Source organism: Prionailurus bengalensis, chromosome E2 (genome assembly GCF_016509475.1).
Source record: "Prionailurus bengalensis isolate Pbe53 chromosome E2, Fcat_Pben_1.1_paternal_pri, whole genome shotgun sequence".
Classification (NCBI taxonomy): Eukaryota; Metazoa; Chordata; class Mammalia; order Carnivora; family Felidae; genus Prionailurus; species Prionailurus bengalensis.
The window spans coordinates 8267919-8525614 of record NC_057352.1 but is presented as its reverse complement, the minus strand read 5'-3'; the positions used below and the strand labels follow the sequence as shown (position 1 = coordinate 8525614).

Here is a 257696-nt window from a genome sequence, read left to right as displayed (position 1 = left end):
GACATACATCCGTTTCTTTCTTCTGTGTGTTTAAAGTAAACCGATAAAGTAGAATTTCATTTAGTTATGAATTTAATCAACTAGAACTTTTTTGCTTTGTGAGAACAGTGGCCTGCATGCGCCCAAATGTATTTGCAAAATATATAGTAATGTTAAAAAACATTTGTTTCCTGAAAACCTGTTTTGCCTGCATTCTGGATTTGATGTTTAGTAGCTGATACGAAATATATTAAGAGGTTTATTCTCACACTAAATTACATCAAACTTCTAGAGGAATAAACATACATAAAATAATAAATGAAGTAAAATATCAGTTTCTCCCTGCTGTTCTATGAATTTTCTTCAGTCCATATTTATTTTTAAAAATTTTTAATATTTATTTTTGAGAGAGAGAGAGAGAGACAGAGCTTGAGTGGGGGAGGGGCAGAGAGAGAGGGAGACACAGAATCCAAAGCAAGCTCTGAGCTGTCAGCACGGAGCTCGACGTGGGGGCTCAAACTCATGGACCCTCAAGATCAGGACCGGAGCCGAAGTCAGACGCATCTGTTGGGTGCTTAACCGACTGAGCCACCCAGGTGCCCCCAGGCAATGTTTCTTTGTAATTACATAAGTGTTGATAACTCATCTGCCCTCCTGTTTCCTTCTTGCCCCTCACAAACTATCCTTTCAATATTATTTAAAATTTGCCTCCTACCTGAAGTACAGCCTACTGGAAAATGGTTTCCTCACAACACTTCTGACACCACATGTGTGGGTTTTCCACACCAAGCAATTCTCCAGTGCCCTGTGGATACCAACTGGTTGTCTTACAAGTCAATTGAGTTCTGACTCTAACCACCTGGAGTCAGTGCAGACCCCAAAGGTCAAGGGCTCAGTCCCATGAGTCTGCCCCCACTTTGGACATCAATCGTGGAGCGCCCGAGTGGCTCAGTCAGTCAAGCGTCCCATTCTAGATTTCAGCTCAGGTCATGATCTCATGGTCATGATCTGAGATCAGCCTGGAGTTGTGCTCTGGTCATGGAAACTGCTTAAGGTTCTCTCTCTCTCTCTCTCTCTCTCTCAACAAACAAACACACAAACAGAACTACCAATCGCAAGTAGTGGGTCCACAGGTTATCCATACTTCTGTCTGAATTGGATACAAATTGGGGGTTCCACCTCCTCAGGTTTGATCATTTGCTACAATGACTCGCAGAGCCCAGGGCAACACTTTACTTAGTATTACTGATTTATTGTAAACTATGTTATAAAGGATAGCAATGAACAGCCAGATGAAGAAGTACCTAGATGAAACCCAGAGGGTCCTGAGTACAGGAGATTCTGTCTCTATGGCGATTGGGGTGCATTATTCCCCCAACACAGGGATGCAACTCAGAGGTTCTCTGAACCCATGCCTTATTGGGGGTTTTAAATGCAGATTTCAGGGGCACCTGGGTGGCTCAGACAGTTGAGCGCCGGACTTTAGTTCAGGTCATGATCTCACGGTTTGTGGGTTCGAGCCCCGCATTGGGCTCTGTGCTAACAGCTCAGAGCCTGGAGCCTTCTTGGGATTCTATGTCTCCCTCTCTCTCTGACCCTCCCCTGCTTGGGCTTTGTCTCTCTCTCTCTCTCTCTCTCTCTCAAAAATAAATAAACATTAAAAAAAATTTTAATGCAGATTTCATTAGGTAGGCATTGGCGATTAACTCAATCCCCAGCACTCTTCCCCTCCCCAGAGATCCCAGGGGTCTTAGAAGCTCTTGTGTGACGAACCAGTAGGAAACTGAGGCTACATGGGACAATAAAAGATGTCCCTACCTCCCCTTAGCACAGGAAATTACAAGGATTTTAGGAACTCTGGGCCAAGAAGCGGGACCAGGAGCAAACATATATTTCTTATTATACCATAATATCACATCTTTTAGAAAGTCTCTTGGAGTTGGATGCTGTTTTTATTGCCTGGAATGGTTTCCTCCCACCTTCATTATCATACAGTTCTGGAGTGATCGTTAATTTTTTTTGAGTCTGAACATCTACCACCTTCTTCTAGTTTCTATTTCTGCAGTTTAGAAGGTGGCTGTCATTCTATGTATAATTTCTTTGTGGAAATTTCTTTCACTCTGCGGGCTATTTAGGCTTCTCTTTCACTACAATGAGTCAAAGCGAGCAGGTTTTTTTTTAAAACATAATTTTATAGGGGCGCCTGGTTGGCTCAGTTGGTTAAGCGTCTGACTTTGGCTCAGGTCATGATCTCACGGCTCGGTTTGTGAGTTTGAGCCTGCTTCAGATACTGTGTCTCCCTCTCCCTCTGCCCCTCCCCCACTCACACACGCACACTCTCTCTCTCTCTGACATAAACATTACAAAAAATTTAATGTAACTTTATATTCTGTGCTGCCAGGATTCAAGAATTCATGTTTTGTTTTGTTTACACTAATTTTTTAAAGTAATCTCTCTGCCCAACACGGGGCTCAAACTCACAACCCTGAGATCAAGAGTCACATGCTCTACAGACTGAGCCCGCCAGGCACCCCGATTTTTTTTTTTTATTTCTCATCAGCTCTAGACAATGCGCAGCAATAAATTCTTAAAAATGTTGTTTCTCTTTTATTCCATTTTTTCCCCATTTCTGATTCCAATTAGAGAAATGTCAGACTTTCACTTTCTAGCACCATATCCATTTTCAAATTTAAAACATATTTTTCGTTTCCTAGTTGGGTAATCTCTTCCCTTTTCCTTGTTTTCCTTTTCTTTGTTAACTTTTTAAAAGTGTATTTATTTATTTTGAGAGAGAGAGAGAGAGAGAGAGAGAGAGATGAGCAGGGGAGGGGCAGAGAAAGAGGACAGAGGATCCGAAGCAGACTCTGTGCTGACAGCAGAGAGCCCCGTGCGGGGCTTGAATTCATGACCCGTGAAATCATGACCTGAGCCAAAGTCGAGTTGAACGCTCAACGGACTGAGCCACCCAGGGACCCCCTGGGTTGGTTTGTTGGTTTGTTTTTTTAAGTTTATTCACTGAGCGAGCGAGACAGAGGACAAGCAGGCTCCACACCGCCAGCACGGAGCCCGACGCGGGGCTCGAACCCACGAACCGTGAGATCACGACCTGAGCCGAAGTCGGGCGCTTCACCCACTGAGCCCCCCAGGGGCCTCCCAAGTTAAGTTCTAAAGACTGTGACTTCCATCTGGCTTGCGTTCTCCCTCTCGCTGGTACTCTCTCCTGTTTGCTCTGATGCAGCCAGTGCTATGTTGTGACGCACCCAAAGCGGACCATGGACCCGAGCACAGTGTCGGGCTGACAGCCTGGGAGCAACTGAACCCCGCTCACGATTACAAGAGGGAGCCTGGAAGCAAGCTTCTCTAGTTCTGCCTTCGGATGATTTCCGTGCTGGCTGACGCTTTGATTACAGCCAGTGAGACTCTGATGCCGGGATCCAGCAAAGCCACACCTGGATTCCTGATCTGCAGAAACCACGAAACAATCTGCGTGGTTTTAAGCCGCCGAGTTTTAGGGTAATTCGTCACCCAGCGTGAGAGAACTTAGACAACGTCCTTTGTTTCTCTCACCATTTTGGGCATCATGGTACATTAGGAACCCAACCATTCCGGGACTCGGAGTCCCGGGATCTCACATCTGTTAACCGTTGTTCCCATGGACTTTAACTTACAGTCCTTGCCTCTGTGCTGGTGGCCTCTGACTCCGAACTCCTCACTTGATATTGAGCAGAGTCCCGTGCGGAGGATTTCCTTCTGCTTCTGCAGATTTGCAGGAGTGTTACCAGCCTGGAATTAGCTCAGCGGCCCTGGGAGGCCCTTGCTTAGATGGAGAAAAAGACTCCTTTTCCAATTCCCATCGAGCTTCAGGCTCTTGGTAATGCCTATGCAGCAGTAATATACTCTTCTTTTTTGTTAATTTTTGGCTCTCTGTCTTTTTGGGGAATGGGAGGGAGGGATTCTTTTCTTTTCTTTTTTTTTTTTTAAGTTTATTTAGTTATTTTGAGAGAGAGAAAAAAAAAGCGCGAGTTGGGGAAGGGCAGAGAGAGAATCCCAAGCAGGCTCCTCACTGTCAGTGCAGAGCCCAATGCAGGGCTCGAACTCATGAACCCTCAGATCAAGAGCTGAGCTGAAGTCAGAGGCTTAACTGACTGAGCCACCCAGGTGACCTAGAAGGCCGGGGGCCGGGGGGGGGGGGGTTCGGTTAGGATTCTTGAAGAATCTCTCATGAGGTGTACCTCTTAAGAAACCACCAATGTTGCAAAAACAGTATTATAGCACCTAATCCATCATAATCCCAGAAGCTGAAGTCCAGGCTAAACTATCTAATTGTTTATTTATTTTTATCATTTGTAATATATGAATGGAAACGTTTAAAAAATAAGTTCGTACAGCTGATCATACATTCAGCTTATCTAAAGAAAGATTTCTGGGGCGCCTGGGTGGCACAGTCGGTTAAGCGTCCGACTTCAGCCAGGTCACGATCTCGCGGTCCGTGAGTTCGAGCCCCGCGTCGGGCTCTGGGCTGATGGCTCAGAGCCTGGAGCCTGTTTCCGATTCTGTGTCTCCCTCTCTCTCTGCCCCTCCCCTGTTCATGCTCTGTCTCTCTCTGTCCCAAAAATAAATAAATGTTGAAAAAAAAATTTTTAAAGAAAGATTTCCTTTTAGGGGCGCCTGGGTGGCTCAGTCGGTTGGGCGTCTGACTGTTGATTTCGGCTCAGGTCATGATCTCGCAGTTTGGAGGTTCAAACTCTGAGAGGGCTGACAGCGTGGATCCTGCATGGGATTCTGTCTCTCCCTCTCTCTCTGCCCCTCCTCCCTCTCTGTCTCCCTCTCAAAATAAATAAACTTAAAAAAAAAAAAAAAAGAAAGAAAGGTTTCCTTTTAGCTGCTAGGGCAGATTTTTAATTTTAGGAAGTATTTTAATCTTCTTACCTGTTGATCATTTTTCCTTTCTCCAGTTTAATCTTCCTTACAATTCTATTAAAATCGAATTACACTGGCATACAAAAGATCGGAGCTGCTTTAGATGAAAAGAAATCTGAGAGATATAATGTCTAAATATGTGCTTGGTCTTTGGATTCTGACGCAAACAAAGCAAATGGAAAAGGACGTTTTGAGAGAATTGGGGAAATTTGTGGATTTACTAGTAAAAAAAATTTTTTTTAATGTTTATTTATTTTTGAGAGAGAGAGGCAGAGAGTGAGCAGGAGAGGGGCAGAGGGAAAGGGAGACACAGAATCCGAAGCAGGCTTTAGGCTCTGAGCCATCAGCACAGAGCCCGATGCGGGGCTCAAGCCCACAAACCATGAGATCATGACCTGAGCCAAAGTCGGACACCTAACCATCTGAGCCACCCAGGCACCCCTTGATCGTGGATTTAGATGATACTAAGAAATGATTTTGTTTGGGGTGATAATGGCATAGTGGCTGTGTAAGAAAATGTCCGTGACTTCTTAGAGAGTTCTGCCAAGCCTGTAGAGGTAAAATGATAGGATGTTGGGGTTTTGCTTTAAAAGGCTTCAGCAAGGGGCGCGTGGCTGGCTCAGTCAGAAGAACATGAATGCAACTCTTGATCTCGGGGTGGTGAGTTTTAATCCCATTTCAGGTGTAGAGATTACTTAAATGAAATTTTTAAAAAAAGAGTCTTCAGCAAAGAAAATAAAAGCAAAAAGTGGTGGATAAGGTAAATGTGACCAAGTGGTGATACAACTGTATGTAAGAGGAACGCGCCCTTTTATTCTGAAATACGTTGCCAAATTGCACTGGAGCAAATTGTGCTGATTTACACCCCCACAAGATTTTGAGCCCAAACTCTCCCACCCTCATGGACGTTATTCTTTCCAACATTAATTAGCATGACAAAGGTAGAATGCTTTTGAATTGGTGAAGATAAGCAGTTTTCAGATGTTTATTCGCCAATTTTAATTGTTTTGTGTGGGGGAAGAGCCTTCTTACCATTAAAAAAAAGTATTTGTATTTTCCTAAGTTTTTATTGATTAGTAAGATGTATTTGTGTAGTTTTTCAGTCAACATGTATGTTACAAATGACTTGCTCAGTTTATCATATTTTTTTTCAACTTGGTTCATGGAGACTTTTGGACAAACTGATCAATATTTTATGTTTTCTTACTTTGCTGTGATGATAAACTCTTTTTCCAGCCTCCAGGATTATACAGCGTGTTTCTTTATAACTTCAGCTATTTTTAAGGTTTCATTTGTTGCATTTACTTTTTTTTTTTTTTTCGCATTTACATTTTTAATCCGCCTGGAATGTATTTATGTTTCAGGCCAGTTTCTGGCTGCTCTCCCAGAAAACAACAATCAGGGGTTGCCTAGCAACCGCCACTTGGGTCGGAATTCGGCTTGAGTGGGAAGAACAGCTTCATTTCCCTCCGAGTGGACGGCAGCCTTAAGCGTTGCCTAGTAACCCTATTTCTGAGGCTGTGATTGGAGCCTTCACGCGACCCTCCCCCTCCATCTCCTCCCGCCAGAAAAAAAACTGAACTAGAAACCTAATCTCTCCGTTAGAAAACTAGGGCAGCGTACGCGTTGCATAGCAACCAGGTCTTCTGACCCTCCCGTTGAGACCAGAGTCGGAACTGGCGCCTCGCTCAAACATGGCGGCTGACGGTGCCTCTTTCAATACGTGCCACTCTCCACAGTCCTGACAATGATTCAATCTCCCCCGTCAGGCTCCTGAAGGGGTTCGCTTGCGCTTCATCTCGCTCGCGGTGGGTGCGAACGAGGATGGAGGTAGAACCAACGAGCCCTGCGTGCCCCGCACAAACATGGCCGCGGGCGCGTCCAGCAGCGCAGCTGAGACGTCCGGCGCCGGTGCACGCGCAGCGCAGGCGCACTTCCGCTCCTCCCGCAGAAGCTGCGGCGGCAGCGGCGGTGGCGGCGGTGGCGGCTGCTGCGCGGGGCATGGTCCCCGGGTCGGAGGGCCCGGCCCGCGCCGGGGGCCTCGTGGCTGACGTGGTGTTTGTGATCGAGGGCACAGCCAACCTGGGGCCTTACTTCGAAGGGCTGCGCAAGCACTACCTGCTTCCGGCCATCGAGTGAGTGCCGTTTCCGCGACTCCAACCCCGCCCTCCGACTTTAGTTCTCCACAGCCTCTTGGCTTGACCCCGACCTTTTACCTCCGACCCTCACAGGTACTTTAATGGTGGTCCTCCTGCTGAGACGGACTTCGGGGGAGACGTGAGTCTTGGGACTCCTGAGTCTGAGGGAGGAGGGCGCCGGGGACCGGACGCCTGAGTCTGAGGGAGGAGGGCGCCGGGGCCCCGACTCCTGTGTCTGCGGGAGGTGGGAGGTGGGGTCCCAGATGAAAAGTTTCTCTGTCCTCCTCTCCCAGTATGGGGGGACCCAGTACAGCCTCGTGGTGTTCAACACGGTGGACTGCGCTCCTGAGTCCTACGTACAGTGTCACGCTCCCACCAGCAGCGCCTATGAGTTTGTCACCTGGCTCGATGGCATTAAGTGAGCTTTTTCTTGTGCTTGGGGTGGGGAGGGGGGGGGGACCCTGTGAGGGCCCATGAACCGATGGTGGCTTGCCTTGAGCTTCGGGAACCATCCCTTCACACAGGGTGGCCGAACGGTCGGGGAGGGAGTTTTGTCCCTAAGTCACTTCCGTGGTGGGTTCTGTGGGCTCAGCAGTTTTGCCATCCGGTTTGGAAGTAGAGCAACCTTCCCAGTTTAGGAGGCCTGCGGAGGGCCAGTGCCCACCTGTACCCTGTGATTCTCCGCGTGGTTTCTGCTGTGTCTCATCTGTACTCCCGTCTTCCTTTTTTTTTTTTTTTAATTTTTTTAAACATTTATTTATTTTTGAGACAGAGAGAGACAGAGCATGAACAGGGAAGGGGCAGAGACAGAGGGAGACACAGAATCCGAAACAGGCTCCAGGCTCTGAGCGGTCAGCACAGAGCCCGACGCGGGGCCCGAACTCACAGACCGTGAGATCATGACCTGAGCTGAAGTCAGACGCTTAACCGACTGAGCCACCCAGGCGCCCCCGGTCTTCCTTTTTCAGAGGGCTACCTTGAAGCCTGAGTGCAAGGCCGGTGGGACTAGGCCAGGATATAGACCCCTCTGTGCTTTGGATGGGATTTTGAATGTTCGCATTACAGGCTTTTTCGGGTGCAGACAGCCTGGGGTCACATCACGGATAAACCACAACAGAACTCCGAGATCCAGGAGTCCCTGCTCCCTTTGTGCCTAACGTAGCTTATCTCCTATTTCTTTTTTCTTAATGTTTGTTTATTTATCTTGAGAGAGAGAGAACGAGGAGGGGAGGGGCAGAGAGAGAGGGAGAGAGAATCTCAAGCAGGCTCCCCACTACCAGCACAGAGCCCGATGTCGGGCTCGAACTCACAAACCGTGAGATCATGACCTGAGCCGAAATCGAGTCAGAAGCCTAACCAGCTGAGCCACCCAGAGGGCCCTCTCCTATTTCTCTAAAGGGAAGACGTTAATGGTACTTGTCTTACTTGCTTATCGTATTCCTTATTCTCTGTTGCGCGACAGAGTATTCCAAAACAGCGGCTTGAAACAATAAATGTTGACTATTTGATGCCATTTCTATAAGTAAGGAATCCAGGAGTGGCTTAGCAGGATAGTTCTGGCTCAGGGTCTGATGAGGTTGCAGTCATATGCAGGACTGGAGGAGCCATTTCAAGGTGGCTCACTGTGTGGCTGCGGCATGCGCTCCCAAAGTGGCAGCTGGCTTATCTCAGACTGAGCAAACACGACAGAACAAAGAGGAAGCTATGAGGGTTTTTAGGATCAAGTTTTGGAAGTCACACAGCATTGCTTTTTGTCACGTTCTGCCCAGTTTAGAAGTCAGTCCCGTTCAGTGAGGGGGAGTGTGAAGGGAGGCGAATGCCAAGGGTATGAATACCAGGGGTGGGGGCCACTGAGGGACCTGGCTACCATGCCTTTGTAGGCATTCTCTGGGAATCACATTGACTTGATGACTACTTAAGACAGCACGTGGCACTTAAGTGCTTTGTTAGTTAGTGGTTGCTATTGTTTCCTGTGTCAGTTTCTTGGTTTGTGAATGGATAACGGTGATCCGTATCTTGGTGCTCCTGGGAGGATCCCAGGAGCTAATCTTTTTATTTTCTTATTTATTTTTTATTTTTGAGAGCGAGAGGGAGAGCGGGGTAGGGGCAGAGAGAGAGGGAGACACAGAATCTGAAGCGGGTTCCAGGCTCTGAGCTGTCAGCACGGAGCCCAACGCAGGGCTCGAACTCAGGAATGGTGAGATCGTGACCTGAGCTGAAGTTGGACGCTTAACCGACCGACGAGTCCCCCAGGGCGCTCCCTGGAGCTAATCTTCATACCGTGCCTTTGTGCTGCCTGGCCCCAGCTCTGATCTGTAGTTAGAGTTCATTAAAGCGCACTGGCTCGTGGCTGCTGTTCTCTTCACATGTCCGTGCAGCAACTGTTTGCAGGGTGCCTGCTTTGTTCCAGGCTGTGTGTGCTGGACTGGGTGCTGCACGTTCACTGGGAAGTTGACACCCAAGTTTGACCCCTCATGGTCATTGGAGTTAGTGGTCCGGACAGAGCAGCATTTCTTAAGCTCAGTACTGTTGACGCGTTAGGTCAAATCATTCATTGTCCTGTGCCCTGCAGGCTGTTCAGTAGCCTCCCCGGCTTCTAGCCACCAGATGCCAGTAGCCACTTCCCAAGCGGTGACCAAAAAATGTCTCCAGGCATTATCAAATGTCCCCTTGGGTCAGGGTCGGGGGGCAAAATCCACTCCAGCCAGCACTGCTGAGATAGAATGTGGTGAGGCTTGAATAATGTGACATGGGGGTCCTTGAGGCCCAAGTTCATGTCTTGATGTCGCTCAAGTCCCTAGCACCAAGCGCGGGGTCTGGCGCAAAGGAGGTCTAAGGAAAACCGTGCGGAAAGAGTGAATGCGTGAGTGAACGTGCAGAACACGCGTAATGGTCCTTAATGATTCTTCCCGGTGAGCCGTGAGCTGCGGGACTCAACTCAGATGTCCCTTCCCTGATTCTGGCAAGCTGCCAGTTGCTCCCTCCCCTGTCCCGGCCCCACGCCTTTGGAATATGCGTGTCTAGGTCCCTGGTGTTCCCCTGCTTTTTGTTTCCAGCTGGGGCCTGGCACCCAAAAGGCCCCAGGAGACCATGACTGAGTAAATGAATGAGTGAAAGCCATGGGGAAGGTCATCCCCAAGAAACCAAGCCTTCTGGTGGGTGTTTAAGTGTCAGGAAAAGCAGTTAAACCCCCTTATTTAAAACTTTCCGGGGGGCGCCTGGGTGGCGCAGTCGGTTAAGCGTCCGACTTCAGCCAGGTCACGATCTCGCGGTCCGTGAGTTCGAGCCCCGCGTCGGGCTCTGGGCTGATGGCTCAGAGCCTGGAGCCTGTTTCCGAGTCTGTGTCTCCCTCTCTCTCTGCCCCTCCCCCGTTCATGCTCTGTCTCTCTCTGTCCCAAAAATAAATAAACATTGGAAAAAAAAAAATTAAAAAAAAAAAAAAAAAAAACTTTCCGGGGCGCCTGGGTGGCTCAGTCGGTTGAGCGTCCGACTTCGGCTCAGGTCACGATCTCACGGTTCGTGAGTTTGAGCCCCGCGTGGGCTTTGGGCTGATGGCTTGGAGCCTGGAGCCTGCTTCCGATTCTGTGTCTCCCTCTCTCTCTGCCCCTCCCCCGTTCATGCTCTGTCTCTCTCTGTCCCAAAAATAAATAAACGTTAAAAACAAACAAACAAACAAACAAACAAAAAACTTTCCATGGTTGGGCGGGGAGGGGCACCTGGCTCAGTCGGAAGAGCATGCGACTCTTGATCTTGGGGTCGTGAGTTCAGGCCCCACGATGTGTGTGGAGACTAGTTAAACAAGTAAAGACTGAAACGTTGAAAAAACCAAATAAATAAATAGATAAATCTTTCCAAAGCATCTGGAAGAGAAGAGGGAAGTAGTTTCTGAGCACATTCAGCACATATCCATGCCTCCCCCTTAATCATCTTAGAATACACTGTACTTTTAACCAAGTGAAAAAGCTTTGTATGCCGTGCGCTCACTGTGGAGTCCTCCCAGTCAGCTGATAAACATTTTAAGCCATTATCTACCGTTTTACCAAGTCCTATGTAACCATCTCGCTCTGGTTTCTGTGACGTTTCCGGGAGGTCTGGCACAGAGATCACAGAGAGTCAGCGGGTTTTGTTCCCACTCGGAGAGGAAATCTTACCTTCTCCCAGAATGTCCGCAACTTAAGTTACAAAGCGGGCGATGTGACTTTTGAAACGTCCTTGCTTTGAGAGGATTTATTTCTGCCGTCCCATTTCCTTTCTTTCAAGAGAGGTGGGTTTCCCCCCTCCTCCTCTGCAGCAAGTGACCCAGAATCCAAAGCCATGGAGGTAGAAAGAAAAGAGCCCTGAGCGCTTTCTCCCTAGCATCGTGACAGTCTGTTCGTGCATGCCCGTGTTCGTTCATTCATGCAATGGATGTTTGTGGAGCAAACTGTCCTAGGCCGTGAGGAGTTGGGGACATGAGACAGGCCAGGTCCTGGCCCTCCAGGAGGGGGTGTTCACGTGGGGTGAGCAGCTGGGTGGGGCAAGCCTGGCTGCTGTTCGCATTCATTCATTTCGGCCAGTACCTCCAAGGACTTGCTACCCCGTGAAAGCGGGCGGTGCAGACTCAGGGTGTCACATCAGCAAGGGGCCTGGGAAGCAGTACAAGTCAGTCCACCCGTGACACCAGGGCACTTGTATTTCATCTGATTTCACGGTTCGCATCGTTGAGGGGCTTGTTTGGGATGAAGGCTCGTCGTAAACCTTATGGTATTCAAAACCTGCCTTGCAAGTGGCCAGATTTTATTTCTGCCCCCTCCTCCCCCTCCGTTTTCCAGCATTTCTTGATTCCTGGGCAAAACATTCGTTACATTGTCTCTCTGAGCTGGTGACAGCTTACACTCAGGAAGGCAAAAAGCAGGTTTTAGAATCTTGAAGTGATTGGCCAATCACGCTTTCCCTCATAAATTACTTTTTAAGTCAAGGCAAAGTTCACATAACAGAGGTGATTATTCAAAGAAACTTTTTAAATGGATTATTTATTTTTGAGAGTACGCAAGCGGGGTAGGGGCAGCGAGAAGGGGACAGAGGCTCCTAAGCAGGCTCCATGCTGACAGCGGGGAGCCCGATGTGGGGCTCGAACCCACAAACTGTGAGATCGTGACCGGAGCCGAAGGCAGATGCTTAACCGACCGAGCCACCCAGGCGCCCCTGGGTGGCTATCTTAAAGTGAACAATTCAGTGGCATTTCGTAAGTTCACACAGTGCAGCCACCACCTCTGTCTGGTCCCCAAGCATTTCTGTGCCCCTAAAAGGAGCCCTGCACGCGGGGCAGCAGTTGCTCGTATCTCCACCCCCACTGCCTTCTGGCCAGGCCCAGCCCAGGGAACTTTTGGCTCAAAAAGACCCGTGAAAATAGTGGTTTGATTTATTCAGGAACAGACAGCGGTGGCAGGTTGGATGTAAGGCTGGTTCATTCATTGGGATCTGCTCCAACTCTGTGGTCTCGAAAGTTCCTTTGCAGAACACAGTGTCAGTGGTAAGGAAGAGGAGGGCTGGGAGCTGGGCGGGGGGGGGGGGGGGGGGGGGGAGGTGGGGGGGGGGTAAGGGGCAGTGCAGTGAAGGAAGGCTTCAGGCTCCGAGCACACACGGCGTGGAGGGACCAGAGGGGAGAAGCCTGAAACTGGAAAGAGAGTCATGCAAGACCCCGACTAAGGAGCAGGGGGCTCGAGCTGCCGTGGCTGTCGGCCTGGCTGCTGGTGCACCACTCACTGGTCCAGGAGGCGTTTTCTGAGGCCCTGTGTGTCTTCAGACACCTTGGGCACGTGCTGAGATGGTTCAGGCCACCCGGTCCACGTCACTGGAGGCCGTCCTGGCTCTGGGTGTGCCACGGAGGGAAGCTTTGTCGGTCGCAGTATCCGGTGACGTGGGATATGATTGCGGGGTGGGGCGGCGCTAAAGTCAGGTGGCAGGTGAGTCAGTCTTCCTGGAGGGAGGGGATTCTGGGCTGGAGGCGGAGGGGTCACAGGATAGATAAGCAGGGATTTTCCTCCCGGGCCAGAAGAGGGCTGGCATGTGGTCATGGGGTGGTGGGTAGCACAGGCAGAGGACTGGTTATGTGGCAGATTGCGGAGACCAGGGACACGTGAGACATTCTGGAAGATATACCCACAGAAGGATGGGGCAGGTAGTTGGGCAGAGTCCGGGGCACAGAGGGCCCCGGATGCCCAGATAAGAGCTTGGCTTTATTCTGGCCTTAATGGACATGGTTGGATCGGTAGCTGTTTGTTTTCAATTTTTTTTTTTTTTTAATTTTAAGTAAACTATGCCACACATGGAGCTCGAACTCCAGCCCCAAGATCAAGCATTGCATCCTCTACTCATCGAGCCAGCCAGGCCCCCATGGCCATTCAGGGCCCCCCCACCCCATTTTAAAGAGAGAGGGAGAGAGAGAGCACCTGCGTGCACAGAGGAGGGGCAGAGGGAGAGAGAGAGAATCTTAAGCAGGTTCCACACTCAGTGCAGAGCCCGACACAGGACTCCATCCCAAGACCCTGGGATCATGACCTGAACCGAAACCGAGTTGGACTCTCAGGGTCGCCTGGGTGGCTCAGTCGATTTAAGTGTCTGCCTCTTGGTTTTGGCTCAGGTCTTGATCTCACAGTTTGTGAGTTCGAGCCCCGAGTTGGGCTCTGTGCTGACAGTGCAGAGCCTGGTTGGGATTCTCTCTGTCTGCCCTCTCTTCTCTCTCTCTCAAAAATAAACATTAAAAAAAAAAAAAAAAAAAAAGAGTCTGACACTCAACTGAGCCATCCAGGTGTCCCCCCGACAATTCGTTTTTAACTCATGTTTTCCAATGTCTCCCTCATGTCAGACCCGGGGGGCGGGGGGTAAGAGAGGACTCAGATGTGTGCACGTGTGGCCCAGTGCGGGGGCCACACAATTCAAGGGGACAGAGCCCTCAAATCTCCCAGAGAGGGGCCCTACCTGCACAAACGTTCCCTGTGGCAGAGTCAGCCTCGCAGCCATGTGACCTGAAGAATCGTGACAACAGCCTCACACAGATAGAGGCCTTCCCTATGCCGTGCCCCACAGGGGATGGGCTCTGGTGACCTGTCTCCATGTCAGATGCAAGAGAAACCCGGGCCTGTGTATTCGTTTCCTGGGGCTGCCATAACGAAGCAGTAGAAATGGGTTGGCTTAGAGCCACAGAAAGGTAGTGACCCACAGTTCAGGAGCCAGAAGTCTGCGATCAGGGTTTGGAGCAGGGCCGTGCTCCCTCTGGAGCCTGTAGGGGAAGATCCTTCCTTGCCTCTTCCAGGGTCTGGTGTTCCCGGGCGGTCCTTGGCTTGTGATTGTGTGACTCCAGTCTCCACGTGGCATTCTCCCCATATGTCTGCGTTGTCTTTCCTCTGAGCATGTCTGTCTCCGTGTCTACATTTCCCTGTTTTGACCATAAGGACGTGGGTCATACCGGATTAGGGCCCACCCTTGGACCTCAGTGTAGTCTATAACTTCTGTAGACACCCTGTTTCCAAATAAGGGCGCATTCTGAGCTACTGGGTTTAGGATTTCCATATCTATTGTGGAGGGGGACGGACACAGGTCAGCCTTCGATGCTGGGAGGACAGCGGAGGCCCCCGTATTGGGCTGGTGGGGGGCATGGGCTGGGGCCAGGGCTGGCTTTAAAGAGGGAACAGATGGCCCAGAGGGGAGGTGTGCGGGGATGGGGACACAGTACGGGATCATAGGCCTGGTGTCCGGGGCCTTTCCCCGTTCTGTCCTCTGACAGGGCCTCTTGAGAGAGGGCCTCCCTCACAGGAGATGACGGGCGGCCCCTGTCCTCACTCTCTGGGCCCGGCACTGTGTCAGCACCGGGGATAGAGCAGGGAGTGCAAGTGTCCCTGCGTGGTGGAGCGTGGAGAGGAGGGTGACACGCAGGTGCAGGCTCTCCAGGTGTGGCCTGGGGGCTGGGAGGTGGCAGCCCTGGGGGCCGCCGGGCACCCCCACGCCCTGGGGCTGACAGCCTGGCCTCCTGCAGGTTCATGGGCGGGGGAGGTGAGACCTGCAGCCTCATCGCCGAAGGCCTCAGCACCGCCCTGCAGCTATTCGATGACTTCAAGAAGATGCGGGAGCAGATGTGAGTGTGCCCGGCATGTGGGGTCCACGTGGGGCCCAGGTGTTCCTTTCTACCTGGCTGGGAACTCTGGCTCGTGACTCCGCCCACTGCCTCACCCTGGGGGGAGCTGGTGGGCCCTGAGTGCTGAGCGCTGGGGGTGGCAGGCGGGAGGTGGGAGGCGTCCCCTGGCCTATGGCCGGTCTCAGTGTCCTCACTGGGAAGAGCAGCCTGCCGTCTCCTGCTTCCCCTGCCAGCCGGGCAACCTAGAGAGAGTCAGAAACCTCTCTGGGCCTCCGTGTTTTCAGCCGTAAAGTGGGGCTTTTACTCCCGACTTGCGGCTCTGCCGGTGCCGGGTCTGTCCCTTCTCAGGGCCCCCGTTCTTCCCGGCTCCACATCTTTCCTTATCCCTGGCAGTGGCCAGACACACCGCGTCTGCCTCCTCATCTGTAACTCGCCCCCTTACCTGCTGCCCGCCGTCGAGAGCACCACGTACTCTGGGTACACGACGGAGAGTCTCGTGCAGAAGATCGGGGAGGTGAGGACTCTTGAGTCTGATGGAGGGGCACAGGCTGGAGTCCCAGAGCTGAGGGAGGAGAGCGCCGGGGTCCGGACTCCTGCGTCAGAGTGGCCAGCTCTGCTGACCCCTTTTGGAAGAGCTATAACCCAGAATGCCCTGGGGCAGCACCTCCAGGTCTCGTGGTCACTGGTCTCAGAGCCCGATGGGAATTTGGGTTTAGGGCCCAGCAGGTGCAGTTACCTGGGGGTTGGCCCCCGGGCCCTCACCCTGACCACTCATCCCTTCTCCTGCAGCAAGGGATCCACTTCTCCATCGTGTCTCCCCGGAAGCTGCCTGCCCTGAGGCTTCTGTTCGAGAAGGCGGCTCCCCCGGCCATGCTGGAGCCGCTGCAGCCACCGACAGATGTGAGCCAGGACCCCCGGCACATGGTGCTGGTGCGGGGGCTGGTGCTGCCGGGTGAGGCCCGGGTGCCGGTGGGACGGTGGGGGGCAGCCCCCCACCACGCTCCCTCTGACTTAGATTTCTCTCCCTTCTCTCGAACCCCTTCTCACGGGGCTTGGTCGTCCATCCTTCACTCTCAGTTGGGGGTGGCTCAGCCCCAGGCCCCCTCCAGCCAAAGCAGCCTGTGCCCCTGCCTCCAGCTCCACCCTCAGGCGCCTCGCTGTCAGCAGCCCCCCAGCAGCCTCTGCCCCCGGTCCCCCAGCAGTACCAGGTATGGATGTTGCCAGGAAGGGGACATGCTCCTGGGGCCTAGCGGGAGCCCTGGCCTCTCAGGAGAGACCTAGTAGGATGTTGGGGCTTGTGGGGTGATGGGAGTCTCCACGGGGACACCAGGGTGGGTGGGACTCTCAGGCCGGAGAGTCATGTCCCCGTGGTGTGATGGCAGCCGTGAGCTCCTGCTGCGTTGTAGCCGGCGTAGCTGTGCCTTGTGAGGGCACGGTGACATGACCCCATGGGGCACCAAGACTGGGGTGCGTGGCCCTCATCACCTTCTCCCCACCCAGGTCCCTGGGAACCTGAGCGCAGCTCAGGTGGCTGCCCAGAATGCGGTGGAAGCCGCCAAGAACCAGAAGGCTGGGCTGGGCCCACGCTGTGAGTCCTGGGGCCGGGCTGCGGGGTGGGCTGGGGTCAGCCAGGCCTCTCTGCACAACGGTCCCCACCTCTTCTCTTGGTCTCTCCCACAGTCTCACCCATTAACCCTCTCCAGCAAGCTGCTCCAGGAGTGGGTCCCCCCTTCAGCCAGGCACCGGCCCCACCACTACCCCCAGGCCCCCCTGGCGCCCCCAAGCCACCCCCTGCTTCCCAGGCCAGTCTGGTCTCCACCGTGGCTCCCGGCCCGGGCCTGGCCCCGCCCGCACAACCTGGGGCACCGTCCATGGTAGGTGCTCGCACGCCTGCCCCACCGCCCTGTTCCTTCCAGCCGCTAACAGAGCAGAGGCCGAGCAGCTCGCCTTCCTGAGGAGGGTGTGAGGGCACACGGGTCTTGTTCTGAGTCTTCGGGTTCACGGGGCTTGTGCCACCGATGACCGAGACTGGAAGGTGTGGGGACGGAATCGTGGGTGGGGCTTTGGCTCCTGGAGGGGGAGAGCGGCTGAGGACTCTAAGGGATACCGGAGTCAGGGCATCATGGGCATTCAGTCCTCAAATCCTACAGAGGTTTATGGTCCTAGGGACTATCGAGTCCTTGAGAAAGGAACCTGCGTTCCGTTCTTCCCGCCGGTCTGTCTGTGCCTCCGGTTGTGCCTCCCGAGAGACCCTCTGACCCTACTCTGTTGTCCTCCCTCCCCCCTCTGGCAGGCGGGCACAGTGGCCCCAGGCGGGGTGAGCGGCCCTTCCCCAGCCCAGCTGGGGGCCCCGGCCCTCGGTGGGCAGCAGTCAGTCTCCAACAAACTCCTGGCCTGGAGCGGGGTCCTTGAGTGGCAGGAGGTGAGTAGCACGAGGAGCCAAGTGGCTTTCGTGGCCCGTTAGGACATGGGACTGGGCCGGGGTCCCTGTGGGGCCGTAGGACTTGTCCTGAGGAGAGAAGCCTGGGACTTTTCACTCAGGGTTTGGGACTAGGGAGGTAGTGAGAACTGTGTCGCAGGTGAAGAACCAAGAAGTCTTAGGTTCAGGGTCGGGACGGATTCAGGAGATCATGGCGTCCAGAGCTTGTGGGATTGGTGGTCTGGAGGAGGGGCCCAGGGCTCGTGGGACTTACACCAGGGGAGCCCATGTGCTCTGGGGCTCCCAGCCTAGGGCAGGAGACATTGAGGGGACTAGGGTTCGGGGCCCCTTTCGCCGTAACACGTGCCACTTTTCCGCTCAGAAGCCCAAACCCGCCTCGGTAGACGCCAACACCAAGCTGACGCGGTCGCTGCCGTGCCAGGTCTACGTGAATCACGGCGAGAACTTGTAGGTGCCTGTGGGGGTGGGGGCTGGGTGGCCCGGGGCGTGCGCCACCCTCCTGACACCTCTCTTGTGTGGCCCCAGGAAGACCGAGCAGTGGCCCCAGAAGCTCATCATGCAGCTCATCCCGCAGCAGCTGCTGGTGAGTGGCTCACGAGAACGCCGCCAGCCCCTGCCCTCGTCCCTTCCCCGTCCCCCGCCGTTCCCTTCCCCACTCAGCGTGCTGGCTGGCCCGTGTCTCCCCCAGACCACCCTGGGCCCTTTGTTCCGGAACTCAAGGATGGTGCAGTTCCATTTCACCAACAAGGACCTGGAATCCCTGAAAGGCCTCTACCGGATCATGGGCAACGGCTTTGTGAGTCTGCGTCTGGGCGGGACCCGGGCACCTGTAGGGCTTCTAGAACCTTGCGGGGCGAGGGGCCACTTCCTCCTGCTCCTCCTCGTGGAGAGGTGACTGCTTCATCGTCCTCCACCAGGCCGGCTGCGTGCACTTCCCCCACACGGCGCCCTGCGAGGTGCGCGTGCTCATGCTCCTGTACTCGTCCAAGAAGAAGATCTTCATGGGCCTCATCCCCTACGACCAGAGCGGCTTTGTCAACGGCATCCGGCAGGTCATTACCAACCACAAGCAGGTCCAGCAGCAGAAGCTGGAACAGCAGCGCGGGGTGAGTGACCCTGGCCCCCGGCACCCCCCCCCCTCCACGGCTGCCTGCCCCCCTTGAGTGTCCGGCCAGACCCCCGGCATCCCTCCTGGGCTCCACTGCCAGTGCCCACTGTTCTCCAAGACACGGCCGCCTGAGTTCAGTTCCATCCCCACGGTTTCATGTGATCTTTGTACCATTTTCCGTGTCTGCGTCAAATCTCTGAGGCCACCCCCTCTCGGGGACTGGGGAGAGTAAGGTTTAGTTCCCAGACCACCCACTCCCAAAGAACGTTCCTAGCTCCTCACAAGTTCCCCTTCAGGGCTCACAATGCTCCTCCCCACCCCAGATGTGGAACCCCCCACTCCCACCCCCAGTCACTGACCTGCTCCCTGTCCCACACAGATGGGGGCACAGCAGGCACCCCCCGGGCTGGGCCCCATTCTGGAGGACCAGGCGAGACCCTCACAGAATCTGGTGAGGAGAGGGCTGATGGGGTCAGGGCCAGGGAGGGGAGACCCCAAAGGACACTGTCATCTTGACCTGACCTCGGAGGCCAAGGAGTGTGGGGACTCTGCCTCGTCCCTCACCCCCATCTCTTCCCACCAGCTCCAGCTCCGCCCACCACAGCCCCAGCCTCAGGGCACCGTGGGGGCCTCTGCGGCCTCGGGACAGCCCCAGCCCCAGGGTGCTGCCCAGGCCCCCCCGGGTGCCCCCCAAGGCCCTCCTGGAGCAGCCCCCGGCCCCCCCCCTCCTGGACCCATCCTTCGGCCTCAGAACCCTGGGGCCAACCCCCAACTGCGGAGTCTTCTCCTCAACCCACCGCCGGTGAGATTTAGGGGTGGGGGGCAGATGGGAGCCACAGGGCCTAGGCCCTGGGCCCTGATGTTTCTGGTCCTTTTGTTTGGGAGGAAGGAGGTTGGCTATGATCAGAGGGTATGAACAGGCCCCAGGCAGGCCGGCTCTTCTGTGTGTCTTACATGGGCTTCTTTTAAGATTCCTTTGAAGAAAGACCACCCCTGACCCCCAACCACTGGATGAGATGTTCTCTGGGCAACTTCTGTGCTAGAGGCTGCTTGGTGGGGCGGGGGGCTCTCTGCTGGGGTCTTCTGAGCCACTTTCTTTGATCTCCCAGCCCCAGACTGGCGTGCCCCCACCCCAAGCCTCCCTCCACCATCTCCAGCCACCAGGGGCTCCTGCACTGCTGCCCCCACCACACCAGGGCCTGGGGCAACCCCAGCTGGGGCCCCCCCTCCTGCACCCACCACCCGCCCAGTCCTGGCCCGCACAGCTTCCCCCAAGAGCTCCATTGCCAGGTAAGGAGGTCCCTGGGGAGGGCAGGGGTCTGGACCAGGTATCCCAGCAGCCCCTGGCTAGAGCCTCAAGACCAAGGGCTCCTGGGAAGTGAAGTCCTGGATTCAAGAATGGAAGCTGGTTCCCCTTGGTTCTTGGGAGGCTCTGAGGGCTTCTGGAGAATACAGCCCAGGGGATCAAGACCTAGTGGGACAAGAGCTCTTTCCGTGATTCCTTTCCTGCGTGTCCTGGGGCTGAAGGGAAGCGTAGTCTTAGGGCCAGAGAAGTATTTGGGGGGATGGCCTTGTAAAGGCTCATGGGAATCAGTACATTTGTGCCCTGACGGGGCCAGAAGGTGCCTCTGATGGGTCCCCCTGGGGCTTCCTAGAAAAGTCATTACCTTGGGCTCCTAGAGGAAGAGGGAGGAAGCAGGCCCAGGGCCCTTCAGGGCCCCAGGGACTACTGGGAGATGCAGTCCCTTCCCCACTGCCCCCCAGGTCAGATGCTGCTGAGCGGGGGTCCCCGGGGCCCGGTTCCTCAGCCGGGCCTGCAGCCCAGCGTCATGGAGGACGACATCCTCATGGATCTCATCTGAACCCCCGACACCCAATAAAGTTCCTTTTAACACACGCCCCGGCTCCCGTCACTGACGTCCCCCAGGACTGGGCAGGAGGACACCTGGGGGGAGACCTCTCTGTCCTTGTTCTCGCTTCAGCAGATGTCCCTGAGGTTCCGGGCTGGTGACGCCAGGGCCTCAGCAGTGAGTCAGGCAGTCTGGTGCAGCCTGGCTTGGGGGGGACACGGAGGCAGGCAGGCACAGCTCACAGGACTGTGTGCCCTCGTGGAGGTAGGGCGGGGACTGTGTGGGCCCGGAAGAGGCCTCTGAGCTGGCCGGGCTCAGCAGTCTTGGGAGAGAAGCAGGAGTCAATGAGGCTGGGGAGGAAGGAGGCCAATGGTGATCGAGGTGCGGGGACAGTGGGAAAGCAGGAGAAAGCCTGGGATGTTCAGAGACACGAGTCCGGCCTGAGGAAGGAAGGGCCTAGAGAGGTGGGCAGGTGCCGGGTTGGGAGGAGGCCCAGGCTCCACATGGGGTGACTCGAGGTTTGTCCTGGGGACTCAGAAGAGCCACGGGAGGCCACATGCAGGGAGCAGGCCGGGGTCAGCCCACTGTGAGAAAGGGCCTCTGGGTTGTGGAGTGTGACAGGGCAATCAATACCAGGCCAGGCACGCAGGGAGGAGGCTAGGGTAGTGGCCTCAGGGGGAGAGAGGCCAGTGGAGGGGCTGGGACCGAGTCAGAGGGCCAGCAGGGTGAGTCGGGACTGGCACACCATGTGAAGGAAGTAGGGGTGAAGGGGTGGTGGAGTGGGCTTCTGTCCCGGGGGTGCCGTTAGATGGGGGAGCCTCCCTGAGTGAGGGAAGCGGGAGGAACCAGTAGTGAGCGCTGACGGGTCCAGGGAATGTCCAAGGCACAGGTGACGTGTTGGGAGTTCAGGATGTGTTCTTAGGGGACGGTGTATGTTTGATTGTTGAAGCCACAGGAGCGGACAGGGTCACATATGAGGAGAGGGCCAGCCCCGGGTCCCAGTTAGAGCCTGACCTCCCAGGGCTTTAGACGGGGTGGACGGTGCCTGTCCCGGAGAGGGAAAGCGTGGCAGGGTACAGGTTTGGAATGTGGCGAGGCAAGAGCCCTAAAGAGCGTCCTCAGGCGCCCAGGGGCAGCTGGGTACAGACACGATCTGGAGTACGAGGGTGGCCCGGCATGGAGGCAGAGAGTTCACGGCCTGTTGTCAGACTCTAGACTAGCATTGCTCAGAACGTGGTCCGTGCCTGGACCACCAGCATCCGTGTGGTTTGGGACGCTGGTGAACATCAGATTCCTGGGCCCTGTCCTAGGAGAGAGGTTGCGATCTGGTGGCCCATGGGCCACTCTGCAGATGAGTTTTGTTTGGCCTTCCCTGTGTTAGCATACGTAGCATTTTTTTCCTAACGAGTTAGTTGTAAAAATCGGGATAATTCACACACACACACACACACACACACACTCAAACACACACACTCACACACACAATCTACAGCCTTGGCTCCTCTCGACAAGTCAGAAGTTCTGGCACCTCGGGCCCGCCCTCCTGCCTAGCAACAACGGGCTGGAGCTGCCCCCGTCAATGGGGCGTGTGCTCTCTGGTTCGCCACAGTCCCCACCACTCCTGTTTGGCTCCCACTGCGAGGCAGAGGGTCATTCGTTGCCTTTGGGCTTGCGCTGTGGTTGTTCCCGGGGTAGTGATCAGAGGAGAGTGAAACCTTTCTTGTACCCATGTCTCTATCAAAAGTGGCAAAACGAAAGAGAGACCGAGAGGGCCACGTGTTTCGAGAAAAATGGGAGCGAGCCTATTTCTTTGTGGAAGTGAAGAGTATGCCTATGTGCTTAATATGCAAAAAAATCGTATCTGTGTTGAAAGAATACAACCTGAGACGTCATTACGAATCCAAGCACAGTAAGAGCTTCGACCAGTACACGGAACAGACGCGAGACGCGATACTCAATGAACTGAAAAAGGGCCTCAAACGTCAGTAGGGTTTGCTTCAGAAAGAAAGCAGGTCATAGACGTGGCGTGGCCGCGAGACGCAGTTCCCGAGTAGCGAGAAAAGAACTTCCCCGGGCATTATAAACTCCACAGACGGCGAGTTTATAAAGGAGCGGGATGACGCATCCCGGACAGAAACACACGCCAGTCGAGACTGTCGCTTCAGCCAAACGGACATTTGTGTCGCACCGTGAGTCGAAGATAAACCAGAGGATTTCCAAGTCCGGTCGCTTGAAAGAGTCCGATCATTTGTGGCCTTTTCTGTCGTCGCTCACGAACTATTACTGCCAGCCGGTTAGCTTTATTTATTTGTGGTGTTGAGGATTTTGACGTGACCGAAGGAGCCTGTGACACGGTGCCGAGGCAGGCCCGGCACTGGGAGCTGAGCTATTTTTTATGCACCGAGAGAAATGACGAGCCTCGCGTAGACTGGCGAGAGTTCCTAAGCGTGGCGGCAGACAGGTGCGGTAACCCGATGACCTGTGTCCCGGGGAGGGGGTGGGCATTGTCAGGACTCCTCAGTCCCAGGGGCAACATCTGGCCAGGACGCAAGCCGGCTCGTTGCCTCAATTGCCAGGAATCGAGTCGCGTTCAGAAAGTACCCGGAACACACGGTGGACGTCCTCGACACGACACCTGACCTTTAACCGTGGGCAGGTTGAATGTGAACTTGATTGATGTGTTTTCCAGAAGCACTGTGACTTGGTCGTCACGTGATGGTGTGGGAGGAACCTGAACAGTTGAAATCTGTCCCCTCGGTTCCTTTCCAATGAAGCGAAGGCCACACCCCCTGAGAAGGTCGGTCAAAGACTTCCGGTGGAGGTCACAACCCCTCTGAACACTGTTTCTCTGCAAAGATGTTCACAAACAGCTACTTGAATGTATGATCGTGTTTGCCCCGTCCCGGCAAAGACGGGGAAGCCGTCGGCAAGGAGTATTTTTCCTTTGCCACGGTTGGGTTTCCAGAAGCGAAAGACACGGCCTGGACCGCATTCACCCAGACTGTGGGCTTCAAGACCAAATTCCCCTAAAGGCTCTCTGCGTCCAGACTTTGTGAAAAGGAACACTGCGCGGTTGGCCTTTGCGGGTTGCTGTCGATCGTGTGAGTGCAGACCGGAGCAGTTACTGAACCACAGTGCAATAGGGTGCTGGTTTCCTAGATGTGATTCTGGTGAAGATCACAGCCGTACAACTCTCCCCAGTAGTTGTTTTGAGTCTCTGTGTCTGGAAGTACCCACGCCTGCGAACGGCTGTTTTCCGTTACAAAACTGAATCAAACGAAATACCGTTCCCAGTTCAGGATTCAGGGTAGAATTCTAAACTGCCCGTCCCGTCCCACCGTGACATCCAAAGGCCCGACGTTGACCTCTCGGTGCGGAAGGGATGATGTCGGCCTTTGGCTTCAAATCAAAGGAGCAACAGAAGTAACGAAAGAGAAAATTTTAATAATTAAATATTTCTATTTTTCAATCTGTATTTTTTCAATTTTGAATTTGAAATATGAACGCCAGTATCACACATGTTTGTATTGTGTTCCGTGCATTCGCCATCGTTCAGTAAAGATACAATTTGACGATATCTCTGGCCGTCGACTTTTGTCATGCCTGGCTAGTTCACTCATTTATGTGGCCCGCCTGGCCCCCGTAGGCATTTGAGTTGACCGTCCTGCCCTGGCTCTGCTGAGTGAAACCTGGGGGAGGGAGGGAGGCTGGGAATCAGCCACCTTTGAACGAGCTCCCTGGGTGACGGTCCTGCAGACGAAAGGTGGAGTGGGAGACGCCGGTGGTAGTTGAAGGGCAAGCGGGTGACGTTTCCCAGGCAGCGTGTGTAGCAGGGGCTTTTGAAAACTCAGATGGCTTCAGGGACCAGGCAGGTGATGGAAATGCGTGAAGCGGACGGGTGGCAGACAATAGGGAGTGACGGGGACCGTGGCGAACTTGTCGAGTGCTTGCCCCACCTAACGGCACTCAAATTGCAACCAAAAACACTGTGAGGACCAAACAAAATCCGCTTGTGGGTCTGACGAGGCCACCGGGCCGCCATTTTGCGACCTCTGGAAGAAGGAGAAGACACGGGGACAAGGACAGCCCTGGGACAGAGCCACATGTCAGGTTGGGCAGGGAGCCAGGAGGCAGGAGGACGAGGCGAGTGTCGTGGAAGCAGAGTGTTTCCAGGAGGGCGCGATCACCACGTTGGCCGCAGAGAGACCAGGAGGGAGCAGCCGGCGCTGTTTCCACCTGGCCGAATAGCCCTGCAGGTTGGGGTCCGGGAGAAACTCATCGAAGAGAAACGTCTCCGGTCGCTCGTTTGTCTGTGTCTGGCCAGCGAGGGCCTCTCGACCTCAACACCCGGGGACGCGAGCCAAAGGGACCGTCCTGACGTATTCACGGGTGCGTGTTCCCCAGGTGAGGCAGAGGAAAGCCCAGGGTTGCTAGAATGTCCCGGGAGAGAACGTTTAGACACCTCACCTGCTCACCTCACGGTCCGTACAGGGAAAGGCGGTCGGCTAAGTGCTTAAGCGCCCTAGAGCCAGCCATCACCAGTAACGAGTCTTTGGGGAAAGGTTTTCTCTGAGCGCAGGGTAGTATCGAGGCTACTTTGTAGAAGGAGATGGTGGAAAACCTTAGAGTAACAGGGTCTAAACGCCAGCTTCTGCATCGATGAGCTCTGTGGCTTTGGGTAGGTCCCCACGCCTCTCTGAGCCTCAGTTCTCCCTTTGTCAAATAGCGGCTTCCCCACAGGATCGAGCATGAGACAGACTCAGCACAGTCCTCCCCACAGGAAAGCTGCTCTTAGCTTCTGTTGTCCTCACTGGCCAAATGCGCTTTGTTTTGCTTCTTAGGTTTATTTATTTCTGAGAGAAAGTGTGTGCACACGCGTGTGTGCGAGCGGGGGAGGGGCAGAGAGAGAGGAGACAGAGAATCCCAAGCGGACTCCATGCGGTCAGCTCAGGGCCCGATACGGGGCTTGATCTCACGAACCATGAGATCGTGACCCGATCCGAAATCGAGAGTGGGATGCCTAACCGACAGAGCCACCCAGGCGCCCGCAAGTGCACTCTTAAGGCAAGTGTAGCAGGCCAACCTGTTTCTAACGGTGCGTGCCAACTTGTCAGAATCACCGGAGCATCCGTGACCGTCAGAACTGGATGAGTGACTAGTTGGAAGCATTTCATTTTTGATCAGTTTGCTTTTGGACCGTTGCATCTAGAGCTGGAAGTAGGAAATTCCCGAGAATTCGCCCGAGGGTAGAACATAACTTTAGAAAAAAAAGGAGGGCAAAAACCGCTTAAACACCAACACATGAATAGTTGTGAACCTGTCTTGGGTGAGAGAAAACGCCCAGCTGACAGGAAGGAAGACCATGAGAAAAAGGAGACCTTCTAGAAAGGATCTATTTGTCTCAAGGTACACCAAACTCACTAATACATATTTTTCCACCATCTTGGGTTTTTTTTTTAATTAACCTTAAAAATATATTGATGCCACACACGATTACAGTTTCATAAAGCTACAAAGGCACTGAAGCGTGTCGCATAAAAAGTTCCCTTTCATACCTCTTCACCCCTCTCACCCCGAACACACACACTGAGCAAACCACTTTCTTCCCTAGAGGCAGACGTACCAGTTCGGTGTTGGGTTTCCATGCATTGGGTCGTAGAGACGTTTATAGTTTCTTAAATGTTTTACATTCGTGGGCTCAGTTTGTCTTGGGTTTGTTTGTTTGTTTGTTTTGTTTTGTTTTCCCAATCAAGTAGTGGCCTTCTGTCCGCATCATTCATGACACTTGGCTCTGTTAAATGGCCAAGTCCGCACGCCATCTGGTCTGTGCACACTGTCGATGTGTGACAACCCCCACCACCCAGTGACTTAAATAGCAAGGATTTGCCTCACAGTTGCCCTGGGTCAGGAATCCAGACAGCAGAGCTCCTGCCTCCGGTTCAAGGTCTGTCCAGGTTGCGGTCAAGCTGTGGGCCAGGGCTGCGGTCTCATCCGTAGGCTCCACTGGGGAAGGGCCCACTTCCCGGCTCGTTCTGTGCTTGTGGGCGGGTTTCAGTGCCTCACAGGTGAAGGCCTCTTCATAGCGCAGCTCACGGCATGGCTGGCGGCCTCTCTGGAAGTGAGCGAGCACCCAAGATGGAAGGGAAGCCAGCGTCTTTTTGTAACCCAATCGTGGGAGCGATATCCCCATCACTCTTGCCGTGTTTTGTGCGTCACGACCACTCAGTAGGCCCAGCCCACACTGAAGCATAATAATGAGAATGTGATACCGCGAGGTGTGGGGGGTATGGGGGCCAGGTTTGAAGCTGTTTGCCACACTGTGGGTGGCAGTTGGCTAGCTGTGCAGTTTCACTTAAAAACGCTGCGGAGAATGAGTGTGCACATACTTTCGTGTCTACTTTTGCTCCCTTGTGCCGGCATTCCTGTGGGAAACACTCCTAACAGCAAAAGTTCAAAATCGAGTAGTGTGCTGGTTTTCGTTTCTACTTCTTTGACTTTGCAAAAATTGAATTTATTTTTTGTGTTTATAAAACCTCCATATGGTTCACACTTTAAGAGGTTCCAGAGTTAACCCAATGCATGGTCTCTCCCAGCTCCCCCTGGAGATCAATGAGCAAGATTGATTCATTTTATTTATTTATTTATTTATTTATTTATTTATTTATATTCATTGATTGAGTGTAGGCTCCATCCCCAGCATAGGACTTGAACTCATGACCTTGAGATTAGGAGTCACACCAGGTGCCCCTCAATTGCCATGTTTCTTATGTATCCTTTAAAGATCTATACAGGCAGGTGGAAGCAAACAGAAACATTCATTTTCTGGCTCTGCTGTCCAGTGGCAAGCCCGTTTATATTTCTAAAACAGCTTTACTGGGGTGTAATTGATAAACAAAACCTGGCACATATTTAATGTGTACACTTTGATGAGTTTGGACATATGCGTACACCCATAAAGTCATTCCTGCGATCAAGATAGACCTCTGTCACCTCCAAAAGTTTCCTTGTGTCCCTTTGTGTGTGTGTGTGTGTGTGTGTGTGTGTGTGTGTATGTGTGTGTGTGTGTCTATGTGGTAAGGACACTTAACATGAGTCTGCCCTTTTCCTAAACTTCAGCGCCCAGTAGAGGATTGCTAACTGTCAGCAATGTGTCCTACAGCAGATGTCTAGAACTTAGATTTAGCCTATTTTATTCTGTAGATTCCTTTATTCATCTGACAAGGCATCTTGTGGTTTATACCAGGGCAAAAAGCCCTCTGTTCTTTTTCATGGCTCCAGAGTATTCCCTTGTGTGAACGTCACCGTTTTTTATTATTTATTTACTTGTTTATTTATTTTTAAGTCTTTATTTATTTTGAGAGCGTGCAAGCGGGGGAAGGGCAGGGAGAGGGGAGGAATCTGAGGCAGGATCCGCGCTGTCATGGCAGAGCCCAGTGAGGGGCTCGAACTCACGGACTGTGAGGTCATCATGACCTGATCCCAAGTCCAGAGTCAGGCGCTTAACCTACTGAGCCACCCAGGCGCCCCTGAATGCCACCGTGTTTTACACCCCCCACTGTTAGTCATAGAGGATGCTTCTGGACTTTTGGGGTGCCCGCTTTAAACTGAGACAGAACTGCCAAATCGCCCCCTCCAAAAATATCTGCTTTCTCAGTAATTTGCCGGTATAGGTCTCACCGCATCAGAAGAGGCTGGGTGGGACACAGTCCTCTCCGTGTGAGGAAGAGCTCTTGGAGCGTTTGCAACTGGTGGTGGCTGGAGGCAGGTGTGAGAAGTGCTGTGGTAACAGGGATGGGAAGGCCCCATCTTGAGTTGATAGCCATGGTGTGCCTTGAGCAGGAGGGACAGGAAAGTGAGGCGTTCACGCCTGATGCCCCTCATTTTTTCCATCAAGTGAGTCAAGGGCTTCTGCTGAGGTTAATCAAGAACCCCTCCTCAAGACCACCCCCCTTGGCCTGTCCTCAGCCATGATCTCAGGCTCTTGCCTCCTAATCCTTGGTTTCCCTACCTATAGAGTGAGGACAAGATTGCCAACCTCATGGTGTGAGTTTAAAAAGGAAGTACTAAGTGTAGTGTCCAGGAAATATTATCTATCATTATTGCTTTCCCAAGAATGGTATTCTTTTTAAGTTTATTATTTTGAGACAGAGACAGCAGGAGTGGGGGAGGGACAGAGAGGGGGAGAGAGGGAGCGAGCAAGAATCCTAAGCAAGCTCCACACTGTCAGCACAGAGCTTGATGCGGGGCTTGAACTCATGAACTGTGAGATCATGACCTGAGCCGAAACCAAGAGTCAGATGCTTAGCCAACTGAGCCACCAAGGCGCCCCTAGAATGGTTGTGTGTGTGTGTGTGTGTGTGTGTGTAATGGTATGTATATGTATATATATACTATATATATATATATATATAGTGTGTGTGTGTGTATATATATATATATATTTATTATTATTATTTTTTTTTAATTAAGTGATCCAGGCTGGCATCAGCTCTTGACATCCAATCTGACCAATCTGCTGTACAGGCTACTGCTGAGCCCCTAGAGGAACCTTCTAGACGTTCTGGTTGACACTGGAGGTCATAAATTTGCAGTTCATGTGTTTGAAAAATATTGATTGGTTGCCTGCTAGAGGCCAGGGCTGTGGCCGTGAAAAGATGGCTGTGGTTCTGCCCTTCCATGGTTGGCAGGAAGTGACCAGGTTGCTTGCTTTGAAGGTTCTCTCGTATCTGTCAGGGGAAGCTCTGATAAGCTGACCTTGAAGGACCCTTGTGAGAAATAACCCCCCGCCACCACCCGGAGTCTAATGTGGATCAAGCTGTTCCCCCTGGTGGCTGTCCTCCAAGAGTGACTCAGGGGTCCCGTTGCTTTCATTCAATAGCCAACCCCTCCATTTTGAGGTCCTTGGTCTCCAACAGCGGGGGTAGAGCATGGGCATGGAGAGGACTGGGCGCACAGGCTTTTACCTGCCTGTGACCAGAGGTGGTGCTCGCGACATCGTGGTGCTCACGTTTATGTTTCCACTGGTGAGGATGAAATCACCCCCATCTACTACGGGGGAAGCTGGGACACGGGGTTTTCTGGTGTGCCCTGAAAGGGAGAATGGGGTGTCAAACACATCACCCCACTTCTGTAGAGGTGTAGAGGCGGAGGGCATTCTGGGGGTGCATGAGCATTTGGACGTAGAGAACTCTGTCGGGCTTTTGGGACATCGCTGTGAGTAAGTGACACGTGATGGGATGCTTGTCCTTACAAACCTCCCAAGCTGAGATGTGGGCCCACAGATAATTAGAAATCATGATGAGAAAGCTTAAGGAAGCTTATATAGAGCCTGAGACGCATGTATCCGGCAGACCGTGTTTTGTTTTTTTTTTTAATGTAATTTTGTAATAACAAAACAAACTTCAAGACAGAGATCACTTTGCTCACCTTTTGTTGTATAAGGCATTGTTGTTTGTCCATGTTGCCTTTGTGTCCTTGTCTCTGTCACCTACACATCCAACCCGAAGGTACTCCCAATCTGCCGTTTTAGTAAACTCAATCATGTTGGTTAAACGGGATCATTTATTTTTTTTTTTTTAATTTTTTTTTTCAACATTTATTTATTTTTGGGACAGAGAGAGACAGAGCATGAACGGGGGAGGGGCAGAGAGAGAGAGGGAGACACAGAATCGGAAACAGGCTCCAGGCTCCGAGCCATCAGCCCAGAGCCGGATGTGGGGCTCGAACTCCCGGACCGCGAGATCGTGACCTGGCTGAAGTCGGACGCTTAACCGACTGCGCCACCCAGGCGCCCCTAAACGGGATCATTTAAAAAGGACATTCATATGTCAGGATAGACTGGGTTTGGCTGCATGAACAACTTCCAAATTGCAGCGACTTGAAATAACAGAGGTGGGTTTTCTCACTCCTGCTACATAGAGGGTCAGCTTGGTGATGCTGATACATCTGGAACATTGCCAGCAGCACAGGAAAGGCTTAGAGAGCTTTCGTAGTGCGCTGGTAATGAAATGCTCGACTGAAGGCACGTGTCATTTTCCTCGTATCTCATTGGCCAGAACTAGTCACATGACCCCACTCGACCATAATGGGGTCAGCAGGTGCAATCATCTTTTTAGGTTTGCTTGAGAGAGAGAGAGAGAGAGAGAGAGAGCCAGTGTGGGAAGGGCAGGGAGAGAGGGGGACAGAGGATCTGAAGCAGGCTCTGTGCTGACAGCAGGGAACCCGATGGGGGGCTCGAACTCGCAAAACCGAGAGATCATGACCTGAGCCAGAGATCCACACTTACCCGACTGAACCACCCAGGAGCCCCAACAAGTGCGATCCTTTTCATTGGGGGGGCAAATGGAGTTAGAAATAGATGGCAAATGGCACTTATGCCCATCTAAGCACTTTGAATGTTTTAATTAAGAACATTTAAACAGACGTTCAGGGGCGCCTGCGTGGTTTAGTGGTTGAGCTAAGGCTGACTCTTGGTTTTGGCTAAGGTCGTGATCTCACGGTTTATGAGTTCGAGACCCAAGTGGGGCTTGAGCTGCGGGGGGTGTGGGGGGCGGGGGGTATGGAGCCTGCTTAGGATCTCCCTCTCTTTCTGCCCCTCCCCCACCCACTCACACTGTCTCCCAAAAATAATAAATAATCATCTTTTCTGTTTTCTGTTAGGACCAAGATCTTTTCTTTAAGTATTCGTTTCCCACCTGTCAAAAACATCATATTCTTTTATAAGCTACTTCTGCAAAGCACAAGTTATTTGTCATTTCCAGCGCTTTATTTTTGGGGTATTTTTTTCTTTTTTTTAAGCAACTCATTTTTATTTCTTCTAATGCAGGCTACCTGGTTTCCATATAAACAACTCTCTTGCGTTAACATTTCATTGGTTTGATAGGATTAAGTTATTAACTTAAGAGCAACCAGCATAAACAGGTTCGGTAACAGTTTTCAGGAAGTGTTGACAGATGGGAGCAGAATTGCTTAGTCATATTAGCCCGCTAGCCTGGGCAGCAGATTTCACAGATGAAGTGGGCAGTTGCCTTTTAAACTGGCACACCGGGTAAGCAAGGTGGTTTCGGAGAGCTGTACTGTCGTCTAAATCATAATTTCTGCCTACGTTTTCTTGTCACGTTCGGGGATGTTTCCATTTTGCTCCCGCCGGAGTGTATCCTGGCGCAATTTTCTCTCCGCTTATACAATCCTGGGAATTCACACCCACGCATGCGCCCTGGTGGGCGCTGAAGGATGCTGGAGAGCAGGAGGGATGTCAGAGGAATCAGTGTGGATAGAGCAGCCAGCAGCCAGCATGCAGGGCACTGGAGGAAGTTTGCGTTTAATTCTAAGGGAAGCCGCTGGGGTGTTTGGGTTAGCGAAGCGAGAGACACCGAGGAGGGGGTTTCCAGACCAGGGTTTGTGAAGGCTTGGACCAACAAGAACGGTGAGAAATTAGGATTTAGGGGGATTAAGGAGGCTTCTGTCCCTGTGGTTCTGTCTCCCTGCTGCCAGTAGTGGGTTGTCCAGACATGGATGCTTGTTGGGGCTCTGGAGGTAACTGTTGCTGTCTAACTTGTGGTCTGGGTCCGGAGAGCACCGGTTCTCCATCTGGTCACAATCCAAGGCCGATTCGGAACTCAGGGCCAGGTTGGAGCCGGCCCTGGGAACCCCTTGGGCGGGCAGCTGAGTGGGCGGGGCAAACAGGGTGGGAAATACAGCCAGCCTTTCTCCTCTTTCACTGGCCACTCCTGTCCCATCTGCTGCTTGCCTCTCAGGACTCTGACCTCTAAAGGTCTGGAGCGTCCCGGTCTCTGTCTATACACGTGCCCTTCGTGATCTCAGTGTCTCATTGACTCAGACACTGAAGATTCTCAAAGTTGTATCCCCAGACTCCCCTATCTACATCACTTAGTCAACATCTCAAAGTTAACATGCATCACAAACCACCTGGCCCATAGTCTGCTCCCTTTCGCTAAGTGGCATCTCGGTACAGGCCAAAAACCATGGCATCGTCCTTCACGCCTCTTTCACTCACTCTCTGCCCAAGCCCTTTGGGCTCTGGCTTGAAATAAGTTGTGGAAGCGACCACCTCCAGAGTGGCCACCCTGCCTGCCACCCATCCCATCTATGCCTCTTGTCTGGATCATCGGCACAGCCTTCTCTGCCCTTCTGCTTCCACTCATCTCCTACCAGTTTATTTTCTTCCTCTCTTTTTAATGTTTATTTTTGAGAGCCAGCAGGGGAGGGGCAGAGAGAAAGGGAGACAGAGGATCTGAAGCAGGCTCTGCACTGACAGAACTCAAACGCATGAACCGTGAGATCATGACCTGAGCTGAAATCGAATGCTTAACGCACTGAGCCATCCAGGCACCCCTACCGATTTATTTTCAACACAGCAGCCAGAGGAATCCTTCCAAAAAGATGTAAGTATTTCAAAAATTATTTCTCAGTAGGCCACATCTGCATAATGTAAGGATTCCAGATAGTCTAAGAGAGGCAGCTGAATCTCCTTTTCGTCGCTGTGGCCCCATTCCCTCTGCGTGCTGCCTTCTCTCCTCAGAGGCCACTGTGGGTCCCATTCCGGTAGACTTGGAGACATGTCATTTCCGAGTATTGTAGGAGGGATTTGTCTAAAAATAAGGGAGTCTGTGTCACTCCCTTGTTGAAAACCTTCTGGTGGATCCCCAGCAGAGTGAGATTAAAATTCAAGTTCCATAGCAAGGCTGCAGGTCCCTGCTTGTGGATCCCAGCACCTCCCCATTTCCACAGCCCTCCACCCTCAGTCCGCTCCAACTGTGCCGGCTTCCCTTACTTTCCTTCTGCCCTCAGGACTTGTGCCTTGCTGTTCCCTCGTTTTAGGGCTCTTCCAGCCCATAGAGAATTGCAGGCTACCTAAAGGTCGGTACCCTGACTTCTCGTGGTCACCATGCTGTCGTCCTGTGCATTTGCTCTATTTATCACACTTATCACAAACTGCGATTATTTTGTTTGCTCCAGTGGACTTTGGGCTCTGTGGGGGACCCTGTCTGTTTTGGTCATCACAGTATACGCACTGGTCGCGCAGACTGGAAATAGAAGTACTAATAACGAGTTTCCTTTTTTTTTTTTTAATTTTAATGTATTTATTTTTGAGACAGAGACAGAGCATGATCAGGGGAGGGGCAGAGAGAGGGGGGGAGACACAGAATCCAAAGTAGGCTCCAGGCTCCGAGCTGTCAGCACAGAGCCCGACCCGGGGCTCGAACTCATGGACTGTGGGATCACGACCTGCGCTGAAGTCGGGCGCTTAACCGACTGAGCCACCCAGGCGTCCCAATAACGATTTTTCTTTAAGTTTTTATTTTATTCACTGGTGTTCATCACAATTTTTTTTTTAAAAAAGATTTAACATTTAAGTGGTTACTAGGCTGAGTAGTGATCTTATATTAACTCACTTAATCCTCATAGCCTCTTCACGGTTACCTATTACCAACATTTAAGAAACAGACAAATTTAAGCAGAAAATGTTACACAACTCCTAGTAAGTGAATACGCAGTCCTGTAATAGCTGAGTGTAGAGTGAATCAATGAACGGCCCGAGTGGCAAGAAGCCCGAGAAGGTACCTGGGGCGGTAGGCAGAGCCTTAGGGCACCGGGACCAATGGGCACGCAGCAGGGACTGGCGGCGTCTCTGGGGTCGCTGGCCCCGCCCAGGCAGGCCGCGCGGGGGACGCTGGGGTTTGTGGTCTCCGGCCCACCTAGCCACGTCACTGCCTTCAAACATTAAGTTCTCTCCTGGTGCAAGGTACGATCCGTATCCCCAAACTTCTAGGTAGGCTCCTTCGCCACAAGGCCCACTATTCCCTTATTCCTGTTCTTCCTAAGGTCTCTTGGTGTAAGTCTCCCGGCTCCGCGACTAAGGGTAGGGTCTCTTGGTATCCTGTCCCCCAGCCCGAAGCCAACTTAGTATCGTCGTCTTCGCTTATCACCCCCCGTCCACCCTTCGGTATGGCCTCTCCCGCCACACCCCCCTGAAGTTGTCGCTCGCACGTCTTCCCAGTTCCTCCCCCTCTAGCGCGAGAGGCCCAGAGCATCTTCCAATGGCCGTGTTCCCCGCCCCACACACCCTCTCCGCTTCCAGAGGCTCCCCCAGCCCTATTTTGGTACAGCCCGGCCACGCCCCCTCGCGGACGCGGTTGGTACGCGCCGCGCTCCCCCGCTCGCCGCAGTGGTTTGGCCGCGGCGACCCCTCTCCGGCGGCGCGTCCCCCGCGCTTGGTTCAGCCCAGCCCGTCTCCCCCGAAGCCGCGCGCCCGCGCCCCTCAGTCGGTGGAGCCCGCAGCCCCCCGTGCGGCCCGTGGCAGCCCCCAGCCCGCTCGGCCCGCGCCCGCCATGGTCCGTCCGCGCCGCGCTCCGCACCGCTCCGGCGCCGGGGGCCCCCTCGGGGGTCGCGGCCGCCCCCCACGGCCCCTCACGGTGCGCGCCGCCCGCTCGCGCTCCTGGCCGGCCAGCCCCCGGGGCCCGCAGCCACCGCGGATCCGGGCCCGCTCGGCCCCTCCCATGGTGAGCCCCCCGCCTTTTTTCCAGAGCCTTCCACGGCCCCGCCCCCGCCAGCCCCTCCCCCGGGCTCGGGTCTTTGTCCGCGGCCCCCTCTTCTGTGGGGTCTCAGGATGACCCGAAGGGTGGTCCCGGCTGGGGCCGGGTTCCCCCGTGGAACCCCCCCGGGTGGTACGCGCCGTGCTCTCCCCTTTGTTGCGCGTTTAGGCTGGGGTGGCGGGGGTGGGGTACGGGGGCGGGGAGGGCTCAAATTACTGCTGACTCCGCGTCCCGATTTAAACGCGGGGTGGGGGGCGGGCGGGCCGACGGCAGGCGTGCATGCTTGTTTTTCCAATTGGAAAGTTGGTCTCCGCGCAGGAAATCTGGAAATGGGGGAGGGGGCCGCGGGGCCGCGGCGAGGGGGGCCCGCGTGTTGCACTCGCGCGCCCAGGTGTTGCACCTGGGGGTGTTCCTTCCCGGGCCCGCGCGCGTCTGCACGGCGCCCGTGGCGTGTGCGCCCGGGATTTGCACGCTCGCCCAGATGTGGGATGCCCTTACGGAGTGCAACAAGCCCAAACGTAAACATCTGGCTTTGTCGGGACGTTAACTGCACACGCTTCCCCAGACCTAAACTAAGCGCATACTTTTCAAAAATCTTCAGGCGCACCTGGAATGTTAGTAAACCTGCACGTCTCGGCGTTTCACGCTTGCCCAGATGTGCGTTTTAACCTAGGCTGGCTCTCGAGTTCGCTTCTTTCATACCGTGCGCCGACGTTGTGCGTGGCATGGAGCTGTGGCAGCTCCACGCAGGCCTTAAAACAGGTTTTTTCGTATCTTAAACGTAGACAGGAAGACTCTGAACGTCTCTCAAAAGTTAAACATACCCCTCGGCTCCACTGTGTTACGGGGATGTGTTCAGCATCTGCATCTAGTTCAAAAGCGCTTCCCGGTCCTGAAACTGTGCACCCTAAGGCTTTCATTCTCCTACCAAGTACAAAATAGGCTTCCCTGTGCAGGAAACAGTTGACACGTCAAACGCACACATCTGCCCCGATATGAGATTTCCTTTAGGACCGCACTTAACTCTCGTCCTTAATTGTGGTCGTGCACTTGGACGTAGCTACCCTGTTGTTGCAGGTAGACCTGAGTTTTTAGCTAGGAATTCTCGGTCTTTACGTTCTAGACCAGAACGTGTTTTAAGCCTAACGTGGTCAGCTGGCCCTCACAGACAAAGCAGACTTCGAACACGTGCTCTCCCAGTTTACGCTGACCGGATCCTAAAGTGCATTCATCTGGCCCTCCGAAGGCTCTTCAGCTGTGGGCTTTAAGCACATATTCTCCGATGTTCTCTGCCCCACCTGTGGCATCTCCAAACCCGGGACTTCAACCCCCGTCCTGCATCTCAGACCCAGCCCGGCCCTGAACGCGCACCAACATGTTCTTATGCCAAGATTCTCTTTGGTTTTCTTCCTGATCCGCTACCATTGCCCATATTCCAGAATCACCTGTCCAGGTGGAGGACGTGCTTGCTCAGGTTTTTTTGTTTGCTTTTTTAAGCTCCTGGAAAATCCGAGTTTTACTGTCTTTCTGGGACAGAAAACATCTGTGTGCTTTATAGGAAATGCAGAAAGGTGCCCTCTAATATAAGATGAAAAAGAACAACGCCCGTTAGTAATTTTTTCTGCTGCCCGGAGGCGTTTACTGGTGAGATTTGTAGGGAGTACTTGCTGCCAGCCTGTTCCAAAGCCTTTCCCTTGTTTGCTTTGAGATGTCTTTGGTTTAGGGGGAAAAAAAAGGATATCTGGGAGAGTGCCCTGTGAAGAGTAGAACGTGTAGCTTTCCTTGGCTTTGTTGCTGGAACGTTCTCTGGGTGTTCTGCAACCACTCTCAAGATGTCGTGTCTGAAACCCCTCTTGATGTTGTTACGCTCCCTCTTCCAAAAGTTTCTCTGCCTCCCTGGATGGTTCTGTTCTCTGTGCTTTGGTTTCCCTTCTCCACCCCCCCCGCGCCCCCCCCCCCACCCGGGGTCTGCAAGGGAGGGAAGGAGGGCCGGCGACCACCTCGGAAAGGTTGGCAGGATCTGGAGGAGAGAGTCCAGACTTTCTCTTGAGGGCCATGGGGGGCTTTGGAAGAGTTTTCAGCGTGGGTGGGTTGGGGCAAACCCATGTGCCAGGCAGCCAGCTGCAGTGTAGACTGGTGTGTGCATTGTGGGGGCTTCATGGAGGCCTGGACCCTCGGACCGCTGGCTTCTGAGTTGGGTCAGGACAGAGGGACCAAGAATTGATCGGGCCAGGAGGGTGAGTGAGTGGCATCTCCTGAAGGGGGAGGGATGGTATTCTGGGCCAAGGGCACAGCTGGAGCAGGGAGCAGACCAGTGTTGAGGTGACAAGTGGCCGGGGAGGAGGGGCTCGTAGTGGCAGGGAAAGGATATGTAGGTCAGCCACTTGGGGTCTTTGACTCCTGGGACGAGTGGTTTGGACGTGGCCCCGGGAGTTTCTGAGCAGGGGGTTTGGGTCTGAACGCTGGGTTGCGTGTGGTGGACAGGCTGCCCCTGCGGGTCCTTCAGCCTCGGCTTCCCCCCTCCCCTCTGCCGCAGCAAGGTGCTCGGGTCTTTGGGGCCCTGGGTCCCATCGGGCCCTCCTCGCCTGGGCTCGCCCTCGGGGGCCTGGCTGTGGGCGAGCACCGGCTCAGCAACAAGCTGCTGGCCTGGAGCGGCGTCCTCGAGTGGCAGGAGGTGAGCCGCGGGGTCCCCTCGCGAGCCCGGGGGTGGGGGTGGGGGGCTGGCCCTGTGTGTGGGGCGGGCCCGCGCACCCAGGTTGTGCCCGGTGACCCCCCCACCCCGCCCCCAGAAGCGCAGACCCTACTCGGACTCCACGGCGAAGCTGAAGCGGGCCCTGCCCTGCCAGGCCTACGTGAACCAGGGCGAGAACCTGTGAGTGGCGGACAGGGGGCGGGGGTAGGTGGGTGGCCGGGGCTCCCCTGACTCGCCACCCCCCCCCTTCCCCCACCGCAGGGAGACCGACCAGTGGCCGCAGAAGCTCATCATGCAGCTCATCCCGCAGCAGCTGCTGGTAAGACCCACCTCCGGCCTCCCCAGGCCCGTTTTCCTGGGGACCCCGCCCCTGGCGGTGACCCAGCTGTCCCCTGGCCGCCCACAGACCACCCTGGGCCCCCTGTTCCGCAACTCCCAGCTGGCGCAGTTCCACTTCACCAACAGAGACTGCGACTCCCTCAAGGGGCTGTGCCGCGTCATGGGCAACGGCTTCGTGAGTAGAGCGGGACCCTTGGGCGGGGGGCCGGGGGCCCAAGGCCTCCCTCCGAAGGAGTCTTGGTCCGTGTCTGAACACGCGGGTGTCAGGGAAGGCAGAACACGGAGGACGCGGGCGGTGGCGCCAGGGATGCGAGTGAGTGGAGGGCCCCAGCTGGCCCTCCTGGGACCTAGGAGCCTGTTGGGGACACGGCACGTGGCAGGGACCCAACTGAAGATGGCCGCGGGGGTGCGGGGAGGGTGAGCCCGGCCAGGGGGATACTCCGTGCTGGGGCCATTCCCTCATCCGGCAAGCGGGGCTGGCGGTGGGACGCCTCGGGGCGGTTAGCGGGAGTGAACTTGTGTGGTGTTGGAGGAGGCGGCCTGCACGTGTGGTCGACACCTGGTCAGCGTGGGCTGGTGAGTGACTGTGACACGGGGCCGTCAGGGAGTGAGTCTGGCGTGGTCTCTGCAGCCCCTCCGGTCTGGGCCCCAGCGTCTCATGCGGGCCCTGATCTCAGCGGTGAACACCCCCACCCCGCAGGGGTCTGGTTGCCGAAGGGGACAGGTGCTCGTGGGGGGTGGGTGGCAAGAGAGGAGAGCGGACCCTCCGCTCGGGGCACCACAGGACTCGGCTCTGGGGTCCCCTTTGGGACCAAGCGCCTCCTTCCGCCTACTGTGTGGGCGGGCCATGACCCCCAATGTCCAGGTAGATTCCCATTCCCTCGGGGCCCGGACAAACCGGGGGTCGTGATTGGCGCAGTCTCTTGCCCGATGGGCCGGCCCTGACCTCAGCGCCACTTGCTGAGGGCCTGCCGTCTGCCTGGCCGACGGGCCCGAGGGCCACAGGGGAGAAGCGCGCCAGCACGCTCCCTGTGCTACCTGGCCGGTCACACTCCTGGTCCTACTGGTAGCTCTGGGAGGACGGACCGCGCCTTGGTCCGGGAAGGCAGGGGACAGGTTCCCTGAGCAGGTGGCCCCTGGGTGACAGGACAAGTCAGGGGTATTCCCCGAGGTAGCCGCCTCTTTGTCCCGACAGCCCAGGTAGAGAGGCCTGTGACACTCCTTTCTGACGTCATGCCAAGGAGGCATTGGCGTCTCGCGTAAAGACGTTTATGTAGCGGCGACCACGGGACTGTCGTTAAGCCATCTTACAGATGGGAAAACTGAGGTCCAGAACATGAAGTGATTTGCACTGGGGCACGCACGTAGGAGGCAGTAGAGCTGGGGCTGCCCCCAGTGCCTCCCTGGAGGCGGCTCGGCCGAGGCAGGCCCTACTCTGGGGACAAAGCGGCATCGAGAGGGGGCGACGCGGTGGAGGTCGGGGGAGGTGCCACCCTCTCAGGATCCTCCTGTCTCAGCGGTGGGTCCCAGGCCCTCACCACAGATTGACCAGCTGAGGGAGACCCCCAAGTGTACATTCACATGCTCTTGCCTTGTGCTGTGGCCTCTCACTTGTCACAGAAGGCCACAGGGCGACTTTGAGGACTTCTGTCCAGTGACGACCTGTCCCCAAGACAGGACAGTCTCTGGTTAGCTTGGAGGGGTCTCTGACTGCCTGCCCCCCCCCCCCCAGGCGGGGTGCATGCTGTTTCCTCACATCTCCCCCTGCGAGGTGCGCGTGCTCATGCTCCTGTACTCGTCCAAGAAGAAGATCTTCATGGGCCTCATCCCCTACGACCAGAGCGGCTTTGTCAACGCAATCCGGCAGGTCATTACCACGCGCAAACAGGTGTGCTGGTGGAGCCCAGGCCAGCCCTGCCCCAGACTTGTCAGCGCGGCTTGGGGGGGGGGGGGGAGGGCGGTTCTTCACAGGAGGGCCTCCTACACACAGCAGGGCTTGGAGGTGGGCAGCAGGCTTATGGGGAGGGCTGCTATGCGGCTGGAAGGCTCTGGAGGGTAACTGTCCTGGTTCACCCCTTGCCAGTTATTTATGAGTAGTGTTCCTGTTTGTGCAACAAATTGTAGGGTTGTCTGGGTCTTAGGGGCAGACCCTGTGAGCTTTGTACCCCAGGTTGAGCATCTGAGACTTGTTCTGGGGCACTGGGGAGCCATGGAAAGTCTGTGAGCAGCTGAGGGGCAGGGCCAGCTCTGGGGCTGTGGCCAGACTGCCTGGAGACGGGGGCCAGGGTCTTCAGGACAGCTCTGAGGTTCCCCAGAAGCATCCCTGGGGCACTCCCAGGCATCGACCCCACTCGTCTGTTCCCGCAGGCGGTGGGTCCCGGCGGGGTCGCGGGCCCAGTTCAGATCGTCAACAACAAGTTCCTGGCGTGGAGCGGGGTCATGGAGTGGCAAGAGGTGAGTCCTGGGGGGACCTGGGCGACCTGAAGACCAGCGTGTCTTCGCTGACTGGGGTGCCTCCCCCCTCCTGATGTCTCCCCTCTTCCTCTCCCCAAAAGCCCAGGCCTGAGCCCAACAGTCGGTCCAAGAGGTGGCTGCCGTCGCATGTCTACGTGAACCAAGGGGAGATCCTGTGAGTGCCGGGCTGGGGGCGGAGGCAGTGTCTTGCCAAGACCCAGCTTCCTGACCCCCGTCCCCTTGCCCCGCAGGAGGACCGAGCAGTGGCCAAGGAAGCTGTACATGCAGCTCATCCCGCAGCAGCTGCTGGTGAGTGTGATGGGAGGCACTCGGCCTTTGTGACAGACAGCAGACCATGGGGTGGCTGGGGCGCTTCCCCGAGAAGGGGGCACCAGAGTTGCCGGCTGGAGAACATCCTAGACGGAGGGACAGCACGCGCCAGGGCCCTGTGGCCAGCTTGTCCGGCAAGTGAAGATAGGCGGGTGTGGACCAGGTGGAGGTCGTCAGAAGCGGGGGCGAGGCCTGCAGAGCGGCACGGGGGATGGGGGCGAGGCCGGGCGGCATAGTTGTGGACCGTTCTGGGCGCCCTGTCTCACGGCACCGTCCGGCCTGCCCGCAGACCACACTGGTGCCGCTGTTCCGGAACTCGCGCCTGGTACAGTTTCACTTCACCAAGGACCTGGAGACGCTCAAGAGCCTGTGCCGGATCATGGACAACGGCTTCGTGAGTGCGGCGTGTGCGGGCCGGGCGAGTGGGTGGGGGCGCGGCCGGCCGGAAAGCCCCCCCCTGGGCAGACGGGGCCGGGTCCGCTCTGTGTTTGAAAACTAGAAGGCGAATGACGGCCGGTGGCTGTTTCCCCAAAGCCAGCTGGGGAGAGAGTGGCGGCAGCCCCCACGGTGACGGCCGGTCGGCCTCGTGTCCAGACACCTGTCGGCTCCCGGTCCACGGGACTCCCCGGGTCTGTGCCGTCCCGGACACGTTTTATAGATGGGGAAACTGAGGCTCAGAGTAGGACTCGCACCCGGTGTGGTACCGGCCTCCAGGGTCGACTCAGAGTCTCGAGGGGCTGGAACCACTGAGTGCTGACCCGGTGCTCCCAGGTCCCTCCTCCACGGGGACCAGGTTTTCTCATGGACAATCCGAGGCTCCGGAAGAGCCCTGCCAGGCAGCGAGGTCTGTCTGCTCCCAGCCCGAGCTCTCAAGGTGCCGGCTTATCCTCCAGCGGGTCTTGACCTCAGTTTGTCTGCGAGGGGAGGTGCGTTGTCTCGGTGCTTGTGAAAGCACAGCCGTCGCCACGTTTTGTGGACGTTTGCAGTCACAGGCCGGCATGCGTCCCCAACTATCTGATTCCGTCACAGCAGCGCAAGTGCGTTTGGAGGGAGGGCTGTGTATTTCTTGTGTCACAAAAGTTTGAGAGCACAGCGCTCCCGCGGGGGAAGCTGGAAAAGCCGCGCATGTACCTGGCCGGCCCTGCCCAGCGTTCCGCGCTCCCTCAGTGGGGCCGGGGCTCAGGTAGGAGCTCCGGAGGGGCTCCCCCCTGGACACCTGCCGCCGCCGTCTCCCCGGGGTGGCGCACAGGAAGGCACAGCCCCTTGTGGTTTGAGGGGCCTTGGGAGTCCTTGAACTCAGCCTCAGTTTGCCCACCTATAAGCCGGGGGTGGTGACTGGAGAGCAGGGTCCAGGGAGGCAGAGCGGGAGCGCTTCTCCCGAGGTGGCTGTCCGTTCAGCCGCGTCCCTGGTTTGAGGGAACAGTGTCGTTGACAGTTCACTGGGGATTCGTGGTTGGCACTTGAGCTGCTCCAGGGCCTACGTGTGGGGGACTTAGTGCTGGGCTTCCTGGGGCCCGAGGGGGCTTCTGCGAGCCATGGCCACCTGGCGCCTCGGGGGCAGTCCGCGTACTCGCCAGCCCACCATCGCCCTGCTTGTCGTGGGCGCCGTGGTCTCCTTGGAGCACATCGCAGCCAAGTCCCGGCGCCTCTGTGCAGAGCCCGTCGGTCCCCAGGCCGTTGCGGGCTTGTGTGTCCTTGTCCCCAAGCGGTAGCGACACCAGGGCCGGGGGGACGGCGGTCAGGACGCAGCGTGCCGCGGCTCCAAGGGGCGCCGGTGGCTGTGGGGAGGCGCATCCGCACCGCGGCCAGACGGTGACCCCGCCGCCGCCCGCCAGGCCGGCTGCGTGCACTTCTCCTACAAGGCGTCGTGCGAGGTGCGCGTGCTCATGCTCCTCTACTCCTCGGAGAAGAAGATCTTCATCGGCCTCATCCCCCACGACCAGAGCAACTTCGTCAACGGCATCCGGCGCGTCATCGCCAACCAGCAGCAGGTCCTGCAGCGGAACCTGGAGCAGGAGCAGCAGCAGCGGGGGGTGAGGCCGGGACCCCCACCCCCCACCCCTCCCCCCACTTCCCAAGTCCCCGCCACTGACGCAGCCCCCCTGCTTTCCTCCCCCGCAGATGGGGGGGTAGTGGCCACCCCCAGGCTGGGCCCCTCCAGGAGTCACAGACGAGGCCCCCGCCAAAACCGGTGAGTGGCACCCAGCCCGAGTGCACGAGGGGCCCTCTGAGGTGTCTGGGGCTTGGGGAGCAGTCGTGTGACTCTGGTCTGGAGACCGGAGCCGAGATGCATGTCGGGGAAGCTTCCGGTAGCCCCAGGCCTCCTGGGAAACTGCAGCCCTCTCCCCCAGGAGGTGGTGGAGCCCCGGGTGGGGAGAGGGCTCGCCCCTTTGAGCCAGGGCCCCTCCCTGAGGAGCTGGGAGGCCCCGTCCAGCCCCTCCCCTTCTGCTCCTGCCCCCAGGTCAGATGCTTCTGAGCAGGGGCCCCTGGGATGGCAGCCGCCCAGCAAGATGGGCTGGAGGACCGCGTCGTGAGCTGTCTCCAAGGACGGTCTCCACCCCTGTACGTTTCCCCAATAAAGTCTTTTAAAAGCCACCGCGCTCCATGTCCAGAAGCCTTGGCCGGGGGTCCTCAGACTGGGTGGCATTGGCTCCCAGAGAGCTGATGGCCCAGCCCGCCCCCTGCTGTGGGGGGTGGGAACGTGCATCCTTGTGATGGGGGGGGGAGGGGGCGCTCTGAGAACACCATCACCTGAGCGAAGATGGACGGGCTGCACGTGGAGCCACCTATGCCTTCAGTGGCAGGTCGGTCCCCAGACTGCAGGCCCCGCCGTGCCTGGTGGTCCTGTCTTCGAGGCCAGTCGCATGCCTGGGTTCTGCTCCCCACTGCCGCTGGGGTTCTCTCTCCATCCCTTTGGGTTCGACAGGTCGTGCTTGGCCAGCAGCAAACACAAGCTGGGGCCGGGGACCTGCCCCCTGTGACTGTGTGGCCAGCAGCAAACACAAGCTGGGGCCGGGGACCTGCCCCCTGTGACTGTGTTCCCAGCACCGCCTTTACTGCTGCAGGCCCTGCCCCAAGGTCAACTTCAGCTCGCAGTTTCTCACTCACCAAATCCAGCTCTTATCCTCAGGTCACAACACACATGCTCCTGCACTGGTTCTGCAGCCCGGCAGCCACGCGCAAGGAAGACCCTACCCCACCCCCCCGGGGGGCCGTGTCCCTTGCGGGGACTCCCCAGCCTTGGTCTGGAGCACCCACGGCCATGGGCTGAGAGGCCTCAGTTACTCCGGCGGGAGAGGCATCTGGCCAGACACGCTCAGGACAAATCCCACCCCTGTATCCACCCCGGGAGTCCCCCCCCCCCCCCCCGCCCCCACTTGGGGACTAGCCAGGTGCCAGTCCTTGGCCGGGCAGACCACCCTTCTTCCCAGCACAATGGTGCCCGAGCTTAAAGGAAAACCATTTATTGGGGGTTGGGGGGCAGGGGCAGCTCAGCCCTCTGAGAACTGGCGGTACAGCCGCTCGAGGGGAGGCTCCACATTCAGCCGGAACGGGATTTCCAGGATGGCCGAGAAGCCTTCCGCCAGCGTCGGGGCCTCGAACTGCTTTCTGGTGGCAGGGGTGAGGAGGGGAGGTGAGACACAGCCGGGCCCCTGGCGCCCACCCGCTTGGAGCCTCCCTGCAGCAGGCTCACCTGTAGCCAAACATGACGACGTCGGACACGGGGGCATGAGAGGAGCCAGTCATCTCTCGGAACTGTGGGGGGTGGGGGTCAGGGGTCAGGCTGGGAGGGGGGGCTGGGATGGAGGGGGGCGGGGGGCACGGGCCAGCTCACCCGGTTGTTGTGGCGCGCCTGCTCCAGCGTGGCGCCGAAGAGGAAGCAGCGGCAAGGGACCCCTGCGTCCCGGGCGCACTTAATGTACCTGTTGGGCCAGGAAGGGGCCGGGCTGGTGAGGGGCCCCAGGCCCGCCCTACAGAGGTCACCCGGGGGACCCTGGTACCTGGCCCGGGTGGGAGGGTCCGGGTTTGTGTTGTCGATCACAACCCGTTTCCTTTGCTTTAGAGCGGTCTCGCACGTGGTCACGCAGCGCTGCCATGAGCCCAGGGTGTCCTGGGGGACACGGCAGGTCAGGAGACCCGGTTGGGGGGGGGGGGGGGCACGCAGGGACCCAGAAGAGGCACAGAGACCCAGACGGAAGTGGGGAGTGAGCACCAGGACAGGGGCGGGGAGGCCTTGTGAGGCGGCACCGAGACCTGGAGGGGAATCGGCAACCCAGTAAGGAGGGGAAAGCAAGCGAGGGGCCGGGCAGCACAGCCCTCGGCCTGGAGCGTGGGGTGTCTCACCCGGTTCACGTGGACGTAGCCAGCCGACACAAGATGCTCCTGCAGGAAGGTGGTCTTGCCAGCTGTGAAGCGAGGGACGGGATCAGGGGGCGCCCGAGGACCCAGAGAGGGGCTGGGGCTTCCGGATGTCAGGGGGTCAGGTGTCTCACCCCCAGGAAATCCCACGGCGACCACCACTTCAGGGCTGTGACTCAAGAGGGAGCTGGCCTCAGGGAGGTAGAGCGGCCCCGAGGGGGAGACGGTTCTCTGGGAGGGGTGGCCGTGATGAGTGTGACTCCCGCCTCCCCCCTCCCCCCCAACCCCCCACCTCCCGCCCCGAGGGCCTCACCGGGTCAAAGGTGGGGAGCACAAAGCTGGCGACGGGCCACTTCAGGAAGAACTCTTCCGGCGTGGCGAAGGGCAAGCCAAGGTTGAGGGCAAACTGGGAGAGGAGGCGGGGGACGCAGAGATCAGACAAGGTGGGGACGCAGCTCCGGGCGGGGGGGGGGGGGGGTGAGCCTCACCAGACGGTCCGCACAAGAGAAGTCTTTCTTCTTCCGCCCCGGGGCCCAGTTGGCTGGGCGTCCGGCTGCGTCTGGAACACAGGGGACACACCCCCGCGTCCACCAGCAGCCTTGGGGACACACGTTCCCCAGCCCCAGTGGATCCATCCGCACACCCTCCCCATCCCCAGGCCCTTACCTCCCACAAAGACACTGTCCCCTACGGAGATGGGCACGCCCTCGTTGGCCTGGGGAGGGACAGGTGATGGCAGTAAGGAGCCTGCTTCCACATCTCCCTGGAGATGCTTGGCTCAGTCGGTGCCCTGCTGGAGGCACCACCCTCAGGCCACTTCTCACTCCCTTCACCGCCACCGCCCAGATCCTGGGCTGTTCCATCCTGGTTTGTGGGCTTCTGCCCTCACGGTCTGTTCCCCACATGGCCACCAGAGGGTGCCAGTTCCTGCTCATGTTGACTCCCCCACCCCTCCCAACCCTACCGGGCACCACCCCCTTGCTCCCCTGCTGGGTAAAGGGGAAGCCCTTACCTGGGCCCTCAAGGCATCACAGTCCCACACCTACCTGCCCTGACCTCATACCCCTCTCTCTCCCCCTCATCTACTCAGGTCCAGCCACCCAGGCCTCTTCACTGTCCCTAAACACCCTAGTCACAGACCTGCCTCAGGACCTTTACACTTGCTGCTTCTCCCACCTAGACCACTCCTCCTAGATACCCTCATGGCTCCCCCCCACAACCAGCTTCAGGTCTAAAAAGCACCTCGGAGAGACCTTACCTGACCACCACAGGTACACCCTGCCTCATCTTGCCTCGCTTCCTCCCACTATTTTACACACCAGCGTGTGCACGTACAGTCTGCACCCTCACTGGTATGTGGGTGCCCCAGCAGGCCTGTCTGGTACACAGATACCTTCAGCTCAGGAAGCTGATGAACTTCAGAACAATTGCACACACAAAACAACCAACAAGCGACTGATTTCCTCCTTGACTGCTCTGACTTTCTGAGTTCGAGAGCATTGCCCTCACCTACCAACAGAATGTGACACAGAAGGCGAGGACCTGGGGAGGGGAGGAGAGGAAGAGGAAGGAGGCAGGACGGCAAACCCCGGAGACCTGTGGAGGGGAGGCCGGGCAGAGGGAAGAGGGGAATGACCCGGACGCCGAGGCTCACCTGCTCCCGCAGATGGTCCCACATGCCGATCACCGGCTTCCGGTACAAGCCGGCGTGCGTGGCCACCAGCACCTGTGGGTGGGAGTCACTGAAGGCAGACACCCTCCTGGGCTCCTTCCCAGGATCCTCCAAGGATGCTACGCCAACCCTCACCAATCCAGAGAGAGCTCCCGGTGCCCCAGGACCGGCCACTTCTGATGAGTTTCTCAGCATAACCCCGCCCAGACCCCGCCCTCCACCTCCCCACTGGCACTTACGGCTTCTCCCCAGGCCCCTGTCCGCTCCTCTCTGTGCCCCCAGCTCAGCATCTCTGTTCCCCTCTCTCTGGGTCCCCACCCCCCACCTCCACAACCCTCCGACTCCCTGGCAGCCATACCTGAAAGGGAAGGCCCAGCTTCTCCACCACAGCCTCCACCTTGGCCTTGAACTCCTCTGCCGGCAGCTTCCCGCGCCCGATGCCCATCTGGTTGGTGAAGATCACCAGCTGGGGAGCACACGGATGTCACCTGCTGCCCTCCTCGCCCGGGCCCCGGCCTGCCGCGTGGCCCAGCCATCCCGCACAAAGCACACGCACCTTGTAGCCTTCCGCATCCAGTTCCCGGAGCTTACGGGGAATCTCTAGGTACAAGATCCTAGGGCAGATGGGAAAGGGGAAAGGGGAAAGGGGTAAGGTGACGGGGGACCCCCTGTGGGTGCCTCACTCACCCCCTTGTTCTGCCTCCTATCACCTCCAGTCACTGGGGCCAGTGGGAAAGACCTTCCCAGAGCGGGTGGTGATGAGGGTCCCATCCAGATCAAAGGCAGCCACCTGATGGTCAGCGAGAAAAGAGGAACAGCGACACTGTTATGCCTCCCATCCCCCCCCTCGCAAGGCGGAGACTTACCACTCGCCCTTCACCCCTAGGGAAACTGAGTCACAGAGCCTCCACATTTTACGAGAGGGCAAAGCCACAGCAAGGATGTGTCCCTGACACCAGAGCGTAGAGCCTAAATCTTTACCCTACTGCCTCCCACTTCTTCTAAGCGCCTCAGTATTCCAGTCTTTAAAATGGGTTTCACGGGGCACCTGGGTGGTTCGGTCGGTTAAGCGCCTGACTTCAACTCGGGTCATGATCTCAGGGTTTGTGGATTCAAGTCCCACATCGGGCTCTCAGCGTAGAGCCCGCTTCAGAGCCTCTGTCTGCCTCTCTCTGCCCCTCCCCTGCTCACTCTCACTCTCTGTCGCTCAAAAATAAGCATTAAAAATTTTGTTTTTAAGGTCCTCCCCTGGCCTTCACGCCAGAAGTCTAATAACCCTGTAAATAAAAACAGGAGTGGGGTTGTTTGGGTACTAACCGCGTGTCAGGGGCTGTGCCTCGTGCTTTGCATGGATTCAGCATTTTACTGGGGAGTCTAGTGGCGCTAAGGACACGTGAAGTAAGGACACGTGAGCTCGGGTCTCTGCTACAATGTGCTACACCTGCTACCATGATTGTGGCTCGTTGCTGAGGTTACTGCGGGTCAGGCCGGAGCTGACATACATCCACGCCCCCAGCGCCTGACTGTCATCAGGTCCACTTCTCAGACAAAAAAAAAAAAAAAAAAGTGGAGGCCTAGAGAGGTTGAATGACCTGCCCAGGGGCACACAGCAAACTTAGGGCCAAGCCCCCGCCTGCCTGCGTGGCTCCTTCAGCTTGGCCCTCACCTTGCCCCGGGGCTTCACCCCAGGTGCTGTAAACACTAGCAGCTTCTCAAAATTCTCCCAGCCGGAGGATGACTTCCGCATCCGCTTCTTCTTCGGTGGTTCAACGTCCCCTGAAGCGTCTGGGGCCACCGGAGGGGTGCCGGGTGGAGTGTCTTGCTGGCATTCAGACATGCGGGCCTCTTCCCAGCGCAGGGTTAGCGGGTGGAGGCCGTTGACCAAATACAGTGTGTCCCCCACCCTCAGAGAGCCTTCTGCCCCTGGACTCAGCTCCTGGGTCCCAGCAGTTGAAGGGTTAATTCCCAGCTGCAAAGGGAGAGAGCGGAGCTGGCATTAACTGCATCCCCCACGAGGAACCTCCTCTAATTAAACCGGACTTCTTTTCCCCACCTGCCAGTCAGATCCATAAGCCCCGCCTCTTCGCTGTGTACCACCAATCAAGAATCTGGAAATGTTACAGGCCGCCAGCCTTATCCAATTTAAATGTGGATGGATCCCCAACTGAAGAAGGTAATACGCTGAGGCTTCTCTATTGGCCACACCCCCTTCCCTCCAAACCAGATTTTTTCCAATGGGCCTGTTCCCGGCCGGGTTGCTATTCTTGCCCAACGCCACCCCCAGGCCTCACGGAGGAACTGGTACCTGTTTCACGGCCACGGTCTTAGTCCCAGGGTCTGCGACCAGCTCCACTGAGGGTTGAGAGGGTGGAGTCAGAATGTGCATCCTTGTGTGATCGTTTTCCTCATTACTGGAGAGCACGGCCAGCTTTAAGCCACAGGATGGGGGCCACAGCACCCATTCCGGAGGGAAAAGCAGTTTATTTCTAAATGGGATCGGCTCTCTCCTTTATATGCAGGAATCAGATAAAGGCCTTAGGACTGCCTGTGACGCGGGTTCTCGCCTAGGGACAGGGCGCGCATTGTTTCCGTAAAGAATTGGCTTCTCTCTGATGAGCCGTGTGCTTAGGTGCAGGTCCTGGGCTTCCCCTGTTACCACCTAGGCCTGCGTAGTACTTCTCACCATAGGATCTGCTCTCTCCTTGTCAAGGGTCGTGACCTGACTCAAGCCTTCCCGGTGACCTGTAAGCATCCTCCTCTGACACCTCTATAGGGATTGGTTCTATCCTCTCCCCACTAAGGCTCCTGGCTAGTTCCAGGTCAGACACAGCCTCTTTCTCTTCCTATACTCTCCAGAGGACACCTATCAACTTCAGGACTAGCTACACCACGCAATTCCGCCTGGTGGCCAAACATCTCCCTTACTGGACCGGCAGTCCAGCTTTCCTGCACTGTGTTCCCGCTCCAGCAGCGGGCCACACCCCCTGCAGCCCCGGCCCCGCCCACCTTGGTTTCTGGAGCACTTCCGGTCGGTAACCCGGGTCAAGGGTCCCCGGCCGAGGACCAGGGCTTGCCCGTCCGAGGGCAGGAAGATGGGGGGCGCACTCCCAGGGGGGCTCTCCAGCCACAGGCGGCCCTGGGGCTCCACCTCGGCCATCCCTAGCGCCGGCCTAAGGGGAAGTAGGTAAACAGGTTTGATTGACAGAACGCCCTCAAATTGCCACAGGAAGTCCCTCCTCCTCCCTCCCCGTCCACCAGGAATTTCCCTTCTTCCGCTGAAGGGCCCGGAAATCCCACCCTCTTGCCGGCCTCAGGCTCGCGCCGTTTCCCAGGCGACGACGCCCCGCTCAGTCTTGCAGCGAGCCCGGACCCCTACGTCCGAAGGCAAAAGCCAAGAACCTCGCGCGCGCCCTCAGCCCGGCCCACGCTCACCATGCCGGACCGGGGCTCACCTGCCACTTGCGACCAGGGAAGTCCGGCCCGAGGCGCTCTGCCCGCAACTCCACCGGCTTCTTTCTCTGTTTCTCGGCGGACGGAAATGACTCGTCCTACGGGAGGGGGCAGGGCCTTGGCTCCTCCCACTACAGGAGCCCCGCCCCTCTCCAGACCTGCCCCTTTGGTCCTCCGGTGCTCTGACCTTCATCTCTCCCGCAGCAATGGACGGCTCGGGCCAGTAGGGGGTGTGGGTCGTCTTTTCGCAGATTTTCTTTCCACGTTGAACTCTGTAACATTCATTCCCTTAGTTATAGCGGGAGAAACTTTTTTTCCATATGATGATCATTGCCAGTCCAAGAAATCTCCTCCCCCGACAGCAGCCCTGACCCTCAATACTTCGATTTTCTCATCTGTAAAGTGGGGATAATCGTTTCCATTCATGGGGTTACTAGGAAGATTAAAAGAGTTAATACATGTTAATAACTTTATAAAATTGTTTGGCTGGTAGTTCGTCCTGTTTATGTCTCATCTGTTGCGCATTCCTCCGGTGGTGGTCTGATGGGAGATGAAATTACAGGTTTACTGGACCCCGCCTAGACTTGGGATCAGGTGCCAATTTCAGCTCTGTCAGGCAGAAAACCCCCGGCCTCAAGTGGAGGTTCCTGATTTTGCTGGGGTCTATGTGGACTCAGAACACTGATTTCTTAAAGACTATTCACATTCCAACATTCATCTCCCTGAAGAGTGGGGATCTATGGTCACACAGGGCTGGAATCCCCACTCCCACCCTGTGAATCTCTCTTTTATCTGTAAAAACTCCCAGCTTTGCACTGAAAATCCATGAAATGCGGCTCATTCGGCTTCAGGAAATGTTTGTTGAATGAACACAACACACTTTGTACTCATTTGCCAGAGGTAAAATTCTTTAATCTCAGACCACCCCTCCCAACTCCCAATCCCCACCCCCGACTCTCTCCCCCACACAAGGGCCGGAGAGCGAGGGCCCCTGCCCCCCACCTTGGGCGGACGAAGGCCCTTTAAGGCACCTGTGGGGGTGGGGGGAGAGGGGCGGGAGCTGGTGCCGTCCGGGCTGCAAGGACGGACTTGGATTGGCAGGCTGTTGTGGGATGGAACCAATGAGAGGGTATCAGACGCAGGGACAGAATTGGGCCATCCCTGGGAGGGGGCAGAGGGACACTTGGTCGGGACTAGGTCAAAAACAACCCCAGTCCCAGTAGTGTAAAGAACGTAAATTTAAGGCCGCAGGCCAATCCTGGGCACAGGAGGGTTTGGCCACGCCCTCAGGACGCTGGAGCCAATCAGGCAGGACAGCCCAGGAAGGGTGGGATGGCGACTCCGGGAGATTGATCAAGCCCTTTGGGTTCGAGCCAATCAAATGTAGGAGCTTCCCATCTCTAGGCCGAAATGGCTTGCCACTTCCCAATCCTGTGGCTTGGCTTTTCGCTTTCGACCAATGCCGCGCGAGCAAAGCCCTTGTCGCTAGGCAAAAGACAACAGTTGACCCATTTTTGGGCTTAAAACTGGCCGCCCCGATCAGGGAGCGAGCTAATCCCTCGAAAGAATCTGTCGCAGGGCAGAGAAAGCGGCGACAGACCCAATCGAGAAACTAGATAGGTCCCGCTCCTCGGCGCGTGAGGGGATCGCGGGCTGGAAGGATGGCGGGGATTGGCAGGGAGGGGGCAATCCCGGGGCCCGGGCGACCTGGAAGGTCGGTCCCAGGTCTGACTCGGATTGGCCGGCCCAGGGGGCGGGGCAGGGGTGTAGTGTGGAGCGGAGCGGACGCTGGGCCGGGAAGCTCTTTGCTTGGGCCTCAGTATTTCCGCTTCAGCTTCTGGAAGTCGCTGGTGTTGAGCCGCGGCCGCGGCAGGTCCCCGAAGACCTGGGTGTCCTCGGCCTCCCGCAGCACCAGCGCGCGCATGCTCGCCGCGATGCGGTCCAGGTCCGGCGAGGAGGGCTGCGGGACGGGGGTGGGGTCAGCGCCCGCAGCGGCCCCGCCTCCTCGGCGCCACGCCCCAGCCCAACGCTTCCCGCCTGTTAGGAAGGCCCGCCCCCCTCCCCCCCAGTCTTGCTCCATGTGGGATCCTTCCACCCAACTCAAACACCACCTCCTCCAAGAAGCCTTCCTGCCTCTCTCCTCCTCCCCTTCTTGGCCTGACTCCACGCGCAAGAACTACTTGTCCCATCGCCGTTCTAGTTCCTTATACAATGGAAGTGCTGCTTGTCTGCTGACCATCAAGGCTGTGTGCACCCAGAGAGTGTCATGTCTAAGGATTTGGGGTGGGCTTGGCATCGAGTCACGTAACAATCAGGCCTCCGCCACCGACAAGCTGTCAACGGGCATTTCATCTCCCTAGGCTTCTCTCTCCCCTTTAAAACATAGGGATGATGACAGAGCCTGAGACCATCAGCCCAGTGACTGCTCAAGAGCCCTGAGCCATCACGTTGCTGGCGCTGTAAGGAAAGGACCCCTTTTCGTGTTGGCCTCCACCTGGGAGGGGCCCTGTCATCCTGTCCCCCAGCAACTAGTGCAATCTCCCGTATGGCCCGATCCCTCGAGCTGGGCCTGGCTTCCAGCAGAACAGGAGAGGCCACAGGCAGAAGCTGCACGAGAGCCCCTCCGGAGTCCAGCCCGGCACCCCCACCCTCAGGCCTCAAATGTCAGTTCACTGGGTTTCCACCAGTGGCAACAAGGACAGCAACAGCGGATGGATGCTGCCAGTGAGTCAACGAGGACTCTGAGAGGCACACGGGGAGGGGGCCCAAGGGACCCAGGGCCTCCTGCCTTGTGGCCTGTAACTCCTTTCCAAAAGGAAGCTGGGTTCCAATCCCAGCTCTGTCCCTCACAAGTTGAGGTCCCAAGGAAGTCACATACACTCCCCGTGTGTCAGGGAAGTTCCGGGATGGATGGTGAGGGTCCACCCAGGCCAGCCCAGGGATACCACGTGTACAACCGTGTGGGAGAAACAGAGGAAGTGGGGGAGAGGGAAATGCCAGGAGGAGCCAGAAATATGCAGGGTGGGGACAATAGGTGATCTGACCCCTCTGAGCCTCAGTTTCTCCTTCTGGAGGGGATACCAAAGTACTGGTACCTTGCCTGGAGCAGGTATTCTGTAAATAAAGCTATTCCTAGAAACCGGAAAAGACTTTCCCTACAAGGCACTGGGGTACATTATAAGGCTGCAATAGTTAAAAAATTTTAGGGCTCTGGCCCCAAAACTTGCCTCATGAGGTGGAGGGGAGGATCAATCCTATGAAATGTGCCATCCATGCCTGAGGGCTTCCTGGAGGAAGTGACTCTGAGTCTTTCCCTCCACCCTCCTTCCCTTTTCCCCTCTGCCCCTCACCGGCCCATTCTCCTCATCCGACGATCGTGCTTCTGTCCTCTTCTCCTTGAAGGCCCAGACGGGCACGGACACGGGCAAGGACTTGGCATACTGCTGTGTGGGCAGGGCTGAGGCCGGGGGCACTGAGTAGGCTGGGGGGCCAGCAGGGGTCTCCTCGCTCAGGCTGCCATCTGGGGGAGAGGGTGGACTTCAGCCTCTGTCCCTGCCTTCATCCCAGCAGCCCTGGGCATGGGGACAGCCTGGGACACTTACCATCTGTGCTCTCAGGGTCCGACTCACAGAACGGGGGCAGGTCCTGGAGTGTGGCATCCTCGTCCATCACAAAGAGCCCTGTGGATGGTGTTAGTGGTCCAGGCTCGAATCCAGCCACTGAGATCACCCCCCCCCCCCCCCCGACCGTAGGGGCCAGGCCCTTGCGAGCCTCAGGGCTTCTGGAATTATTCCCTCTGCCTCAAACACCCTTGCCCCGGTTATCTTCCAGGTCATCAGCAGAAACAAATCCAGTTTCTATCTGTTACACCCTCGGGTGAAAACAACTGGCTGGATAAACATGAAATGTCTTAAGATCTGTTCGGGCTGAACTGGCTCAAAAAAGAGACTGAGAAAAATAGGAGACGATTATGAGCCCGTTTGACAAATGGGGACCAGGAGGCACAGAGAAGTTATATCATTGCCCAAAGTTCCGTAGCTAATAATCGTGTCACCAGGATTTGAACCCAGGCCACCGGGCTTTAGAGTCTGTGCCCTTAGCCCTATGCAGGCTGTCTCCAGCAACAATGAAGAAGCAAGCCTTAGTAGTAGCCTACTTGCTGAGCAGTAGTAAGTCCTACTTGCTGAGCCCCCCCACAAACTCCTAATCACTCTTCAAAGCCCTAATGTTACAGGCCAGTCTCTTTGAAGTCCAACCTCCAAATTACCCCCAAAACACACAGCTGCATTTTCCCTTGGCCTCTCTAAGCTATTGCCTGCATCCCTGACTCCTATCTTTGTTCTCACGAGCATGTGGTGCCCCAGATTTGGAAAGAACTCCTGTGCTGCTCAAGCTCCCAGCTCAGGTCCCAACCCTATGGCCTCCACAGGGCACTGCCTCACATGGGGGCCACCAACTTCTTGGCCAGGCCAGGAGTCCCTCAAGAAAAGGGCCTGGACTGGCTCTGCGTCTGTCTAGCACCTCCCACCACGGGGCTGGCGCCAGGTAACATGTAAGGAAACTGAGGCCCAGAGATGGGGACTGACCCGCTCAAGGTCTCTCGGCAAGTCAGCCAGGGCTCAGAGACAAGCAAGTCCCACCTCCCCAGGAAAACCTACCTTGGAGGCGACTTGCCGAGCCAAGAGCCACCCCAGCCCCTGCCCCTCTCACCTCCGTTATCGCTGACGCCCAGCCGCTCCCCCGAGGTCTCGGTCTCTGTCGGCTCGTCCTCATCTTCCTCGTCCTCCTCCCTGGCCAGGGTGGGCCGAGGTGGGCTCCGTGCGGGGCTGGGTGGCTGTGGTGCTGGTGGGGGCGCGGGGGGCCTGGCGGCAGCGGCGGCCCTGTGGGCCAGGGCGATGTCGTGGAGGCAGCGGCGGGCGGCCTCTGCCAGGGCCCCCCGGCCGTGGGCTGCATAGGCACAGGGACCCGGGCGGGGCGGTGGGGGCGGCGCGGCGGTCAGCAGCACCAGCTCCGTGCCTGTCCGGGCCCGGAAACGCTCAGCGGCCCCCACCACCGCCTCCCACAGCTCCTCGGGGCGCCCCGACGCCATCCACGCCCTGCAGGGCAGAGCAGGACAGAGAGCTGAGGCTCCGCTGATGGCTGATGGCGCGGCCTACACCCAGGCCTGTGTGTCCACCTGTCCCTAGAGGCCACGCCCATCCCTCCCAGCCACCGTGTCCCTGCTGAGCTCAGCTTCTTCCCCAAAGCCCGGCTACTCCCCCAGATTTCCTCCCCACCCTGTCCCCACAGCCTTGGGCCCTCCTTTTGACCCTGCCTTGTCCGACCTGGGAACCAACTGCCACACGTGACTAAGGAGTACTTGACATGTGGCGGCTCCAGAACGAGAGGGGCCATGGGTATGAGATCCACACTGATTTTTGAAGGCTTAGCACAAAAAAGTAGGGTGTCTAACATCTCACTGTCAGGTCTGCTGTTGACGACACGTTGAGATGATGACGTGTTAGCCATAGTGGCTAAACAAGACATATGCCGAAAGCGGACCTTGTCTTCTTTTTACGGTTTTAATGCGGCTTATAGAAGATTTGAAACTATATGCTTGGCCTGCGTTCTTTTCCCACTGGACCACCACTGCAGCCTCTTCCTGAACCTCTTAGCTTCCAGTTAGGCCAGCACACGGCCCCCTGGGGGTCCTTCCCCACTGGAAGAGCCCCTGCCCCTCCCCAGCAGCCCCAGGACAAGGTCACGGCCCCGCAACCTGGCCCTGCGCTCAGCATCACAGCCTTCCAAGACTTCTGAGGCCTTCAGTCAAGGTGGTCCCCCTACACCTGGATGGCCTGCCTTCCAGTTACTCGTCAATATTTCTTTCACTCTAGTGTGGAAAGAGCTTTCCCTCGCCCCTAGATCGGGTCAGTCCCCCCACTTTGGGCTCCTACAATGGCGGAGAGTCCCCCATTGTAGCACATAGCCCTCTGGGGAGCCACCAGCCTTGCCCTGCACGTGGCAGGCCTCGGAGAGCGGGGGCTGAGCAGAAAATGGTGTGCGAGACGCTCTCTGTGCCTAGATTTCCATCTGCAAAGTTTTGTACTTCCTAAGACTGTTCTGGCAATTCCTCTGGAAGTCTTCCCTGGCCCCCAGGATGGATCAGATGGCTTCTCTAGACCCACAGTGCCCTGGGCTACCTCCATTATAGCTCACTGTCACTTGAGCTTGTGACCCTTGTACCTCTGCTGCCTCCTCCATCAGACTGTGAGCTCCCCAAGCTCGAGGACGCAGGACAGGCCTCCCCTCAGCAGACAAGCTGCTGGCTGCATCCCCTTATGAGATGGAAAGAGCAAGTAGTTGGGGCACCTGGCTGGCTGAACTGGAAGAGCATGTGACTCTTGATCCCGGGGGTCATAAGTTTGAGCACCACACTGGGTGTAGAGAGTACTTAAATAAACTTAAAAAAAAAAAAAAAAGCAAGGGGACTGGTTGTCTGCCATCGCAAACCTGCTGTGTGACCCTGGACCACTCACTGGCCCTCTCTCTGCCTCATTTTCTTCTTCCTATAAACCACAGTGGGGGAGCCAGGGCTGCTGGGAAGCTGAGGGGCCTCTTCAGGGAGGTAGGAGGCACCCCATCACTGGAGGAATTCAAGCACAGTTCTAGTCCAGCCTGCCAAGGTCTTCTGTAGCTGGATTTCAATTCGCAGGCCCTTTTCAACGCATAATCACTTAAGCTGTTGTTTGAAAAGCAGCGACTCAGTGTATGGAGTCTGCACCTGTCAATTCACCTCCTACCTGATCCACTAAGGTGGGAGCGGTTCCCTCACAAATAAGACAGCCCGGGCTCGTGGTGGGCCACAAAGCCCTTGTCGGAAGGTACGTGCAGCGAGAACAGTCAGCACCATTCCGGACACGCCCCACGGCAAATTCACCCTGCACTTCCCATCCGCCAGGCAGGGGTTCAGGGGTGCAAGCGTGTCATCCCAGCCTCTCCCCCACCCCACGAGGGAGGGGGCTGTTATCAACCCGCTTCACAGTGGCAAACTGAGGGTCAGGGAGATTCAGGGCTTTGATTATAGAGTCAGAGGGCTGGATCCTGAGCCCATGCTTCATCTCGGATGCCAGCCTGCCTTCCTTGCCAGGGAAAGTTTAGGATCTCCTAGTCCAGGTGGGGAAAGTGAGGCCCAGGGAGCCTAACGGTCTCACAGCGACTCCTGGGGTCACCCTTAGCTGGTGGAGGACACCAAGGCTCAGAGCAGGGAAATGACTGGTCCAAGGTCGCACAGCCTGGCAGTGCTAAGCCTGGGGCTCTCGTGTCCCCAGGACATCAGGATTAAACTCTTCGTCCTAGATCTTAGAGCAGTTCCAGGATTGGAAAGAGTGAAATGGGGGTGAGTGGGCGTGAGGGTCCCCCTTCACACTGTGAAGAGGAGGCCTGGGCAAAAATGAGAAGAGTAACTCACACCTCTCTGCCAAGGCCTGCGGGTTCTCTGAGGCTGGTTACCCAAAAGCAGGGTGGCCAAGACCAGAGGAGACTCCACCCTTTCAGCTGCTGGAGAGTCCTCTATCCTCTAAGGCGCGGAGAGATGGACAGAGGGTCCCCAACCCCCAAGACTGAAGAGTTTAAGATGGGGGAGAGGAGATGAGACTTGTCCCCCACAGGAGGGGGAGGGGAGGGCTAAGGTAACTGGCCTCCTAGGATGAGATGAGATGAACTGAGGAAAAGAACTCTAGGTACAGGTGAGGAAAGAGGCAGAGTCCCCCAAGGAATGAGGGATGCTAGTGAAGCCCCCTTCCAACCACCTGTCAAACTACGAGTGCCCCCCTGCCCGAAAGTGGGAGAAACTCGAGGATGCCCCCTCACCCCCCTGCCCCGCGTAGCCGGGGACAAGGTGAACGTCTGGGCTCTTTCTCGACCTCTCCGAGACCTTCCCACCTCGCCCGAGGGTCCAGGGAAGAGCCACTTCTCTAGGAAGAAAACAGGAAATCCCGCCCAGGTGGGGGCCAGGACCGGAAGTCCCGCCTTTGGACGGGTGAGGGGCGCCCCAAGTCCCCCCGGGCAACCCCCAGACCCTGTGGACATGGTCCACGACCAAGGCAAGGACCCCTGTGGGTCTGGAGACCGTATGAGAAGGCTGTCTAGGTTTTGCCTTGGGTCAGACACGACGGTTCCCGCGAGCGACCCCTTTCCAGCGCTCAGCGTAGGGTCGCTGGGCGACCTCTGCCCTCTGATCTACGCAGGCCATACCCCTCCCACGAGTGGCTCGCCCTCCCAGCGCCCCTCTCCTCCGGACGGCCAAATCCTCCCCACACCGCGGTTCACAACGCCGCCTCCACTCACGTGCCCGAAGCCAGCATGGCCGGCCCGGCGCCGTCGCCGCCCTCAAAAGACATGGCGGCGCCTCACGTCACTTCCGCGTGGTTGGCCCTCCTCCACCATGCACACTCCGCCTCCCGTATCCGGGCCGCCCGAAACCAAAATGGCCACGGGGACATCACCGGGTCACAGCGGGGCAATGGCGACAGCACGGTGCCCATAAGAAAGATGGCGAAAGAAAGGCTTCAGCTTGCTCGGAAACAAGCCAAACCATTTCGATTTGCCCCCAAGAAATACGGCCGTCGGCACATGCACACTCAAGGCGTCAGTAAACTAAGGCCAACGACTTGATGCCCCTCACCCATTGTCAACCTCTTCCACAGAAGTAGAGAAAAGGTATGCCCGTTAATGACATGGCAGGCCAGCCTGGCATCATTTGCCCAAAATGTACATGGACTCTCCCTCCAACCTATCCCCCTTCAGCACCAAGGCTGGTAAAGATCCAATATGGTAGCCCTTTTTGCTTCGGTTTGCCAGGATTCAATATGGCTGCCTAGACTGCTTTCTCTCGACGGTGACTCAGGAATTCGACTAGGACCGCTTCGTTCCCGCGAATAAGGACGGCTTCATCCCGTTAACCCAAGTCCCTCAGCACCTCTTCTGACGCACACCTTCTCTCACCTTCTTTTCTTTTATCCGTTTCTTTTCCAGGACCTCACTGTCGCGCCCCTCAGAGAGAGGAAAGTGCCCCGCATTAACATGGCCGCAGCTGACCGGCTTTGCCTGTGCCCTCGAGCAAAATGGCATCTCTTTAGCTTCAATGCCAGTATACAATATGGAGAAAGAAGTAGGTGTTTCGGAGACGGCTTGAGAGAAGGGGTGGAGCTCTTGGATCCTCCCCCTTGTTTACTTCGCGGTCAGGAGAGCAGCACTGCGTCTGCGCACTCTCGCTGGGCTGCTCTACCTTCAGCGTTTGCGCCATGTGACTTAAGCCCTCGTGGTTCAAGTTCAGTCACCCGATTCTGAAAGATGGTTACATCCACTCCTGTTCTAGAACAGGAAAGGGCGCTACCACTGTCCAGGCTTCAGGGGAGTCTCCTATCCGGATGTGACAGCACGATGACCCGGAAAGGGAGAGGACCTGGGTAGTGGGACCTCGGCCGCGGCTATGGAGGGAGCCGGCTACAAGGTAGGCACCGAGGACGCATTCTTTCCCTTCTGTGGTTGCGAGACGCCGCCCTCCGGTGGTCGGCTTCGCCCCAAGACTCTGCCGGGGCTCTGGGAGCCCGGCTGAGCCTTAGCAAACACATCATTCCTTTATAAATGCGCTGTCACCCTCCCCTCCGCTGCCCTAGGCGAGACCCTTACCTTATGGCCCCGCCCCCTGAGCGGCTGGACCCCTCCTAGGCCCCGCCCCCTGGGCGTCTACCTGCGCTTGGGCCCCGCCCCTCACTGGTTCCTGTCCCCAGGTGGTGTTTGAGAAGGGTGGCGTGTACCTGCACACCAGTGCCAAGAAGCACCAAGACCCGGACTCCCTCATCGCTGGCGTCATCCGCGTTGTGGAGAAGGTGGGCCGGGAGGCAGCGGGGCTCGGGCAGGCCCAGAGCGGGATGGAGGCCGCATCTGTAGGCGTATGGTCTGGAGGTCACGATGGGGCTTTAGGAAGGCAGGGGGTGCGGACTGGAGGGAGAGAAGGGGCTTGGTAAGTGTGGGGGTCCAGACTGGGGAAGAAGTTTGGAAAAACGGTTTGGGGAGATTGGAGGGCAGCACTTCTAAACTCCTCTCTCCTTTCCTCAGGACAGTGATGTCCTCCTGCAGTGGGTTCCTGTAGAGGAGGCTGGAGATTCCACCCAGATTCTCTTCGCCAAGAAGGTAGGCTTTTCTCTCTTCTCCACTTGCTTTTTCCAGGTTCCCACGGTAGAAGACATCTGAAGGACCTGGGTTCAGTCCCAGACTAACTCTTAGATCCTGTGTGACCCTGCTTGGGATCTAGGTTCTCTTTGCCCCTTGGTTTCCTCCCCTCTGTGAAATGGGGCTGAAGATGCCCATTCAAAAGAAGGCAGACACTGAGATTTGTGGCCATGGGGACAGCTGCCCCCTCATCCCCTTTGCTCTTTGGGAGAGCCCTGCCAGAGTGCAAGAGGACAACACAGCCTGTGGATTCGGGTTCCGTGGGCTCTCAGCCTACAAGAACTTGAAAGGGTGTGGCGTTTCCCCTCGGGCAGGTCTGCCGTCCGTGTCCAGAGAGGAAACCGAACGTGACCAAGGCAGCTCGCCCACTTACCAGTACTCCTTCTTACCCCGGGTACCAGACTTTGCCCTTCTCGTTATTATAGACTCCTGAGGCTTTCTGTCACCAGGTTCTGTGCTGGGACCGGAGATGAGTCTCAATCAGACCCTGCCTTAGTCCCCGCCCCCGTTGTATTTAGGGGAATTGAGGCACAATGATTGGGAGCCCTGTTTGCAAAGTCAGAAAGCTAGGAAGTGTTGGAACTTGAGTTTGAACCCAGACTCTGATTCCAGAGCCCTGCCCATTTCCAGAGGAAGCAGACATTGGCACCGGAACCCTAAGAAGGAGGAGGGGGCAAGAAAGTATTTCAGGGATGGTAGGAGAAAGTATTTCAGGATACGGGAGGGAATGAGATGCCCGTGTAGAGGGTTTTGCCGGGAAGGTAGTTCCACGTGAAATGCCCGACTGAGAAGATTGGGCTGTGTTCTAGGGGCCCTAGGGGAAACATCGGGGGAGAAGGGTGTGGGTGTGGAAAGTTTCCATGGGAAACCATGTGGGGGGGTGGGCAGAAGGCCTCAATGGAGGGAGACTGGAGGCTGGGAGGCCAGGGAGAGGTTATTGTGTTGGCCAGGGAGAGAGAATGAAGCCTGGCCTGGGGCAGTGGAGCTTTGAATAACCTAGTGTGGGGGCATTACAACTGGAATCAGGAATCCGTTGTGGGATCTGGCTTCCGGGGGTTGAGGAAGAACCAGCCAGGATTCTGCATTTTTCATCAGCCTCACGGGCGGTCTGAGTGCCTTTCGTGAAAATGTTGCTGTTCTCCTTGGCAGTCTTACTTTTGACCCACAGAAACTCACTGAGACGGGTTTCGGCAGAAAAGGCACAGGTGCATACAGCGTATTAATCCAAGGAACACAACATCTGGCCGACAACAAATTAAGCCGACGAGTTTATCTCTCTTGTTTCACAAGACTGCCAAAGACGTATGGGGCTACGGGCCATGGCTGGTGACCCTGGGGCCTGGATCGGTGAGACCAGACCACGCTTGCCCTGGTCACCTTTAAATGGCTGTTTGAGCTGAGCCCCTGCATCTGCTTTTTAAGGCAGAGAAGAGGGGGGCAGGCAGGGTGCCATTCACATCTGTCTTTCTCGATTTCCCACAAACTCTCGGCATCAGTTAGCAGTTATATTTGGCTACGTGGGATAGAAATGGAAATAACAGTGGCTTCAGCTAGATAGAAGCTCATACCTCTCCAGCTGAAAAGTCCAGAAGACGGCGGGTCCCTTCCATCTTTGCTCTGCCATCCCCAGCACACGGGAATGCATCCTCACGGCTGCCTTGTGGTCCAAAGAGGCTGCTGGAGCGCCAGCCTTTTTGGCTGTTTTTGCTCACTTTATATGTGTGCTGCAGGTTGGCCAAGGAGCTCTGTTCGTCACGATTACTCGGGGAGGCGTGCTGCTAGAGTGGCTGTCTTAGAAGCCACCGTTCCCTGTGGCAGAGGGAAAGAGTTCTTCCCCGGCATTTCAACAGTCCATCCTGGAGACATCCCAGCCCCTTGGTCAGGACTAGCTGCATGGCTCCATCCAGCCAGTAGAGTTCAGCGAACAGTGATCCTGCCGTGTGCCCAAGGGGTAGAGAGCTGCAAACATTCGCAGACGGCAGCACTGACTCTCGTTGTCATGTAAACGTCGAAACATTAAATTCATCTCACAAGACACGCAGGGCAGGATGGCTTTGCCAGGGCTGGTTCAGCAGCCTTGTGGATGGGTGTCTCTGACTCCCTTCTGGCCCTGGTTGCCTGCCACGGCTACAGACACCACGTTCTCCATCAACGGCACCCAAAGGCTGTTCTAAACAGGGTGTTCATCCCTGTACGTGCCTTTTTAAAATCAGGGATTTCCCTTTACATTCCCCACAGGTGTCATTTCAGCTCCCACTGGCCAGAGTTGGGTCCCTACGGCCACTCAGAGCCACAGGGAAGGCTGGGAAAGGAAACATGGGGAGGTTTTAATTTCTGTCGTGGGAGGGGCTCCGTCAGCCTGGAAGGAGCAGCGGAAATGGCTTTTGGGTGGATCCACTGTCTGTGTCCTTCCAACAAGGTCCCATCACGCAGGGTTTCATCGTAGGCAGGGAGAGGCCTGTAGAGTTTTTTCAAGGGCTGATAGAATGGGACTGACCCTGCAGAACTGACCTGCCAGGGGAGCTGCCGCCACTGCCAAAATGAGGGAGCGGGGAGAGATATCCTGGGAGCGGTCCCTACCACCAGCTGCCACCCAAGGGCAGGAAGCTGCTTGGGCCCTACAAGGCTAGTGCCTGGCACCGGGAGACTGAGCTAGCCACCACCTCTACCCTAGTCGCCTCTCTGTGTGTGGGGAAAACAGGAGTCTTCTTCGTCAGCCAAACACAGCCAGCGTAGCCAGAAGTTGCCTTTGCCTCGCTTCTGCTTTCCGGTAGCCTCTGTCTTGCATCCTGACCTCTAGCTGCAGAGGAGCCAGGGAAATGCAGTTTTCGCCTTCCAACCTCTGCCTGACAGGAAGGCATACCGTCCTGTGAAGGGACTCCCATCCCCTCCCTGTCCTTCCCCATGGCCCACGGCCAGCACCATCGGCCGGGACTGCACTGTGACCCTCAGCACGGCCCTCACCTGCACTGCTTACCCAAATCCGCCAGCAGGCCCCACGCAGGGCACTTTACTTGTTTTCGTAACAACCTGTGAGTTGCCTCTTTTATTGAGGTAGAATTCACTTACAGTAAAGCACACGGTCACGGAAGAACTTAAGTTCTTAAAGTACAGAGGCGAGCGTTTCTCTGTTCGCAAAGTCTTGGCAGTTGTCACTACTCTCTAAGTCCAGGACATTTCGTCACCCCCCCGGAGAAACCCTGCACCCGTTGGCCCCTGCTCCCCATCCTCTCCTCCCCCAGCCTGTGGCAACCAGTAATCCGTCTCTCTGGCTTGGCCTTTCCTGGACGTGGTGTATAAACGGAGCCCCACGCATCTTGCTTACGCGTCGGTTGGGTTGTCTCCCCTTTGGGGCTGTTATGAATAATCCTGCTCTGAGCGTTTGTGCGTTCAAGTGTGGACGCTTGGTTTCATTTCTCTTGGGTATACGCCTGGGAGTAGAATCGCTGGGGCGTATGTTACTTGTACATTTAACCTTTTGAGGAACTTCCATGTTTTTCCGCAGCAGCTCCTTCCATTTACGTTCCCGGGGCAGTATATGCGGTTCCGGTTTTTCTACCAGTGCTTCTCTTAACCGGTCTTTTTAATCCTCACCGTCCCGGTGAGTGTGAAGTGGTACCTGATGGTGGCTTTGATTTGAGTTGCCCCAGTGACTACCGGCTACTTATAAGCACTGTGCCCTCCGGCAGTCGGCGGGCGGAGCGCACAGTCCCGAGCGTTCTCTGTGCTCCCCCGTGTGGTGGTGCTTGGGTTAGAGCCACCAGGAGATTGGCTTTGAGTCCTGGCCCTATCCCAGTCCCTGGCCGCACCGGGTGACTCTGGGCAAGTATTGTGCCCCCTCTCTGCCTCAGTTGCCCTATTTGTTCAATGGGGCCGCCTTCGAGGGCAGCCTCACAGCTCGGATCTGGAAGTCCTGAATCTACAGCCCCTCCCTCTCTTTATCTTCCTACCCCAAGGATGTGAGTGGGGGTGACGCCTGCACCTCTGAGGAGGAACCGACCTTTGACCCCGGCTACGAACCCGACTGGGCTGTCATCAGCACTGTGCGGCCACAGCCCCGCCACTCAGAGCCCACTAGAGGTAGGCTGAGCCGGTGCCCCTGAGGGGCAGGTGGACACACAGCTTACCCTCCACGGTCATGGCTCCACAGGCTTTGCTGGTCACAGTCAAGATGGCCTTCCAGTCTCAGGAGAATGGATCGGGTGCAGGACTGTCCCCAGTCCAGGTCCAGCCTGGCAGGGTCCCCAGGGCTTCCAACCTTGCTCATCTCACCGGGCTCCCTCCCTGATCGGCTGTGGGGGTGGACAGTTGTAGAGTCACAGGGTGATTTGGGCTATCCTGGAGTTCAACAGGGTGCTGGGGGCCCCAGAGGAGGCATCTGGCCCCTCTGGGAGTAGAAAAGCCTTCTGGGAAGAGGTGATGCCAGCCTCTGGCTCTGGGGGCGGGGTGGGGGGGGCGACACCTGGGAGTTTTCTCCCTAGCAGAGAGAGCAGCCGTGCAAGGCCAGAGGTACAGGGCACCGGGTGTATTTAGGAAACTCGAGCTGTGGCCCGAGCGTGGGGTCTGGAGAACGAACTGGAGACAAGACGGACAGGAGGTAGACCCGAGGGGCCTGCCACCAGCTCGAGGAACACAGCTGTCACTCTGAGAGCCGAGGGAGATTTCAGAGCAAGCCCGCGGTGGGCGTTTCTGAGGAGACAGGAGGTGACCCAGGGCTCCCAGAGGGCTCCTGGGAGATGTGTGTGCTGCCCCTGGATCCCTGCACCTGTTCCCAACACGGCTCTCTTCTCCAGGTGCAGAGCCCAGCTCTCCCCGGGGCTCCTGGGCCTTCTCGGTGAGTCTGGGGGAGCTCAAGTCCATCCGCCGGTCTAAGCCAGGTCTCAGCTGGGCCTACCTGGTCCTGGTGACCCAGGCCGGAGGCTCCCTGCCCGCACTGCACTTCCACCGCGGGGGTACACGCGCCCTCCTCCGTGTCCTCAGCCGCTACCTGCTGTTGGCCAGGTGAGCCTTCCTCCAGCACCGGCCTTTGTGCCCGGGGCCCGGCCCCTCGGGGCTGTGAAAGAAACAGACTGCTTTAAAGGCAGGAAAGGGGGAATCCACTGGTGCGTGTAACCGCAAAGCCAAAGGGTAGTTTGGTTTCAGGCAGGACCCGGGCCCCGGAACGTTAGGAAGAATTGCTCTCTTTGCGTCAGAGCTGGTATCACTCTCTGGGGGCCCCTGCAGGCCTGGCCTAGCGGCCCCGGTGACAGAAGCAGTTCCTTCTCCAGCGGCATCCTGGAGCCGCCTCTCACCGGCCAGCCCTGGGTTGTGTGCCCACCCCTGGGGTCCAGCTGAGGCGAGGGCCTCCCCAAGGGCAGCTGGGCCGCTGCAGCTGGAAGCGGGAGGGAACCCACCCAGTGTGTCACCGCACCTGCCCCTCCCCAGCTCCCCGCAGGACTCCCGCCTCTACCTTGTCTTCCCCCACGACTCCTCGGCCCTCTCCAGCTCCTTCCACCACCTCCAGCTCTTTGACCAGGACAGCTCCAACGTGGTGTCCGTGAGTGTTGCGGTGCCGGGCCGGGCCGCTGTGGGCAGGGAGGGGTGGACGCCTCGGTGGGCGAGGCAGGGTGGGGTGGAGCCGTGACCGCCCTCTGGCCCTGTCCACAGCGCTTCCTCCAGGACCCCTACTCCACCACCTTCGGCGGCTTCTCCCGTGTGACCAACTTCTTCCGGGGAGCCCTGCAGCCACACCCAGAGGGGGCCTCCCCCGACCTTCCTCCACCGCCCGATGACGAGCCCGAGCCTGGGTTCGAGGTCATCTCCTGTGTGAGTATCAGGTGGACCCTGCTGTGTTTTGGCCGTCACCTTGGCGGGCGACCACATTTCCTTGGGTCCCCTTTTCCACAATGACGGGGACGACAGAGCACCACTCTCACCAGATCATGTGAGTGACCTCGAGGAAAACGCTTATAGCCTGTGACTCTCGGGGAGGACCTTCCTGACATGGAGGATGACTTTGGCGCTGACCCGGGGAAGGAGATGCTCCCCACCCTGAACGTTAACTGTCCGTGGAGCTAAGGAGGGCTCTGAGCTGCCGTGCAGGTGGCCTGGGGAGGATAGGTGAGGCCCTGAGCTCACTTGCCTTGTGTCACGCAGGTGGAGCTGGGCCCGCGGCCAGCCGTGGAGCGGGCGCCTCCGGTCACAGAGGAGGAGTGGGCCCACCATGTGGGCCCCGAGGGCCGCCTTCAGCAAGTCCCCATGCTGAAGGCCCGGATCTTCTCGGGGGTAAGGCGCCGGGTGGGCGGGCAGAGGACTGGGGAGGGCCAGCCGGCAGCCAGGGGGAGGCTCTTCTGAGCGGCGGGCCCCACTCTCTCCCCCAGGGTCTGAGCCCTGGCCTGAGGCGTGAAGCTTGGAAGTTCCTCCTGGGGTACCTCAGCTGGGAGGGCTCAGCCGAAGAGCACAAGGCCCACGTGCGCAAGAAAACGTGAGTGAGGGGCGCCTGGGGGGGCGCCGTCAGTTAGGTATCTGACTCTTGGTTTTGGCTCGGGTTGTGATCTCAAGATTCGCAGGTTCGAGCCCCACATCAGGCTCTGTGCCGGCAGCATGGAGCCTGCCTGGGATTCTCTCTCACCTCTCACCTCCTCTTTCTCTGCTTCTCCCTCGCTCACAATCTCAAAATAAATAAACTTAAAAAAAAAAAAGAAAGAAAGAAAGAAAGCACGAGTGAGAAACTGTGGGCCCCCCGCCCCGCCCAGCTCCCACCCCCCAAGTTGAACATATCCCCCTATCACGGCACGGCACCTGATACATCACAGATGCACAGGTAGGCTGGCTCCCGAAGGGTCAGTCAAGAGCCTGGCATGTGCGGGCACCGGCCCTGGCACAGGGAGACGGTGGTGAGCAGGCCGGTCCATCTCCCATGTCCATCGCTGTTCCATTCCAAGACCATAACGTTGCCGCTATCAGCACTCTGTGGCGGTCCTCCTAACCCCATGGGCCCAGTTCTCCTCCTTCCTGGTACATACCATGACCCCACTGTGTATGTCCTGGTCCCTGCCCCAGTGCTCTCTGTCCAGCGGGGATGACAGACTTGGAACAAAAGCCCGCAACAGGGCAGGGGGTGGGGGGGTGCCTGGTTGGTCCAGACTGTAGAACGTGCGACTCTTGATCTTGAGGTCGTGAGTTTGAGCCCCACGTCGGGTGTAGAGTTCACAAGGCTGTTGTGTGTTGTGAGAGATGTCAGAAAGGGGAAGCACGGGGACAGGGGCGAGGGCGACTGGGTGGCTTGCGTCGTGGCCTTGTGTGACCCCTCTCCGGGCCCCTCAGGGATGAGTATTTCCGAATGAAGCTGCAGTGGAAATCTGTGAGCCCCGAGCAGGAGCGGAGGAACTCACTGCTGCACGGTTACCGCAGCCTCATCGGTGGGTCGCGGGGCCAGGGCTGGGGTGGGGAGTTGGGAAACGGCAGGGAGAGGACAGGGGAGCCCCCTACCTTCCCAAGAAAAGGGATGAGGTTATCTGCAGTGAGGAGATGGGGAGTAGGGGAAGGGAGCCAGACTCCTTGGGCTCAGCCTGCCGTCTGCATACCGTCAGGCCTTGGCGAGTGGTTTTGCCTCCTTGGGCCTCAGTTTCCCACCTGTGGATGGCTCAGTGACTGTTGGTGGCTGGGAGGATGCAGCGACCTGGCCAAGCATGAAGCAGGGCGCCTCACGTGAGAGCGCCCGAGACGGTTTCTGGACCGACTCACACCTGCCCGGGGTCTGCGGAAGGGAGGAGCGGGGGCTGGTGCCCACAGCCAGCAGGGATGGGCCCCCACAGCCTCGTCACTTTGGCATCCCGTGCCCTGTCTCCGCAGAGAGAGACGTGAGCCGTACCGACAGGACCAACAAGTTCTATGAGGGTCCTGAGAACCCAGGGCTGGGCCTGCTGAACGACATCCTCCTCACCTACTGCATGTACCACTTCGACCTCGGTGCGACGCCGGCCCGGGGAGGGGTTGGGGGTCGGGCCTTCCCTTGGGGAGGGGGGCGGGGTGCTGAGGGCCTAGGCCGGGCCCTGACCTCGTGTTCCCCCAGGCTACGTCCAGGGCATGAGTGACCTCCTCTCCCCGATCCTCTACGTCATCCAGAACGAGGTGGATGCCTTCTGGTGTTTCTGTGGCTTCATGGAGCTCGTGGTGAGGCCCCAGGCGGGCATGGGAGACAGGCCCCTCCAGGGACCGGGGTCTGGCTCCTCATCTCGCCGTCCCTCCTGCAGCACGGGAACTTCGAGGAGAGTCAGGAGACGATGAAGCGGCAGCTCGGGCAGCTCCTGCTGCTCCTGAGGGTGCTGGACCCGTCGCTCTGTGATTTCCTGGGTAGGCGTCCCAGCGGGCGGTCAGTGGGTGGCGGGGCCACAGACGGTGTCTGGGACATTTGGTCCTGATCCAAACGGGAGAAATGTCTCCCCGCATAACCCAGAACCCAAAATTTACGCAGGATTGCCCTTGGGAGCAAACCTCCCCACAGGCGCAGACGTGTCCACGCTCCTGTGCGCCCCCCCCTCCTCCACGCTCCCCAAGCCCCTTACTTCGCAGATGGAAGGGGTGGGGGCTGGGCGCGGCTGCTAGCACTTCGTCCCTCCACCCACCTTGAACCAGGATTGCAAACTGGTTGTCGGGGCTCCCGGGGCTGGGCCCGCTGCATTCCGGCCTCAAAATTATTCTCCGTTGCTTGTTGGATGTAAAAAACGCAGGGAATCCCGATAAGGAAAGTCAAAGCTGCTGTCGATAATATGGTTCTTTCTGAACGCAGGTGACGATGAGTTAAGTTCTTTAGGGGCGTTTCCTCACGGACGTTAGGGTGGCCCTGGGGGAGGGAGCTATTGCCGAGATCGCCTCACCAAAGAGGAGGCAATCCAGGAAAGCACAGGCCACTTCCGGGGCGCCTGGACACTAGCTGCCGGACCAGGTGTTGTGTCTGCCTTAAGTGCCTACAAGACTAGATCTCCCCTGACCTGCCGGACGTGTCAGTTATTGGCAGTTTCTCATCACAATGACCGTAGTCAGGATGATTATTTTAGGCTAAATCCCAAGAAGTGAAATTGTATTCAGGGCAGGAGATAGTTTCACGGCTTTTGAAATGTTTGTTCCCGTCACTGCTTTCCTGGAAGTTTTTACCAACTTTTTTTTTGCTAGCCGAGTACACATGTGTCACACGAGTGTCACACGAGTGTCCCGGTTCCTCACGCCTCCACCAGCATTGGGTATTGGTACCTTTTATTTTTTTCCTCGAGTGCACACTGCACCCCTTTTATGTGAAGGTGGGAAACGGGACTGGCTCACCTCATCTGGAGTCTGGAAGGTTCCTGTGGACACAGAGCATTCCTGGCTCACTGCTGAAGCCTTCCCATGCTGGGCATAAGCTCCTTGCCTAGACTGGTGGAGATTCTTACGACTGAGATAACTTCTTAGAGTTGCAGTCTGACCACCGTGCACACTGTAAATGAAAATGGGGTTGGAATGGCTTTGGGGCTTGCTCTTTGCTCAGCACCTCCCCTCCCCACCATTGTCTTCCTCCAGACTCCCAGGACTCTGGCTCTCTCTGCTTCTGCTTCCGGTGGCTGCTTATCTGGTTCAAGAGAGAATTCCCCTTCCCGGACGTCCTTCGGCTGTGGGAGGTGGGCCCCCCAGTTTGGGTCGGTGGGTGAACAGGAAAGAGAAATAGGTCAGCAACCCCGGGCTGGGAGGTTGTGGGGGGGAAGTGGGCAGGGGTGAGGCAGACCTGGGTGGGACCTCAGGCAGAGACTGTGCGGTGACTCCTCCCTCTGGCCCTCCCAGGTGCTGTGGACGGGGCTCCCTGGCCCCAATCTGCACCTGTTGGTGGCCTGTGCCATTCTGGACATGGAACGGGACACCCTCATGCTTTCTGGCTTTGGCTCCAATGAGATCCTCAAGGTGAGGCCTTGGCTCCTTCCCAGTCCTCCCCTTCTCCCTGCCAGTCCTGACCTGCGTAAGCGTTTCAAGGCAGCTCAGGTGTGAATTCCACAGAGGCTGGTGCTGTGCCCATGCCACACTTTACCTTGGGGTAGCAACTACTCAAAACAGGATTGTGGGAAGTGCAGTTGGCTAAGCTGTGAGCACCATGGCCGTGACATCGGGCTGTTTTCCCTACCCCATCCTATCGCTGGCTGCCAGCAGCACCCTTATGGGGTGCGGCCAGCACGTGAGGGGGGACCTACCCCTTCCCTATCACGTTAATGCACGACAGGGCCATAGGGGTGGAGCTCAGTGCCCTTTCCCTTCACTGTACTTGCATCTGGCAAGCAGCCTGAGGGCATGACCTCGTCCTCTCCCCAGCCTCCAGCCTTCCCCAGTCTCTCTTTCTTCCATTATATCCCCAGCCAGAGGCACAGAATGGGCGCTGGGGCGGTGGTGGTTGAGGGCCCGTAGGCCGGCAGGCCTGATCCACCCCTTCCCACAGCACATCAATGAGCTGACCATGAAGCTGAGCGTGGAGGACGTGCTGACGCGGGCCGAGGCCCTCTACCGGCAGCTGACCGCCTGCCCGGTGAGCCCCCGACTTCTGCCAACACCCTTCCCTGCCCCACCACCCCCGGTAAAACCACTGACTTTTCGCTCCCACCTGCCGACTTTGCAGGAGCTGCCCCACAACGTGCAGGAGGTCTTGGGTCTGGTGCCACCCACAGAGCCCCACAGCCCCTCGCCCCCTGCCTCCCCACTGCCTCTGTCGCCCACCCGGGCCCCACCGGCCCCACCGCCCCCCGAGGACACAGCCCCGCAGCCGGACAGCAGCCTGGAGATCCTGCCGGAGGAGGAGGAAGAGGAGGGGGAGGAAGAGGAAAGCGTGAAGTCTTAACCCTCCCGGCCGGCCTGCCCGGCACAAGCACTTTATCCAGATCGCAGAGGCTGGGGAGGAAGTGTGTGAAGAGGGCGGGCCTCCCCACCGTACCTCCCGCGGCTCCTAATGAGCCCATCTCATTAAACTGACACGTCCCGTGTCCAGCTGGCCTCGTGTAGGTGAAGGAGGCGGCTATCTTGGCGTGGACCTGGATGGGGAGGGGGTGGTGGCCTTGCCGCTCTGCTGACGCCTGATCACGTGGTCCCGACCCAGCCAATGAGACGTCAGAGGAGGCCTTTGGGGGGCTCGTGGAGGTAGGGCTATTGTTATCCGCCTGGATTTGGGGCTTTGGGAGGAATGAGGAGGAAGTGCTGGGGTATGGCCGCCACCGGTAGCTTTGCGGGGACACGTCCGGGACATAACCGAGATGGAAGGGCCCGCAGAGCTGTTGAGACACTCCAGGGACTCTGCCCACCAGCTTCTTGTTACATGAAAACAATAAACTCGTGTTTAACCCACTGCCTGCTGGGCTATTACTGACATCAGGGCTCCTCTGTTTGGTGACAGCCGGAGTGGGCACCGTGATTACCATCTACCAGTGGCACAAAGCAGTGTCCATCTGGTCCCTCCTCTCCCCCTCCCCCGGTGGGGCCCCACCGCCCAGGAAGAAGTAGGACAGCTGCTGCGGCCCCAGAACGAGGCGCAGCGCCTTCCACCACGAAGGCTAACGGCTTTGCTTCGTGCACATTGGGGAAGCTACTGAACCACACGGCTTTTTCTGAAAATACATTTTTAATGCTCGGGTCTCTTGGTGTGCTGAGCAGTCATCCCATGTGGGGCCGGAGCGTGGGTGGCACCAGCCTTTTGGAACTCGCACCGGGGACGGCTGGGCACCTGGCGCACGAGCCCCTCCTCGTTGACCAGCGTGTGCCCCTCGCGGCTGTGCCCTTCGCGGCTGTTGATTAACACGGCCGCGCGCAGCGCCGACTTGACAGCAGTCTCCACCCAGCCGTGCGGGTAGGCCGTGTGCTCACCGGCGAAGTAGATGCGGCCGTAGGGGACTGACCAGTCGTAGTCCTGCCCGTCGTCCCCGCCGTCTTGCCAGAGCGTCGGCGGCTGCACCACGAAGCCGCCCTGGCTGTGTGGGTCCTCGGCCCAGCGTTTGACTGTGCCGCTGCCGTCCCAGAGCCGGTACACGATCGTCCCGTGCAGCGCCGCCACGTCGTCGAGCGCCACGCGCATCGCCTCCTCCTGGCTCAGGCCGGCGAAGGCGGTGGCCGCGTCCGACCACGTGTACGAAGCCAGAAGCAGCGCGCCCTCTCCCGGCGGCGGGTAGAATATCACGCGCGACGGGCGGGCGGTGCTCGAGTGGCCGCCCTCGATGTGCTCGTCGTGCCAAAAGGGCCGGCGGAAGCTCAGGAACACCTTGGTGGCCGGCACGTAGTGCAGCGCGCGCAGCGCCTCCTGCCCCCTGCGCGTCAGCGGCGGCGAGAAGGCAATGCGCTGTAGCGCCGGCCCGCTTGCGGTGAGCAGCACCACATCGGCGGTCATGGCCTTCAGACTCCGGGCCCCGCGCGAGCTCGCGACGTGCACGCGCACATTGTGCGTCCCCTGCGTTATCGCCACGACAGGCGCGTGCAGCAACACTGGCCCCGACAGCGAGCTCAGCAGCGCGCGCGGCAGCAGGTCCCAGCCGCCCACGATGCGGCTGTACCTGCGGGCAGGGCGAGAGCGTGATCCGGGAGCTCGGGCACTGCCCTGCCTCGTGGGCTCCTCCCCGCGGGCCCCGCCCTGGGCACTCCCCGGTACCCATCCTAGTTTTCACCTGCCGGGTCCCCTCTTATCCTGCCCCTTCTCGCGGGCCCCGCTCATTCATCTACCCTTGACCTCGCCAGTCCCTGACATCACCCGGAGGACCAGGGAGCAGAGAATGTGCGACCCGGGAACCCCGTCTCTTCTCTGAGCCACACCTTTTCCCGGGAACATTCTTATCCAGTTCCTCCGGAGGAACCGTGACGAGAGGGCGCGTGTGGCCAGACCCGAGCTCCGCGTCTCTCCGCCCTCTGTGCCCCTTCCCGCACCTGTGCGTCCGGCTCCTTTCCCGCCAGTCCCGCCCCACCCAGCGCCAACAGCTCCGCCCACTCCGTTTCTCGCCCGCATTGGCCCTCGTCGGCCCCGCCCTGTCCACTGGCCCCGCCTCTCACCGGAGCCGGTCGCTGAGGCAGCTGTGGGCCCTTAGGGCCTCCGCGAAGCTGAGATAGAAGAAGCCGTCCTTGGCCATCACGTCTCCCAGGAGCCGAACGGCCGGCTGGCTCAAGTTCCCCTCCCCGAGGAGGTATTCCTGGGGGATGGGTGCGCGCCCGGGTCAGGACCCAAGCGTCCTGCACCTGGCTGTTCTGTCCCCGCTCCCATGGGGGTCCCTCCCAGGCTGAGCCTCCTGGTTCCGTGACAGGACCGTGAGCTTATTAGTACGGTTCTCTGAAGCTTAGCCATCCAGAGGAGGGACGCAAGCCCAGAGAGGGGGCCGTGTGCCGCCTCGGGTCAGGCAGGAGGGCCGTGGCAGGCCTGGAGTCCGGGACTCCTGCCTTCTGACTCCAGGGCTAAAGCCCACGGGTGCCCTCCTTGTTTCTGTTTCTCAGACGGCGACGGCCAAGGCCCCCACTCACCAGGAGCGTGTGCCTTTCAAACTTCTTCATTGCCTTTCTGCAGCCCAGTTTCTTGAGATCTTTGAGGGCCTGTGGTGGAACAAGGGGACAGTGCTGAGCTCCAGGGGCAGGACTGCAGAGGCCAAACTTGGGGTCCAAACCTGGGTTCTCCTCCCGCACCTGCCCATGACCAGCCATTTACCATTCTTGCTCAAGTCCTTGTCCATGCTGTGCCCTGGGCCTTGCCCTCCACTCTGGGAAGTTCTTCCCAAGTTGTTAATGCCCCTCATCTCCCAGCCTTCATCCCACCCTGACAGTGTCACACTCAGCCCTATTGGGTACCGTTGGCCTGCACTTGTCCTAGTCTGTGAATTAGTGCAGGCAGGTATCGTGTCCGTTTTAGTCAATGCTGTATCCTCCTGGTGCTTAGTGATTGTCGCCTGCATCACTGGGGGCACAGACAGAAGCAGAGTCCCTTCTGCCCCCTGTCAGCCCTGAGGGGTTATTCACTGGACCCTCCCCTGCCCACAGCCCTCCTGTGGCTCCCCGGGGCCCGGGGCCCCTCAGTCACCATCTTACAGCAGCTGTCGTTCTGCAGCACTGTGTGCGGGGCCCAGACCACTTTCGGGCCCCCCGACACCTGCACCGCACCACTGCGCTCGTTCCCCTGCCTTGTCTTTGCCTGAGACGTGAGTGGCCATCCTTTACTGCGCTGTTCAAGTCTCCTCCCTTCCTGGGAACCTCACAGCCCCATCTGGTGTTAGCCTTCTTCTCTGTCCACGTGGCTTTCCCCTGTGGCTGGGGAACTCCTCAAAGCATGTGCTCCTTTGCTCACTCACTCATCATTCACCTTGCGTCTCCCTAGGCTCCCTGAACTGGTCAGTGCCAGGGCACAGAAATGGCCTGCACTCAGTGCCCACCCTGGTCCAGGAGGGGAGCCAGACAGGAGCTCCCGGAGGAGGCCAAGGCTGGCTCCTCCCTGAGGGCACCAGTGAAGGCTTCCTGGAGGAGGGGACGTTGGACCTGGTTCTTGGGGGATTAGTAGGGTTCCCTGGGTGGGAAAGGGAAAAGGCCTGCCAGGGGGGGCAGGAAGCAAGGGCATGGGTGCAGGATGGTGAAGGAGCATTGTGGGTACGAAGGAGTGCAGGGCTGGGGTGTTTGGCCACTCCGAAGGCTTTGGAGGATAACAAACACTTCTTGGAGGAGAGATGAGGCTAGAGGGGTGAGAGAAACCAGACCACTCAGGGCTTGACCCTGAGGCTAAGGCGCTGGGGAGCCCTAGGGGGCTGTGAGCAGGGGCTGGAATAGGGTGAAAAGCCTGAAGCAGAGCTGGGCCCGTGGGGACAGAGAGGTGGGAACACTGCAGGAGAGTCAGGGGGCAGGAGGGATGGGGCTGGGGACTGACTGGTGGTGGAAGGGACAGGGAGGGAGCTAGGACAGCACCTGAGAGTCTGTCTGCCTTGTGACTAGGGTGGGGGTGATGGGGCCATCGTGAGATGGGGGAACCCGGGAGTATGCGTGGGGTTAAGGGAAGATGCTGAGCTCGGTGGGAGCCGGAGGGTCCTGGGGTATGACCCGGGGAGGGGGGACATGGACAAGAGTCTGGGTCCCCCAAGATGGATGGGGAAAACATCAGGTCGAAGACCAAAGTTTAAGCCAAAGGCCTTCGTAGAATCTGAGGCTGTCCGGACAGCGTGCGTGAGAAGCGGATCAGAGACCGAGGGCAGAGGGGTGTGGGGGACGGGCCGCGGGGCTCCCGAGGCTGCCTACCTGGTTGAGAGCCATCTGATAGATTTCTTCGGGCGAGTGGCTCTTCTCCCTGGGGCGCAGCTTGTAGCCCAGCTTCTCTGGCATCTTCTCCACCACATAGTTGCGTAGCTTCAGGTTGTTGACCTCTACCCACGTGTTCTCATCATACTGAGTGAATTTGGTCAGGTTGAGTCCCAGACTCTTGCAGAGCTCGTGGAGGATCCTGAAGGAGCCGGGAGAGGCTGCTGAGGGTCAGGTGGGGGCGGGGACAGGGCTGGGAGGAGTTGGGGCCCCTCTTCCGGAGGGGGGGGGCAGGGGTTGGGGATGGACCTGAGTCTGCATCGGGGCTAGAGTCGGGTGGGAGGGCGGGTCACTGGAGCTGGGGCCCGGGATTGAGAGGAGAGAGAGGCTGGCAGGCTGAAGGTGTACAGGTTTCAGATCGTGTATGGAGCCCCGGCAGGCTTTCGTTGGGGCTGAAGTGGGAATGAGGACAGAGCTTGGGTCGGGTGAGGGCTTGCGATGTGGAGGAGACAAGGTTGGGAGGGCAGAACTGGAACTCTGGCTGGACACGGAGCTCTGAGCACCTCAGGGAAACAGAGGTGGGGCTAGGGGAGGCTTCAGTGCCCACAGGGCTGCCTGGCCAGGCCTCACCTGTGCGAGCTGGGCATGCGCATGGCTCCCAGCTCCCCAATCCAGCCTGTCTTCCGGTCCCGGTAGGTGAGGATGCGGCCTCCGATCCTGTTGTCTGCCTCCAGGATAGTGACCTGAGGGATGGGGGTGGGGAGCACCAAGCAGGGCCCTTCAGCTCCTCCCACTGACCCCCCCCATCCCCACCCTGTGCCAGCACCCAGCTTCCATCCCCACAGCAGCCCAGACCTAGACTAGAGAAGGACGCCCTTCTACATGAAAAAGCCAGAGGAGCTGGTGGGAGAACAGATGGCCTAGCAGGCACGTACAATATGCAGTTTCCCAGCTGCAGCAGGACGACTGCAAGCCAGATTGCAGAGGAACTTCCCAGCCTAGGGAGTGGGGGTAGGGGCGGGAAGATTTCCTCCGTGCACAGAAGTCCTGGCCCAGCCCATTCTCCTTCTGGGCTTTCAGTGAGAGGGCCAGTGGTTAGACCTCAGCCAGTGTTCCTTGAGTGGAGTTACCATGGCCACCAGCACAAATTCCCCTCCGGGAGGTTGGAGGACTTTCAGAGGGACTTCCCTCAGGAATGAGAGAGAGTGGGGCAGGGAAGGTCAAAGGTCTCTCAGCCTCCCCTCCAGTTTCAGTCCTCAGACCAAGGGGGAAAGCACAGCTCCTCTCTCCACCTCCTACCAGCCCCTCAACAGGGACGTGGCCAGGCCCCTAACACCCGGGATTCCCAGCCTGCAGCACAAAAGACTCCAGGTAGACTGCAAGCAGCACTTCTCACCTTGTGTCCGGCATCACCGAGCACCTTGGCAGCTACCAGCCCAGCCACACCGGCACCAACCACAATCACCCTCTGGGGCTTTGAGGTTCGATTGAGGCCCAAGGTCACAACCTTGAGCAGCACCTCATAGTCAGGATCATGCATACATTTCTCAAAGGGATCCTGGCTATGGGAAGTCTTCCAGTCCAGGGAGGCCACCAGGCTGAAGAAGATGGAGATCAGGACAAGCAAGTACCGGGCTGGAGGGAGGAGGACGGGATCAGTGGGAAGGTCAGTAGGTATGTGTGGGGAGAGTGGGCTCCGTGCCCCCCGTCCCTGTGCCCCCCTCTCCTGCTTACTTACCCGACGAGGCCATAACTCTCCGCGGGAGATGGTGTCTAGTTTGGAGGGGAAGCAAGGGCCACTGTGACAGGGGCCTGGGTCCCACCCCAGGCCCCGTCCCTAAGGCCACCCGTCTCTCTGGAGCCTCATGCCTCCATCTTCCCCTTCTAGCAGTCTCCTGTTCTGTGCTCACCTATCTGCCCCCTGTCCCCGTCCCTGCCCTCCTTGTCCTTCTCTTCTCTGTTCCCCTCTCCTCTGCCCTGTCTCCCTGTGTCTATTTCTGTGGGTCCCAGTTTCCTGGCAGCCTCCCCTCTACCTTGGGCTCTCTGTGGACAGCAGTACCACCCTCTCTCTCCTGTTGCTTCCAAAGGTCTGCCCTGGCCCCCTTCTTGGTCCTTAAACAATAAGCTGAGCCCCGCCCTCCCCTCCCTTTGAGAAATCTGCAGTGGGGGAAATGAAACTACTTTCCTGGGTTGTAGGGTCAGGTGCTTAGAATTTAGTTGAGGCTGGAGGGGGTGGGCGTTGGGGAAAGGGGGTTGAGAGGAAGCAAATCAGTCTATTTTCTTCCTCTTGCCCCAAATAGTTCTGGGGCGGTTGGAAGGCCGGAAATAAATGCTCAGGTAACCATGCTAAGGGTGCCTGGTCTCAGGGTCCCTGTGTCTGCCCTCCTCTGTGCTCTGTCTCCTTAATTCCTGGGGCGGGGGTTGGGGGGTTTCTGGCCTTGGGGCCGCATGTTCCCTGTGATAGTCTGAGTCTGTCCCTGTGTCTAGTTGTCGCTGTGCCCTGAAGGGCCCTTGCTGGCTCCACTCCCCTCCCACATGGCTGCTCTGAGCCTCCATCTTCCCCTCCGTGAAATGGACTCAGTAGTGGGACTTGCAGGCAACAGCACAGTGGTCAGAGGCATGCGCTCGGGGCCAGCCTGCCCGGGTCCTGAGCCTGGTGCCTGCCTGTGTGGTTCTGGTCTCCAGCTGTCAAGTGGGGGCCGTGAATCCAGGTCAGGCCTTGTGAACAAGTGCCTGGGTCAATACTACAACTTGCTCCTTAGAAATTGCCAGCTGCTGTCACCGTGGGGGCGCTGGCAGGGGTTCAGGGAATGACCCCCCACCCCCACCCCTGCTCCCCAGCCCTGCACAAGTCACAGCCCAGGATGTGTGCTCACCCTTCCCATCCCTACGTTGAGAACCACTGTGGCTCTCCGCTCACACTAGGGTGCTGGGGGCTCAGCAAAAAGGCCACTGGAGCTTCTGCCTCTCTGCCTTTGGCCTTAGCCTTCTCCACCTGTCTGTGGGGTGCTTTTTTCCTGAGGTGGGCAGGCAGTCAGAACAAGAGGACCCAGCCTCAAGGGGTCCCCACTCGTGGCAGCAGGGGTCCCTCGGCCCTTGGGACTTTAGCCAAGGGGACACGTGGTGGATCCCCTGAAATGGGTGGAGGTAGAGAGGCAATTTCAGGGGGTTTTCTTGGGGTGGGGGGAGAAGGCACCAGGCAGCTGGTGGCAGATCCTCTCCAGCAACAAGATGGGAAAATCCAAACAGTACATCAAAGAGGGATGTGGTTTGGTGGAGGGTGGGGGTTGGAGGGGGTATATCTGAGTGAGTCAGTAAACATATGATGCAGGGGCCTGGGAGGCAGCAGCCAAGCAGGAAACACAATCAGCTGGACAGAGCCTTGGGCCTTGAGGCCAAATGCCAAGAAAGCAAAGGGGACAGTCAGCAAAAACGACGGAGACGGTCCCCACGGTGAGCGCGCACTAAGGTGGTCCTGTGCTCAGTGCTTCGTGCTCACTGTGGACCTCACAGAGCTGCTCTTGGCAGAGGAGGGATCTGACAGATGGACAGGGGGCAGGTGGGGGAGGAGGACCCCAGGACTCACCCCAGGCCTCAGCGTGGGAAGGCCTTCCCATCACAGACCTTGCCTCCTTCCTTCATGGCGACACGAGTTGAGCACACCGCCTGGTTTCTCCTCTAATCCCAGACACCTTGTGTCGGAGGGGGAGCCTGGTCTGCAGAGCTGGGGGTCCGGCTGGCCCCTCCCCGGAGGCCCATCTGTGCTACTTCCCCATGGCAATGTCACGAGCAGGAGTAACATGGACGCAGAAAGGGGTGGAGGCCGCAGGGCTGTGGAACTCCTGCACTGGTCTTGGCAAGCCGTGTCGGTCCCCAGATCAGTTTGGAGGGCCCTGCCGGGGTCCGAGTAGACCCCTGGTCTCTCCACCACAGGATTGCGCTTAAAAATCCCCTGGCTCCGGGCACGCCCCGAGCTCACCTCCTGAACTCTACAACAAAAGTGGGGTGCTGACCTCACCCAAGGGGCTCAGCAGGACAGGGAAAGGAAGGGAGAGGAACCCAACTCATGAGGCCACCCAGGACTGGAAACCACCAGTGCCTGAGGGAGCAGGGGCCCTACTAGGGCCAGGCCTGATTGATCTTGCTACCTATAACATGACTGGTACCACGTGCCAGACATGCTTCACTTCATTTACTCCGGGAACAATTCTGACAAGGTGGGTTTAGCTGTCCCCATCTCACGGTGGAGAAAACCGAGGCCCAGAGAAGTCACCAGCTAAGAAGTAGCAGAACCTGGGTGTGATCCCAGCAGCCTGGCTCCAGTCCCATGTTCTTAAGCACTTTTTTCACCAGCAGAAAGCTCAGGCTTGTGAACTAGGGAGGGGGCCAGGGCAGGGTCTCTCTGCCTCGGCACTGTTGACATTGGGGGCTATCTTGGTGGGGACCATCCTGTGCATCGTAGGATGCCAAACAGCCTCACCGGCCTTTACCCTCTGGATGCCAGCAGCACCCGGCCCTCAAAGTGTGACAAAAGACACTGTCTCCAGGCATTGTCAATCATTCTCCGGGGAAGGGGACGCAAAATCACCCTGGCTAAGAACCACTGGGCTAGGCTTAGGTTGATGTTGAACAGAACTCCCACAGGTGGCCAGATATGGTGCAGGACGGGGACGTGGGTATGGGGGCAGGAAAAAAATAGTGGCAGCCACACAGATGTGCAGGGGAGAGGGCTAGTGCCTACATATATCGCTTTCCCAGAGTCAGTTCAAAGACCACGAGTGGTTGGTACTAAAACTTTCCCCATGTCTCAGAAGAGGGCAGGGCCTTGCCCAGGGGATGTCCAGGGCCCCAGGTGGAAGTCAGGGCTCCGGGCCTGGATCGGGGAGGGGTACAGAGAGCAGAGGACAGACTTACCAGAGGCCCTTGATCTATGGCCTGACTCCTGGACAGAGTCCCCCTTCCTACGGAGCCCTCCTGCCCCTCCTTCCCCAGTTTCCAGAATCCCTGGGCCCCATGGGGGCGGGCACTCACTGCACAGCTGGCTCTGGGGGGCCCTCTCAGTGCCCATGGCCTTTCTGGTTAGCCCGGGACAGAAGTCATCTTCGGGCGTGTGCGGAAACGGGGTGAATGATGGTGGCTTTGTCCTGATTCCTGTTAGATTAAAGGTGCCAGGGTCCTGGTGTGAAGTCAGAACAGTGGTGAGGCTGTGGAGAGCAGGTCCTCCTTTCTCAAAAGCTTTTCATTATGGAAATTTCAAACATATGTAACAACAGAGAGACTGGGATGCCGAACTCAAGTGCATCCGTCGCCTCCTAGCCCATCTTGTTTCATTCACATTTTCTCTTTCCTCTCGGATTATTTTACAGCAAATACCAGACATCTTATATTTTGTAGGTAAATACTTCAGGATGCTTCTCGAAAACAGGGGTCTGCAAACTTTTTCTGTAAATATGTGGGGCTTTTTGGCCCACACCATCTCTGTCTTGCCTACTCAATTCTGCCCTCCAAGTAGCCACAGCATGTATAAATGAATTGGTTGTGGCTGTGTTCCAATAAAAATTTATTTACAAAATCAGGAAGTGGAACTGTAGTTTGCCAACCAACTTCTGCTCTAAAAATATATATGAACTCATTTGCTTTAAAAAAACAAAAACTAAAAACCAAAACTACAGGGGTACCTGGGTGGCTCAGTCACTTAAATATCCATCCGAGTCTTGGTTTTGGCTCAGGTCACGATCTCACGGTTCATGAGTTTTGAGCCCCGCATCAAGCTCTACACTGACAGTGTGGAGCCTGCTTGGGATTCTCTCCCTCTCTCTCTGCCCCTCCCCCCCTTGTGCTATCTCTGTCTCTCAAAATAAACTTAAAAAAATAAATAAAAATGGCATTAAACCAAAGTCCGCATTTCCCTGATTGTCTCAAAAAATTAACAGTTGGAAAAAAAAAAAAGAAGAAAAAAAAATTAACAGTCGGTTTGAATCAAAACTCAAGACAGGGCCCACTTGGCATTGAGTGATGCTGAGGGTCTTTGTCAATGAGCGAGTATTACTTTCAGGTTGGTGGATTTGGTGTCTGTGTCCTTGGAACCAAGGGGCTTAATGGGACCCCGCAGCCCCAGGCCAGGCCTGAACCTGGCACAGCAGCGCACCAGGTCTGGTTTCTGCCTCGGGGAAATCTTGGGAGGTCATGGGTGCGACCAGGACGGTGTCTGCCTGTGAAGTGTGTGTGTGCCCCAGGTGAGTCACTGGCGTTTGAAGTGATCGGTGCCAACGTGTGAGGACTCTAGGGCAGGCACAGGGGCAGCGTGGCCGAGTCAAGCCTGGCTGGGGGCTGGCTTCTGAGGCTGAGGGATTTTGTTCCCGGAAGTTCTGCAGAACACTGCTGCCCGGAGAGTCTGAGGGCAGGCTTTTTAGGCACCCAAGTAATTTCAAGGTTGATCGAAAACTTGGGAGCAGTGGTATGCTGGGGCTGGCTCATACCAGTGCACGAGAGCGGATGGTTTCATTTTTAGGGTCTTTTTCTCGGTTTGGTTCTGCAAGCCATTCTTAAAAAAAAAAAAAAAATTTCTGATCAATCTCCTGAAACACAGATTTACTCAAAACTCATTTCTTTCCAATCACCGGATTACATTTTACTATTCTGTATATTCTTGGGGTGAATTCACCGTATCTAGATAGTGCATGTCAATTTCCCAAATTCATGCTCAGTGACGTCATGTTCAGTGACCTCAAGTCGATAGCTTGAAATCAGCCCCGGTGGGAGTATTTCCACCATGGGATCAACAACCGGTACCCCATGAGGGCTCTCCCCTTCTCTGGAGAGCCAGCTATTCAACATTTACCAGCACACCACTGCTTGGGAGTCCTTGGTTTCAACCTCCCCTAGAAGATCAAGGGTGCTGTCTGGGGACATCTGATCCTTCTGACGCCAAGCTGTGGCTGACAGGAAGAGGCATGATCCTGGGGAAGGTGCTGGGCCATAGAGGCAGTCGTTTGAAAGGGTTTCTTTGAGCTTAACAGAAAGCCATAGCCACAAATCTAATTGCCACTCTTATCCCTGTACAGGGAGAAGAAATGCAGGTATAGCTTATGGAGAGATTCACCTTTAAAAGCCACTGATTCCAAATTTAGTCACCACATTGGCCGTCTTCGTACTAATTAATGAAGAGGAACCTTAAGCAGAGGCCATTTGTCTGCACTGGCAAAGAAGCGCATCTGTTTTCTTCCTGGAAAGGGAAACGGCAATTACAATGAAGTCATCATCTGCAGGGTGGTACCCAGTCAGCTGCTGAATCTGTTGCAATCTCAGGGACCCCTCCCTGACTCCCCGAGGAAGCCTGTTGGGGCCGCTTTCCCTGTGGCACCAGAACACTGTAGCCAGCCCTCCCACATGGCCATCGTCCTGGTTTTGAACTGTGTTTGAGTGGGTTGCCCAAGATCCCTTGGGGAACGGGAAGAAAATAGATGGAACTTCAATGTTTTCATTAAAAAAAACAAAACAACAAAAAAAAAAACAGCTCTGGGGCACCTGCGTAGCTCAGTCGGTTAAGCGTCTTGACTTCAGCTAAGGTATTGATCTCACGGTTTGTAAGTTTGAGCCCCACATTGGGTTCTGGACTGACAGCTCGGAGCCTGGAGCTGCTTCGGATTCTGTGTCCCCCTCTCTCTGCCCCTCCCCTCCTTGTGCTCTGTCTCTCTCAAAAATGCATTAAAAAAATCTTTTTAATCTAAAAAAAAAATTAAAAAATACAGCTATATGACAGCAATTAAGTTTTATGAGCGTTTAATATGCAAAACAGGCAAATGATATACATTTGAAATGCAAGCTCAGGGGAAATCTTAGCACGACTGTCTGGCCCCTGCCAGCAACCTGTGTGTGGGCAGAAACACCATCCCATTTTTGTGACCCCGATGCCAGGCCAGCTATTTAGCAGGTGCTCCAAAAATGGGTGTTGAATGAATAAATGTGTATAAAATACGAACTACTTCCTACTTTCTAGGGGGACTTGAGGCTGCCCCATCCCACCTCCCCCTTCAGGGAGAGGGGTCAGATACGGGTCGCGGAGGCTCTGAAGGCCAACTTGCCAGGAAGGTGGTGGGGAGCTTTTAGAGAGAATCAAGTGGTTTAGTCTGGGGGCTCCCTTCTCCCTCTGCTGTGGCTTTTGCAAGACACTTGTTCTGGGAAGCCAAAGATGTGAAACGACTTATGGTCATGACTTTGGGCAACTGGACCACAGGTCTCCAGGAATAAGCTTTGGGCATTCCTTAGGAAAAAGCAGGCTCAGCGAGGCAAAGGCCGGACGGACAGACTCTCCACCCCGCAGCAGGAGATCAGATCCAACTGCTGGGCGTCATTCTTGCCTACGGGAGCTGGGGACAAGAGGCACAATGTTGGGCATGTGGAAATGACCCGAACAAATCCGCATCCCAGCTTTACCTGCTTTCCACCTCTGAAGCACAACGAGCACCCTCCAGCTAGCCCCAGGTAATGGAGAGGGACGCTGCCCATGGCACCCGCTGCTGCGGAGCTACCGCCTTCGGGACGATGGCAAAGGACTGAACGTTGATGTGTATCTAAGATATAACCTAGAACGTCACCTGCACACACTCTCCCATGTGTCCCTCCTCTGCCGTCAGCACCAGAGGAACATACCACTTGCGTTTTGGCACAGAGGCGGGCCTAAATGCGTCGTCTAGTTCTGCTGGTTTCTGAGTTCCAGACAAACGGCCACTTCATGCGGTTTTTACCTGGAACCTGCTCTTTTTACCCAGCCTTCTAAGTTATCCACGTTAATGGCATCTTTTTTGTTCCACAATAAATTTTATTTAGGAAAGCAATATACAGTCACAGGTATTTCAGACAGTGCAGCAAACTGTAAAGACAAATACAAAAGACACTTGGGATACAACTGGTTGCCTTCTGTTCTTCTGGACACTGGATCTCACTGTAACTAACTAGGTTTGCTTTAGCGTTGGTCAAGTTCAGAACCAAGTCTGTGGCCGCCTCTGGCACCCGTGGCCATTTCAGCAGGCCATTTTGTGGATGAACATTTTATGCTGTTTTTTCATCTCTGTTGTTCATTCATTCGCAAATGTGAAGGATGGTGCTGAGGTCACAAAAGGGAATAAGGAACGCTCCTTGCCCGCAGGGGCTCACACTCTTATGGTGAGGCAGTAACCGGCTGGCCTAAGATCACGTGGCGAGTGTTATCAAAGCTGTGAGCTCAGTGTGGTGCAGGGACCACAGGACAGCCATCTGACCCAGCTTTTGGGGTGGCCGAGAGGGCTTCCTGGAGGAGGTGAGGCCTAAGATAAGGAGACCTGGACAATCAGGAGGCATGTCAGCCAGGCAAAGTGAAGACCTCTCGGTTCGAGTCTGACCCTTTTCTCAACACCTCATTTAAGTCCCTCATCTGACCTGTCCTTCCTCCTTTGAAATTCTACATCCAACGGTCGGTTCTATTCACACGTCCCTTCTTTGCACTGGTGGTGAATTTCCACATGCACACACCTCATACGAGGATGCTGTCTCCTCGAAGACGGAGACTTTTCACTGCACCTACGACTATGTGTTGGACAAGTGGCCGCTTAGCGGATCCTGCTGGGAGACGGATGGTGTTTGTGCGAATCAGCACTTCTCCAGCACCTGGCTGGAGCCAAGAAGGATGGGGAGGGTGCTGTTGTAGGTGATGGGGTCTGGGATACGCAAAAGATACACAAAAGAAACCACACCCACTAGGCTGCTGTCAGGGCCAGAGTGCTTGGAATATTTCTCTTTTTACTAATGCAAAATGCCAGACCACAGAACTGTTCTCAACAGCACAGTCGTTTGAAGAAAGGAGCAAACAAGTATTCACTGCAACCAAAAACCAGACAATAATTACGCGGCGCCCACTGCCCCCAACACCCTCGGTACCCACGGGCCCTGAAGACGGCCGGCAGCTCAGTCGAACGTGATCCGGAAGCTGCGCTCCTGCTCTTTGCGACGCCCCTCGCACACCTTGGTCACCTCCTCCACCTTCCTCTGCAGCAGGGCCGAGTTCTGGTCGATCCACTGCAGCGAGTCCATGTGCGCGTTGAGGATCTTGCAGATCTGCTGCAGGGGGTCGCTGGTGTCGGCGGGACCTCCAGACGTGTTCAGGTGCTCGATGATGTCCTTGAGGTCTTGGGCCATGCGCTTCAGCTGCGCGTCGATGTTCTCGGCGAGCTTGTAGGTTTTCTCGCGCTCCTCATCGGCGTGCTGCAGGTAGACGGTCCCGCTCTGCTCCTTGACCGACTCCTCCAGCGGGCTCAGCAGGTCTTCCAGCTCCTTCTGCTGAGACAGGATGAAGTCGAGCTCTTGGTCCAGCCTCTTCTGGTCCAGCTTCACTTTCTCCACCTCGCGGTGGAGGGTAGTGATCTTCTCCCCATTCTCGATCAGCGTGCGGTCCCAGGCGTTGACCTGTGTGGCCTGCTGCAAAAAGTGCCGCTCCTGGTCCTCCAGCTCCAGGCTCCACTTGTTGATCAGACTCTCCAGCTGGGCGTAGGTCATCACGGGACTGGCGGACGCCCCCGTGGGCGCACCGGAGCCAGGAGGCACGGTCGCGGCAGCCGGTGCGTTGCTGGCGATCCCGGCCGGTGCCAGTGGCTTCAGATTCAAGGCAAAGCCGGCGGTGGTGGTGGCCGCTGTGGTGGTGGCTGTGGCAGTGGTGGCAGTGGCAGTGGATGTTGTCGTGGAGGAGGTAGAAGCCGCCCCGGGGGCCTTTAAGCTGAAGCCCAGCGTCCCGGCCCCGGGTGCCGCAGCTGTGGTCGACGGGGTACAAAGGGAAAGCCCGGTGGTGGTGGAAGAGGCTGGAGCGGTCGCTAGCGAGGCGAACAGCGTGGGCCCGGCACTGGTGGTGGCCGCGGCGGGTGCAGGAGCAGCTGGCTGAGTGGCTCCTGCTCCAGTGGTTGCCGGCGTGGCGGGAGTGAAGGGCAGTCCGCCCAGTGCCGTGGGCTGGGCCAAACTCCCCATGGAGCCAATACTGAAACCGGAGGTCCCGCTCTGGGACGTGCTTCCGCCTGTGAACGAGAATCCCCCCGGTGTGGTGGACGGAGCGGCAGAGGTGGTGGTGGAGCCGAACACAAAGCCAGCGGGTGCTGTGCTCTGGCTGGAGGTGACCGTGCTCGAGATGGCGTTGGTGAGGGTGCTGCCGCCGAGCCCAAAGCCGCCAGGGTGAGCAGTGGCTGGGGTGGTGGCTGCATTGCTCAGGTTTAGCTTCGGAGCGCTGATCCCTAAGGAGAATCCCGTTCCTCCCGTGGCAGGAGTTGTGGTTCCAAAACTGAACCCTGGGGTCTGTGTCGCTGGAGCTTGGGTGGTGAGCGAGAACAGGCCAGTAGAAGGGGTGCTTGCAGCTGGCTGGGAGGGAGTCCCAAAGTTAAATCCGCCAGTGCCAGACGTCGAGAAAGAGAAGCCGGTAGCAGGCGTGGTTGTTGCCGTCTTTGCGGTGCCAAACGTGAACCCGCCTGTGGGGGCCCCGGTGCCTCCAAAATTAAACCCGCTCATGGCTCCAGATTCCGGTGGCAGCGGCTACTCTGACTCCCAGAGCAAATCCCTCGGTGTCTGCAACCTTGGGAAGATTTTCAAAGCACAGTAAGTCACGTGATCAGATGGCAGTTTGGGAAAGGCAACCTCAATGGCATGATGGAACGTGTGGAGGGTGGCGGGACTTTGCATAATTATAATATGTGCTCGCCACCCTGCTCCCTGCTATAGCCCAGACAGGCCCTGTTAAACTAGCAAAGAAAGATTCGGAAGCATAAGCCGGTGCCCTGGGGGTCAGGTGCTCGGGGCTAGATGTGCTTGGGCCGTGCGCAGCCAGGTTCAGCACAAGCAGGAGTATCTGCTGCCGTGGAAGAGAAGGCCAAAGAGCAGGCACCTGAGCTGACCTCAGCCCCGAGGAGGGCACACAAAATAACACCTGGAGGACCTGCTGCCCAGGATACCGTGCCAACCACAGGTGGGAGGTGGTGGGCGGTGGGCTGATCTGGCCGAGTGCCACGCTGACTGCCCTTCTGGACTCACAGAAAGGCCCCAGAAAGCTGAGCTGCACGGCAGGGCCTGAGGTGGCGAAGGTCCCATCTGTGCACACCCCTGACCTGTTAGGAGGATGGAGGGCGTGTTGGCACATCCCTCTGCCCTCCTTCTAACTCAGGGGTGGACGGGAGACCCCAGTCAGCTAACTCAGACCTCCCCTGGGACTGCTCTCCAGGCACTCAAGAGGAGGTGGCCTTCACCTGCAGGTGTAGGGCACAGAGGATGCACGTGTGGGGCACCCCCCTCCTTTTTGGCCATCTGCAGCCGAGCTGCCACCAGAGAGAGTGACAGTGGAGAGAGGGAGAAAGTGATCATGTGGCCCAGAGGATCTACACGTACTCAGAGGCCCCACCCCATCTTCCTTAGAAGCTCCGTGAGCCAGCACAACCCTGTTCAGTCTAAGCCGACTAGATTTCTATGATTTCTGACTGAAAAAGACCCAAGCAGAGTCACCTGTTAGCTGACGCAGGGGCTGCTCACAGACGCTCACTCTCACTAATACCTGGAGACAGGGATTCTGTCCTCGAGACAGAGTGGGGTGAGGACAGTGGGGCTCAGAGGGCTGCGGTGACTTGCCCAGGATCTCCCAGCCAGCAAGGGGTGGAGCCAGGAGCTGACCCCAGGCCACGGGGCTGTTTGCTGACTTCTACTGGCCCAGCATGGGTCCCGGACAACAGGGCACTTTCTCACACCAAGCGAGGGGATTAAGTTTTCGGTGTAAGGGAAGAGCTGCGTTACACCTACTGACAGACTCTTACGACACACAAGAAATGTAAGAAGTGACAACAAAGGGACCTGGGCAGAATGCACATCACTAGAGCAGTGTGATCTCAGCTGTGGAAAACAGAACTTTCAAGGAGGGCGGGAAGGGCTAAACGGCTGATGGGCATTAAGGAGGGAACTTGTTAGGATCAGCACTGGGGGTTACAGTTAAGTGTTGAGTCAATAAATTCTACTCCTGAAACGAATGTTACACTGTATGTATGTTAACCAAACTAGAATTTAAATAAAAATTTGAGGGGTGCCTGGGTGGCTCAGTCAGTTGAGCGTCTGACTTCGGCTCAGGTCATGATCTCATGGCTCATGGATTCGAGCCCTGCGTTGGGCTCTGTGCTGATGGCTCAGAGCCTGGAGCCTGCTTCAGATTCTGTGTCTCTTTCTCTCTCTTGAAATAAATAAACATTAAAAAAAAAATGTTTAAATAAAAATTAAAAAAAAAAAGAAAAAAAAAGGAGCACAGGAAGGAGACACACCGATGTGGACAGGGCCCACCTTTGGGTGGTGGGACTACATCATCCCCTTTCTACTTTGATGTTTGTTCTGTCCATACAATGGAGGGACATAATCTATAAGCCTCGTATTTCAAAGAGGCTCAAATTATAGGGTGTGGATTCAGTCTGAGGAACCAGTGAACTTATGCAGCCAGGTTTTAAAATCACAACTCAAGTAGGATAGATGGAGTTACTGAATTAAACAAGCCTCCCCTAGGCTGGCCCTGCCTCAAAGGTGACTGGGGTTGGGGTGGGGCCAGACCGAGGTGGGGAGGTGGAGCTGACCCTGAAGGTGGTGGGAGCCCTAAATAGTTTCCAGTGGAGTCAGTATGGGAAGTGCTATTAACCATGTGGTCCCCCTGAAGATGCCCACACCCGAATCCCTGGAACCTGGGAATATGCTGCTGTGTGCAGCAAAAGGAATTTCCAGGTGTGATTAAATTAATGGTTTTGAGATGCAGAGGAAGTGACCCAAGCATGGGAACACACAAACCTCTAGAAGCTAGAAAAAGGTGACAGCAGGTGCCCTGCTGACACCCTGCTTTTAGCCCTTTTGAGACTGAATTCGGACTTTGACCTCCTGAACTGTAAGAAAATAAATCTGTCATTTTAAGCCAAGAAGCTGCTGTAAATTTGTGAGAGCAGCCATGGGGAAAGAACACGGTTGGAAAGCATAAAATATCTGACAGACCTGAGGTAGGACCTAGTGGCTCCCTAGGGCTCCGGTTTCAAACGAGGGACAGGAAACCTCTCTGAGACTCAGTTCCCTTATCAGGAAAGTGGGGCGGCAGCTACTGGGCTGAAGCGAGGCCAGCATCCGTGGGATGCGAGTTAGGGTGCTCGTTATCACTGCTGCCATGCGCAGGCACACGCTTGAAAGTTTTACTTTGGGGACAGCCTCTGGAAGCTGGTGAGGAAAGAAGGAAAGGAGCCCAGAAGGGGCCACAAACACCCAGCTGTAAAGAAGTTCTTCTGAAAGAAACGCGGGGGTTGAGGCCGACCTCAAGTTTAATGCGAATTCACGGTAGGCTGCCACGAGATGTAGACCCCGGGGGGATTTCCAGGCAGCCAGGTGTGCCCGGCACCGTGCTACGTACACTCTCCCTAGCCAGACCCCCAGCTAATTTCACACCGATCCTACAGAGAGGTCGGGATGACTGTGCCCCGGCACAGATGGGAAAAGAGAGGCTCAGATGGAAGTAACTTGTCCATTCTTATCCCACAGTGGGCCCTGAACCCTGGCCTTGGGCTGTAAACCCCTCTTTAGTTCTACCCTGTCAAACAGGTGCACCTGGTCACAGGGCAAACAGCCCTGCTTTGGGGCACGGACGCTATTCTGCACCCCAGCCTCCATCCAATACCCGCGTTTCTTACTTCCCTTTCATCCAAGACAGCAAAGGTAGTTCGGAGGCAAGACAGCTCCCTGTCCTGAGGCACGAGGTTGGTTCTTCAGACTTCAAGACCTGTGTTCGAACTCTGCTTCCACTGCTAGCCGTGGGGACTGGGGCAAGTTATTCCTGAGCCTCTCCAAGCCTCAGTGCCTCCCTCTGTAAGGAGGACAATCCCCTCCCACTGTGAAGAACAAGGTCACAACTGAGAAGCCTGGCCCAGGGAAGGCATCCCCAAGTCCCGATTCCTTTCCCCTCTCCCTCTTCAGGACCAGTTTTACTTCTGCAAGGGTTTCCAGGGATCCTCTTGTGGCCCGGGTCTGAGGAAACCTGTGGCGGCTGCCCCTCTCCAACGTCCACTGCACCCTCTGCCTTCCTGGCAGAGCCTGCCATTCCGTTCTCCTGTTCCGCATAGACACGTGCCTCTAAGGAGAGGACCTCGGGGCTGCCTGGTCTAAGCCTGGGGACCTTGGCTGGCTGCCCATCAGCACCTCTGGGGGCAGGTTCTTGGGGGCGGCGCCCCGGCCGTGGCATTTTTATAAAGCTCTTCCGGGGGTTCCGGGAAAGGTCCCTTCTCTCCCGCCACAGCAACGCCTGAGCCCCCAGGGCCACCGGCGCCCCGCACTGGACCCCCTTCTTCATGAGAGCCCAGCTCCCCACTCAAGTGCCGCGTCAAGCCAGGTCCGTTCGGGTTACTGGCAGCCAACAGCCTCCGAACAGCTACCACCTACATGTCTCAGTTCTCAAGACCTCAGCCCCACAGAACTTCTATGAATAAGCTGCAGCTAAATTTTTCCACAAGAGCATTTATAAAAAGATCTGTAGCTGTTAAAAAACTAAAAGAAAAACAATTTTCTGTGGGGGGCTTTTGTGGCTTCATGGTTCACCATTTATTAAATGCCTCACGTGTTTCTGATTCTACAGGAGCCAGGAGCTACTCGCAGTGGCAAACACACACCGGCTCGGCCCCACGCTTTGCACTTTAGATGTATTATTGCTCATTTACTCCTGAAAGCAGGTCCCTTTCCTAAGCCAAGAGAGTGAGGCCCAGAGAGGTTACTTAAGCCATGGCCCTCGTCCTTGAGGTGGTCAAACGTGACCTTCAGTACCAGGGCACCAGGCAGGGACAGGACCGGGTCACGTGTTGTACGAGCAAGGACAGGTCCTCACGCTGGGCTGGGCCCTGGGGAGCACTCTCCTGGAACTGAGTGTGGAGACGAGCTGTGAGATCAGCCAGGATCGGCCAGGCGGGAGGGGAGAAGGGCCTGGTCGCGGGCAGAGAGGCTGAAACCGCAGGCGTGTCTGTGCACACAGTGAAGGGTGGACTCGGCAGGCCCGGATTATCCAAAGAAAAGACTGGCCCGTGTCTGGTTCCTGGGAGATAACCTCCAAGCCCCCAGAGCATCCTGCCAGCCTGCCCTCGGCAGGGCCCAGAGACCAAGTGATGAAGATCAGTCACACAGATGCTCCGTGCCTGTGTGAAGATCCTGGCACCAGGGCTCAGGGGAGCATCCCTGGAGGGCAACGCTCCACGTGTGTGGTCACACGACGGTGCCTGGAGAACCAAGTGCGGTGCTGTCGGGTCAGCTCCACTGGGAGACGAACGGGAGCTCACACCTGGTCTCTCCCAGACTCTGCCCTGTGCATCTTTTACCTTTGTTGACTCTCCTCTCTCTTTTGCCGTGACAGGGGCAAAATCTAACAGGTTTGCCGAGTTTTAGGAGTCCTTCTAACTAATCAGTGAACACAAGGGTGGTCTCGGGGACCACGGTGCACAGTGTGTGTATAGCAGCACGTGACGGGAGCTGTTGGTCAAGAAATGACACGCGGATGCCTCAAACTTGGTTTCGAGGCAGCCAGGGAGGCACTTCACGGGTAGGGAGACTAACATGGCAGATGTACGTGTGGGGAACGGACTGGAGGAGGCCGGGGTGATGGTCTAGGCCAGAAGCCAGAGCCAGGACTCTGAGGACAGAGGAGAGAGAACCGCGGTTTGGGAAATGTAAAGAAATGGAGTGATGGCTGTGTGGGGCTGTCTCAGTTAACGAGGCCGTCAACCAAGACCAGGACCTTGGGAGTTTCTCACAAACGTGTCTGAAAAACATACACTATTTCAAGACTTTTCCACTTTCACGAAACGGGCAAAGTTCCCTACAAGAGAAGCGGATGGTGCTTGGGCCAGGTGCTGAGGGCTAGATGGCCACAGATGTGACGCCCAAGTGGGCCCGGAGTGAGGAGGGGCTGCCTCGAAGTCACTGAGGGAGTCGGTGACAGAGCGGCCTGCCCTGCATCTGTCCTTGTTTTTCACACCACATCCGTCCGCCTTCACAGCCCAGGAGAGTCCGAGATTCTGACCACCCCCAGGCCCGCCCCGGCTTTGAAGACCACCGTTCTCTGCCACCACCTCCAACTTCACTCAGGTCCACTAACCTGACCTGTGCAGTTCCTTTGCCACTCCAAATCCCAACTCAGATTATCTAATTTATTTACTCTATTACTTACTCAGCCCTATTCTACGTACAGGGATGACAACGGAGACAAACCAGACTCTCTGCAGTGCAACATTCACTCATACAACAACTATTTGTGAGCACCTGCTATGTCCAGACACCGTTCGAGGCCCTGGGATTATGGCTGTGACCGAGACAGAGGCTCCTTGCTCTCACGGGGCTTGTATTCCAGCCAAGGAGACAGGAGAACAACGAACTTCACAAAGGCATTATACAGCATGCTAGAATAGGCTAAGCACTATGGAGGAAGCAAAAGTGGGGCAGGGAAGGGGAACACGGTGGCGGCACGGGGGCAAAGGGGTTGACTGAGTCACACCGAGGGAAGAGCCACAACAAAGTCCTGGGTGGGACATGACGACAGGCAGCCAGTGTGGTTAAGGTGCAGGGGCCACTGTCCCTGCACCTGGGACTCTCTCCCTCCCTGTCCCAGCCCCTTTCCTCTATCTGAAACAGGGGTGTTTGGGAATGAATATGGAGGGGGAAACCTCAGCCTTGGACTGAAAGGAATGGAAGGATTGAGAAGGCAATGGGGGGAAGTGGGGAGTGTCTAGGTGACAGAATAATGGCCTTCATACGTGTCCACCCCCCTAGCCCCAGAACCTGTGAATAGGAGACCTCACATGGCAAAAAAGGACCTTGCATGTGTGATTAAATTAAGGATTTCGAGATGGGGAGATCACCCTGGATGGCAGCATGGGCCCTGAATGTAATCACAAGGGTCCTTAGGTGGAATGGGAGGTGGCAGAAGAGTCAGGAGGTGTGACCATGGGAAGAAAATTCCGAGAGATGCTGTGTTGCTGGCTCTGAAGACAGGGCTTGGACCACAAACCAAGGAATGTAGGGGGTCTCTAGAAGATAGAAAAGATGGATTCTGAGTTTCCAGAAGGAATGAGATCCTGTGGACCCATTTCAGATTTCTGACTTCTAGAACTGTAAGAGGATAAACGTGTGTTGTTTTAAGCCACTAAGTTTATGATCGTTTGTTACGACAGCAATAGGAAGTGGACAGAGGAATAGGGGAGAGAGAACAGGATGGCCTAAATCTAGATACACGGCTGGGAAACACATCCTAGAGTTGGGGTCGAGAAAAGGGCTAGAGCGAGAGGAGACAGGGCCGGGGCAGGTCTGCCTCTGTGCATCAGGACCAAGGCGGGAGGCTGCTGCAGTCGCTGGGCCCCGGCAGCTGGGGAGCCGGTGGGAAAAGAACATGCAGCTGCGATTCTGAGAATCAGGATGTCCTCTGATGCTGGGGAGACCTCATCAGCGGTGCGGATGTGTATGAAACCCAGCAACAAGCCATCTGTGACAGAGGGAGGGAAAGGTGGCCTGGGAGCACCAAGAAGGGCTCATAATGGAGATGGTGTCCGCCCACAGGATTTCTCGCTTTTGTTCACTGTGGTTATCCCCAGCACCTGGAGCGGTGGCCGGCATGCAGCAGACGCTCCGTAAGTGACTGTGACCGACTACCTGGTAACTCAGAACTACCACTTACAGAGTGCCACCTATGTCACGGTACTGGGCCAGAATTACTAGGTAGCAGCCCAACGAATCCTTTCTGGATGGGAAACAGGATCAGAAAGGTGATGTGACTTCTTCAAGGTCACACAGCAGCAAACACCAGTCCCAGGATGGGAATCCAGATCTTTCTGGAGCTAAGTCCTGCTGTTCTGTCTGGAACATGGGAGGAGGAGAGGTCAGAATTAAGTCTTGAAGGATGAGTGAGGTTCTCTGGGCAGACATGTCACCGCAGGACTGACACACATACAGGCAGCTTCTCTATAGCTGTGGCGGGAGCGGCAGGCAGTGGGGAGGGGGAGCTGGGGGCCAGGTCACAGAGGCAGACTGCCTCTAGTCCATCTAGCAGAGACAAAGCCATGATGCTGCTTCCTTTTCTGATCCTAAAGCTGGCCTTTGTCTTCTCACCTCAGAAGCTTAAGTGACCGACCCTTCCACACCAGGCTCACCCCACTGGGGTAGAGATAGAGGCTGTCCCCTCCTTTATACCGGTTCTACTCCATTTCATTTGGGGCAGCAATAAGTCAAGCCAAACGGCTCTATTTCCCAGGGCTCCTCGGTGGGGCTTGAGATTGAGTCCAGGGTTTTCTAGTCCACTGATGGGCCAGGAGAGGGACTGCAAGCAGTAGGTCAGTAGGGGTCATTAGAGGTCCAGACTGTGGGGGCACCCGGGTGGCTCAGTCGGTTGAGTGTCCTACTTCGGCTCAGGTCATGATCTCGCGGTTCGCGAGTTCGAGTGACTGGGCTCCGTGCTGACAGCTCAAAGCCGGGAGCCTGCTTTGGATTCTGTGTCTCCCTCTCTCTCTGCCCCTCCCCTGCTCGCGCTATCTAAAATAAACAAACTAGGGGCGCCTGGGTGGCGCAGTCGGTTAAGCGTCCGACTTCAGCCAGGTCACGATCTCGCGGCCTGTGAGTTCGAGCCCCGCGTCGGCTCTGGGCTGATGGCTCAGAGCCTGGAGCCTGTTTCTGATTCTGTGTCTCCCTCTCTCTCTGGCCCTCCCCCGTTCATGCTCTGTCTCTCTCTGTCCCAAAAAAAATAAACGTTTAAAAAAAATAAATAAATAAATAAAAAATAAAATAAAATAAACTTAAAAAAAAAAAAATGTCCAGACCGTGGACTTCTGTGCACTCTGAGGACAGGGGCCTTTGCTCGTCCTTTTCCACGAGTCACCTGGCAAGGCTCTGCAGCCCACCTGCCAGAGCCCCCGCTTCTCCACTCCTAACCCTGGGATCTTAGATTCTAAACTCACCGCCACGCCTGTTTCCTCATGTGAAAAATGGGGGTTACAGCTCATGAATCATGTGGTCTCTGTGAAGATGAAACTGTCTGATCCACGTCAGGCACTTACCACACGGTACACCCTTGGGGCCCAGGAAAAGCTACTCTTATTATTCTGGGAGCAACTGGAACAGATGCTCCTGACATTTTGGCCCACAGCCACCTGGTGGCGCTGCCAACAACGCCAAGCCCAGGTGGCGCCCAGGAAGCAAGGATGAGCCATCTGGGAGGGAGCCACCCTTTCCCCCCAAGAAATTAGCAATTTAATGGGGAGACTCTGGATCTCCTGGGTGGAGAGATTTAAAATAAAATGAAGGAAAGAAAGAAAAAGAAAAAGAAGACAATTAGCAATTTAAGAACTTGCAGGAAGTGTGATCACAGGCACAGAAACCAGAGAAGAATCAAGGGGAGCAGGAGAGAAAAGGGGGAAAATGAGAGCCTGAAGGGACCTTCGCCTTTGGCCCCCATCGGCGCAGCCAGGGAAATCTGGTCCCCACTGAGGCTCAAACGCCGGCTGGAGCCTTTGCCAAGTGCGTCAGTGCAGGAACTCCCCGTCCACTCTGCTGCCCCGGCCCCCAAACCGTCTCCCCTGGGCTGTCTCACCAACATGCGTTCGTCGGCCACTCACCCCAAGTCCACCAACTCTGCTTCTTAAACTTCTCTTGAATCGGTTCCCCTCTCTCTCGGAGTCAAAGAAAACCCCTCTAACCCACAGGGAACAGGTGAGTTCACAGAGCCTACCCTACGGGAATGGAAATCAACTGATAAGCACAGAGCAGCTCACTGACCAGACCGTAACCAAGACAGTCTCCACTGTTCCAGGCAGCAGTGAGGGGGTGTGCGGCCAGACTGGGGTGCAGGATGAAGCCACAGGAGGGCTCTGTGTCACAGGATCTTGTTTTGAAGGACCCCCACCCACCCCGCGGGGGGCTGGGAAGGAGGGTAGCGGTCGGGGTCCGGGTCACTCGTGGGCTCTTACACGACCGCCCTGCCCGGTGGGCATGGCCAACCCCGGTTGCAGGAAACCAGGAAACGGAGGCTCTGGGAGGGGCAGGGATGCTTTCCTAAGCGAAATGGGCAGCAGGGAAACCTCAGTACTCGCCACTGCCTAGAGGCCTTTCTCTCCGCAGTACATGGTGTCCCCGACAGAGAGGGCAGGATAGACACCCACCTCTCACCTCCTTAGGCCGCTTGGGATTCTGGTCCTAACTTCCTCCAGCCCGCCCCTCCCTGAGGACCAGCACACTCGAGGCCCTTCCACCCCCAGGTGTATCGAACTTGTGTTAAATATTAGACACCTGTGAGGAGATGACAAGCAGAAGGCGTGTCTGTCCCTCTGTTTGCTCTTCAGGGGGAGGAGCGGTGGAAAGCCTCACTGCTTGTCTCACTGCTGCCTGTCTCTTCCTTCTCCCAGGCGGAGTGCCCTGACCAGGTCCCTAAATGTCCCTGCATGCTAACTGCTACGGAAGCTTTGTCACACGTGTTCCATTTCTCTACCCACCGACGTGGTGGCTGTTTTAGAAATTTTAAAAATTCTTTTCGCAAGCAGTCTGTTCACGTGGTTCTACATTCGAAAGGGAAATAATACCCTGGTCTCCGTCTTCCCCTGTCCCCACAGCCACCAGCTCTCCTCCCTGAAGAAACGCGGCTAGGTCTCCTGTGCCCCTTGTCAGACTTCTGATGCATTTAAGCAAATGCAGTGAGCTCTCTACCTCTTCGCACACAAAATGTCATGTGCCGGACGCGCTGTTCATTTTTCACTTACTAGATCTTAGGATTCCTCTTAAGCAGGCTTATTATCCTCGCTGGAGAGAGGAAGAAACAGGCTCTCAGAGGGGAACCACTTGGCCGAGGCAACGACATCCTGCCTCAGCTGCCTGCTCCTGTGGGCTGCCTCCAGCTGGTACCTAAATGCTTCTTGGATTCGATATTCCCAACCTCCTCTCTCCTCCCTTCCTTCCCCTGAAAATACTAGTTTTACCCTAAGGGAGCACTAGCCAGCTAATTAGCAGTTACATTCTCCTTTACTCCAACACCCATAACTACATCCAAAGGAGCTCACATGGCAGGAAAAACAGCAGTTTTCCCATAGGGAAAACAAATCAGGTTAAGACATGCACAGAAAAGAAGTCAGGAAACAAAAGAAGAGTCAACTTTAAGAAAGATTTTAGAACAATTCTTAGTATATTTTGTTTCTCTTCTATTGAAAGATTTTTTTTCTAACTGCATTAAAAAAATGTTTATTTTTGAGAGTGCACACACATGAGCATGTGCGCAGGGGAGGGGGGGGGTACAGAGACTCCTAAGTGGGCTCTATGCTGACGACAAGAGAGCCCGATGTGGGGCTCAAACTCATGAGCTGTGAGATCATGACCAGAGCTGAAGTCAGATGCTTAACCGACTGAGCCACCCAGGGGCCCCTAGCTGCATTTTTAACATTCATATTTTAACTACAGAATTAATACATCAGTCCTTCCTTTAAAATAATGTCTTGCACATCACCAACAGAGCTAAGATTCTCTTAACACTACCCTCCACCCTGGTGCCCACACCTGTGAGGTAGCCGCTGCTAAAAGCTGTTGCATATCTTTTATCTGCAAACTTGTGTGTGCATCCAGAGCCTGAGGAAATGAAATGACTCCGATTTTTCTTTTCCTGAACAATATGGCAACAAGCATGCTCATTCACACCTTTGGCACAGGTGCATTTTTCCAGGATGATCTCCAGAAGCAGAGTTGCTGGCTGTGGACACTTGCAGTTTGGTTTTACTGGGGATGACCAAATTGCCCTCCAACCTGCCTATACCTGTTTTTATCCTGGTTCCTAAAGAGAATCATTTCCCTACAACTTGCCAGCACGTGAGATTAGGAAAGTCCCACCCATCTGATGTACCAACTGCATTTACTAAAAAATAACGATAAAAGCACTAACCATTCAGGGGCGCCTGGGTGGCTCAATCCCATAAGCATCTGACTCTTGGTTTCGACTCAAGTCACGATCTCATGGTTTGTGACATCGAGCCCCGCATCAGGCTTTTCACTGACAGCACGGAGCCTGCTTGGGATTCTCTCTCTCCCCATCTCTCTGTCCCTCCCCCACTCAAGCACACTCACTCTTTCAAAATAAACTTAAGGGGGCGCCTGGGTGGTGCAGTCGGTTAAGCGTCCGACTTCAGCCAGGTCACGATCTCGCGGTCCGTGAGTTCGAGCCCCGCGTCAGGCTCTGGGCTGATGGCTCAGAGCCTGGAGCCTGTTTCCGATTCTGTGTCTCCCTCTCTCTCTGCCCCTCCCCGTTCATGCTCTGTCTCTCTCTGTCCCAAAAATAAATTAAAAAAACGTTGAGAAAAAAAAAAAAATAAATAAACTTAAGGAAAAAAAAGCACCATTCAGCACTCATTATATGCCAGCATGTGTTGGCACTAAGTCCACTAAGATGTAGAACAGGACAGACCCTGTGCTGGGCAAACAAAGACAGTAATATACGGTATGGCTACCATTTTCATGAAACCCAGAGTGATATTTAAATATGAATTAAAAAATTACCAGAATGGAAAACAGACACTCAAAAACTTATACACAAATATTCACAGGAGCACTATTCCCAACAGCCAAAAGGTACTCTCATTGCCTCCGTTATTGCACTCCAGCCCCACCTGTTCTTGACGCCTAAAGTACTCCTGCCTCAGGGCCTTTGCACTTGCTGGTCCCTTCTCCTGAAATGTTCTCCCTTAAGGGTCCCCAGGGTTCACTCCTTTACTTTCTTCAGCCTTTGCTCACCTACTCAGTGAGGTTTTCCCTGGCTATCCTTAGGACTTAGCACCATCTGAAATAATATACGGATCTCATTTATTGTCTCTCCATTAGGATGTCGGCTACATGAGGGGCAGCATTTTTGTCTGTGACTTCCACTGCTGTATTCCCAGTTAGTAATGGTTGCTGGCCATCGCAGGCACTCACTAAATGGTTGTCAATGACACTAAATGGATGTCAATGGCATCCAGGAGTTTCTTTGTGCCAGGTGCTTTTTGTATACGAACTCCAACCATGAGATAGGTACCATTACTATTTCCCTTTTAGAGTTAAGTAACTGGTCCAATGTCAACATGAACTTCAAAGTCAAGATGAATACAGTAAGGTCTACAGTTCATGAGATGGAGCCCTGGGTTGGGCTCTCTACTAACAGTGCAGAGTCTCCTTGGGATTCTCACTTGCTTTTTCTCTCAAAGTAAACAAACATTAAAAAAAAAAAAAATTTAGGGGCACCTGGGTGGCTCAGTCAGTTAAGTGTCCGACTTCAGCTCAGGTCATGATCTCACAGTTTGTGTGTTCAAGCCCTACACTGGGCTCTGTGCTGATAGCTCAGGGCCTGGAGGCTGCTTTGGACTCTGTGCCCACCCCCCTTCTCTGCTCCTCCCAGACTCGTATTCTGTCTCTCTCTCAAAAATGAGTATTAAAAAAAATTTTTTTTAATTTAAAGGGGTGCCTGGATGGTTCAGTCAGTTAAGCGTCTGCCTTCAGCTCAGGTCATGATCTCATGGTTCATGGGTTCAATCTCTACATCAGGCTCTCTGCTGTCCACACAGAGGCCGCGTTGGATCCTGTGTCCCCCTGACCCCCGCAAAAAATAAAAGACTTAGAACCTACTGGAAACCTAGGGGAGATGACGACTACCTTCACCTGGGGGATGGGTAAGGGGAGGGCCAGGGAAACCCTCCTAGAGAAGAAAAAGGATATTTAAGCATAGTTTTGAGGAACATGGAAGAGTTAGGGTAGGGAGGGGTTAGATCAATACCTCATTCCAGGCAAATGGTCGGACAGGCAAGGGCCTGCTGCCTTATGGAACAGTGTTAAACACCCTACGTTAAAACCACAAGATGTCAGAGAAAATACACAAATGGCCAATAAGCATAGGAAAAGATGTTCATCATCATTGGCCACCGGGGAATGCAAATCACAACACAATGAAGATACCAGGCCACACCCCATAGGATAGTAATAAAGATGGACAAGGAGTGTTAGCGAGGATGCGGAAAAACTGGAACCCTCATTCACCGCTAGGGAATATAAAACGGTCCAGCCACTGTGCAAGAGTCTGGCAATTCCTCAAAAGGTTAAACACTGAGTTACCCTACAATCCAGCAATCCCATTCTTAAGTATCTCCCAGGAGAAATAAACACATATGTCCACCCCAAACTTGTACATGCGTTATTTGTAATAGCCAAGAAGTAGAAACAACCCAAATGCCCACCAACTGATGAATGGACAAAATGTGGTATATCCATAAAATGGAATGTTATTCAGCCTTTAAAAGCAATGAAGTATTAATATATGTTACAAAACAGATAGACCTTGAAAGCCAAAGGACCTTCTATGACATGATTCCATTCCAATGAAATGTCCAGAAAGGCAAATGTAGAGACAGGTCAGTGGCTGCCTAGGGTTGAGGGATGGGGGAATGGGGAGAGACTACTAATGAATGGATATGGGGTTTTGGGGGTAGATGATGAAAATGTTTGAAAATTAGATTATAGTGATGACTGGACAACTCTGTGAATGTACTAAAAACCACTGAATTGTTCACTTTAATAAATGGATGTGCATTGTACAATACCTCAATAAAAGCCAATAAACTAACCAATAGGTAGGAGATGCCAGGAAGGGGTTAGAAGAGCAGAAGTGAGCCTGCAGAAGTAGGCAGTGGCCAGACTCAGTCCTGACTTTACCTTGAGGGCAGGGACTGGGCAGAGGAGTTTCCAGACAGGATCTGAAATGCCCTCAGCTGTGAGGCTATCAGGGACTCCTTGAGACATGCAGTTAGGCATAGAGAGGACATTCAGACTTGGAGAGGGACTCTAAGAGCACCGTGTGTGTGTGTGTGTGTGTGTGTGTGTGTGTGTGTGTGTAGAACCGCACACACTTGTGCTCCCTCCCCAGCTCAATCCCTGTAATCAACACCAGCATCTCGAGGGAGAGGCAGTGATGTCACTGGTTGGGGAGGAAAAGGCCCAGGCCAGGTTGTGGTAGAGACAGTTGCCATGGAAATGGTTTCTCTGGGAACCAAGTGAAAGCCACCAGAAGTGAGGGGGGGTGGGCAAGGTGGCCTCGATTCTGAGAACTAGAAACCAATCACACCTACCCGCCTCTGGGTATCCATCACCATGCTAATATTTCTGGATATTTGTTACGTGCTGGGCTGTTGGCAGTGCTTTACCTGCACCGACTGCCAACTTTATGAGGTGGGAATTATTCAAAACCCCATTTTACAGAGGAGCAAGCTAAAGCCAAGAGAACTTTAGTAACTTAGTCCAAGTCACACAGGTAGTCAGGACAGACCCAGGCTATCCGATCCCAGAGCTGAGCTGCTAATCACTCACTAGCCTCTCCAACGCGACATCGTGTCCACCTTCCACACCGTGTGCCATCTCTAGCACTCCCCATCCTCTAAGGACATCCGGGGCATCTCCATCACCTTCCAGACTTGTTCAGGTTTCACTCTGAATCCAATTCAGTGCTGTCTACCTCCCAAAGGCTAGAAGCTAAGAAGGGCATTAGCTGCTCTTTCCTGCCCCCACCTCAGGAATCTGTCCCTGCTCTGGGCGGGGGCTGGCAGAGGAGAAAGGCAAAGGGCTCTTGAACTCAGAGCGGGGCTCTGCTGGCGCTGACCCAGCGCTCTCCATCGGGCAGTCCCCACATTCATGGGGACCTATGAGGCATCCCTGTTGTGGTCCTCTGCCTCTGCCTCAGCCTGTCTCTTGCTCCCTGCAGCTCCCACTACAACTGGCCATCCCGAGTGCTGGCTGGGTTCAGGTTCTGCTATATTCCTCTGTGCTCAAGCAGCCCTGTGGGGACTCTGCATGTGTGACCCACCACATAGCAGACTCTCCATCTCTCTTTCCCCATTTGGAAGGATGGGCACGTTTGCTTTGAGAAAGGAAAAGCCAGGCCCTGGCTCGCTCCTGTCAGACAGAACTTCAGAGAACACCAGGCAGGGCCACTCCGACTGTGGTGGATGAGACAGAACAAGACCACTCTGGAATATTTCAACACAGACAGATGCACAAACCTTGTCCAAAGCACAAAAATGACCCAAATCCCCTTCCTGGCTCAGAGCAGACGGGAGCTTCTTACCTTAACCATAGCATTAGCTGGGCTCACTCCTCCTGCCTCTAGATGAAGTGGAGATACCCAGTCCTGGACTTGCCTCTGCTGCCCAGCCTCCAACCCAGAGCCAAGCCTGCTTCCCGAACCCTTCCCAAAGCTACCTAACCCCACCCAGCTCCCATAAGAAGCTCTCCATAACACCCACTTACTGAGATGCCCCGAGGGACCCAATGGTGGAGGGCAAGAAACCCGATGTTCAACTATAGGTGCTCCTGGCAGCCTCTGGCATGAGGTGCGGACAGATGAGGAACAGACGGGGGAAGTAAGACACCAGCCCCTCTTTAGCAGGCATTTGACCCTCAACGACAATTCCTGAGAGGCCTCCTTCCCTGCTCCCCACAAACACTGTCCTCTCGACTCTACATGGGGCTGGGGCTGAGCAAGGCCCTGCTCTTCCTCAATCTTGATCAGTTCAGCAGGGAGCGGTGTGGTCTCAACTTTCAGCAACTCTGGAATGGAAGTACTTGGTTCCTTTTGTTCTCCGCTCTGGGCAGCGAGGATTACAGATCTGAGGGTGAAGGGGAAATCACTGAACCAAAGGTCAGGGAGGACCCACAGCCTGAGTCTCATCCACACTCATGGTTCCCTGGAGTTTCTCTCAATCACTTGCCAACCTTTTAAAACTTGGATCTCACAGGAAATGCTCGATTTCCAACTTCATAAAATCAGCAGCTCTGCACTGCAAGGTGGGGTCACCCCTGAGGTGCCTTTGGGGTTTCCCAGGGGCTTTGTTGGCCTCTCCTGAACACAGGTCCTTTGCGTTTAAGGAGAGGCTTGTTCGTTGAGCCAGGAACTGTTCTACGCCTGTTCGTGTATTATGTGTCTGCACCACTGCCCTCTGAGGGTTCTGTTATTGTCCCTACTTTAGTGAGGAGACCACTGCAGCACACAAGGGCCCGGTATCTTGCTGGAGGCCACAGTGCAGTAAGTGATGGCATCTTGAGCTCTGGGCACTAGGCTGTCAACTACCTCCAGTTTGCCCAGTCCTCTTCCTATAGCCAGTCCCTGTGGGCACAGGAGGGGGCACCCTAGGGCTGGCCCTAGCTTTCATCTTCCAGATGAGAAAATAGGCTCCCTTGGGAGGTGTGATAGGTTGGATAATGGCCCTCCGAAGAGGTCTACATCCTAGTCCCCACAGCCTGTGAACAGATTACCCTACCTGGAAAAAGGGAGTCTGCAGATATGATTAAACTGAGGATCTTGAATGCAGATATTCTGGATGATCTGGGTGAACCCTAATGTAATCACAAACCCTAATGTAATGTAAGTGGGAGGGCAAGAGGATCAAAGGAGAAAATGGGAGGGGAGATGATAGAAGCAAAGGTCAGAGTGATGCGAGAAGGGCCATGAGCTGAGGAACACAGGCGCCTCTAGAAAAGGCAAGAAAATGGATTCTCCCCTTGAGCCTCCAGAAGGAACACGGCCCTGCAAACCTATTGTAGACTTTCGGTCTTCAGAAGTGAAAGGGAACGAAAGTGTGTTGATCTGAGCCACTGCGTTTATGATGGTCTGTTGCAACAGCCACGGGAAACAAACAGAAGATGAGCACCGAGGGTGCCGGAGTCGGTACAGCCATGTGGGGCCTACCCAGGCTTGAAGGGCCGTGGCTGCTTCTGCCGAGGGAGACACCACAGGAGCAGCGGAAGGGCTCCCGAGGACTCTGAGCTACTAGGCCACGTGGCGGACTTATGCTCTGCATGCCTGGCCCCTGTACCGCCCTTTCCCCAACCGGGCTGGCCTTGGCCCTCCTGCCCTTGTTTGCCAGGACACCCACCTCCAACTCCTGCCCCCTTCCGGGCCTGCATGACCCCGGTACCTGCCCTAGCACCTCTTCAGAGAGAATCTAGGTCCGTCTGATGCAAACTGGGTGCCTTTTCTATCATGCCAGGCCCAGTCACCTTGATTGGGAAACAGTGAGGGGTGGCTGGTGAGGAGGGCCTCCACTGGGGCAGGAAGATGGGGAGGAACAGGTCGGAATCGATGGAATTTGGCAATCGTGAGCAGCGGCAAACCTGAGGTGAAGGTCTAGATGAGGCGGCCTCCCGGCAGGCTATGCCCTGGACTGGGGGTCAGGGACCTCACAGAGCCTAAAGAAGACAGGCTCTCCCTGGGGCTTGTGGGGTCTTGAAAGCTATGCGGTATTGTGGAGGCCTGGGCTCTAACTAGCGGTGTGACTGCGCACAACCCCCTTCACCTCTCAGGGCCTCGGTCTTGCCCCCTGCAGGACCAGCAGGTCGGCCTGTGAGCTGAGGCCTCTTCTCAACACTGGTCTCAGACACTTGGGATCCTGCATAGGTGGCTGCTCTCCTTCTCCCTCCCTCGCAGCGCTGGGGCCCCTCCCCAACCCAGGCCTCTAGGGCCTCGCTAACCAGGAACTGTTGCCAGGTGCGCCAGGGTCCCCAGAGAATCCCCCCACTCCCCCTCCCCATCAAAGAGCCAGGGTGATGCAACCTGCCTGCAATGGCCACTGCACTCCCCAAGCCTGGCTCCTCCGCACTGAAAATGAGTCCCCAGAAGCCCCGCCCATGCTCCCAGCCCCAGCTCAGGAGTTGAAGGGACTGGGGCACGTGCAAGACTGCAAGTCTTGGGGAGGCAGCGGCATTTGAGTCCTGGAGGTGCCATGGGTCTGGGGTCAAGAGGAGGTACAGGAGAGGGCTTGGGGTGCCAAGACCGGGGTTCACAGGTGGCCATGGATGACCCGCCAGTCACAAATTAGAATACACCGGGAAGGGCTAGGGAGCTAAGTGTGTGAACTGGCACCCACTCAGTAGGAATCAGTCAAGCTGCTTTGATGGGACAGCTGGCACCAGGGCTGAACTGGGTGAGATCCAACAGCTAGGGAGAGAAAAAGCTGCAAGGGGCTGGGACAAGAGGACCAGGGTCCCTGCCCCAATGTCTCCTCAGTCAGCATATGTGGCATGCAGCCGGCAACATGATTCCCATACTAAGCAAGTTCATGTCCAGTAATTAACAAATATCCTACCTGGCCACCCTCTCAAAAACCCATAATCCCAGTCTACGAGACAAAACCAAATTGAGGAATATTCTATAGAATGACCAACTCTTCAAAACCGCCAAGATCATGAAAAGACTAGGAAAGTCTGAGAAACTGCTGCAGAGACCAGAGGCTAAGGAGACATGACGACTAAATGTGATACGGCATCTGGAACAAAAAAACGGCATTAAGAACAACTAGTGAAATGAGAATAAAGCACGCACTTTAAAACCCCCCTTATCTGTGTGGGTTCTTTAGTTGTGACCCATGTACCACAGTAATGTTAGATGTCAACGAGGGGGAAAACTGGATGAGGGGTATATGGAAACTCTCTGTACTATCTTTGTGACTTTTCTGTAGATCTAGTCCACAGGTATATCATAGAATATCTTTTCAGAAAAAAACTCAGACTTTGGTGGGTAGTGGGGGGGACACGACTCTCTGCCAGCAGTCCGTCCTAATCCTACCTATGGCTCAAATATCTATACTGAGAAGTAGAAGGAAGGTCGGTCCTTAAGTCTCACTTAAAAGGCTGGGAGAGGGGCGCCTGGGTGGCGCAGTCGGTTAAGCGTCCGACTTCAGCCAGGTCACGATCTCGCGGTCCGTGAGTTCGAGCCCCGCGTTGGGCTCTGGGCTGATGGCTCAGAGCCTGGAGCCTGTTTCTGATTCTGTGTCTCCCTCTCTCTCTCTGCCCCTCCCCCGTTCATGCTCTGTCTCTCTCTGTCCCAAAAATAAATAAACGTTGAAAAAAAAAAAAAAAAAAAAGGCTGGGAGATCTTTTAAAGCACTTACTGCTTAGCAGTGGGGATAAAACACAGCTGCCTCAGTAACAACCACCACCACTACTTATGTAGCACCTGTTTGCCAGGCACTAATCTAAGTGCTCGACCTGAATTTATTTAATCCTCATAACAGTACTAAGATGTAGGCACTATTGTTTTGCAAACTCTACTCCTGATGTGGGGCTCAAACTCACGGCCCCAAGATCAAGTCGCATGCTCTACTAACAGCCAGTCAGGCACCCAAGAAGTAGGCACTCTAAACTGCCATGTATATTGCTATGTTTCTATTAACTGAACTTCATACTTTCTTCTGGTACTATTAATGGAGACTGAGGCACAGGGAAGTAAGCGAAATTGCCAATAAGCTAATAAGTGGGGTAGAGTCAGGGTTTGAACCCAACGACCTAGCGCCACAGTCTGTGCTTAACTGCGACTCTGTGCTCTCCAGGTAATCATGTAGGTCAAGTCCTCAAACACTGGCAGAGTGGACAGCTAGTGCTCTAAGTGAAAGTGGTCCGATCCCAAGAAGGATTTCCTGCATGTAACAGAAGCCTGCACGTCTTCATTCCCAGATACCTCTCAAGTTCAGGGTTCCCCCACTTTCTTTCTCATAACCCTCACAAGGGATGAAAGCTGAACTCCAGGTGTCCTGCTGTGGGCAGATGCAAAGTGGGGAAGGGTTTCTGAAGCAAAGACCCAAAACCACCTGGGCTAGTGGAGGGCCTACTGCACAGGAAGGGAATGGCCAGGAAGCCCCTCTGTTTAGTAAAGGGAAGTGCAGATCTCACTATTTCCGGCAGGTTTGGGAAATTGATCAGGGGTGGCTGGGGGACAGCTGAAGCAGAGGACCTTTTGAAAGAAGTGCTGAGGATAAGAGCTGATGCAGAAATAAGCTGATGGAGAGTAAGAGGATGGAGAAAAGGCAGTTACGGTGATGATGCTGGCTTCTCCGCACCCCACACAGGGATGTGCTGAGCGTCCATCATCTACGATGGGGAAGGGTGGGGATGGCTGGAAATTACTGAGACCTTGAAGGAGTGACCTACTAGCACATGCTGGATGTTCAAATTTCCGGGGCTTTTGCCAGAGCGGGAGGAAGGGGTAAGGGTTCCTATAAAAAATAAAATATGTTGAAAAACAAAAATGAAAATAAAAAACGTTGAAAAATAAAATAAAATACGCTGAACAGGTACATAAGAGCCCGGCTCTCGGTTTCACAGGCATCCACCTATTTGATTCCAACAAACAACCTCACCAGGTATACCTGATTTATTAATCCTCCTCATTACAGGTAGTTAGTCCCCAATCTACGAGACTAGAGACCTTGTCACTTGCCACCCTCGAAGGTCTGAGATTTGAAAGGCGCGCGATCTCATCGTGACTCACGCCAGACTCTAACCCACAAAAAGGTTTCTTAGCGTGGGGCAGTTGGGGGATGAGGACACTAGCGGGAAATTTCGGGAAGCAGGGGGAAAAGTGAATTGGTGCAGCTCGGGGGGGGGGGGAAGGGGACCGAATCCAGAAAATCGCGGGGGGCGGCTGGATCCCAGAGTCAGAGGAAAGGGAGGCTCGGAACCCCCGGGGTAGGAAAGATGAGGAGGGTGGATCCCCAAATAGGAGGAAGGGAAAGGTCGAACTCTAGGGGTCGGGAGGAGGAGGGGACTGGATCCCAGGATCCCCGAGAGGTAGGGACCAGGCCCGCCCCCCGGTTGGGACCTCGTGGGGTGGGGCGGAGCGCGGAAGGATCCTGGCGGGCTGTGCTGCGCCACCCGCGGTATATCTGTCCCCAGTCCCCGGGGCCGCCTCATTCCCCATCCTCAGATCACAATCTCTCCTCAGACTACCGCGACGCCATCTCCGCCCGCATAGCCCTGGCTATGGCTCTGTAGCCGCGACCCCTCCGTGCCCCGGCCCGTCTCTGCGCTCACCGCGCTTGCGCTCTTCGCTACCGCCTTCTTTCTTCAGCGGAGGCCGCCGCCGCCTCTCCGTTCCACAGCCATGGAGTGAGTAACCGCTCGCCCCTCCCTCTCCAACCGCCTTTCCCGCCCTTTCGAAGCTCGCGGCCTTCTCGACCAGGTCTCGTGGGGGTGGGGTGGGGAGACGAGAGTGAGGAATCACGGTCGCGCAAGCGCAGAAGAGAAAAGACGCGCCGTCGGCGCGTGGCCAGGCATGCGCATTTGGGCCGATGGGGGGAAGGGTGCGTTCTTGAGAATGTTGGTGTTTAAAGATGGCCTGTGTGCAGGTGCGCCTGCGCACTAGCCCCCTAGAGAGGGTGCGTTGTCTCCCACCCACCATCTCCTTGAGCAAGTCTGTCCGCGAGCGGTTGCTCACGTGCACGAGCCACCAGAGCCCGCATTTCTGTGTGAAGGGCGGACGGAAGCAACGGCACATGCGCCCTGACCCCCCGATCCCGCGCAGGCGTAAGAGCAGTTGGCTCGGTGGCGGAGCATGCGCTTTGGCCCTCGGCTAGAGAGCCGCGTGTGGAAGGGTCAGGGGTGGGGAGCTGTTCTCTGCCGCCCCTCCACTTTCCCGCTCCATGTTGCTCAGGCGCACAGCACAACTTACCTTTGACTCAGGCACCCGCTCGGGGGAGGGGGACTGATTTAGATTAGTAAGGCGAGGCTTAGAGGCAACCTGTTAAGAAGGGGGCGGAGCTAGGATCACCTTGGTTGCAAGGGGTGGGGCCTTGGGGAGCCCGTTGTGCGAGGGGGCGGGGCTAAGCAAACATCGCTGAGGGGTGGGGTTTCAACAGGAGACAAAGCGGGGCCTTCGGGAAGGGGTGGGGTTAAGGTAAATATGGGGGCGGGGCTAGAGGGGGTCACCGCAAAGTTGAAAGGAAAGAGTGGGACTTGGTGTTCTACGTTGACGACGGGGCAGGGCTGGGGCAATTCCCCTGAGAACCGATTCGAGCTTGCAACTAGGGATAGGGTGGAGCCTAAAGAAGGGGTGTGGCTGGAAGAAAATTGTGGGATTGAGTTTTTTATGAAGTTGAATAATTGTGGAGGGGGGCTGGGAGGGGCTTAAGGAAATTCCCCTGGGAGACCATTATGTTTCTATATTGGAAGGAGTGGGGCTTGGATATTCTAAAGGAAAGTAAGTGAGGGCTAAAGAGAATTCCCTTGGGAGTGGGTGGGGCTCAGAGATTCGGGGAAAGAAAGCATTGGTTTAGAATTCTGCGAGCGCAAGGTGCAGTCTCGAGCCTAGTTGGAAGGCGGAAGGGAAGACCCTGGGGACTTGGGGGTGTGGCTTGGTTACCCTGTGACTTTGGCTGTGGATAGCCTCTGACACTGACTACTTTTGTCTCACATGTAGGTCTTCCACTTTCACCTTGGTGCCTGTCTTTGCCCCGCTGAGCAACTTCCAGAGCCTCCTTCTAGCTGTTGGTTCAGCCTTCTTCATTGCGACCCGTGCCCAGAGCCCGTGCTGCAGCCATGTCACTCCTGGCGACCCTGGGGCTGGAGCTGGACAGGGCCCTGCTCCCAGCTAGCGGTCTGGGCTGGCTCGTAGACTATGGGAAACTCCCCCTGGCCCCTGCCCCCCTCGGCTCCTATGAAATCCTTGGGGGAGCCCTGGAGGGTGGGCTCCCAGGGGGAGGAGAGCCCCTGGCAGGTAAGGACAGGTGGAGAATGGAGGTGGGGTGAGCTGGGGCATGGGGGACAGGGGAGAAGAATTCATTTATTCATTCAAGAAATATTTACTGAGTACCTGTAATAAGCCAGGTCATGTTTTAGGTGCTGGGGGATACAGCTGAGACAAGACCAACATAATCCCTGCCTTCCCGGAACTCACACACTAGTGGGGAGGCAGACAAAAGACAAATTAAGTGATGATATATCGGGATAAGTGGGAAACAGTAGCTGAGCCAAAAAAATAAAAACACAGCCTTAGTTTACAGCGAGTAGCCAGGAAACATATAGGTAACATTTTGGCTGAGACCTAAAGGCTGGGAAGGAATAAGCCAAGAAAAGACTCAAAGGAAGAGCTTTTCAGGTAGAGGAAACGCCATACGCAGAGGCCCTGGGGCAGGGGTTATTTTAGTGTTTTCCAAACGCTTGGCACATGGTTTGTTCTCAATAATTAATGAATTAAAGATGAAACAGGTGTGTTGTGTGTGTGAGACCTAGTTTGTCTTTAGGGATGGAGAGTAAATCAGAAACTATGGACGTAGGGTAGTTAGTAAAGATTATTTGGGAATGGTTGAAGATCTAGCTGGTTGAGTTTTGTTGTTTGGGTCATTGGTTGGTTGATTGATCCATTGATTGGCTGCTTAATAGGTTGACTGGTTGCTTGACTGCTTCATTCACTTAGTTGATCCGTTGGCCAACTGGTGGGTAGTTGATTGGCTGGTTAACTGGTTGGTTAGATGTTTGATTTGTTGGCTGGTTTGTTGAGGAGTCTGATGATTCACGGGTTGGTCGGTTGACCGATTGGCTCGTGGGTGATGTCACTCAGTGAATGGGATGAATGAAGCCGACGCGAATGAGCACCAGGTGAGGCAGGAGACCGGGAACTCAAGGAAATTTATGTCCCTCCTCCAATTCTCCAGGTGACGGCTTCTCTGACTGGATGACTGAGCGGGTGGACTTTACAGCCCTCCTGCCCCTGGAGCCCCCCTTACCCCCAGGTGCCCTCCCCCCACCCTCCCCACCCCCACCTGACCTGGAGGCCATGGCCTCTCTCCTCAAGAAGGAGCTGGAACAGATAGAAGACTTCTTCCTTGATGCGCCACTCCTCCCACCATCCTCCCCCCTGCCTCAGCCGCCACCACCAGCCCCCTCCCTCCCTCTTCCACTCCCCCTCCCCACCTTTGACCTCCCCCAGCCCCCTGCTCTGGATACCCTTGACTTGCTGGCTATCTACTGCCGCAGTGAGGCCGGGCCAGGAGACTCGGGGTTGGCATCCCTGCCCCCACCACAGCAGGCCCCCCCACCTCCACCTCCACCCTCTCGCCCGGCCCCCTACCCGAATCCTACCACCACCCGAGGGGACCGCAAGCAAAAGAAGAGAGACCAGAACAAGTCAGCAGCTCTGAGGTACCGCCAGAGGAAACGGGCAGAGGGCGAGGCCCTGGAGGGCGAGTGCCAGGGGCTGGAGGCTCGAAACCGGGAGTTGAGGGAGAGGGCTGAGTCGGTAGAGCGCGAGATCCAGTATGTCAAGGATCTGCTCATTGAGGTGTATAAGGCTCGGAGCCAGAGGACCCGGAACAGCTAGAGGGGCTTTGGGCTGTAGGGGGCACTGGTCTTCATCTCTGGCTCACCTCTATTTCTGGGGCTGGGGTCGGAGGATCCCACCATCCCCTTTTCTGTCTGACTTTCTCCCCCCTCTCTCCTTTTATCTTTGACCGCTCTCGCCCATTTCTGAATTTGCCCCCCTTCTCCCACCCAGAATCCTGGAATGTCTGGCGTTACTCAACATCTCCACTTCTCAAGTAACAGCTGAGGGGCTGGGGGCCCAGAGACGGGGAGCTTGCAACCCTGGTCTCTCAATCAGGGAAGTGAGGCCAGGAAGCTGTGCAGAATGAATGTGGAACAAACAGGGGAGCCCCCGGGGGATGTGAGCCAGGGAGGGTCTTAAGAATGGCCCCTGTATAATAATATAACCAAAAAAGCTAGCCAAGTGACCTTAGGGAAACATATTTGGGCAGGAAGCCAAAAGGTGGCCAAGTTCACAGAGCAGGTGAATATGCAGGTAGCCGGGGAGGTGGGCAGGGCGGGGGAACGGCCATAGTCGGGACTGGGTGTTCATTTTAGCTCTGGGAGGAAATCAGTGTTTTGTTGTGGGGGGAGGGGTCGTGTTGTGTTGGGGGAGGGGCTGCATCTAGGTGAGGGAGGGCAGGGACTGATCCTTTTGGTGGTTTGTGAGCAGAAATAAAATGAAGAATTTTCTCTGGTCTGTGTGTCTGTCTTTTGGGGAGAGGGCAGTCTTAGGCCAAAGAATGATGACGTAGATACAACAGATAATCCTTATTACACACACACACTTGGCTCATGGCCAAGGCCCAGATGGGATCATTGAACTGGTCAAGACTCAAGGCCCACTTCTTTTTAATTAATTAACTTGTTATTTTAGTTATTTTTAATTTTTTTAAGTTTATTTATTTTTGAGAGAGACGGAGACACAGAGACGGCACCGGGTGAAGGACAGAGAGGGAGAGGAAGAAATCCAAGCAGGTTCCCTGCTGTCAACGTAGAGCCCAACGCGGAGCTCGAACTCAGGAAACTGTGAGATCTTGACCTGAGCGGAAAGCAAGCATCAGATGCTCAGCCAGCTCAGCCACCCAGGAGCCCCCAAGACCCACTTTTAGATCCAGACCGCTTACTACTTGTGTAGACAGAAGATGCCAGCTCCTTGTGGTTCTTGTCACACACACCAAAGGGGACGACACGGAAACAAGAGGGGGGCTGCAGCAAGGGGGATGGGGCACCCGTGCCGAGGAGCCCGCTGTCTGATGAAAGCCCCCCAGGGGAAGTTGGGAAGTAGGTGAGAATACGGCCTGGAAGCTATAACGAAGATGGTCCCCAACATCTCTTTGTGGAGGGTTTACTATGCATCCAGCTGTGATTTGAAGCTGTGATTATCTCAGCGGTCACAAGAGGATGGGGCTGTTAGATTTTGGATGAAGAACCTTAAGCACGCACTCCACCTGTGCGGTCTCTGCCAGCCACTGATTGGGACAGGAAGGGCTGGGCACGCAGTGTGAACAAAGTCAAGTTCTCTGCCACCACGAAACCTACATTCTGGCCAGGGAGACAAGTTATGTAACTTGAAGTGTATCAGTTCTGCTTTGGGCGGGGTGGGGGTGAAGCCTGGGTGGCTCAGTCAGTTAAACCCTGGTCTCGGATCAGGTCCTGATCTTCTGGTTTCATGAGTTCAAGCTCCATGTCAGGCTCTGGGCTGGCAACACAGAGCCTGCTTGGTATTCTGTCACTCTCTCTCTCACCCTCTCCGCCGCCCCCCCACCACTTCTCCCACTTGCTCTGTGTCGGACTCAAAATAAATGAATCTACTTAAAGTTTAAACAAATAAATGCTTTGGGCTGCAACTAACAGCAGACCCGATCATCAGCATGCAAATAAAGGGTTGATTTTTCTCCCAGAAGTCTAGAGGGAGAGGGCTACTGGCATTGTTCAGAGGTTCAGAGGCTGTTGTTGCTGAGGCCTGTCTGATTCAGTTTTTTCCTCATGGTCACAAGATGGAGGCCACAGCTCCAGGCATTGTGTATGAGTTCGAGGCAGGAGGTCAAAACTTTCTTAGCTTGGTAGATATCTGCCTGCATCTCCTTGTCTGGACCTATGTTATGTGGATATTTCTATAATTCAGTCTTAAAAAGGAGGTGAATTCTGACAGCCGCTACAACATGGATAAGTTGAGGACATTATGCTAAGTGAAATAAGCCAGTCACAAAAAGAAAATTAGTGTATGATTCTGCGTGTATTATATACCATTCCATGCCCTAAAGTTTAATGCCAAAGGATCATATGGTAATTGCATTTTTTTTTTTTTTGGTAATTTCATTTTTAATTTTCTTGGGAAATGCCTAACATCCACAGCAGCCGTACCATTTTTCGTTCCTGCAAACAGTACACAAAGTTTCCAATTTCTCCATGTCCTTGCCAATATTTATTTTGTGTGTTTCTAATAGCGGCCATCCCGATGGTTGTGAGATGTATGCCTAAAATTCTTTTTTTTTCGTTTTTAAATGTTTATTTTTGAGAGAGAGAAAGAGAGCATGAGCGGGAGTGGGGGAGCAAAGAGAGAGGGAGACACAGAATCGGAAGCAGGCTCCAGGCTCCGAGCTGTCAGCACAGAACATGATGCGGGGCTCGAACTCATGAACTGTGAGATCATGACCTGAACTGAAGTCAGACACTCAACCGACTGAGCCACCCAGGCACCCCTCCTGGAGGCCTTTTTGTAACACAGATTGCTGGATCCTAAACCCCAGAGTTTCTGATTCAGTAGGTCTTGGATGGAGCCTGAGAATTTTCCTTTCTCACAAAATCCCAGGGGACCGAGCTGCTGCTGCTCATCCGGGGACCACACCTGGGGAACCGTTATTCCAAGGAGTTTCCTTCCTGGGGCACCTGGGTGGCTTAGTCGGTTAAACGTCCAGCTCTAGGTTTCGGCTCAGGTCATGATCTCATGGTTTCGGGGTTTGAGCCCCGCATCGGGCTCTGCGCTGGCAGTGTGGAGCCTGCTTGGGATTCTCTGTCTCCCTCTCTCTCTACCCTTCCCCCACTCGCTCTGTCTCTCTCAAAATAGATAAAACTTTAAAAAATAATAAAAATAAGGTGTTTCCTTGTTCAACCCAGTTGAAGGGAAGTCACCACCACCACGACCTCGTTACTGCAAGCAGGAAGGGGGACAGGGATATTGGAGAGCATGTCGCCTCTTAAGGACAAGAGCTGGGCATTTTCTACATCTTTTCTGTGCCTTTCCTTTGAGCGGAGTTTAGTCACATGGTCAAGCTTACCTGCAAGGGAGCCTGGGAAATGTAGTCTCTAGATGGGTGGCCATTTTCCCAGCGAGAACCTAGGTGGTCCTATTACTATAATAAGAAGAGAAAAATCGACGTTAGGGACTATGGTCAATAAGATACAACTCGAAAGCTCAGCAAGGGTCAGTCAGGAATGCAGGGGTTTCTAGTTCAGCGGTGTTGTCTGGTGGCCTCGGGATCCCCAAGACCCTTTCAGGTGATTTGCATGGTTACAGTTCTTTTCATAATAATACCAAAATGTTATTTGCCTCCACCCCCCACCAAAATGTGGAGTTTTCCTGAGGTTATGTGATGTGTGATGACATCAATGGTCTGACAGCTGATGCAATATGTGCTTGTGTATTCCTGTGATTTAAAAGTTTTGCAATTTGGGGGCGCCTGGGTGGCTCAGTTAAGCCTCCGACTTCACTCAGGTCGTGCTCTCACTGTTTGTGAGTCCGAGCCCTGCATCGGGCCCCGTGCTGATGGCTCAGAGCCTGGAGCCTGCTTCCAATTCTGTGTCTCCCTCTCTCTCTGCCCCCTCACCTGCTCACATTCTGTCTGTCCCTCTCTCAAAATTAAATAAATGTTGGAAAAAAGTAAAAAAAGTTTTGCACTTTTAATTGCTAAAATTGTAAAGATGGATAGATACGACCCATGCAAACAAAAGTTCTTTGTGGCCGCTGATATTTATTTACGAGTGCCAAGGGGTCCTGAGACCAAAAAGTTTGAGAACTCCTGTATGAGTATTTAGTTCCACTTAAATTCAAATCTGGAGATTTTGGGCCATCCAAGCGTTGTGAGTTGGGGCTGAAATCTCACCTGAGGGCTGGCCAGTCCTTAGAGCTTCTCAGAGTCAGCTTTTCTCCTTCTCCATCTTTACTTATGACAGTGCTGAAGTTTACCTGAGCCTCGTGCATCTGGAAGACAGCTATGGTTAAGAAATCCTCCCTCGGCTTTTGCGTTCCAGGAACTGGCTTATTGCAAAGAAGCCATCTTCCCCATGATTCAGATAAGAAGACCCACCCCCAGACCCCCACCGATGACCCCCTTGTTAACCTAAGACAGGGCCATGCACAGCCCCTTCAAATTCCCCACCCCTTTTTTAGGGGGTGGGGATGGGACCCATAAACGATTAGCTGAACTGTTTTGTCCCCACTGATCCATCAGAACAAAATGTTTGTTAACGGAACCTCGGTTAAGCCGTGCCTCCCCCCTGCCCCGCTCCCCAGAATCTGGAACTGTAGTTCATTCTCAGCCTGAACTCTCCTCCACCTTGTAATAATCCTTGCTAATAAAGTTTCTCCTGACCAGGTCTGAATTTTGTTTTATTAAACACTTTTATAATTTTTTTAAACTTTATTTTGAGAGAGTGAGAGTGGGGGAGGGGCAGAGAGAGAGAGAGAGAGAGGCAGAGACAGAGGATCCCAAGCAGACTCGTCACCGTCAGCACAGAGCCCGATGCAAGGCACAAAATCATGAACCACGAAATGGTGACCTGAGCCGAAACCAAGAGTCAACGCTTAACCGACTGAGCCACCCAGGCGCCCCTAAAACTGATCATTTTAAAGTGAACAATTCACTGGCGTTTGGTACATTCACAATGTTGTGCAACCACCCCCTCTACCTAGTTCCAGAACACTCCCATCACTCCATGCCCATTAGGCAGTTACTTCACATTCCCCTCACCCCATTTTTAAAATGTTTATTTTTGTGGGAGAGAGCGTAGAGAGAAGGGGACAGAGGATCTGAAGCAGCTGCCTGCACGCTCTCTCTCAAAATAAATAAGCTTTAAAAAAAAAAAGGAAAAATAGGAAGCCCTCCTGACCACTGGTTGCTACCTGGCAGGAAAAGTGCAAATGTCGAGGCCTAAGTTCAAGTTCACCTAGCATTTCAGTGCTAACTCCTGTCTTGGGTTCCCGCCCCATGGACTTTGGCCTGGATGGTCCCTGACTAGGGCTGCCCAGAAGATGATGTTCATATTTTACTTGTCGCCTCTACATCTATTTAAGTGGGTTTGTTTGCACGATGGAGAATAAACACAGACTCTTTATCTCCATCTCAGACTCATTTTGTGACATAATGAATTTTAGGCCTGCTTTGCCACGCCTTGAATTTCCATCGTACATTACAGGAAAACAGGAGGCCAGGGCAGCTCAATCGTGTTGGCTGAAATGGAGAAAGGACTAAATTAAGCTTTGCTCAACAGTAAAATTAGGAGCATTTAGTGGTTTTTCTCCTGGAGAAGTGAGGCAGAAGCTGGCAGTCCACCGCTGTGTGGACTGAACAAGTGTCTTCACCTCCCCGGACCCAGGTTCCTTGTCTGGAAGTCAGGGGATAGCAGGCAGGGACCCTAGAGGCGGCGTGACATGGAGGGAGATCACCCTGGGTTTGGAGGGAGTCCGGCCTGGGTGCTCACCTTTGCTCCATCATAATCTTTCTTTGCGAGCTGGGGGGGGGGGGGGGGGGAGGAGAACGGCGAAGCAGGGCGCCCGTTATGGAGTCAAAGAATCAATTTAAAGGATTCTGACCAGCTTTGAAAGACAGGAACAGTATAAAAAAATCATGCCGTACAGGGTGGCATTTCCCGAAAGTATGGTGATGTGAGATGATTTCTTGCTGTGCATCACGGTCAGAAAGGCCTGGAAGCCAATAGACGGTTCCCAGCTTCGCACTGCTTTCCGGACCACCGCCGGGAACGTTCTGAGAGCCTCGGCCAGAGCGAACCCCCGTCTCTCGGCGGCGCTGCGTTGGCGGGACTCCGCCGCCAGGTGGCGCCCGTGTCCCGCCGCGAGAGGGCTCGGCTCGGTCCGACCTTCCAGGCCCGGGTTTCCTTCTGGTTCAGCGTCGCCCAGAGGATCCGTTCGCTGGGACTGGAGGCCCCGCCACGAAGACAGCTCCGGGAGCAGAGCGCGGTGGGAGGGCTTGGGAGGCCGGCAAGGGATGCGGCCATCCTGAGCCCCACCCCTCCTTTCTTATTCCGCAGTGTTCAGCCAATGCCTCTCTCTGTGCCCCAGACGGGGTCGCTGCTCCCGAGCTCGCATCCCAGTGGGGAGGACAGACAAGAAGCCACAGTCGCGACCCCGCCACCACAGGGACGCCTCCCCGCCTAGGGCTTAAGAGGCTGGCGTAGTATACAGGACAGCCCGGGTGGAATCCCACCCTGCCCCCAGCTGGCCGTGTTATTTTGGAGAGCTTGCCTAGCCTCTCCGTGCCTCAGTTTCCAATGCTATAGAATGGGAAAATAGCACCCACTGCACAGGGTTGTCGTGAGCATTGAACGAGTTGATATCTGTAAAGCATTCAGCGGGGGCCTGGTATGGTTGTTAAATCAATGGATACAAATTCCCATTTTACAGGAGAGAAAACTGAGGACCAGAGCAGGGTAGTGAATCGTCAAAGCCACATTTCTACCCTCTAGGAGGATCTCTGAATACAGTCCAATGATTCTGATTCCCAGCCCGGAGTTTTTTCCTCTGCATCACGCTTGTAGGAGTGAGCGCAGCTCCCTTTGCATTGGTGGAGGGCAGGGAAAGCCCAGAGTGAAATCCTCAGGCGAGAACCAGGGCCCCACCAGACACCAGTCAGGGGTGGAGTCCGGGCGGGACCTAGAGTGAGACCCTGTGTCTGGGTCAGTGGAATAATTAGACAAGTAAATAAATCATTTTCCTCTTTTTTCTTTTTTTAAGTATATTTACTTTGAGAAAGCGGGGAGGGGGAGGAGCAGAGAGAGGGAGAGAGAGAGAGAGTCCCAAGCCGACTCCACACTGTTAGCACAGAGCCTGAGGCAGGGCTTGAACTCACGAACCGTGAGATCATGACCTGAGCCGAAATCCAGGGTCAGATGCTTAACTGGCTGAGGCACCCAGGCGCCCCTAAATCATTTTCATGTTATGAACTGCATCCTGGTTGCAACAAGAACGCGGAAGGAAACTGAAGTGAGCTGGCCGATAGCAGTCGTGGAGAGGTACCGGCTCTTCGGTGCTGAACTTGATGGATTTTGAAGGTTGGGCGTTGAGATTCCCGGCTTCAGAATCTCTTCCCTCAAGAGAAGGGATCTAACGAGGCCAGAGCGCACGGGTCAGCTGCATTAACAGGTGTCCCAGGTGCCCTATCATCTGCGCCTCCTGCTCTGTGATCTCACTCTGAACGGTCAGGGTGACGCCACGACACCCCATGGGGTTCCCTATGACCATGCGACCAAGTGTACTGGGTTGGAGAGCGTTTCCCCCTCTCTTCCCAAATTCATGTCCTTCTCGAAACCTCGGAATGTGACCTTATTTGGAAATAGAGTCATCGCAGATGTAATCGGTTAAGATGAGTTCCCCCCCGCCCCGGGGCGCCTGGGTGGCTCAGTGGATTGAGTGTCTGACTTTGGATCAGGCCATGATCTCACGGTTCGTGAGTTCGAGCCCCCGTCAGGCTCCGTGCTGATGGCGCAGAGCCTGCTTCCGATTCTCTTTTTCTCCCTCTGCCCTTCCCCCCCTAAAAAAAAAATAGACATTTTAAAAAATGAAAAAAAAAAAAGGTGAGGTCCTATCACAGGAGGGTGAGTGATTAACCCAACATGACCGGTGTATTTTTTTTTTAATTTTTTTTAACGTTTTTATTTATTTTTGAGACAGAGAGAGAGCGTGAACAGGGGAGGGGCAGAGAGAGAGGGAGACACAGAATCGGAAACAGGCTCCAGGCTCTGAGCAGTCAGCACAGAGCCCGACGCGGGGCTCGAACTCACGGACCGTGAGACCATGACCCGAGCGGAAGTCAGACGCCCAACCGACTTAGCCACCCAGGCACCCCTCCTTCCCTGTTTTATTTATTCATTTTTTTTCAACATTTATTTATTTTTGGGACAGAGAGAGACAGAGCATGAACGGGGGAGGGGCAGAGAGAGAGGGAGACACAGAATTGGAGGCAGGCTCCAGGCTCTGAGCCATCAGCCCAGAGCCCAACGCGGGGCTCGAACTCACGGACCGCGAGATCGTGACCTGGCTGAAGTCGGACGCTTAACCGACTGCGCCACCCAGGCGCCCCTATTCATTTTTTTTAAAGTTTATTTATTTTTGAGAAAGAGAGAGCAGAGGAGGGAAAGAGAGAGGGAGAGAGAGAATCCCAAGCAGGCTCTGTGCTGTCAGCATGGAGCCTGACGCTGGGCTGAATGCAATGAACCGTGAGGTCGTGACCTGAGCCGAAATCAAGAGTTGGACGCTTAACCCGCTGGGCCACCCAGGAGCCCCGCCCCTACAAACATTCCTATAAGAGGAGATTGGAAACAATCTCCAAAGCAAAGGGAGATTGGAACACAGAAGAAAAGCAGTTCAAGGCAGAGCAAGAGGCAGAAGTTGCCGCACCCCTGGCTTTGACGATGGAGGAAGGGGCCGTGAGGCACAGAACGCAGTTCTAGAAGCTAGGAAAGGCCAGGAGGTGGATCCTCCCCTGGAGCCTCTCAAGGGAGCAGGGGTTAAACTTACATTTAGTGGCTCAGACAAAACGAATGCATTCGCTTACAGTTCTGCAGTCCAAAGGTCCCAACTGAGTCTCACGAGGCTGAAATCAAGGTGTCGCCAAGGGTTGGTTCTTTCTGGAGGTTCTAGGGGGAGAATCTGTTCCTTGCTTCTTCAGGTTCCCGGTGGTCGCCAGCACTTCTGGACCGATGGCATCACTACAGTCTCTTTTGTCATCACATCCCCTCCTATCCCGTCTGTAGTCACATCTCCCTCTGCGTCCTTCTTACAAACTTGTGATTACACTTAGGCTACACCTGGATAACCTCTCCGTCCCGAGATCCTTAACCTCATGACACCTGCAAAGTCCCCTTTGCCCTGCAAGCTCACACATTCACAGGCTCTAGGGATTAGCGTGTGGACATCTTTGGGGGCCACCATTCTGTCTGTTACATACTCTGCCTTCTTGAATCCTCCCCCTGGAATGTGGCGTTTTCTCTGATTTTCTGTCTGGGGGGAGGAGAAAGAAAGAAACGCCCTCTCAGCCCCACCCCCTCGCCACCCACTCCATCTCTCCCTGGGCATTGTCACATTTTCTAGTCTTAGAGGTCCCGCCTCTGCCCCTGGTCTGAGCCCCTCCCTGCCCTCAGCCCCAGGGAGCTCAGCCGAGCTCCTGGGAGGAGTCTGGGGAGGTCCCGACTGACTCTGCACCTGCAAATCTCTAGCTTTTGTACCGGAGCTCAACAGGTGAATTCACCTGCAGGTCCGGAACTCACCTGGGGCAGTCCCAGGACTCCAGGGTTCAAGGGCTGTGAGCGGCTCAGGATTCAGCTCTCCCTGGCCCAGCTTGGGCTCACAGGCACGTTACCGTTGGTAACACAGATCAGGCACAGAGATACCCCTTTTAAGACGAAAAAATGAGTCTCGCTGTGCAGAACGAGTCAGAGGTGGGGGGCAGCCACTTCTGGGTCTTCTCTAATGAGTGATCAGGCTCTGGAGGTCCACTCAGTATTTTCATTATTATAACCACAAATTTCCTGCTTTTTAAAAAGATATTTATTTATTTTGGGGCGAGTGCAAGTGGGGGAGGGGCAAGAGGGACAGAGGATCCAAAGTGGGCTCGGTGCTCACACGCTGACAGTGGTGAGCCCGACGTGGGGCTCGAAGTCACAAACTGCGAGATCGGGACCTGAGCCCAAGTCGAACGCTCAACTGCCCGAGCCACCCAGGAGCCCCAATTTTCCTGCTTTTAAAAATTTTTTAAATTTAAAAATTTTTAAATTTTTAAAATTTTTAAAATTTTTCCTGCTTAAAAAATTTTTTTTAAGTTTATTCAGTTTTGAGAGAGACACAGCGTGAGCAGGGGAGGGGCAGAGACACATAAATCCAAATCGGGCTCCAGGCTCTGCAGCACAGAGCCCGACGCGGGGCTCGAACCTACGAACCGCGAGATCATGACCTGAGCGCAAGTCGGACGCTTATGATCCAGATACCTAACATGGTGCCCAAGGTGTATAAGGTCTCTCTCAATATTAACTTCTGAGGCTGGTTTCAAATACCTAGCGTGTGAACATATAGACACACACACACACACACACACACACAAACAGGTATCCTTACCCCATATGGACACATGAGTACAAAACACACAGAGACACAGACGTGTGCACCCACGGACAGACACACAGATACGGACACATACACGTCCAGATGAAACAAACACACAAGACTGACGCGTAGGTACACGCACGCACACACATTTGGGTGTTATTCATTGTGCATCCGGCAGACTCTGTGCCCTGTTATTTGTCTCAGGAAGGGTGGCCTCTGTATCCAGGCAACGGGACTCGGTTGTTAGGCCAAGGAAACCCAGAAGCAACGAATGATGCCTTCTGGGGAAGAGAAGGAATTAGGGTTTCTCTCTTCCACTGGACACGGCCTGGCATTGGGTGACTCCTCGGTCCTTAGCACCCATACCGGGTCAATGCCATGGGGTCCCCGGTCCCTGGGATCCTGCCAGGGGCTCGCCGCTTCACCCTCATTCTTTCTGCTTGCCTATTGGAAAAGTAAGGAATTGGTTACTTGATTTGAAAGGAGGGAAGTCTGAGGGGCCCATCTTGCAATTCTGCAGAAATCGAAAAACTGGCTCAGACCAAGACAAGGCAGAGTGACTGAGCCGGAGACGGCGGGGGGTCCTCTGTCCCCTCTCCACAGGGCCTGCCCCGGAGACCCCTTCAGGGCTGCTGTCCGTGGGACCCAGGCCGGGCTGTGGACAATACGGTAACAATGGCAATTGGAGCGATGGGCAAGGAACACAGTGACCTTGGGTCTACATGCCAGGAGGTGGGGACATGCTCTGCTGACACCGTGCGGCGTCCCTGTGGTATGTCCTGGGACCATTTAAAGCGACAAGTCGCCTCATGTTTGAGAGACAAGTGGTTAAAGAGTTAAGTGAGGGCCTGGTTACAGATGAAAAGGAACTGATGCCTTCTCTGTGCGGTTTCGGATTGTGCACATCCCGTTTCCTTTTCTGTATTTGCGATGAACTCGGTGGTTTTCCGGTTCCCCACGCACGCGAGCTTGGGCTGGGGCTCGCTGCGAGCAGAGCGCAGCATGTCCACGAGGGGGCGCCCCGCGCGCGCGCGCCGAGCCGTGGTCTGCTGACAGAGAGGCCCAGGCCGCGGGGCACCGCCCCTGCTTGGCTTCTTGCACCCGCGTCTGAGGAGGGAGACAGATGTTCCGGGGGTCCCTAAGACCACCCTGCAGCTTGATGAGTCACTAGAAAGACCTGAAGAACGCAGGGAAACTGTTGTATGCATGGTGTATGTATGCGTGTATGTATTTAAATATTTTGTTTTTAAGTGATCTCTGCCCGCCCCCCCCCCCAAGTGGGGCTCGAATTTACAGCCCTGAGATCAAGAGACGCATGCTCTACCCACTGAACCAGCCAGGCGCCCCTGTTGTACTCGTGGTTTTTAAAGGTTACAGATTAAAATCTGCAATGGTCGGGGCGCCTCACTGGCTTAGTTGGTAGAACGTGTGACTCTTAATCTCGGGGTTGTGAGTGTGAGCCCCACTTTAGGTGTGGGGCCTACTTAAAATAAGAATATAAAAATATATAAAAATACAGGGCATCTGCGGGGCTCAGTCGGTTGAGCGTCTGACCTTGGCTCAGGTCATGATCTCACGGTTCACGAGTTCAAGCCCGTGTCTGGCTCTGTGCTGACAGCTCAGAGCCCGGAGCCTGCTTCGGATTCTGTGTCTCCCTCTGCCCCTCCCTTGCTCGTGCTCTCTCTCTCTCAAAATAAATAAACGTTAAAGTATATATAAAATGAAAAGAAATAAAATAAAATAAAGTAAAATAAAATAAAATAAAAATCTGCAATGGGAAAGGTGCACCGGGCAGGGCCAGGAGAGACCTGGCTCCCGCTTCCTTCTCTCCTCTCGTCGTGGAGTCATGTGGACAGCACTTAATTCTCCCAGTGCCGTGGCCTGAATTGTGTGTCCCCCAAATTCATGGGTTGAAGCCCTAACTCCTGATGTGACTGTATCATATCATGTGGGGACAGGGAGGTAACTAAGGTTCAGTGAAGTCACAAAACCACAAGAGGACCTGAAACCACAGGAAAAGTTTTCTTATAAGAAGAAACACCAGAAGGGTGCCTGGATGGCGCAGTCGGTTAAGCGTTGGACTCTTGATCTCAGCTGAGGCCATGATCTTGATCTCTCGGCTTGTCGGGCTCTGTGCTCAGCATGGAGCCTGCTTGGGATTCTCTCTCTCTCTCTCTCTCTCTCTCTCTCTCTGCCCCTCCCCCGGCTGTTCTCTCAAATAAATAAACAAATAGATAAATAAATAAAGAGTAAAGAAGAGACATCAAAGATCTCTCTCTACCACGTGAGGACACAGCGAGAAGGCAGCCGTCTGCAAGCCAGGAAGCTGGGCCTCCCCCGGCCGGCACCTTGCTGCCTCCAGAACTGTGAGAGATGCAGTTTCTGCTGTTTGAGCCCCCCATCTCTGGGCTTTCACGTCTGTGGTGTTTTAGGGCCCAAAGCTGACGAATGTACCCAGCGATACCGTGTCACAACACCCATGGAGCCTTGCCAATCGAGAACTCCCCGGCGTCTTGACGTCCAGGGTTTTATGGGTCCTGCTGTGCATTGTTATCTTGCCCCCCCCCCCCCGCAAGATCTTCAAGTCCTACCCCCCAGTACTTGTGAATGTGGCCTTATTTGGAAATCAGGTCTTCACAGGTGACCAAGTTAAGGTGAGGTCACGAGAGTGGGCCCTAATCCAGTAGGACCAGTGTCCTTATAAGAAAAGGAAAGTGAGACACAGAGGCATAAGCATACTGAGAGAAGCTGATGGGAAGACACAGGGAGAGTGTGGTCTCTAAGCCAGGCCTGCAGCAGCCAGAAGCCAGGAGAGAGGCCTGGACGCATCCTCCCTGCCAACACCGGGATCTCAGACTTCCAGCTTCTGGAGGTGTCAGCAACGAATTCCTTTTGTTTTTGTTTTTGTTTTTTTTTAATTTATTATTTATTTTGAGGAGGGGGAGGGGCAGAGAGAGAGAGAGAGAGAAAATCCCAAGCAGGCTCCGCACTGTGGGCGCAAGCCCGATCCGGGGCTCGAACTCACGAACCATGAGATCATGTCCTGAGCGGAAATCCAGATTGGACGTTTAACTGACTGAACCACCCAGACGCCCCTCAATTCCTATTGTTGTAAACCTCCTAGTCTGTGCTGCTCTGCACGTAGACAGGGATCGCCAGCATGGCTGACCTCAGTTGTTCAGATTCTAACCGCCTCCCCAGAAGTCAAACTGATCCAATGCCTTTGTGCTGTGGCCCAAGGCCCCCAGGTAAACCAGGGCACTCTCATCAGGCAGGACACTCCCATCCCAAGGGCTCAAGGGTTCCCTCAGGCAAAGAGCAGACCTCTCTTTGCTTAAAGGCTAATTTTTTTTTTAATGCTTATTTATTTTTGAGAGAAACAGAGCGAGAGCGAGAGCGAGAGCGAGAGAGAGAGAGAGGAGGGGAGTAGGGGAGAGGCAGAGAGAGAGAGGGAGACACAGAATCGAAGCAGGCTCCAGGCTCTGAGTGGTCAGCCCAGAGCCCAGGGTGGGGGCTCAAACTCACGAGCCGTGAGATCATGACCTGAGCTGGAGTTGGACACTTAACCGATTGAGCCGCCCAGGCGCCCCCTGCCCTCCAGATCTTAAAGTTTATATAAAGAGAGGCCTTAACTGTGTTCAGTCACCTATACCTCGCGGGTGTTCTCGAAGCTGTGTCCTTGGAGCGGACTCTGGGAGCAGAAAAGGCAAGCAGGACCCACGTTCCAAGGACGGGGGAGGGGATGCGGAGCCTCCAATGGCCTGGGTCCAGCTCACAGGTCAACTGGTGGTCACATCTTTTTTTTTTTTTTTTAAGTATATTTATTTTGAGAGAGAGAACGAGAGAGAAAAAGCCCGAGCCGGGGAGGGGGAGACAGGATCCCATGCAGGCTCTGTGCTGACAGGTCAGAGCCTGGAGCCTGCTTCGGATCCTGTGTCTCCCTCTCTCTCTGCCCCTCCTCTGCTCATGCTCTGTCTGTCTCTCTCTCTCTCAAAAATAAATAAACAGTATTAAAAAAAAAAAAGAGTCAGACACTTAACCAACTGAGCCACACAGGCTCAGGGACTTAAGGTCAACAACTTAAGGTCAAGTCCCCCTCAGGCTTGACTGGGAGGTGGGCATCACCGGGGGGTGGGCAATGTAGACCTTCACAGGTGCCTAGGGCTCCCACCTCTCAACTCGGCAAGGCTCAGACCCTCTCTGTGCCCAGGTGGGGCGTGCGAGTGGGAGTGGGGCCCGGGGAAGGAGGAGGTGGGGTCGTGGGGGAGGCTTGACGGCGTGTGACCCAAGGTTCCATTTTCTCCAGTTCGTGTTCCTTATCTCATTAGGGCTTCACTTACAAAGCACAAATTCAAAGATAAAATTATTAAGCATTTCAAGATGGCAACCTCAGAGCATCACCCCCCCCCCCATGCGTGAGGCCCTTCTGAGTGCGGGGACCCTGTGTCCTTGCTTGCTTCTCACCGTGGAACCCGGAGCGTGTGTGGACTGCAGACAGACGGACAGACAGACGTGGCCCGAGGCATGCAGGGAGGCTGAGTGCCCTTGGGGAGCGGGGTGGGCACTGGGTTCTCTTCTTTGTCTCTGTATGTAGCAGTTGTTTGCCTGGTGAAAGAAAGAAAGACAGACAGAAGGAAAGAAAGAAAGAAAAAAGAAAAAGGGAAAGAAAGAAAGTAAGAAAGAAAGAAAGAGGAAAGAAAGAAAGAAAGAAAGAAAGAAAGAAAGAAAGAATTCTGAGAAAGAAAGAAAGAAAGAAAGAAAGAAAGAAAGAATTCTGAGAAAGAAAGAAAGAAAGAAAATTCTGAGAAAGAAAGAAAGAAAGAATTCTGAGAAAGAAAGAAAGAATTCTGAGAAAGAAAGAAAGAAAGAAAATTCTGAGAAAGAAAGAAAGAAAGAATTCTGAGAAAGAAAGAAAGAAAATTCTGAGAAAGAAAGAAAGAATTCTGAGAAAGAAAGAAAGAAAGAAAGAAAGAAAGAAAGAAAGAAAGAAAGAAAAGAAAGGGAGAAAGAAAGAGAAAGAAAAGAAAGAAGAAAGAAAGAAAGAAAGAAAGAAAGAAAGAAAGAAAGAAGGAAAGAAAGAAAGAATTCTGCCTCTAGTACCTCACCTGGAGCCCTTACTCACTGACTCCCCCGAGAGCCCCCACTGCCAGGACTGCCCTCCCCACCCCCCCACCCCCCGAGGCTGGAACAGGGCTCCTTCCCTGTTGAGGCCCAGCCTTGAACCCTTTCTGCCCTGTTGCTGCCTTCTGTGAAAGGAGAAGTTGGAAGAAGGGATTCTCCAGGACATTGTGGTTCCCTTCCTGCGGTTCCTCTTCTGTGGATGGTCACTCTCCACTTCTTCCCCCACAAGAAGCTTCCTGTTGGAGCTTCCTTCCAGGACAGACAGGCACGCCTAGAAGCCAGACCGTTCGGTGGCGGGCCCAGCCCCCGGGGACCCCAGAGATGCTGCTGCCGTTGCTGCTGCCGCTGCTGTGGGCAGGTGAGTGGGTTGAGGGGTTGAGGGCCGGGGTCGGGGGGGGGGGGGCGGCAGGGGCTTCGCCTGTCACTGTCGCTGAGCCTCAGTGTGCCCCCAGGGTCCCTGCAGGAGAATCCCGGGTACAAGCTGCAGGTGCAGAAGTCTGTGACGGTGCAGGAGGGCCTGTGTGTCCACGTTCCCTGCACCGTCTCCTACCCCGGGGTTCGCAGGAGCCCCTCTGCACATGTTTATGGCTCCTGGTTCCGGAAAACCTATAACTCCAGAGGGGATGTTCTCCTGGCCACAAACAACCCTGCCAAGGGCGCAAAGAGGAAGAACAGATTTTCATTTCACCTCGCCGGAGACCCTGGGGACAGGGACTGCTCCCTGAACATCACAGACGCCCAGAAGGGAGACAGTGGAAAGTATTATTTTCAACTGGACACAGGTTCCATGAGACACAGTTACCAAAGTGACCTGCTCACTGTGACTGTAAGAGGTATGGAGGGGCCCCGAGAGTCCGTGACAGGGATGGGGGAGCACGTCTTCGAGGGCAGACACGGACCTCCTGCTGCTCACCTTTTTTTTTTTTTAAAGTTTATTTATTTTTGAGAGAGAAAGAGAATCCCTAGCAGGCCCCGCACTATCAGCGTGGAGCCCTGCTCAATGTGGGGCTCGAACCCACAAACCGAACCGTGAGATCATGACCTGAGCTGAAGTTAGATGCTTAACCAACTGAGCACCCTCCCCAGGCGCCCCCGGTGCTCACCTTTAAGGGGGGAACAGTGGAGCGTGGTCAATTTAGGGTTGGGGTGCCTCTTTCAGAGGCACACACAGAGGGGTCCCCTCTGGTCTCGTGTCTCCTCTCCAGCGCTGACACAGACCCCAGATATCCGTATCGAGGAGCCCCTGGAGTCTGGCTCTCCCAGCCACCTCACATGCTCTGTGCCCGGGGTCTGTGATGGGGTGACGCCCCTCACCCTCTCCTGGACGGGAGCTGCGCTCAGACCTCCAGGACCGGACCTGGAGGCCTATAACTCCTCGGAGATCCTGCTCACCCCCCGTCCGCAGGACCACGGCACCAACCTCACCTGTCATGTGACCTTCCCCAGGGCTGGTGTGAGCACTCAAAGCACCATTACGCTCAACGTCTCCTGTGAGAGTGGGGGAGGGGGGAGGGGGGCAGGGGCAGGACTCAGTTGTCTGCAGATGCCTGAGGGGTGGGGCAGGTGGCTCCGAGGGGCTGCAGGGGGGACACGGGACTTGTCTGTTTCTATTTCCATTTCTGCGTCTCCTGGGGGCGGGCGGCGGGGGAAGGGCCAGCTTTGACTCTATGCCTCTCTGTGTCTCTCTGTCCTAGATGCTCCACAGAACTTGACCATCGGCATCTCCCGAGGAAATTGCACAGGTGGGTCCAAGGGCCTCGAAGCCAACCCGGGAGGGCCAGGGTGATGCACAGCGAGAGCAGAGTCCGGAGGCTTCCCTTTCGCTGTGTGACGGATTGTTTTTGCTTACTATTCATTAGCCGCAAAGACAACTTGTCAAATACGTGCACGTTATGGAGAATCACCACAAAATGAACACCTTGGTGGTCAGTGACGAGGTTAAGAACTAGATGGGGCGCCTGGGTGGCACAGTCGGTTAAGCGTCCGACTTCAGCCAGGTCACGATCTCGCGGTCCGTGAGTTCGAGCCCCGCGTCAGGCTCTGGGCTGATGGCTCAGAGCCTGGAGCCTGTTTCCGATTCTGTGTCTCCCTCTCTCTCTGCCCCTCCCCCGTTCATGCTCTGTCTCTCTCTGTCCCAAAAATAAATAAAAACGTTGAAAAAAAAAAAAAGAACTAGAACAGGGGCGCCTGGCTGGCCCAGTCGGTGGAATGTGCAACTCTCGATCTCAGGGTTGTGAGTTCGAGCTGCACATTGGGCATAGAGGTACTTTAAAAAAAAAAAAAAAAAGGAACAGCAACCCCACTTTTGGAACACCCTGAATGCTCCTTCCTAATTTCAGCCCCTTTCATCTGGCCTCAGAGAAAGCCATCACACGGGATGCTGTGTTATCATTCTTTCTACTTAATTTTACTTTATTTTTTAAAGTGTATTTATTACAAATTTTTTATGTTTATTTTTTGAGGGAGAGAGAGAGAGACTGAGGTTGAGCAGGGGAGGGGCAGAGAGGGAGACACAGAACCCGAAGCAGGCTCCGGGCTCTAAGCTGTCAGCACAGAGCCCAACATGGGGCTTGCACCCACCAACTGTGAGATCACGACCTGAGGCAGAGTCGGGCACGTAACTGACTGAGCCACCCAGGCGCCCCTATTTATTTATTTTGAGAGAGAGAGAGAGCACGAGTGAGCCAGAGTGGGGGGAGGAGCAGAGAGAGAGGGAGAGAGAGAGAATTCCAAGCAGGATCCACGAGGGACTCGATCTCCTAAACTCTGAGATCGTGACGGAAGCCAAAATCAAGAGTCAGATGCTGAACCACCTGAGCCACCCAAATGCCTTTATTTTTGTTTTTGACGAAGGTGTTGTTGATGAATAAATTGTATATATTCAAAGTGTACAACGTGATGATTTGATATAGGTAGATTCAATATGTGTAGACTTGATACACGTTTACTCTGCTAAAGGATTCACACAATCTAGTTAATTAACACATCCACGTATCTTCTTTTTTTTCTTACCATTTTACCAAATATGTTGGAATCTCTACGCGATGTTTGCTTGCCAGTGTTTTTGAAAGCTTATGTGACACAGGACTGAAACATACGTGTTCCTCTCTGACGTCTGAGTTATCTTTTTAAGTTGAAATTCAGCTCCCATCCCATGAAATCAGCCCTTTCAAAGTGAGCAAGTTCGGTGACATTCAGGACATTTGTGATGTTGTGAAACCACCGCTGTATGTAGTTGCAAGGCATTCTCGTCACCCCCCCCCCTAAAAAGCCCTGTACCCATTAGCAATAACTCCCTATTTCCCGCTCCCTGCAGCCCCTGGCCACTAATCAACTTTCTTTGGCCGGGAACTTGCCTTTTCTGGATATTTTATATAAATGGAATCTTACAGCATGTGGTCTTTTGGTCTGGCTTCTTCCACTTAGCATGATGTTTTCTTTTATATAGCCATCTATCTCTATCTCTATCTCTATCTCTATCTCTATATCTCTATCTCCATATCATCTATATCTATAGATAGATTTTTTTAGGGGCATCTGGGTGGCTCAGTCGGTTAAGTGTCTGACTCTTGATCTTGGCTCAGCTCATGACCTCATGGTGTGTGAGTCTGAGCCCTACATCAGGTTCTGTGCTGACACTGTGGAGCCTGCTTGGAGTTCTCTCTCCTCTCTCCCTCTCTCTCTCTCTCTCTCTCTGCCCCTATTTTAAAGTGTATTTATTTATTTTTGAGGGGGAGGGCAGAGAGAGAGAGAGAGAGGATCCCAAGCAGGCTCCACACCATCAGTATGCGGAGCTGGACTCAGGGCTTAAACCCACGAACCATGAGATCATGACCTGAGCTGAAGTCGGACGTTCAACCGACTGAGCCCCCCAGGCGCCCCTCACATTCCATTTTCAACAGGCACTTGAGTTGTCCACGGTTTTCAGTTTTCATGATAATGCCGCTGGGAACATTCCCCTTGTCAACAGAAGAGCCTTTCTTTAAGGCACGCAGATTTCTCAGGGATCTTGCGACAATGCAGATGTGACTCAGGAGGCGTGTGTGGCCTCTGGTTCTGCATTCTTTTTTTTGTTTTTTATGTTTATTTTTTTTTAATTTTTTTTAACGTTTATTTATTTTTGAGACAGAGAGAGACACAGCACGAACGGGGGAGGGGCAGAGAGAGAGGGAGACACAGAATCGGAAGCAGGCTCCAGGCTCTGAGCCATCAGCCCAGACAGAGCCCGATGCGGGGCTCAAACTCGCGGACCGCGAGATCGTGACCTGAGCTGAAGTCGGACGCTCAACCGACTGAGCCACCCAGGCGCCCCTATGTTTATTTTTTAGAGAGAGAACACTCAGGTGCGCATGAGCGTGAGCAGGGGAGGAGCAGAGAGAGAGGAGGAAAGAGGATCTGAAGCTGGTTCTGTGCTGACAGCAGGGAGCCTGATAGGGGGCCTGAACTCATGACCATGAGATCATAACTTGAGCCAAAGTTGGAGGCTTAAGCGACAGAGCCATCCAGGCACCCCATGGTTCTGCCTTTCTAACCAGCTTCTGGAGGGTGCCAGGGTACCCCGGGGGGATGGGACTGTAAATTTCATGCCCAGGAACAAAACTGTGGGATTTTAGGGACGTGTATTTCAAAAAAAAATTTTTTTTAACGTTTATTTATTTTTGAGACAGAGAGAGACAGCGCATGAACGGGGGAGGGGCAGAGAGAGAGGGGGACACAGAATCTGAAACAGGCTCCAGGCTCTGAGCCGTCAGCACAGAGCCCGACGCGGGGCTCGAACTCACATACCGCGAGATCGTGACCTGAGCCGAAGTCGGACGCTTAACCGACTGATCCACCCAGGCGCCCCTAGGGACGTGTATTTCAATGTTACTAGATAAGGCTATTATGGAATAGCTCTGGAAGGCCACACAAGAAACTGGCAATAAATGTTGCCTTTGACAAGAGGAATTTGTTGCCTGCAGGTTAGTTAGCATGGAAGGGAGACTTCTCTCAGAACACCCCTTCCTCCTTTGTGACTTTTAGAATGCAAAATGTGGACACCCCACTCATCCTGAGACAACTGGGGGAAAGGAGGTGAAGAGGTAGGGGTCAAGTCCTGAAGAGCCTTGAAGGGTTTGGTATTCGAAGTTTGGGCACTTGAGCCAGGGGTGTTCAGCAGCTGGGGAAAGAGAGAGAAGTGTAGCGAAGGGCATGTGCCTTGAAGAAGCCAGTGTCCATCAGTGGATGGACAGATAGACCCAACGTGGCCCATCCATGCAATGAACATGATTCTGCCACAGAAATGAGTCCAGCACTGGGGCGCCTGGGTGGCGCAGTCAGTTAAGCATCCCACTGTAGATTTCTGTTCAGCTCGTGACCTCACAGTTCGTGGGACCGAGCCCTGCAACGGGTTCTGTGCCGACAGCACGGGGATTGGGATTCTCTCTCTCCTTCTCTCTCTGCTCCTTGCCCGCTCTCACATGTGCTTGCTGGATTGTGAGTGCTCATTCTCTCTCAAAATAAATAAATTTAGAAAGAAGGAAAGAAAGAAAGAAAGAAAGAAAGAAAGAAAGAAAGAAAGAAAGAAAGGGAGTGTAGCGCTGACAGGTGCTACAAGGCGGTGAACCTTGGAAACATCCTACCGCAAGGCACACAAAAGCCCACAGTGGCCTATGATTGTATTTGGATACAATGTCCAGAATAGACAGATCTGTGGAGACAGAAAGTAGGTTAGGGGTTGCCAGGGGCCGGGGGACGGGAGCAACGGAGGAGGCAGCTGAGGGGTGGCTTTTTTGGGGGTGATGAAAAAGTTCTGAAACTGATTGTGGTAATGGTCACCGCAGGACTCCTTTCCAAGTGGTATATACATGGAATGGCATGGTATGTGAATTCTATCACAATAAAGCTGCTTAAAAACTACTTGTGGTTGGCGCGCCTGGGTGGCTCAGGTCATGAGCACGCGGTTCGTGAGTTCGAGCCCCACGTCGGGCTCTGTGCTGACAGCTCAGAGGCTGCTTTGGATTCTGTGTCTCCCTCTCTCTCTGCCCTACGTGCCTACTTGCGCGCGCTCTCTCTCTCTCTCAAAACTAAATAAACATAAAACACACACACACACACACACACACACACACACACACACAAAACCTACCTGTGGAGATCCCTTCCCAACTTATGGAAAATGGAGAGGAGAGAGAAATAGGCCTCGGCCCTGGGCTGGGGGTGCTCACCCTCGCTCTTTCTCTCTCTTCCTCCAGAACTGAAATACCCAGGGAATGGCTCATCTCTTCCAGTCCTGGAAGGGGAATCTGTGTTCCTGGTCTGTGTCGCCGACAGCAACCCTCCAGCCACACTGAGCTGGGCCCAGGGGAGCCGGACTCTGAGCCCGTCCCAGCCTTGGAAGCCCGGGGTCCTGGAGCTGCCCCGAGTGGAGTCGGGCCATGAAGGCGAATTCACCTGCCGAGCTCAGCACGCTCGGGGCTCCCAGCACGTCTCCCTGCGTCTCTCTGTGGTCTGTGAGTGTGGGGACCCCCGGGGGCGGGACGCCCGGGGCCTGGGGAGCAGAGGCGTCGCTGACCCTGCCCCCCCACCCCCCCGCAGGCCCCCCGCGGCTGCTCGGCCCCTCCTGCTCCTGGGAGGGCGAGGCGCTACGCTGCACCTGCTCCGCCCGAGCCCGGCCGGCCCCCACCCTGCGCTGGCGGCTGGGGGAGGGGCTGCTGGAGGGGAACCACAGCGACGCCTCCTTGACCGTCACCTCCAGCTCCGAGGGGCCCTGGGCCAACAGCTCCCTGAGCCTCAGGGGGCCGCTGCGCTCCGACCTCAGACTCGGCTGCGAGGCCCGGAATGAGCACGGGGCCCAGAGCACTGCCGCCGTCCTGGTGTTGCTGCCAGGTCTGGGGGCTGTGGGGAAAGGGTGGGCAGAGACGGGGGGGAGAAAGGAGTCTGCATCCTGGAGAAGACGGTCTGGGTGGGCGTGGGGCTGGGGTCTGGATGGGAAGGGGTGAGAGAGAGGAGGAAGGAGGGGGGCAGAGTCCGGGTTTTCTGCAGGTTGGGGGATGAAGAACATGAGAGCCCAAGTTTGCGGGAGGCAGGGGCACAAGCGGCCTGGGGCTCGGAGGGGACTCACCGGAAACCTCACTCCTCTGCAGCGCAGCCTCTGCTTGGGGGAGGATTCGTTCTGGCGGCTGCCGGGGGTGCTGGTGTCGCTGGCCTGCTCGGTCTCTGTCCTTGTCTCATCTTCTTCATGTGAGTGTTGTCCCTGGGAGAGAGGGCGGGTGTGCGGGATGGAAGGGGTCCGCGTCCTACGGTCCCAGGCGGCCCCAGCGGGAGGAGCCCTGGTGGTGCCGAGGCTTCGAGATTGGGGCACTGGGGCAGAGAATCAAAGGAGGGCTGTTGCCGCCCTGATCACGCCTGTTTGCGCGGGTCGGCGGGCTCCGTGTGTCCCCTCCTCCGGCCGTGCTCAGCCTTGCCAGCCTCTTAAGCAGGGGGCAGTAGCTCACTCCAGGCTGACAGGTCCCGGCCTCCCCCGCAGAGTGAAGACCCGCAGGAAGCAGGCCCCAGAGACAGCAGCTGGCGGCAAGGAAGCTGCCTGCATGTTGGGTCCCATCTCCTGGGTGAGTGCTGAGCCCTCTGTCCGTCGGTGTCCCATGTGGCCACCACCCTGGGATGGCCACGGCCACACCCTAGAAGACTTAGATGGTCATCGCGCTCGGACAGGCTTTTGGTCTCAGGTCCCCATCAACTCAGTCACCCAATCCAGCGACATGGGAGTCACTTGCCCCTCTGCTCTCCGACTCACCTTGTGGAGCCTGTCCACCTTGCACAGCCTGTCCAGCTTCCTGTGGACCCTGGACCCTCCCCACCCCCACCTCCTCAGGTCTCTCTGGACCCCGGACCCACTTTCCCTTCCTTCCTCTCTCTCCTCCCTAACACAGGATGCCAGGGAGATCCCACCCCGCAAATAATTATTGCCAACTACAAAGTTCAGGGGTCCCCAAGACACTCTCAGCTTCAATAGTTCACCAGAAGGACTCCGAACTCACTGAAATCTGTTAGACGCCCACCAGGGAAGCTCACCCTGGCCACGTGGAGGGTTGGTGACATAGGCATGGAGCCCCTGTATGGCTAATCTTTGTTGTTGGTGTCCAGCCCTCTAGAGGTCAAGCCGATACTGTGTGGCCCAAGGCCTCACCAGAAATCATGTTGTTAACATAAGCTGTTTGGGGCATGGTGAGCGCTTGACCGCACAATATCCTTTGATTGAAAAAATATATATATTTATTTTGAGAGAGAGAGAGACAAGAGTGCAAGCGGGAGAGGGGCAGAGAGAGAGAGGGAGAGGGAGAGGGAGAGAGAGAGAGAGAGAGAGAGAGAATGCCAAGCAGGTTCCGCACGGTCAGCGCAGAACCAGATGCAGGGTCGATCCCACAAACCATGAGATCATCATGACCTGAGCCGAAATCAAGAGTCAGATGCTGGGTGGCTCAGTCAGTTAAGCATGTGACTTCGGCTCAGGTCATGATCTCCCTGTCCATGAGTTCGAGTCCTGCATCGGGCTCTGTGCTGACAGCCTGGAGCCTGCTTCAGATTCTGTGCCTCCCTCTCTGTGCCCCTCCCCCACTCGTGCTCTGCCTCTCTCTCTCTCTCTCAAAAATGAATAAACATTAAAAAAAAAAAAAAAGAGGGGCGCCTGGGTGGCTCAGTCGGTTAAGCGTCCGACTTCAGCTCAGGTCACGATCTCGTGGTCCGTGAGTTCGAGCCCCGCGTCGGGCTCTGGGCTGATGGCTCGGAGCCTGGAGCCTGCTTCCGATTCTGTGTCTCCCTCTCTCTCTGCCCCTCCCCCGTTCATGCTCTGTCTCTCTCTGTCCCCAAAATAAATAAACGTTAAAAAAAAAATTAAAAAAAAAAAAAAGAGTCGGACGCTAAACTGACTGAGCCACTCAGGCGCCCCAACATTGGTTTTAATTGATTTTAATGTCTGTGCTACAATTTTGTTATAGTGTTTGCCTAAATTTCTGAGATGTGGAGTGGTCCCTGAGGGCAGTCGGTTCTTCGCAAATCCCTGTCCTTTTCACACCACCCACCCCATTTCTGTGCATCCTATCTCAATTTGCTATTAGATAGTAGTATAATTGACTACTACCTTAATGTCAGTGCCCCCTACTGCAAGCTAGTGGGAGGTAATGGATGATGTCTACTTTGTTCCCCATTGAGTAGCCAGGGTCTGACACGGGACAGCTCTTCCATAAGGTGGCCACTGGGGCCAGAGAGACCTGGGCATTCATCTTGGCCCTACCAACAACCGAATGTGTGATTTGGGAATATTTACCTAGACTTGGTTTCTCCACCTGATGAATGGGGCTAATAGTGCCTCCCTGATGGCTTGTGGTGAGGCATCTAGGAGCCTGGCAATTGATTACCAAGGGCGAGACATTCTTACTCTCACGTATTTATTGAATGAGTGAGTGAATGAATGAATGAATGAATGGGGGCTCAGCCAATGCTTGTGGAATGAATGATGAAAGACTAAGTGGTTTCCAGCTTCCGGGCTTGCCGTGGGTCCCCCTCACTATCTGCCAGCTCCCGTTATCCTAATTTGACCCCCTTCTTTCCCCTCCACTCAGGGTTCCCAGCATGAGGATCGGTCAAGCACCCCCCTAGACCACCCGCCCCCAGCCATGGCCGCTCCCACCTCGGAGGAGGGAAAGGAGCCCCACTATGCTTCTCTCACCTTCCATGGGCTGAAGCCCTGGAACCTTCCGGACCCGGAGGCCACCAGCACCACCGAGTATTCAGAGATCAAGATCTGCAAGTGACGCCTCCAGCCAGCTCCTGCAACCGCTGGCTAGAGGGCTCAGGGCTTCTCAAGAAGGGACACCTCCGGGACAATTCCTGAGTGAATAGTTTTCCACAGAAACGGGTCGCCAACCGGTGTGGTGTGTTGGCGTCCACCTGTGTGGGGATGGGCAGAGCTGGGCTCACATTTCAGCCAGTCACCGATAAATTACAAGCCGGTGCAGAGAGAGCACTTTGCCCGAGGTCACGGGCTCTTCCCAGGGTAACCGACCTGGTCAGGAGGATTCCTGACCCGCCCTCCGTCCCGCCCCACTCTGAGCCTGCTTTCTGGAAACCCAACTTGTGTATTGTCACCACACGGAAAACCATTCCCGGATTTTCTGCAATAAATGACAGGTTATCTAAATTATATACCCTCCTTCTTTGTACGTCCCGGATGTTTTTGGTTCCCCTTAACAGTTGTTTCCTCTTCTTGTAGAATTCGCTTATGGGATTCCTTGCGGTTAGGATCTGTGTTTCATTTACATTGTAAAATGTGTTCACCTTAAAAGAAAAACTGCCAGCTTCGTTACCAGCAAAAATGGGTTCGTTGGGGAAGAAAAGAGAATTGCAGTTGCGGGCACACAACTTGCAACAAAACCGTAGGTAAGTCTAGGGAAGGGAGAGGCACATGTTTAATGGAGAAAAGGGGCCAATGGGGGAAGTCTTGGAAGTATGCTGGCTTCCTATTGGCTGAACTTTGGGGGCAGGGGTGGGGATAAGAAAAGCCTCTCCTCTTCCCGCTGGGTTAGTAGAGCAGTAGCCCCATGCAAGGCCCACCCCGCGCAAGGTCAAGTCGGCCTCTTCCGGTTGGGTCTGCAATTGACTATGCGTGGCAGTGCATTAGCGCTCTCGCTGCCAAATCCTCCCGACTTCACTGTAGCGCAGTTTCTTGCTATTAATTTTCACTATAGTTTTTACAGTGGTCACATCCAATTTATTTTTTCCATTGAATGTCCGTTTAATTTGTTCTACTGTGTCCATTAATGAGAAAACGCACTCAATCTTAGCATTATGGGCCAACACAGTGAACATGGGTTGACATAAAGTTAACGGTTCTTTAAATTTGATGTGTCGCGGCGCCTGGGTGGCTCAGTCGGTTAAGCGTCCGAATTCAGCTCAGGTCATGATCTCGCGGTTCGTGAGCTCGAGCCCCGTGTCGGGCTCTGTGCTGACAGCTCAGAGCCTGGAGCCTGCTTCGTATTCTGCGTCTCCCTCTCTCTCTCCCCTCCCCCGTTCATGCTGTCTCTCTGTCTAAAAAAATAAACATTAAAGAAAAAATTAAAAAAAATTTTTTGATGTGTCAGTGGGCACCTGGCAGGTTCAGTCAGTGGAGCATGTGACTCTTGAACTCAGAGTCGTGGGTTCGAGCCCCATGGTGTAGAGATTACTTAAAAATAAAAATCTAGGGGCGCCTGGGTGGTTCAGTCGGTTGAGCGTCCGACTTCGGCTCAGGTCACGATCTCGCGGTCCCTGAGTTCGAGCCCCGAGTGGGGCTCTGGGCTAATGGCTCAGACCTGGAGCCTGCTTCGAATTCTGTGTCTCCCTCTCTCTCTGACCCTCCCCCGTTCATGCTCTGTCTCTCTCTGTCTCAAAAATAAATAAACTTAAAAAAAATTTTTTTTAAAATAAAATAAAAATCTAAAAAAAAAAAAGTGCTGTGTCGAATTGTATCTTTCACGGCACAATTTGCTTTGCTGCATCTCTCGATCAATAACTTTAAAAAATGGTGTCTCCTGACAAAATAAGTGCATTTATTCTCATGTCATACCCCTTCTTCAACACTATATAGGAGGATTCCATTTGTTCACATGCTGGGGGTTAGTGACATTAATGTAAAAGAATAAAATCCTTCAGGGATAAAATCGTTTTGAAAAGGGCATCGTGGAAATGCAGGAACTATCCACTTCAGGTCAGAAATTCTCTTCCTGTTCTAAGTAGTATCTCCTTTAAGAATAGCATTGACACAGGGTGCCTGGGTGGCTCAGTCGGTTAAGCGACCGACTTTGGATCAAGTCATGTCAAGGTTCTGGAGTTCGAGCCCCGTGTCGGGCTCTGTGCTGACAGCTCAGAGCCTGGAGCCTGCTTCGGATGCCCTCTCTCTTGGCAACTCCCCTGCTTGCACTCCATCTCTCTCAAAAACAAACATTAAACAAAAAATTAAAAAAAAAAAGTGTTGGCACATAAAGAGATAAATTTTTCATCAATTCTTTCTTTAACACATTCAAGATATTCTTGTAAACATGGAAAAAACACTTGGGACACGTGGGTGACTCAGTTGATTAAGCATCAGACTCCTGATTTTGGCTCAGGTTCATGAGTTTCAGCCCTGCATTGGGCTCCTTGATGACAGCATGGAGCCTGCTTGGGATTCATTCCCCCCCCCCCCCCCCAGCCCCACCTTGTGCTGCCCCTCCCCCACTGGCTCTCCCTCTCTCAAAATAAATAAATAAACTTAAGGAAAAAAAAAAACCCCACAGAGAACTTAACATCATTTTCTGTTCTTTCAATTGGCATAATCCTATTGCTAACCAGATATCGGGTATTATTCTTTTAAAAAATATTTTTTCAATGTCTATTTTTGAGAGAGAGACAGAGCATGAGCAGGGGAGGGCAGAGAGAGAGGGAGACACAGAATCCGAAGCAGGCTCCAGGCTCCGAGCTGTCAGCACAGAGCCCAACGTGGGGCTCGAACTCACAAACTGTGAGATCACGACCTGAGTTGAAGTCGGACGCTTAACCGACTGAGCCACCCAGGCACCTCAAGAAAAATATTTAAGAGAAATGATTTGTCCTTCTCAGATGCCTACTGGGGCCGTTCTTGGAGACATACTACATACCTGTGTGTATTGAAGGCTCAGAGGTGTCCTGCAGTAAAAATGATTTAAAAAAACCCCACCACCAGCACCTGCACCACAAACATCTAACTCTGGGCCAGGGTCTAGTTTGGGGGCAGAGGCGAGGCATAGAGGACAAAGGGTGGGCTTCAGCCACCATCAACCACATGGTGGCATGTGATTTCTACTCCCCTGGGCCATGTGATTCTCATCTAATGCCGATGACAGCACCCTCCTCTTTCAGAGGTTGGGGAACAAGCTGCCAAAACACACAAGGTCAAGGACAGGGCTCTGCAGACAAAGGCAGGATCAGAGACAATGTGGACAGTATCCTAGATGAGAAATCCTCTCACTGCCTGAGCAGCACCGGGTCCTGGCTGGCTTTGCTCGCTCAGAGACGAGGGCAGAGGACAGAGGGGCTGCCAGAACTGGGCAAGTGCGCTGAGTGGCCAGAGGATGGGAGGTCCAGGTGCTGACATTGAGACCGTCCTGTTACCTGATTTGGGGCCCTGAAGGGCAGCTGACGTCCCTGTAATGTTGCGGACTCATGAACAAAGAGAGGTTTTGAGCAGATTTTCAGACGAGTTTTCTTTCTCGTTGAGGAACATCCCCTTCTGGAAAGCGCTACACACGTCTGCTTTCACCCAGGAAATGATCATCAGTCTGCCAATCTCCCCTGCCTACCTTGGTCAGGCAAGAATCAGGGTGAATTAGAGCAGGCTCCTCCCCGACCCGGCCTCTGACCTCCCCATGTAGGTCAAAGTAATGGTGGACAATTCCAGATCTTTAAGACCGAGTCTGGGAGGTGAGCGTACCCTCCCTGTTCTGAATCCCTTCCAGTCTAGCCACTGGCCGGGCTGCCTCTGAAATCTCTCCCCAGGCCCTCTCTTCCTCCAGCCACAGCCCCTGCCTGGGCCTCACAGTCCCAGGGGGGTGGCTGCGCCAGCCTCCTCCACACTCTCTCTGTCCGGACTCTCTGTAAAGGTACCCCCGTCCCTGGGCCCCTTGGTCTCCATCACAGCACCATGCCTTTCTCCAGCATGTGGAGCACAACTCATTCATCTCATTTAATGCCTTCCCCTTCCACTGGCCTGGAGGTTCCACCAGCTCAAAGACCTCGGTGTGTCTTGTTCATCAGGATCCTCTGTGCAGCATGATGTGCGTCACGCAGCACAAATTCAAGAAATACCTGCTGAATATTTGTTGAATTAGAGGAAGGATCAATGTATGGATGGGAGAATGAGGGGATGGAGGAATGGATGAAAGGTGGGTGGGAGGGTAGATGATGGAACAGTATATGGAAGGATGGATGGAGAGATGGGAGAATGACTGGGTGCATCAACAGATGGAGGGATTGGCAGGTGGATGGCTGGATGGCTGGATGAATAAATGGATAGGTGGATGGCTGATTACATGGATAGATGGATGGATAGATGGATGGATGGATGGATGGATGGATGGATGGATGAATAAATGGATAGGTGGATGGCTGGCTAAATGGATGGATGGCTGGATAAGTGGATGGATGAATAGATGGATAGGTGGATGGCTGATTAAATGGATAGATGGATGGATGGATGGATGGATGGATGGATGGATAAATGGATGGATGAATAGATGGATAGGTGGATGGTTGGCTAAATGAATGGATGGATGGATGAATAAATGGATAGGTGGATGGCTGATTAAATGGATGGATGGATGGATGGATGGATGGATGGATGGATAGATGGATAGATGGATGGATAAATGGATGGTTGGCTAAATGGATAGGTGGATGGTTGGCTAAATGGATAGATGGATGGACGGATAAGTAGATGGATGAATAAATGGATAGGCGGATGGCTGACTGGATGGAGGGATGGATGGATGGATGGATGGATGGATGGATGGATAGATGGATGGATGGATAGATGGATGGATGGATGGATAGATGGATGGATGGATGGATGGATGGATGGATAAATGGATGGATGAATAAATGGATAGGTGGGTGGTTGGCTAAATGGATGGATGAATGGATGGATGGATGAATAAATGGACAGGTGGATGGCTGATTACATGGAAGGATGGATGGATAAGTGGATGGATGAATAAATGGATAGGTGGATGGCTGATTGGATAGATGGATGGATGGATGGATGGATGGATGGATAGATGGATGGATGGATGGATGAATGGATGGATGGATGAATAAATGGATGGATAAATGGATGGATGAATAAATGGATAGGTGGATGGCTGGCTAAATGGATGGATAGCTGGATGGCTGGATAAGTGGATGGATGAATAAATGAATAGGTGGATGGCTGATTACATGGATGGATGGATGGATACATGGATGGATGAATAAATGGATAGGTGGATGGTTGGCTAAATGGATGGATGGATGGATGAATGGATGGATGGATGAATAAATGGACAGGTGGATGGTTGGCTAAATGGATGGATGGATAAGTGGATGGATGAATAAATGAATAGGTGGATGGCTGATTACATGGATGGATGGATGGATAAATGTATGGATGAATAAATGGATAGGTGGATGGTTGGCTAAATGGATGGATGGATGGATGGATTGATGGATAAATGGATGGATGAATAAATGGATAGGTGGATGGCTATTAATGGGTGGGTGGGTGGGTGGGTGGATGGATGTAAGAATGGCTGGCTGGCTAAATGGATGGGTGGGTGAATGGATGGATGGATGGATGGATGGATGGAAGAATGGGTGGCTGGCTAAATGGATGGGTGGGTGGATGGATGGATGGATGGATGGATGGATGGATGGAAGAATGGGTGGCTGGCTAAATGGATGGATGAATAAATGGCTGTGTGAATGGGCGGATGGGTGGATGGATGGGCATCTACGTGAAACTTTGGACAGATGGATAGAAGGGTGGATAGACGGATGAAAGATGAAAGGGATGGATAGATGGAGAAAAAAGAAGCCAACTTTTCCAAAAGGAGCTTCTTTTGTAGACACTCTACTATCCAAGCTCCAACGAAACAATTTATTACCAAATCATAGTAGTGCCAATAGTAGCGGGAAGGGTGCCGACTGAGGGGGCTGGCTCACCCCCGACCATGAGCTGGGGGTCTTCTCTGTCCACAACCCCAGAGGCTGGTAGGTGACGATGGCTGAAAGGATGAGACAATCGAAAGGAGGAATTCACATTATCTGGAGCCTAACTGCTGGGTTCCCTGATGCTAATCAAGACTGATTCATAGTGATGCTTAAAGAAGCAGCAGGCATGCACATTCAACGGATCTTTCTAGAAGCATATCTGTGATACTACAGCAGGCCTTGAGTCACATTTCTTGTTTGGGTTTTTTTTCTATTTCAAACCATGAGTTGAAAGATCTGGAAGACAATAAAAATGGCTTGTTAGTGTCCTAGTCATTTAAGGAGAACCCATTAAGCCCCTACGGGCACTTTCTAGAGACTGGCAATACTACCATGAACAAGACCTTTGTTGGACTTATGATTTGGGAGAGTGGGTAAAGATGTTACAAATTAACTTCCCTCAAGACGGGGACAGTGCTGTGCAGAAAACAGGTGAGGTGGTGACAGCGGGTGGGGAAGTGCCTCACTGGGGCAGTGAGGGAAGGCCCAGGTCTGAGCTCCTAGGATGAGAAGGAACCAGTCATTGCAAAATGAAGCGGGGTGGGGAACACCTGGGTGGCTCAATCTGTTAAGTGTCCGACTTCGACTCAGGCCATGATCTCATAGTTTGTGAGTTCAAGCCCCATGTTGGGCTTTGCACTGATAGTGCAGAGCCTGCTTCGGATTCTCTGTCTCCCTGCCCCTCTGCCCCCCAAAGTAAACATTAAAGATGAAGGGAAAGCGTGTTCCAGACTGTGAGAATGGCAAGTACAAAGGTCCTGAGGTGGGATCAAGCTTGGCTTGGTTTAGAATCTGAGGGGAGGACAGTGTGGCTGGCACAGAGTGGACTTGGGGGGTCAGCCGTGCAGACCAAGGCAAGGAGCTGCCATAAAGCAAGAGGTGAGATGATCTTCAAATTATTCCAAGGTCACCAGGCTCTTTGATTAGCATCCCCTTATTAAGTCCCTAAGTAAGGGACAAACCTGCTACTTACTCAGTTTCAGACCCAAAACATGATGACCCCGAAAGGGGCTGTTGGGTTTCCAGTTTTTGTGGGTTTTTTTTTTTTTTGATGTTTCATTTATTTTTGAGAGACAGAGAGAGAGGGAAAGAGAGAGAGAGACAGAGTGCAAGTGGGGGAGGGGCAGAGAGAGAGGGAGACCCAGAATCCGAAGCGGGCTCCAGGCTCTGAGCTGCGAGCACACAGCCCAACGCTGGAGACCGGCAACCACCTGGAGGGACAGGGTGGGTGGGCGAGGGGTGCGGGAGGGTAGAGGGGCCACGGGGACAGCTAGGGGTATGGCGCATCTGTGTAATGAGCTGGAGTGACAGGCAGTGGGCAAGCTCCATGGGTGGTCAAGGTCATGCCTTTGCTTTCGCAGGGACTCTGTGGTGGGGGCCGGCTGTGCCTCGTGGGGTGCTGCGTGGTGCCCCCAGCCTCTACCCACTCAATGCTGGGGGCACCCTTTCCCCAGTTGTGACAACCAAAAGTGTCCCCAGATACCCCCTACGGGCAACACGGCCTCCCTCTGAGGACCGCTGACTTAGACACACACTGAACTTTGATTTCGGGCAGCCACGAAGACAGACGTTACAGCTCCCCGGACAGGGCACGGCCTCGGGGAAGGCTCTCTTCAGAACACGTCCATACGGCCTTGCCAGAATTAACTGTCGGGTGAACTTAGTTTCATTTTGACCTTCCCCGAAGTTCTGTGCACTCCCACACAGGGCTAATGGGAGTGTAGACAGGTACAGCCCCGCTAGAGAGGACCCAGCTCTCGCAAAAGAAGAACCCCATCCACAGGCACGCGTGCACACCCCAGCGAGGCCTGTGCACGCAGGTGTTCAAGGCAACGCGGCTTGTAAAACAGAAACCAAGCAAATGCCAGCCACTGGTCATAAAGAGTATCCTTCTGGGGCGCCTGGGTAACTCGGTTGGTTGAGCGTCTGACTCTTGATTTTGGCTCAGGTCATGATCTCACGGTTCATGAGTTTGAGCCCCAAGTTGGGCTCTGCGCTGACAGCACGGAACCTGCTTGGGATTCTTTCTCTCTCTCCCTGCCCCTCCCCCACTTATTCTCTCTCTCTCACTCTCAAAATAAATAAATAAACTTAAAAAAAAAAAAAAAAGAGTATCCTTGCAATCCACCACGGAATATGGTGCCTCCATAAACAAGGTCATGGGTGTCCTGTGCTGACACAGAAGGGCCGTGAGACAGACCGAGAAGCGCAGGGCAAAGTGCATCACCGGGAACAGAACCAGCGAGGTTTGTGATGGGGGCGGGGGGGGGCAGGTGGCGCCAACCCACAGGACAGCGGAGGCTACAGGTGGATGGAGAGAGGGATAGAGAAACAGAGGGATGAAGAAAGAGACAGAAAGATGGAGAGATGAGGACGTGTTGACTCTGTTTTCCCGGCCTTGAATCCAGTCATGCCTACAGCTTCCCCCTTGGAATTTTCTAGCCACAAGAGCCAACCAATTGGCCCTTTTCCTTCGAGCCAATTTGAGCCAGGTTTCTGCTATGTGCGATTCCCTGAGGGCTGGATGGTTCAAGAACCCTGTGGAAAAATCCAGCATCTAACTGGGAGGTCGGCCCTGATGGAAACCTTAAATGGCATCTGGGAAGCAGGGCTGGCGGAGGTGAGGGAGGGGGAAGACTCACAAACTGCTCCTACCGGAACCCACCTATGGTATCATCTGGAGGTCCAGGGGGTCGTAGGCTGACAGCCGCAGATCCTGCAGCAGGGCTTCTAGATTGTTCCTCAGCATGGTGTAGGGCGGCTTCTCGTCGTACTTCAGGGCCATCACCACCTTCAGGTACTCCTGCAGGGTCTCTGCGGTCAAGACACCCCCCACCATAGGAGAGACCTGAGAGGGGCCTCCAACTCAGAGCCAGGGGGGCTGTGCCCAGTCTCCACCACGGTGCCCATTTGCTCAGTGCTTCCTCTGTGCCTGCAACCGCCTTAGGCACTTAGATTAAAAAAGATTTTTTTGGGGGGGGAGGGGCGCCTGGGTGGTTCAGTCAGTTGGGCATCCACTCCGACTCAGGTCATGACAGCTCAGAGCCTGCAGCCTGCGTCGGATTCTGTGTCTCCCTCTGTCTCTTCCCCTCCCCTGCTTGTGCTCTCTCTCCCTCAAAAATAAATAAAAACATAAAAATTTTTTTTTTTTAAATGAGCCCTTACAGAGCTGGAGGGGACAAGTTATCCATTTCTTTCGGCCTCATGTTTAATTTTTTTTTTTTAACGTTTATTTATTTTTGAGAGAGAGAGAGACAGAGCATGAACGGCGGAGGGTCAGAGATAGAGGGAGACACAAATCTGAAACAGGCTCCAGGCTCTGAGCTTTCAGCACAGAGCCTGACACGGGGCTCGAACCCACGAACCATGAGATCATGACCTGAGCCGAAGTCAGCGCTTAACCGACTGAGCCACCCAGGCGCCCCTCGGCCTCATGTTCAGAGAGCAATGCAGAAGTTCTACAGAAGCGACGCTAGGAAAAAAAAGAAAAACAAAGACACAGCATAAACTCCAGTAATGGGGACTGGCCATGAAAATGATGGTGTAGGGGCGACTGGCTGGCTCAGTGGGTTGAGAGTCAGACTCTGGATTTTGGCTCAGGTCATGATCCCAGCCAGAGTCTTGGGATTGAGCCCTGTGTTGGGCTTTGCACTGGGCATGGAGCCTACTTAAGGTTCTCTCTCCCTGTCCCTCTGCCCCTCTCCCCTACTGGCGTGCTCTTTCTCTCTCTCTCAAAATAAAAAAATAAAAATAAAAAACAAAAAACAAAAAACAAAACGAGGTTGTAGTGGATCTAGGAATAAGAACACAAAAGCCAATGTTAATTAATGAAAAAAACAAGATGTTGGGGACGTGGGAGGCTTGGTTCATTAAGCTTCTGACTCTTGGTTTTGGCTCAGGTCACGATCTCATCGTTCGTGGGATCGAGCCCCATGTCGTGCTCTGCACTGACAGCATGGGGCCTGCTTGGGATTTTCTCTCTCTCTTTCTCTCTCAAAACAAATAAATAAACTTAAAAAAAATGCAAATTGACCAAAATGTACGTAAGGCAAGCTTATTTTCATTTTGTACGTGTCCCTCTGCCATGTCCGCTGCCTCTCCCATCCTGAAGTGGAGATACCTGGCCACCCGCTGAGTCTGGGTTGGCCTTGGGATTTGCTTGAATGTGGCCGAGTGCCGTCCAGGGACCCCCATGCTTTGTAGCTTCCGTCCCTGCCCTCTAGGAAAGCTGCCTGAACAGTGCCTCGGGAAGCAGCCCGGAGCTGAGGCCTCCCAGCGTCAGCGCCAATTGCCAGACAGGAGAGAGGTGCACTTGAACAAGCCCGCCCCAGTCGAGCCGCCGGCTGGCAGCAGCAACGTGAATTCCCCTCCCCCGCTCCCCCATAAGACCGGGAGAAGGCTCACCCGGCTGAACCCGGCCCACACTCCAATCCTTAACAAATTTTCATAGAGAAATACAATATTGTGTGTGTGGTTGTGTATGTGAGTGTGTGTTGTTATTCTTATTCGGAGATGCTTCTGAATTTTGGGGGGAAGGTTTTTTGTTTTTCCAGAACAGGCACGTATGCACACGCAGCTTGGAAAACTCAAAGAAAGAAAGGTGTGTGAGGGGACAACAGCCGGATGGACCCAGGCCACCTGGTCCCGCCATGGCCCCCAACTGTTCCTTCCCTCTTCAGGACATACCTGAGGGACTGATCCAGCGACTGCACTGTCCCACGAGGGCCTCCGGGTTGTCAAGAAACCTGACAGGACAGAGGTGTATGCAAGAGGTCTTTTAGGGAGGCGAGAGCAAACTTTTTTTTTTTAAGTTTACTTATTTATTTTGAGAGAGAGAGAGAAGAAGAAGTGGGGGAGGGGCAGAGAGAGGGAGAGAGAATCCCAGGCGGCTCTGTGATGTCAGCGCAGAGGCCCCATGCGGGCCTCGAACTCACAGACCACGACATCATGATCTGAGCTGAGATCGAGAGTCGGATGCTTCACTGACTGAGCCACCTGGGCTCCCCAGGAGAGCCAATTTTTAAAACAGAAAGTCTAGGGGCACCTGGGTGGCTCAGTCGGTTAAGCGTCCAACCCCAGATTTTGGCTCAGGTCATGATCTTGTGGTTTGTGAGTTCAAGCCCCACACCGGGCTCCACGCTGGCATCATGGAGCCTGCTTGGGATTCTCTCTCTCTCTCTCTCTCTCTCTCTGCCCCTCCCCAGCTCACTCTCTCTCTAAGTAAATAAACTTTAAAAAAATAAAAATAAGTAAAACAGAATGTCTACTAGATGTACAGTAGACTCTTGTTAATTGTGGTAGTTATGCCCTGTAGCGTGGCCTCAAATACGGAATTAGTGAATTCTAAACCATGCTTCTAGGGGAAATGTATCACGTTCCTGAAAGGTTCTGGTTACAACGTTTTTATAAACTGATCACTACTTAATTTTGTCTTAGGTGTGTTTGTGCTTAAAGATACTATGTTTGGGGCACCTGGGTGGCTCAGTCGGTTAAGCGACCAACTTCAGCTCAGGTCACGATCTCACAGTTGGTGGGTTCGAGCCCCGCGTCGGGCTCTGTGCTGACAGCTCAGAGCTTGGAGCCTGCTTGGGATTCTGTGTCTCCCTCTCTCTCTGCCCCTCCCCTGCTCGTGCTCTGTCTCTCTCTCTCTCAAGGGCAAATAAACATTAAAAAACCTTTTTTTTAAAAAAAGATAGCATGTTTACTATAATGTTTACTTAATCACATTGAGCTCACAGCCAACTATTTTCTCTGTAAGGCACATCCCAGCCTTCTTGCACCGAGGAACACTAGACAGCTCTTTAGCACCATGCATGGGGCTTTTTTTTTTTTTTTTTTTTTTTTTGAGAGAGAGAAACAAGAGTACAAACAGGGGAGGGGCAGAGAGAGAGGGAGACACAGAATTCAAAGAAGGCTCCAGGCTCTGGGCTGTCAGCACAGAGCCCGATACAGGGCTCGAGCTCATGAACTGCAAGATTATGACCCCAACAGAAGTCAGACGCTTAGCCACCATTTTAAACTGCAAAAGCGTAGGGGGCGCCTGGGTGGCTCGGTCTGTTGAGCATCCAACTTCGGCTCAGGTCATGATCTCACAGTTTGTGAGTTCAAGCTCCGCATCAGGCTGGCTGCTGTCAGCACAGAGCCTGCTTCGGATCCTCTGTCCCTCTCTCTCTCTGCCCCTCCCCCGGCTTGCACTCTCTCTCAAAAATGATTAAACCTTAAAAAAAGTGATAGCAAAATCATCAACAAGAACATCTGGAAAATGGGCGTTAAACAGACTCCATGAAGGACCCCTGTTTATCCTGAGATCTGAAATGAGAAGGCAGAGCATCACCTTGTTTGAGCTCAGCTGGGCCTGTGTGCATCAGACAACTCAAAATTGTCTCCACTCTGTGTGTGTCTGAGGAGGCCTGGGAAGTGAGTGCTGATTCTGGGGTGACACATGCATTTTAGTGAGCAGGTGAATTCACAAATATGCAATCTGTGACTAACGAGGACTACCTTTCTTTCTATAAACGCACACGTGTACTTGTAAACACACACACACACACGCACACACACACACACACACACACACACACACACACACACATCTTCTTGGACTGCTCAAGAAAAACAAATTCATCCAATTCCAGGGTGCCTGGGTGGCTTAGTCGGTTAAGCATCCGACTCCTGGTTTAGGCTCAGGTCAGGATCTCAGGTTGTGAGATCGAGCCCTGTGTCGGGCTCTGTTTGATTCTCTCTCTGCCCCTCTCCTGCTTGTGTGCGCATGCACTCCTGCTCTCCCAAAATAAGTAAATACGCATTAAAAAAAAAAAAAAGAAAGAAAGAAATTCATCTACCTTCTTTGCTCCATTCTCACTTGGAATCTCCACTATCCACCCAGTGCCTGGGGGTGCTGTCCTTGCCTCCCCCAACTGCAGGCCGAAGTCCCCAAGCTCCACCCTCTTGCTCCCCAACCCTCTCTGTCCCATCCCCTTTCTGGTCCAGTTCAGGCCTTATCCTACCTCCTTGGACCTCAGCTTCTGCACCAGCTTCCTGCACATTCCCCACATGGCCCTGCAGTTTCTCTGCCCAGAACGGACTCTGTCCCTTCCTACTCACAGCCCTCAGGGGACTCCCCAGGACCCTGGGGGAAAACCCCTGGCACGCAAGGCTGCCGGCCCCTGTGGCCTTGTCTCTCTGGCTTCCTTCCTCCCTCCCACCTCACACGCCAGCAGCACCAAATGCCTTCTACTCCCCTAACTAGGTCAAGCATCCGTGCCCATCCCCTGGCCTCAGCATGTTGCTTCCTCTGCCCTGGACAGCTTTCTCCTAGCTTGACCCCTGGCCGTGGCTGCTCTCCCTTCAGGACACTGCTTGAGGGCTGGTCTCTTGGAAGTCTCCCATGACTCCTCCAGGCAGAGAAAACAGATCCCGCCCGATGGCCTGTGTGCTCTGTGCATAGTCCACGGACGCCCCAAGGCACTGTCAGGACACAGGAAGGGCTGGGTCTGACCTTTGTGTCTCCTGGCATCCTCAGGACGTGTGTGGCAAATGGCTGAGTGATGGCACCAAAGTCTGTGCCCCTAGGATGTTGTAAATTGTATAAGCGACTCTACCACTGGCTGTCGGTGTCCGTGGGACGTCCTTGCCCAGACAGCACCCTTAAGAGCAGGGAACCAATTCGACCAGCACCTGTGCTTTCCCAGAAAGGGACTTGCACACCAGAAAGCCTTGAGGAATCAAAATGTCTCTTTTTCTTTCCCTCATTCATTCCATCCTGAACTAGAATGTACAAAAACTGAATAAATGTTGAGCGAACGGAAAAAGGCCATGCACACCAGTAGGGCGCCCTAGAGGCCGTTAGGTTCCAAAAATGTGCATGTGGCAACATCGCCCCCTCGTGGTCCTTTTTGTCACTGCCTCGAATCACGGGACAGGGGCTGGGTGGAGCGTCTATAATGAGCACATCACCACCATCACCACCCCCTGCTGAGATTCTTGATGTTTCAGACCTTCCCTCTGTGGTTGTGGTCAGGCTCCGGGGCTCGGGAATGAACTCATACTTAAATCACGGATGTCAAAATTATTACTAGGACCTATTTTATTTAAAAATGTTTATTTATTTTGAGAACAAGAGAGAGTGTGCACGAGCACACGAGCAGGGGAGGAGCAGAGAGAGATACGGAGAGAGAGAATCCCAAGTTTGCAGAGCCCGACACGGGGCTCGCTCCCATGAACTGTGAGATTGTGACCCGAGCCGAAATCAAGAGTCAGATGCTCAACCAACTGAGCCATCCAGGCGCCCCTTGGACCTATTTTCTTTACTCTGGACCAATTTGGCAAGTGCACAGCCTTCTAGAGAAGCATATCCCGTTCACTGATTATCTCTTGTGAAGGGAAAGGTGGCAGAGATGTGAGAAGGGGGATAGGGCTGTTCTGGGGAGTTAGAGGAAGTAGTGGATTCGGAGAATCCAGAGGATTCGACCCAGTGGAGCCTCAATGGGTGATTTCACTGGCGACAGGCAGTGCCCTCAGCTGATTCACATCTGGGTTTCCAGCATTTCCCTGGCACAAAAATGCCACCAGGAGACAGGTTCTAAGTGAATGAATAGGTCATGTATGAGCTCTCCTATCTGTTGAGAAATCTCGCCTCCCCTTGGCTGCCTGGGAAAGCCCTCTGCTCTGTACAGACTGGGTCAGGAATCTCTTGGGTAAAGGCACCCAGTGGCCTGAGGCCGGGTAACGTGCCTCCCCTCTGCTCCCACAATGCTCCTGGGGCTGCCTCCACCTCCTTCCTGCCCGTGTCTCCTCCCAGCCTGGGAATCCCCCCACGGCTGGGGCCGCGTCTGCCTGACCTGTCTGTCCACGCTGAAGCCCAGGCCTGTGAATGAAGGCTCACGCGTTCTTTCCTTATTCGTTCATTCCACAACTATTTCATGAGCGCCCACGATGCGTCAGGGGCCATTCTGTGAGCAACACGGTGACAAAGAGAGCTGGTGTGGCCCCTGCCCTCACAGAAATGGGACTAAAGGTGGCACCGTGGAGGAGTCTCCGGCTGCCGTCCACTGTCCCTTCTCCCCTTCAAGGGCAGGACCCCAAGGGTCAGCAGCCCTAGGCTACAGATGTTTTCCAGCCCCCACTGCAGCTTGGGTGGCTATGCGACCAAGGGATGCATGCCACTCTCAGGCCTGCCCTGTAAGAGCAGTGAGAGACGGTGACCAGCAGAGTTAGTGCCAGAAAAGGATATGTGGGTGTTGAAGGGCGCCAAGGTGCCATTACTGAGAGGGAAGTAATCTTCCTTGTCCGAACCATCGTGTTTTGGGATCTCCTGGTAAGAGCAGCTCAGCCTTGTCTTTAACATGACAGAAACGCGCAAAGGAGCTGTTCACAGGCCTCAGGCACACGTAACGCCTTGGCAGTTGGGCCGTATGCTCCTACTAGCTGTGTTCTTAAATTCTGCGACTCGTTTTCCCCTGGCTTCATTTCAAGAATGGAAAGCTACTAGAAAACTAGAGAGTAAGGGCAAAAATACACTCCAAGAAAATAGGGCAAGGGGCTCATGTTCTGGAGGGTTCTGAGGCTGCCTTCTGATGCAGAGATTGCCTGTGAAAGCCTGGGAGCCAGGGGCCTCTCTTTCCCTGTCTCTCCCTCCTCCTGCAGAGACATCAAGGGCACATAAGCGCCCTTATATGCCAAAATGAGACATCCTCCTTGCCTCACTACCCTTCCGGAGGCGACTCACCTGTCACCACTGTCATGAGACCTGCCTGGCCATTAAATCTAAAGGAGCAGTGAGTGCCCACAGCCACACTCAGGGCTCCAACCTGATGGCCCCAACCAGTCTGGCCTGTGACATGCTGTGTGCTTTATTCATTTATCTCTTTACTGTTTTGTCTCCCCCACTAGGGTGTGAGTTCCCTGAAGGCAGGGATGTTTGGCTCAGTTATTCCTGTATCCCCAGGGACTAGAGCAGAGTGTGGTGCGTAGACGGTGCTCAGTAAGTCTCTGTTCAGGGGCACCTGGGTGACTCAATCGGTTGAGTGTCCAACTTCGGCTCAGGTTATGATCTCACAGTTCGTGGGTTCAATCTCTGCATTGGGTTCTGTGCTCTCAGTGCGGAGCCTGCTTCGGTTCCCGTCTCCCTCTCTCTCTGCCCCTCCCTCACTTGCTCTCTCTCTCAAAAAGAAATAGACATTAAAAAAAATTATAATAAGGGGCGCCTGGGTGGCTCAGTCGGTTAAGCGTCTGACTTCAGCTCAGGTCACGATCTCGCGGTCCGTGAGTTCGAGCCCCGCGTCGGGCTCTGGGCTGATGGCTCAGAGCCTGGAGCCTGCTTCCGATTCTGTGTCTCCCTCTCTCTCTGCCCCTTCCCTGTTCATGCTCTGTCTCTCTCTCTGTGTCTCAAAAATAAATAAACGTTAAAAAAAAAATAAAAAAAAAATTATAATAAATATCTGTTGAGTGAAGAAAGGCTGCATCCCCGTGCCAACATTCCATCCTCCCACACGGCTTTGAGGTGAAAGAAACTTCTCTGGAGTCGAATGGCCTGGGTGTGAGTCTAAGCACCTCTACTTAGTAGCTGTGTGACCAGGACTGATTACCTAAGCTCTCTGTGTCTCAATCATTAGACAGCTTACCTCAGAGTTGTTCTGAGGATGACACAGGGAAACAATGGGTGCAGAGCCTGGCACAGATAAGTGTTATGATAAATGTTCGCCTCGAATAGAGGTCATCAGGTAGGAGCGGGCCAACGTGACAGGGGCAGATCCCTTCCTCTGAGCATGCACAAGCAGGAAGCCTGATGCAGTGGGGGTGAGAGAAGCCCCCCACCCCCGGGGGGGGAGTGTTTAAGTAGAAACCTGAGGGAATATAAGATTCAGGGCACGGTACCATTGGTGCCAATTAAATGCACACCCAACAGTGACATCACGTATTTTTCAAGGATACATATACATCCAGACAAATTCACAAGTAGTATTTGGAGGCAGTGAATTAGCAACGTAGCTCAAGTTAAAAAAACACAGCAGTAAGTGAAAGGAAGCAAGAAACAGAATGAAATTCAGAGCTCGGTACCATTTATGCAAATTAGATACGGTCATCATACATCATTCAAGGTTGCAGACCTAACTACACAAACATATTGAGAAGCAGTAGTCAGAAAGAGTCAACTCAGTACACATGTGACAATGCGGTTAAAATTGAAGAACACAGTGCTGAGTGAAAAATGCCAAAAACAGATGAGATTTAGAGCAGAATACCATTTATGCAAGTCAAACACACACACAATACCACCACCATCATGCAAGTTTTAGGAAGCAAATACAGTTAAGCAAACATCTGTAGAACATATAGTAAGTATGGTTGAGTGGGTGTCCATGGTTGAAAAAGATAGTGGGGGATATAAAAGGGAAAAAATAGAACGAGAGAGAGTCTCAACGTGAACCAGTAACACAGCACATTAAGAACTGAGGAGCACAAAAGGACTCAGTGCTGTTCCCTAGAGTTTTCCCTCTTTCCACTAGGCACACTTCCCCTGGGCAATCTTTCTCTCCCAGGGCTTCTAGTGACAACTTCTGAGATACCAATGAGGTCTGAATCTCTGTTTACACTTCACTCCTGCCCTTCAGACATGGATGGCCAAACCATCTTCTAGGTGGGCCCTCCAGGATGACTCCTAGGCAACTCTCACCACCCCCAGTCTATCTATACCAGGGCTTGAATCCTAACCTCTGGACCTTCAGGGCTTTCCTGTGTCCAGCTGTCTACTGTCCTTGGTGCTGAGGACCAAAGTGCTCCCTTCCCTCAGAGCCCAAATGCCGGCTGTCCATGGTACTGAATCTCACACTGCCACGCTTCCCAGCTAGTCTCCCGCTGTCCTTGGTGCTGAAGACCAAAGTGCCAGTGCTCACTTCCCTTCGAGCCCAGCTGCCCGTGTCTGCCTGCGGTCCTCGGTACTGAACCTCACATGGCCCCACTTCCCTCTGCATCCAGCGACTCTACCCCCTTCACTGCTGCCCTTGGTGCTGAATGCCTAAACCAGAACACGCAGGATCTGGGGGTTTTACAAGCAGAGGGTGGGGAGAGGAGGTATGGACACCGGTGGCCGGTGTAGCCAGACGCTGAGGCAGAGTCCAGGCGTAACTGCTCAGGCTTTCCATTTGTATGAATGAGTCATGGTGCCCTGTGCATAGTGGGCATTTTCTACAGGTCAGGCTCTGTGCTGAGCGCTGTGTAGCTGACTCCCCTGAATCCTTCCACAGACCCTGCTAAGATCTCATCCCACGGAGGATACTGAGGCTTGTGAAGGTTAGGCTGCCCACCCTACACCCTGCAGTGGGGAGGCTGGCGTCTCACCACAGGCAACATGGCTCCAGAGCCCACGCTCCTGTCTGCTGGAATGAATGTTAGAGGACACCCCCGAGAGCTGCAGAGGCCTTGACTCTGTGGGACACTGCTTCCCCCTCCTTTTTGTTCCCTGGTGGGTTCTGAGCTTCTGCCCCACCTGTGGGGGTGCCAGGCCAGTGCTGGCTTCTGCTGACCCCTAGACTCACTTCTGTTTCAGCTTCATGATCTTTTCGGTGTTGGGAAGGCAGTTTGTCCATGGCAGGATCCCGTACAGCCACTTCAGCAAACAGTAGCCCAGGGTCTGGAGGTCGCTGCGGCGGAAGGGCCCTGGGAAGGGAGGGCAAGAGGCGGCAGCTCAGTCCAAATGCTCTACTCCCTGACAGATCCACCCGCTTCCTTTCTCTCTCTGACTGAACCTTGCCCTCATGGACTCAACCATCTAAGCACACGAGCTTTAGTCTGTTCATTCACTTTTCATTTGCCTGCTCTCGCGCTGTGACGAGTCTCTTTTACTCTCGTTCACTCTCTCAGCCATCCTTACCATCCCTGCTCTCACTAGCTTACTCCCTCATCTCTTGTCTTTCATTCATTCACTGAGTCCTCGGCTCTGTGTACCAGGCCCCATTACACCTTCTTAAATCCCAGACAAGAGTTTGGTTGGGTCCCAGCCCTTGACAGTCTAATGGGGACACAGTACAGTGTGGGATTACCTGAGCTGCAGGGGAAGCAGGACAGGGTGAGAGGGAGCCCAGAAGGATGGGCAATGAACCCAGCCTCAATAGAGGAGGTAAGGGAGACTGTCTGATTTATTTTTATTATGTTTCAGACAACAATTTTTGTAAACACTGAGAGTTGACTGTACCAGACCTTCCGATATTGGAAGCACAGGGACCACCCCTTTCTTGGGGGAGGTCAGTCTGGTGGGAAGACACAGGCAGGCACATGGATGGCCATGACATCAAGGGATTTGGGACAGAGAGGCTGAGACCTCCTCAAGGAATCTTCTCCTCAAAGTACTTTCTTCTTACTTATTCTGTACATTTTCCTTGGATAATCTCATTCCTCTCCCAGGGCTTCAGCTGACAGCTCCTGAGATACTGCTGATATCTGGGTCTCTGTCCAGACTTACTCCTGAGCTCCAGACTCTTGGGCAACTCTCATGTTCTAAGCCGAAACCAGATCTCGAACCTGAACCTCTGAAACTCTGGGGCCTCCTTGTGCCCAGCTACTCGCTGCTGTCATTGGTGCTGAACGGCTGCCCTACAACTCCCTGATACAGCCCATCCATGGTTCCAAATCCCCAATATGGCTCCCTTAGTGTGACTCCTGTGTCTGGCCACCTGCTGTCCGTGGCTGTGAAAACCCAGAACTGCCCTTATATGAGAAGTGTACCTCCATGGTCCCGAACCCCTTCTCCAGACCCTTACCACATCCCTTGTGCAGGTCAAGGCTAATGAACTCAAGGTCCCCCTCATGTGGACTCCTGCTGCCTTCCACATTGGCCACGTGTTTGCCACCGGGGGCATAGCGGAAGGTGAAACCATAGCCTCCCAGCATCACCTGGGTGGACATGGAGAAAAGCCATTCAGTTTGGAAGTTACGAGCTTGGATTCTCAAGTCAGAGATTTCAATCACGGGTGCAATTTGAAACAAGTGCATGCCGAACAGTACAGACGGGTGTGAAATGAAAAGAACCCAAACTGACCATCCCCAGCTTCCAACCCATGCCCAGAAGGAACGACTAATAATCGTCTCTTATGCATTGTTTCAAATAGCTTTCTTTGAATAGCTGGTAAACACAAGGATGCAGAAGGGGCTCTAGTTTTCCACAAAGGGAAATTATACCTCTTGTTGGACACCTGGTTTTTGCATGTTTTTAAAGTGGGCTGCACACCTAGTACAGAGCCCAATGCGGTGCTTGAACTCACGACCCTGAGATCAAGACCTGAACTGAGATCAACAGTCAGACGCTTAACTGACTGAACCACCCAGGCGCTCCCCCGCGACAGCTTTTTGCATTTTAATGTTTATTTATTTTTGAGAGAGAGAGACACACACAGAGTGCGACTGGGAGAAGGGCAGAGAGGGAGACACGGAATCCGAAGCACGCTCCAGGCTCCGAGCTGTCAGCACAGACCCCGATGCAGGGCTTGAACTCATGAACTGCGAGATCACGACCTGAGCCAAAGTCAGATACTTAACGGACTGAGCCACCCAGGCGCCCTGTTTTTGGCACTTTAGTAGTAGTTCCGGGTATTAAAATCTGGAGCCAGATAGACCCCATTCAGCCGTGCCTGAAGACAGCGAGGTTCTGGCTTTTTCCACTCAATGGGCCACAATTTGCAACACCCCTTAAACATTTTCTTTTTGAAGCCATGTTAAATCAGGTTTCTGTCATTTGCAACTGAAAAAGTAATTCGAATTTACTTTAAAAGGTTTTTTAATCAGCACCCCTACCAGGAGTGTATACTTAAGGTTCTCCCTCTTTACTATCACAATCAGTGCTGTCAGAAACATTTTGTACATATATTTTTGCAGAGGCCTGTGAGTATACATATAGGACACATTCCTAACTGGTGGATCAGAAAAACATACCCATTTAAAACTCTGACTATATCCCAACTGCCTTCCAGAAAGGTTGGCCAATTCCCACTTCCAACAGTATATAAAGAATTTGTTTCCTTACATCCTTATCAGCAACAGATAACCATTCTTTTAAGTTTTGTCTACTCTTAAAATAGGATGTTTTAATTTTCATTTCTATGACTACTGACATCATTTAGGGAGGTTGAGCATCTTTTCACATACTTAACCAACCTGTGGGTTTCTTTCTTTCTTTCTTTCTTTCTTTCTTTCTTTATTTATTTATTTATTTATTTTTGGGACAGAGAGAGACAGAGCACGAACGGGGGAGGGGCAGAGAGAGAGGGAGACACAGAATTGGAAACAGGCTCCAGGCTCTGAGCCATCAGCCCAGAGCCCGACACGGGGCTCGAACTCACGGACCGCGAGATCGTGACCTGGCTGAAGTCGGACGCTTAACCGACTGCGCCACCCAGGCGCCCCTGTGGGTTTCTTTTTCTATGAACTGCTTTTCCTATCCGTTTTTCATTGTTCTACTAAGTTGCTTATCTCTTCTTATTTATTCAAAGGAGCCCTTTACATATGACAGACAACAATTCTTTATCTGCAATAAGCAAGGTGAAATACACGGATGTTTTGAGACAGATGAGACACTGAGCCCAGAGAGCCCCTAGGGTGGAGGGGACCTAGCTGTTACCTGGCTCAGGTCCTCTGGATTAACAAAGATGTTCTCAGCTGCCACATTTCCATGGACGTACTCATTCTCATGGAGGAACTCCAGGGCATCCAGCTGGGGGAAGAAAGACAGCCTCTCCGTGAGTAGCTTGACTAACACAAAGAGGTTCTGAGGCAAAGCCCAGTGAAGGAATCTCCACTTAGGCCTAGGGTCAGAGGCGCTACTTGTGGTTGGAAGGGGAAAGACTGTTTAAGCCTAATTCTGAGTGAAGCATTAGGAAGCCCCATCTGCCAACACACCCAAGCATGTCTTGTTTTTTTGTTTTTTTTAAGTTCTTAAAATTTTTTAGTAATCTCTATACCCAGTGCGGGGCTCGAACTCACAACCCTGAGATCAAGGGTTTTGTGCTCCACTGATTGAGCCAGCCCAGGTGCCCCGCAATTTGCATTTCTTATGCCCAGCTCTGACTTCTCTACTGAACTCTAGACCCATACACTAAACTGCCTGGGTGGTAGTTACATCCTGAATATATCCCCAAGCCCACCTTGACCCCAAGGCTTACCTTTCCACTAGGTTCTGTTTGTTCTACAAACTCTCTGTCCCTACAGCCCATCTTCTTCTCAGGCCCTGTCCGCTCGTGCCAACCTCGCCCGGTCTCCATCTCACCCCACCAGTCCATCCCCACACGGACCACAGGGCTTTTCTGCACGCAGAGCTGATCCTGCTCCTCCCTTGCTCCCGATCCTCCTATGGCTCCCTAGTGCCCTCAGGAAAGAGTCCCAGGTCCTCAGCTTGGTGTTCTGAATGATCTGGTCGCTACTGACCTCTCCACATCAAGCCCGCCTTGTCTACCCCTTCCCCCTCTACATGTCACACTGAAGACACACTGAGCATGTAGACCTTCAGGACTCTTAATATGTCACTCCCTGGCCACTTCCACCTCTCCGGCAATTTAAAGTGGGTCCTCTTATCCTCCATCATAGCAGAGGGACATTTCTATTCAGAGGACGTTTGCGGCTTCTGAAACTGTTCACTTTAAGATCATCCTCTCCCACTAGACATAACAACCATGTCTGTGCTACTCCCAGCCCCTGGGATGATGTCGGACACCCAGCAGGGACCTGATAAATATTTAATGAAAGGATGGATGGATGAGGGAATGAGTGAATGAATGAATGAATGAATGAACAAATGCCTTCTGCTCTCTCCTATACAAGCCTCTGCCCAAGCTGTATCCTTGGCCTGGAATATTCTCTTCACGAATCTCCACTCCCACTCCACCTGGCACCTTGCTATTTCCCACTCGTGGCTTCTACTAGGAAGCCCAGCCGAGCCCCTCTTTTTAAGGCTGGGGCCCCTTCTTCCACCTCTCACCTGGGAATGCTCGTCACTCTGGTTCTAATGGCCTAGTGCCCACCTGTGCCTGTCAAGCACTAGCCCCCGGTGTCTAGCAGAGGGAGACACGGGTTGAATGTGTCAATGAACAGGCCAACTGGTAATCTAGGACCTAGTGCGCCATCCCCTGGATGGGAGCCAGCAACTTCTAGGTACATACCAGCCGGCAGGCCATCTGGAACACAGACCTCACCGACATTATATGCTTTGGGTTGTCATCCAGGACCGACTGAAGGCTCCTCCCCAGGGTGGGAAACACCAAGAACCTGGAAGATAGGAGTATCCCAGGAGGTGGGAGAGATGACCGGGGCAGGGGGGCAGGATCCAGGCCACCAAGGAGGGACCGTGGCTGGGTGGCCACAAGGTCCCGGTCCTGGGCAAGATCAAGGGTTCCTGATTGGTAGGGGATCAGCGTGGCTCAACGCTGTGGAGAAAGAAGCAACTGGCTGGCCAATGGCTCCGGGGTTCCAGCCATGCCTGGTCACGTGACAGGGAGAGAAAGAACGGGACCAGTGAGGTGGCTGGCACGTGAAGTGACTCACCTGTACCTGTCCTGGTGAATGCCAAAACCGACACAGGTGGGGATGGCCAGGAGGGGGGTCGAGTTCAGCTTCTTCCACTTGTGCACTGTGGGAGGCAGGGAACTGAGAAGTTAGAGTCCACCTGGTCCCGGGCCCACAGCCCGTTCTCAGAGAGGAAGCAGAGACAGTACTCCCAGTCAGAGACACCACCTCTGCGAGTGGGTGGCAGCAGGGTGGGGACAGGGTGGGCATCGCTGACCTCGGGCCGTCATCTGTATCTGCGGGTGACAGGGGGTGAACGAGGCGGAAAGCACATACAAATCTGGAGCGGGAGGCCTCAGAACAACAGAGTAACTTCTGGATTCACACGTGTGACTAGTAAGATCAGGAAACGTCTCCGCTGGTCCTGGCATCATTGGATGCCTGCCCACCTTCCAGCATCTCGGTTGGGTGATACAGATCCAGGGGTGTGCTGGCCAGGCGGGGGACAGCCCTCAGCTGCAGTGTTTGCCAACTTTCATGGTGTAAACACTTCCCACCGTGGCCAATTTCGGGCCACTGATCTGACGTGACAGAATGTGTGGCTGGAAGAGATGCCAGCACCCCATCGCGCGGTGTTTTCACCAAGCAGGCACAATGGCTGTAAACAACCCCGAGAGTATAGGTCATAGAAAATGTAGACAAGTAATTAGGAAGTGATGAGTTTTGAGTATTTGAATATTTACTACTGTTCTTAATACAATTTAGTTGATTGTAGGCTGATGTGATCGATTTTAAGTAATGACTACATTGAGCAACTGGCCGTGGTACTTCTGATAATTCAACACCAGGCTCTCCAGGCCCACGGTGTCTGTCCTCTGAGGCCCAAGGCCCAAGGCCCAAGGGGTGATGGGGCGCAACTGGGCCCTTTCCCACACCTTCAGGGGAAAGTTAGTTGCTCTGACCAAGAATTCACCGTTCTCTCCCCCTTGTCCATTTCCCTGCAGAATACCTTGCAAAGGCTTGGCCGCCCGCTGGAAGAAGTTCTGCTCAATGAACAAGCGCCCGTCCTTGGCATCCTAGTCGGGAACGGCAGGGGGAAAGGTGTCACAATGCAAGCTCTTAGACAAGGGCTTCAAGGACATTACTGGCCAGGTATCACCCCAGGTTAGTGCCAGCACAACCATCACCAAGTCCCCCGCTTCAGAACCAAATCCCCTAGGGTGCTGCATGTGAACATGTCATTTCCATTGCCCAGATTTCTTTTATGATAGGATCCACAAGTTTCCCTACACATGTGGCCTTCAGCTAAAAACAACATTTCCCAGCCTCCCTGGCAGTGAGGAATGACCATGTGACCAAGTTCTGGCCAATGAAGATGTAAGCAGAAGAGATGTGGGCAACTTTCAGGTTATGCCCTCAAAGGGCTGGGCAGGCTCTCCCTTTTCGCTTCTGTTCCAGTTGGCTGGAATGCAGAGGAGATGGTGGGAGCTGAGGCAGCCATCTCAGCCCATGTGGAGCCGCCCATGTTGGAGCAACGAGAGAGAAAGTGGGCTCCCCTGTTCATGGAACCACAGTGATAGCCCTGGACTACTGCCCCAGACTTTTACATGAATAAAGTAAACTATTACTTTTGCTGAAGCCATTAATAATATCGGATCATTTTTTCTACAATGCATACTGAATATTTTAATTAAACACAACTAGTACAGCTGGGTTCTTAAGAGCACAGGGCTAAAGAGCTAGGTTCAAAGCTCAGCTCTGCCATTCATTCATTCTTTCTACAGAGCACCTATTATGTGCTGAGTACTCTACTGGCATTGGAGATACAGCAGTGAAGAAAGCAACTTGCATGCTGGTTGCCCCTGGGCCAGTGATGAGTCCCCATTATCTCACCTATTAAATGGGGAAACAGAGTAACCAGCTCACAGGCTTGCTTGTGAGACTCTTAACCCAGGGTCAGGCATGGAACAGGCTCTCGACGAACAGGGGCTATTACTCATCTGTGAGCCTGGCTCCGGAGTCCTCACTCTGAACCACTCACACAGCCTCTGTCTAGGGCCAGGGGAAGGCACCCGGACTGGCTGCCACAGTATTCTGGGGGGGGGGGGGGGGGGGGGGGGGGGGGCGATGGGGGGTAAGGGTGAGAAAATCTGAATAAATGAAGGAAAGACAATAAAAGTCACCTACAATCCCAGCTTTCAGAAATGATGAGGCTACTAACCAAGACGATACCCTTTTATCAGATTTCATGGACTCCTCAGTGCAAGGACCCCATCAGATTGCTTCTCTGATGGACTCCAACATCCGGCACAGTGAAATACAGTGGGCGCTCAACAAATACATGCTATGAGGCAGACAGGTAGTGGGCAAGTGGGCCACACAATGTGGGTACTAGTGGCTTCATTGCAAGGGTGAGGACACTCAGCCCCTCCAGACTGCACAGCCCAACAGCACCGGAACCAGGGCTCAGGGAGAACTTGACTGCAGCTTCCCAGGTCCCCTGTGATAAAGAACCTGAGGCTGGAGGGAGATGTGCCCCACCCAAGGTCCCACTGCCCCCTGCAGGCTAAGGTGGAGCTCTCCTGCCTGTGCCAGCCCTCAGAGGGGGCTTGGAGGTCAGTGGTGCCCAAGCCCCAGGCCCTCCCCTTGAGACTGCCCCCCAGGGACACTCACTAGTTTCAGCGAGAATCTTTGTTTCTGGGGACTTGACTTGCAGGTGAAGGTGGAGACAGGCTCGGCTGTGGGTGGACAAAACGAACAAGGTTATGATCACCAGGGAAAGTGAAAGTCATAGTCCTGAAACTTCTCAGTGAAGAGCAAGCAACACTTCCACTTGTCAAGTGCATTCTTGGCTTTCAAGACCTGTTCCTTCCTAGGTCTTGGAAAAGTTCTTTTTTTTTCTCCTTTCTCTCTGCTAATATTCAGCTACACAAAAAGGGTTATTACCAAGCAGGCCTGACTTCTGTCCTTGGAAAGGCTTGCTTGCAAGGGTGGTCCATGGCTGGTGTCTGGGTACTTGGATTTCAGGAGGGTTCCAGCATCACTGAACCAAGCAGAGGGGCCCCCTGTGCCCAAACTATTATGCTGAACATCTGCTTTCCTTCTGGGAGTCTAGAACGTTGGTATGTTCCAGGCAGAGTGTGCCTAAGTGACCAGCTACCAATAAAAACCTGGGGTATGAGATGCCTGGGTGGCTCAGTTGGTTGAGTGTCTGAGTTTAGCTCAGGTCATGGTCTCGTGATTTGTGAGTTCAAGCTCCCACATCAGGCTCACTGCTGTCAGCGCAGAGCCCGCTTCAGATCCTCTGTCTCTCTGCCCCTCCCTTGCTCATGCTCTCTATCAAAAATAAATACATATGAAGAAAAAAAAAACTGGGTGCTGGGTCTCTCAGGAGCGTCCCTGGTAGACAACACTTCATGTGTGTTGTCACACTTCCTTGTGCATCCTCCGGGAGCCCCTGGGGAAGGGACTCTCAGAAGATTGTGCTGGTCTCCCCTCAGATGTCACTCCGTAGGCCTTTCCCCTCCCTTGACTGTGCTCTGCGTTCTTTTGCTGAAATGCATTGTGGCCCAACTATGTGCTGAGGCCTGTGGGTCCTCCTTGTGAATACCTGAGCCTGGGGGGGTGGTCCTGGGGATCCCCAATACACCAGATATTTGCATTTGTCGACACATGTGGGTGAGTACCATGGGACGGATGAAGCCTTGTCCCAGCCCCATTCCCACCCGGGGAAGTGCCGTCACAGGTTGACTTCTGCCCCTCGGGGTCCTCTGAGCTGCAATCCCGGGGCTGCCCAGATCCAATGGCTGATCCAGCCCTGCCGGCTCAACACGGAACCGTGCTGAACGACCACTTCTGCTCCCGAGTCCCCATGGGGCCATCTGAGCCTATCGCTGGGTAGGGGGGCACCATCCACTTCCTTCCTCCTCTCTTCCTCATAAACACCCTGCCTGCTTGTCCCATTCTGCTCAAGGATAAACCCCGTGCTAAGTGTCGGCCTTACTAGCATGGTCTCCCTTTAATGGTCTCAGGACAGCCCCGGAAGGTCTACTATGTTATGATTACTGCTGCTGCTGCCATTGTTGTTAGTGCCACCTGCCGGAGGAGAGGAGAACTGCGGGTCAGAGAGGCCAAGAGAGGCTACTCCCAGGGCAATCAACTCTCTGTGTGACTCTACACGAGGTGCTCGACTTCTCTGGGCCTCCACTCCCATGCCTGTGAAATAGGAGTGACGAAGCCCGTCCCCAGGATTGGATACAAGGGCTCAGGTGGCCCAGCAGGAATGAGCACGGCAGTAGCTGAGCGCATACCATACATTTGAAGCTAGCTGCAACCTTCACATGCACCGCTCAGAGAGCCCACTCAGCCCCGGAGCTCGGCACCAAGCCAGGCTCATCACGAGTGCTCAACATCATCCGGGGCCCATAAACCAACACACTGTTGTCCATTCTCGAGGCTGTGCCCTCCTCCACCCTTTCAAATCCTTGCTGCCCCTTGCTCAGCCAGGTTGGCGCTGTCCAAGGTGTGGAAATAAGGGAGGTGACAGTTACCCAGAAGCCATCCTTGCCCTCATGAAGCTCCAGCCAGAGCAGGGTGGGAGTCCAGGGTTTACAGAACCCAGGACCGAGGGTGACCCGAGCCAAGCCTAAGAGAGGGAAATGTGGGGGAGGGGGGGGCTCAGATCCCAGGGGAAAGGGGGGTCCTTTCCACCTGTGAGAAGGGGGCTTGGGGAGATCACCAACGGGTGTCTGGAGCTGGCTGTGGCACCTCTCAGGCATGCTAACAGTACCCAGCTCACAGAGTTCCCACACAGACGGGTGACACATATGCTCCTGACGCTCAGAAGCAGGCAGGGACAGTTGGCAATTTCAGTGCGATCTCAGGCACTACTCTGCAGATTATGAGGGGCTTTTTCTCTTGAGCTCCTCTATGTGGCCCTCATGCCAACAGCCCGCAGAGCCAGCTGGCGATTCCCATTATAGAGGGGAGCCCACAGGGGCCCAGGAAGGGCAATGAGCTTGGCCACTGGCCCCTGCAGAGCCAGGCTATCAACCCAGGGCTCCAGACTCTGGGACGTGGGGAGATCCCTGCCTGATGCAGACCTGATACATGGAGAGCATGCAGACAAGAGCATAGCAGGCAAACAGGTGGAAGCTCCCAGCCTGCCATAGCAGGCAACAGATGTTGCACCTGGAGCAAGAAGGTTGGTCTGGGATCCAGCATAACCAGAACGAACCGACTGAGCCACCCAGGCGCCCCACAAGAGTTCCTACAAAGAAGGGGGTTAGAGAAGGTATAACTAGAGAAAGGGGGGGAAGGCATGGGCGTGATGGAAGCAGAGAGGAGCTTGATACACCTTGAAGCTGAAGGAAGGGCTATGAGCCCAGGAACACGGGCGCCTCTAGAAGCCCGAAAATGCAAGGAAACAGGCCCCTCCCCACCCCCAGAGCCTCCAAAAGACTCGTGAGACTGATTTTGGACTTCTGACCTCCACGCCTGTAAGAGAACAAATGAGTGCTGTCTCAAGCCACTAAGTTTGTGGTAATTTGTTACGGTGGCCACAGAAAACTGACACAAGCCCCAAATCTCCGTCCACAAGGGCACAGACCCAGAGGGTAGTCCTGAACTTGAGCCCAGGCTACTTTTCACAAGCACAGCGCCGTGAGCAGCTGCGGGGATTTATGTGGTGACCCGACACTGGTTCTCCCAAATTGTTCCAGGGAGATGGGGAGGGTGACGTTAGAACTCAGGAACTGACAAAGGAAAAGGGTGGCCACTCATAGGGCTGTATGAATAAGGGAATAAGATGGGGGGGGGGTGCCTAGGCAGCTCAGTCAGTTGTGCGTCTGACTTTGGCTCAGGTCATGATCTCATGCTTCATGAGTTCGAACCCCACATTGGGCTCTCTGCTGGCAGTGCAGAGCCTGCTTCAGATCCTCTGTCCACTTCTCTCTTTGTCCCTCTATCATTCTCTGTCTCTCAAAAAAAAAGGGGGGGGGGAATGCAAGCTGGTGCAGCTACTCTGGAAAACAGTACGGAGTTTCCTCAAAAAACTAAAAATAGAACTACCCTACGACCCAGCAATTGCACTACTAGGCATTTATCCACGGGATACAGGTATGCCGTTTCGAAGGGACACATGCACCCCATGTTTATAGCAGCACTATCAACAATAGCCAAAGTATGGAAAGAGCCCAAATGTCCATCGATGGATGAATGGATAAAGAAGATGTGGTATATATATACAATGGAGTATTACTCAGCAATCAAAAAGAATGAAATCTTGCCATTTGCAACTACGTGGATGGAAGTGGAGGGTATTACGCTAAGTGAAATTAGTCAGAGAAAGACAAATATCGTATGACTTCACTCATAGGAGGACTTTACAAGACAAAACAGACGAACATAAGGGAAGGGAAGCAAAAATAATATAAAAACAGGGAGGGGGACAAAACAGAAGAGACTCATAAATCTGGAGAACAAACTGAGGGTTCCTGGAGGGGTTGTGGGAGGGGGGGATGGGCTAAATGGGGAAGGGGCATCAAGGAACCTACTCCTGAAATCACTGTTGCACTATATGCTAATTTGGAGGTAAATTTTTAAAAATTAAAAAAAAAAAAAAAAAGATGAGCTGATTGGTGTGATGAACTTAGAGCGGGGCCCACAGTGAGCTAAGAGTGTCAGCTGCTGTACTAAAAATTGCAATTCTCGGGGTGCCTGGGGGGCTCAGTCAGTTAAGCTTCTGACTCTTGACTTTGGCTCAGGTCCTAATCTCATGGTTCATGAGCTCAAGCCCTGCGTCAGGCTCTGTGCTGAGCATCGGAGCCTGCTTGCTCATCTAGGAAATGGGGCAGCGACAGTGCTGACATCCATTATGAGTTAGCAAGTACGAAGCAAACACGCGTCCATATGAAAATGTGTGCACAGATGCTCACAGCAGCACTAGTCACCAGGGCCAAGTGTGGAAACAATGCACACGTGCACCGATCCATAACATGAAGAAACCAGATGTGGTATGTGCACACCCTGGAATACTATTCAGGCGCAAGGCAGAATGAAGCTCTGACACGTACTACGATGTGGATGGACCTTGAAAACATCACGCTGAGGGACAGCATATAGACACAAAAGGCCATGATGTAGTGTATCACTGCATTTATCAGAAATATCCAGAAAAGAGAAACCCAGACAGACAGAGCAGATTAGTGGTTGCCTGAGGCTGGGAGGAGGGGTGTGTGGGGAGTGGGTGCTTTGGTACAGGGCTTCCATTAGGGGTGATGGGAATGTTCTGGAACTAGATACACATGATGGCTGTGCAGCATGATGAATGGACTACAACTCACTTAATAGTAGACTTTAAAATCGTCATTTTGATGAAAGGTCAACCTCATTTGACAAAATAACAACACCCCCCACCCCCAAAATCATATAAAGCACTTGGAACACGGTGCGGCCTTGAATAGGCACTCAGTACACATTAGGTTGATTAATACCAATCAGTGCACAGTTTTTGTTTTCTTCATTGTAACAAGGTATGACTCCCTTTTTTTTTTTTTTTTTTTTGAGAGCGAGCAAGAGAGTGCATGAGCAGGGGAAAGGGGCAGAGGGGGAGAGAGAATCTTAAGCAGGCTCCTCGCCCAGAGTGGAGCCCGACACAGGGCTCAATCTCATGACTGTGCAATCATGACCTGAACTGAAATCAAGAGTCAGACGCTTAACTGACTGAGCCACCAGGGCGCCCCGGACTTCTTTTTTTAATCTTTGATTACTGCCAGCTTCCAAGCCCGGCCCTGCCTCTTCTGCTCCCCGCTCCACATCTGGGCAGTCTGATAAGAAAGCCAGGGGCTCCCTTCTGTGTTGCTGGTGGGAGAGGCGAATCACATGAGGCCCCGGCCCCTGTGCGGGGAACCCTCGCCCGGGCCTCACCCTTTAACCAAACAAAAACCCCGATCAGGCACCTTTCCTTCCTGGTTCAGAGCGGTTCAGAGCTGCTCTCAAGCAATTCGCCTTTTGCATTCTCTTGGTCTGTGTCACTCTTAACAATCAAACCAAATTGTTTTTTTTTTGGGGGGGGGGGGTTCCATGCCATCTCTGCAGGGTTGATAGAACATTCATCATCGTCCTCATCATTCACCCTCACTGGGCCTGCGCTCCTGTATGACAGAGGTGGACATGGAACGGGAGGGGGGGGTGCCTTGTTACACAGGGCACAGAATTCCCAGTTGGCCACGGTCCCCAGATGTCCCCATCACCTTTTAGCCTCCTGAACATGCTTACTCTACCTGCCCAGCCCCTGCAGGTGGGTAGGTTTGCAATCCCAAGTCTAAGAGAAAGCTGTCTAGAGGCAGGTGGGCAACTGGGATATGGCTTTCATTTCCATTCTCGGAAAGGGGGTCCCTGCCCCTTGCCCTGGCTCAGAGATGCCCCTGCCAGACCCAGCACCCGCCGGCCAGTGGACAGCATACCTTTATAGAGAATGCCCTGGCTGTCCCTGGTCTGGAGGGATCCCAGTTTCCAGTATCGCCCATTCTTGTCTGTCACCACCGTCCCTGTGGGCAAAGCCTCAAGCGAGGTTGTCACCCGGCTCCGCTTCAGGGTCTGAGGGCTTTGCCTGGTCGCCTGTGGGCTGCTTTTGGGGGTTGGGGGTCTGCTCCAGGACCCTGCAGGAAGATAGTCAGAATAAGGAAAAAGCAGCAACAGGAGAGACGAGTTGGATGGGTAATGGGACAATGCTCATCATAGGGTTCATTTATTCATTTGTTCTTTCAACAAATGCTTCCTGGGACCTTTCATGAGTCAGGCCCTTGTGCGACAAAGCTGGGGACCCGGACACGAGTCAGACCTGGGCCCTTCCCTCAGGAGCCCCTAATTTGGTGGGGGAGTCTGATCTGGACACCGTCGGTCAGAACTGAGTCCGAAACAGGACAATACACAGGAATAAGAGAGAGAAACTGATACCGCCTAGAGAAGTCAAGAGAGGCTTCCTGGAGGAGGGGATGTTTGAGTTGGGTCCTGTTGGATGAAGAGAAGTTTACTGAGGGGAAAAAAGACCTTCCAGACATTCGACCAAAAATATCCTGAAACAGGACCTGGCCACCCTGTGCTGAATATAAAGAGTCAGAAATTTGTTAGACAGAGGCCCTGCCCTTGAGAGGCTCCCAGACTGGCAAGAGAATGGGGGGCAATGGTGAGGAGAGAGACAACGACACAAGAAGAGATATTATCTACTCCATTCTTCCCACCCACCATCCACCCAAGGCGTAGAATGGCAAGAGGCAGAGGGGCCTGGAGACAACAAGGGACAGAGGGGAGGCACTGGGGGCTGTGACTTTAGATCCAAGGGCCCACTAGGAAGGAGAGGGTACATGGTCCTCAAGACTCCCAGGCTCGTCGGCTGGCTCCAGGCCTCTGCACATGAGTCTACCTGGTCCCTGCCCACACAGGACTCTCAGTCTAGCAAGTGAGGCAGAAAGGGCCATGGAGCCTGGAGGAGACATGTGCTCAAATGAGGGTGTCACTGGCACTGGGGGCTAAGAGGGCAAAGAGAGGGAGACGAGGCAGCCTTGATCTAGCCTGTGGTGCTCAGGAAAGGCTTCCTAGAGAGCTGCCCCTCGATGCCAGGATGAAGAGCTGGGGCTGGAGGGGCGATAGGAGGCAGGAGGCTATGCACAGGTGGGAACAGGGGCGGCTCTGGCTGTGTGTAGATGGACTGGAGGCTAGGGATGCTGCAATGAGGGTCTAGGCGGGGTAGGGGATGCCCGGGCAGGGGAAGGATGCCCCAAATACTGTCCGGTGACCCCCATTTTCCCCGTCTAGTCAGGCCAGGTTGACCCCAACTCTCACCTTTGGGTCTCTCACAGGGTCTTAAGGTATCTTCAGACCCAGAACTGTCACCATCAGAGAAGACGGATGACGAGGAAGAGGTGACAGTGCTAGACCATCTCACTTTCTTGGAAGAGCTTTCAGAACTGGTGTTCCTCTTTCTCTTTGAGCCTGGAGAAAGGAAGACAGGATGCAGACTGAAATTACAAAGGCCTTTTCCAGGGAACCCTAAACTGGAAAACCCTGAGGGCACATTCAACCACTCTCTTCCCGCCGATCCCCAGAGCCAAACCTCGCTTCTTCGGTCACCTAAATACCTAAGCAAACTATCCCTTCATTTTATTTTTTTCCTCCTCTCTTTTATTTTTTGTGTTTATTTATTTTGAGAGAGAGAATGCACTGTGCGCGAGCAGGGCAGGGGCAGAGAAAGAGAGGGGGAGAGAGAGTCCCAAGCAGGCTCTGCCCTGTTAGCACAGAGCTGGACGTGGGGCTTGATCCTGCTAACCATGAGCCACAATCAAGAGCCAGATGCTCCACTGACCAAGCCAGCCAGGCACCCCCTGAGTTGTCAACTTGAAAACCCAGAGGCCGAACAGATGCCAGGAAGCTGAGTGTAGACAGACTCTGAGTCCTGGGCAGCCCCAGGATCAATGCCAGGTCAGACAGGCTGCAAAGGTTTCTGGCCTTCCTCCCCCGATGCATGCACACATGCACTCGTCACCCCTCAAAGGGCTGGTTCTTACCTCGGAAGGATGACGTAAGCGGTCTGTCAAAGGTCTGGCACCCTTCATGCTCCTCCACAGGCAAAGGTTTCCCACAGTAGGGGCAGAATTTGAATGTCGCTTCGATATTTTTGCCACAGTTTGGACAGAAGGTGATCATGCTAGGAAACAAAAGGTGGGGGAGGGAACAGGGAGCTGAAAGCAAAACTTCATCCACTGCCAGTGAGTAGTTCGTCTGCGCTCCCCATGGTGACAACATTGCAAAAGGGAGAAAAGTTACTACGTTGGAATATACTCTCTTAGGAAGTTGCCACTTCTTCTATTTTTTTTTAACATATTTATTTATTTAGAGAGAGAGAATGGGGAAGGGGCAGAGAGAGAGGGAGAGAGAGAATCCCAAGCAGACTCTGTGCTACCAGCGCAGAGCCTGACGCGGGGCTTGATCTCACGAACCGTGAGATCATGACCTGAGCTGAAACCAAGAGTCGGGCGCTTCCCCAGGAAATGGCCACTTCTAAAACAAATCCAACCCCCCCCCCCCCCACTGCATCCAGCTTCTAGCCACCCATCTCTCCCCTAATGGCCCCGGGCAGGTCAAAAGCAGAAAAATGCAATGCGAAACTGCAGGTTTCACAGAAGATACGGGAATTCCTTGGAGTCCACGAAAGTTACACAGAACCGCTCAGGTCACTGAAGCACTGAGGGTCTTCCCCTGTACTTCCGATGTTTGTTTCTTGAAACACACAATCGGTTTGGGAGAGACTGTGAATGCTCACCAAATATCCACGTGCTCCCCTACCCTTCCCGGGGGTCCCCTGCAGTTACACCGGGGCCACATAACTAATCCCGGTTAATGGCGTGTGAGTGGAAGTCAATTCCCAGCTGAGGCAGTTAAGAGCCAGAGGACCCCCTCCATCCACCCCTTCTCAGCACGCATGGCCCCGGAGGCCGCATCACTCCCCTGGCATAGCTACAAGATGAAGGAGGGCTGTCGGGTCCACGCTGGAATCTCATGATCAGTGAATAAATATACGTTGCATTAAGCCCCGAGGACCGTAGCATCCGCTACTGCAAACAGCCTGTCTTAGCCTGACTTAGTGAGACACAGGTGTTGACGTTATCCTTTAGGCTTTGTGTGTCTCTGGGATATTTCCTGACACTTGTAAAACTCAAAACCAAAGGTACACACAGAGCCTATTAAAAAGGAGGACACGGCAGGTGTATTCATTTGCTCGGGCTGCTGTACCCAAACACCACTGCCTGGGGGGGTTTGAACCACAGAATTTATTTCCTCAGAACTCTGGAGGCCAGAAGTCGGAGATCAAGGTGTGAGCAAGGCCGGTTTCTTCTGGGGCCTCTCTCCTTGGCTCACAGATGGCTGCCTTCTGTGTTCACATGGCCGTCCCCCTGACGGCGTTCCAATCTCTTCTTGTAAGGAACCAGTCATATGGGATTAGGGCCCCGCTTTGGTCTGTTTGGGCTGCGATATTGAAATATGACAGACTGCGTGGCTTATGAAAAACAGAAACTTATTTCTCAGAGTTCTGGAGACTAGGAGGTCCGAGGTCAAAATGCCACCATGGCTCAATTCTGGTGAAGGCATTTGGGGGTCCAGACTGACAATTTTTCCTCAGTCCCCACATGGTGGAAGGGGCTAGGGAGCTATCTGGGGTCTCCTTCAAAAGAATACTGATCCCATTAGTGACGGCTCTACCCTCATGACCTACCCTCCTCCCCAAAGGCTCCCCTCCCTAATACCATCACATTGGGCATTAGCATTTCAAAATATGCGTTTTGGGGGAGGGGGACACAAACATTCAGACTGTGGCTGGCCTACCCTAACAACACCGTTTTAACTTAATTACCTCTTTAAAAGCCCTATCTCCAAATACGGCCACATTCTGAGGTACTCAGGGTCAGGGTTTCCACATGATGGAATTCTGAGGGACACAAGTCAACCCATAAAAACAGGATTAAACTAGTTAAGCGAAGAAGAGAAAATCAACAAGGATGCCAGTGCTATGGGTACTTCAAGTAGATATATTTTACTTTTTTTTTTAATTTATTGTTTTTTTTTCTTATTTTAAGTAAACCCTACACCACACGAGACTCGAACTCATGACCTTGAGATTAAGAGTCACCTGCTCTACCAACTGAGCCAGCCAGGTGCCCCTCAAGTAGATATATTTTATTTTACTTATTTTTTAAGTAGATATATTTTATTGTTTATTTATTTATTTATATACTTTAAACTTTAAAAAAAATGTTTAATTTTAGAGACAGAGGCAGAGCACAAGCGGGGGAGGGGCAGAGAGGGAAGGAGACACAGAATCCCAAGCAGGCTCCAGGCTCTGATCGCTTAGCACAGAGCCCGAGGTGGGGCTCGAACTCATGGACCGGACCGGGAGATCGTGACCTGAGCGAAGTCGGAGGCTTAACCGACTGAGCCACCCAGGTGTCCCTATTTGTGAATCTCAAATAGCAGAAGAAAGTAAGATTATTTCCTTCGCCCTTTATTCTAAGACTTGGCATACAGTACTGATTACCAACTGGCTATGGAAACACAAGCCAAAGTAAGTTTGCTTGTGACTTCATGTCACCTCGCAAGAGAAAGTTCTCTCCTCTTTTATTTTTGACAAACAAAAATTGTACATATGTGGGGCGTACCACACAATGTGCTGCAATTTGTCCATATTGTGAAATGGTTACCACAACCGCCTGATTAACATATCCGTGACCGCCCATAGCTGCCACTATTTTTGTGTGGGTGGTGAGGACCCTTGAGATCCACTTTCTTAGCAAATTTCAGGTATTTGATACATTATCATTGACTACAGTCGCTATGGTCTCCAGAATTTGTTAATCATAACTGAGTTTGTCCCCTCCCCAACACTTTCTTTTAAAAGTAGGCCCCATGCCCAACGTGGGGCTCGAACTCACGACCCTGTGATCAAGAGTCGTCTGCTTTTCCAACTGAAGCCAGCCAGATGCCCTGAAAGTCTGTCCCCTGTGATCAATATCTTTTTCCCCACAGCCTCTGGTAACCACCATTCTACTCTCTGTTACTAGGAGTTTGGCTTTTTTTTTTTTTTCTTAGATTCCACCTAGAAGTGAGATCATGCCATAACTATCTTTTTGTGTCTGGGTCAGTCTGATCAAACCCCTTTTCCTGTATTCACCGTAGAGCTTGGTGTCTGTTGCACCTGTACACAGGAGAGTCCTTAAAGTCTGGCTCTGGCTCCAGGCTCCTGGATTTCGGTTCCATATCCGCTACATGCTGGGCATGTTACTTACCCTCTCTGTGCCCCCGTCTGCCCAATGGTAAAATGCAGCTAGTTCTAACAGTACTTTTTTTGACCGCTAGAGTAGGTGCTGGGGCCTAAATGAATACATTTATATCAAGCGCCGAGAACAGGGCCTGGCCCCCGGAAAGCCTTTTATGTTAGTGGCTCTTATGACCGGATCATGCCCCGTATCCAATTTACATTCCAGTTGTCAGTCCTGGACTTATGGACTTCCAGTGCTTGCCCTTGAAAGTCACAGGCCGTCCAAAGAGCTCAGGAAAGAAATCGCAGCCAGAGGAGACGAGGGTTGTGCTTCCCCTTGGTCTGCAGAAGAGCAGAAACCACACTGTGGCAGAAAACTCCCTTTCCTTCAGCTCCCACCAAGGAGCTGTGTACGATGTCAGACCGCAAAGGCTGTTGCCAAGTGTCTTTTAAGGAAACCTGTAGGTTGGTTGTGGCACTTAATTTGTTGTCCTGGGTGACATCTGAATGGACAGATCTCTCTTCTCGAAGGGATAAATATGGGTGAGCATTTTTGGGAAGCTAGAGGAGTCACCTCCTCTTCTCGCTTCAGGCCACTGCACACCTGAAGCCCTTCTGGTGACGTTGGAGCCACAAGATCAAAATGGCCTGGAGGGCGGCTACCCTGAAGAGTGGTTCCAGGCTTTGTATCCGTGAGAAACTTGAATTTGGGTTCAGCCACTGAGATATGGGGGCTGCTGCTAATGCAGCATAGTCTGTCCTCATCTGACTAGCAAACTAAGACTTTAGTTTTGTTTTGTTTTTTAATTTATTTATTCTGAGAGAGACAGCATGCATGCACATGAGCAGGGGAAGGGCAGAGAGAGAAGGAGAGAGAGAGAATCTAAGCAGGCTCCCTGCTGTCAGCACAGAGTCCAACACGGGGCACGAACTCACAAACTGTGAGATCACGACCTGAGCTGAAATCAAGAGTCAGACGCTTAACCGACTGAGCCACCCAGGCACCCCTAAGACTTGGCAGTTTTTTTGTTTTTTGGGGTTTTCCTGGCTTTACAGTGTTAAGTGGTTTTGCCGTAAGTGGAGTTTTCCCTCCGTGCCAAGTGCCCTTGGCTAAAGATGGCCTCTAGGATGGGGCAAGCACCTAATCCAGTGACCCTGTCACATCCATGATAACTTTCCTCCTGGGAGTGAAGTCTGACAGCAGCAACACAGAGGAGGCGGAACAGGAGCAGGCTGTTGGTGGGGAATAAGCTATAAGGGGGCCTGTCCCTGAGGGGATGGTACCTTAATGGGGTCACAGTCTGGCCTTCAGATTCCCTGGGCTGGAAACTCCATTTTAGAAGAGTCCTGTAAGTGAATACAAGTGGAGAGGTTGACTCGGGCCCATTTCACATATAAGTGAAAGATAATGGTTAATGTTTACTGATCACTGGCTATGTAGCCCGCAAGTACTAAGTTCATTCACTCACTCAATAATCACTCACCGAACTCCTAATATGTGCTAACCACTGGGGATACAGCAGCAAAGGAAACAAACGAGGCCCTTGACCTGAGGAAGCTCACATTCTAGTGGCAGAGGATGAGATTAATAAACAAATGAGCAACTGTTTAATAGGTCAGATGGAGGTAGTGTTACAGTAAACGCTCAATAAATATGGATGGAAGAAGGCAGTTTCACAGTAAAGTCACCTGTCCAAGGTCACATGGCTAGTTCAGGACTTAAACCCGAGGCTCCAACGCTCAGGCCAGTCTTTATCATCCATTCACCCATTTATTTTATTTGTTCAACCAATATTTACTGAACATTTGCTATCTGTTAAGAGTTGCGTCCCTCCTAGGAGGTTCTCAGCCATTGTACAGCAAAAGAGCTAAAGGCTACTAGACTCCATCCACCTCAGGGAAGGAGGGACAGTCTTCTGGATGACCACGACTCGCCTAGGCCCCGCCCTCCCAAAAAATCGGGCATGACGTCGTGTCAAGACAGGACGGCCGACAAGCTCCCTATGAGCCCCGCCCATCTCCGTCGTAGCCACACTCGCCAAGAGCCCACAGGGGCCTGAGAGGGCTGCAAGGACAGATCAGTAATCGCGGCGACAAGAAGCTTCTTTCATAGAGACCCCCAGCCCGGGGGCCTCCGTTTCCCACAAAGGGTCGTGCTGACGTCACAGGCAGCACGACCGAACTGTGGTCACTGCATCAGGAGACCTCTCCCTTCTCCGCCTCACTTTCCCCTCACCTCTGGACTTCGTGAGCGGGGTTGGGAGCCAGGTATCTGCGGCCAGATTCTCCGACTCTTCGCGGGAAGTAGGACTCACCTTCTTAGTTGTTCCGCGTAAACTTCCGGGAGGCGGAAAGCGCTGCGCGCGCATCCTCGACCCGAGGAAGGACAGCGCCCGCGCAGGCGCTGCTGGCCTCCGGACTGCCCTCGGGCAGTGACCGGGAGGGATTATTTCCTCATCGCCCACCCCCATTCCACCCTCTTTTGGAGGGTTTCTGGTTCTACTGCGCATGTGCCAACGTGACCCAATGGTAAGGAGGAGTGAACTATGAAGCATCTCTCCGCCTATCAGAGAGAGGTCTTGTAATTTTCCCGCCTCAAACTCCGCCCCTTGCTTCCAAGCGTCTTTTCAGGAATTTCCGCCTCAACGCGTTTCCATGGCAACCCGCCGTCTCCTTCAGGCCAGAGTACGCTGCTTAGCTTGTCCTTTAACTGGGTAAAAACTGGACTGCAATTCCCACATGCTACCTGGTCCCGATTTTGTTTCTACTCGCTTTCCTCCAGTGCTCAGCGGCCAGAGAAGAGGGCGGGGAATGAAACACAGATAAGCGGAGATAGGCGTCAGCACAGCCTTCTGGGAAACCGAGTCCCGTTGGCGCGGAGGCTCCTGGGTGGAGGAGCTCGAGGAAGTTCTCGAGGCGCCGGAAGTTGTTACAAGGCGCGAGTGGGAGGAGTTGGGTCTGCGTCTTCCTCGGGGCGGGAGTCGCTTCTGTTAACGCGACGGACGGCAGTCTTGAGAGGTGAGGCGACGCCGCAGGTGGGGTCACTGAGTACTTCCAAGGCTTGGGGGCTCGGTTCTTCTTGAGGGGTGACGGAATGCCCACGGGGTGACTTCGGCAAAGGGCGCGCCTTCTGGGAGCGGTGGGTGTCCAGGTGGGGTCTTGACCGCTCTCTGTTCGGAGCGTGTTCTGGGCCGGGCTGTCGCTGAAATGGTTTCCAGTCCTCACCGGCAGCCCTGAGAGGAGAGGTTACATTTACTTTTGAGTGAGGAGATGGAAGCCGAAGGAGGGGTTCGGTTGCCTGAAGTTGATCGGGCAGATCTGGAGGGATGAATGAATGGGAGTTCTTGAGGAGGGCGAAGCATTTCACATTTGAGCATTTGCTGGGCGCCAGGCGCCGCGCTGTACTCGGATTTCCTCCTGTAATCTCCGCAGCAGCGCCAAGCGCGGCTCCTCGGTTTTATCGGCTCCCTTGGCACAGGGAGCACTTCGGGAATCACAGTTTATCAGAGTTTGGAAAGTTAATAGGGTGCCTATTTCATAGTTAGGCAACGCCTCAGAGCGATCTGGGGCAGTTCTTGGAAATCGATTATTTCTGCCGGGGAAAGGCGTGAATATTCACACTATATACAGCCTGTGGCAGTTCGGGTTCAGTTTTGCCGCCAATTTACGAATGAATAAGGTTCTGCTTTTCAGAGCTGTTTTGGTTTTTAGAATTACAGCTGCGGGGCTGTGGATCTGTTTTACGTGTCCCATTTCGTACACGTGGAAACCAAGGGGGAATGAGCTGCTCTGGTCGCACACTAAGAAGCAGCAAGAGTTCTCAATTCTAGGAGCGCTGGATTTGCCAGTCCTGTAATTGTTTGGCTCAAGTTCATTCTGAGAGGCTGGGTGACCTTGAGCTTCACATTAGGGCTCCAGTTTGTTCTGTCCCAGGGCTCAGAGTGTATGAGATACGGACAGAACGTGATTTGGAAACTGTAGACAGAGGTCTGAAACTCAGATGTCTATGAGGGTGAGGCAGATTAGGTAAAAGAGAGAACCGCCTGGGGGGGGGGGGCGGAGAGCTGTGGGGCATCAGGGAGCACTTGCCCCACTTAAGGGGGGTAACTTTAGGCCCCAGCTAACAGCTTTGTTAGACTTGGTGAGCCAAATCCTAGAATTTGGCAGAAACTGGAAATCGTTTTTTTTTTTTTTTTTTTTCATTTTTATTTATTTTAGAGAGAGTGGGGGGGGGGGGGAGAGGGGGAGAGAGTCTTAAGCAGGCCCCATGCTCAATTTCCCAGTTTTCAAGGTTGAGACTACTTAAAATAATTTTCTCTCAAAACCTGCTATCCGCCAGCACTGTGGGCAAAAAACCACATCTGTGGACCAAATTACACCCTCAAGGTGAGACTTAATCTCTGTCACGTGAGGAAAGTCACTGTTGAGTAAACGTTAGCACTTAACACGTCTGCCACATCACCTTACCTGCAATCAAAATCTGGAAAGCCCGGAAGATCACTTTTTCCAGAAGTTTGGTGTCCAGACCTGACCAGAACTACTGGGATTTACAACCTTTCATTATCCTACCTAGAATATCTATACCCTTCACTCTAAAAATATTGAGGTGTTCAAGTACAAAATGCTGCCTGGCCCACACTACACTGTGATTTTATTTTATTATTTTTTTAATTAGGTTTTTTTTTTTTTTTAACGTTTATTTATTTTTGAGACAGAGAGAGGCAGAGCATGAACGGGGGAGGGGCAGAGAGAGAGGGAGACACGGAATCTGAAGCAGGCTCCAGGCTCTGAGCTGTCAGCACAGAGCCTGATGCGGGGCTCGAACCCACGAAACGTGAGATCATGACCTGAGCTGAAGTCTGCTGCTTAACTGACTGAGCCACCCAGGCACCCCCACACTGCACTGTGATTTTAATGAAATATATTTGTGTGTGTGTGTGTGTGTGTGTGTGTGTGTGTGTATAGATATCTATAGATATCTTTTTAAAAATTGGAAAATTTCTTGGGGTGCCTGGGTGGCCCAGTCAGTTTAGTGTCCAACTTCGGCTCAGGTCATGATCTCATTTTTGTGAGTTGGAGCCCTGCATCGGGCTCTGTGCTGACAGCTCAGAGCCTGGAGCCTGCTTTGGATTCTGTGTCTCCAGCTCTCTCTGCCCCTCCCCCGTGTGCGCACGCGCTCTCTTTCTCTCTCTCTCTGTCTCCCCCTCTCTCTCAGAAATGAATAAACATTAAAAAAATTTTTTAATAAAAATCAGAAAATTTCTGAATTTCTTTTTTTTTTTTTTTAATTTTTTTTTTCAACGTTTTTTATTTATTTTTGGGACAGAGAGAGACAGAGCATGAAAGGGGGAGGGGCAGAGAGAGAGGGAGACACAGGATCGGAAACAGGCTCCAGGCTCTGAGCCATCAGCCCAGAGCCCGACGCGGGGCTCGAACCTACGGACCACCAGATCGTGACCTGGCTGAAGTCGGACGCTTAACCTACTGCGCCACCCAGGCGCCCTGAAAATTTCTGAATTTCAAAGCACATCTGTCCCTAGAAGCTTAACAATTGTGGACCTGACGTTAAATCATCCTGCTGCTTTGTGATACGGAGTGTTTTCATCACTCTGTAGATAATGTGCCACTTAGGAAATTCACAGTAGCTACCAACGTGTAAGAAGCCCTATGGTACAGGGCACCTGGGTGGCTCAGTTGGTTGAATGTCCGACTTCAGCTCAGGTCTTTGGAGCCCTACGTCAGGCTCTGTGCTGACAACTCAGAGCCCGCTTTGCCCCTCCCCACTCTCACGCACGCATGCTCTCTCTCTCTCAAAATAAATATTAAAAAAAAAAAAAAGGCCCCATGGTACAGTGTTTTGTATATTAATGGGTCATGAAAATAACTCACTGGGCAGTGGCCATAATTTTTTTTTTAATGTTTATTTGTTTAGAGAAAGCATATGTAGAGGAGTGGCAGGGAGGGTGGGAGATCGAGAATCCCAAGCAGGCTCCAAGTTGTCAGCACAGAGCCCAGTGCAGGACTCGATCTCACAAACTGTGAAATCATGACCTGAGCCGTAAGCAAGAGTCAGACGCTTAACCGAGTGAGCCACCCAGGTGTCCTGGCCATAATTTTTTTTTTTTTTAATGAAGTACAGTGAAAGAGACTAGAATAGAAAAGATCCTAGCACATCCAACTTTGTAAGATTCGGTATTTCGTGAAGTTTTGTTTTCGTTTTGTGTGTGAATGGACAGTCATGGTATATGTCTTTGTTACTGTGGGTCATGGTTAAAAAAAAAAAAAGTTGGAGAAATCTTGCTCCTGTTGAAAAAATAGTAAAATTTTTGGAGGCCAGCTCACCTGGACTCAAATTCTAGAGCCAGTAATCAGAAATCCCAGAATCCTGGGGCGCCTGGGGTGGCTCAGTCGGCTGGGCATCCGACTTCGGCTCAGGTCATGATCTCACAGTTCACGAGTTCGAGCCCCACATCGGCCTCTGCTGACAGCTAGGAGCCTGGAGCCTGCTTCAGATTCTGCGTCTCCTTCTCTTTGCCTTTTTCTCTCTCGAAAATAAATAAACGTTAAAAAAAAGAAAAAGAACCCAGAATCCTCATCCCGGGGGTTCAGTTGGAGAGACACTGTGTTCTGTCAACAAACGTTCCAAAAGCGCCTACTGTACGTCAGGGGTCGTGTCGTGCTGAGACACAGTCGCGAGCAAGATCGAAGGTCCCACCCAGGTGACCGACCTTAATCGCCACCTCTCCCAAACGTGGATTTACTGACTGTAATAAGTGCCAAGAAGGGTCATGAAGTTGCCTGTGGGCCCCGAAGCACAGTGGAAATGAGGGGCGTGGAGTAGTTTCGGCCGATACAGAAGTGTTGTTGTGATCCCCGCAGGGAGACTCCCATCCTGACTCATCCTCCTACTTCCGGACATTCTGGGGGCTCATCCGGCATGGCCAGGGAGCCAGCCCTAGAAGGAAGGGAGACTTTCTCCCGGCTCCCTTGTGTCTCCTGCGGCTCTGCCAGCCAGGAACATGGAGGGGACGGAGAGGGATCTTAAGTGAGAACTCCGGCCACCGAGTCCCAGTCGGCTACCACCAAGGTGAGTCGAGGGCCCCTTGTCCAGGCCCCATGCCCTGAGGCTGCGTGGCCGGCCTGCCTTTATTCTGGGCTCACTGACCCACGGTGACCCCCAGGTGATCCTCTTGTTACACTGTCGCTCTCCTGCTCAGCACCCTTCCAGGCATCCTTTCTGCTTAGAAGATCAAACCCAGGTTTCCCAGCCCAGTCCTGCAAGACCTGAGTCCTGCCGCCTTCCTCAGCGTCTCCTCCGGTTCCCTCCATAACCCAAACTCCCTTCCTGGCCTCGTGGTAAACTGTTACACTGTGGTTGTCGGATTCCCAGCCTTTGCTCGGGCTCCTCCCTCTGCTAGAATACCCTACCCGCCATCTCCGGCCAGTAAGTCTTACGCAGCCTTCAAGACCCAGCCCAGCCCCCACCTTGCGTAGGCAGTGAGCTCTTCCCTGCTCCGGCCTCATCATAGCACAAATCACCTGGCTGTGGTTGTCCCCTGCCCCCGTCTATCAGCCCCACCAGACGAGGTGCTCCTTGGAGACAGGTACTGATTGGGCCTCGCCTCTGGGCCCCCAGGGACCGGCGTGGGCCCAGTACACAGCGGTCCTTGAGGTGTTTCTTGAATGATGAATGAAAACCTTCCTCTACCACCGATACCTGCTTATCCTTAATGACCCAACTTGAATATCTGCCCCAACCAGGAAGCTTTTCCTGACTCCAAGGCAATGTCCTCATGCCCGTCCCTGGCCACACAGCCCTGGATACTGCCCTCTGTCACAGCCCTATCTCCTTATGCTCACTGTCAGCATCCCTGGGTGTCCCCTGTAGGCCAGGGAATGGGTTTGACAGCTCTCTGCCTCCAGCATCCTCAGAGGGGTCTGGCACACGGGAGAAATGACTGTTGAACGAATACATGCTCTGACCTTGTCACTGTCCTGTATAAAACTCTCTGTGGCTCCCCAGTGCCCCACGGATCAAGTCCAGGGTCCTCCCACACCCCCACCGCTATTTCCAGCAAAATCGAGGAGTCCAGGGAAGGAAGCTTCTTGGGGCTCTCTGATCTGGCTCCTGCTGACAAAGCCTCTTTGGCTGATCCCTTCTGACCGGGTATAGACGGCAACAGTTTCAGCCACAAGTAACAGAACACTTGGCTCAAAGCAATTTAAACAGTCAATGGACTATATAGAACACATAACCAGAAAGGCCAGAGCCGGCTTGATCCGCCAGCCCACTCAGTGTGATCGAGACCCAGTGTATTGTCCCCATCTTTCAGCCCCACCTCCTGTTGGTTCCATCCTTGATGAACTCCTTCCCTCGTCCCAAAACAGCTGCCAGGATCACCGTGTCCCCACATGCCTCCTACATGAAGGCTTTGTTCTGGGTGCTGGGTCTGCTCGCTAGGGAACCAACTGATGTGGTCCCTGCTGTCATGAGCTCTCATGTTATTGGCGGGGTAACACCGTATTTGCTTGCTAGGGCTGTTGTAACAAAGTGCCTTGAATGATAGAAATTTATTATCTTGGCTCTGGAGGCTAGAAGTATGAAGCCAAGGTGTCAGCTGGGCTCCTTCCTTTTGGAGGCTGCAGGGGAGAACCCCTTCCTTGCCTCTTCAGCTTCTAGAGATGCCTGTGTTCCTTGACTTGTGGCCACGTCACTCCGACCTCTGCTTCTGTCATCACATCACCTTCTCCTACCTTCGACTCCTTCTGTCTCATTTTTTTTCTAAATATTTATTTTATTTATTTATTTATTTATTTTTAACGTTTATTTATTTTTGAGACAGAGAAAGACAAAGCATGAACGGGAGAGGGTCAGAGAGAGGGAGACAGAATCTGAAACAGGCTCCAGGCTCCAAGCTGTCAGCACAGAGCCCAACGCGGGGCTTGAACTCACGGACCGCGAGATCACGACCTGAGCCGAAGTCGGCCGCTCAACCAACTGAGCCACTCAGGCACCCCCTAAATATTTATTTTTGACAGAGTGCACAAGCAGGGTAGGAGCAGAGAGAGAGAGGGAGACACAGAATCCGAAGCAGGCTCCAGGTCCTGAGCTGTCAGCACAGAGCCCGACTTGGGGCTCCAACCCATGTACCGTGAGATCATGACCTGAGCCGAAGTCGGATGGCCGACTGAGCCACCCAGGCACCCCCCTTCTGCCTCTTATAAAGATATAAGAAAAAAAAAAAAAAAGATGTGAGATTGTCATGATCGTGACAATCGGGCCACCGTGATCATCCAAGGGTAACTTCCCCATCTGAGGATCCTTAACTTGTCACACCTGGGAAGTCCCTTTGGCCATACAAGGTGACATTCACAGGTTCTGGGGATTAGAATGTGGATGTCTTTGGGGAACCATGATGTCTAAGGTTTAAAAGGGTATCTCGAACTTAACTAGTACCAAACCAGACTCACACTGTGCCCCAAAACCTGCTTCTCCCCTGTCTCAGGCAGCGGCAGCTCTGTCCTTCCAGTGCTCAGGCTAAAATCTCACGGACACCTGGGCTCCTGTCTGTCTTTCATTACATTTGCTCTCTTGGGAGACGTTGTCCCCAGCAGTGTCAAAATGTCCACATCTTGGGGCACCTGGGTGGCTCAGTCAGTTGAGCGTCCAGCTTCGGCTCAGGTCATGATCTCGCGGTCTGTGAGTTCGAGCCTCACGTCAGGCTCTGTGCTGACAGCTCAGAGCCTGGAGCCTGCTTGGGATTCTGGGTCTCCCTCTCTCTCTGCTCCTCCCCCACTTGTGCACACGCGCTCTCTCTCTTTCTCTCCCTCTGTCAAAAATAAATAAACGTTTAAAAAAAAAAATGGCCACATCTCACCTTTTCACACCCCTTCCATCCCTGTTCTCCTCTCTCGCCTGAATCATGGAATTCACCTTTTTCCTCGTCTCCCTGCCTCTGCCTTTCCACCTTTTATGTTTTTCCACGTAGTGGCCAGAGGAGGATCCTGGTTAGAATATGCTTAATCAATTTGCTTACTTTTTAAAGAATATTTGTATTGTAACATCAAGCACAAACATAGAAACCCACGGCGGGTTTCTGTTACGTGCAGATCTCTACTGTGTGTGTTGGAAAATTTCCATAGTAAAAACTTAAAATCTTGAATGAACACTAAAAAGCAAAAGCCGAAGTAAGTAGATTTTAGGAACAGGCCGACGTGCATTTAAGTCCTGCCTGTGTGACCCTAAGGGGAACGCACGCCCCCTCTCCAAAACTCCATATCTTGCCTACAAAATATGGGGATGCCCGGTGTCCTATGTCTCAGGGCTCCCACGAGAAGATTTTTGTCAAAGACCTAGTGCATGGAGGGCAGGGTGCATCAAGTGAGCCGTCCGGTCCATCGCTGACCCCAGTCCCACGGTCACTGACAGTGTGTTACATTTCAGGAATTTGTGACCCACAGGGATGTAGCCATGGACTTCACCTTGGAGGACTGGGAGCAGCTGGGGCTGGACCAGGGGGACCTGTTCTGGGACACGGCGCTGGACAACTACCAGAACCTTTTCCTGCTGAGTGAGTGTCCACTCCAGCCCCGGGGGCCCGGTCCTTGCCCTGCTTTTGGCTATTGTCGCCCACAGGATAAATTCTCGGCTCCTGAACGCCTCAGAGCTGGCATGATGTAGCCCAGCAGTGCTCAGCTGGCCAATTCTGCCCCCCCGGGGGCACTGGTAGTGCCTGGTGACCTTTTTGATTGGTCCGCACTTAGGAGCAGGGGGTGTGCACCTGGCGTCTCATGGGTAGAGCCCAGGGTCGCCGCCACGTGTCCGGGAATGCAAGGGCAGCCCCTACAGCCGAGGATTATGTCACTAGTGCCGAGGCTGAGAAACCCCATCAGCCACCCGCCTGCCGCTCTGGCCTCCTTAGCACTTTCCTCTTCGTCCTTGTGGGGCTGACGCTCAGGGCCTTTGCATTTGCCTTCCTGTCTCGTCCCCTCCCTGCCTCTGGGCTTTCCTTTTTTAAGACTTCTACCGCGACCTGTTAGCGAGTCCTCTGTCCCCTGCCCCACCGGCCCACCACTCCTGCGCTTTCGAACTGCCCATTTCATGCTCTGTCTCCCTCTGCTGGGACAGGCACTTCCTGAGGGCGGGACTCACTGAATGGTGGCTCAGTAAACGAACGAGTAGCAGGACTCACCGGCTCAGGAGCCGGGTCTCATGCTGGGTCAGCGCTTAGAACTGGCCTTCAGTCCTGCCGTCACCCCACAAGTCCGACTCCCTGTTTTGCTGGTCCTTTTAAAAATGAGGTCCAAAGAGAAGTCACCTTCCCAGCTATGCGGGGGTTCCCGGAAGTACCCTGTGTTCAGTGACTTACGAGGAGGGGACTTGAAGGACTCAGCACGTGGTCGTACTCACGGCCGTGACACGTTACAGAGAAAGGACACAGCATGGGCGGCAAAGGGGAAACCAGAGCCGGCTTCCAGAGCCCTCTCCCTGCGTGGAGTCCCACACGATCGTAATGAGGGACAGATGGTGTGAAATGTCTACTGGAGATGCTCACTGGAAACTCAGCACCCACAGTTTTTATTGGGAGCTGGTCACACAGGCACCCTCTGCCTGGAAAGTACCAAAATTCTAGACTCCCAGCCGGAAAGCAGGTGTTCAGCATGATAGTTGAGGCACAGGGGGCCCCTCTGTTCGGGAATACTGGAACCCTCCCGAGATCCAGGTTCCCAGACACCAGCTGAGGGTCAGCCTCCCAGATTTTTCTCTAAACTCTACTGAGCATGTGCGGCAGAAGCAGCTTCGGGGCGGCTCAGACCTCAGCGTCTTTTCTATTTCTAAACTACATCCCACAGTATAGGCACGTCTCCCTTGACCCCCCGCACACGCTTGTGTGTATGTCCAAGCAGCGTATTAGCTTCCTACGGCTGCTCTTAGAAATGCCACAAACAGCAGCTTAAAACAACGCGTTTATTCTCCGACGGTTGTGGAGGTCAGAAGTCTGAAACGGGTCTGACCCGGCTGCTGTCAGGCTGTTGGCAGGGCTTGTTCCCTCTGGAAGCTCCGGGGAAGAGTCTTGTGCCTTTGCCCTTTTCTGGCTTCTAGAGGCGCCTGCATTGCTTGGTTCGTGGCCCTTCCATTTTCAAGCCAAGAAGGCGCTTTTCCTCCACGGTAGCACAGTTCCCCCGGGATTAGGATTCTGCTTCCTTCCTCGAGTAGTTTGCCGAGGGCAGGGCACAGGACCGCCTGGGCTCTGGGAACCCAGCATATTCCACAGAGGCCTTGGGCGATGTGGGCTCCGTGGGTAGATGAGAGGGTGCGTGCCTCTCCACCTGGCAGGCTGCTCATCCCTCAAGAGCTGTTGCAAGTCCTTTGTATCCCCGGCCCTGGCTTTCACAGCTCTGATCACCCTGGACTGTGACTCTCTGGGTCTCTCTCCTCCACCGGACTGGGAACCCTACGGGGCAGGTGTCCCCGGAGTCGCCCAGAGCGGCATTTGGCTCTCACGAGCTGCACGCTGGACAAAGCACTGATGGTCAGGACAGCCAGAAGGTTCCCGCTAAGCAGTCGGCTGGCCTGCCGTGTCCTGGTTGATGACAGCGCTCTTCTCTCCCTGCAGACCCCTGCAAACCCAAACTGACCTCCTGTCCAGATGGTGGCGAAGAGCTGGAGGCCGTGGTCAGAGAAAACCCAGAATCAGAGGGCCTTGGTGAGTGGGCGGGGCGGGGGCCGGTGGGACAGGGCCCTTTGTCTGCCCTCCGTCTTTGGAACTTCCATCCGGACCCCAGACGTCTGCCTAGACATCTTGCCCCTCTGCCACGTGCTGGCTTCTGTCCCCTCGTCCCGGCAGGGCTGGGGCCCTCGTCTTGTCTACCTCAGTGTTCGGCATGTGGCTGTCCTGGTGCCCTGAATCAGTCTCTCCACCTTCGTGTCCTGTGCCCTTTGAGCACCACACATCCCCAGTCTGTTTCACCCTGTGTTTGTACAAGTCTGTCCCGGAGGGCACAGCAGATGGCCACATCTGCTAATAACTCAAGCCCAGGCCTTAATGCAGCCAAGAGCATTTGTTCCGTTCTCTCCTAGGCCACAGTTCCTCTAGAGGGAACAGGTTAGGCAGCGAGGGTGTCACGCTGGTTGACGTGTCCCCAGTGGGAAAAGGCAGAGGCAGGGGCCTTCCCTGGGGCGCGGGACACTTTCCTCACGGTGAGGTCATTAACATGAGAAGGGCCCCTGAGGCAGAGACCACGGCGTGGTGGCTGCGTGGCTCAGTCCGGGCCTCCGCCACCCAGTCAGGATGCAGCTCACCTCTTGTGAGCTCGCGAATGCGGACCCTCCGTGGCCTCCCGACGAGCACACCAGTGTTTGTGCGCAGGTGACCAGCACGGACCCCTGCCACCTCTACAACACATGGGGGCGCCCGGGTGGCTCAGTCGGTTAAGCGTCAACTCTGGGTTTCGGCTCGGGTCATGATCTCACGGTTTGTGAGTTCGAGCCCCACACTGGGCTCAGCGCTGACAGCGTGGAGCCTGCTTGGGATTCTCTCTCTCCCTCCCTCTCCGTCGCTCTCCTGCTCACTCACGCTTTCTCTCTCTCAAAATAAATAAATAAATAAATACTAAAAAAAGAAATACATGCTCTTTCCAGAACCGCGTAGCCACGCCTTTACCAACCAAATCTGTCCTCCAGCAGTTCTATCATTTCTACCTCCTTCCCCGTTGAACAGCGCCCTTCTCCAAGAAGTGGGCCGTGGCTGATGGGGCCAACGGCATCTGCTAAGAGGCTCCCCTTCCCTGTGGAGCCCCCGCGGCTGCCCAGCTCCCCACTTAACCATCTTGGAAATGGGCTCTCTGTTTCCTGTGCTGCCAGTTCCGGCCGGGTCACCACTTTGGCCCCTTCTCCTTCATCATCCCCTCGAGGGACAGGCTTCCTGAGGAGCCATCACCCGTTCTCCCTCTTGTCTGTGTTCTCACCCTGCAGCTCCTTATGTTTCGCCGCGGGGAACGGGAGACACCTGCACTTACCCTCTCTCGGACATGGCCGAAGTCAAGAACTGCCCTCTGGCACGAGACTTCTTGGAGGAAGGACTCTCCCAGGAGATCATGGAGACTTTGTCCAAGGATGGCCTTGGGAACTCCAGTCTGGGGAAAGCCTATGTAGGTGAGAGTTGGTTAGACAGTTTGCTAGGAGATCCAGAAAGCCTTCTGAAGTCTGACGTTGTTACCAACAAGGGAAGTCCCACAGAATGCAGGAGTCGCGAACTCCAGAGAGACCTCGGTCCTGAGCCCCTCCTTTCCATGAGGGAGGATTCTGTGATGCGTGATCTTCCTGAAAAGAGCCCAGCTAAGTCTCAGGAACGTGAGAAAGACTTTGGCTGCGACTTAGACCAGAGCCAGCAGGATCCTGTCCAGGGAGGCGAGAAACTGTATAAATGTAGTGAATGTGGGGAGAGCTTCAGTCAGAGTTACCATCTCATCCAGCACTGGATTGTTCATACTAAAGAGAAACCGGCTGTGCACGAAGAGTATGAGGAAGGTTGCAGCCAGAGGTCTTGCCTCTTTGTGCCCCTGACAACTCACACAGACTACAAATCCTGTGCGCGTGACGAGGGCGGGAAAACCTGCACTCAGAGCACACACCTTCTGTGGCGTCAGAAAATTCACACTGGAGAAGAACCACGTAAGAATCAAGACAGTGACCCTCCGTCCAGTCTCCGCTTACAGCCTGCTGAGCAGCAGAAGCCCTGTGCAGGTGATGAGTCCTACAAAGGTAACGAGCCTGGCGAGGGTTTCAGCCAAACCTCTCACCTCACCCAGCATCAGAAGACCCACACTCAGAAGCGCTATGAATGTGCCAAATGCAAGGCGACCTTCAACTTCAGCAGATACCTCCTCCAACATCAAAAAACCCATGCTACGAAAACTACCTCTGAGCATCAGGAATGCGGGAAGGCCTTCGGGCAGGGCATGCTGCTCGCTGAACACCAGTCCATTCACGCCGGAGAAAAGCCTTACGAGTGTGATCAGTGTGGGAGGCCCTTCAGGAATATCTCGACCCTAAAGGTCCACCAGAGGGTTCACAGTGGAGAGAAGCCTTACAAATGCAACGAGTGTGGGAAGTCCTTCTACCGGAGCACTCACCTTAACGAACATCAGAGGATTCACACCGGCTACAGGCCCTACAAGTGTCATCAGTGCGTCAAGAGTTTCAGCCGGCCCTCCCACCTGATTCGACACCAGTCTGTTCACGCCACGGGCAAGTCCTACTGCTGCGCCAGATGCAAGAAAACCTTCAGCCATAATGAATACCTTGTTCAACACCAGAAAATGCATGCTATGGAGACCCTCCACGAGTGTCAGGAGTGTGGCGAGCGCTTCTTCTGCAGCTCGACCCTAGCGTGCCACCAGAGTGTTCACGCCAGAGAAAAACAAGCACTTGGCGAGAGCGGGAGTATCGTGAGTCAGGACTCAGAATGGAGAGAACATCCAGGGGTTGGCGAGAAGCACTTTAAGTGTAGCAAATGCGAGAAAACCTTCAGCTGCAGCAAATATCTGACTCAGCACGAGAGGGTTCACACCAGAGTGAAACCCTTTGAGTGTGACCAGTGTGGAAAAGCCTTTAGCAAAAGTACACAGCTCCTTCGACACCAGAACATCCACTCTCGAGTGAGGCCGTATGAATGCGGGGACTGCGGGAAGGCCTTCATCCGCAGCACTTCCCTCACCAAACATCAGGCCACCCACAAGAGTGAGCACCCCTTTACGTGTAATGAATGTGGAAAGACCTTCAGCCAAAGTGCACACCTCTCAGAACATCAGTTAACTCACACTGAGGAGAAGAAACTCTGTAAATATAGCAAGTGTGACAAAGCCCTTGCCCAAGGTAACTGCCTTACTCAGCATCAGAGAACTGACGCTGGAGAGAAGTCCTTTGAGTGTGATGAACGCGACAAATCATTCCATTTGAGTCCGTGCCTTTCTAAGCATCAGAGAGATCACACAGGTGAGAAACCCCACAAATGCAGTGACTGTGAGAAAACCTTCAGCCTGGGTGCTCAACTTCTTCAACACCGGAGAGTTCACACTGGAGAAAAGCCTTATGTTTGTCAGAAATGTGGGAAAGCTTTCAGCCAGAGCTCATGCCTTTCTGTTCACCAGCGAGTTCACACTGGAGAAAAGCCTTATGTTTGTCAGGAATGTGGGAAAGCCTTCAGCCAGAGCTCGTGCCTTTCTGTTCACCGGAGGATTCACACCGGGGAGAAGCCTTACGTGTGTGCCGAATGTGGGAAAGCCTTTTCCCAGAAAGCAAATCTGATGCAGCATGAGAGAGTTCACACTGGGGAGAAGCCTTATGCCTGCAGGGTCTGTGGGAAAGCCTTTGGCCTCAGCGCCCATCTCAGTCAGCACCAGAGGGTCCACACCCAAGAGAAACAGTAGTAATGTCAATACTGTCAGAAAGCCCTCTGATGCAGGTCTCAGCAGACATCAGCAAGTTCATACTTGAAGGTAACAAGGAGTTACTTAGCAGTAAGTGACAAGTAGCAATACTACAAGGTCCCAGCAGCAGCAACAGGGTCTCAGACATCTAAACACATTCGTCTGGGCCCTAAGGTTGAAACCATCGCACTGTAAGCTCCTCCGCCACGAAATAAATACATCTCTTTATTTATAAGGAGCAATTAGAAAATTTGCACACATGAGTCTCATGAAAACACAGTAGTGGAGAAGCTGTGTAGAATGGCAATTCGGCGGTAGGCTTGAGCCAGTCGGCTGAGTTAAACCCCAGCTCTGCCAAGTGCTATCCGCGGGGAGAGCCGTGGGACTTCCTAGGGCCTCCGTGTCCTCACCTGTAAGATTGGCACAATATGGTTACCTACCTCAGAAGGCTGTCGTGAGGATAAATGAATAGAGATAAAGGTGCACTTAGAACTGAGTGCCCAGCACATAGTAAGTACTCACCAAATGTGAGCTACAAGTACTCACGAGATACAACAAATATATTAAAAAAAAAAAAAAAAAAAAGGAAGAGTTAGCAATCCTCTATTTACTGCAGTTAATGTTCTTACTAATACTATGCACGGCTTTCATTTTTAAAGTTTTTCTTCAAAATGCCTCTGGCTAAATTTGGTCCCCCAAACCCAGCACCTTGCTCTTTTCTTTAAAAAAAAAAAAAAAAGGGCGGGGGCGGAGGGAGACGGGGTGCCTAGGTGGCTCAGTCGGTTGGGTGTCCGACTTTGGCGCAGGTCATGATCTCCCAAGTTCATGGGTTGAGCCTCGTGTCGGCCTCTGTGCTGACAGCCCAGAGCCTGGAGCCTGCTTCGGATTCTGTGTCTCGCTTTCTGTCTGCCCCTCCCCTGCTTGCACTCTGTCTCTCTCAAAAATAAATAACCATTAAAAAGTTTTTTTCAGTCTAACTTTTCCTTCCCTCTGCTCTGTCGCAGTATTTTCTTGACTCACCCACAGAAGCCAACAAGAGTATGTGAACTAACACCAAATAGCTAGAACTTTCCACTCCTAACCTCCAGAACGTCTCACTCAAAAGGACGTTCTCCCACATAACACATGCCCCTTCTTCCTGTAGTTTTCTTCCCCCACTTAAAGTTGGGTCTGTGGAATGAGACCTGGTGTGTGGTGGGAGTTCCTCGTACTAGAAACCATGGGATTCACTTGGGAAAGCTGCACTGGATATTGCCACGCGGTTCCCAGAAGATGTGCTCGATGCTGAAAACCGTGTGTGGAAACTACTGGCGGAATGTTCCTCATGCACCGTTTGTCCAAGAGCCATCCACTCACCAGGTGCTCTGCCGGGCTCCGGGGTGGGGAATACCAACACGGCGAGCCCTGGTCTGGCTGTGAAACTTCTGGAATCAAAGGGAAGCGGATGGCCCCATTTCCACAGAGAAGTACTGTTCGTTGACAAGTGACATCCTAAAATGCCACATTCCCTCCTGTCACAGCAAGTTCTGGGACCGTGAAGGGTTGCCGGAGAGCCCAGGGAGGGCCCCATCCTTCCTGCTGGAGCCCTCCAGTCGACGGGTCAACCTTGGCCAGGCCTGTTCTACAGCTAAGACACCACATGGAACCATGTGCCCTCTTGAGGGCACCTCCTCAGCTCTGGGTTTTTGTGTCCCACCCACTGAGTGACCTCGTCACATGTCTGCTGAAGCACAAAGAGAACTTTACGAAGACACTGACACTTTTGATATCATTCATAGTTTTGGTGCTAAAAAAGTTTAGGAGTATGTGCTCTGAGTTCTTGAGTCTTTTAAACCTTGAAATTGGGGTGCCTGGGTGGTTCAGTCAGTTAAGCATCTGACTTTGGCTCAGGTCATGATCTCATGGTTCGTGAGTTCGAGTCTCATATCGGGTAAGCCCACACCCCACTTCTGCTGAGCTCGAGCCCCACTTTGGGTGAGCCCAGCATCTCCCCTCCCCCGTTCTGCCCCTCGCTCACTTGTGCCCACTCTCTTTCAAAAAAAAACAAAAAACCTTGCACTTTGAGTTCTGCCGGTTGGTTTTGTTGTTGAAAGTGGGAACCTACAGGCTCGCCACTGGGCCCACACCACAGCAGGGAGCATATGGGTTTTCAAAGGGCCGAAACACTGAACTCCCTGCACCTGGTCCCTGCCCTCAGATCGCTGTGTAGTCTGGGCGAGACCCGTTCTATACCACAGGGCAGGCCAGAGGCGGGAAACGTGTTCAACGAGAGTTTTGACACCAAAGATGGAGGTCAGGGGTCCTGCGGAAAATTGGCAACGTGGCGGGCGGACTCTGTAACTACTGACCTGTGTAGCTGTGGGCCAGCGTAGAGATGGCTTTTATGTGTATGTGTTTGTTCGCCGATTAAAGTTTTGAGTCTGTATGCGTTGGTTGCTTTTTTCAGCCTGGTGCCGCGTACCTGGCCAGATGCTGGGCGTGCAGAGGCTCCCATTCGGGGCAAGTGCCCGTGTTGGGGAGGAGGGCTTATCCTAGTAAAAGCTGCCCCATGAGGAGGGATGGTCACGTCCATTTTCCCAAAGTGTCGGTGGGGCAGGGGCCACCGGGGAACCATACGGTTTCAGCCGGTCCTCAGACACCTCATCAGACAACACTTCATTCTAGCACGATCCTGACTGACGAGGAAGCACGGACAGCCTGTCGTTCTCTCCTCTCTAGTTACAAAAACACAGCAGTCCTCAAACTCAGGCGATCGTTGGAGCTAGAAATTAATCTTACTTTCCTCTCTTGGTGTTTATTTTAGTTCCCCACCCCGCCCTTTCTTTAATGACAAGAGATGCTAGTTTCCCACTCAAGGGCAGTAGTAGAAAGCCCTCTTGAGAAATAAATTGATTTGGGGTGCCTGCCTGGCTCAGTCGGAAGAGCATCCGACTCGATCTTGGGGTTGTGAGTTTGAGCCCCATGTTAGGTGTAGGGGTTACTAAAAAAATAAAGTTACTTAAGTAAAAAAGTGAGCTGGTTTAAAGGGAAATGCATGGCACGCGTTTATGGCAAAAAATGGACAGTGGGGTCCAACCGAATGAGGTGGGGAATGCGGATGTGACTAAGGCCTGGCATCCTGTCAGCGGATAACCATCGCCGGGATAATTGTGTCAAGACGAACCAGATTAATGCTGTGGCTGAACAGGTTTCACTCACCCGTGCTACGTGTCCACTGTGGATCGGTGGCGGTGGGGAGGGGGTGGGGCTGGAACTCGATCCACTAGAGAGGCCGGGCTTTCCTTTTTGAGTCTGTGCATCCTTCAGGTCACCTGAGTGAGGAAGCAGCTTCAACATCTTGCATTTCCCCATCTCCCCCTTCAGGCAGAGCAGGACTCCGGCTCTGCCCTGGGGCGGGGGGACAATGCAAAGTTTTTGCTGCATTTTACTTACGGCAAACTTCCATTCATGGCAAGTGATACTGGCTGTCCACTCGCAGTCGTGCTTGAAAGGCTTAAGGGGTGTTGATTGAAATAGGTGCGTGAGTAGGGTCCTGGCGCAGGCAGCTGGTGTCTCAGGCGGGCAGAAGGTGGCCACTCTGCGGAACCCAAGCCGGTGGCGGCATGCGGACACCTGACGTCGAGAAGATCCTGCTCTAAGCAAATGACCTAGGAACCCACCGTATAAAAAAAGATGAAGGTGGGGGCGCCTGGGGGGGCTCCGTCGGTTCAGCGTCCGACTTCGGCTCAGGTCACAATCTCACGGTTCGTGGGTTCGAGCCCCGCGTGGGGCCCTGTGCTGACAGCTCGGAGCCCGGAGCCTGCTTCGGATTCTGTGTCTCCCTCTCTCTGCCCCTCCCCCACTCATTCTCATTCTCACACTCTCTCTCTCTCAAAAATAAACATTAAAAAAGATGAAAGCGGATGTGCCCTGGCCGAAGGGGTATGAGGAACACCCCCCACCACCACCACCGCCACAGCCCCAGGGCAGAAACCTCTCTCTGGGAGGGGCTTTCCGATGCTCCCTTGAAACGAACACGAAGCCCTTTGACAATATCCCAGGCTGGGTTGATCACCGAGATCTGAGCACCCGGCAGAAATCTTGTGGTGCTCCCTGCCGGGGGGACTCCCCAGGAGGCTGGGAAGAGCGGTACTCCTGAAGGAAGCGGCTCTCCACCTTGTGCCACCGTGGCCCAAGTGACCAATCCCCCGTGCACCTCACGGACACCGGGGTACAAGATAAAAGCTGTTGGCGCCGCCGGTTACAGCGAACGCCTATCACTCACCTTTCTGAGATCCACCCTTCACCTCCCCGGCAGCCCTGTCTTCTCTTGGCAACACGTGTAGTTCGGCATCCCCCCGTATTCCCTCCCTGTTCTACGCAAAGGATATATGGCCTAGTTTGGCCAGCCAGCCACTCCCTCCCTCCGCCACTGTGATTGATGCAGAGATGGGCATGACCTAAGCTGGGCCAAGCACAGTGACTCTCGGAACCTTTGCTGAGGGGCGCCTGGGTGGCTCACTGGGTCAAGCCAATGACTGTTTTTTTTTTTTTTTAAATTAAAAAAGGGTTTTTTTTAATGTTTATTTTTGAGAGAGAGAGAGAGAGAGACAGAGTGTGAGCGGGCAAGGGGCAGAGAGAGAGGGAGACACAGAATCCGAAGCAGGCTCCGGGCTCCGAGCTGTCAGCACAGAGCCCGACGCGGGGCTTGAACCCGTGAACTGCAAGATCATGACCTGGTCTGAAGGCAGACGCTTAACCGACTGAGCCACCAGGCACCTCTAAGTGTATGACTTCTGATTTCAGCTCACGTCATGATCCCACAGTTCGTGGGGTCGAGCCCCATGTAGGGCTCTACGCTGACAGAGCGGAGCCTGCTTAGGATTCGCTTTCTCTCTCAAAGTAAATAAAACATTTATTTTTTTTAATGGTTTTAAACTTATTTTTGAGAGAGCGGGAAAGGGGCAGAGAGAGGGGGACAGAGGATCCGAAGCAGGCTTTGTGCTGACAGCAGCAGGCCCAACGCGGGGCTCAAGTTCACGAACCGCAAGATCATGACCTGAGCTGAAGTCGGATGCTCAACCGACTTAGCCACCCAGGCATCCCAATAAATAAAACATTTTTTTAAAAAGCATCTGACTCTTGATTTCCACTTGGGTCGTGGTCTCATGGTTTTGAGATCAAGCCCCGCGTTGGGCTCTGTGCTGGGTGTGCAGCCTGCTTGGGATTCTCTCTCTCCCTCTGCCCCTCCCCCTTCCTCTCTCAGAAAAAAAACAAAAACGAAAACCCACGAGGCGGTTGCTAGTGCAGCCACCTAGAGCTGCTAGGGATGTTAGTGGACAAAACAGTGCCCAGAACTCACACTCATCTGGAAACACAACGTGGCCTTATTTGGAAATAACGAATAAAGGATTGAGATGAGATCATACTGGGAGTCGGGTGAGCCTGAGAACCTACTATGTTCTACGCAGTGCTCTAGGTGCTGGGGACATAGTGGTGAAAGACACACGGACCCAGCCTTCAGGGTGTCAGGGAGCAAGCAGTCAACAGGAGACCTGTCACAGGAAATTAGGATACGTGCTATGAAGTAAACGGGCGAGGGGCTGAGACAGAAACAAAAGGGCAACTCTGATCAGGAAATAAAATGATGTGAGAACGTAAATATGCAATAAACACCATATAAACCTCAAGTGCACTGTAAAGAAATACAGTAAAACCTTGGTTTGCAGGCATAATTCATTCCGGAAACGCACTTGTAACACAAAGCACTTGTATAGCAAAGCGACTTTCAAGAACCATTGGCTCAGTTGTGATCATGTGACAGTCAGCATCACACAGCTCATGTTGCAAGACCTCGCTCGTTTATCAAAATTTATTAGAAACGTTTGCTCGCCTTGCGGAACACTCGCAGACCAGGTTTACTCGCAATCCAAGGTTTTACCGTATTAACGTATGTATAGAAGCTGAAGGTTGCCTACCTGTAGATTTATTCTTTCCAGTGTTTATGACAATCTGAGTTGGGGTTTTCTTTTACTTGCCGTTGAAGGCATCCAGAAGTGCCAGGATAAACAGGATGAATGCCTTGCTTTGGGTCCTTTTGGCTACTTGGGTAAGTATATTATCCCTATGGTTTGAGCTATTTTGAGTTTTCTGTACTTGAAACCCAGGCGTCCTTGGTAATATAGTCTTACACTATTCTGGTTTAAAAAAAAAAATAAGGAAGCTGGATCAGACAACAAGACTAGCAAAGGCAAGAATAAAAATTAGCTTCGTATGGGGAGCCTGGATGGCTCAGTCAGTTAAGCGTCTGACTTCAGCTCAGGTCATGATATTGCAGTTCATGAGTTCGAGCCCCGCGTCAGGCTCTGTGCTGACAGCTCAGAGCCTGGAGCCTGTTTCGGATTCTGTGTCTCCCTCTCTATCTGCCCCTCCCCTGCATGCTCTCTGTCTCAAGAATAAATAAACATTAAAAAAAATTTTTTTAATTAGCTTCGTTTAATTATGTATTGTTTTTTATTTTTGAGACAGAGCACAGGCAGGGGAGGGGCCGAGAGAGAGGGAGACACAGAATCCGAAGCAGGCTCCAGGCTCTGATCTGTCAGCACAGAGCCCGACGTGGGGCTCAAACTCACGAACTGTGAGATCATGGCCTGAGCCAAAGTTGGACACTTAAATGACTGAGCTACCCAGGAGCCCCAAAATTAGCTTCTTTTATTTTTATTTTTTTATTTTTTATTTTTTATTTAAAAAAATTTTTTTTAACGTTTATTTATTTTTGAGACAGAGAGAGACAGAGCATGAACGGGGAGGGGCAGAGCGAGAGGGAGACACAGAACCGGAAGCAGGCTCCAGGCTCTGAGCCATCAGCCCAGATCCCGATGCGGGGCTCGAACTCACAGACCGCGAGATCGTGACCTGAGCTGAAGTTGGCGCTTAACCGACTGAGCCACCCAATTAGCTTCTTTTATACTAAAATTATACGTATTCTACATTAGTATGTTGGTTAAGGGGTGGGAGTGAGTCTTTGTGAAGGGAGTGGGCTAAATGTGCTAAGAAAGATAACTACATCAAAGAATACATTATGAGGAGGGGCTTAAAGATGCTACCCTGCTGGCTTTGAACATGGAAGGGGCCACCAGCCAGGGAATGCAGGTGGCCTCTAGAAACTGAAAATTCATACCATAAGACGTGTTAAAAAATGCAGATGGAGGGGCACCTAGGTGGCTCAGTTGGTTGAGTGTCCGGCTTCGGCTTTGGTCATGATCTCATGGTTCGTGAGTTCCAGTCCCACATTCGGCTCTCTGTTGTCAGCACGGAACCCACTTCAGATCTTCTGTCCCTGCCTCTCCCCCTGCTGCACCTCCCCTACTTGTGCACTCTCTCTTTCAAAGCCAAATAAACATTTAAGAAAACAAAAATTAAAATGCAGATGGAATAAAAATTTAATTGTCAAAGTCATAAAAGTACGAGAATAAAATATAGGATAATCTTTTTCATAATCTTGGGGGTGAGGAAGGCCTTTCTTAAGTAGGCTGATAGTAGGCCAAAGAACTGTAAGAGACAATACAAATAGATTTGAATACCTAAAGATTTTTAAATTCTGTATAGCAAAATACATCACAAGCAAAATTGAAAGGGCAACAACAAATCAGGAGAAAATATTTCTAATGTATATGCCAAAAGGTGAATATGTGTAATAAAGACTTGTTCCTATAAATCAATATAAAACAGCAGCCCAATTAAAAGTGGGCAAAATACAGAAAAAAGCAATTCAAAGGCTAAACGTCCACAAACACATAAAAGACCATTAATCTCACTATTGAGAGGACATATTTACTTATTAGAAATATTTTTAAAAGGCTAATAGTGCGTAATTTTTGAAGAAAATGGGGGAACAAGTAGGCATTTGTATACACTTCCAGGAGTCCTCTAAATCTTCCTTTTTTGGAGGATTATTTAGCAATAATTATCAAAATTTTAAACATGGACATTATATGGTCCCAAAGGATTCTTTCTAGGCGTTCATCTTATGGAGATATTTTGCACAAGTGTCAAACAGTAAATTCCAATGATGAAAAAGAAAACAAAAACAATCTCAATGTCAATTCATAGGGATTGGTTACATAAATTCAAGAAACCTAGTATGAAGTATTATGCAATTGTTAAAAATGAGGAAACATATACATATATATGTACATATATGTGTGTGTGTGTGTGTGTGTGTGTGTATGTATATGTTTTGCATTATCATGGGAAAATACCCACATTATACCAAGTGAAAAAGTGAAAAAAGTTACTTCTTTTTTTTTTAAATTTCTTTTTCAACGTTTATTTATTTTTGGGACAGAGAGAGACAGAGCATGAACGGGGGAGGGGCAGAGAGAGAGGGAGACACAGAATCGTTAACAGGCTCCAGGCTCTGAGCCATCAGCCCAGAGCCCGACGCGGGGCTCGAACTCCTGGACCGCGAGATCGTGACCTGGCTGAAGTCGGACGCTTAACCGACTGCGCCACCCAGGCGCCCCAGGTTACTTCTAAAATCATATGTGTGGGTGTGCCTGGCTGGCTCAGTCAATAGAGCATGTGACTCTTGATCTCGGGGTTGTGGGTTCGAGCCCCACGTTGGGTGTAGAGATTACATAAACAACATAAAAAATCTTTAAGAAAAATAATATCGTGGGTGTGCGTGTGTGTGTATGTGTTATACCAGACACATTGTGTGCTATCTTTATGTGGATATATCTTTGGAATGAAGATTTATAGAGAGCCATAGCTTTCATTTTTGTGTTCTATGAATTATTCACCATAAACAAGTATTTCCTCAATCATGAAAGGAGTCATACATTAAAAGAAATACATGGGAAGATTTTTTTTCCCATTTTTTAATGTTTTTATTTTTGAGAGAGACACAGAGCATAAGTGGGGGTGGGGGGCAGAGAGAGAGAAGGGGGAGACCACAGAATCCGAAGCAGGCTCCAGGCTCCGAGCTGTCAGCACAGAGCCCGAAGTGGAGCTCGAACCCATGAGCCATGAGATCATGACCTGAGCTGAAGTTGGACACTTAACCGACTGAGCCACCCAGGCGCCCCTAGAAATACACGGGAAGACTTTGAAACATGGTAATAGTTACCACGGATGACATTGGTCAGACGCAGTCCCAGCCGCCGCCAGTCAGAATGCCAGTTGCTACAGAACTTCTGGGAAGCCATTGGCACGCGTGTCTGGGATCGTTGAAACATTCTTTGACCCCATGACCTCCCTGCCAGGATTTCACTTGGAAACTGGTCAGGTGCTCAGCCAAAGACTTCAGTAGAAGGGATGTTTATAATAAAGTCAAAAACTGGAAACAACCAAAATGTCCGACAGGGGATTGGCTAATTCACTGGCTGGATAAACATACACTATGCAAATCCCCCAAATGTCTGGTTGTTAAAGATTATTTGATGACATGGGTAAATCATGATATTTGAAGATAGGGGCCTGTGATATAAAGTTGAATACATTAGAAGTATGCTAAGTGGCATATTCAGTAGACCCCAGATTTATTTTAAGCATTTTATAATATTATAAAATTTTTTTTTTAATTTTTTTTTTCAACGTTTATTTATTTTTGGGACAGAGAGAGACAGAGCATGAAGGGGGGAGGGGCAGAGACAGAGGGAGACACAGAATCGGAAACAGGCTCCAGGCTCTGAGCCATCAGCCCAGAGCCCGACGCGGGGCTCGAACTCACGGACCGCGAGATCGTGACCTGGCTGAAGTCGGAGGCTTAACCGACTGCGCCACCCAGGCGCCCCAATATTATAAAATTTTTAAAGTAGCAGAAATGTATCCAAACAGTTAACAGTTATCTCTGGGGAGCACTGAACGTTGGGTGACATCTGGATTTTCCGCATCTTCTAAATTTTCTGTAGGAAGCATGTATTGGTTTTTATAGTAATAAACATTATTTTGAGAAGGAAATGTTATACATGCAATGTGCTCAATCCCAATAGAAGGACACAGCCTCGCTTCTGAGCCTGACTACGTGGGCTTGAGTCCATACTCCATGAGCTCATGGCTGTGAGGATCTGGCTACTTCATCTCCCTGTGCCTCAGTGTCCTCACCCGCAAAATGGGACGATACAGCCCCGAACAGGTGGGACTGTTGGAAGAATGAGGACTCATAACATACCAAGGGCTTGGGACGGAACCTGGCACACGGTTAAATTACCGAAAACACTAGCCATCTGATTTGTTTGACATAGGAAAAAATTATGGGTGATCAGTGCTGGTAAAAATGTAGTGGAAATGAGTGGAAATGTGGTCCCCATGCCCAGCTTGCCAGGTAGACAAGGTCCAGCTCACTTGGGAAGCAATGTGACAAAACGCTCCAGGCATCAGGAAAATGATTGGAATCTTGCTCCTGTTATTCCCATCCTGGGACTGCGACGTAGAGAAATAATCTTGGAGATGCTCATTATAACATCATTCATAACTGGGAAAAGTGGTGAACAACCTGTCAATCAGGGGCTTAGAACAAAGCCTACACAGGGGAATGGATTTGTAAATCATTTTACACCCACCAGTGAAATATCGTTAGCCCCAATAATGATGAGTACGAGGTGTCTGTAGTTACAAAGGACAATGTTCGTGGTATAATAAGGACAAATCAGAGGAGCCAACATTGTTCCTACACTCTGATCACAATGAAATAACATTTCTTTTTAAATGACATTTGAGGGCGCCTGGCTGGCTCAGTCGGTCACGTGTCCAGCTTTTGATCAGGTCATGATCTCGTGGTTCAAGGGGGTGTGAGCCCCGCGGCGGGCTCTGTGTGCTGACAGCTTGGAGCCTGGAGCCTGCTTCGGACTCTGTGTCTCCTCTCTCTGCCCCTCCCCTGCTCACGCACGGGTACTCTCTCTCTCTCTCAAAAAGAAACATCAGAGAAAAATAAAAATGGCTGTAAATATGTGAAACGTATTCAGTATTTAAGCCAACTGCGGATTTTGCCATGAAATTTGTAGCTTAAAGTTTCAAAGGAAACTAAAATCATCTAGTGTTTACGTTCAGCTGGCTACGTAGCTTGTACTCGAAAGGGTTTATCTTTCCAGCTGTGTTTTTTTTTTTTTCCTTGCATTTTCAGGCTCCGATTTCATGAATGATCAGTAAATTTGAAAAATTCAAAGAGACCTTATTAAAGATATCAGATGAAGGGACACCTAGGCGGCTCAGTTGGTTAAGTGTCCAACTTCAGCTCAGGTCGTGATCTCGTCGTGAGTTCGAGCCCCACGTGGGGCTCTGTGCTGACAGCTCAGAGCCTGGAGCCTGCTTCGGATTCTGTGTCTCCCTCTCTGCCCCGTCCCTGCTCACGCTCTCTCTCTCTCGCTCTCTCTCAAAAAGGTAGACATTAAAAAAAAGCTATCAGATGAAGTTACATTCCATTACACCACCCTTTGGGGGACACTGTAAGGCTGAGAAACGGGAGAGAGGCTGCGATTTTAGGGGGGAGCGCCAAAAACGATCAGAAGCTGTCCCAGCTGGTGACACCCTGTGTCATCTTTCTGTAGGAAACAGAGAAACCAACTCTCACAATACATGGTGTTAGGGTCCCTCTCTGGGAGGGAGGAGGTTCCCGATGATGGAGGCCAAACCGAACCCAGCAGCGGGACCACCAGTCGGCTCCTTTCTCAGGCTCTCTGGCCAGCAGGCACTCTCTGACAATCGGCAAGCTGTGTGCCCCAAGCCAAGGCTTTCTCCAAACCATCGCAGACGGAGGCGTCGCGCACGGTGTGGAGTCTCCGGTGTCCAGTCAGGCGTGGACTCCGGCTGAAGTCCTCCCCGCGGGCCTTACGCACGTGGCGACTGCCACCCGTGTGAACCTTCTGGTGTTGAATCAGGTGTGAAACCTGGGTATAGGTTTTCCCACAGTTGTTACACTCGTAGGGCTTCTCCCCGGTGTGAATCCTCTGGTGCTGAATGAGGTGGATGCTCTGGTTGAAGGCTTTGCCGCATTCCTTACAGGCGTAGGGTTTCTCGCCAGTGTGAATCCTCTGGTGCTGAGCGAGGGATGAGTGGTGACCGAACGTTTTCCCACACTCTCCACACTTATAGGGCTTCTCGCCCGTGTGGATTTTCTGATGCTCGATAAGGTGGGTGCCGCGGCTGAAGGCTTTGCCGCACGCCCCGCACTCGTACGGCTTCTCTCCGGTGTGAATCCTCTGGTGTTGGATGAGGTGGGAAATCTGGGTGTAGGCCTTCCCGCACGCCCGGCACTCGTACGGCTTCTCCCCGGTGTGAATCCTCTGGTGGCGTGTCAGCGACGAGTTCTGGCTGAAGGTTTTCCCACAGTCGTTACATTTGTAGGGCTTCTCCCCGGTGTGAATCGTCCGGTGCTGGGTGAAGGACGAGGTGTGACCGAAAGCCTTCCCGCACTCGTCGCACACGTAGGGTTTTTCTCCCGCGTGAATGCTCTGGTGCCTCGTGAGGTGCGAAATCTGCGTGTACGCCTTCCCACACTCGGGACACTCATAGGGCTTCTCGCCGGTGTGAATTCTCTGATGCTGAGTCAGGGAGGAGCTGTGGCCGAAGGCTTTGCCACACGCGTGACACTCATAGGGCTTCTCGCCGGTGTGGACGCGCTGATGCTGGGACAGGGACGAGCTGTGGCCGAAGGTTTTCCCGCACTCGTTACATTTGTAGGGCTTCTCCCCGGTGTGGATGGTCTGGTGCTGGGTCAAGGAGGAAGTGTGACAGAAGGCCTTGCCACACTCGCCGCATCTGTGGGGCTTCTCCCCCGTGTGGGTTTTCTGGTGGCGGGTGAGGTGGGACACCTGCGAGTAGAGCTTCCCGCACTGGTTGCATCTGTAGGGCTTCTCCCCCGTGTGGCAGCGCTGGTGTTTGATGAGGGAAGAGCTCTGGGTGAAGGCCTTCCCGCACTCCTTGCATCGGTAGGGCCTCTCGCCCGTGTGGATCCTCTGGTGCTCGGTAAGCGAGGAGCTCTGGGTGAAGGTCTTGCCGCATTCGCCGCACGCGTACGGCTTCTCTCCCGTGTGAACGACGTGGTGCTGGATGAAATAGGAGCTGTTGCCGAAGGCCTTCCCGCAATCATCACACTTGTAGGGTTTCTCTCCGGTGTGAATTCTCTGGTGCAGGAGGTAGTCTGAGTGGTAAACGAAGGCCTTCCCGCATTCCGCGCAGCCGAACGGCTTCCTCTCTACCAACGTCCTTTGGCGTTGCAGGCTCTTTCTCGGCCCGTCCCTCTGCCGGGCTCTCTCCCCGCCCGGCCCTCTTTGCTTCCGGACGCGGGCGGAGGCCCGCCTGAGGCTTCGGCCAAGCTCGTGACCGCCGAGGCCTCTCTCCCCACAGACGGCTTCCTTGGGAGTAGCCGACAAGCACCTCAAATGCCTCTCCTGCCTTCCCCGGTCCTCCGACCGGAGGTCACACGCCCGGGATCCCCCCAGTCTGGCATCTCCCAGCGCTGCCCTTAAACCGCCCCCCGTCTTTCCCACCGGGGAAGCGGCCTCTGCAGAAATGCTCTTTTTTACAAGCGTCTCCTGAGTCGGTGCAGACCTCGTCTCCAAGTCTGAAAGAAACAGAAAATGTGAATATTGCCCACGTCGGGACACAGGAAGCTGATTACACGGCACCGGCGCTGGAGACTTTAGAAGACGAGTTTCAGGGACGCCTGGGTGGCTCGGGTGGTGAAACATCTGACTTTGCCTCACGGTCTGTGAGTTCGAGCCCCGTGTCGGACTCTGTGCTGACAGCTCGGAGCCTGGAGCCTGTTTCAGATTCTGTGTCTCCCTCTCTCTCTCTATCCCTCCTCTGCTGGCACCCTGTCTCTCTCTCTCTCTCTCAATAACAAATAAACAGAAAACAACAAAATGAAAGACAAGTTTCACGGTTTATGTTGCTGTTTCAAAAGACATGACACAGATTCTTGTCGTGGCCTCGAGATATAAAAAGGACTGAGTTGTAAAGGTGTATCTACGTGTAAACGTGCGTATGCATGTGCATGGTGGACTGGAGGGTCTTCCATTTATCATATTTGCTTTTCGATCGTGATAAAACACATACAACATAGAACATGACATCTCAGTCGTTTCTAGATGTACCGTTCAGTTGCATATATACATTCACGCTGCAGTGCAACCAGCCTCGCCATCCGTCTCCAGAACTTTCTCATCTTCCCAAACTGAAACACTATACCCCTTAAACACTAACTCCTGTTCCCCCTTCCCCAGCCCCTGGCAAACACCATTCCACTCTGGCTCTACGAATCTGCCCACTCTAGGCACCTCATGTAGGTGGAATCATATGATGTGTATCCCTTTGTGTCTGGTTTATTCATGTTTTTATTACATACTTTTGTAATTAAAAAATACGGTCAAGCTTTTGGGGTAACATGTTAAAAGCAGGGGCACCTGGACGGTTCAGTCGGTTAAGCATCCGACTCTTGATTTCAGCTCACATCGCGATCCCAGGGTCATGGGATCGAGCCCTCCACGATGAACGTGGAGCCTGCTTAAGATCTCTCTCTCTCTCTCTCTCTCTCTCTCTCTCTCTCTCTCTCCTACCCCCCTCTGCTCCCCTCCCCTACTTGCACTCTCTCTCTCAAGATAAAAGAATATAATATAAAATAAAATAAAATATGAAAAAAGTAATTTTTTGAGAAGCAAGCATGATTACGGGGAGATTTCCATTTCCTGCTTTATTCCTTCCTTAGATTTTCAAAGTTGCTGAGATGAACACAAATAACTTTAATTTGATCAAAAGATACCAATAAATATTCAATGTATGTGAGGCTTTTATAGCCCAACCTCGCAATTTGGAGAAAGGGGAGTGTAGAGGAGAGATGATAAGCAGGAAGTAAAGCCATATGGAATCTGCTGAAGGGGATTGATTTTTTGATGCTAGCAGATTTGTTCATGGGATACCTCTTTAATGCAGTTTTTTTTAATTTTTTCAAGTTTATTTATTTTGAAAGGAAAAGAGAGAGTATGTGTGCCTGAGTGGGGGAGGGGCACAGATAGAATCCCAAGCAGGCTCCGCACTGCCGGCACAGAGCTTGGTGTGGGGCTCAATCCCACAGACTTCAAGATCACGACCTGAGCTGAGATCGAGAGTCAGATGCTTTAACCAACTGACCCAGGTGCCCCCATGAGCTACCTATTAATTGTACAGTTGTTACTTACTTGCTAACCACAGTGCTGGGGGTACACGCCTCTGTGCTGAACGAGACATCTGACCCTTGCCCTCAGAGAGGGGGAGGGGCAGGCTGGCACTTGGACATTTTGGACATACCCTCCTCGTCTCCATAGCATCCCTGCCCTTGAAGAACCACTGTTACTTAAATAAAATAAAAAATAAAATTAAAAAATACATAAATAAAATAAAATAAAATAAAATAAAATAAAATAAAATAAAATAAGAAAAATAAACTACTCTTATAAAAAAAAAAAAAAAAGAACCACTGTTCCCCTTTCCATGTAGTCTTGGTAGGGCTGTTAATCACAGTCTCCCCCACCCCATTTAGAGTAGGCATGAGACCCAGGCTCGCCAATCCGAATACCTGAATGCCCACCCAGGAGTGCCTGGGTGGCTCAGTGAGCTAAGCATCCGACTCTTGGTTTCAGCTCAGGTCATGATCTCACGGTTCATGAGTTTGAGCCCCACATTGGACTCTGCACTGCAGGTGCGAAGCCTGCTTGGGATTCCCTCTCTTTCTCTCTCTCTCTCAATCTCTCTGCCCCTCTCCCACTCACGCTCACATATGCACGTGTGCTCTCTCAAAATAAACTTAAAAAATATATATTGATTAAAAAAAAAAAAACAACGTTCAGACAGGGACAAACAAGTGCTTCATCGGGGTCAGGACGTGGGGTACAGCCATGGTGAACCGGGATGAGACGTGAGGCCAGAGATACCACAGGCCGGGCCACACGGGGCCTCCAGTTCTGGGCCTGAGGGGCTACGACTTGCTCTCAGGGGTACTAGGGAGCTACGGGGTGGCTGTGCGCAGGGGAGTGGGATCAGCTCTGGGTGCGGGCAGACCCCTCTGGAGCTGTGTGGGATGCACTGGAGGGCATAAGCCTGAGGGGGGAGGCCGGGGGGAGGCTGTGGTGAGGGGCAGGGGGGCAACCCCACCCACAACACGGTAGACAGCGACAGACACAAAGACGCTTCAACCCCCTCCCCTCACGGAGTCTGTGGGCCAGTGGCGGCAAAAACCCGGCTTCCTGTTCCCCAGCGTGTCAGGCCGGGTCCCACTTCTGGGTCTTTATACAGATGCTCCCCAATAAACAATCACCGATAATCATCGTAGCCTGTTCTGACCAGGGGTTACCGTGAGCCAGGCGCTGGGCTACACTTTACATGTTAATCCGTTTATCCTTTCCAACCCTGGGTACTATTATTCACCCCACTGTGCAGGTGAGGAAACTGAGGCACAGGGGGGCTAAATGACTTGCCAGAAAGTCACAGAGCCAGGAAGTGGTGTGGCTGGGATTCAAACCCTGAGCCCACGATCATGGCGTGTGCTGCCTCACTCCTGTCACTGATCACGACAGACAGGGGAGGAAGACGGCCTACACCTGCTGGACATCCTCACCCACCTGGACAGGCCATTTGCCAGCCTTCTCTCTTCTCCATCCTGGGTTCCTCCCCTCGCTCCAGACGGGAGATCACGTCGGGTTTGAACCCTGGAGGCCCTGCCCCTAGAAAAGACACAAGATTTGGCCAGTTATAGGGAGGCCTCAGGGCTGGGTCCCAGGCCCTGGGTGTGCCGGGGAGATGCATACATTGGGTGCCTACTGATTAGAGGCTCTACTGGTCAATGCAAGACTCATTTGTTGAGCGCCTACTACATTCCAGAAAGAGCCTGAGCCCTGACGTCACTGTTTAAGGTTCTGGCTCTGTGTTCTTCAAGTTCGATGTGAAATACGCACCACATTTTGAAGACTTATTATGGAGAAAGATGTAAAACATCTCATTAGTAATTTGTGTGTTGGTTATGATTGCCACACATACCAAAATGTTCATATTTTGGACAGATTGGGTGCAATGAACTGCATCACTGAAATTAATCTCATCGGTTTCTTTTTACTTTTTCTATGCCGCGATGTTTAAGCTCACTGATTTCTCTCTTCCTATAGGGGGCTGAACAGTGCTCCCCCCAAACTTTGTCCACAGAAACCTCAGAATGTGACCTTACTTGGCAAATCGGGGCTTTGAGGATGTAATTCGTTCAGACGAGGTCCTGCGGGAGTAGGTCGGGCCTTAGGGGATGATGCACAGACACCCTTGGGCAGGGGAAAGGTCATGTGAAGATAGAGGCCGAGATCGGGGTGAAGGGGATACAAGGCGAGGAACAGCAAGGGTCACCAGGGACCTCCGGAAGCTGCATCCAGGAAGGACTCCGCCCTGGAGCCTTCAGAAGGAGCAGGACCCTGCCTCCGCCTGGATTTTGCACGTCTGGCTTCTGAACCGTAAGGGAACGAATTTCTTCCGTATTAAGCCACCAGGTTTGCGGTGATCCGTTACACAGCTGTGGGAAACAAACGCATCTCCCTACTGACCGTTCCCAGGAGTGGACAAGCTCCCGCCTGAGAAGGCGAACCTTCCTCCCACTGGAGAAGTGAGGAAGGGAGAGAACGGATGGAGATGAGATCAAGGAGGCCAGCAGGGGCCAGGCCACACGAGGGTCTGAAGCCGCTGAAGGCAGGGCCCAGGACTGGTGGGTGACTGTCCCTGAGATGGGAGGGTGGGCAGACGAGGAAGGGGTCTGTGGGGACGTCGTGAGCTCAGGGGAGGCCACTAGCTGCATCAAGTTGGAGCTCAGGGGACAGACCAATGGGACCTCGTTCTGTACACACGAGTTGTGCAGGAAAGGTTCACACGGCAGGCTGCCTGCTCTTTCTGGAAAGCCCTGCTCACAAGGCTACCCTTGGCTGGCGTTTGGGAAGCTGGATTTCAAGAGGGTTCTCAGGAGTTCCTGATCGACAGGAGAGGCTCCCGGCGCCTCAGCCGTTTGTGCAAACACTGTGGCTTCTGCCCGACACCTGCTTTTCCTTCGGGGAGTCGGGAGCTTGGTCCGTGCCAGGCGGAGGCTGCTGACATGACCAGACCTCAGCGAAACCCTGGGCGCTGACCGGGTCTCTAGCGAGTGTCCCCGGTGGACGACACCTCACACGTGTTGACACATCTTGTTGTAGGTCCTGTGTGACGCTACGGGGAGGGGACTCTGCCCCGGTTGCTGCTAGACTTCGCCCCACGTGCCTTATCCCTTTGCCGCCCGTGCTCTGTGTCCTCTTGCTGCAAGGAATCTTGGCTGTGAGCACAGCTACATGTGAGGCCTGTGGGTCCTCCGAGAGAACCACCCGAACTTGGGGGCTCCCCTGGGGCCCCGACACAGGTGCTTAAGCGAGTTCTTGGTGAGTTTTTCCAGGGAACGTGTGTAAGTGAGGACGGCTGAGGAAGCGGCCTTCAAACCACCATTGCTTCCAGGGAAAAGGCAAGACAGAAGGACCAGAAAAAGAAACTGAGGGGAGACGGAGGCGGACAGAAAGACAGACCACTGAGGAGGCCAGAGAAGGGCCAGGGGGTGAGGATAAGGCCAGGTCAGGGCTGGACTGCAGGGATGGAGGGGGGGCGATGAGCAGATTGTTGGGGGGCAGAGAGGACATGGTGGGCTGCTGGGGAGGGGGGTGGGCGGAGTGAGGACAGTCTGGGCTGGGGGATGGGGGGGCCTGGAGGATTGGAGCAGGTCTGTGTGCAGACGCGGAGCTCAGGGTAACAAATGTGAGAGGGACTTGGGCACAGGAGGCGGGTGGGCCGACAGTGTAGGGCCAGGAAGACACATTTGGGGGACAGCATTTATGTGCTTTGGAAAGATTCTAAGATGCAGCCCGATGAACATCCAAGGAGCACTTGGAGTCCGAGATTCTGGAACAGGCATTCCAGGAAAGCGTGAGAAGAAGGTGGGGGCACAGGCTGAAGATTGTGCAGGACAGGTAGAAGACTCGGGGCCCTTGGGGACACTGGGACTCTAGGAGAAGCCAGTGGAGAGAGAGAGGGACAGCCAGAGCCCAGCCAGGAGGCACCAATTAGAGGAACAGAGAGGGAACCACATGACCTCAGCAAATGCCCCCAGTGGGTGGGCACAAAGGAGATGAAGGCAGTTGGGGGCAGGGCCTCACCCAGTGAGAGAAGGTTCTGGTAGTTCTCCAACATCACGTCCCGATACAGCTCCCTCTGGCCAGGACCCAGCCAGCCCCACTCCTCCAGGGTGAAGTCCACAGCCACATCCTTGAAAGTCACTGATTCCTGCAAAGGCCAATTTTACAGGGTGGAGAGACCCATCCTTCTAGAACTCTGGGGCTGGAGAGGTCATGGGCCTAGGGCCTACCACTGCTGGTGGTTGAAACAGTTGGAACATTCTAGGCTGGAACATACTGACTCAACTGATTTGAGACGACTGAGTAAAGATGGCCTACAGAGGGTCACCTGGGTGGCTCAGTCGGTTAAGCGTCCGACTTCGGCTCAGGTCATGACTCACAGCTCTTGAGTGCGAGCCCCGCGTCGGGCTCTGTGCTGACAGCTCAGAGCCTGGAGCCTGCTTCGAATTCTGTGTCTCCCTCTCTCTCTGTCCCTCCTCCACTCATGCTCTGTTACTCTCTCAAAAATAAACATTAAAAAAATTTTTTAATTAAAAAAAAAAAAAAAATGGCCTACAGAAATGCAGAAAGTCTAAGGCAGCTGCTAGCCCAAAGGCACCTTGGAAGAAGATAGACAAAAGCTCCTTTTCTGCGTGACTCTTTACTGCCATCTGTTGGAAAGTTGTTACAATATGCCAATTATTTTAATATATGACAGTTGACTGCCATCTGCATGAAAATTGCCATAAGGGGCACCTGGGCGGCTCAGTCGGTTAAGCGTCCAACTCTTGATTTCATCTCAGGTCATGATCTCCCGGTTTGTGAGTGCGAGCCCTGCATGGAACTCTGTGCTGACAGCCCAGGGCCTGCTTGGGAGTCTCTCTCCCTCTCTCTCTGCCCCTCCCCACTCGCTTTCTCTCTCTCTCTCTCTTTCTCAAAAATAAATAAATAAATAAATAATGATAAACACTAATAATAATACTAAACAAATAAATAAATAAACTGGAAAAAAATTGCCACAATATACCAGTGTGTGAGGTGTAAGATGTGAATCCCGCCACTGAGATGAGGCACCCTTGTGCAGTGTGTAACCTGCATACCTGTATGTGACAACCCTAAGAAACGCTTTTTTTTTTTTTTTTTTTTAACTCTCAAGCCATTGTGTACAAGAGCGATTCCTGAGCGGCACTCCATCCCAGACTCAAGCCGGGATCCCAATTCCCACCCCCAACTCCAAGGATAAGGCTTGGGGGTGAAGCAAAACCATCCACTGCCCTCTTCATCTGGCAACCCAAAGGCTCCCGGGCTTTAGCTGACCGATTTTTAGACCGTGTCCCAGCTCAGGGCATCCTGCCCCCTTCCCTTCTCCTCCCCGCACCTCCCAGCCCCAGAGTCCCTCCCACACTCGCCCCTTCCCCACGATTAGGAGGGGCGGAAGCTCTTCGGGCCACAGGCAGAGATGAGTATGGCTCTCTGAGGGGGCCGTAAAATCATCTTTGGGGAAGAGGAAACCCAGACTCACCTGGTCCTCAGCCATCAGGGTCCCGGTGGCCACTGCTGGGTCCTGGGCATGTGCCTCCAGGAGAAAGGACCAGGTCTCAGTCCGCAGGGCTGGAGGAGGAGACTGGAACAGAGAGGGGGTCGGTTCTGGCTCAGACAGACAGACACTCTCCCAAAGATGCCTCATGACAGTGGGGGCCCTGGTCTCCTAAGAGCTGGAGCAAAGGTCAGGACAGGCTGCCTGAGGCCCCCATTCCATACCAGCAACCACTAGCAAACAGGGGGTTCAGCTCACTGCACTACTTCTCAAAGAAGTAGCTAGAGGGGCGCCTGGGTGGCTCAGTCGGTTGAGCGTCCAACTTCGGCTCAGGTCACGAACACACCGTTCGTGAGTTCGAGCCCCTCGTCAGGTTCTGTGCTGACAGCTCAGAGCCCGAAGCCTGCTTCGGATTCTGTCTCCCCGTCTCTCTCTGCCCCTGCCCAGCTCATACTCTGTGTCTCTCTCTCTCTCAAAAATAAATAAAATATTTTTTAAAATAAAAAGAAAAAAAAAGAAGTGGCTCGACTTATCCCCAGATGAGGAAATAGAGGCACAAGAGGTCAAGGCCCTTGCTCAAGATCGTAGAGGTGTCGAGTGTCAGAGCAGGATTCAGACCCAGAAGTCTGGCTGCAGAGGCCAAGCCCCCTTTTGATCCTGACTCTTTCTCTTACGGTAAAATACACGTAACACACCCTGTACCATTTTAACTACTCTAAATTCTACAATTCGGTGGCATTTAGTACGTTCTCCATGTTGTGCAACATCACTACTATCTGCTCCAGAACATTTTCATCATCACCCTAAGAGGAAACCGTGCACCGTTAATCAGTGATTCCCAAATCTCCCTGTTCTGTGCTGCCCCTCCAAGGTCAGCCCCAGACAACCACTCATCTTTCTGTCATAATGCATTTGCCCATTCTGGACATTTCATAGACATGGAATCGTGTAATATGTGGCCCTTTGTACCTGGCTTCTTTCGTTTTTTACTTAAAAAAAATTTTTTTCATGTTTGTTTTTGAAAGAGAGAGAAAGAGAGGGCATGAGTGGGGGAGGGGCAGAGAGGGAGACACAGAATCCCAAGGAGGTTCCAGGCTCCAAGCTGTCAGCACAGAGCCCGACGCGGGGCTTGAACCCACGAACCTCGAGATCATGACCTGAGCCGAAGTCGGACGGACGCTCAACCGACTGAGCCACCCAGGCGCCCCTGGCTTCTTTCACTTAGCCTGTGTTCAGGGTTCATCCATGTTGTACCACGTGATAGGGCTCATTCCTTTTTATGGCCGAGTAGTATTCCATTGTATACGGATCTGCCATTTTTTGGAAAGCTGCTACTATCTGTCTTATCAATCCTGCATGAGGATCCTGATCTCCTGCTGAAGATGTTGTTTAAAGAGGGGCACCTGAGTGGCTCAGTCGGTTAAGCATCCAACTCTCGGTTTCGGCTCAGGTCATGATCTCTCGGTTTGTGAGATCAAGCCCCACATCTGGCTCTGTACTAAGCGTGGAGCCTGCTTGGGATCTCTCTCTCTCTCTCTCTCTCTCTCTCTCTCTCTCTCTCTCTCTCAAAACTGCTGAAATAAAGTTTAAAAATCCCCAGGGCACCTGGGTGGCTCAGTCGGTTAAGTGTCCGACTCTTGGTTCTGGCTCCAGTCATGATCTCATGGCTTCGCGGGTTCAGGCCCCATGTTGGGCTCCACGCTGACATTGAGGGGGGACTTGCTTTGGATTCCCTTTCCCTCTCTCTCTGCCCCTCCCCCACTTGTACACGTGTGCTCTCTCTCTCTCTCAAAAATTAAAATGAAATTAAGATTATAAAGCTTCAAACTGGTACAGCCACTCTGGAAAATAGTATGGAGTTTCCTCAAAAAACTAAAAATAGAACTACCCTACGACCCAGCAATTGCTCTACTAGGCATTTATCCACGGGATACAGGCGTGCTGTTTCGAAGGGACACGTGCACCCCCATGTTTATAGCGGCATCATCAACAATAGCCAAAGTATGGAAAGAGCCCTAATGTCCATCGATGGATGAATGGATAAAGATGTGGTATATATATACAATGGAGTATTACTCAGCAATCAAAAAGAATGAAATCTTGCCATTTGCAACTGGCGGGTATTATGCTAAGTGAAATTAGTCAGAGAAAGAGAAAAATCATATGACTTCACTCATATGAGGACTTTAAGAGACAAAACAGATGAACATAGGGAAGGGAAACAAAAATAATATAAAAACAGGGAGGGGGACAAAACAGAAGAGACTCATAAATCTGGAGAACAAACTGAGGGTTGCTGGAGGGGTTGTGGGAGGGGGGATGGGCTAAATGGGGAAGGGACCCTAAGGAATCTACTCCTGAAATCATTGTTGCGCTAGATGCTAACTGATTTCGATGTAAATTTAAAAAAATTTTTTTTAAAGATTATAAAGCTTAAAAATCCCTCCCCCCAAAAATATCTCTGCCAAAGACAAGCTGGTGTTCAGACTATGGTCACCCCCGCTCATTCATCAAATACGCTCTGAGACTCATGTGAGGGTGACATACTCATCAGAGGACAGAAGGATGGGTGACGTGCGGCTCTGCCCTAAAGGGGCTCCCTGCCCGGTGGGGGAGGCAGGCCTGGACATAGACCAGGTGGTGGGCTGAATAATGGCCCTAAAAAGATATCTTGTAGGATGGACCTGTGATGTGATTAAGTTAAGCACCTTTAGATAGGCAGATTATCCTGGATCATCCGGGTTGGGTCCTAGGTGCAATCCTAAGTGTCCTGATAAGAGGGAGACAGAGGGACATTTGACTCAGAGGAGAAGGCCACATGAGGCAAGTCAAGAGAAGCAGAGTCAGAGAGAGAAGACGCTCTCCCTCCAGCTTTGAAGCCGGGGGAAGAGGCCTCACCTAACGAACGCGGAAGCCTCTAGAAGCTGGAAAAGGCAAGGAAATGGATTGTCCGCTAGAGCCTTCAGAGGGAGCACCACTCTGGCCCCCTGAACTGTAAGAGAACAGATCTGTGTTGTTGGAAGCCACCAAATTCGTGGTAACTTGTTACGGCAGCAACGGGCAACTGATAGTCTAGAAACAAAAAGACTCAATCTCATGTGTGTTTCCAGGCAAACGCCTCACTATACCCAGTGACACAGGGGCGCACGCAGCTCAGGCTGAAACCAGTAGGTGAAATCCTGATGCGGAACAGAGTCTTGCAGGCTCTCCCGTATCTCCTCACAAGTCACTTAATGATTACAAAAAAGAAAGGGCTCCTGGGTGGCCCAACCAGTTAAGCCTCCAATTCTTGATTTCGACTCAAGTCATGATCTCACAGTTTGTGGGATCGAGCCCCTCGTCTGGCTCTGTGTGGACAGCATGGAGCCTGCTTGGGATTCTCGCTCTCCCTCTCTCAAAAATAAATAAGGTATTCCTGCCTAAGGTATTCCGCCTAAGGTATTCCTGCCAAACTGAAATCTAATCACAAGGAAACACTGAGCAAAGCCAAACTAAAAGACATTCCAGAAGAACCTGGTCCGTAATCTTCAGCATTGCACAGATCATCAAGACCAAAGAAAGACTGAAAAACTAACTGTTCTAGAGACCTAATACCTAACGCGGTGTGTGATATGGGATTTTCTTTTGCCATCGAGTACGTTATTGGGACAATTAGCAGCATCGGAAGGTCTGTGGATTAGCTAATAGTTTGTACCGACGTTACTGTCCTGATGAGCTCACGGTGCTGCGGTTTTGGAAGAAAATGGCCTTGTTTCTAGAAAAAACAAACAAAACCAAAACACAGACTCCTGAGGAAGGGGGCTGTGCAGAGACACAAAGAGAGGGGGGCTGAATGGGGGTTGGGGTGGGGGGCAGGGAGATCAGAAAGTGATGAGAGACCCAGATAACACGCTCAGGATAAGGAGGACAGAAGCGGAGGGCGTGACTGTGCGGAGCACGCGGAGCCTTTCGGGTCAGACATCCCAGGGTGTGATCCCAGGCCGACCCCTGGGACCTGGGAGAAGCCGCAGAGTCTGTTTCTTGACCTGCGAAGTGAGGAAATGTACAGGATCCCTTCGGGGAGACCGCGCTCGCCTGACTTCAGGCAAACAGCAGGCGCCCAATTCCTACGCGCTGAGATCCTCCAAGCGGCGCGGGGGGCAGAGGCGCCCGGGGGGCGCCCTCCAGAGTGATAGGAGGGGGCGGGACGCCGCCCACAGCGTCCACCCAGGCACGACTCGGACCCGCCTCTGAGTGCCCGCCAGCCTGCCTGGCACGGCCCGCACCCACCAGCTCAGACTCCGGGCCACCAGGTCGGGACTCACCTGTGCGCCCCCGTGGGTGGCGCTGGACGGCCAGGCCTTTACCCTCCCTCGGGCGGGCCGCGGAATGCGCCTGCGCGGTTGCGGTCTCGGAACTATTTAAACCTTGGTTCTTTAAACGCGGCTTCGCAGTTGGACTACATTTCCCAGGAACCTCTGCGGGTTCACCCTCCTCCAGACCTAAGGTCTCTACGGGCGGGGGAATGCTGGGAAATGGAGGCTGGGCGTACGATGCGGGGCCGGGAGGAACCTGGTACTGAGAAATATCTGGCTGTACTGACACCGTCAGTAATATTCCCATTTTAGCTAGAGTCTTTTAACTGCCCTCCACAGGAGGTGACGTCAAAGTCCATTTAACCCATTTAACCCAAGTTTCCCCTGTAGCTGAAGTCCACAGGACACGTGGAAGTTCACCCCATCTAAACTGATGGTGAATGAATTGAGTCTGTCACTGAATTACGCAATATCCCTGGGCATCCGCTCCCTGTTTGCCTCAGTGTCACCTGTCACCTAACACCTCCATAGGAAATAGACCCCTACGGTGGGAGCTGGAAGATGTGTGTCCAGGAATGCAAGGATGGTTCGATATTGGGCTATTATATAATTTGCTAATTGATATACAATGTAATATATAATCATGGATATAAAAGGGGTTTTGAGAATGTTCAGTAGTCATCCATTTCTACATAAACTTAATATATTTAAGAATGAGCCCATCTTGAACAGTAATGACAAAAATCTTAAGGAGTTACTCGTCTCTCCCTTGTTTTTCATTATATACATATAATCAAAACCCAAAATCAGGCGTAATGCTAAAACACCAAAAGCTTCCCCATGAAAGTCAGAACAAACTGTCCGTCCAAAGAGAACAAACCATCCAGCATTACCACTTTTGGAAAAACTATCGGGTGCAGTTAGACAAGAGAAAGAAGGGGTATATAATTGGAACGGAGAGGTCTGGGATTTCATCCTTCTTTGAATATGATATGATTGCTGTTTTGGAAATCAGAGAATCTATTGAAATGTTATGATAAACATAAAATAATTAAGTAAAATTACTGGGTACAAAATTAATCAATAAAAACCAATAGGTTGGGGCATCTGGGTGGCTCAGTCGGTTGAGCGCCTGACTTTGGCTCAGGTCATGATCTCGCAGTCTGTGAGATCGAGCCCCGCATCAGGCTCTGTGTTGCCAGTTCAGAGCCTGGAGCCTCCTTTGGATTCTGTGTCTCCTTCTCTCTCTGCCCCCACCCCTCCACTCTCTGTCTCTCTCCCTCGAAAATAAATAAACATTTTAAAAAAACACAATAGGTTTTCTCTTTTCAAACAAGAATGATGAAAAATCTAATGGAAAAAAAGGGGGGGGGTATTTGGATCTTAGTGCCAATAAAATTTGCCTGATAGATTTTAATCTCTTTGTGATCTGGGGAAGTTCTCTTCCACTCTCTGCACCTAGGTTTTCTTTGCTATAATCCCTCATTAGGATAATAGTGTGGCAGATAGCTCTTCCTCAAAGCCTTTTCCCTACTTTCTGTGCACACAGCTAGACTACATTTCCCATATGCCCTTGCAGTCGGGGTGGTCACGTGACCAAGTTCTGGCTAATGAAATGAGAGAGGAGACGTATGCCACACCCAGACCTCCCGCTTGTTACCTTCCCCAGTCTTTCTTCTGCTGAAGTCTTATGTGAAGATGGGAGGAGCCTAGGTCCCTGAATTGTCACTTGGAGGGGGCCATCTCCAATCAGAACCAACTAATAAAAAGTTATTTTCAGTTATATAGACTCAGGGGAGTGATTAAATAAAGGTATATCCTGCCTATGAAATGTTATCAAGCCTGAAATAATTATGATGACTCCACGGTAACATGGGGCGACACTTGCGAATGAAGGTTAAAAGAAGAAAAATCTCAAAGTTACAGATCCTTCATGTTTGTAAAAATATATGTGTACACATGAGTAAAAGTTAGATGAACCATGGGCAAAACGGAAGGAGAATAGCTGTCACGTAGTGACAACAGGCAGTGAGTTTTATTAGCTTATTTAACTCATACAACCACCCCGTGAAGATGTGTCAAACAGCCCCAGAGAGACCTTTGCAGCCCCAACACTCAAAGACCCAACGGGTGACAGAGGGTCCAGTGAAGCCCCTCTTCTTACTGCCAGACTCCTCAGCTCTGCTGCCCTCTCCCTGCCCATGAACTTGGTCCCGGCTCAAGCCTTGTCCTCACATCCTAAAACTTCACTGCGGTCTCATCCCAATCCTCCTGGCCCCCCAGTGTCTCCCCTCCAGGCTCTTTCACACACAGCCCCCAGAATGGTCTTTCTGCACCCAGAGCAGACCCAGCCCTTCCTCCGCCCTCTGTATCTGAAGTTACGTGAGCCTGGAGTCTGCCTTGCTTTGCTTCATGACATTCTATCTTAGCTCAGACAGCCATAACAAAATACCATAGACTGAACGACTTAACAGAAATTTATGGTTTTTCCTTGGTACAGAGAAGAGCTCTGGTGTCTCGTCCTCTTTTTACATGGACATTAGCCCTACTTCTGTCCTTAACTAGCTCTGGGCCTTGTATGGGTTACTTGAATCCTCCCTGTATGTATCCTTGTCTCTAAAGCGGGGGAGCAATGCCTCCTTCACTGGGTGGTCATGCAAGTTAAATGAGCTCAATGACATATGTCACTTTCATCTGCATTTCATTGGCTGATGCAAGTAGCACGGTTGCAATGGAGTTCATATAGCAATCCCAGGGAAGGGTCCTGATTGGTCCTTCTTGGATCTTGGGCCCACCCCTTGGACCAATCACTATTGCTAGGATTAGGATACAGGATAAAGACATGGTTACAGGTAATTAGGACCTAGTGTAATAATATGTGTGCTTGATGGGAGATAGCCCAGGGCAACGTATGAACACAGAGGAGGGCCTTCAACCCAGTCTGGACAATCACGGAGGACTTTTGGAGGAGGTCTCAACTTGGCTGTAACTTGGAAGACAAGAACTAATGGGCGAAGAGACATAAATGTGACCAATGAAGGCAGAGAATGAGGTGGGTTGTTCCAAGCAAAGGGAACACAGGAACAGAAGCCTAGAAGGGAGAAAGAGATATAAGGAGCTCTTTGTGGCTGGCATGCAAGGGTGGGATGTGGGAGTGTGCTATAATTGAATGCTTGTGTCCCCCCAAATTCGTATATTGAACCCTAACCCTCAATTGATTTTACTTAGAGGTAGGGCATTTGGGGAAGTAATTAAGATCAAATGAGGTCAAAAGGGTAGGGCCTTGGTCCAATAGGATTTGATGTTGTATAGAAGTCAATCAGCACAGTGCTTCGCAGGTAGTAAGGGATCAATTACTCTAGGACCCCGGGGCAAGGGACACACAGCATAATAGTTAACCCCACGTATTCGTTGTGTAACACTGAAAGTCATCAACCTCTCTATACCTCCGTTCCCCTATTGTATATGGGGAGATAATAATTACCTTAATAAATAAATGAGATTTGAATCCGTTGATATAAGTAAAGCCATTGAAACAGAATGTTACAGGGACGCCTGGGTGGTTCATTCTGTTAAATGTTGGACCCTTTATTTCAGCTAAGGGCATGATTTCACAGTTCGTGGGTTTGACCCCTGCATCAGGCTCTGCACTGACAACACGGAGCCTGCTTTGGATTCTTTCTCTCTCTCGCCACCCCCGCCCCCGTCCTTCCCCCTCCCGTTTGCTCTTGTCTCTCTCTCAAAAATAAATAGGGGCGCCCGGGTGGCTCCTTGGTGAAGCGTCTGTCTCAGGTCATGACCTCGCGTTTCTTGAGTTTGAGCCCTGCATCAGGCTCTGTGCTGACTCTGCCCAGCCTGCTTTGGATCCTCGGTCTCCCTCTCTCTCTGCCCCTCCCCTGCTCTCACTCTCTCTCTCAAAAATAAACATAAACAAACAAACACTTAAAAACCAGTATGTTACAGACACCACCACCTTCATGTTTGCCATCAATATTATCAACATTAAATATTATTTTTAAAAGTTATTAATAGTTCCGACCTCTTGACCTTTGTGTGCGCTGTTCCCTCTGTCAGGAACGTTCTTTCTCTCTTGGAAAACGGCGGTACCTGCAACAAGCTGTTACAGCCATTCCTATGGGAACGTTTCCCCTCTCCCCACCCAGCCCGGCGGGAGCTCGCCAACTCTGCTCTCTCCAGGGATTCCACAGGACCGTCCCAGTAAACCTAGCGCTGATATTATAATAATTTGCATTGTTATCATTTGAGAACTGTCTCTCCCGCCCCAGACTGTGCTCTCCTGGAGCATTCATCACACTGTAATTTCTGCACAATTTAATTATCCGTTTATTGTGCACTGTTCCGAGGAAGGTAAGGGAGTACCTGGATTTGTAGAGTGAACAACACTGCCAACTTAAGACTCCCAGGCTAGAGCCTTCGCCGGAGTGCGCTTGGGTCAGGACACCAGCTCACGAAATGAACGCGAGGTCGAGTATCTTTGACTTCTCTGCTGTAGCCCTGCTCCCCCCGCCACCCCCTCCGCCAGGGCGCTTGGTGAGGGTGACGTCATGCGTGCCCGGAGCGACGTCACCAAGGCGACCAGGATCCGTTGCCTTCGGAGAAGTGCGCCTGCGCCGGCAGGGCGGGGGCGGGGAGAGGGAGAGGAGGCCGGAAACTACCATTTCCAGAATCCTTTGGGTTGGAGCTTCTGCTCCACCTCTCCCAAACGTCCCCATTCCAAGCGCTCTCTACTGAGCACGTGCCAAAATTGGTATCTTGGCAACGGATTGCTGGAGTCCGGCTCTTTAAAAGCACACTCTCCTACCTTTTACTGTAGTGGATTGGTAGTATCTATGGCCACGGATGTAGTTGTGGGGGCGGAGAGGATTCTGGGAAGTGTAGTTCATTAGAGTCCCACGAGCTAGTTCTACACTTAAAACTTCGTTCGCCAATCTCTAGCATAAAAATATAAGCAACACTCAGCCCCCCATGTTTCCCTGTCACCTCATAATGGTAACAAAACGTGTCTTGAGTTGGGATTCAGTTTCTGAAAAAATTAGTTGCCCACACTGCTTATGGAGTGATTTCACCTTTTAAAAAATCTGACTATCTGGGTTCTCTTGAAAACTCGGAAGATCTGGGACACCTAGGTGGTTCAGCCGGTTAAGCCTCCAACTCTTGGTTTCCGCTCAGGTCATGAGATCCGCTGAAGCTTCGTGAGATTGAGCCCCATGTTGGGCTGTGCGCTGACAGCATGGAGCCTGCCTGGGATTCTCTCTCTCCTCTCTCTCTCTGACCTTCCTCTGCTCGCTTGCTCTCTCAAAATAAATACAAAACAAAACAAAACAAAACAAAAAACTCTGAAGATCTGAAAACACTGAGCTGTTATTTCACAGCAGCCACAATGGAATGGAGCTGAGTACTTTCTATCCACTGTGAATGTGACTTGCCATGTTAACTTTATCTTTAACTTTATCTCGACCCAAACAATATTTGGGGTTCCAATCCCAGAACCTGAGGAAAGCCACCAAGCTCTTTCCCCTGGCATGTAAAGGCCCTCAGTGTACGGATCAATATAGTTTTTGGTTCCTCCTCTTCCCCCTCAACACTATTCTCCTCATTTACTCACATATATTTACTGAGAACCTGCTCTGGGCCAAGCATTGTGCTGGGCACTGAAGCTTCAACTACGTTTGGTCTTTCTTATCAACCCCTATCCCTCCCACCAAACACCCTCATTATCCAAATCCTGAATGAGATAGCAATAGTTTTCCTAGTAAGTTCAGAAACATAAGGACACTATGTTATCCAAATGTCTTTGCTTCCTACTTTGGTTAGCAAAAGCAAGAGTTCAGACAGCAAAAGATTTACATGAAAATTGATCTGAATCTATTCAGGGACACAGAGGGTGAAAATTGAACAGTTCAGATAGGGGGCAGAACCTGTATTCTCTATATTGACCACTGCTGTTCCTTCGCCAGACCATTCTTGAGGGTCCCACTAGGACGCATTCCCAGAGTAGGAATGGTTGTCTTTTCAAGCCCTCATCATGGGCCGTCCATGCCTCTTGAAGGTCCAAATCACTCCTGCTTTGATGTAGGGTAATTGGTACCTACAGATGAGACCTGGCCCCAACCCTTGGGGAGCACCCAGTTGGTGAGTCCTCCAGAAACTGACAGAGACGTTAAGGAATTTGTCATAGACTTTATTAAACTTCTTTTCCTTTCCCCTTACAAACTCCCAAGCCACCGCCCTACTGCAGCAGGAGTTTTCGGTTTTGCCTGTAAGTAACAGCCCTGGTCGGAGAGAAAAAGCCTGGAGGTTACACACAGAACTTCAGGTCCCTCCAGGTCAACCGTCCCCCGCCCCAAAACTTCCCTCCAATCATCAGCCTTATTTGGTGACATCATGGGTATCTGGGCGGATTTCTAGGGTTCTCAGCCAATCAGTGTTGGTACAGGAGGAGGAAGGAGAGAAAATTTGGGACAGGAGGGGAGGGACAGGAGGTGAGGGACAGGAGGTGAGGAAAAAGCCATCTGAAGATGGAGGGGGGGGTGGTGGTGGTGGAGGGAAGCCAAGGAATTACCAAGGATGCCAGAGGGGCGAGACAAAACTTGGGCAAGAGGCTGGGGCCGGGGGGCGGGGGGGTGGGGGAGAAACAAGATTCAAGGCAGAATGGGAAATCCAGAGATGTGAAAAGGAAAGACAGAGCAAGACAGAAATGAAGACTGAGTGAAGACAGCGGGAGAGGTTCAAACCTGGGGGAAGGGGAGAGAGAGGGGGGGAAGGGGCTGGAGAAAGAGAGGGGAGATGGGAGGGGAAGGGAGGTGGCAACAGTGAGGGAGATTTAAAGAAGCCCGAGAGAGCTGACAGGGCGACAGTCTGCAAGGCAGATGGGATGGGAGCCAGAGACCCAGAGACAGGGAGAGACATTCAGAGACAGAGGCAGAAAGAGACTGAGAGGCACAGATTCAACGTGGGGGGCCCGGGGCGGAGAAAGCCACGTGGGAGAGGCAGAGAGAGGGAGGGAGGGAGAAGGGGACACGGAACAAGGTCACAGTGAGAGCTGACACTCATGACTTAACTCTCCTCGCCAGGTGCTGGGGAGAGGAGGGGGAGGGGCAGGAGGGGGAGGCAGAGACTGACAGAAAAGGGGCCGGGGAGAAGAGGAGAGGGGCTGGCGGGGCGACAGGAAGGCCAAGGTGAGGGAGTACTTCAGAAGGGCAGAGAGGAGGGCGAGGGCCTCTACTCCCCTGGGCCCACGGGCTCAGTGCTTGGAGCCTCTGGAAATGTAACCACTTTGCAAAGCAGGAGAAAACAAATTAACACAACAATAAGGATAAAGAAGAATATATAACAACCAATTCAGCTCGGATGACATCTGTCTTCATACCAGCATATTCACGGAATACAATGTTTTATATATATGTATATATATATACACACATATATATACATATATACACACACACACATATATATATACATATATATATGTGTATATATATATATATTATATATATGTATATATATAATATATATACCAGGTCATGATCTCACAGTTCGTGGGTTCGAGCCCCCAACTGTGCTGACAGCGCAGAGCCTGGAGCCTGCTTCAAGTTCTGTGTCTCCCTCTCCCTGGGCCCCTCCCCCGCTCGTGCTTTGTCTCTTTCTCTCTCTCTCTCTCTCAAAAATAAAATAAAACGTTAAAAAAATAATAAAGGGAGCGCACAGGGGACTCCCAAATGACAGAGGGACTGAGCCAGGGCAGTGCCGTTTTTGAGGGGCCCAGTGGGGCATTTGGAGGCCTCAGGAGACGGCCGGGATGACTTACGAAGCCACGATGACCCCAAAGGCAAGGACAGCCAGGAACACGGAGATGGTGGCCCCAAACAGCACCTGCTGCTGCTGGTATCCACTTCCCTTCTCATACTGCAGGCTCACGCGGGGCTGCCCGTCAACTGGTGGGTGGGGTGGGGAGACAACCTTGACTTCCAAGTCATCGCCCTTCCTTGGCCTTGCACCTACACCCACCTGCTCCCCGGGCAACCTGAGCCTCCCTCTCCCTCCTCCCTCCCCATCCCCTGCCCTCTCCCGGTCCCACGCCACGGCATCCATTCCTCAAATTCTGTGCCCCAGGCGCCGTCCTAGGTGCTCTGGATACTGCCGCGCACCCCACCAGCAAACATCCCTGCCCTCGCGGGCACCGACTGTCTATACGGCACATCACAGGGACCGCCGAGAGTCTAGCGCTAAGACAGTCGTCTGCATCTTAGCTGGGGACCCTGAAGATCCTTGGGAGTCCCATTCTGCATCTGCCAGTTGTCCCACCCCATCCCCCGCCTTTCATTCTGCCAGCAGAGCTTCTTGGCCTCACCCTCGGAGTGGATCCAGAGTCTGATCCGCCTCCTGGGCTCCCGACCTGGTCCAGCCCCCCATCAAAGCGCCTCTCCTGGTTCCCGCTTCTCCTCACCCTACAGTTCCCCACATGGCCCCCAGAGGGCGCCCATTAACACCTAAGCCCTCTCACTTCCCTCTTCCCTCAGAGCTTTCCCTGAGGTCACCTCTCGCTCAGAATAAAAGCCCAAGTCCTCACCGTGGTCCACCAGACAATCTGGTCACCATGGGACTAGCTAGCTACTACCCCCATCTTCACTCGTTAGCTTCCTTCTTGTTGCTCAACCATGTTGCTCGACCAGGATCATTGCACCTGCTGTTCCCTCCCTCATTCATACTGTTCCTTACTCCCTCACTTCCTCTAGATCTCAAACACCACTTCTTCAGAGAGGTCCTGCCACTTGCACCCTCCAAAGCAGCATCCCCCCACCCCATCCCCCACCCCCCAGGCACTTTCTATCAAATGGTTCTGTTTTCGTTAGGGCACATTTGCTATCTGAAATTAATCCGTTTATTCCTTCGTGTAATTGTCTAGCAGTGGTTCTCAGCTGGGGACAATTTTGTGCCCCAGGGGACATTTGGAAATGTATGGAGACTGGAAATGATTGTTAGGACTTTGGTGGGGCGGGGGGGGGGGTATACTATTGGCATCTGACTGGGGAGAGACTAAGGGTGCTGTTGAACATCCTACATCCACAGGACAGCCCTTATAACAAAGAATTTTCCAGCCCCAACTGTGTGTAGTGCCAAGGCTGAGAAACCCTAGTTAACCCCTCACCTCATTAAAATGTAGGCAATACGAGACACTTGTCTCTGTTCTGCTGATCCTCGGTTTGGGGGCATTACAGGGTACTGGTAATATCTGTTATAGTTAACCACCATTCTAAAGAAGCAAACGGACAAATCCCTTCTTTCCAAATGGTCAGTGTCATGGGGCAGGGGGGTGGGTGGGGATTGACAAGAGAAACTCTTCCAAATTAAAAAAAAGAAGTGGGGGGGCATCTGGGTGTCTCAGTCGGATAACATCCAACTTGGGCTCAGGACATGATCTCAACAGTACGTGAGTTCGAGCCCTGCATCAGGCTCTGTGCCGACAGCTAGGCGCCTGGAGCCTGCTTTGGATTCTGAGTCTCCCTCTCTCTCTTTCTGCCCCCCCCCAAAATAATATATAAACATTTGTAAAAAATAAAATAAAATAAAATAAAATAAAATAAAATAAAATAAAATAAAATAAAATAAAATAAAATAAAATAAAATAGGGGCCCCTGGGTGGCTTAGTCGGTTAAGCGGCTGACTTCAGCTCAGGTCATGATCTCGCGGTTCATGGGTTCAAGCCCCGCATTGGGCTCTGGGCTGACGGCTCAGAGCCTGGAGCCTGTTTCGGATTCTGTGTGTGTGTCTCTCTCTCTGACCCTCCCCTGTTCATGCTCTGTCTCTCTGTGTCTCAAAAATCAATAAAAGTTAAAAAAAAAAAGTTAAAAAAAGAAGTGGAAAAAAACTGTAATTGAACAGTATGAGAAGTCCTTTCATTGGGTCCTGGTTGGAAATGATTAGCTGTGAAAGATATTCTGGGAACAATTAGGGAGGTTGCAAAAGGGACTCAGAGTCACTTGATATTTAACAATTGTTGCTAGGTTTTTTGGGTATGAGAGTGGCATTGTAGTTTCATAGGAAACGTCCTTATTTTTTAGAGGTGCACACTATGGGTGAAATCTCACAATGCTTGAATACTTTCAAAATGCCACGGCAGCGGGGCACCTGGCTGGCTCAGTTGGCAGAGCATGTGACTCTTGGTCTTGGGGACATGAGTTTGAGCCCCACGTTGGGCATAGAGATTACGTTTTTAAAAATACCACAGCTATAAATAAAGTGAGACAAATATAGAGGAATGTCCATCGTCAACATAATTTGATAGGAAGTGCTCCTTTAGAGGGTGTGATCAGGGAGTCCTGTTTGAGGTGGTGAACTTGGAGACTTTATCGAAATGAGGGAGTAAGAGGAATAGTGTGACAGAGAGGGAACAGCATGTGAAAAGTTCCAGCATGATTATTCAAGCTTGATGGGTATATAGGGGCTCACTGTACTATTCTCTCTGCCAGAAAGATACATTTAAAAAATCTCTGAATGAATGAATGAGTGAGTGAGTGAATTCAGCAGATCCTCTGGACTCCCCAGGTATGGCACTGGCTAAGAATGTTTTTCTAGCACCTGCCATTCTGGCAGTAGAGACATTTTTTTTTTAATGTTTATTTTTGAGACAGAGCATGAATGGGGGAGGAGCAGAGAGAGGGACACACAGAATCCGAAGCTGGCTCCAGGCTCTGAGCTATCAGCACAGAGCCCGATGTGGGGCTCGAACCCATGGACCACGAGATCATGACCTGAGCCGAAGTCGGACGCTTAACCGACTGAGCCACCCAGGCGCCCCGAGACATTTTAAAGTTACAGGTGTCTGGCCCAGTCAGTGGAGCATATGACTCTTGATCTCAGGTTGTGAGTTCAGGCCCCACGTTGGGTGTAGAGATTACTCAAAAAAACAGTTTAAAAGTCGTTTAAGAAAAGAATAAATAAAGATAAAGTTACAGTGGAGTCTTCCTTATTTCACAGTGGGGGAACGCAAATTTCGGAAGGTGGAAGTGACATCTGGGCCACTGTAAGCAGGTGGTGAGTGCAGGACTGAAGGCTCCCTGTGGGAGAACTCAAAACCCATATCTGCGGGGTCACGGCTGTCTTCACCTCTCATGCATCCCTGTCTCCCCGACCCCCCAGGAGCTTACCAAAACAGTACTTTTTTTGGATACAGCTGGGACTGATCTTCTCGCAATGTAAACAGTCCAAGACTTCCTCTTTTAGCAAGCCTGGGCAGGAGGGAAGGGAGAAGTGGGGTGAGGGCAGGTATCAGAGGAATGGCAAAGAGCAGGAAGGCAGAGGGGAAAGAGGGCATGACATCCCTTGGCTCTCCTGGATTTGGAGGGTCCACGTGCGGCCAAGCAAGCTGAGCACAATGCACCGATTCGCACTAAAAATAAATTTTACATAGGGGCGCCTGGGTGGCTCAGTCGGCTGAGCGTCCGGCTTCGGCTCAGGTCATGATCTCACGGTTTGTGAGTTCAAGCCCCGCGTCAGGCTCTGTGCTGACAGCTCGGAGCCTGGAGCCTGTTTCGGATTCTGTGTCTCTCTCTGCTCCTCCCCTGCTCATGCTCTGTCTCTGTCTCTCAAAAATAAATAAATAAACATTTAAAAAATAAATGAATGAATGAATGAATGAATGAATAAATAAATAAATAAATTTTACATAGGGGCGCCTGGGTGGCTCAGTTGCCTGAGCATCTGGCTGGATTTCAGCTCAGGTCATGGCCCCTGGGTCGTGGGATGGAGCCCCGTGTTGGGTTCTGCACTGAGCGTGGAGGCTGCTTACGATTCTCACTCTCTCTCTCTCCCTCTACCCTTCTCCCCTGTTTGTGCTCTCTCTCTCTCTAAAGAAAAAATATATATATAATCATTGAAGAGTTGAATTGAATTGCAGTTGTCCAGTTGACCAACATTTGTTTGTAGACATTTGATTAACTAAACAAATGTTTAATTAAATGTCTACAAATAGAACATTTGCATTCCTACACTCCTGTTTTGCAGCCCCTGGTGACATATACTGGCTAGATGCTCATTGATCGGTTGCCTCCACTTCCTATCACACGAAAAGACTACATTTCCCAGGCTCCTTTGCAGTAGGTTGCAACCATATGACCAGAGTTCTGGCCAATTCATTAAAGTCCCTGTAGGAGTTTTCTCTATTCTCTCCCCCACTGAAGCTACCTTAGAAGCCACAACAGAGGGGCGCCTGGGTGGCTCAGTTGGTTGAACATCTGACTCTCGATTTCTGGTCGGGTCACAATCCCAGGGTCATGGGACTGAGCCCCAGGGAGGGCTTTGTGCTGAGCATGGAGCCTGCTCAGGATTCTCTCTCTTTCTCCCTCTGCCCCTCTCCCCGGCTTGGGCTCTTTCTAAAATAAAAATTTTAAAAAGAAGCTGCAACATAGGTGCAGGCTGTATCCCCGAGACAGCGCTTGGAGGAACTGTTCAACTCTCAATGGAATTTGGGTAAGAGAGAAATAAGTCTTTCGTTAAACTATGGAGATGTGGGGTTTATTTGTTACTATGACATGGCCTATCCCATCAGACTAACGTTCCCCCCACCCCCCGCCAAATACTTTTTTGTGCAGGTTGCAACCACTTCCACAATCCCTCAAAAATCAGTGATCCCCAGGGGCGCCTGGGTGGCGCAGTCGGTTAAGCGTCCGACTTCAGCCAGGTCACGATCGTGCGGTCCGTGAGTTCGAGCCCCGCATCAGGCTCTGGGCTGATGGCTCAGAGCCTGGAGCCTGTTTCCAATTCTGTGTCTCCCTCTCTCTCTGACCCTCCCCCATTCATGCTCTGTCTCTCTCTGTCCCAAAAATAAATAAACGTTGAAAAAAAAAATTAAAAAAAAAAAATCAGTGATCCCTGGATATAACTAGAGCTTTGGGGAGGAGGACGAACCGCCAGATGGAGCAGGTGATAGTGGGGCTTGATTTGGGGGAGACAGGGTAAAGAGGTGCAGGAGGGTAGAGAAGGGACGATAAATCCAGGACTCACGGCAAATTTTGCGGCTGCAGGCTGCGAGAGAAAAGAGCGGAAGTGAGTGAAGTCAGGAGAGCGATCTGAGAATTTGATGGGAAGGGACCAGGGGGGAAAGAGAGCAGGGAATATTGGGGAGAGGCAGGGAAGGCTGAGTCACGGGGGGGGAGGGTGAGCAAAGAGTTTGGGAGAAAAAGTGGGAGAAGGGGATGGGATGATGATGGGGGAGAGGCGGGGGGCTTGGTGGAGAGAGATGCCTCACCTTTTGCTTCGTACAATTTTAAGACTTTCTTGAGTTCCTTGATTACTCTCCCCCTGAGAGCTACGAGTTCTTCCAGCAGAGGCCCATCTGAGGAGAGACAGAGAGATCCTCATGGGGTGGAGGCACCCAGCAAGCCCGTCTGCAGCTTCAAAGACATGAGGAAACTCCTTTTCATTCACCAGGAGTAACCAAGACCGGGTATTACTCAGGTCCACTGGGCAAATCTGTGGCCCGGAAGGTCCTGCACCTAGCTCCTGATCCACAGTGGGCGCTCCAGGCCGGACCACCTTCCATTGGCCTCAGTTTCCTCATCTGGTAAGGAGTAGGAGGATGAACTTGGCCACCTCTCCTTTCCTTTCTTCTGATCCACTCTCCTGTCTTCTCTGTCCACACTCACTCCTTCATCCAGCTGACCTCATCCAGGCTCATGGCTTCGTATGTTACCTGCATCTTGCACCGTCCAATATGGCGGCCACGAGCCACACGTGGCTATTGAGTACTTGAAATGGGCTGACCTGAACTGAGATATGCCATTAGTATAAAACATGCTGTGTGGTGCCTGGGTGGCTTAGTCAGTCAAGCGTCTGACTTCCGCTCGGGTCATGATCTCACGGTTGGTGAGTTCGAGCCCCGCGTCGGGCTCTGTGCTGATGGCTCAGAGCCTGGAGCCCGCTTCGGATTCTGTGTCTCCCTCTCCCTCTCGGCCCCTCCCCTGCTCGTGCTCTGTCTCTCTCTGTCTCTCAAAAATGAATAAATGTTAAAAAAAATTATTAAAAAAACCCCAAATGTATGCTGCATTTTGAAGACCTGGTATGAATCAAATAACTATAAAACACCTCCACAATTTGTATGCTGGTTGTACATCAAAATGGTAATTTAGGTATGGGGCTAAACAAAATAAAAATTAATTTCCCCTGCTTCTGTTTACCCTTCTAAACACGTGGCTACGAGAGAATTTAAAATGACGTGTGGCTCCCATGTGCACCTCCCATCATATTTGCACCGGACAGCGCCGTTCTCTACACACTGATGCCCCCCACGTTCGTTCAGTAGCCTAGACCCTCATCAAAGTCCGCAAGCAGGTCGCCAAGTACCCACTTAGGATCTCCACTTGGATGTCTGATGGGTACCTTCCACTCAGGAAGTCCCAATTGGAACCTTGATCTTCTCCTTCAAACCTCCTCCCGCCCCCCAGGACTTCTCTGCCTTAGGAGACGGGAGCCACCTGATTCTAATGGCTCAGCACAAAGCCTTGGCGCTTCGGCTCCACACCCCCGCGTGCCGCTTGTCAACATGCACGTCAACAAAGCCTGTTTGTTCCACATCCAAGATAGATCCAGGAATCCCATCACTTCCCATCCCCTCCCCTGCCACTGCCCTGGTTCCCGCCATGATCATCTCTTTGCCTGGGCCGTCACTAAAGTTTCTTATCCCTTGCCCTGCCCAAATCTCTCCTCCACAGCCAGAGGGACACAGGGACGCAGTCAGCTCACCCGTATCCCGCGTCCGCTCAGAGCCCTCCCATGTGACCCGGAATAGAAGCCAAAAGTCCTCACCATGGCCTAGAAGCCTCTTCCCCATCTACCCCTCCCCGCCCCCTTACCTCTGGGACCTCATCTTCCACATCTCTCCCTCTTTCTACTCCAGCCTCCCTGGCTTCCTTGAGGTTCTGTGAATATGCCAAACATAGTCCTGGCTCAGGGGTTTGTAGTAACCGCTTTCTGCCTGCGGCCTTCTACCCCTCTCCTTCAGGCCTGCTCACATGTCGACTGGTCAGTGACGCCCCCCCCCCCCCCCCCCCCGCCCCGGGCTGCCTGGCTTTACGCTGCAGCCCCCACCCTACCCCTAGCACCCCCTCCTCTCCCTTTGTCCCTGCGGTATTTTCTCCATAGTACTTGTCCTCATTTGATACATTATATTGTGCAGTAAAGGGTTAACTCAGGAGGTCCGGGTCGTCCAAACCCTGTACATCCCCAAAAAAGGTTTGGCTCCTCCAGGCCTTTGGGATATCCTGGCTGTGAACAGTGTCTTTCTTGGGGTGCCTGGCTGGCTCACTTGGTAGAGCATGTGACTCGGTCTTGGGGTCATGAGTTGGAGCCCCATGTTGGGCATAGAGCCTACTGAAAAAAGTGAGTTTCTTTTTCTTTTCTTTTAATGTTTATTTATTTTTGGGAAAGAGAGAGAGAGACAGAGCATGAGCAGGGCAAGGGCAGAGAGAGAGGGAGACACAGAATCCCAAGCAGGCTCCGGGCCCCGAGCTGTCAGCACAGAGCCCGACGCGGGGCTCGAACTCACAAACTGTGAGATCATGACCTGAGCTGAAGTCGGACACTCAACTGACTGAGCCACCCAGGCGCCCCTTTCTTTCTTTTTTTTTTTTAAGTTTATTTATTTTGAGATAGAGAGTGAGCAGAGGAGGGGCAGAGAGAGAGAGAGAGTGAGAGAGAGAGAGAGAGAGAGAGAGAGAGAGAGAGAGAGAATCCCAAGCAGGCTCTGCTGGGAAAGTATGGAGCCCAACGAGGGACTCAAACCCACCAACGGTGAGATCATGACCTGAGCCGAAACCAAGAGTTAGATGCTTAACCGACTGATCCACCCAAGCACCCCATATCTTTTTATTTTTCCCCCCATATTTATTTATCTATTTTGAGAGACAGAGAGAGCGGGGGAGGGGCAGAGGGAGAATCCCAAGCAGGCTCCGTGCTGTCAGCACAGAGCCCGACACAGGGCTCGATCTCATGAACCGTGAGATCATGGCCCGAGCTGAAATCAAGAGTCAGACGCCCCAACTGGCTGAGCCGCGCAGGTGCCCCTGGAATGTTCTAAAAGTTCTCTGGGGGGTTCTAACGAGCCTTCCTGCTCCAAACCTTGTCTGTTAAGGGTCAGATAATAAATATTTCCAGCTTTGAGGGCTAGATGGTCATTGTCACAACTATTCAGTTCTGCCTGGGAGAGCAAAAGCAGCTGTAGACAATATGTAAATGAAAGGGTGTGGCTGTGTTCTAATAAAACTTTATTTACGAAAACAGGGGGCTGGCAGATCTGGCCCCCAGCTGTATTTTGCCAACCTGTGCCGTAGGCGTAGAGGCTAGGCACGGCATAAGAATCTTACTAGCTAGCATTTGTGGAGCACTTACCGTTGGCCTGGCTTTGTTCCCATTTTACAGATGAGGAAACTGAGACACAAAGAAGTTAAATAGCTTGCTTAAGGTTAGCCCGGCTTTGAATCTACCCTCAGGGCCTCTGCTCTGCCGGCTACGCTTCTCTCAAAGTTATGGGAGGAGGACCTAATTCCCTGCCCACCCCCCCCCCCCCCAGCTTAGGACAACAGTGTTCTGGTGTTCAGGTTCCTCTTTAAAAAAAAAAAAAAAAAAAAAAAAAACGGATGGAGGGAAGAGAAAGGAAGAGAAATGGAAAACTACAGCAGTTTGACAAGCGTGGGGAAGAAAGCAAACCTCACCTTCAGCCCCTCCAATGACCAACCCCCTGGGGCCACTGACCACAAAACCGGAAAGGGGGTTAGCACTGCAGGGTCTGAGCTGTGTTCTCTGGCCAAGTCACCTAACTTCTCTGAGCCTCAGTCTCTGGCTCTGTAAAGGGCAGATCACAGCCGTGCCCACGGTGATGAACTGTCCTCGACTTTTTTGAATAAAACACTTAGAATCCTGCCAGACACACACCGAAGGCTATATGCACGTTTTTATTTTGTTTTGTTTGTTTTGTTTATATCAGGGAGAGGCGGGGTGGCCCTGTGGAAAGGGAAGCCGGGGAAGGGGGCTGGGATAAGGCTTTCCCCCTTAGCGCCTACCTTTTAGAGGATTAACCATTAAGTGGCTCGTTTGGTTCTTGATAAAGGACGCCACGTGTTCCAGGTGATCTATCCCTGGGGGCAAGAGGGGAGGAAACTCCAGTGGGTCCCTCAGAGAGCCAAGGGACACCCCCCCCCCCATCTTCCTCCAGGACTGGTCCCACCCTCCCCTCTCGGGGACTGTGGTCCCCAAAGCGCCTGTCTCCCCACCCCAGCCTCGCTACCCCCCACGTGTCCCTTTCCCCCGCTGTGCCAGGCACCCTCCCCTCTCCAGCACGCACCCACTTTCCCCACAAACGCGTTCAGAGCGTAGTCCCGGAAGAAAGGCCCCTCCATGCCCAGCAGCAGGGCCCGGGCGCGGGCCTGCAGCCGCTCCTGATGGAAGCGTTTGGGGACGAGGGCCAAGCGCAGCTGGCTCAGGGCCTCCTGCACCGAGTGGTCACACTGCAGGCAGCCCCGGCCTCCGGGGCCGCTCAGGCCCAGCAGCAGCAGGAGGGCCAGGGCCAGAGGCATGGCAGGGCCTTTGTGACGTCCTGGAGTGAGAACCTGGCCGACCCCAAGCAGGGGCGGGGTCAGGGAGGAGGTGGGGGCGTGGTCAGGGAGGAGGGAGCGGGGTCAGGGAGGAGGAGGCGGGGTTAGGGAGGAGGTGGGGGCGGGGTCAGGGAGGAGGTGGGGGCGGGGTCAGGGAGGAGGTGGGGGGCGGGCGTGGAAATACTCTGTGCGCAGGCACCTGTTTGCTGGGCACTTGCTATGTCCCAGGCAAGGTTCTAGAAGCTAGGGAGAGAGTCTAGAAAAACGGAGAGCTCTGCCTTGCCCTCCTGGATCTTACATTCATTCACGCAACCCGTGTTTTTTGAGCCCCTGCTATGTGCCAGGCCCTGTTCTAAGCACCCGATATGCAGCAGAGGCTAACAGTCTCTGTTCACATGGAGTTTACATTCATTTGTTCAACAAATTCCAGTGGAGCAGCCGCTGCTGGAGGTAGACTGAATAAAATGGACGCAGTCCTGGGGCGCCTGGGTGGCTCAGTTGGTTAAACGTCCAACTCTTGATTTTGGTTCAGGTCACGATCTCACAGACATGACCTTGAGCCCTGGTCAGGTTCTGTGCTGGGTGTAGAGCCTGCTTAAGATTCTCTCTCTCTCCCCCTCTGCCCTTCCCCCACTCACTCTATCTTGCTCTAAAAAATGAAAGAAAGAAAGAAAGAAAGAAAGAAAGAAAGAAAGAAAGAAAGAAAGAAAGAAAGAAAGAAAGAAAGAAAGAAAGAAAGAAAGAAAGAAAGAGAGAGAGAGAGAGAGAAAGAAAGAAAGAAAGAAAGAAAGAAAGAAAGAAAGAAAGAAAGAAAGAAAGAAAGAAAATGGGCAAGGAGCTTGAACAGACATTTCTCCAAAGAAGATAGACGACTGGCTAATAAGTGCATGAAAAAATGCTTAACATTTTTGTTAAGCAACAGGGAAATGCAAATCAAAACCACAATGAGATACCACCTCACACTTATTAGGATGCCTACTTATCAGGAAAACGGTAAGTAACAAGTGTTGGCAAGCATGTGGAGACGTTGGCACCCTTGTGCACTGTTGGTGGGAATGTAAGCAACTGCTATGGAAAGCAGTGTGGAGGTTCCTCAGAAAATTAAAAAAAAAAAAAGAATCTAGAGAGATCTGGAAATTTCGCTTCTGGGTATATACCCCAAAGAACTCAAAGCAGAGCTCAGGGAGATTTGTCCACCCATGCTCACAGCGGCATTATTAGCAAAAGCCAAACCGTGGAAGCGAACAAAGTGCCCATTGACTAATGAATGGGTGAACAAAATGTGGGATATACCTACAACGGGATGTTATTCAGTCTCCAAAAGGAAGGAAATTCTGCCAGGCTACAACATGGATGAACCTTGAGGCCATTATGCTAAGTGGAATAGGCCAGTCACAAAAAGACACATACTGTCTGATTCCTTTCATAGGAGGTATCTGGAGTATCTAGAGTTGTAAAATTTGCACTCAGGACATTTAACATTGATTTGATTGATTCAACCCTCCCAAATGCCTCCTAGCTCCTCCACTTCCATATTACCTCCTCTGAGAAGTCCTCCCAGATTACCCCCTATAAAGCACGTCAACCTTTGTTGTTCCCTACTTTACGGATCAGCACATTTTTTGAAAGCCATGTTGCAATGTGGAAATGAGTGGGTGGGCTGTATTCCAATAAAACTTTATTTATGGACACTGAAATGTACATTCCATAGAATTTTCATGTCACAAATATTATTCTTCTTTTGACTCTTTTCAACCATGTAGAAATGTAATAATAATTAGGGTGGGGGGGCCATAGTTTGCCACTAACTCATTATCCTGTTGGTTTCTGTCCTCGTGCTAATTACAACCGATAATATTTTTTTGTCTTTCTCATGTATCATCCAACAAACCCCTTGAGGCCAGGAACTATGTGTATTTTGTCCACCATTATGTCCCTAACCCCTTGGAAGGAACCCGGCATACAATAGATGTTCAATAAGTATTTTTTGAGTGAAAGAAAAATGAAAAAAAGTCAGTTTCCCTTTCTGGGCTTCAATTTTCTCCCGTGTAAACGGGGAGTCATAATATACCTGCCTTATGTCAAGGGTGACGTGGTGTGAACCAATGTGTGTGCTTTCCAGTGTGCAAGCCACTGGTCACATGTGGCTGTCGAGCACTTGAAATGAGGTGTGATTTTTTGTTTTTGTTTTTGAGGGAGAGAGAGAGCACAAGAGCAGGGGAGGGGCAGAGAGAGAGAGAGAAAGAGACAGAATCCTAAGCAGTCTCCACACTCAGCTTGGAGTCCCACACGGGGCTCGATCTCATGACAGTGAGATCATGACCTGAGCCGAAATCGAGAGTTGGAGGCTTAACCAACTGAGCCACGGAGAGGCCCCTGCGAAACTGAACTTTTAAGTTTATTTAATTGTAATTGATTTACACTTAGATTTTTAAAAATGGATTCTCAGTTCAGTTACTGGGAAATCTTTCAACATGTTTGGAACAACTTGACTATGTGACTCTGCTTCCTCAGCAGTAAATATCATGAAATCTAAATAGAGATCAAGTGTTTTTAAAGAAGAGTTAGTGTTCAAATTGACATGTGCTATCCCGAGAAGGTGTCAAAGGCTTGGTACCAAAGGGGACAAAAAAGCAAAATGTTTCAGTAATTTCTATATTGGTTGCAGGTTGAAATGATAACATTTTGGGTATGAGTTAAATAAAATATTATAATTAAGTCACCTGCCTCTTTTTGCTTTCTTAACATGGCCAGCAGAAATTTTGAAATTACATGTGGGACTCATTTCAATTGGACATCGCTGGTCTAGCCTAAAGATGGTGTCCAATAGGTACCATTTCCGTTGATGTGATTAGCCAGGGTTGGTGCAGGGGAATCACACCAGGTGTAATGGGCTATCCGACCACAAGGGGGAGCTCACACCCGAGTGCAATGCCTCTCCCCGACCTGAGTCTCACCCATGACTTCCTGCTGCTCTCGCCTACCCATAAGGAGCCACTTAAAATCGTAGCTACTGCCGCGGAAACCATACTTGGAGGTGAGAGCGGAGATACGAAACTTGTAGGCCTTCCCTCTTCTCCCATCCCCGTGCCCCATGCACGCAGCGAGTCAGGGGGCCGTCCGCCCTAAGAAGTTGTCAGAATGGGGTGGAAAACAAAGGTATGAGAACAAAGGCTGTAAACGCCACAGCTTCTAAGCACCAAAGCCTCAGGTCGGAGGCGGGAAGAATCAGGAAGCAGAACCGGTTTTATTTCTCTGATAATCCAGCCACGTTAAAGCGCATTTTGGCAAAACTTGGTTAAATTAAACATCCGCAGATTTCACAGCCCAGCAATTCCACTCTTCTTGGTGGAGAGGCTGAAGGAGTTCTCAAACTCGCCCACCAGGCGCATGCTGTTCGTCACAGTGTTGTTTATTTTTATTTATTTAAACAAATTTTTTTAACGTTGACCCGCAGGGGAGAGGCAGAGAGGGAAACACAGCATCCAAAGCAGGCTCCAGGCTCTGAGCTGTCAGCCCAGAGCCCTACATAGGGCTCGAATCCACCAACCGTGAGGTCATGACCTGAGATGAAGTCTGAAGCCTGATGGAGCCACCCAGGTGCCCCAACCACAGTGTTGTTGTTTATGATGGGACTGTCAAAGGCAACCTGGTGGCCATCACCGAGGACGTGCCCTGGAGTGTGCAGCGTGGAGGCTTCTGCAGCCACAGGAAGCAATGGACTAGGCTGTGCAGGAAGCAACGAGAACGGACCCAAGTGAAAATAGTAAGGAGCAGAGCAAGAACTACCACCCAATACTGTTGATATAAATTAAAGATTCATACACCCCTCCAAGAATGTGCAGGGTGGAAGAACACCTATAAACAAAAGGATTCACATAAACAGGACAGAATGGGAGCTCTGGCAGGGAAGGAAAAGACTGCGGGTGGGAGTGCAGAGCGGAGTTAACTAAGAAATAGGTAAAACTTGAGGCGCCTGGGTGGCTCAGTCGGTTAAGTGTTCGACTCTTGATTTCAGCTCTGGTCACGACCTCACGGATCGCGGGTTTGAGACCCGCGTCGGGCTCTGCACTGACAGTGCAGAGCCGGCTTGGGATTCTCTCTCCCTCTCTCTCTGCCCTTCCCCGCTTGCTCGCGTGCTCTTTCTCTGAAAACAAGTAAATAAAAAAATACAAAAATACAACTAACACTGGCTTTGTGTGAACCAGGTGGTTCAGGGTACTGCTGGGGTGGGTCCGGCTGCCTGCGTTTGAATGAATTAATCATTAAGCTCCTGCACTTAATTCCTGGGCGGCCTCAGGTACATTAGGTAACCTCTCTGTGCCACGGCTTCCTCATCCGTAAAATGAAGTGACAAGAGTCCCTATGTTACAAGTTGGCCCAAGGATTAAATAAGGAGTATAGGGGTGCCTGGGTGGCTCGGTCGGTTAAGGGACCTGAGCCGAAGCGGGTCACTTCACTGAGCCACCCAGGTGCCCCCAGGAGCAACGTCTTTTGTAACCTGGCCTCAGAAGTCACACCCCGTTATTTCTACCATGTTCTGTCTGTTAGGAGCAAGCCATCGAGTCTAAGCCGTCGAGTCTGGCTCCCATTCAAGGGAAAGGGAATTAGTCTCCACCCTTCGAAGGGAAGAATTTGTGGATGTATTCCAAAACCACCACAGGCAGCCGGATGGTGGAATGATGGTGTGTTTGTGTGGCCTTGGGAAGGCTCCCTAAATGTCCCATAGGCTCAGGGGCATTATGGGAAATGTGGTGGAAACTCTGCTAGTGGACAGCGAACTCTGGTCCCCCTTAGCTTGTACCAAGTGCCACACGCTATTCTAGATACTCATGTTTAATTCAAGTAATTCTCACAACGATCCCACGAAGTAAGAAAACACCTTGGGGGAGCTCAGTTGGTGAAGCGTCAGACTCATTCAGGCTCAGGTCACGACCTCACGGTTTGTGGGTTTCAGCCGCATGTGGGGCTCCTCGCTGACAGGGCAGAGCCTGCTTGGGAGTCTCTCTCCCTCCTTCTCCGCCCCTCCCCTGCTCGTGCTCTCTCTCTTTCAAAATAAATAAATAAACTTCCCGAAAAGATTAAAAAATTAAAACGAATAAAACAACACCTGACGTTTATTGAGCACTTACGACATGCCAGGCACTGTCCCAACCATGCTTGACACGCATCAACTCATTTAGTCTCACAGCAGCTCAGTGAGACAGGTGCTGTTTTGACCCCCATGGATAAACGGGGAGACTGAGGCCCAGAGAGGTTAAGTAACTGTTCTTAGGTGGCACAGCCGGTTAGTCGGAGAGCTGGGATTTGAACCCAGGCGGTCCAGATCCGGGATCCATGCCTTTGCCAGCTCCACCGCGTCCCCAAATGTGTTATGCACACACTGCCGCTGCCCCCAAAGCTGCAACTGCTCCCCGAATATTTTCAGAGGGTTCACGGTGCTCCATGAACCTGGAAAAGCAACTGACATAAGATAGTGTATTGTCTAAATGAAGCCAATCTTTAGCACATTAAATCAGCAGCACACGGCTTAAAAAATCCCTATTGACAGATGTGGCAAATGAGGCTTAGCAGGGTCGAGCCACTCACGCTGGGGTGCGGGGTGCGTTGGTAGGGACAGAAGCGGGAGTGGGGCCAGGCAGCCGAGATGAGGTCACTGGCACCCTGCTGGGCCACGCTGATGGCCTGGTTTGGCGTCGGTGTGAGGCTGGTGAGAAAGAATGCCAGGGAAACGGTTTGGAGGGATTTGGCTTTGGGCCCAGAGGAGGAGGCAGAATCAGAGGAGACAGCTCCAGGGTTGGGTGGGGGTGGGATGCGGGGTGCGGTGTTGGCGCGGTGGGGGAGGGGCAGGTGAGGCGGTGTGGGGGAGGGTGGGAGTGTGGTGGGGGAGGGGAGGTATAAGTTGGGTTGATTGGGGAGGGTGTGGGGGCCGTGGAGGGGGGGCGGGTGGGGGTTTTGGTGGGGTGCAGGGAAGGGGGGAGGCAGTGGTGAGTGGGAGAGGTTTGGGGTGGGGGAGGGGCCGGTGGGTGGGCAGGAGCAGGGTACGGTGGGTGGGAGAGGGTGGGAGTGCAGTGGGGGTGCGGTGTGGCGAGGAAGGGGGCAAATGGTGGGTTTGAAAGGGTTGGGGTACCGTGGGGGAGAGGCGGTGCGGTGGGGGGGAGGGGTGGGGTGCTGTGCGGGTGGAGTGTGGTGACGCGGCGAGTGGTGGGGGGGAGGGCTAGGGTGCCGTGTGGAGGGGCTGGTGGGGAGTGGTGGGCGGGAGAGGGTTTGGGTGCAGTGGGGGAGGGGCAGGTGGCGGGTTTGGTGGGGGTGCGGGGTGGGAGCGGGAGAGGTTGGGGTGCGGTGGGGGTGCTGTCCCCACCCCCGTCGACTGCCGGGCCCAGCCCCCTCTCCGGTCCGCAGCGCTGGGGACCAGCAGCAGCTGGTCCTCACGCGCTGGTGTGCGAGGATAAATCGGGACAACCCCTCTGGAAACGGTCTGCCAGGATCCCTCGTCAGGGCCAGGGCGCACTGGTGCCCAAGTGTGTGCACACGTCCGCCCTGGTACACGGCCGGGGAGCGCCCGCGGCCACGCTGTGCGTCGTGATCCCCAGCCGGAAACCACCCCCGTGTCCGTGTCCGTCCCCGGGAGACTCCCTGGATAGACGCGCTGTGCTTTTGTAGATGAGTAAAAGCGCGTTCCTGTTCCTTAGTGTTCTAGGGACCAAGTGTGAAAATCACGTGTAGCAGCTTTACGGTTCTTAAAGTATTTCAGATATTCTTTTCTTTCTTTCTTTCTTTCTTTCTTTCTTTCTTTCTTTCTTTCTTTCTTTCTTCTTTCATGCTTATTTATGAGAGAGACAGAGACAGAGCGCGAGCAGGGGAGGGGCAGAGAGAGGGGGAGACACAGAATCCGAAGCGGGGGCTCCCGGCTCCGAGCTGTCGGCGGGGAGCCCTGCTGGGGGGGGGGGGGCTGGAACTCTGGAGGGCGAGATCATGACCTAGGCCGAGGTGGGAGGCTTAACCGACTGAGCCCTCCAGGCGCCCCCAAGGTTGGCCCTTTCGACCGCTAGACCAAAACTGCTTTCATGGACGGTTGCGAAATGTGGAGTGGTTTTTACCTTGATCTTTTGTGAACGCAATTCATTGTCGGCATGTTTTGCATATGTGGCAATAAACCCTTGGATCCTAAAAACAACACAAAATCCCACCGTGGCACATTCATCTGATTCATTCACCCCGCGCGGCACTGGAATAGCCTCCAGATGGCTCACCATCTTGGAAGCATCTCTTACACGCGGCCAAGCCAAAGAAGCCACAGAAAGGAGACGTGATCCAAGATTCCATTGACATAGCAAAGATTTTGTGTCTCCCTCTCTCTCCGCCCCTCCTCTGCTCATGCTCATGCTCTGTCTCTCTCTCTCAAAAATAAATACACATTAAAAAAAAATGAAAAGAAACAAAATGGAGTTTAAAAAAATCAAATCAATTGTGTATTTTATTCTTAGAGGAAGGATAATCGATTGACAGGATCTGATCTATGGTTTGCAAAATTGCGAACACACAACAGAGAATTTACCATTTTAGCCATCTTTCGGCGGCCAGTGCGGGGACATTAAATACTTTCACTTGTGACCGCCACCCCCATCCATCTCCAGACCCATCAGACACTAACTGTCCATTCCCGCCCCCCTCAGCACCTGGCCTCCAATATTTTATTTTCTGACTGTATGAATTTAACTTCTCTAAGTACCTCATGTAAGTGGAATCAGGCAGTGTTTGTGTCTCGGTGACTGGCTGATTTCACTCAGCATAATGTCCTCAAGGTTCATCCGTGTTAGAGCACGTATCAGAATTTCCTTCTTTTTAAAAAAAAAAAAAAGTTTTTAAAATTTATTTTGAGCTAGAGCCGAGGAGGGATAGAGAGAGGGAGAGAGAGGGAGAGAGAGGGAGAGAGCGAGACAGGGACTCCATCTCAGCACAGAGCCAGATGTGGGGCCCGAACCCAAGAACCGTGAAATCATGACATAAGTCAGACACTTAACCGACTGACCCACCCAGGCGCCCCAGAATTTCCTTCTTTTTTAAAGCTGATTAATATTCCACTGGATGATGTGGCGCCTGGGTGGCTCAGAGGGTTGAGCATCCGACTCCGACTCAGGTCATGATCTCACGGTTCACAAGTTTGAGCCCCGCATCGGGCTCTGTGCTGACAGCTCGGAGCCTGGAGCCCGCTTCGGATTCTGTGTCTCCCTCTCTCTCTCTCTCTGCCCCTCCCCTGCTCATGCTCTGTCTCTCAAAAATAAATAAACATTAAAAAGTACTCCACCGCATTTTGTTTATCTGTTCATCCGTCGACAGACACTTGGCTTGCTCGTACATTATGTGTTATGTAGTTTTCTGGATGTACATTATATTTGACAGTAAAAAAAAAAAAAAGCTTTAAAAATAAATACATGCAGTGCTATTTGCTGGGTAAATAGCACATGTGCACCCGCGTGCAACATACACGCACCCTCACACCCCGGCCTGGGCCTGGGTGTCACTCCGAGAATGAGGTGGGGCCGGTCACCTGTCTCCTGGGGTATTTCTCACACCCATGGGTAGAGCACGGTCACACCCACCCACCAGACTCTCCGCGTCCAGTCACCTGCTCTGGGGTGGGGGGAGGGGGACCATGCCACCTCTGCTCAAATTTCAGCTGCAGGTGGCCTCTGGGGCCAGGACTCCCCAGGACACCCAGCACCCTCCCCAGTCCCAGCGCTTCTCTGCAAACAGCTGCTCCCTCGACCTTCTCTCCCAGGCTGTCCACCCACCTCCAACCCCGGCTGTCCTTCCCCTTCCTCAAACTTGGTCCCTCAGGTTTTTCTCTTCTTGCCTCTCCCTGCCTCTGGTCTCCATCTCCCACCTCTGGACCTCGGTCTTTCGGTGTCTCTCCTTTTCCCTGACTTGCTTTTCCTTTATCTGCCTTCCTGCCTTTCTTTAACCTCTCTTTAATTTTTTGAATGTTTATTTAAAAAAAGAAATTCTAGGGGCGCCTGGGTGGCGCAGTCAGTTAAGCGTCCGACTTCAGCCAGGTCACGATCTCACGGTCCGTGAGTTCAAGCCCCGCGTCGGGCTCTGGGCTGATGGCTCAGAGCCTGGAGCCTGTTTCCGATTCTGTGTCTCCCTCTCTCTCTGCCCCTCCCCCGTTCATGCTCTGTCTCTTTCTGTCCCAAAAATAAATAAACGTTGAAAAAAAAATTAAAAAAAAAAAGAAAAAAAAAAAGAAATTCTAATCGATCAAGACTCAGCCTCCAACCCCTCCCTCTGCCCCTGGCCCCGGCCTCCTCCCTGCCTCCTTGCCTCCAGTGTCCCCGCTCCAGCCCATTTCCTCCAGGGGCCCAGAGCTGACCCTGCCCCTCCTTTGCGAGTAGCCCTGCCGTGGCTCCCTAGTGCCCCCAGGACAGAGGCTGATCTGGCATTGGAGACAGCTGGCCATACCCTTCTTTGCATCACCTTGACCGTGTAGACTCAAGTACTCGGGGAAACCCTTACACCCCCATACCCCTGTCCACGCAGGTTTCCTCTGTCTCGAATGCCCTCCTTAGTCTCTCCTTCCCCACCTGCCCCATGAACTTGGTTCCACGCCCAAGTCACAGCCTTGTACGTGCCCTTTGACCTAGTGACTTCAATTCTAGGAATTCAGCCTTCAGGTAAACTCACACATGAGCTCAGAGAAGTAGGCACAAGGATGTTTGTTCACTGCAGCACTGTTAATCATGGCACCGCGGGGGGAATAACTTAAACACTCATCCGGAGGGGACGGTCAGATAAATCTCCGGAGGAGAATGGTAAATAGTGAAATGTGACAGATGCATGTGGTCACAGACAGACACCTCCTCGAGATCTATTACTAAGGGAAAAACACCAGGCATAAACCCTGCAAAACCCCTCCCCACCTCACTGTGTGACCTTGGGAAAATTATTTTGCCTCTCTGAACCTCCATGTCCTCATCTATAAAATGGGATATTCAAAATCTCAGAGGTTTTAGTAAAGATTTAAGTAACAAAACATGTGGGGAGGAAACATATATATAGCAAATAGTAAGGGTTCAGAATATGTTTTTTGTTTTTGTTTTTTGAGAGAGAGAGAGAAAGAGTGAGAGAATGCAAGCAGCAGAGGGGCAGAGGGAGAGGGAGAGAGAGAATATTAAGCAGGCTCTATGCCCAGCAAGGAGCCTGACATGGGCTCGATCTGGCGGGGCTTGATCTCGCGACTATGAGGTCATGATCTGAGTGGAAATCAAGAGTTGGACGCTTAACCCACTGAGCCGCCCAGGTGCCCTAGAAAATGTTTGCCTTTTAAAAAAAAATTTTTTTTTTCAACGTTTATTTATTTTTTGGGACAGAGAGAGACAGAGCATGAACAGGGGAGGGTCAGAGAGAGAGGGAGACATAGAATCGGAAACAGGCTCCAGGCTCTGAGCCATCAGCCCAGAGCCCGACGCGGGGCTCGAACTCACGGACCGCGAGATCGTGACCTGGCTGAAGTCGGACGCTCAACCGACTGTGCCACCCAGGCGCCCCTAAAAAATTTTTTTAAATGCTTATTTATTTTTGAGAGAGAGACAGAATAAGTGGGGGAGGGGCAGAGAGAGAGAGAGGGAGACACAGAATCCGAAGCAGGCTCCAGGCTCCGAGCTGTCAGCCCAGAGCCTGACCCAGGCCTTGAACCCACAAACCACGGGATCATGGCCTGAGTCGAAGTCAGGTGCTTAACCGACTGAGCCACCCAGGGGCCCTTGTTTGCTTTTAATATGAGGGCAGAGCCTGGAAAATTTTTCTGGGAAGGGCCAGATGGTCAATATTTTTGGCATTATAGACCATATGGTCTCTGTTGCAGCCACTCAACTCTGTTATCGTAGCACAAAAGCAGTCACAGACAGCCGCATCAACAAATGCATACGGCTGTGTTCCAACCAAACTTTATCTAATAAAACAGACAGCTGGCCCATGGGCCATGGTTTGGCAACCCCTGTCTTAGACCTGAAAACGACACTGCTATTTGTTTTTATAGGCTTTCTATGGCCCTCCAACCTTGGAACTCTTCTCTCTCGAAGTCCTTATCAGGCAGCATTGTGATATCAGTTTCTCTTTCCCTTTAGGGCTCCAGGCCCCTCCCCACCCCCCACCAGACGTTGAACTCTCCCAGGGCAGGAGCCTTATCTGAGCTACATGCGTCTCTAGAACCCAGCCTCGATCCCTGTTTTGGGAGCACAGGAGAAATATTGTTTGCATGCATTCATTCATAAGGGCAGCTCACAACACCAACTGAGTCCCGGCTACCCTTCTAGACACTGAGACCGTAACACGGACACAAACTCCTGGGTCTTGCGTGGTAAAAGCAGTCAAATAAATACCTGAAATATATATAAGCCATTAGGTGGTCCTAGGCACCAGAGAGAAGTAAATAAAGCGAGAAAGGGGTAGAGAAGAAAGCGAGGCGTTGCGAATTTTCATGGTTTGGCCAGTGGAGGCCTCACTGTGATGTGAGTGAGGCCAGGAAGGATGAAGGAGTGAGTCATGGGGATATCTCAGAGATGAACCTTTGCGCGGAGGAAAGAGAAAGTACAAAGGCCCTGAGGTGGGAACAAGCCTTGAATTTTCCAGACGCAGCAAGGAAGTCAGACAGCAGCTGAGTGTGTGAGGGAGAGGTGAAGATAGGAAGCAGGGTCACAGGGGTGACGGGGGTTGGTGGGGGGGGCGCTACCAGGGCACTAATCCCCATCATGAAATCTCCACCCTCATGACATCATCCCTGCCGAATCTAACGTCCTAATACCTTCACTTTGGGGGTAAGGACTTCAACAGACAAATTTTGGGGGGACACAAACATTCAGGCCGTAGCAAGACTAAACACGATCTCCAAACGTCGTCCCCTGAGCGACCTGCTTGCTCCCTGTCGACACTTATCTGATGCCTGTAGTGGTCGGAATGAAGTGGGGTATGCCGCAGTGACGGGCCAGCCCCAACTCCCAGGGGCATAAAAACGGCAAAGGTCTGCTTCTCTCTCATCATGGTCACAACCGTCGCCGGCCGCTGAGGACACCACCTCCAAATCCCCATCGTTCTCCCTATGGAACTCAGGCCGACCAAACAGCCACTCTTGGGGACGCTGCTGCCAGTTAGAGGGAGAAGGCAGGGGCGCCTGGGTGGCTCAGTCGGTTAAGCGGCCGACTTCAGCTCAGGTCATGATCTCGCGGTTCTTGAGTTCGAGCCCCGCGTCGGGCTCTGGGCTGACGGCTCAGAGCCTGGAGCCTGTTTCCGATTCTGTGTCTCCCTCTCTCTGACCCTCCCCTGTTCATGCTCTGTCTCTCCCTGTCTCAAAACAAAACAACAACAAAAAAAACACATTAAAAAAAAAAAAAGAAAAAAAAAAAAGAAAAAAAAAGAAAAAAGAAAAGAGGGAGAAAGCAACGCGCTTACTTCCTCCCAGAAATAAGGACTCTTCTGGCTCTCGTTTCATTGGCCCGAGCGAGTCACATGACAGGAAGGACTCCTTTGTCCTGTGCTTTGAAGGAGAGAAAAATGAAATACTTTTTTTTTTAATGTTGCATTTAATTTAATCATGTATGTGTTTTAAAATTTTTTTAATGTTTTATGACTTATTTTGGAGAGAGAGGGAGGCGGAGTACGAGCAGGGGAGGGGCAGGCAGAAGCAGGCTCCCGGCTCTGAGCTGCCAGCACTGAGTCCCACGTGTGGCTCCAACTCGTGAAATCATGACCTGAGCTGAAGTCGGAGGCTTAACTAAGCCACCCAGACCCCCCGACGAAATATTTGTGAACAGTCTACCAGGCTGCCTCAACATTTGCATATTGGAATTCATACTATTTTACTATGCGTTATTTTCACTGTATTTCTCCTTTATTTTTTTTTAATCTTCTTTTCAACGTTTTTTATTTATTTTTGGGACAGAGAGAGACAGAGCATGAACGGGGGAGGGGCAGAGAGAGAGGGAGACACAGAATCGGAAACAGGCTCCAGGCTCTGAGCCGTCAGCCCAGAGCCCGACGCGGGGCTCGAACTCACGGACCGCGAGATCGTGACCTGGCTGAAGTCGGACGCTTAACCGACTGCGCCACCCAGGCGCCCCACTCTCCTTTATTTTTTTAAGCAGGCTCCACACCCGACATGGGGCTTGAACTCACCACCCTGAGATCAAGAGCTGCATGTCCCACCGACTGAGCCAGCCAGGCGCCCCTCCTTTATTTTTTAATTGATTACGTGTTCATTCATTTTTTGAAATTACCTGTACAGGTAGATAATTGACTTTTTAAATTACATGTGCGGATAGGTCATATTACTTGTGAGTTCATTTCAGCAGAGTAAAGGCTATGAGTAGCATTTGTTATGAAAAGGGGACATGGCAGGTGATTGGGTGGCTCAGTCAGTTAAACATCCGACTTGGGCTCAGGTCATGATCTTGTGGTTCAAAAGTTCGAGCCCCCCTCTGTGCTGACAGCTCAGAGCCTGGAGCCCGTTTCAGATCCTGTGTCTTCCCTTCCCTCTGTGCCCCTCTTTTGCTCATGCTCTGTCTTTGTCTCTCAAAAATGAATAGACGTAAAAAAAAATTAAAAAATAAATAAAAAGGGCACACTGTTGCATATCCAGCAACAGCATGTATATATGTTCACCAAAATCCACATGTGGAAACAGGGATGGACAGACTACAGCCTGGAGGCCAAATATTGTCTGTGGCCTGGCCCAGAGCTAAGGATAGCTTTATATTTTGAGAGTTGTAAAGAAGAAAAAACAAAAGAATATGTGACAAAGATCATATGTGCCTCAGAAAACCTAAAATATTTACTATCTGGTCCTGTACAGAAAATGTTTAACAACCTCTGTACTAGAATGTTCTTAACAGCCCTATTGTAATAAACCCAAACTGGAAACTACACAAATACCCATTCACAGTTGGATGAATAAATAGATAGTGTTATATTTGTACAATGGAATGCCATCCAGCAGGGGTTGACAAACTTTTTCTCTTAAGGGCTAGATAGTAAATATTTTCAGCTTTCTAGGCCATATATGGTCTCTGCCACGGCCATTATAGCAAAGGGCTATAGACAGCAGTAAGTGAAGAGATGTGGCCATGTTCCAATAAAACTTGAATTATTCATTTAAATATTTTAATGTTTATATACTTTGAGGAGACAGAGAGAGAGCAAATAGGGGAGGGGCAGAGAGAGAGGGAGACAGAATCTGAAGCAGGCTCCAGGCTCTGAGTTGTCAGCATAGAGCCCACCGTGGGGCTTGAACCCACAAACTGTGAAATTATGACCTGAGCCAAAGTCAGACACTCAGCCGAGCCATCCAGGCGCCCCTGGACTGTTCTGCGTTTTAATCTGCTTTTAATCTGGCTTCACTGGCGTGCTCACTTTGTGATAATTCGTTGAGCTGTGCACTTATGATGGAGGCCCCTCTCCTGTGTTTATTCCTAACAAAGGCTGGCAGGGGCATTGGCTGGGATGGTCTGAGACCTTGCCTGGCAGCTTGCGCTCATCAGAGGCGCCCCAACTTCTCCCTGCCAACGGGATCTGACCGCTTCTCAGCCTCGCAGCTGTTGGGGCTTCTCAGAGCTGCTGATGGAATGAATTCGACACGGCGGAAAAATTCTCAGATTCTTAATGAGAACCACGCCTCCGCGACTACTCCCTCTTAGTCTCGCCAGTTTCAGACCAGGAAATGAGCAGGAAAACAACAACAACAACCAATTAAATACCACCGGGATGCCAAGGGAAATGTCACGAACGCGGGGCAATGAAATTCACATTCATCACTATAAGAGAGCAGTTGTCTACTCCTCTCCTTCAGGCTGTGACTCCAGGGTCCCCTCCACAGAGAGACCTTCCCAGGCCCCCCCATCTGAGGGAGCAGCCCTTACCCCACCACCTCTGGGCTGCCTTCTGTGCTTTGTGTTCTGCCTTAGCGTGTGTTAGGGGTTGAGTTTTGTGGCCCCCCCTCCCCACCACCCCCCCACCCCCCCGACAGGAGGGTATGTTGAGGTCCTCGGCCCCAGACCTCAAGAAGGTGAACTTCTGTGGAAATAGGGTCGTTGCACATGGAGTTAGTTAAGGTGAGCTCATCCTGGGTGAGGGTGGGCCCTGAATCCAGTAAGACTGGTGTCCTCATGAAAAGAATGCTGTGGTGCCTGGGTGGCTCAGTTGGCTGAGCGTCCGACTTCGGCTGAGGTCACGATCTCGCAGTTCGTGGGTTCAAGCCCTGTGTTGGGCTCTGGGCTGACAGCTCAGAGCCTGGAGCCTGTTTCAGACTCTCTGTCTCCCTCTCTCTCTGCCCCTCCTCTGTTCACGCTCTGTCTCTGTCTCAAGAATAAATAAACATTAAAAAAAAAAAAAAAACCACAGGCAAAAGTAACTAGACCCGTCTGCATGAAATGCATGTAGGGGAGGAGCTCTGGAGAGCCAGACAGACTGATTAGTAAGGGTTGGGCAATGAGGGAGCACTTTTAGGAGGAACTGGGATTTGAGATGAGTATTGACAGGTTGAATTATGTCGGCCCAAAAAGATACGAAATCTTGACCCCCAGGACCTACGCACGTGACCGTATTTGGAAATAAGATCTTGGCAGACAATCGCGATGATAAGATGAGATACTAGGGTGGGTCCTAATCCAATAGGACTGATGTCCTCATAAAAAGGGGGAACTTGGGGGAGGGGGCGCCTGGCTGGCTCAGTTGGTAGGGCAGACGCCTCTCGATCTCGAGGTGATGAGTTTGCGCCCCCCATTGGGGGCAAAGTTTACTTAAAAAGTGGGGGCGGGAACTTGGACACAGACACACATGCACAGAGGGAAGGCAACGTAAAGAAAGGAGAAAACATCACCTACAAGTCAAGTAACGCCTGATGCTGAAGCTGCCAGAAGCTGGGACAGATTCTCCCTTGGAGCCTCGAGGAGAGCCAGCCCAGCCAACACCTTGGTTTTGCACCTTCTAGATTCCAGAACCGTGAGACAACACCTGCCTGTTATTTAAACCACCCAGGCTAGGGGCGCCTGGGTGGCTCAGTCGGTTAAACGTCCGACTTCGGCTCAGGTCATGATCTCGCGGTCCGTGGGTTTGAGCCCCGCATCGGGCTCTGTGCTGACGGCTCAGAGCCTGGAGCCTGTTTCAAATTCTGTGTCTCCCCTCTCTCTCTGACCCTCCCCCGTTCATGCTCTGTCTCTCTCTGTCTCAAAAATAAATAAACATTAAAAAAAAAAATTAAACCACCCAGGTTGTGGAATCGGTGATGGTCCCTCTCGGGAACTGCTAGGTGGGGAAGTGAGGGCAGCCCAGGCTCAGAGGTTGAAAATTTCTGCCTCCCCTGGGCTTCCATTTCCTGTTCTCAGAATTCATCTGCTAACAGCTGTGTTCTCTCTATCCCCTGGGTCAGCATTTTAAAAGACTTATCACCACCTGATATTATATCATATATTTTATTGCTTCCTTGTTCATTGTCCATCTACTGTCCCCGCCCCAGAAGGTGAGATCCAAGAGGAGAGAGACTCAGGACTCTGTGTTGTCTCTCGTGCTGTTCCCAGAACCTAGTAGGCTCTCAGAAAATTCATGTTAAGAATGCAGGCGCTGAACGGGGCGCCTGGGTGGGTCATTTGGTTGGGCCTCCGGCTTCGGCTCAGGTCATGATCTCCTGGTGAGTGAGCTCGAGTCCCACATCGGGCTCTGTGCTGACAGCTCAGAGCCTGGAGCCTGTTTCGGATTCTGTGTCTCCTTCTCTCTCTGCCCCTCCTCGCTCACCCTGTGTCTTTCTCTTCTTCAAACATAAATAAACATTAAAAAAAAAAAATGCAGGCACTGGAGCACAATGCCGTGGGTTCAAGCCCCGGTTCTGCCTGTTGCATGTTTCTCTCTGAGCCTGTTTCTACCTCCACAAAATCGATACTGTGGTGAAACCAAGCGGGTGGGAAGTTTTTGCCACAGGCAGCTCATTTTCTTTTAATGTAGCATTTTGAGAGACTCTCAGACTTCACCAACAAAGTTGCAACAGTAGGGTGAAGAATTCCCATATATATTTTTCACCCAAGTTTCTCCAAACGTTAACCCCTTACGTAAATAACCGCAGTAAAATGATCAAAACCATGATATTAACCTGGGAACCTGCCTATGACCCAACTCACAGGCTTTATGCAAATTTCACCAATATCCCAGTCCTGTTCTTTTTCGGATCCAGGATCTCACATGGCAATTGGTTGTCATGCCTCCTTAGCCTCCTCCAATTATGCTTCTTCAGTCTTTCATGACCTTGGCCCTTTTGAGAAGCACTGGCCGCTTATTTTGCAGTGTGGCCCTCAGTTTGGATTTGTTTGATGTTTTCCCCTATGATTAGATTCAGGTTATGTGCTTTGGGCAGGAACACCGTGGAAGTGATGCTGTGTCCTTCTTGATGCATGACATCAGGAAGTGCATGATGATGGGACTTCTCATTACTGATCATATTAGTGTTTGTGGGGGGGGGGAAGGGGGTGGAGGGGCAGAGGGAGCGGGAGGGAGAATCCTAAGCAGGCTCCACACTGACCACTAACCGCGTGGATGCGGGGTTTGAGCCCACGACTTTGGGAATCATGACCTGAGCTGAAATCAAGAGTTGGATGCTTGGGGCGCCTGGGTGGCTCGGTCAGTTGAGCGTCCGACTTCGGCTCAGGTCATGATGTCACAGTCTGTGGGTTCGAGCCCTGTATCGGGCTCTGTGCTAACAGCTCAGAGCCTGGAGCCTGCTTTGGATTCTGTTCTCCCTCTCTCTCTGCCCCTCCCCTTCTCGCACTCTTTCTCTCTCTCTCTCTCTCTCTCTCAAAAATAAACATTAAAAAAAAAAAAGGAGTTGGATGCTCAACTGACTGAGTCACCCTGGTGTCACCATCACATTGGTTTTGATTACTTGCTTAGGGCACTATCTTTCTAGTGTCTCCTCTGTAAACTATTTTTTACACAGGGCAATTTTGATGTTAACTATTATTTATTATTTTTTCCAACACATATTTACTGAGCACCCATTGTGTGCCCGGGGCCCTTTCTAAGGTGTTGTGGCGACCAAGATGAGTAAGGCTTGTCCCCTCTGGAAAGTCACACTCTCATAAGGAAGACTGAAAGGTGGCCAGAAACTTACAACAGAGAGAGACCAGTAGGTGGCTAAGGGCTTGAAGGGTACTTGCTGCAGGGGTGCAGAGGGTATGTACTGGTCTGTCTGAGGGAGTCAGAGAAGGCTTCCTGGAAGAAGGGATATGTGAGTCGGGTGTTGAAGGATGAATAGGAGTTCACCAGGGAAGGGGGAGAGAATCCTGGGTAACGGGGGCCGTACCTGCACAAAGATGAGAGCGACCACTTCCAGGGCCAAGTTGAGGGGCTGGGATATTGTCTTAGAAGCATCGGGAAGCCATGGGCGGACTGTGAGCAGGCGATGGGCAGAATCGGCTCTGGGTATAGAAAGACCTTCTGGGGCCGTATGGGGGACAGTCCAGAGGGGGCAGCCTGGAAGCCTGGGAGGAGAATAGGGTAAGGGCCTAGGCTGGAGAGGAGGAGGCCTGAATGGAGGCTGCGGCCAAGGGGATGGTGAGAAGGGCTTGGGGGCAGAGGGGACAGCTGTGGGGGTTGAGCTGAGAGGCGAGAAGCAGTGATGGTGGTACCCTTGCTCTCTGACCTAGACAACTGGGTATTTGGAGAGGCCATTTACCAAGAGGGAGAATACAAGGTTGGCAGGAAAGATAACGAGCCCCATTTTAGTGGAAGTGCATGGCACATTTTTTTTTTCTTTTTCAAGAAAACTCTGTGCCCAACACGGGGCTCGAAATCATGACCCTGAGATCCAGAGTCGCATGCTCTACTCACTGAGCCAGCCAGGATCCCCGATGCGCATGGCACATTTGAAAAAGATTTCCTTTAGGGGCATCTGGGTGGCTCAGTCAGTTAAGCATCGTCGGGCTCTGGCTCGGGTCATGATCTCATGGTTCATGGGTTCAAGCCCTGCCTCTGGCTCTGTGCTGACAGCTCAGAGCCTGGAGCCTGCTTCAGATTCTGTGTCTCCCTTGCTCTCTGCCCCTCCCCTGCTCACACTCTGTCTCTCTCTCTTTCTCTCAGAAATAAATAAAAACATTTGAAAAAGTTAAAAAAATTAATTAGAGAAGATTTCCTTCCTAACCAAAAAAAAAAAAAAAAAAAAGAAAAAAAAGAAGGAAGGAAGGGAGAAAGATTTCCTTCGTGGATGGCTGGCCTCAGGAGATGCGTGGCGCTTGAAGAGTTAATCCCTGTGCTATTTGGAAAAGAAAGGGCTTGGCTGGAGTGTTTTTCCCTCTTCCTCCTCCTATTTCTCTGAGAATAAACATAAGTGGGATGACTTGGTCAAGAAATTACCTGGCACTCAGTAAATGCTCATTAGCTGGCAGTTATGTGTGTACTTTTTTTTTTTTTTTTAACATAATGAGTACCTACAAAGTGCCAGGCAATTATTGTTATGGCTGGATGTTTTTTTTCTCTTATTTTGCTTCTTCTTTATTTCTTCCTTTCCTCACCCCCAGTGGGAAGGCAGTCGTCTGGCACAATACATCTGTGTAATCTGAGGAAATACAGTTGTTCCTGCAAGAGGCAGGTTGGTTTCCCTGTAGATACTTCTAGAACTTTCCATGATGATGGAACTATTGCATATCTGTGCTGTGGAAATGGTAGCTACCAACCTGATTCCTGAATACTACTGAATACTTGAAATTTGGCTGGCAAGACTGAGGAACTGAATTCTTTTTTTGTAAGTAATCTCTACCCCCAATGTGGGGTTTGAACTCATGATTCTGAGATCAAGAGTCACGTGTTCTGGAGCGCCTGGGTGGCTCAGTCAGTTAAGCGTCCCAACGTCAGCCCAGGTCATGATTTTGTGCTTTGTGGGTTCGAGCCCCACGACGGGCTCTGTGCTGACAGCTCAGAGCCTGGAGCCTGTTTCAGATTCTGTGTCTCCCTCTCTCTCTGACCCTCCCCCGTTCATGCTGTCTCTCCCTGTCTCAAAAATAAATAAACGTTAAAAAAAATAAAAATGAAAAAAACCAAAAATAAATAAACTTAAAAAAGATTCTCTCCCTCTGCCTCTCCCCCTGCTCGTGCACACTCACTCTCTCTAGAAAAAAATCTATAAATTAAAAAAAGTAGATATCTAATCTAATCTAATCACATCACAATGATATCTAATCATTAATAACATCTAATAATAATAATAATCTGATAAGATGCCCATGTCCTAATCCCCAGAAACTGTGAGCGTCTCCTTATGTGGCAAAAGGGATTTTGCCACTGTGAGTAAATAAAACTCTTGAGTTGGGGAAATTATCCTCAATATCCGATACCTTCTTGGGTGTTACCTTGGGATCATCACAAGGATCCTTATAAGAGGTAAGAGGGCAGCGGGAAGGTCAGAGTCTGAGAGGGACATGTGCCGGCGAAACTGGCTGGAGTGACCAGGCATCGAGCCACAGAATAAAAGCAGCTTGGAGAAGCTGCAAAGAGCTGGAAACGAATTCTCTTTTAGAGCCTCCTGGAAGCAGGCTCCAGGCTCTGAGCTGTCAGCACAGAGCCTGATGCGGGGCTCGAACCCACAAACCTCGAGATCGTGACCTGAGCCGAAGTCGGACGCTCAACTGACTGAGCCACCCAGGTGCCCCTGTGCATTTTTTCTAAGGAGTGGATAGATTGTAGGGTTTCTCAGTTTTTGTTACTGACATTAGAGGCCAGGTCATTCTTTGCTGTGGGGGCCGTCCTATGCACTATAGTTGACCAACACCTCTCCCCCACATACAAGTTGTAACAATAAAAAAAAGTCTATTTCTAGGGGCGCCTGGGTGGCTCAGTCCGTTAAGCATTTGACTTCTGGTGCTGGCTCGGGTCATGAACTCACGGTTCGGGCGTTTGAGCCCTACATCAGGCTCCACACTGACAGCACAGAACCCGCCTGAGATTCTCTCTCCTCCCCCACTCAAAATAAGTAAATAAACATGAAAAGAAAAAAAAAAAGTCTGTGTCTAGACATTGCAAAATGTCCCCTGGGGGGTAAATTTGTCCCTGGTTCAGAACCCCTGAGCTAGAGGGAAGGACGCATGGATATACTTGTAAAAAAATAAACACAGCGGGGACGCCTGGGTGGCTCGGTCGGTTGAGCGTCCGACTTTCGGCTCAGGTCATGATCTCACAGTCTGTGAGTTCGAGCCCCGCGTCGGGCTCTGTGCTGACAGCTCAGAGCCTGGAGCCTGCTTCCGATTCTGTGTCTCCCTCTCTTTCTGCCCTTCTCCTGCTTGTATTCTCTCTCTCTCAAAAATAAATAAAACATTAAAAAAAATAAAAAATAAATAAATAAACACAGCAAATGACAATTGGAGAATGTAGCCAGTGGCTACATGTGTCTTCACTGGGCCCTTTCCCCCACGACATTTCCATATGCTTGAAATGCTTCATAATAAAATATGAGGGAACAATGCACAGGCCCTAAGATCCGTCAGTCTCAAGGGCACCTGCCCTGGGGAAAGACAACTGGTCTCTGTTCACAGGAAGGCTTGTGTGGAACATTCAGTTTTCCTCTCATTTCCTTGTCTATGAAACACTGGAAACCCTGTAGGTGTCCGTCAACCCCATCAACCACTGGTTGAAATAAACTCTGATACATCCACGCTGCGGGATTCTGCGCAGCTGCTTTTTTTGAATTTTATTTGCTTAGGTTAATTTATTTATTCTTGAGAGAGAAAAAGCAACCGCAAGTGAATGGGGGAGGGGCAGAGAGATGGGGGGGGGAGAGAGAGAGAGAGAGAGAGAGAGAGAGAGAGAATCCCAAGCAAGCTGTCCGCACCACGCTCAGTGCAGAGCCCGATGTGGGGGCTGGGACCCACAAACCGGAAGATCATGACCTGAGCTGACATCAAAAGTCAGACGCTCAACCAACTGAGCTACCCAGGTGCCCCTGGTTTTGTTTTGTTTTGTTTTTTTAAATTATTTATTTATTTGTTTGTTTTTGAGAGAGAGAGAGAGAGAGAGAGAGAGAGCAAGAGGAGGTGAGGGGCAGAGAAAGAGGGAGACACAGAATCTGAAGCAGGCTCTAGGCTCTGAGCTGTCAGCACAGAGCCGGACGCGGGGCTCGAACTTGTGAACCGCGAGATCACGACCTGAGCCAAGGTTGGACATTTAACCGACTGAGCCACCCAGGCGCCCCTGGTTTTGTTTCTAATGAGCAAGACACGAACGTATTACCATAGTGAGTGCCGTGACACCCGCCGACCTCAGCAACTGGACAGAGGTCTTGAGAGAATTTCAAGGGTGATGGATCTGTCCTGTATCTGAATTGTCTGTCTGCTTCTGTCAGAACCCACAGAGCCATGCACTAGAAAGGGTGGAATTTGCCTGGTGTAGAAAAATGATATATGTGTCTATGATATAATTATACGTGTGCGTATAGATTATACCTCAAGATGCCTGGCTTCACAAAAAAACCCCCAACTATCCTGAGGAAGAGCTTGTGCGTTTTATTAGATGGCAGAGGTAAGAACGGGAAGGGACAGGAAGGCAGGTAGGGGGAGTCAGGCTCGCGAGGCTTAAGGCGCGAGCGTTGTGTGGGCACATCAGCATCACCTGTCACAGCGCACACGGAAGAAGGGGCAGGAAGGACATCCCAAGGTGAGGGCCCCGCCCGGGCTCAGGCGGAGGCTCAGAGGTGGGTCCTGGGGCAGGTGTGCCAACCAGGAGGCCAGAATGCAGGCAACATGGAGAGGAGTGGTTGGGGAAGGAGGCGGGAGGTGGGTTGAAACCAGACTGGGACTCTCCGCGTTTATGGTTTCTACCCTGTCACCAGGCTATTCACATATACAGCCTGCCATATATTCGTTAATTATACACTTGCCTTATCTGCCCTCCCAGCCTGCGTTCCATTCAGGTGGGCAGACGGTTCCAGAGGCCTGAGGGACACTGGCTGCTATGCTGGGCTCTGAGGAACTCAAGGGGAGCCAACCCAGGTCCCTGGCCTTGAGGAGCTCCCGGGCCAGCGGCGGAGAACAGCAGGTGAGCAGTCAATGCCCACACCTGGGGAATTGGGGCCACAGGTGTGCAGAGCTCTTTATGAGAAATCACGGAAGGCTTCCTGGAAAAGGAGGCATGGGGGGGAGGCCTTTCCCAATGTCCGCAAGCCAATCTCAGTAATAATAATGATGTTAAGATTGCTAATAATAGCTGGCAGCGTTTATTGAGTGTTTGCAACGTGCCAGAATCACCGTATTAAGCACAGGGCAGGAATCGATTTAACCCTCCAACAACTCTGTATGGTGGATACTCTTTTATCAGGGTCATTATCACAATCCACCTTCTTGTGGATTAGGAAAATTGAGGCAGGACTTGGTTTCCTGCCCTCAACCTTCCCCCACCGTGGTGGGGGAGGCAGTCACGGACAGCGTCTCAGTCTGGGGGAAATTGGTGCTTTACTGGTTGCGGCAGAAGTCACTGGAGGGAACCGCCTGTTTCTGGCTGGGGAAGGCTGGGGGGCTTCTGAGAAGGGGTTGACCCCCCTGAGATGGAGGGGCCAGAGCTGGGCGCATAGAGTTGTGACGTATATTTTCAGTGCTTGTCTCGCTCTCCTTTATCCATATTCCCATTTTGCCCTTCTAATTTTTTCCCCCTTGATCCCCCAGCTCCACTGCTGCACAAACCCAACACCTTTAAGTTCATGCCTCCTCCGGGATTTGTGCCAAGGCTTGTGGACCAGACAATCTGTGTAACTCTATCTTCTGAAGTGATACAAAAGATACATTTTGTCTTTTAAATGGTGCTGTAGAAGCCAGTTTTGTTTCTTACTTTTTCCGCTCAACCTTACGTTTTTAGGATCTTCCCCAAAGTCGGATTTATTGCTTCTAGAATACCCTGGGGGTATTCTAGGAATCCCTAGGAATCCACTCCCTGTACTTCTACACGTTCACTCCCCAAGTAACAGGGATTGTCACCACGATTGTCTCTCCGTCCCCACACACGCCCGCGAGGCTGCCCCGGGCATCTTTGGACATGTCCTCGTATGTCCCCTGCGCATGCCTTCCTGTGGGTGCTTGGAAATGTGATTGCTGGGACGGAGTGTAAGTGCACAGTTAAGGTCACAAAATTCCTCCTGATCATCGAGGGTGGATCTCGAGGCCCTCACAGCATTTTAGC

At 53.0% G+C, this 257696-nt stretch overlaps 13 protein-coding genes across 38 annotated transcripts; 6 read left to right on the top strand and 7 right to left on the bottom strand.

Moving 5' to 3' along the window:
- The first annotated feature begins 6830 nt into the window (after positions 1 to 6830).
- Positions 6831 to 24125, top strand: MED25 (mediator complex subunit 25). 11 transcript variants are annotated; one of them, XM_043598475.1, is made up of 18 exons: positions 6831 to 7034; positions 7131 to 7176; positions 7331 to 7455; positions 15052 to 15150; positions 15544 to 15664; positions 15940 to 16102; positions 16228 to 16358; positions 16651 to 16738; positions 16831 to 17024; positions 17444 to 17572; positions 17952 to 18037; positions 18116 to 18173; positions 18279 to 18386; positions 18508 to 18696; positions 19078 to 19149; positions 19282 to 19500; positions 19808 to 19988; positions 22422 to 24125. In XM_043598475.1, exons 1-18 carry the CDS (start codon positions 6901 to 6903, stop codon positions 22535 to 22537), a joined length of 2259 nt encoding a protein of 752 aa, XP_043454410.1. In that variant the 5' UTR covers positions 6831 to 6900; the 3' UTR covers positions 22538 to 24125. The 11 variants fall into 11 exon arrangements, with proteins under 11 accessions (XP_043454410.1, XP_043454404.1, XP_043454412.1 ...); XM_043598469.1 differs by having other exon boundaries at positions 22293 to 24125; XM_043598477.1 differs by lacking the exon at positions 22422 to 24125 and adding an exon at positions 20463 to 20595.
- A 10564-nt stretch (positions 24126 to 34689) lies between these two features.
- Positions 34690 to 43513, top strand: PTOV1 (PTOV1 extended AT-hook containing adaptor protein). Its single transcript, XM_043598493.1, has 13 exons — positions 34690 to 35070; positions 37640 to 37777; positions 37893 to 37975; positions 38057 to 38114; positions 38202 to 38309; positions 39867 to 40022; positions 40502 to 40588; positions 40690 to 40763; positions 40840 to 40897; positions 41208 to 41312; positions 42754 to 42951; positions 43040 to 43109; positions 43380 to 43513. Exons 1-12 carry the CDS (start codon positions 34900 to 34902, stop codon positions 43049 to 43051), a joined length of 1248 nt encoding a protein of 415 aa, XP_043454428.1. The 5' UTR covers positions 34690 to 34899; the 3' UTR covers positions 43052 to 43109; positions 43380 to 43513.
- Positions 43514 to 44366: 853 nt separating this feature from the next.
- On the bottom strand, positions 44367 to 50680 carry LOC122493837 (polynucleotide kinase 3'-phosphatase). Of its 2 annotated transcripts, none has more exons than XM_043598482.1 (17): positions 50402 to 50680; positions 49875 to 50119; positions 49255 to 49301; positions 48616 to 48918; positions 47660 to 47739; positions 47506 to 47563; positions 47308 to 47415; positions 46932 to 47003; positions 45944 to 45992; positions 45766 to 45836; positions 45591 to 45683; positions 45412 to 45508; positions 45263 to 45324; positions 44920 to 45029; positions 44754 to 44841; positions 44613 to 44674; positions 44367 to 44527 (listed from the first exon to the last, which is right to left on the bottom strand). In XM_043598482.1, the coding sequence occupies exons 1-17, from the start codon at positions 50590 to 50592 to the stop codon at positions 44410 to 44412; spliced, it is 1854 nt and encodes a 617-aa protein (XP_043454417.1). In that variant the 5' UTR covers positions 50593 to 50680; the 3' UTR covers positions 44367 to 44409. The 2 variants fall into 2 exon arrangements, with proteins under 2 accessions (XP_043454417.1, XP_043454418.1); XM_043598483.1 differs by having other exon boundaries at positions 49956 to 50119; positions 50402 to 50676.
- Positions 50681 to 51286: 606 nt separating this feature from the next.
- AKT1S1 (AKT1 substrate 1) lies at positions 51287 to 59494 on the bottom strand. Of its 3 annotated transcripts, none has more exons than XM_043598502.1 (5): positions 59382 to 59494; positions 55110 to 55495; positions 54002 to 54079; positions 53750 to 53919; positions 51287 to 52359 (listed from the first exon to the last, which is right to left on the bottom strand). In XM_043598502.1, exons 2-5 carry the CDS (start codon positions 55486 to 55488, stop codon positions 52216 to 52218), a joined length of 771 nt encoding a protein of 256 aa, XP_043454437.1. In that variant the 5' UTR covers positions 55489 to 55495; positions 59382 to 59494; the 3' UTR covers positions 51287 to 52215. The 3 variants fall into 3 exon arrangements, with proteins under 3 accessions (XP_043454437.1, XP_043454435.1, XP_043454436.1); XM_043598500.1 differs by lacking the exon at positions 59382 to 59494 and adding an exon at positions 58725 to 59055; XM_043598501.1 differs by lacking the exon at positions 59382 to 59494 and adding an exon at positions 58256 to 58660.
- Positions 59495 to 71946, top strand: TBC1D17 (TBC1 domain family member 17). Its single transcript, XM_043598481.1, has 17 exons — positions 59495 to 59889; positions 60170 to 60268; positions 60498 to 60572; positions 64568 to 64691; positions 65405 to 65612; positions 66036 to 66147; positions 66258 to 66416; positions 66747 to 66875; positions 66971 to 67074; positions 67917 to 68011; positions 68445 to 68561; positions 68665 to 68765; positions 68846 to 68945; positions 70149 to 70246; positions 70407 to 70523; positions 71050 to 71136; positions 71227 to 71946. The coding sequence occupies exons 1-17, from the start codon at positions 59869 to 59871 to the stop codon at positions 71443 to 71445; spliced, it is 1965 nt and encodes a 654-aa protein (XP_043454416.1). The 5' UTR covers positions 59495 to 59868; the 3' UTR covers positions 71446 to 71946.
- A 254-nt stretch (positions 71947 to 72200) lies between these two features.
- On the bottom strand, positions 72201 to 109446 carry IL4I1 (interleukin 4 induced 1). 6 transcript variants are annotated; one of them, XM_043598488.1, is made up of 10 exons: positions 108726 to 108823; positions 82945 to 83067; positions 80874 to 81018; positions 77581 to 77615; positions 77239 to 77477; positions 76473 to 76585; positions 75843 to 76044; positions 74094 to 74162; positions 73632 to 73768; positions 72201 to 73141 (listed from the first exon to the last, which is right to left on the bottom strand). In XM_043598488.1, the coding sequence occupies exons 4-10, from the start codon at positions 77591 to 77593 to the stop codon at positions 72220 to 72222; spliced, it is 1695 nt and encodes a 564-aa protein (XP_043454423.1). In that variant the 5' UTR covers positions 77594 to 77615; positions 80874 to 81018; positions 82945 to 83067; positions 108726 to 108823; the 3' UTR covers positions 72201 to 72219. The 6 variants fall into 6 exon arrangements, with proteins under 6 accessions (XP_043454423.1, XP_043454422.1, XP_043454420.1 ...); XM_043598487.1 differs by lacking the exons at positions 77581 to 77615; positions 108726 to 108823 and adding an exon at positions 109363 to 109446; XM_043598485.1 differs by lacking the exon at positions 77581 to 77615 and having other exon boundaries at positions 80874 to 81046.
- On the bottom strand, positions 84643 to 109468 carry NUP62 (nucleoporin 62). 2 transcript variants are annotated; one of them, XM_043598492.1, is made up of 2 exons: positions 109363 to 109468; positions 84643 to 87429 (listed from the first exon to the last, which is right to left on the bottom strand). In XM_043598492.1, exon 2 carries the CDS (start codon positions 87363 to 87365, stop codon positions 85785 to 85787), a length of 1581 nt encoding a protein of 526 aa, XP_043454427.1. In that variant the 5' UTR covers positions 87366 to 87429; positions 109363 to 109468; the 3' UTR covers positions 84643 to 85784. The 2 variants fall into 2 exon arrangements, with proteins under 2 accessions (XP_043454427.1, XP_043454426.1); XM_043598491.1 differs by lacking the exon at positions 109363 to 109468 and adding an exon at positions 108726 to 108831.
- ATF5 (activating transcription factor 5) lies at positions 108686 to 112689 on the top strand. Of its 2 annotated transcripts, none has more exons than XM_043598498.1 (3): positions 108686 to 108800; positions 110110 to 110406; positions 111344 to 112689. In XM_043598498.1, exons 2-3 carry the CDS (start codon positions 110229 to 110231, stop codon positions 112006 to 112008), a joined length of 843 nt encoding a protein of 280 aa, XP_043454433.1. In that variant the 5' UTR covers positions 108686 to 108800; positions 110110 to 110228; the 3' UTR covers positions 112009 to 112689. The 2 variants fall into 2 exon arrangements, with proteins under 2 accessions (XP_043454433.1, XP_043454434.1); XM_043598499.1 differs by lacking the exon at positions 108686 to 108800 and adding an exon at positions 109109 to 109217.
- Positions 112690 to 127553: 14864 nt separating this feature from the next.
- SIGLEC11 (sialic acid binding Ig like lectin 11) lies at positions 127554 to 137638 on the top strand. The gene is made up of 9 exons (XM_043598465.1): positions 127554 to 127807; positions 127902 to 128282; positions 128655 to 128939; positions 129144 to 129191; positions 133683 to 133940; positions 134026 to 134316; positions 134574 to 134670; positions 134957 to 135038; positions 137049 to 137638. The coding sequence occupies exons 1-9, from the start codon at positions 127771 to 127773 to the stop codon at positions 137238 to 137240; spliced, it is 1671 nt and encodes a 556-aa protein (XP_043454400.1). The 5' UTR covers positions 127554 to 127770; the 3' UTR covers positions 137241 to 137638.
- A 5449-nt stretch (positions 137639 to 143087) lies between these two features.
- On the bottom strand, positions 143088 to 177035 carry VRK3 (VRK serine/threonine kinase 3). Of its 2 annotated transcripts, none has more exons than XM_043598464.1 (15): positions 176836 to 177035; positions 175805 to 175867; positions 171276 to 171415; positions 170554 to 170703; positions 169176 to 169370; positions 163384 to 163448; positions 161720 to 161786; positions 160750 to 160834; positions 160368 to 160473; positions 158834 to 158926; positions 156981 to 157113; positions 155760 to 155880; positions 147910 to 147968; positions 145889 to 146037; positions 143088 to 143460 (listed from the first exon to the last, which is right to left on the bottom strand). In XM_043598464.1, the coding sequence occupies exons 3-14, from the start codon at positions 171412 to 171414 to the stop codon at positions 145889 to 145891; spliced, it is 1362 nt and encodes a 453-aa protein (XP_043454399.1). In that variant the 5' UTR covers position 171415; positions 175805 to 175867; positions 176836 to 177035; the 3' UTR covers positions 143088 to 143460. The 2 variants fall into 2 exon arrangements, with proteins under 2 accessions (XP_043454399.1, XP_043454398.1); XM_043598463.1 differs by having other exon boundaries at positions 176757 to 176969.
- Positions 177036 to 177143: 108 nt separating this feature from the next.
- Positions 177144 to 193942, top strand: ZNF473 (zinc finger protein 473). 2 transcript variants are annotated; one of them, XM_043598459.1, is made up of 6 exons: positions 177364 to 177538; positions 181400 to 181607; positions 184982 to 185091; positions 187138 to 187227; positions 188496 to 190843; positions 193867 to 193942. In XM_043598459.1, the coding sequence occupies exons 3-6, from the start codon at positions 184992 to 184994 to the stop codon at positions 193933 to 193935; spliced, it is 2607 nt and encodes an 868-aa protein (XP_043454394.1). In that variant the 5' UTR covers positions 177364 to 177538; positions 181400 to 181607; positions 184982 to 184991; the 3' UTR covers positions 193936 to 193942. The 2 variants fall into 2 exon arrangements, with proteins under 2 accessions (XP_043454393.1, XP_043454394.1); XM_043598458.1 differs by lacking the exon at positions 193867 to 193942 and having other exon boundaries at positions 177144 to 177538; positions 188496 to 193376.
- An 8040-nt stretch (positions 193943 to 201982) lies between these two features.
- Positions 201983 to 220443, bottom strand: LOC122493829 (zinc finger protein 883-like). Of its 3 annotated transcripts, none has more exons than XM_043598461.1 (5): positions 215908 to 216018; positions 211589 to 211690; positions 210109 to 210235; positions 207526 to 207627; positions 201983 to 204494 (listed from the first exon to the last, which is right to left on the bottom strand). In XM_043598461.1, the coding sequence occupies exons 2-5, from the start codon at positions 211601 to 211603 to the stop codon at positions 202600 to 202602; spliced, it is 2139 nt and encodes a 712-aa protein (XP_043454396.1). In that variant the 5' UTR covers positions 211604 to 211690; positions 215908 to 216018; the 3' UTR covers positions 201983 to 202599. The 3 variants fall into 3 exon arrangements, with proteins under 3 accessions (XP_043454396.1, XP_043454397.1, XP_043454395.1); XM_043598462.1 differs by lacking the exon at positions 215908 to 216018 and adding an exon at positions 220279 to 220443 and having other exon boundaries at positions 202261 to 204494; XM_043598460.1 differs by lacking the exon at positions 215908 to 216018 and having other exon boundaries at positions 202261 to 204494; positions 211589 to 211817.
- Positions 220444 to 222084: 1641 nt separating this feature from the next.
- On the bottom strand, positions 222085 to 233519 carry IZUMO2 (IZUMO family member 2). 2 transcript variants are annotated; one of them, XM_043598456.1, is made up of 7 exons: positions 233258 to 233519; positions 232977 to 233051; positions 229169 to 229255; positions 228925 to 228945; positions 227070 to 227150; positions 223730 to 223856; positions 222085 to 222191 (listed from the first exon to the last, which is right to left on the bottom strand). In XM_043598456.1, exons 1-7 carry the CDS (start codon positions 233487 to 233489, stop codon positions 222149 to 222151), a joined length of 666 nt encoding a protein of 221 aa, XP_043454391.1. In that variant the 5' UTR covers positions 233490 to 233519; the 3' UTR covers positions 222085 to 222148. The 2 variants fall into 2 exon arrangements, with proteins under 2 accessions (XP_043454391.1, XP_043454392.1); XM_043598457.1 differs by lacking the exon at positions 228925 to 228945.
- Between the last annotated feature and the right edge of the window lie 24177 nt (positions 233520 to 257696).

What these genes read in the sequence shown, in the direction of transcription:
- AKT1S1 (XM_043598500.1), bottom strand. Translation starts at nt 58,777, where the DNA reads ATGTCTTTTGAGGGCGGCGACGGCGCCGGGCCGGCCATGCTGGCTTCG. An exon ending in GGACCCTGAGAGCACAGATG is followed by an intron (nt 53,920 to 54,001) that starts GTAAGTGTCCCA and finishes CCTCTCCCCCAG; the next exon opens with ATGGCAGCCTGAGCGAGGAG. An exon ending in CGGATGAGGAGAATGGGCCG is followed by an intron (nt 52,360 to 53,749) that starts GTGAGGGGCAGA and finishes CCCGTCCCGCAG; the next exon opens with CCCTCCTCGCCGGACCTGGA.
- PTOV1 (XM_043598493.1), top strand. Translation starts at nt 34,900, where the DNA reads ATGGTCCGTCCGCGCCGCGCTCCGCACCGCTCCGGCGCCGGGGGCCCC. An exon ending in CCCGCTCGGCCCCTCCCATG is followed by an intron (nt 35,071 to 37,639) that starts GTGAGCCCCCCG and finishes CCTCTGCCGCAG; the next exon opens with CAAGGTGCTCGGGTCTTTGG. An exon ending in TCATTACCACGCGCAAACAG is followed by an intron (nt 40,023 to 40,501) that starts GTGTGCTGGTGG and finishes CTGTTCCCGCAG; the next exon opens with GCGGTGGGTCCCGGCGGGGT.
- VRK3 (XM_043598464.1), bottom strand. Translation starts at nt 171,414, where the DNA reads ATGATCACCTTCTGTCCAAACTGTGGCAAAAATATCGAAGCGACATTC. An exon ending in CCAGGGCATTCTCTATAAAG is followed by an intron (nt 163,449 to 169,175) that starts GTATGCTGTCCA and finishes GTCCACCCACAG; the next exon opens with CCGAGCCTGTCTCCACCTTC. An exon ending in ATTCACCAGGACAGGTACAG is followed by an intron (nt 160,474 to 160,749) that starts GTGAGTCACTTC and finishes CCTATCTTCCAG; the next exon opens with GTTCTTGGTGTTTCCCACCC.
- NUP62 (XM_043598492.1), bottom strand. Translation starts at nt 87,365, where the DNA reads ATGAGCGGGTTTAATTTTGGAGGCACCGGGGCCCCCACAGGCGGGTTC.
- IZUMO2 (XM_043598456.1), bottom strand. Translation starts at nt 233,489, where the DNA reads ATGCCTCTGGCCCTGGCCCTCCTGCTGCTGCTGGGCCTGAGCGGCCCC. An exon ending in CGCGTTTGTGGGGAAAGTGG is followed by an intron (nt 233,052 to 233,257) that starts GTGCGTGCTGGA and finishes TCTTGCCCCCAG; the next exon opens with GGATAGATCACCTGGAACAC. An exon ending in CTGCAGCCGCAAAATTTGCC is followed by an intron (nt 227,151 to 228,924) that starts GTGAGTCCTGGA and finishes CCTCCTGCCCAG; the next exon opens with GCTTGCTAAAAGAGGAAGTC.
- LOC122493837 (XM_043598482.1), bottom strand. Translation starts at nt 50,592, where the DNA reads ATGAAGGTCAGAGCACCGGAGGACCAAAGGGGCAGGTCTGGAGAGGGG. An exon ending in TCTCTTGTGCGGACCGTCTG is followed by an intron (nt 45,684 to 45,765) that starts GTGAGGCTCACC and finishes CTCCTCTCCCAG; the next exon opens with TTTGCCCTCAACCTTGGCTT. An exon ending in AGGCGCGCCACAACAACCGG is followed by an intron (nt 44,675 to 44,753) that starts GTGAGCTGGCCC and finishes CACCCCCCACAG; the next exon opens with TTCCGAGAGATGACTGGCTC.
- ATF5 (XM_043598498.1), top strand. Translation starts at nt 110,229, where the DNA reads ATGTCACTCCTGGCGACCCTGGGGCTGGAGCTGGACAGGGCCCTGCTC. An exon ending in GGGAGGAGAGCCCCTGGCAG is followed by an intron (nt 110,407 to 111,343) that starts GTAAGGACAGGT and finishes CCAATTCTCCAG; the next exon opens with GTGACGGCTTCTCTGACTGG.
- ZNF473 (XM_043598458.1), top strand. Translation starts at nt 184,992, where the DNA reads ATGGACTTCACCTTGGAGGACTGGGAGCAGCTGGGGCTGGACCAGGGG. An exon ending in CCAGAACCTTTTCCTGCTGA is followed by an intron (nt 185,092 to 187,137) that starts GTGAGTGTCCAC and finishes CTCTCCCTGCAG; the next exon opens with ACCCCTGCAAACCCAAACTG. An exon ending in CCCAGAATCAGAGGGCCTTG is followed by an intron (nt 187,228 to 188,495) that starts GTGAGTGGGCGG and finishes CTCACCCTGCAG; the next exon opens with CTCCTTATGTTTCGCCGCGG.
- IL4I1 (XM_043598487.1), bottom strand. Translation starts at nt 80,910, where the DNA reads ATGGGCACTGAGAGGGCCCCCCAGAGCCAGCTGTGCA. An exon ending in TCGGTGATGCCGGACACAAG is followed by an intron (nt 76,586 to 77,238) that starts GTGAGAAGTGCT and finishes CCCATCCCTCAG; the next exon opens with GTCACTATCCTGGAGGCAGA. An exon ending in TTGAAAGGCACACGCTCCTG is followed by an intron (nt 73,769 to 74,093) that starts GTGAGTGGGGGC and finishes CCCATCCCCCAG; the next exon opens with GAATACCTCCTCGGGGAGGG.
- TBC1D17 (XM_043598481.1), top strand. Translation starts at nt 59,869, where the DNA reads ATGGAGGGAGCCGGCTACAAG. An exon ending in GTGGCTTCATGGAGCTCGTG is followed by an intron (nt 68,766 to 68,845) that starts GTGAGGCCCCAG and finishes TCCCTCCTGCAG; the next exon opens with CACGGGAACTTCGAGGAGAG. An exon ending in GGCAGCTGACCGCCTGCCCG is followed by an intron (nt 71,137 to 71,226) that starts GTGAGCCCCCGA and finishes CCGACTTTGCAG; the next exon opens with GAGCTGCCCCACAACGTGCA.
- MED25 (XM_043598468.1), top strand. Translation starts at nt 6,901, where the DNA reads ATGGTCCCCGGGTCGGAGGGCCCGGCCCGCGCCGGGGGCCTCGTGGCT. An exon ending in GCGGGGGCTGGTGCTGCCGG is followed by an intron (nt 16,103 to 16,227) that starts GTGAGGCCCGGG and finishes CTTCACTCTCAG; the next exon opens with TTGGGGGTGGCTCAGCCCCA. An exon ending in AACCTGGGGCACCGTCCATG is followed by an intron (nt 17,025 to 17,443) that starts GTAGGTGCTCGC and finishes CCCCTCTGGCAG; the next exon opens with GCGGGCACAGTGGCCCCAGG.
- LOC122493829 (XM_043598460.1), bottom strand. Translation starts at nt 211,753, where the DNA reads ATGAGGCATCTTTGGGAGAGTGTCTGTCTGTCTGAGCCAGAACCGACC. An exon ending in CCAGAACCTTCTCTCACTGG is followed by an intron (nt 207,628 to 210,108) that starts GTGAGGCCCTGC and finishes TGTCTTTTCTAG; the next exon opens with GGGCAGGGCCTCCAGGGTTC. An exon ending in CTGGCAAATGGCCTGTCCAG is followed by an intron (nt 204,495 to 207,525) that starts GTGGGTGAGGAT and finishes TGTTTCTTTCAG; the next exon opens with ACTTGGAGACGAGGTCTGCA.
- SIGLEC11 (XM_043598465.1), top strand. Translation starts at nt 127,771, where the DNA reads ATGCTGCTGCCGTTGCTGCTGCCGCTGCTGTGGGCAG. An exon ending in CGTCCTGGTGTTGCTGCCAG is followed by an intron (nt 134,317 to 134,573) that starts GTCTGGGGGCTG and finishes ACTCCTCTGCAG; the next exon opens with CGCAGCCTCTGCTTGGGGGA. An exon ending in CCTTGTCTCATCTTCTTCAT is followed by an intron (nt 134,671 to 134,956) that starts GTGAGTGTTGTC and finishes CCTCCCCCGCAG; the next exon opens with AGTGAAGACCCGCAGGAAGC.